This window comes from Schistocerca gregaria, chromosome 5 (genome assembly GCF_023897955.1).
Source record: "Schistocerca gregaria isolate iqSchGreg1 chromosome 5, iqSchGreg1.2, whole genome shotgun sequence".
Classification (NCBI taxonomy): domain Eukaryota; kingdom Metazoa; phylum Arthropoda; class Insecta; order Orthoptera; family Acrididae; genus Schistocerca; species Schistocerca gregaria.
Window position 1 is genome coordinate 260046244 of NC_064924.1, and position 288358 is coordinate 260334601.

The window sequence follows — 288358 nt, forward strand, 5'->3', positions numbered from 1 at the left end:
GGAAATTGCAGTCTACAAACAAGGTTGCTTACAACGCTGGACTTCTGTTGCTGACTCCGTGTGGGTCACACTGCTTGCTGCTGCTCGCTGCTACTCTCGCTTGCCGCGGCAACATGCCGGGACGCTCAAAGGGAAGACGAGGAGAACAAGAGAAGGACCTTTTACAGTATTCAAACATAGCCGGTTTCACTCTGGCAAACTACTTTTGCAGATCAATATCAAAGCTTGGAGGAAGCTGGATTTATATAAAAGAAAACATAGACTATAATATAAGAGACTGTGTAAATCACTTAGGAAGCGAAAAACACTTTGAAGCCTCAGCTATTGAAATAACATCAGGGAAAGCTATAATAATGTGTGTTTACAGATCACCCAACATCAATGTAAACATTTTCTTTAAAAAACTTGACCTTGGACTAGGCAAACTTAAAAATACTTGCAGAACTATAGTTCTGTGTGGCGATTTTAATATTGACCTCTTAACACACAGCCCCCAAAGAGAAAACTTCCTTAATATTACTCAAAAATATAATCTGTGCAATAAAATAAACTCCCCTACACACATAACAAAAACTAGTGCTACACTTATTGATCAGATCTTTGTAAACACTGACATGCACACCTCAGAAAACTTTAATACCGGCTACAGTGACCACAATGCACAGCTACTTGCCATATGCGGAAGTATTGATTTGTCTAGGAATAGAAGTGATATCTACAAGAGAAAATTCAGCATGCAAAATATTGAGCACTTCAAAATATGCTAAGTACCCACTCGTGGAATAAAATCTACAACAGACACAACACAGAGGAAACGCTGGATAATTTCATGGAAATTTACAGGCATTGTTTCGAAATTGCATTTCCAAAAAAGAAAATAATTTTAAAGGCCCCAGCAAATCCAAAACTTGGATTACATCAGGGATCAAAGTATCATGTAGAGAACTTTTTGCACTATCAAAAACAGATAGCAGCCCTGAAATTGCTCACTACTTCAAAAAATACAAGTTAACTCTGAGTTGTGTAATAAGGGAAGCAAAATTAAGGGAAAATGACAAACTTGTTATGGAATCATCAAACAAAGCTAAGACAATGTGAAACACGGTGCAGAGACTTACTGGAAAGGTGGAAACACACAAAAATATTGTATTGTCACAGGTGGGCAGCAAGATCACTGATTCAAAATTAATCGCTAACCACTTCAATACTTACTACACCAATATTGCTGGTGAGCTAGTGAAGGAACAAATGGGAAAAACATCAAACAAAATATTACAGGAAATTTCTGGAAATAGTGTAACAAATACACCCATGTTCCTTCGACCAAAAAGTAGGGAAGAACTGTTAAACAGCATAAAGTCATTAAAAAATAAATATCCAGCCGGAGTTGACGATGTGCCAGACTATATTATAAAAGTATCAGCTGAACAGATTCTCGCACCACTGCTAGATATATGCAATTCTTCACTACCAAGTGGTATTTTCCCACAACAGTTAAAAACTGCAAAAGTTGTACCCCTTTACAAAAAGGGCGATCGGCAGCAGCTGGTCAACTATAGGCCTGTGTCACTCCTCTCACGTTTTTCACAAATCATTGAAAAACTAGTTGTGCTACAATTAACTGATTTCTTTAACAAAAACATATGATCATAGGATGTCAGCATGGCTTCAGGCCTCAGTGCAGTACTGAAATAACCGCTTTCAGCCTCATAAATCGTATTTTAAATTGAGTGGATAGTTACAAAAATTTTCCTGGATTTAACAAAAGCATTTGATTTAATATACCATGAAATTCTCCTAAGAAAGTTAGAGTGGTATGGTGTAAGAGGCCTGCCACACGAGTGGCTGAAATCCTAAAAAAAAAAAAAAAAAAAAAAAAAACGAACTCCAAGCTTATCAATCGAAACCTTCCACATTACCCACGGTGTACCACAAAGCTCAATTTTAGGTCCCTTTCTCTTCTTAATTTTCATAAACGACTTCCCCCAACACGCCCAACACTCCGAACCAGTGCTATTTGCAGATGACACAAGCTTATTAATTGAAGGTGAAAACGAAATGTCTCTAAGTTTAAATGCTAAAGTCGCAAATGAAAATGTCACAGAGTGGGTTATGAGGAATAAATTACTGATAAACCCTCAAAAACAGTAGCCTTACACTTCCATACACAACAAAATAAAAACCCGTTAAAACCATACACGTCCATGGAAAACCAAAGAATTAACAGTGGCACTGAAACAAAATTTCTTGGCATCTACATACAAGACAATTTTAAATGGAATTCCCACATCACGTCATTAAATTCTAAACTATCGAAAATGACTTATGCGATGAGGATTATATGGAACAACACAAGTCCTGAAACAGTAAGCGCGGTGTATTACGCTTGCATACACTCGCTATTGATACGTGGCATCATATTCTGGGGAAATTCTCCTCATAGCATAACCACATTCTGGAAACAAAAAAAAAGATTGTGAGGATATTGAAAAATGCTAACAGCCGAAAATCATGCAAACCATTTTTTAAAGAACTGGGGATTCTACCCCTACCTTGTATCTATACACTAGAAGCTGTAATGTACCTAAAGAAAAGTATGATAAAAATGGAAATGTATTTATTCAAAATAAATCTGTACATGAACACCATACAAGGGCAAATAGTGACATACACAGACATCATTGTTTTACCACACTGTGCAAGAAAGGTCACTCAGGTTCACATTTGTTCAATAAGCTGCAAAGTAACTTACAGACCATAAACAAAACCTATAGCTTTAAAAAATCTGTAACTTCATATCTCTTGGAAAACTGTTTTTACTCAGTAACACAGTATCTTGGAAAATAAGTTTATTTCGGTTGTAACAATATAAAAATGTAATTAACAATATAGCAGCAATATAACAATGTAACAATTTATAAATGTAATGTATACAATCAATGAAACAGTATATTAATGTAATGTCATTTTGTCCAACATCTAAGGTATGGTACATGTACTTCAAAGATCCAGGACGTAAATAAATAAATAAATAAATAAAGTTGCCGCGTTCGTCAGCCTCCTGGGCCAAGCGCTCGGGCTGGACAGCAAGCAGCAGAGGAAGAAACCTGTACAGCGCTTCCGCTATCAGAAGCCGGGGCACTTCGCCGCGGTCTGCACAGGAGTACTCGCGTGTTTGAAGTGTGCTAAGTCGCACCTCACACGCGAGTGCACGAAGCCTAGTCTGTCTGTCTGGAACGGTGCCTGATTCTATTATATTGTCGACTGCTACAGATGTTCCAATTGCGGCGGTACACACGCCGCCAACCACCGAGGCTGCAGTCTTCTCAAGAGTTGTGGCCGCGGGAAGGGGCGGCACACACGCCGACGGCGAATTAACGCGCAAGAAGAGGTGGCAATGAACCAAGAAGCGGTAAACGCTCCGCACGCACGTCATGCCACCGGCACTTCTGCTGGTACTGGTGCAAGTGAAGGATCGTGCTGCTGCAATCCCAACACCATTCGCGAGATCGATGATGCTGTCGCCAACGCAGTTGCCGCTTTCAAATCTGCCATGGCAGAATAGAGGGCTGCACTTCGGGCCGAGGTGGACGACGTACGCCTCCAGCTCGTGCAGCTCCGCGAGTTGCTGGCCTGCAAGTCTCGCAAGGGGCGAGACGTTACGGCTGCCACCATCGCCACGCAGATGGACGCTCTCCCGGCTCCTGCCGTAACGCAGGGCCCTGTGGGGATGCCCACGGAGGTGGCGAATGAGACGTCTGCCCCCTCCTCGAAAGAGGAGGGCCTGCGGAAACAAGATTCCGAGCCAGCTCCACCAGCAACACGGGATGACGTGGCCAGAGGCATCGAAACGCCCGCCCCCCTCCCGAGGACAAGGCGGAACAGCCGCTGCTGGAAGATGAAGACACAACTGCTGCGCCCATCCATTTTTAGTCTGTCTGGAATGGTGTCTGATTCTATTACACTCCTGGAAATGGAAAAAAGAACACATTGACACCGATGTGTCAGACCCACCATACTTGCTCCGGACACTGCGAGAGGGCTGTACAAGCAATGATCACACGCACGGAACAGCGGACACACCAGGAACCGCGGTGTTGGCCGTCGAATGGCGCTAGCTGCGCAGCATTTGTGCACCGCCGCCGTCAGTGTCAGCCAGTTTGCCGTGGCATATGGAGCTCCATCGCAGTCTTTAACACTGGTAGCATGCCGCGACAGCGTCGACGTGAACCGTATGTGCAGTTGACGGACTTTGAGCGAGGGCGTATAGTGGGCATGCGGGAGGCCGGGTGGACGTACCGCCGAATTGCTCAACACGTGGGGCGTGAGGTCTCCACAGTACATCGATGTTGTCGCCAGTGGTCGGCGGAAGGTGCACGTGCCCGTCGACCTGGGACCGGACCGCAGCGACGCACGGATGCACGCCAAGACCGTAGGATCCTACGCAGTGCCGTAGGGGACCGCACCGCCACTTCCCAGCAAATTAGGGACACTGTTACTCCTGGGGTATCCGCGAGGACCATTCGCAACTGTCTCCATGAAGCTGGGCTACGGTCCCGCACACCGTTAGGCCGTCTTCCGCTCACGCCCCAACATCGTGCAGCCCGCCTCCAGTGGTGTCGCGACAGGCGTGAATGGAGGGACGAATGGAGACGTGTCGTCTTCAGCGATGAGAGTCGCTTCTGCCTTGGTGCCAATGATGGTCGTATGCGTGTTTGGCGCCGTGCAGGTGAGCGCCACAATCAGGACCGCATACGACCGAGGCACATAGGGCCAACACCCGGCATCATGGTGTGGGGAGCGATCTCCTACACTGGCCGTACACCTCTGGTTATCGTCGAGGGGACACTGAATAGTGCACGGTACATACAAACCGTCATCGAACCCATCGTTCTACCATTCCTAGACCAGCAAGGGAACTTGCTGTTCCAACAGGACAATGCACGTCCGCATGTATCCCGTGCCACCCAACGTTCTCTAGAAGGTGTAAGTCAACTACCCTGGCCAGCAAGATCTCCGGATCTGTCCCCCATTGAGCATGTTTGGGACTGGATGAAGCGTCGTCTCACGCGGTCTGCACATCCAGCACGAACGCTGGTCCAACTGAGGCGCCAGGTGGAAATGGCATGGCAAGCCGTTCCACAGGACTACATCCAGCATCTCCACGATCGTCTCCATGGGAGAATAGCAGCCTGCATTGCTGCGAAAGGTGGATATACACTGTACTAGTGCCGACATTGTGCATGCTCTGTTGCCTGTGTCTATGTGCCTGTGGTTCTGTCAGTGTGATCATGTGATGTATCTGACCCCAGGAATGTGTCAATAAAGTTCCCCCTTCCTGGGACAATGAATTCACGGTGTTCTTATTTCAATTTCCAGGAGTGTATATTGTCGACTGCTACAGATGTTCAGAGACATTTTGGCCACAGGCTTTTAAAACATTAATATTTAGGCCATCTTGCCCAGTTGAATTAGAGGGTTTTAGAGAGCTAATGATGTCCATTATTTCTGCACAGTTTGTGGGGGATAGATATATACTATGGTCACATGTATTACCTTTAAAACTGTAGTGCATGTTTTTATGTTTGTCATTTATGGCTTACCCTACGGAAGAAAAATATTCATTAAAAATATTTACAATTTCCAGTTGGTCTTTTATGAACATGCCATTGTGGTTAAAGTCCATACAGGATTTGTCATTGCAGGTTCTAAAACTGTTTATGACTGCCCAGATGCCAGCAGTTACGTTGTGTGAGTTTTGAAGCTTATTTGCGACATAGTTGTTCTTGGTATGTGTGAGTAAGTCCTTATAGTGTGCTTGATATACTTTGAAGGCTTCCTTTATCTCAGTAATCTCTCTATTATTCAGTATTGCACTGTGAAGTAGTTTTAATTTTCCCTAGCTTCAGTGACATTATTATTTACCCAAATATTTTTGTTTATATTTTTTGTTTCTTTCATTTTTGTGATTACAACTGGGCATGTGGTATCAAAGCAGTAATAGAAGTCAGCAGCAAAGCTATCATAATAAAAGCTAATATTTTCGAACCATTTTATATGTGCTAGCATGCAGTATAGTCTATTTATGTTATCATTACACATTATTCTTTTAGTTACAAACTGTTGCTTTGTGGTGACAGTGTGGGCCTCATGGAGCTCCAATTTAAGCTGTACTACATGGTGATCTGAGGTAGCTAGTTTTAAAACAGATGCACTGTGGGATAGGTTCGTCATGTTTGTTATTATGTTGTCAAAACATGTTTTACTATTTCTAATTTCTCTAGTGGGTTCCCGAATGAGTGGGGTCATGTTAAATTCACCACACAGGCGATGTAACTTTTTGGTGCTGACATCATTTGTTAATAAATCTATATTTATACACCCTGTAACTATAATATTTACATGGCCATTTGGCCCAGAAGATGTTGTGTCTGTATATACAAGCAAGTGAGAAAGATTTACAAAAAAAGATATCTGTATTTGCTGCAGGTGGTCTGTAAACACCGATAACTGTTATGTTTTCTCTACCCCGTGTTAGGTTTATTGTAGCAAATTCTGAGACTGCTTCCAAGCAGAAGGAACTCACATCAATAAAAATTAAAATTACTTTCATTTACAGTGAAAATTGCTACACCTCCCCCAGTGTTGTCTTTTCTGCTGAATGCTGTGCAGAATTTCATACATGGTTGTTTGACTAATGCTAATCAGAGCCACCTCGCTCGGTCCTGGTTTTTTGAGGAGCTAAACATGTCCCATGACTTCTTTTGTTCAAATGTCTGGCTCCCAGTTATGCTTTCAAGTCGCCATAGCATGAATGTTCGTCCTCAGTTTTCATATAGGTCTACACTTTCAATAATTTCAGGTTTATTCTTCTCGGTTTTTCAACTTCTAAACTTACGGTCTCTTACTCTTTAGAAAATGTATTCACAGACATTTTATATAATACTTGATGCTCAGGACAATAGATCGAATTTTTATTCAAATAACCTTCAGGAGGGGCACTTCCATAGGACTTTCTTGTATGCCTGTAATCATCTATCAACTTAAACGTGCCTCCTTTGAAGTCGAAAGAATCAGCTATTTGTTGTCTGAAAAAAGTGCAAAGATTCCCACTGACTGGGGGTTGCGCAGCCTCCATTGCCAGGGAATTACGCATGCACAAAAGCGTATGCGCAAAGCTGACCACAAAAGATGCATCGTGTGGACTCATCTTCATAAATATAGTTACGACACACATTGGTGCAAAGGTTGTTACAGTCCGCCAGCCGTTGTGGCCGAGCGGTTCTAGGCGCTTCAGTCTGGAACCGCACGACCGCTATGGTCGCAGGTTCGAATCCTGCCTTGGGCATGGATGTCTGTGATGTCCTTAGGGTAGTAAAGTTTAAGTAGTTCTAAGTCTAGGGGACTGATGACCTCAGATGTTAAGTTCCATAGTGCTTAGAGCCATTTGAACCATTTGAATACATTTGTGAGACCGCAGTTCACTTTTGCAATATGACATTTTAGCAATAGTAGTGATTGGGTCATTCTCCGTGGCTCATAAGACCCGACGTAAATCGAAAGGAAAAGAATCCAGTGCTTACGAATTTAAAGAATCACTATGTAATCAAGAAGCTTCCGTTGCATGGAATGCTGCATCTGTGCTGACAGGTAAACTAGACAATTTGTCGGCCTTTGCGTGTTGTGCTGTCGGGCGATACAAATTGTCGTACTGGTGACCACCGTTGAAGCTTTTGGGCCTTGGGGTTGGGAACTTGTTTCGGCGGTTGAAACACTGCAGTCCACGGCTTATGATACTTGACCAGGAAAAATTTTCTGCCATACAGGTAATGATGAAATTTGGTGACGCCACAGCTAGAGCTTCTTTTCCAGCCACCTACAATTGATCTGAGAAATGTTCAAAGTTTTGGAAGCAAATGCGATGGGACTTACTGTTTTGCCTGTTGTGGATTAAAAACGATCCTGTACCGTGGGACGAGGCATCGACTGCAAGTACAAGTGGTTTGAGCGGATTGTAGTGCAAAAGGCAAGACTGATGCAGCAATGCTTTTTCAGTAATTGGAAAGCTTGGTCGCGGTCTTTTGTCCAATGGAACAGAACATTTTTACGTCTGAGACGGTTCAGAAACGCGACAATTTGCCCCGCATTTGTAATGAACTTTATGTAGTAAGACAATTTTCCAAAAACAGCATGCAGTTCACATAAATTCTTAGGAGATGGCAATTTCTGAATTGTTTGCATATGCTTCGTCGAAGGACCAGCGCCATTGGCGTCGATGATATATCCTAAGTATTTATAATCACGCTTGTGAGGTTTTCCCTTAAGCTACAGTTGTGGTGACTTACTTGACACGTTAAATATTGTAGGTATTAACATTCCATATTCGCTTCTTACATTCCACTTTCACTAATTTGGCCAAAAGCGTACAGAACAAAACTCTGCTTTGTTGGATAGATAGATGATATTGTCAAGTCTTCTAGTGTCTATGAGAAATTTTTAGTTATTAATGGAAACGACATTATTCAGTAAATGTCTCTACATTACAAGAGTATCGTATATAAACTGTACCTTAATTCGTATCTCCCAAGGAGTTTACCAAACTAAGTAATCACAAATGTGCTTTTATGGCATTACCTACACTCCCTATTCTAAAAACTATGTTACAAATCAATATTTATAAATATTGTTCGCGCAAACAAAGTTGACACTTGGTAAGGTGGCTGATGGGAGCGACTGTAAATGGGAAACGTCTTCACTGTCGCTCCCATCAGCCACAGTCCCTAGTGTCAACTTTGTCTGCCTGTGTAGTATATATGCGCAATCATCTGACACCGTATTCAGAATTGTTGCTTGCTGGCCACTTGTGTCACTGGTAACAAAAACGTGGCGGAATGTTGCGACTGTTATGTTAAACCAGTGGTTCTCAACAAAATTTTCTCGAGGACCCCCTCACCGAGCATGATTGGTGCCTAGTCATATCACAGTATCAAGCACCCAAAAGAGTCAAATTAAAAGCCTTTAATACGTTTTCTATTTTTGGTACTTAGGAAAAACATTCACATATTCATTATTGAAAAAATATTGAGCTTAAAACTGCCCATGCAGGAAGCGGCTGAAACAAAAAATCTGTTATCATACGAAATATATTTAATATATATTTTTATTCTAATAACATCTTGCGGACCCCTCTGGCATAGCTCGTGGACCCCTGGCGGTCCGGGGACCACCTATTGGGAACCACTTATTTATTTATTTTATTTATTTCATTCGTGTTCTGTAGACTCATTAGCGATAAATCACTTGGGTGTAGAAAGTGTCATTTACTTTCACTCCTGGAAATGGAAAAAAGAACACATTGACACCGGTGTGTCAGACCCACCATACTAGCTCCGGACACTGCGAGAGGGCTGTACAAGCAATGATCACACGCACGGCACAGCGGACACACCAGGAACCGCGGTGTTGGCCGTCGAATGGCGCTAGCTGCGCAGCATTTGTGCACCGCCGCCGTCAGTGTCAGCCAGTTTGCCGTGGCATACGGAGCTCCATCGCAGTCTTTAACACTGGTAGCACGCCGCGACAGCGTGGATGTGAACCGTATGTGCAGTTGACGGACTTTGAGTGAGGGCGTATAGTGGGCATGCGGGAGGCCGGGTGGACGTACCGCTGAATTGCTCAACACATGGGGCGTGAGGTCTCCACAGTACATCGATGTTGTCGCCAGTGGTCGGCGGAAGGTGCACGTGCCCGTCGACCTGGGACCGGACCGCAGCGATGCACGGATGCACGCCAAGACCGTAGGATCCTACGCAGTGCCGTAGGGGACCGCACCGCCACTTCCCAGCAAATTAGGGACACTGTTGCTCCTGGGGTATCGGCGAGGACCATTCGCAACCGTCTCCATGAAGCTGGGCTACGGTCCCGCACACCGTTAGGCCGTCTTCCGCTCACGCCCCAACATCGTGCAGCCCGCCTCCAGTGGTGTCGCGACAGGCGTGAATGGAGGGACGAATGGAGACGTGTCGTCTTCAGCGATGAGAGTCGCTTCTGCCTTGGTGCCAATGATGGTCGGATGCGTGTTTGGCGCCGTGCAGGTGAGCGCCACAATCAGGACTGCATACGACCGAGGCACACAGGGCCAACACCCGGCATCATGGTGTGGGGAGCCATTTCCTACACTGGCCGTACACCTTTGGTGATCGTCGAGGGGACACTGAATAGTGCACGGTACATCCAAACCGTCATCGAACCCATCGTTCTACCATTCCTAGACCAGCAAGGTAATTTGCTGTTGCAACAGGTCAATGCACGTCCGCATGTATCCTGTGCCACCCAACGTGCTCTAGAAGGTGTAAGTCAACTACCCTGGCCAGCAAGATCTCCGGATCTGTCCCCCATTGAGCATGTTTGGGACTGGATGAAGCGTCGTCTCACGCGGTCTGCACGTCCAGCACGAACGCTGGTCCAACTGAGGCGCCAGGTGGAAATGGCATGGCAAGCCGTTCCACAGGACTACATCCAGCATCTCTACGATCGTCTCCATGGGAGAATAGCAGCCTGCATTGCTGCGAAAGGTGGATATACACTGTACTTGTGCCAACATTGTGCATGCTCTGTTGCCTGTGTCTATGTGCCTGTGGTTCTGTCAGTGTGATCATGTGATGTATCTGACCCCAGGAATGTGTAAATAAAGTTTCCCCTTCCTGGGACAATGAATTCACGGTGTTCTTATTTCAATTTCCAGGAGTGTATATTAAATAGAAAAAATGTTTACAAGAATTGATTTTTGTAAAAAGGTACAAATTACATTGAACAGACTTAGAATAGATCGAAATCAATTCACATATTCTCACACATAAATTCGTCCAGTGAGTAAATGGTTTTCTTAGAAGATACTGTTTAAGTTGATCTTTAAAAGTAGGTGGATCAGTAACTGACATTTTTATTGCCTGAGGGAGAGCATTACATATTTTTATGCAAGAGTAGTGTACTCCTTTTTGCACCATACTTAGATTCTTTTGTTCAAGATGTAGATCATTTTTTACCCTAGTGTCATAGTTATGATACATGCTGTTCATTTCAAAAAGGGAATGGTTTTTACACAAGAAACACATGAGCGAGAAAATGTACTGACATACAGTTGTGAGTATTCTCCCCCCTCAAACACCCTGTCTCTCTCTCTCTCTCTCTCTCTCTCTCTCTCTCTCTCTCTCTCTCTCACTCACTCACTCACTCACTCTGCATCAACTGTACAGGAGACCATCCCATGAATGCCCTATGTACCCCAATGAGCAGACCATACAGAACATGTAGGATGGTTGCTCTGAAAGTGTTCCATGCAGATATCCAGCAGTTAAAGCAGTATTATAGCTACACCATGAGCAAAACTGGATATGGCCACACAGATCTGCCAACTCCAGTTTGCCGTCGCAGTTGTAAAATACCTGAGCACTAAAGTTGCATCCTCATCTACTAGTACTGAACTTTCACATTGTGTTATAAAATTTTCTACCGTGCACATGAAGTCTGTTGTCAGTCACGTAAGGAACAGCAATTTGAGAGGGAATACTTTCAAAATTAACATTTGCTTAGCATTCATTGGAGGCAGCCTGGACCCATGTCTGGCAAAAGCAAAGGAAATAAGGAGATAAATAAAGAGAAACATTCTTCCTCTTCCCCAACTTGCAGAACTTCCTCAACAACAACTCCACACTAAAATATAGACTGGCTAACCTCCATTCCATCAGCACAAATGGTCAGTTGTTCCTTTATCTTAGAGATAGCAGATTGATTCAGGGAGGAAAACCCTACATTTGAAGAAATAATGAAGAAGGGCCTTCCTGCATCTGAACCCTGTGGTCCAATGCATACAAAACCTGGCACTCTAAAGCTGCCAAGTTAATTGTCATTAACTAAACATATCTCTTTCATTCCTAAATATGACTATCCTTCAATAGAATGAATATGACATTAAATTGCATAGAACGTAACTCCAGCTTTTATTATGTTCACAATTTCCAGCTGTCACATATCTGCAAGAAATTAAAATATACCCTCAAGTACACTCTGCTCTTTTACATTTCACCCAGTTACTTTACACGGTTCAGGCACTCAGTCCGGAGCTGCGCAACTGCTACAGTCGCAGGTTCGAATCCTGCCTCGGGCATGGATGTGTTTGATGTCCTTAGGTTAGTTAGGTTTAAGTAGTTCTAAGTTCTAGGGGACTAATGACCACAAATGTTAAGTCCCATAGTGCTCAGAGCCATTTTTTAGTTACTTTACAACTTTCCTCCTGGGAGAAAATTCTATCTCAGGATGTTGCTGTGACAGTTTTCTGAGATAGTGTTCATTGCCAGATCATTTCACTGAACACCAGTTACATTTTCTCTGTGTCACATTTACAAACCAGCATCACTTGTTCTCACAGGGATGGACTTACTGCTGCTTATCAATTAGCTCCCAACACGTCCCTTGCTGTTTGGTGACTGCATCACACACACCACTCCATTTGAGGCTGTACCAGGGCCTTCATGAGAGATGCTCTCCAGGTGTCAGCTTAATATGGTTCCTCTCAATGCTCGCAACCTACATTTCTTCCAGATTCTACACATTCATTGTCACACATGGAATCTATTTCTGCAGCATAGAGCTTATTCACTCCAGAGTGGTCCATTGTTTCAGATACAGATTCAATGCACCATTTCCTGTGTGTAATCTGTTTGCTGAGCCATGTACAGTACATGCATAAGACAAGATGACAGCTCTTTGTAGCTAACTGGAGGCTCTATTCCTCATTGGCATCCTTTAACAAAAACAGTTAATCTCCACTAAACACTCCATACCCTCAACGTCTGCCCTCCTGTATAGAAACCCAGTCCTTGTTACAATGAGTAACACCAAGATGCAGTTCACAAGCAAATATCTGCTCTCTGTGTCTTTGAATGTCATTCCTTGATGGAGTACTGTATCCTTTTTAAAAATGAATGCAAAGATCTGTCAAATTATCAGAAACAGCAAAAAACACCTCTTCATTCTCTTTTTTAAAATTCTTTTAACCATTTTACTCCCTCTTCTGTTGTTTGATGTAAACTTCATCATGTTGCTGGCAAATGGTCCATCTTCCAGTATCTGGTCTGATTGTTCAGAACAATATCTTGGTGGCTCCTTTTGATACTGCCAACCAATTGGGCAGCACTTGGCAAAGATCTCAAGCTCTGTGTATACCTTCTTAGCTTGTAAGTGAGTATTAAAGGACTGGGACATGTAAGGGATGCATTAATACCTTTTTTTCCAGATATTGGATTCTGAAGTGTCCAAGTGGACACATTTTGAAAAATTGATAAAGAGGAAGCTTGTGGTCATCCAGTACCTGCTGAAAAATGGCAAGAGTGCACCAGAAACCCATAATGACACAACAGAAATATTAGAGGAGGATTCCCCTTCCTATTTCACTTTGAAAAAGTGGGTAGGAAAATTCAAGCAGGATGTTATCCTTGCTAAATACCTCAAAAAGGTGGAACAGTGAACAAGGCATATTACACTGCTCAGCTAATGTGTTTGAGGGAGGCTATCAAAGTGAAATGTGTCAGAATGTTGACAAAATGAGTGCTCTTTCCTTAGGATAATGCATCCACGCACACATTCATTACTGTGATGTCTGGAATTGTGTCGTATGGTTTCAGACTGCTTCAGCTCCTACCTTATTCACCTAATTTGGCCCCTTCTGAATTTTATCTCTTCCCTAAGTTCAAGAAACATCCAGCTGGAACCCATTTTCGATTAGACAGTGACATCACGGTTGCAAGGGAAGAAATTTTTGCCATGAAGGAAGAAACATTATACAAGGAAGGTATTATGGATCTGCAGTACTGTTGGCAAAAGCTTGTGATCCTAACAGGGGACTATGTTGAAAAATAGCCATAAATATTTGGGCTATTAACAACTTTTAGTGGGTTGGCTGAGAACATTTTAATCACCCCTAGAACCTTTCACTTCTCATAACCGTGAATGCTACAATGCCATTTTTACTGTGAAGAAGCTGGAGCATGTCCCTTCATTGTCACAATTTTTCACCCTGGGACCAGATGCCAACCAACATTCAGATGTTGCAACACATATATCCTGATGGGAAACACTTTCTCCTCCATGTGTACAGTCATATTTGGAAGAACAATGTACTTCCTACACAATGGTATGAAGCATCATTATCCCTATACCCAAGCTTCGGCTTCTACCCCATTTCCATCACCTGAAGTGTCTGCAAGGTGACAAAATGAATGATCAGTGGATGGTTGGTATGGTGGCTTGAGTCACACAAATTTCTAACATCCAGTTGACCACCTTGTCACCCTTATGACCAACATTATGGACAACTTTCTGTGGCAGTGTCAAACTGTAGCTGTAGTTTTCGATTTGGAAAAAGCCAATGACACTTGCTGGAGGATGTCCTTCCTTCATACAGTGGACAGATGAGGCTTCCGAGGGTGGCTGTCCCACTTTATTTGTGAGTTTTGAAAAGACCTGGTTTATAATATACACAAGGGTTAGTTTCTGTATGACACTTTTATTCAGGAGTATGATGTACCTCAAAGTTCCGTGCTGGGCATAACCTAATTTGCTACAGAAATCAACCCCATTATTGGATGTCTCTGGATGGGCATCTCAAGCTCTATCTTCATCGATGATTTCGTGGCCTACTGAGCTCTCAGTGGATCTGTTTATTTGAGCACTGATTGCAGTACTGGCTTCTAACATATCTCACTCTTACATCTCAGTGCTGCTCTTCTTTCCATCACAATCAAGAAATTCTTGGAGTTAATGCTTTACGAAAAACTATGTTGGTCCTATACAATCTAAGTGTCACCTCATGGGAAGTGGTCTAGACAGTACTTCTTTATCTGTATCAATCTTTAAACTGAATGAAGTTGGACCATGGCTATATAGTATATTCATGTGTGTGACATCCATCTTATGTCTCTTTAACACAATTGATAATTGCAAGATCTTTTTGGTCGTTGGTGCATTTCCCGCCAATCCAGTTAAATCACAGTGAGGAAGCTGTTAAGCTACTACTATAACTGCAGCATGATGCTTCCTTTTCCAAATTCACTTTCCAACTGCGCTGTATGTTCTGCAGCTAATCTTATGTTTCCTTTCCTGATAACACCATTGACTGCCAATATGAGGCAAATTCTACTTCTTTTGTTGCCTCCTGCAGTTTGTTTCCATATTCTACTTTGAATGCTACATCTCACATTATATGTTACACTGAAGAAGTTGGACCCTTTCCCCTTTGACTTCATGCACAGGTCCGTGTCCATCTGGGACCTATCTCGCTTCTGGAGAACATTTATCTGGCTTTGATCATTTTTTGGATGTTTCTGGAGCTTAGTACACAGCTTGAGGACAGCCTAGTTGCTTATACCAGGGATAGTGAACTGTTTTTAGTTACTGCCCACTTTTGTATCTCTATTACTAGTAAAATTTTCTAACAGCCCACCAGTACTACAGTAATGGTGGAAAGTAACTTTATTTAACAAAATTCGTAAAGCAGAGTTGCTGCAAGTTAAAGCATATAATAATAATACTCGTCAATTACTTTATTGTTCAGAAACAAGAACATGCAGTAAATAAAAGATACAACACCATTACTTCTAGAATATTGGTACAAGAAGATCTTTGCCATAGAGTGGCTGCACTACTAATCCAATACACACATGCCAACCGTCAATGTACGACTGAGAGCAAGGCTGGCCAGTCCTGATTCTATAAGCTGTAGATCAGCTGTTAGAGTGCACTGAGAGGTTGTGTGTCCATCCAAGAGTGGAGGCCTATGCCAGTGCTAGCATCTTCCGACTTTTGTGGTGCACTGTATAACTGCACACCTGGTCTCCAGCTGTGGAATATATATGGGACACTACATTTATGTCAAAATTTTATGACAACCTAATAAGAATGTTTTTAAAATTACTACTGCCTAATTCCCACCATGCAATATGACTCTGGTTTATACTGATGATACCATGGTAATGGTGTGGGGTGTTCCTTTGTTATCAGCAAATAGCATTTAGGTATTACCATTTAGATTAGTGCTCAGTTTTTCTGCAGACCTCTTTGGTGTTCATCAGACCACCCCTATATATCTAGTGACACGGAGTCTGTAAATGTGTTGTATGCTCTATTTCTGTCAATACATTCCAGAGTGCTTGTGCACAGTACATGTACCACCCTTTAGTAGAATGGATCAAGATTGTCTTCACTAATTTGCTGATGCTGGTACCATTGTGTCATTTTCATGGGTTGCTGGAAACATTAGCATGTTGGGAAACAAGCCATGGATGATCTCAGCATTGCTATACATAGGAACATTTTATTTCTCTGGCATGAATACTGGTTTTCTTTCTGCAAGAACAAACTCAAGGAGATTAACCCTTCCTCTTATGGCTTGGTAGATTTCATCTCATCTATTTAACAATGAGCAGATAATTTCTAGACTACATATTGGGCACTGTCTTCTCAGCTATTGTCGTCTGTTGATGACCTCACACTATTCAGCACTCACTGTAATGAGCTACTGACAGTGTATCACTTTCTAACTAGTATTGATTTTTTAACACCTTACGTATTAATGTGTATTTGTTATCTGAGCTATCCAAGGTTCCAACAGATACTATGCAGGCTTTAGAATGTACTCTACACTTTACTCTCCATAGCAGCAGTGCAAAGGAGATTTAATTTTCAATCTTGGATGCTGATTGTCTTAGAAACTTTTACTGAGCAGCCTCTTAAAAAGCTGGGTCATTGTAACAGTTCAGTTCAGTCTCTACTGTGTCTCTTTTGCTTGTGTTCACCATCATTAGTTTTTATTGTTTTACTCGCTACTGTCATTTAGGCCCCTATATCTAACCTAACTTCAAGAACCATTGTGTGATTTACTCAAAAACCAGTCTCTTTTAAGTTATGATTTGGGTGCTTATGATTTCAACCTTTCTGTTCCTTAAGGCCAATAAGAGAGAGGGTGAAGGAGATCAGTAATACAATTCTGACCATTAAAGGTGCAACATGGTGGAGACAGCATGCAATAAATATCAAATTAGCATGACATGCACAACAAGCTTGAATGTGCAAATGATTAGTATTTCAGCACTACCACAAAAAGTTGAGAGGAACAACTGAAAGCTAGATCAGAATTTTATTGCACAATCTCATTGGGCTCCAAAGATAAGGCTGTATGCACTGAGAAAGCAATAAAGTTTATTTTCACAATTCAGGTATTTCCATAAATATTCTTAATAAACTGCGCCTAGAATCATTCAAAAAAATTTAAACAACCATTCAGGCTCTCTCGCGCATGGCTGCATTGTCATCAAGGAGCCAACAAGTGTTTGATGGACAATTTGAAATTTCCCCAGTACCTGTAAAGAAGAACAGTTATTAAGTGACACTATAAAAATAAGCTCTTTACACTATCAAAATATAAAAGTTTGGAATCCACTTTTTTTCAAATATCAAGCTTAGAGATCTTATATTTTCATAATGAAACATCCTGGATTTTCCATTGTTTGATCTTCACAATGAATGTTACGAAAAATAATGAAAAATTTATCGTCTTCCACAGCTAGTGGATAGTATACATTTTGGCGGTGATAGTTCACTGGCGAGGGATGGAGAAGTGGGGCTCATAGATCATTAGTTAAATCCCAAAGCTTTTCACGGTATCTCATTGACATGACATGTGACGCTGGTGATAAGTGATTTTTTCGCAGATGAGGCTGTTAATCTCTGTCGACCCATTGGTGCCATTTGAGAGAAAAGACTTATGTGCCAGAAGCAAGTCAGAGTCTGAAAGATTCCTTCTCAATGTCCTTACATAGCTTCTGTAGCACCTAGTGAAATCCCATTCATGATTGTGGCCGGAGTTCACAAACTCTTAAAACCATATGATGAGACAAGTCACATGACATATTCTCCATATACTTCCTCCAAAACATTTGTTAGGGGACTTGGATAATATCTGTACACTGCTGCACATATACTGTCAAGCTCAATAATGGCTGCCACTCTTGCTTTGACAAATGAGGTAAGTCACAGTAATGGTTGCCAGCCTTGCTCTGAATCATGAAATAGAACTAAAAAATCATTTCTCATATATCACTAATGAGTGAATCAGTGCCCTGCAGTGATCCACTAGATTGCATCTGACAACTAGATTGGAAATGAATCCTGCAAACAGTCTCTATACCATCACCAATTGGTAGCCACCAGTAGCCCTTGAGGGCTGTGAGCTGCTCTCCGACCACTCCAGCTTCCAGTCACTCCAGCAAATTACTTCACCATACAAGTCTTTGAGCCAATCAGTCTTCAGAGCAGAATTTAAGGACTTCAACTGGCTATTTTCTGTCATAGTCATAGTACCACTGTAAGCTGCTGCTGTCTTCTGACTCTTTCAGAAGTTTGTTCCCAAAGGGTATTATGAAGTGCCAGTCAGCCTGTGGAAATCACTTGCATTGAAAACAGCCAGGTCAGGCCAGATCACCTCATTCTAGCCAGATTAGTGGAATTTTGTCCTTTATCTCCTAGATGGAGAATAGCTTCAATCCCAGGGCAACCAGACAACCAGTGCTGCCATTCATAGCAGCAATCAGCACTAGCTGATGGGCAATGTATGGAAATGATATGTTGCAAGTGTTTCTCCCCTAATTTCATTTCTGTAATAAATATTTCACTATCTAACAAGAAATATTACATTGAACAAGTACTTGCCATAAAAATAAAGGAAGATTATAGTTTAGCATTCCATTGATGATTAGAAGTGATTCATCAGTTTTTGTTGGATAGCATGGAGTACAAAATTAAATACATCCTTTTGAAGAAATTATACTAGCATATGCTGAAGTGATACTGAAAACTGCGAATACCCAAATCAGTATGGGCTACTGAAAAATTATAATGTTACTCTTCCTGAGTTTGAGCTTAATGTTTTAAGTGCTACGCCACTTTGCTCAGTTATCACATACAACTGTCATCAATAAAACACATTGTGATATTGGAAACAAAGGGAACTATGTTTCAGTAATGAAGGAAGATCAGGATTTGACACATAATTGATGATGATGGCATTGAAAATAGAGCAAAAATGTTCAGTTTGGCATAAGGATGGATAAGGAAATCAACCATGTTCTTTCCAACAGAACAATTGTGGCATTTTCCCAAAACAATTTAGGGAAACTATGAAAACTAAAAGCTGGATTATAAGACTGGGATTGCACCACCATCCATCTGACTTGCAAGTCCAGAGTCCTAACACTGTGCCATCTTTCTCAGTAACTCTATTTCAGTTTTTTGTAATATCCTGGGAACATCATGAAAATGAGATACACCATTCAGATCCCAACATTAATAGGTGTACACATAATTTTTCATGTTCCAAGAAAGGAAAAGTCATGTTTCTGGATGACAGATACCACTGTGAATGTTTTCTGTCATTACCAGATGGTTTTGTTGAATTGGAAAATTTTAGTACCTGCTCTCACATCAAAATGTGTAAAGACTTCAATGAGTACTGTAGCAGAATATTGTCAAAATATCTTTCAAAAAACCAAAAGAAACTTTTCTCAGATGTAAAGGCTGTTAGTGGCACCACAGTTACTCACAGATGAGACAGAAACTGAAATTGAGAGTAGTAAAGTAAAAGTATAAATGCTAAACTCCATTTTCACAGGAAAACCCAGAAGTATTGACCAAATTTAATTTTCATACCACTGAAGAGATGAATGAAGAGATATTAATGTCAGTGACTTCAAGAAATAACTCAAATTGTAAAACTGAACAAAGCTCCAGGGCCCTATCACATTCTAGACTGAATTTGTGGCTGAGTTAGGCCATCTTCTAATTATAATCTACTGTAGATCCCTCAAACAAAACATGCCCAGTAGTTGGAAGAAAGCACAGGTCACTCCCTTCTACAAGAAGGATAGCAAATGTGATCCACAAAACTACTGTCCAGTATCCCTGAAATCCCTGTAGAATCAAGCTCAAATGTAATGAGGCATTTCAAACAGGATGATTCCTCCATGTCAACTAACATCGATTCCAGGAACAGATTATCTGAAACCTAATCCACACTTTTTTTACATGACACACTGAAAGTCATGGATCAAGGTAGTCAGGTAGAAGCCTTATTTCTTTATATCTGAAAAGCATTTTAATAGTACCACATCTATGTTTATTATCAAAAGTACAACTGTACAGGGTATCAAGCAATATTTGTGACTGGATTGAGGATTTTTTTTTTGCCTCAGTATAGGAAAAGCAAGAGGCAGACTGGTTCAAAGGTAAAATACTAGGGAAATTCTATCAGTCTACAAAGGAGACTGCATACAAAACACCCATGTGCCCCATCCTAAAATTTTACTCAAGTGTGTGGGACACATACCAAATGGAATTAACCAGTGATACTGAATGTTCACAAAGAAGATCAGCAGGATGCTGTACAGAGTGTCATGACATGAGTTTTGACACCGAAGCATGTGCCGAATTGTCTGTTCTTCTCCACAGTCACACTGAATATCATTTGGATCAGTGTATCTCCATCTTGCCAAGTTAACTTTTGATCTTCCAACTCCAATGTTTTTTAGGTTAGAAGGCCTCGGGAAAGTGCGGGATGGGCTGCAATGTCAAAGGGTGCTTGGCAATTACAGGACGTGCTTGGATCAAGGAACAGTCGGAATTATAGTTGTAAATTGTTGTAGTTGCGCTGGAAAAGTCCCTGAGCTTCAAGCGCTAATAGAAAGCACAGAAGCTGATATCGTTATAGGTACAGAAAGCTGGCTAAAGCCTGAAATAAGTTCTGCAGAAATTTTTACGAAGTCTCAGACGGTGTTCAGGAAAGATAGATTAGGCAGAATTGGTGGTGGAGTGTTTGTGTCTGTCAGTAGTGGTTTATCTTGTAATGAAATCGAAGTAGATACTCCATGCGAATTGGTGTGGATGGAGGTTATACTTAACAGCCGAATTAAGTTAATAATTGGCTCCTTCTACCGACCCCCAGACTCCGATGATACAGTTGCGGAACAGTTCAGAGAAAGTTTGAGTCTCGTAACAAATAAATACCCCACTCACACGGTTATAGTTGGTGGGGACTTCAACCTATCCTCGATATGTTGGCAAAAATACTTGCTCAAAACCGGTGGTAGGCAGAAAACGTCTTCAGAGATTGTCCTAAATGCATTCTCCGAAAATTATTTCGAGCAGTTAGTCCACGAACCCACGCGAATTGTAAATGGTTGCGAAAACACACTTGACCTCTTGGCCACAAACAATCCAGAGCTGATAGAGAGCATCATGACTGATACAGGGATTAGTGATCACAAGGTCATTGTAGCTAGGCTCAATACCATTTCTTCCAAATCCATCAGAAACAAATGCAAAATAATTGTATTTAAAAAAGTGGATAAAGTGCCACTAGAAGCCTTCCTAAAAGACAATTTCCATTCCTGCCGAACTGACTATGCAAATGTAGATGAGATGTGGCTCAAATTCAAAGATATTCATACCTCATAAATTGGTAAGAGATGGAACGGATCCCCCATGGTACACAAAAAAGGTCCGAACGCTGTTACAGATGCAACGGAAAAAGCATGCGAAGTTCAGAAGAACGCGAAATCCCGAAGATGGGCTAAAATTTACAGACGCGCGAAATTTGGCACGTACTTCGATGCGAGATGCCTTTAACAGGTTCCACAACGGAACATTGTCTCGAAATTTGGTAGAAAGTCCGAAGAAATTCTGGTCGTATGTAAAGTACACAAGCGGCAAGACGCAGTCAATACCTTCGCTGCGCAGAGCCGATGGTACTGTTATCGACGACTGTGCCGCTAAAGCAGAGTTATTGAACGCAGCTTTCCGAAATTCCTTCACCAGGGAAGACGAATGGAATATTCCAGAATTTGAAACACGAACATCTGCTAGCATGAGTTTCTTAGAAGTAGATACCTTAGGGGTTGCAAAGCAACTCAAATCGCTTGATACGGGCAAGTCTTCAGGTCCAGATTGTGTACCGATTAGGTTCCTTTCAGATTATGCTGATACTATAGCTCACTACTTAGTACTCATATACAACCGCTCGCTCACCAATAGATCTGTACCTACGGATTGGAAAATTGCGCAGGTCGCACCAGTGTTCAAGAAGGGTAGTAGGAGTAATCCATTTAACTACAGACCTATATCATTGACGTCGGTTTGCAGCAGGGTTTTGGAGAATATACTGTATTCAAACATTATGAATCACCTCGAAGGGAAGGATCTATTGACACGTAATCAGCATGGCTTCAGAAAACATCGCTCTTGTGCAACGCAGGTAGCTCTTTATTCGCACGAAGTAATGGCCGCTGTCAACAGGGGATCTCAAGTTGATTCCGTATTTCTAGATTTCCGGAAAGCTTTTGACACCGTTCCTCACAAGTGACTTCTAATCAAGCTGCGGCGCTATGGGGTATCGTCTCAGTTATGCGACTGGATTCGTGATTTCCTGTCGGGAAGGTCGCAGTTCGTAGTAATAGACGGCAAATCATCGAGTAAAACTGAAGTGATATCAGGTGTTCCCCAGGGAAGCGTCCTGGGACCTCTACTGTTCCTGATCTATATAAATGACCTGGGTGACAATCTGAGCAGTTCTCTTAGACTGTTCACAGATGATGCTGTAATTTACCGTCTAGTAAGGTCATCCGAAGACCAGTATCAGCTGCAAAGCGATTTAGAAGAGATTGCTGTATGGTGTGTCAGGTGGCAGTTGACGCTAAATAACGAAAAGTGTGAGATGATCCACATGAGTTCCAAAAGAAATCCGTTGGAATTCGATTACTCGATAAATAGTACAATTCTCAAGGCTGTCAATTCAAGTAAGTACCTGGGTGTTAAAATTACGAACAACTTCAGTTGGAAGGACCACATAGATAATATTGACGGGAAGGCGAGCCAAAGGTTGCGTTTCATTGGCAGGACACTTAGAAGATGCAACAAGTCCACTAAAGAGGCAGCTTACACTACACTCGTTCGTCCTCTGTTAGAATATTGCTGCGCGGTGTGGGATCCTTACCAGGTGGGATTGACGGAGGACATCGAAAGGGTGCAAAAAAGGGCAGCTCGTTTTGTATTATCGTGTTATAGGGGAGAGAGTGTGGCAGATATGATACACGAGTTGGGATGGAAGTCATTACAGCAAAGACGTTTTTCGTTGCGGCGAGACCTTTTTACGAAATTTCAGTCACCAATTTTCTCTTCCGAATGCGAAAATATTTTGTTGAGCCCAACCTACATAGGTAGGAATGATCATCAAAATAAAATAAGAGAAATCAGAGCTCGAACAGAAAGGTTTAGGTGTTCGTTTTTCCCGCTCGCTGTTCGGGAGTGGAATAGTAGAGAGATAGTATGATTGTGGTTCGATGAACCCTCTGCCAAGCACTTAAATGTGAATTGCAGAGTAGTCATGTAGATGTAGATGTAGATCTTCCAACTCCAGATCTCATTCTATTCAGGGACTTCCAAGTTGTCCATTCCACGTCATGGCCTGGAAGTAAAGCTTCAACAACTCTTTTCCAGCCAGGGAAAAAGTAGGCCATAGCCCTCCATAGTTGCAACCTAGCTTTTTCAGCAGTGGTTCTAAGTTCCTTTGATGTCCTAAGCAAACTCTTCCTTGACTTCAGTCATTGTGGATGCAGTTCATGCCCAACAGAGGATGGGTAATTTCCTGTTCCACTGCCTTTCTTTCCTTGTTGGCGGCTATCTCTCTTCGAACAGGTGGTGGTGCTATTACTGCAAGGCTGCAAGGTGGCAAAGCCATTTGGCTGGAGTGGATTTCAAGCAACCTGTTATAATTCTGCAGGTTTTGTTGAGAGCTTCATCCACCTGTTTGGCATGACTTGACTTAACACCAAACAGAACAGACATACTCTGCTGTAGAATAGCATAGTGCCATTGCAGATGTTCGGATTGTTTCAGGTTGACTACCCCAATCTGATCCGACTAGTTTCTGTAGGAGATTGTTCCTGGTGGAAACTTTCGACCTGCATTTCATGCAGTGCTTTTTGAAAGTGGGAGATCTATCAAGTGTCACTCCTAGGTATTTTGGAGTCTCATATGTTCCAGTTGGACCCCCAACCATACTATTTTGAACTTGCTAGTGACTTCCTCGTTTATCAAATGAAAATCAGACACTAGGGTCTTTGAAGGATTTGGTTTAAGCTGGTTTGTGTTGTAATCTCTGGAGAGATCTTCAAGGGCATTCGTAAGGTTGTTCTCCACTGATTCAAAATTTGTGCTCAAGGTGGATAGAGTGAGGTCATCACCATATAAGAAGCTCCTAGTGTTTGGGGCTATAGGATGGTCATTCATGTATATATTAAATGGAAGAGGAGCCAAAACACTTCCTTGTGGGAGGCCATTCTTCTGTAGTCTACATCGACTACGCTGTCTTTGAAAGTCGAAGAAGAACCTGCAATTCTGCAGAAGGGAGGCGATGAGTCTGGTTAGATCTAAGTCTTTGGTCAGATTGTAGACCTTTACTAGTAGTAGCTGGTGATTGACTCTATCATACACCACTAATAAGCAACAAATGCCACTCCTGTCACTTTCTGAGCTTCAAAGCCATCTTCTATAAACTGTGTGAGATTTAGCAGTTGTCCAGTACAACCTTTACCTGAACGAAATCCAGATTGATAAGGTATAAGTGAGAGATCAGTTGCAGTTGATAGGTGATTTAAAATCAGTCTTCCCAGCAATTTGTAAAAATGACAAAGTAGTGCAACTGGTCTAAAATTCTTTCGATCATCTCCTTTGCCAGGTTTCAGCTAAGCAATCACTTGACTCTTTCGCCATATATTAGGAATTTGGTTTCTGTTTACACAGTTATCAAAAAATTGGAGAATCCATTTCTTTGTATTTAAGCTGAAGTGTTTGATTTGTTCAGTTTGTATATCATTCAAGCCAGCTGATTTCCAATTTTTACTTTGTTTGATACCCTTCTGTAGTTTTTCCATGCTGAATAATGATGTAAGGTCATTACTCTCCTCTTGCTCTTCTCTTTTCAATATATGAATTGTACAAGTACCCTCTGATCTGAACTTCACAGTGGTTTTCAAAGTATAGAAGTAGCAGGTGTAGATGGGATGGTTTGAGTACCTGAGTGACATATGATTATACAGACATGATCAGATCTTAGTGAAATCTGTGCACATTTCTGGGGTGAGGAGTCTAAACAATAAATCATCAGTGCTGATTGTCAGCATCATCAGAAGTTTTGAATCTTTTGCAGTATATGAATGAATTATACAGACACAATTTACAGACCTGCTATCTGGTGAAGTAAACCTTTAAAATGAAATCAATAGATTGCTGTATGACATCCCTGAGAATGAGAAATTGTGGGCACTAGTGATGACATAAATAACTCACAGGAGATGTAGCAGTGCTGTAATCGAGCAGATACATCATTTCAGTTAAATGTAGGGCAGCACATGCAACTGTTATGTGTTAATACAGTATACTCTATACTATTACTAGAAAGGTACAAATGATGTTTTTGTGATATCTGACATCCTTGATGTGACCTTGACCATATTTCCACACAAACTCACTAGCTGGCAGGGCTGTGCTTAGCAACGCACTGTTTGGGTTCTTGACTTATTAGTTACAGTGACACAATGGATGCCAATAGTGAGCAAAAAGTGAACATTAAGTTCTGCATTAAGGTACAGAAAACCCCTAGAGAAATGTGGACAACGATTAAGCAAGCACGTACAGGTGAGGAACTTCCAAGAAGTCATGTTTTCAAGTGACACATAGGATTTAATGAAGGCAGAGATTCAGTACAAAATAATTCTAGAGCTGATCACCCATCTACAGCACATACTGAAGCAAACATGGAGCAGGTAATGCAGTTATTGTAAGAAGACCATCATGTAACTATGCATGCAATATCAGAAGAACTTAATTTGAATCATGATGAGTGTCATAAGATTTTACGTGAAGATTTAGGAAAACAGAAACTTAATGCAAAACTTGTCTCTCACACATTAACAGATGAACAGAAAGATGAAAGACAAAGAATTTATACTGAACTACTGGACAGAGCCAGACATGATCCCATATTCCTGTCAAAGATTATTGCTGGGGATGAAAGTTGGTGCTACCAGTACAACCATCACACAAAGCAAAGTTCTGTTTGGCAGAGTATTGGACCACCAGCCTCAAAAATAGTCAAATGACAACCTTCAAGAGACAATGTTGATTACAGTCTTTGATAGTAAAGGATTAATTGACCATGAGTACTTTCCTCTAGATCATCAAAGTCTTGAAACATTTGCAATAATCAATTCGATGTTGTCGCCCTGATCTGTGGTATTCACAGGGCCCATCTTACTGCATGACAATGCAAGAACCCATACTTCTTTATCTGTTACTGAGTGTTTGGCCAGATATTCTGTTTCTGCCATTCCACATCCACCATATTCAATCGACCTCTCACCACGCAATTTTTTCTTCAGGCAACTGAAAGGAAAACTTTATCACGACATTGCAGACATCCAACAGGCTATGACAAATGAGCTTAGTAGCATCTCAGTTGAAAATTTCCCTGCTTGCTTCCAAGACCTCCAGAAATGTTGGGAACAGTTTATAGATATCCAAGGGGACTACCGCAATGGGAGCTAGGATCATTACTTGGTAAGTGCAATTTTCTATTTAAAAAAAACACAGTCCTGGAGCTTTTCTGACAAAGGGAGTACAATGGGAAGAATGTCAATAATTAATAACTAATCTGCTCTTAGTATTATACACTTCTTGTTCACAAAAATATTTTAAGCCATGAATGCTTACAATAGCTTCAGCCTTTGGCTGTAATCCTATGAAAATTAAGAGGAACAGGGTTTCTATTTTTCACTAGGTGGCACTACAGATACCCTGAAGTTTACTTTTCCACATACTTCAAGATGTCACGGTATAACCCAGAGTATTATGTCAAGTGGCTGCCTGTCTAGATGAGTAGTTAGCCCCGGTGAAGGGCGTGGCTTTGATTCCCAGCCAGATCACAAATTTTCCCTACTGAGGGACTGGTTGTAGTACTGTCCTCAATATTTAGTCATCATCAACATGAAAGTCACCAAAGTGGCTTCAATTTTTTTTAAATATTTGCACCAGACACGTGAACTCCCCAAAACGTGACTCCCAACCTGAAGTATGCCATACACACATTTCATTTCATTATTTCAACAAACATCACTTAGTGAAAATGTAGCAATGTGTTAAGATATTGATTGGATTGTCCACAAGATAAGAAATGATGTGAAGAGCAAACATTACTTACTTAGCTGTTTGAAAAGCTCAATAATGTTTCTTAAAATTCAATTTTTTTTCAACAAATCTGATGCATTCTACACTAGTTATAAAATCATGTTCACATGTTATGTTTATCATTTGTGTTTTTTCCACTTTGTGTACAAAAATATACATGCAGATTTCCTTGCAATTTATTTAGTAGAGTGTACTTCCATAGACAATCACTTAATAATTGCACAGATCAGGCACACTGCCTTGCTGGAACACAGAGCACATTTTTTCTTTTATATTTTAGTCTCTGGTTACATAAATGGTATCATAATCAGTTTCAACTTCTTAGTAAGTCGCCATCAGATCATTTGAATATGTTATGTAGTAACTCACCACAGTATCATGTGAAGTTGTACTTTGACTAGTTACTGTGTAAAGTACTCTACTTGCTAGCAAATTATGATATCATTTGTGTGACCTGAGTCTGAAAGACATAAGTTAAAAAATTCACTTTACAATTTTTTTAAAGACATTACAAATTCCTTCCATAGCAGTCAAACTTACAGCATTAACTGTTGCACCTGTGTCACATGCAAAACCACTTTTAACTCTGATTGACATGTCTTAAAAAGTATGTCATTTACATACACAAAGAGAAGTAGTTGAATTTAATTTGACCCCCTGCTGCTCCAATGCTAAGTTCTTCCCATTCACTAATATTTTCTCTCCTCTCTGTATTGTTTAACTTGTTTAGCACCATTTTTTGCATTCTCTTTGCTTAGTATAATTGAAAACAGTTATTTTTAATACAATTAATTCTATAACCGTTTACATGTCGAGGAGAATAGCATGTTCTACATAATCAAATGATTTGGATAGATCACAAAAAATAGCAGCTGGAAGTATTTCTTTATTTAACACTTGTGATAGTTCATTAGTGAATATATAAATAGCATTCTCAATTGAGCAAGCCTTCTTGAGCCCAAACTGCAATGTATTAAGAATATAAGATCTGTTCTAATACAATACTATTTTTGTGTGCTGCCATTTTTCACAAATCCAACACACAATGATCTGAAGCAAGTACAGTGTTAGGGATCATTCACAGTTAGTTGTTTATTCACACAAACTCCATTTGACATTGACATAGACCTGTCAGCTTCATGCAACACAGTTAAAATTTGACAAGTATGCAGGCACATAATTGCATAAAGACTTAGTTAATTCCAAAATTAATTTTACACTATTCATTCACATCTCACCAATAGTAATTGCACACACTACAGCCACACACACTATATGCACATCCTACTACTAACATCAGTACTACAGTGATATCCCAGCTTCTCTGTAACTTTCTTTGTATATCCCCATTTGACTCTCTGAAAACTGAGTCATCACTCCATAATGAAGGAGTAGTGAGTTCTGGAAGACAAAAGAAAGTTCAAATTTTCCATTGCAGATCTTTGGTATACAATTTCCTGGTAGCTTTCATTGTACTCTGAAAGCTTATTTTAGAATGACAAAGATGTTTGACTCTTTAATTTTATGTACCATACATTTTTTTCCCAGCCTCCTCCTCTGTATTATTTAAGTAATCCATTGCCGTATAGTATTGGTGTATGCTTCAGCTGTTTTTTTTTAACATGTTGCTATTGGTTATCTCTTTTATTTTCTTGGACAATTTATTATAAAATTTGATTCATGGCAGAAAATAACATTTTATTTTTTGTTTAATTGTTCTTGGTATTTTTTATCACATCTGGCCATTGTTACATGATCGTGTAAAGTTGTTAATCTTATAACAACCAATATTTTTCTCTAGGGAAAATCCAGGATGGAATGTAACAATATTTACAGTAGTTGCTACTCACCATATAGCAGAGATGCTGAGTCACAGAAAGGCACAACAAAAAGACTGTCAGAAAATGAACTTTGATGACGAAGGTCTTTGTCAAAGATAGAACATACACACACACATTCATACACACACACACACACACACACACACACACACACATGTACACAACTCACACATGCATGACTGCTCTCTCTGGCTGCTGAGGCCACACTGTGAACAGTTGCGCACAACGGGAGACACAACTGGGTCTTGGGGAATAAGGAGGAGTCTGTGGCAGGGAGGGGAAGGGAAAGCAGGGTAGGTGGTGGGGGATGGTAAAGTTCTGTTTGAGGGAGCATACAGGGACAAGGCGGAGAGAGGATAGGGCAGCTAGGTGCAGTCAGCAGGTTAGACAGAGGGCAGAAGGTTAGCGGAAAAGGAGAGAAGTAAAAAGATTGTGTGTGTTTGTGGAATATAGGACTATATAGTGCTTGAATGGGAACAGGTAGTCACTAGAGGGTAAAGACAAGGAATAACGAAGGTCAAGGCCAAGAGAGTCACAGGAAAATAGGACATTTTGCAGGGCGAGTTCCCACCTGCACAATTCAGACAAGCTGGTGTTGGTGGTAAGGATCCAGATGGCACAAGCTGTGAAGCAGTCATAGAAATGAAGACCATTGTGTTGGGCTACATGCTCAGCAATGGGGTGGTCCAGCTGTTTCTTGGCCACAGTTTGTCAGTGGCCATTCATGTGGGCATACGCCTTGATAGTTGCTACACTCACATAGAATGCAGCACAGTGACAGCAGCTTAGCTTGTACATCACATAACTGGTTTCACAGGTAGCCCTGCCTTTGATGGGATAGGTGATGCTTGTGACCGGACTGGAGTAGCTGGTGGTGGGAGGATGTATGGGATAGGTCTTGCATCTAGGTCTATTACAGGAACATGAGCCTTGAGGTAAGGGCTTGAGAGCAGAAGTTCTGAAGAGATGGATGAGGATATCGTGCAGGTTCAGTGGGGGGCAGTATAAATTGTGGGAGAGGTGGGAAGGTTAATGAGTAGGACATTCCTCATTTAAGGGCATGACAAGAGGTAGTGAAAACCCTGGCGGAGAATGTGATTCGGATGCTCCAGTCCTGGGTGGTACTGAGACACAAAGGGAATATTCCTCAGTGACCAGATAGTGGGACTTTGGGAGGTGGTGGGCGATTGGAGAGATAAGGCATGGGAGATCTGGTTTTGTGCAAGGTTGGGAGACTAGTTGCAGTCTGTGAAGGCCTCAGTGATATCCTAACTGTATTTCGAGAGGGACAGCTCATCAGTACAGATGCAACAGCCGTGGGTGGCTAGGCTGTATGGAGGAGACTTCTTGGTAAGGAACGAGTGGCCACTGTAAAAGTGGAGCTATCGCTGGTGGTTTGTATGTTTGATATGTACAGTGGTACTGATGTAGCCATCTTTGAGGTAGAGGTGAACATTGAGGAAGGTGATTTGTTGGGTTGAGTAGGACCAGGTGAAGTGAATGGGGGAGAAAGCATTGAGGTTCTGGATGAATATGGTTAGGTTGTATTCACCCTTGAGGATGTCATCAATGAATCTGAACCAGATGAGGGGCTTGGGATCCTAGGTGTTAATGAAGGATTCCTCTAGAGGGACCATGAATAGGTTGGCATAGTATGGTGCCATGTGAGTGCTCATAGCAGTACCCGGGATTTGTTTGAAGGTAATTCCTTCAAAGGTGAAGTAACTGTTGAAGAGGATGTAGTTGGTTATGGTGATTAGGAAGGAGGTTGTAGGTTTAGAATCCATGTGGTACTGGGAAAAGTTGTATTCACTGACGGTAAGGCCATGGGCAATTATAATGTTAGAGTACAGGGAGGTGGCATCAGTAGTGACAAGCAGGGCACCATGTGCTAAAGGAACAGGAACTGTGGAGAGACGGTGTAGGAAGTGTGGGACTGAAGGTGAAATGGAGGAGAGAGGGACAGGGCTGGGGTAAGGAAGAGGCAGGAGGGGGAAAGGATGTGACAGAGGCAAAAACTGAAGAAAGTGACACTGGATGGAGTTAAATATTTTTGGCGAGCCTCAGCAAAAAAACAGGTGGTTCAGGGACTTGTACTCTTGGATCTTCTTTTCTCTCTTGTGAGGAGGGAAATCCAGCAAGCGAGGGGAGTGGTGGTCATGATAATTGATGCACAGAGGTGGTGGAACACAGGGGCTTCTCTCATGAACTGGGTGCCCAGTCGCCATACAGAGGGTCCGCTGTACAGCCAGAAGACATATGTCCAAAACGCAGGTGCTGAAAGCACATCATGGGTTGTGGGACATACAGCTTCACATCACATCTGCAGCACATAAACTTGACCTTCTAGGAGGTATCCCCTCAAAAGCCAGAATGAAGGCACTGGTATAAGTGTGGTTGTCTTTGCGACCCTTCTGCACACATCAAACAAAGTGAACACTGAGGTGGTCCAGATTAGCGCGGAGTTCCTCATCAGTTTGCAGGATGGGGACCCTATGAAAAATCCCTCTCTGGACCATATTCAGAGATGGGTGAGGGGTAATAGACACTGGAATTTTGCCAAGACAATCACAAGCATGAAGAGCTGCAGGTTTATATGTGGTCAAACCTCAAGCGAACCCTAAACACCAAAAAGGAAGAAAGAACAGGCAGAAGGAACAAAATTGCAAGCAAGACAGGGAATCAGTTGGATAGCCAGGTTGGTATATATAAAAACACTGAGAAAGGAGAGGAGGGGGCAACGGGGAAGGAGGGAGGCTAGGGAGGAAGGCCAGTGTGAAAGAAATACAGCCAGGGATAGAATCCTTTACGGTCCCTCATACAAAATCAAGTAGGGGTAATGCAGGAGCAGGTTTAATAATGAATAAAAAAAATAGGAGTGCGGGTAAGCAACTACCAACAGCATAGTGAATGCATTATTGTGGCCAAGATAGATACGAAGCCCACACCTACTACAGTAGTACAAGTTTATATGCAAACTAGCTCTGCAGATGATGAAGAAATTGAAGAAATGTATGATGAAATAAAAGAAATTATTTAGATAGTGAAGGGTGATGAAAATTTAATAGTCATGGATGGCTGGAATTCAGTAGTAGGAAAAGGGAGAGAAGGAAATGTAGTAGGTGAATATGGATTGGGGGAGAGAAATGAAAGAGGAAGCCGCCTGGTAGAATTTTGCACAGAGCACAACTTAATCATAGCTAACACTTGGTTTAAGAACCATGAAAGAAGGTTGTATACATGGAAGAACCCTGGAGATACTAAAAGGTATCAGATAGATTATATAATGGTAAGACAGAGATTTAGGAATCAGGTTTTAAATTGTATGACATTTCCGGGGGCAGATGTGGACTCTGACCACAATCTATTGGTTAAGAACAGTAGATTAAAATTGAAGAAACAGCAAAAAGGTGGGAATTTAAGGAAATGGGACCTGGATAAACTGAAAGAACCAGAGGTTGTAGAGAGTTTCAGGGAGAGCATAAGGGAACAACTGACAGGAATGGGGGAAAGAAATACAGTAGAAGAAGAACGGGTAGCTCTGAGGGATGAAGTAGAGAAGGCAGCAGAGGATCAAGTATGTAAAAAGACGAGGGCTAGTAGAAATCCTTGAGTAAGAGAAGAGATAATGAATTTAATTGATGAAAGGAGAAAATACAAAAATGCAGTAAATGAAGCAGGCAAGAAAGAAAACAAACGTCTCAAAAATGAGATCAACAGGAAGTGCAAAATGGCTAAGCAGACATGTCTAGAGGACAAATGTAAGAATGTAGAGGCTTGTCTCACTAGGGGTAAGATAGATATTGCCTACAGGAAAATTAAAGAGACCTTCAGAGAAAAGAGAGCCACTTGTATGAATATCAAGAGGTCAAATGGAAACCCAGTTCTAAGCAAAGAAGGGAAAGCAGAAAGGTGGAAGGAGTATATAGAGGATCTATACAAGGGCAATGTACTTGAGGACAATATTATGGAAATGGAAGAGGATGTAGATGAAGATGAAATAGGAGATACGATACTGTGTGAAGAGTTTGACATAGCACTGAAAGAACTGAGTCGAAACAAGGCCCAGGGATTGACAACATTCCATTAGAACTACTGACGGCCTTGGGAGAGCCAGTCCTGACAAAACTCTACCATCTGGTGAGCAAGATGTATGAGAACGGGCGAAATACCCTCAGACTTCAAGAGGAATATAATAATTCCAATCCCAAAGAAAGCAGGTGTTGACAGATGTGAAAATTACCAAACTATCAGCTGCAAAATACTAATGCGAATTCTTTGCAGACGAATGGAAAAACTAGTAGAAGCTGACCTCGGGGAAGATCAGTATGGAACATGTGAGGCAATACTGACTCTACGACTTATCTTAGAAAATAGATTAAGGAAAGGCAAACCTACATTTCTAGCATTTGTAGACTTAGAGAAAGCTTTTGACAATGTTGACTGGAATGCTCTCTTTCAAATTCTTAAGGTGGCAGGGGTAAAATATAGGGAGCAAAAGGCTATTTACAATTTGTACAGAAACCAGATGGCAGTTATAAGAGTCAAGGGGCATGAAAGGGAAGCAGCAGTTGGGAAGGGAGTGAGACAGGGTTGTAGCCTGTCCCCAATGTTATTCAATCTGTATATTGAGCAAGCAGTAAAGGAAACAAAAGAAAAATTCGGAGTAGGTATTAAAATCCAGGGAGAAGAAATAAAAACTTTGAGGTTCACTGATGACACCGTAAGTCTGTCAGAGACAGCAATGGACTTGGAAGAGCAGTTAAATGGAATGGATAGTGTCTTGAAAGAAGGATATAAGATGAACATCAACAAAAGCAAAACGAGGATAATAGAATGTAGTCGAATTAAGTCGGGTGATGCTGAGGGAATTAGATTAGGAAATGAGACACTTAAAGTAGTAAAGGAGTTTTGCTATTTCGGGAGCAAAATAACTGACGATGGTCAAAGTAGAGAGGATATAAAATGTAGACTGGCAATGGCAAGGAAAGCGTTTCTGAAGAAGAGAAATTTGTTAACATCGAGTATAGATTTAGGTGTCAGGAAGTTGTTTCTGAAAGTATTTGTATGGAGTGTAGCCATGTATGGAAGTGAAACATGGATGATAAATAGTTTGGACAAGAAGAGAATAGAAGCTTTCGAAATGTGGTGCTACAGAAGAATGCTGAAGATTAGATGGGTAGATCACATAAGTAATGAGGAGATATTGAATAGAACTGGGGAGAAGAGAAGTTTGTGGCACAACTTGACAAGAAGAAGGGTCTGGTTGGTAGGACATGTTATGAGGCATCAAGGGATCACAAATGTAGCATTGGAGGGCTGTGTGGAGAGTAAAAATCGTAGAGGGAGACCAAGAGATGACTACACTAAGCACATTCAGAAGGATGTAGGTTGCAGTAGGTACTGGGAGACGAAGAAGCTTGCACAGGATAGAGTAGCATGGAGAGCTGCATAAAACCAGTCTCAGGACTGAAGACAACAACAACTTATCAATCACCATGCTGAATGTCAGCTGCTACTAATTACCAAAAGTTCCAGTCCCATTGACCATTATCCCTGTAGCATTCATTTCTGGAATTGCACTAACACCCACCACACACACTAGAAGTAAAAGGATACTCACATCTTCCCGGTATCTTATGTTAAGTAGATGCTCATTTATTTTGGGCCACGAAGGAACACCACTAAGATTCCACAGCTGGATGGAGTGTTCAGCAATACTGCTACCTCTTATCTGCAATGGTGAAAGTAATTAAGGTAAATGTAGTCATCATAAAGCAAAAACACCATACATGTCAAAGTACAGCAGCATTTATCACATTTTAAAATTTAGCACTACTGCAATTTCAAATCAGTAACAAATAAAAAATAGTACTTTGTCAATATCACTGCAAGACATTCCACAGAACTGAGAACTGACTTCAGGGTTGAAGATAAAGTTGACAATGTTGTCAGAAATGTTATTTATAATGCTCAAAATATACACATCAACTTCCTTCAAATAGACTTTCATGCTGTAGTATGACCTTACCAAATGAATGAGACTTTCAAGGAATATGAGGATTTTCTAATGATGTGCCTTAGAGAAACAAGTTTGAAGGCAAATATGAGTAATGGAGATAAAATATTTTGACACTTAAAACAAACTCTGCTAGTTTAGTGAATCAGAGCTATGCATTAAAAGCAATAAATTGAAAACCAGTCTGCATATAAATCTGATTCTCACTCCAACTCCTGGTCAGTATCAGTATTTATTAATCCTACAAGTACAGTCTATATGAGTCTGGATCACCTTCCTGTGTTGCGAACTTTCATTCCACGATGAAGATGTTGAAAGGGTTTTATGGCACTTGACAATGAGTCTTAGGCATTAAACACACACACACAAAATGCACATGCATGCACATATGGACCAAAATGTTAGATTATTTAAATGATATTTAAAACTGATAAAAATTAGTTCAGAAGATGACAAAAAAAATAGACTGAAATGCTACACCAGATTCATATGAATGGCTAATCACATAACTACAAATGGAAGTTCATGACTCTGTAACATGCTAAAATTTACAGTAAAATAGTGTAGGGTGGAGTCTTACTGCTCACAAAGTTTTAAAACACGTATCACATTCTTTTGACATCAATTAAAGTCGAGGGCAGGCACCCACTTAAGTTTGCTTCTGTCCTCTTGTCAGAATATAAAATGTAGTTTTATAATATACTGAAACTGAAATGGGTACATCACATGCACCACAACAACTGAGACCTCTTTTCAGAACAGAAAGCCATTTGTCAATGGACACGACAGTGTAAAGCAATAGATTAGCATGACTTTGTACCATTCCTGTGAGTAGAAGTGCCATGGTGAGACAGTTGGTTTCTCAACTGCAGCTTTTTGGCTGTGGCTTCCACCTACTCATCCTTCCAATGGATCATGACCTAATGACTGAACAGTAACATAACAAAGAAACAGTGGGTAAAGACCATAGGACATTTCTGACAAAATTTTTCTGGCTGCCGTGTATGTCTGCCTATTTTCCAGCCTCACACCATTCCCTGGTACCCAAAAAGTACTATAACCTTCTCTTAAATATTTAGCAGGTGAAGAGGATCATATATGAATCATTTTCTCTGCTGGATAGAAATGCTGAATGCCTGTAGCACACTCAGAAAATTGATTACAAGAAAATTTCTCCTTCGATTGCGCATTGTCTGCTCCCAGTGCCCTCAGAATTTTGTAGGAAACAGTCTTGTTCATTATGAATATTTCTGACAGGTGTATACTAAGGTTATGACTAGGGAAAACACACAGTAATCAAGGGTGCTCCCACCCATTTTGGACTTTTCATTTAAACTATAATAAAATTTCTGTGCTTCTCAAACATTTCATGAACAGAAGATTAGAAAACTACATTTGCAGTACTTTCTCTTTCAAAATATATAAGATCTAAAATCATTCTGATCCTCTTAAGGAGCCAAGCAGCCTTTTACTGCAGGCAGGTGTAAAACATTGATATTTTCCAAATGCAACAGCTTGAAAATATGTGTTAAAATGTCACACCCTGAACAGGGGGAGGGGTGATTCTACTAGAGTGAGCTTGTAATTGTTGTCTATTGCAGATTTTGTAGGTCTGTCACATCATGAGGAGTTTCCACCTCATGGAAAGTGGCAGCCTCTGCACAGAGTTGGAGATAGTTATGGTCCTAAAAAACCCTTTAGTCAGTTTGATTGCATTAATTTGGAGGGAATCTAGCATCTTCAGGTATGATGGTCTGTTAACCAATAAACAAAACAACCATAATTTAATCAAGATCATTAAAATGTCTGTAAAACTGAAGCAGGTGAGAGCTCTTTGAGAGACTTGGTTTCATGAGTACACCTGAATCCATACCCTGCAAACGAGTGTGAAGTGCACAGTAGAGTACCTCCAGTCATCCCACATGTTAATATTTTTTCCAGATCCATTTTTGTATGAAATGCAGAGAAAATGACTGCTTATATACCTACATGTGCACTGTAATTAGTCCAATATTACAGATCCTACGACAGCAATACATAGAGGGTTGTAGTAATCCCTATATTTCTCACTTAGAACAGGTCCTTCAAACTTTTTTAAGTAGGCTTTCACAGGATAATTCATGTCTGCCTCCAGAGGCCATTTTTTAGCAGTACCACTATGTTTTCCTATGATTCAAACAAATATGTATGTGACCATTTAATCAGATGACTTGACTGTCAGTAATTTTATGACTTCCATATTTGCCTTTAGCTGTACAATTTTATTGTATACTTTCTACAAGTTTTAGTTGTATCAAGTGCTATATCTGCAAGTAGTCAGATATCAACACATGCTTCAGAGCCCAAAAGGTAAAAATCTGAAGCCACAAGGTGGACAGGTCACCTGTAAAATTTGGAAATTTGTGGTAAGGACTGTGGGACCAAACTGCTGAGGTCATCAGTTCCTAGGCTTACACACTAATTAATCTAAGTTAACCTAACTTAGACTAATGACAACACTCACACCCATGTCCGAGGGAGGACTCGAACCTCCAAGGGGGGGAGCCACATGAACCGTAACAAGATGCCTTAGACCATACAGCTACACTGTGCGGGACATGCTACCTGTGGAAGAGAATATAACACCAAGTGGTATCTGAACTAAACATGGCTGACTGATGCCAGACAAGACACAGATATGAACAAGATCAAAGCAGCTTATGTAAACAACAAAGTGTAAAGTGGAAACCTTCACCACAATGGTGTCAGCAGGCCAAGAGTAAAAAGAGGCACAATCCATATCATGATCAGAGACAAGGACCCAATGTCCAACGAGGTTCTTATTGAATAGTCCATAGTATAATGATGACAGTAATTATTGGTTCAAGCTGGGAAGACGGTCGTTCAATCATTATAACCTAAGTGTGCTTAATACAACAGAACTACACAAAACCTCCCTCAAACTATATTAATGTTAGCTTTATTGATCACAACCAAAGGAAGCAGCTAACAATACAGAGCTTTTTCTATCATTCTGAGCTTACAACTGAAATAACTTAACATGCAGGGAAAAAACATCAGAGTTATCTCATAATGCATAATCAAAGGATAACAAAATCATTACACACATGTATAAAACAAAGTGCCTCTGGCAGCTGGCACATAATGTTTGATGGTGTGATTGTTCTTAAACAAACACACATGACATGCATGATATAACACTACATAAAAGTGAGATGTTGCCCCATGCTGACAGTGGAGCGTTATTCCAAATAGTGGGCTGGAAAGTGAATGCGGTGACTGGATCTTGAGGTATGTGTTGGTAGGTCTGTTGCTGTTGTACTCTGCACTGGCAGCCACGGAGGCTGTGATGAGGCAGCAGGTGGGTGAGACTGTAGTCTTGGAAACTCTGGTATTATTGGTTCTTGGAAGACATAATCTAGTTTAATGCTATATATAGAAACAGTGGACACCTTTCCGTTAATTGAAATGTCAGCTGTCTTAGCTGTCTTGTCTTCCCTTGTGACTACATGGTAGGTGCTGCCATGGGAAGGACCTTGATCGATTCACTGTCATGGTACATTATTGCTGTCTCAAGTAAGCGATGCCATCCCGTTACTGGATGGCTGACAGCTCGTCATTTTGTGGTGAGTTGTGTAACAAAACTTCATGAACTGCCTGAACAGGTCAGAGTCAAATTGCCATCCTCTGTCTGTCATGATGTGTAACAACAGCCAAAGTGTGACATCCAATATGACATGAAAGTAAAAGCCAGAGTTTCTGCTGTGATGTTGTTCACCAGTGCAGCTTCCAGCCACCGGGTGTAATGGTTTATCATTGTAAGTATGTAATGTTGGCCATCAGATGATGGCAATGGACCAGCGATGTCGATGTGAACATGATTAAAATGGGCCATCATGATAGGGAACTTTCCGAATGGTGCTTCCTTGTGGCAGTGTATCTTGCTGAGTTGGCATTTTAAGACAACACCTCACCCATGGGTTGTCAATCAAATACTGGCATGGCACAACTCATGTAGCATATTGGAGATGTTCATTCTGAAGGTAATTTGTAGGAACAGCTGCAGTTTCGATGTGGTCATGTCACAACGCAGCTTGACATCGTTCCCTGGAATTTGGATAAGTTGCAGGTCAATGCCAACATTCCTGCTGATAAAAGTCCTTGTAGTTCTGTTGAGCAGTGGCGAGTTTGCCATAATCAGTCATGCTGGTAATGCTTCCGACTTGAGACAAACAGTCAGCCAACACATTGTTGATGCCAGAGATGTGCTGGACATCTGTGCTGAATTGTGAGATGAACATTAGTTGATTCTGTTGTCTAAGTGAACAGTTTCATGTTGTTCTGGCAAAAGGAGTAAGTTAGCAGTTTGTGATTGGTGTGGATAATAAAGTCTCTAGCTTACAGGTGAGGTCTGAAATATACTATGGATTCATAAACAGCCAAAAGTTCTCTGTTGTAAGCACTCCACAGTGTTTGTGGGGGGATAATTTGTGGGAGAAAAATGCAAGCGGTTGCCATGTGTCACTACATCATTGTTGCAATGTTGCGTCGATCGCCATCTGGTTAGTGTCAACCACTAATGCCTGGTGATCCTGCTGCTGTTATCCTATGCCCCAGGAAATTCACTTGCAGTTGGCCAAAGACACATTTGCACTGTTCAAGATGATGCTGTAGTGTTCCAACTGCTTAAACACTGCTGTTAAATGCTGCTGATGTTGCCCTGCTGATGACAAAGAAACTAAAATATCATTCAGATAAGCGAAAGTAACAGTTAAGCCCTGTAGCACAGAGTCAAGAAGTATAGCCAGAGCAGTCTTCCTGAGCCCAAAAGTCATAAATTTGCTCTCAGACAGGTGAAAAGTAGTGGCGATCGCTTTCTTGGAAATATCTCGTTCAGCTACAGGGATCTGTGTTTACACTTTTTCACAGTCTAGGATGCTAAAAAAACAGCACCACTCAATGCATAGTTATAGACATGTAACAGTGAGACTGGGTATCTGTCTGGTATTGTTCTGGCATCCCAATAGGCACCACAAGGCTGCCAGGCACAATCCTTTTTTGAGACCAAATGTGCCGATGAGGACCAGAGACTGCTGGAAGGTTGCATTACGTCTTCAGGAATCATTCTGTCAAACTCTGCTTTCACAGTTTTAAGATGATCTTGAGTCAAACATCTTGGTCTGCGAGATGTGGGGGACCATGGTCATCTCTGTGTAGTGGACAGTGTCATGACTTACCTCCTTAGGTGCTCTAGGGGGTCATATCAGAGCCGGAGACCCATTCAGCAGCTCTGCGTACTCGCTGTTTGCCAACTGTGTTACTTTGGCAGTATGAATGGCTGCATTTCGCCAAAATCTGGATGCTGTTAAGCCCATGGTGTTATCAACCAGGTGTGAGTACTTCATGGCCAGCACTAGATTATAACGGGTTGGGAAGTCAGCTCTGATGATAAGTTCAGCAACATCAGGAGCAGTAAAATCCTCTGCAAAGGCTTGTCGTAAACACAGATCTATTCCAAGTGCAGAGTGCTGTATGTTGTTATCACCAAATTGTTTGTAGCAGTCAGACAGAATAACATGGGTGATTCAACATAGTTCATGGGTATATGGACAAATTGGACGCAGTGTCTATTAAATATTTCCAGCTTGACAGCCGATCACTAACAAACAGACACAGAGACACTGATCAGCAATCACAAGAGGTGTCTACTTCTGATCGCTGTAGAATTTTGGGTAAGTGCAAGGGGTTGTGCATCTGCACACTTGCTCTGCAAATTTCCAGTGATAGTATCAGGTACCTTGCTGTTGAGGTTCAGTTGCAGAAGAGATCATCAATGACCTGCTGCACGATCATTGGCAGTATCGATTCCAGCCTCTGTTATTGTTCGAGTCACATCAAGATAACAGTTCACAGATGTCCTGCATCAGTAGAGCTTCCTCGACTGCCATGGTGTAGTAATCTGCAGGCAAAACACTTGGTGTCACACTAGTGCACTGCGCAGTGATTGTGCTGACAGGAGCCGGTGTCATCACATCCTGGATTTTATTGGCTAACTCTACTACTATGTCCAAGGGTGTGTCAGACTGTGATGTTATAATTGCTTTGACAGGTCGTGGCAAAAGACTGCTCCATATTGTGTGCAGTAAGCTGTCTGGAACTGTTCTGGCATTTGCTTTGGTTCTTAATTGCTGTAAGTACTGCAAAGGCTTTCTGTCTCCAATGTCTCCTGAGTGAAAACCTGACAAATTTGCTTTTCTTGTGATGCTGACACTTGCCAGATCGATTATGCTTTCAACAGTCGTGGTAGTTAGCCTCTGGTGGTGAGGTGATTATATCTTGCACCTCCATGGGGTATTGTTGAACCAGAATAAAAAAAAAAACTGGCCTCCACCTGCACAAACCACAAAAGTTGGATTGTGTGGCCAGAAAGGTGGCAGTCTTACAGCCATTATATCTTCTGCAAGCACTTATTAATCCAGTGATATAATGCAGGTAAATCACATCGGGGTCACCACTTCGTACGTACAAGATGGGCAGACAGTTGTTCAACCATTAGAACTAGTGTGTACTTAATATGACAGAATCACACTACACAAAAACTCTCTCAAACGATATTAGTGTTAGCTTTATTGATCACAGCCACAGGAGATAACAAATAATACATGACTTTTTCAATTGTTCCAAGCTTGCAATTGAAAACACCTTAACATGCAGGACACAAAACATCAGAGTTGTCTCGTAACTATTCTTGAACTAATCAACAGTATGATAGATACAAAAAGAATAAAAAACATAACCAAACAGCAGCAAATCCAAAACAAAATGTTTGACAGTGCGACCATTTCTAAACACACACACGCGACATGTGCGATACACACAGTACAACAATACGTAGCTGCATGATGTCACCACAGTAATCAACAATATCAGATGTGATGGTGGTGATAAGTCAGTACTTATCATTCATTGGACAGCCGTATTTATATTGGTCACAAAGAAAATAACTGGCCAGTATGTTCACATGGTAACACGAGGGGGGTTGCTAACAGGTCTGTTTCCTTCAGCAGGCATTCAACCAGATTGACCATCTCCGCAGTAATGAAAACAACTGTATATCAGATCGATATGCAATTAAACTTCCCATTGGATAAATTAAAAACCATCAGTCATAAAATGTTTACAGAACCACATATAACAGACCATGATTTCAATATCAGCACAGAATCGATTTAACTAGGGTTAAAGACAAGGAGGATTAAAGTAGTAATACTAAAACAGTCAATTTTGCACTGATATTGAAATCTTTGCCTGTTATACATGGTCCTGTAAATTTTTTATGATCCCAATGGTTTTTAATTTACCCAATGGAAAGTTGAATTGCTTATCAATCTAATATACAGCTTTTTTCTTCCTGTGAACGTGACTGATAGGATCAAAACCAGTACCAAATAAGTAAAAAATTTGTACAGCCAATAGCAAACGTGCAATTCTTCAAATCCTATTTGGTCTGGGTTCCACATACTTGCACAGAATTCAAGGATGGTTTGTTTTGTAAGAATAGACTGCATTTTCCCAGCACTCTCCTACCAAGCCTATGCAATAATTTCATTGAGTGATTACAATTGTGATTCATCAGTACTGTCTTTGTGTTTTATAAAATGCACAGTTTTACATTTCAGAACACTGAAAACAAGTTTCCAATCTCTGCATCACTTTAAAATCTTATCAAGATCTCAATGAATGAGACACATTTTTCAGGTACAGGTACACATATGCATCATTTTGCATCATCAACAAAAAATTAAGGTTACTACTAATACTGTCTGCTAGGTCATTAATATACAACACCAACAGCAAGGGTAGCAACCAAGACAACATGCTGATCCTACCTGTCAAGAAATTCTCAGTCATGCCACAGTTTTCAGTTGATCCCCTATACCATCCTACTTTCATTAATAAGCATTTGTATTGAACCAAGTCAAATACTTTTTAGAAGTCAAGAATATGCAGCCACTTAATTGCCTTGATCTATGGCTTTCAGAATATCACATGAGGAAAGTGCAAGATAGGTTTCAGTCGCTGATGTCAGAAACCTATGTTGGTTGGCATGGATGATACCATTCTGTTCCAAGTACCTCATTGTATTGGAGCTCAAAATATAATCTCTGTTTCTACAACAGATAGACGTTGTAATGGAACTAGTCAGTGCTCTTATCTCTGTCACATATTGTATAATACGATACTCTGATTAAATTATGACATGATTCAATGGAATCACAATTTTAAATCTAAGAACATAATTCATTCCTATATTTTTTTCATATCTGTGTCTATCCTGTACAAGCCTCTTCATCTGTCAGTAACTACTGCAACCTATATCATCCTGAATCTGCTTACTATATTCACCTCTTGGCCTCCCTCTACAATTTTTACCCCACACACTTCCCTCAAGTATTAAATTGGTGGTTCCTTGATGCCTCAGAATGTGTCCATGTGTCCTACCAACCGATCCATTCATCTGGTCAGGTTTCACCACAAATTTCTTTTCTCCTCACTTCTATTCAGTACCTCCTCATCAGTTATGTGATCTACCTATCTAATCTTCAGCATTCTTCTGTAGCACCACATTTCAAGAGCTTCTTCTTGTGTTAATTGTTTATTGTCCATGTTTCACTTGCATACACAGTTACCCACCACACTAAAACTTACAGGAAAAAACTTCTAACACTTAAATCTATATTCAACATTAAGAAATTTCTGTTCTTCAGAAACGCTTTTCTTTCCATTGCCAGTCTACATTTTATATCCTCTCTACTTCAAGCATCATCAGTTAGTTTGCTGCCCAAATAGCAAAATCACTACTACTTCAAGTGTCTCATTTCATAATATAATTCCCTCAGCATAAACTGATTGAATTTGACTACATTCCATTATCCTTGTTTTCCTTTTGTTGATATTCATCTTATATCCCTCTTTCAAGACACTGTCCACTCCTTCCAAGTCCTTTGCTGTCTCTAACAAAATTGCAATGTCATTGGCAAACCTCAAAGTTTTTATTTTTTCTCCCTGGACTTTAATTCCTACTTCAAATTTTTCTTTCATTCCTTTAATGCTTGCTCAGTATACAGATTGAATAACATATGGGAGAGGCTGTAACCCTGTCTCATTCCCTTCTTAACCACTGCTTTCCTTTCATGCCCCTCAACTCTTATAACTGCCATTTGGCTTCTGTTGAAATAGTGAACAGCCTTTTGCTCCCTGTATTTTATACCAGCCCCTTTAGAATTTTAAAGAGAGTATTCCAGTCAACACAGTCAAAAGCTTTCTCTAAGTCTACAAATGTTATAGATGAAGGTTTATCTTTGCTTATCCTATCTTCTATGAGAAGTTGCAGGATGAGTACTTCCTCACATGTTCCTAACATTTCTATCCTTCTGTAAAGAATTACTGTTCTATTTTGTAGCCATGACTTATTAAACTGATAGTTCAGTAATTTTCACACCAATCAACATCTGCTTTCTTTGGAATTGTAATTATTATATTCTTCTTGAAGTCTGAGGGTATTTCTCCTACCTCATACATCTTGCTCACCAGCTGGAAGTTTTTTGACCTGGCTGGCTCTCCCAAGGCTATCAGTAGTTCTGACGGAATGTGCTCTACTCCCAAGGCCTTGTTTTGACTTAGGTCCGTCAGTGCCCTGTCATCTTTGTCCTCTTCCATTTCCATAATATTGCCCTCAATGACATCACCCTTGTATAGATCCTCTATATACTCCCTCAACCTTTCTGCTTTCCCTTCTTTGCTAAGGACTGTTTTTTGATCTCAGCTCTTTATATTCATACAGGTGGTTCTCTTTTCTCCAAAGGTCTCTTTAATTTTCCTGTAGGCAGCATCTATCTTCCCCTTAGAGATATATGCTCCTAAATCCTTACATTTGACCCCTAGCCGTTCCTGCTTAGCCATTTTGCACTTCCAATAAAACTCATTTTTTATACATTTGTATTCCCTTTCCCCAGCTTATTTACTGCGTTTTTATATTTTCTTCTTATCTTGTGGTACATGAGGATTTCTACAATCTTTTTACCTACTTGATACTCTGCCGTATCCACCATTTCATCACTCAGAGCTACCCATTCTTCTTCCACTGTATTCCTTTCCCCTGTTCCTGTCAATCATTCCCTAATGCTCCCTCTGAAACCCTCTACAACCTTTGGTTCTTTCTTCTACCTTTTTCCAGTTTCTTCAGTTTCAATGTGCAGTTCAGTAATTGTGGTCGGAGTCCATATCTGCCCCTGGAAAGAGAATTAGTTAAATCTGGTTCTGAAATCTCCGGCTTACCATTATTTAATCTATCTGAAACCTTCCAGTATCTCCAGGTCTCTTTCACATATAAAAAATTCTCTCATGATTCTTAAACTAAGTGTTTGCTATGATTAAGTGAAGCTCTGTGCAAATTTCTACCTGGCAGCTTCCTCTTTCAGTCCTTTCCCCCAGTCCACATTCACCTACTATTTTTCCGTCTCTTCCTTTTCCTCAAATTGAATTCCAGTCCTCCATTACTACTAAATTTTCATCTCCCTTAACTATCCGAACAATCTCTTTTGTCTCATCATAGATTTCTACAATCTCTTCATCATCTGTGGAGCTAGTTGGCATATAAACTTGTTCTACTGTGGCGGGTGTGAGCTTCATATCTATACTGGCTACAATAATGCATTTGCTATTCTGTCCACAGTAACTTACCCACAGTCCTATTTTCTTATGCATTATTGAATACACTCCTGCATCACACATTCTTGATTTTGTATTTATAATCCTGTATTCACCTGACCAGATGCCCTGTTCCTTCTGCCACTGAACTTCACTAACTCTCACTATATCCAACTTTAACCTATCCATTTCTTTTTTTAAATTTTCTAACCTACCTGCCCGATTAAAGGATCTGACATTCCATGCTCCAATTTGTAGGATGACAGTTTTGTTCCTCCTGATAACATCCTCCTAAGTAGTTCCCACCTGGAGATCTGAATGGGGGACTATTTTAACTCTTGTATATTTTACTCAAGAGAGTTTCATCATCATTTAACCATACAATAGAGCTGTGTGCTCTTAGGAAAAATTATGGCTGAATTTTCCCCTTGCTTTCAGCCATTTGCAGTACGAACATAGCAAGGCCCTTTTGGTTGATATTACAAGGCCAGATCAGTCAATCAACCAGACTGTTGCCCCAGCAATTACTGAAAGGGCTGCTGCCCTCTTCAGGAACCAAATGCTTGTTTGGCCTCTCAACTGACACCCCTCTATTGTGTTTTCACCTACGGTAAAGCTATCTGAGTCGCTGAGGTAAGCAAGCCTCCCCACCTGGAAGCAAATGTCACAGTCCCATAGAGGTTATATTGTCTGAGAAATCTCCACCCATGGAGATGATTTTGTTTTGTAACTGCAGGGGTCAGTTATGAAGGTATCAGCATCCAAGAGGGAATTTAATGCAATAAATGTAGGTTTGTCTGTGCATGTTACTATAACTCCTGCAGCCTCATGAGGGTTATATAGAATGGCAGCCCTCCATCCATAAGGAAGGTTTGTGTTACAACTGCAGGGATTGGGTTGAAAGGTATGAGTGTCAAAATAGGGCATCACACCAATGGACTTCTTATGGGAAGGTGGTGAAGCAACTTTGAAACAAGTGCCACAGTGAAACTGGCCAGAATGTCCTTCAACAACATTCACAGATATTCTAGAATGTTACAAAATGTTTTAGAATTTCTCAGAACATTTAAGAATGTTCTATATCTCTGAGATAATGCAGAACTAATAGGAGGTACATTACATGCTCATTCTGGACACCTTCTGTAGATGCTTCCAGTTATTCCAAAATCAACTTCCAGTAGATGAAATCAATGCTTATCTGAAGAAATCATTTCTTTGATCTCAGTGAGAACAAATACGAGAGTACAACTTTCCAATGATGAAGAAATGAAACATTTTGTTGAACAACTCTTACAAATGAGTGAAAGCACTCACACAATTGATTGTGTAACTGGCCAAATTGAATTTACAAATGATACATGTAACACTGTCAGCATGCCAAATAAATTAATAGATAAAGTTTTGCAAAACATTGTCCAAAATTATTCAAGTTGATTATTTGAAGCAGTCATTTTAGCAATAAGAAATCAAGAAGTAGATTTTAATTTAAACTTCCAAAACAAGGAAAGGTTGTAAACAGTGATCAAAGAATATAATTGAAGCAAAAATAATATCAAGAAATTATTTCACTCATATCCACTGAACTGCAACTTCAGTTCAATAGACTATGATTCCCATCAAGATTAGCATTTAGTATTAGTATGGCACAAAGGCAAATACTATGATGGTATTAATTTGAAAAAAATCATACTTTTCTCATGGTCAATTACATGTTGCTTGGTCTAGGGGTGGGAAAACCAAAGAACTTTTATATGTACTCACCAAATAACGAGATGACAAATGCTATTTGTAAGTATTTTGATAGAACAAGTTTATTAAGTATGAAATATAGCATTTAATATTAGTATGGCACAAAGGCAAATACTATGATGGTTTTTGTTGTTGTTGTTGTGGTCTTCAGTCCTGAGACTGGTTTTATGCAGCTCTCCATGCTACTCTATCCTGTGCAAGCTTCTTCGTCTCCCAGTGCCTACTGCAACCTACATCCTTCTGAATCTGCTTAGTGTACTCATCTCTTGGTCTCCCTCTGCGATTTTTACCCTCCACACTGCCCTCCAATACTAAATTGGTGAACCCTTGATGCCTCAGAACACGTCATACCAACCGATTCCTTCTTCTGGTCACGTTGTACCACAAACTTCTCTTCTCCCCAATCCTATTCAATACTTCCTCATTGTTATGTGATCTACCCATCTAATCTTCAGCATTCATCTGTAGCACCACATTTCAAAAGCTTCTATTCTCTTCCTGTCCAAACTATTTATCGTCCATGTTTCACTTCCATACATGGCTACACTCCATACAAATACTTTCAGAAATGACTTCCTGACACCTAAATCTATACTCGATGTTAACAAATTTCTCTTCTTCAGAAATGCTTTCCTTGCCATTGCGAGTCTACATTTTATATCCTCTCTACTTCGACCATCATCAGTTATTTTGCTCCCCAAATAGCAAAACTCCTTTACTACTTTAAGTGTCTCATTTCCTAATCTAATTCCCTCAGCATCACCAGACATAATTTGACTACATTCCATTATCCTCATTTTGCTTTTGTTGATGTTCATCTTATATCCTTCTTTCAAGACACTATCCATTCCATTTAACTGCTCTTCCAAGTCCATTGCTGTCTCTGACAGACTTACGGTGTCATCAGTGAACCTCAAAGTTTTTATTTCTTCTCCCTGGATTTTAATACCTGCTCGGAATTTTTCTTTTGTTTCCTTCACTGCTTGCTCAATATACAGATTGAATAACATCAGGGAGAGACTACAACCCTGTCTCACTCCCTTCCCAACCACTGCCTCCCTTTCATGCCCCTCGACTCTTATAACTGCCATCTGGTTTTGGTACAAATTGTAAATAGCCTTTCGCTCCCTGTATTTTACCCTTGCGACCTTCAGAGTTTGAAAGAGAGTATTCCAGTCAACATCGTCAAAAGCTTTCTCTAAGTCTACAAATGCCAGAAATGTAGGTTTGCCCTTCTAAGATAAGTCGTAGGGTCAGTATTGCCTCACGTGTTCCAACATTTCTACGGAATCCAAACTGATCTTCCCCGAGGTCAGCTTGTACTAGTTTTTCCATTCGTCTGTAAAGAATTCACGTTACTATTTTGAAGCTGTGACTTATTAAACTGATAGTTCGGTAATTTTCACATCTGTCAACACCTGCTTTCTTTGGGATTGGAATTATTATATTCTTCTTAAAGTCTGAGGCTATTTAGCCTGTCTCATACATCTTACTCACCAGATGGTAGAGTTTTGTTAGGACTGGCTCTCGCAAGGCCGTCAGTAGTTCCAATGGAATGTTGTATACTCCGGTGGCCTTGTTTCGACTCAGGTCTTTCAGTTCTCTGTCAAACTCTTCACGCAGTATCGTATCTCCCATTTCATCTTCATCTACATACTCTTCCATTTCCATAATACTGTTCTCAAGTACATCGCCCTTGTATAGACCCTCTATATACTCCTTCCACCTTTCTGCTTTCCCTTCTTTGCTTAGAACTGGGTTTCCATCTGAGCTCTTGATGTTCATACAAGTGATTCTCTTATCTCCAAAGGTCTCTTTAATTGTCCTGTAGGCAGTATCTATCTTACCCCTAGTGAGATAAGCCTCTACATCCTTACATTTGTCCTCTAGCCATCTGTGTTTAGCCATTTTGCACTTTCTGTCGATCTCATTTTTGAGACGTTTTTATTCCTTTTTGTCTGCATTTTTATATTTTCTCCTTTCATCAATTAAATTCAATATTTCTTCTGTTACCCAAGGATTTCTACTAGCCCTCGTCTTCTTACCTACTTGATCCTCTGCTGCCTTCACTACTTCATCCCTCAAAGCTACCCATTCTTCTTCTACTGTATTTCTTTCCGCCATTCCTGTCAATTGCTCCCTTATGCTCTCCCTGAAACTCTGTACAACCTCTGGTTATTTTAGTTTATCCAGGTCCCATGTCCTTAAATTCCCACCTGTTTGCAGTTTCTTCAGTTTGAATCTACAGGTCATAACCAATAGGTTGTGGTCAAAGTCCACATCTGCCCCTGGATTCTTTTATGATTCTTGAACCAAGTGTTAGCTATGATTAAGTTGTGCTCTGTGCAAAATTCTACCAGACGGCTTCCTCTTTCATTTCTTTGCCCCAGTCCATACTCACCTACTATGTTTCCTTCTCCCCGTTTTCCTACTACCGAATTCCAGTCACCCATGACTATTAAATTGTTGTCACCCTTCACTATCTGAATAATTTCTTTTATTTGATCATACATTTCTTCAATCTTCAATTTCTTCATCATCTGCAGAGCTAATTGGCATATAAACTTGTACTATTGTAGTAGGCGTGGGCTTCGTGTCTATCTTGGCCACAATAATGCATTCACTATGCTGTTTATAGTAGCTCACCCGCATTCCTATTTTCCTATTCATTATAAAACCTACCCCTGCATTACCCCTATTTGATTTTGTGTTTATAACCCTGTAGTCACCTGACCAGAAGTCTTGTTCCTCCTGCCACCGAACTTCACTAATTCCCACTATATCTAACTTTAACCTATCCATTTCCCTTTTTAAATTTTCTAACCTACCTGCCTGATTAAGGGATCTGACATTCCACGCTCCGATCCGTAGAACGCCAGTTTTCTTTCTCCTGATAACGACATCCTCTTGAGTAGTCCCCGCCCGGAGATCCGAATGGGGGACTATTTTACCTCTGGAATATTTTACCCAAGAGGATGCCATCATCATTTAATCATACATACCAACATACTATGATGGTATTAATTTGAAAAAAAAATCATACTTTTCTCATGATCAATTACATGTTGCTTGGTCTAGAGGTGGGAAAACCAAAGAATTTTTACATGTACTCACCAAACAACAAGATGACAAATGCTATTTGTAAGTATTTTGATAGAACAAGTTTATTAAGTGTGAAATATAGCAAAGACAAAGCAAAATTTTCTTTCACTAAATTAAGTACATCTGGTTGAGAATATAGTATAGTTTTACAATTTCTGTATCTAAAGGTTGATTTTTTTCAGTGTGTGTAGCAATATACACTTAAACAGATGGTGGCAGTATCATGTATACAAAGTATAAAAGGGCAGGGCACTTTTGGAGCTGTCTTTTGTACTTGCGTGACTCATGTGAAGATGTTTCTGGTGTGATCATGGGTGCATGATGGGAATTAACAGACTTTGAACGCTGAATGGTAGTATGAGCTTGAAGCATGGGACATTGCATTTTGGAAATGGTTAGAGAATTAAATATTCCGAGCCCCTCAAAGTCAAGACTGTGCTGATAATATGAAGTTTCAGGCATTATCTGTCAGCATGAACAATGCAATGGCCGATGGCCTTCACTTAACAACTTTAAGCAGCATTGTTTTCATCGAGTTGTCAGTGCTAACAAACAAGCAACATCATGTGAAATAACCACACAAATTGATGTGGGACGTACAACAGACATATCAGTTAGGGCAGTGTGGTGAAATTTGGCGTTAATGGGCTATGGCAGCAAGCGACTGACATGAGTGCATTTCCTAACAGTACATCACCTGTAGTGTCTCTCCTGGGCTTGTGAACATTTTGGTTGGACCCTAGATGACTAGAAAATCATGGCCTGGTCAGATGAGTCCCAGTTTCAGTTGTTGAGAGCTGATACTAGGGTAGACTGCGTAAAGCCATAGACCCAAGTTGTCAACAAGGCACTGTGCAAGTTGGTGGTGGCTACATTATGGTGTGGGCTGTGTTTACATGGAATTGACTTGGTTCTCTGGTCCAACTGAACCAATCATTGACTGGAAATGATTACATTCGGACACCTTCCATCTCTATTGCATGAATGTATATTTTAAGGGAATAAATTCGAGATTTACCTATGTTATCAAGAATATTTTTAAATGTCAACAAATGTTTTCGAATGTTAAAAAATGTTTTTGAATGTTCTAAAATGTTCTTGAATGTTATATATTTTAGAATGTTCTAGAAAGTTCCTCAATTTTTTTGACATTCTCAAATGTTTTGGAACATTCTTGATGTTCTATACAGAAGTGATTGGCACAGTACTTTGTTTCAGATTATGTTATTACTAAATGCTTCTGTGGATTTAAGAGCACTGTAGAGTATTTTTGAGCATTCAAGGTGTTGTGTACATAGTTCTGTGTAGTCAGCGCGTACACAACTTTCCTACTACAGTGCATCCCGCTAAGCACAAAAGCGCAGGCGCAGCGCTCGTCCGTCTCCGCACTACGAGATGGCGCTGTCTTACAGACGGATCGAATTCTGCTTTCGCCGATCCATGTATTAATATGTAACGCAGCCAATGAGATTGCTGCTAATGTAGAACCTTTTCTCCTCCGGATCACACTCGCACAGTGATACCTGAACACGCGAGGTATTATAACGAGTGTACAGACCTCCGATTAGTCAGTCTGTACGAGTCTGCATTAGTCTGCAGTCAAGTTTCAGTCTGCGCATAATAAGATTACCATATTCCTGTACATAGCCATGAAGGGAAATGTATAGACACTTTGTCAAGTATCAGAGATATGTGAGAATAAGATTAACATACCAAGACCAAAGGAACTTCAGATTGTCAATTTCAAACAGCATCCAGAACCAAGTTAAGTTATTTTTATGCTTGTTATTATTTTAATAAATGTGTGTGAAAACTAATCAAGTTCTGTTTAAAGTTGGTCACCGTCAATCTGCTACTCTAAGCGTGCAAGTGGCATTTCTATCGTCTGACCTAACAGCAGAAGATAAACACACCACGATAAGACCACGAGACATATTGCTGACACTCACCTACTTCGTTAGAGCGACAAGTCAAATAATCTGATGGTGTGTGTACCAAAGGTCTTACAGTACGCACACCACACAAGGGTACTTTGTAGGGTGGCATACTAACTCTATATGATATTTTAAATATTCATGTTTATTTTGTTCTTGAGTGATCTGAAATGTTCACAGAAAACAAATGAAAATAAAAACCACGTGAAGCAGGTCTTTTCAGCTAGTAATATATAAAATACTGACACAATATGTATTTCCAATTTAATTTGAAATTGTAATTATAATTTAAAATTATTGTCATTATTCCTATTTGTACACTTTATTCTGAAAAAATTGTAAAAGAAGAATCTAATTAAATATATGAAACTCTTTGGATGTGAAATCCATATTTTTTAACATTGCTAAACTGTAACTTCTTGTATCTTTGTAATTTTGTCGATCTGTGCAACAAGTAGTGAGCTTTTAGAAGCTGGTCGATGGTTTTGGTGAGAGTTATGAATTGGCGGTCATGAAGTTAACATGAAATTCATGAAATTGTTATACTTCAATGAAAGGATTGTATCAGAATGTTTTCTATAGTGGAACTGCACTTGGACCTCCATAAACCTGCCCATCTGCCACTGATTACAGAAAAGCACTTATCAAACCACCAGGAAACAGAGTGCCTTCTTAGCTGTCTTCAGAATTTTAGCATGGTTGCATGAGTGGTGTACTGGATTGTGCTGGCAATGTGAAGCATGCAATCTGTCTAACTGAGCATCCATCCCTGCTTTTCTCTTGCCACCACCACTCTGTCTGGCATATGTACACAAATTTGTAAATGGTTATCAGAAAGAAACGACAGACCAATGGCAGAAGAGCATAACAAGAAACTGATTGTAGAAATAGGTGGTAACATAAAGTGTGTGTCAAAATTCTCATAGATAAGGAAAGATAAGGAAATGCATGCTTAGACAGCTGAGAGCTCTTGGTTGATTTGTTTTAGAGGGAGCAGAAAGATGGAATATTCAGTTATTATTTGAAGCCCTAACAGGGTTACTGATTTGAGGATGTGTGCAGTTCTATTGTTACTGGCTGTTAAGTTACAAAAATGTCAACTCTCCATCTCACTCTCCATGGTCAGCTCAGATGGATGGTATTGTCAACTGAAAATTACTGGAAATAGCTGTGAAATTGACTGTCTACCTACTTGTGGGCTAATTCTGCTGTTTTCCATGGAAAACAACTCATGTGCTGAAACTATGAAATAGATTTAGTGGGGTGGCAACTGTTAACTTACAAGAAAAACACACTCTGTAGATGATTATATATATTCTGAAACAGGCTCTTAAAAAAATAACACAGTTAAGTCCATTACAGCAGTTAATTATGTAATAATACAACATCATTTCCCCCTCACACTTGATGTTTAGAGCTTGCACTTGCCTTAGCTTTATAAACTGACAGAAAAGTTGCAAGTTATGTCAGCAAAATTCACTTAATAGCTCACTCCAAAGTGGATTCTTAAAAACATAAAGTTCAATTAAAGTTTCTTAACATGAAAACAATCCACTCACAACATTGTACTATATGTTGATATTACTTGACAAGCAGTGTATTATGTTTACAGTGCTTAAGCTATTCAACAAAATTTAGAATCCAAAAACAAGGAAGTACAGTCTTCCTGAGTCTGCCAGCTAGCTAGATGAAAATTCGAAGTTCACACATAACATGGGTTTCGAGGCAGAGCACAACTAGCACAATTATGGCATCCTTGTACCGCAACAACTCTCTCCTGGTTAGACAGCTGTCATCTGGTGGAATGGACACTGGACAGAACATCCACCCTCAACTAATTAGTGACTACTTTCACCCTGAGCAAAATGTAACCAATCCAAATAACTAGATCACTCATAACATTCCCATTTGGGCATCTGTTATGAGTTTATAATTTTTTAACATCCAGGGATTTTTCACACACTGAGGCTCAGGAAAAAGTATCACCCTAGTCCGCAAAATAAATGAATGTAAATTTATTAAAGACATTTATGGTCAGCTGTCGAATCTGAACTCATTTACACTTTATTGTAAAATGAGAGCTATTTTAGCAATGGGGTTCCTGTTTCATCTCTCCCTTTACACTGCTGTCAAGGTGAGGACACTTTGATGAAAGAAGGGTTATCAAGGGATTTACATGTCCCCTGTGCACATTTCACTACTCACGTCATCAGTATTTGTAACTTCTTCAGAACTGCACATAAAATGAAGGGATGTCTGGTGCCTTTGACACACTGCTGTTTTTCCTGGCCATATGTTCTTCCTATTGATGAGGTGGTGAGATCATGATGATTTGTGATACATTGCAGAAGGGTTCTCAAGTCTGCCTGGAGGATGATACAGCTTTTGATTAGTAGTGTGTGATATTTTTGGCTAGGGTAAATAATACAATTAAAATTGGTAGTATTTAATGTAAGTATTCCTGTTAGTTATTGTGTGTTGCTGTTATGATCTTCAATCCCAAGACTGGTTTGATGCAGCTGCCCATGCTAACCTATCCTGACAAGACTTTCCTCTCACCCCCCCCCCCCCCCCCCTCCCTGCCACACAACACACACACTTCCCTTCCCTTCATAGAGCTGCTCACAATGTTAAAGTGGTACACACTGAAAAGTTTGTTAACTACACTTAGAGATCATTTTCATTTATATTAAAATATTATCCTTTCACAATATACACATCAAAAGGCCTCAAGAATTAATTAGACACTTTTCCACCTAATACCTTTATTACCACACTCATAATCACATTTTGTATGGACTGCTCTGTACTGTTAACACTCTGATGCTTGTGATCATAAACCTACACAGATTATGCATGCATTGAACACAGAGATTTATGTGTCCTACCCCCATGAACCATAGACCTTGCCGTTGGTGGGGAGGCTTGCGTGCCTCAGTGATACAGATGGCCATACTATACGTGCAACCACAGGTATCTGTTGAGAGGCCAGACAAACATGTGGTTCCTGAAGAGGGTAGCAGCCTTTTCTGTAGTTGCAGGGGCAACAGTCTGGATGATTGACTGATCTGGCCTTGTAACACTAACCAAAACAGCCTTGCAGTGCTGGTACTGTGAACGGCTGAAAGCAAGGGGAAACTAAAGCCATAATTTTTCCTGAGGGCATGCACCTTTACTGTATGGTTAAATGCTGATGGCGTCCTCTTGGGTAAAATATTCCAGAGGTAAAATAGTCCCCCATTCGGATCTCCGGGTGGGGACTAGCCAAGAGGACATCTTTATCAGGAGAAAGAAAACTGGCGTTCTACGGATCAGAACGTGAAATGTCAGATCCCTTAATCGGGCAGGTAGGTACGAAAATTTAAAAAAGGAAATGGATAGGTTGAAGTTAGATATAGTGGGAATTAGTGGAGTTCAGTGGCAGAAGGAACAGGGCATCTGGTCAGGTGAATACAGAGTTATAAATACAAAATCAAATAGGGGTAATGCAGGAGTAGGTTTAATAATGAATAAAAAAAATAGGAGTGCGGGTAAGCCACTACCAACAGCATAGTGAACGCATTATTGTGGCCAAGATAGACACGAAGCCCATGCCTATTACAGTAGTACAAGTGTATATGAAAACTAGCTCTGGAGATGATGAAGAAATTGGTGAAATGTGTGATGAGATAAAAGTATGATGAGATAAAAGAAATTATTCAGGTAGTGAAGGGAGACGAAAATTTAATAGTCATGGGTGACTGGAATTCGAGAGTAGTAAAAGGGAGATAAGGAAACATAGTAGGTGAATATGGACTGGGGGAAAGAAATGAAAGAGGAAGCCGTCTAGTAGAATTTCGCACAGAGCATAACTTAATCATAGCTAACACTTGGTTCAAGAATCATAAAAGAAGGTTGTACACATGGAAGAATCCTGAAAATACTAGATGGTTTCAGATAGTTTACATAATGGTAAGACAGAGATTTAGGAACCAGGTATTAAATTGTAAGACACATCCAGGGGCAGATGTGGATTCTCACCACAATCTGTTGGTTATGAGCCGTAGATTAAAACTGAAGAAACTGCAAAAAGGTGGGAATTTAACGAGATGTGATCTGGACAAACTGATTAAACCAGAGTTTCAGGGAGAGCATAAGGGAACAATTGACAGGAATGGGGGAAAGAAATATAGTAGAAGAAGAATGGGTAGCTCTGAGGGATGAAGTAGTGAAGGCAGCAGAGGATCAAGTAGGTAAAAAGATGAGGGCTAGTAGAAATCCTTGGGTAACAGAAGAAATATTGAATTTAATTGATGAAAGGAGAAAATATAAAAATGCAGCAAATGAAGCAGGCAAAAGGGAATAAAAAGTGTCAAAAATGAGATCGACAGGAAGTGCAAAATGGCTAAGCAGGGATGGCTAGAGGACAAATGTAAGGATGTAGAGGCTTATCTCACTAGGGGTAAGATAGATACTGCCTACAGGAAAATTAAAGAGACCTTTGGAGAAAAGAGAGCCACTTGTATGAATATCAAGAGCTCAGTTGGAAACTCAGTTCCAAGCAAAGAAGGGAAAGCAGAAAGGTGGAAGGAGTATATAGAGGGTCTATACAAGGGCGATGTACTTAAGGACAATATTATGGAAATGGAAGAGGATGTAGATGAAGATGAAATAGGAGATATGGTACTCCGTGAAGAGTTTGACAGAACACTGAAAGACCTGAGTCAAAACAAGGCCCCGGGAGTAGACAACATTCCATTTCTAGGACTTGTAGACTTAGAGAAAGATTTTGACAATGTTGACTGGAACACTCTCTTTTAAATTCTAAAGGTGGCAGGGGTAAAATACAGGGAACTAATGGCTATTTACAATTTGTACAGAAACCAGATGGCAGTTATAAGAGTCGAGGGGCATGAAAGGGAAGCAGCGGTTGGGAAGGGAGTAAGATAGGGTTGTAGCCTGTCCCCAATGTTATTCAATCTGTATATTGAGCAAGCAGTAAAGGAAACAAAAGAAAAATTCGGAGTAGGTATTAAAGTCCATGGAGAAGAAATAAAAATGTTGAGGTTCGCCGATGACATTGTAATTCTGTCAGAGACAGCAAAGGACTTGGAAGAGCAGTTGAACGGAATGGACAGTGTCTTGAAAGGAGGATATAAGATGAACATCAACAAAAGCAAAGCAAGGATAATGGAATGTAGTTGAATTAAGTTGGGCGATGCTGAGGGAATTAGATTAGGAAATGAGACACTTAAAGTAGTAAAGGAGTTTTGCTATTTGGGGAGCAAAATAACTGATGATGGTCGAAGAAGAGAGGATATAAAATGTAGACTGGCAATGGCAAGGAAAGTGTTTCTGAAGAAGAGAAATTTGTTAACATCGAGTATAGATTTAAGTGCGAGGAAGTCGTTTGTGAAAGTATTTCTATGGAGTGTAGCCATGTATGGAAGTGAAACATGGACGACAAATAGTTTAGACAAGAAGAAAAGAGAAGCTTTCGAAATGTGGTGCTACTGAAGAATGCTGAAGATTAGATGGGTAGATAACATAACTAATGAGGAGGTATTGAATAGAATTGGGGAGAAGAGGAGTTTGTAGCACAACTTGACAAGAAGAAGGGACTGGTTGGTAGGACATGTTCTGAGGCATCAAGCGATCACAAATTTAGCATTGGAGGGGAGCATGGAGGGTAAAAATGATAGAGGGAGACCAAGAGATAAATACACTAAGCAGATTCAGAAGGATGTAGGTTGTAGTAAGTACTGGGAGATGATTAAGCTTGCACAGGATAGAGTAGCATGGAGAGCTGCATCAAACCAGTCTCAAGACTGAAGACAACAACAACAAATTTATATAAAAAAACCATGAAACATTCAGTGTGAATATTCTTATTGTCACTACAGTTATTGTTGATGGTGTAAGTGTTATATTTTTTGAAACTGCTACATTGCAGATTGAACTTAGACACAACAGGTTTATTACACTTGTGAAGATATACAGAGGAGAGGAGATAAATTATTTATCTATCTACAGTGTATGTGCTGTGTATCTTACCTGTTAATGATGAATTTATGACAGTACTAATGATATTCATACTACAAGACCATTCTGAGAGAACTACAAAACTTATACACTAACATTTATTTGTATATAATACCACTATAAAACCTATTGCCTAACGCTGAAGTTGAGTACATGTCATTAGGAGGAAATGCAATTTACACCTACTGAAGGTGATGAAATGATTATTATGTCACAAATATAAAAGTCATATGATACACAAAATACTAATATAAGTTTAAAAACTATATTTCAGTGTACTGACTGCTGGATAAGTTGACAAAACACCAGAACTGAATTTAGTTAGTATTACATTTCATAATTAGCAATTTTTTTTAACTTTGGTTCCACATGAGCCGTGTGCATCCCCACTGCTATTTGTTAAGAACATATATATGATGCCATTTTGTCTTACACCTGAATTAGTTGATAGTATAATTACCTAAGCCATATAAATTTTAATTGTACGCTGTTCGAACTTATAAGATTTTAATCATGAATCCATCATTTGAAAAAAATACTAGTAATAATACCTTATAAACTGTCTATAGATGTGTTCTGACAGAGTTACTGGTAGTAGATACTGTGAACTGTTTCAGAGACAAACAAAACATTCTGGAAAAAAAGGCTCAAGGAGAAGTGAGATGCCTCCTGATGACGATTTGAACATGTATTTCTGTTTTACAAATGATTCTATGGAGAAGCTGAAGAACATGGAGATTGCAACACAAACAGATGCAGACATCAAAATTACCACATAACATACACCAGTTCTGGTGCATGCATACTACGGCAAAGTCTCTTATGCACAATCCCTGAGGGGGTGTTAAAGTAACAGAATGGGACACCACTTAATTAAGAGTGAGGTTCAGACAATGTCAAGGAACCTGTACTATCTCCTGATGTATATGAAAATTATGTAAACAAATGTTCTGAAATGGACTGGACTGCCCATTGTCCCAACCTGAAACCAATGGAACATCTTTAGGATAAATAAGAAAGTTGACTTTGATCCAGACTGCAGCATCCAACATCACTACTTTCAGTGGTATTGGCTTTAGGGCAGAATGGGCTGCTATTCCTCCATTCACACACCTCATTGATAGTGTTCATAGCCGGGAAATAAAATCATATTTAAGGAGCAACACATGCGAAGTTGCATTACTTTGGGAAAATAACCTTATAAAGCTCAAAGTTTTCAAGGCAATGTAACTAAATTTGGCACACTTGTTAAGGAATGTTATATGGATATACACATATATTTCCATGCTTACTGAAGTTAAACATTTGTAATTATAAACAACTGAAATTTTTTCAGTAAGGTGAGTGCAAATGTTCTTTTTTTGAAAGATCTGTCAGATTGAAATTAAGTACTTTTGCACAAAATTTGCTACACCATTAGCAGAAATATATGTGGAACAGAATACTGATATTTTCTTTTGTTAGATTTTTACAGCTCTCAAAATTTTTGTGGAAGTAATTATACCAAATCTGAGTGCTTTTCTGTTACATAAATGCCTTACTATCATAGTATATGAATATTTCTTCCACAGAATTTTTCACTACAGTGCTAATTTTACGCCAAATTTAAGCACTATAATGTCAGTGGATTGTGAGGAAAAGGTACATAACTTATTTGAATGAATTAGTGCAAACATAACACATTCTCCTCCTCATGCAATCATTTTTATTTTTATTTATTATTTTTATTTTATTTTATTTATTTATTTTTGCTTGTCCTCTTAGCTTAACATGATTTTCAAACTGACTAACATCAATATCAGATGCCTCAATTCTCCTGTTATCAATTTCCTTCAATATGAATGGTGTGAAAGCTCATGGATCAAATCCTAGCCACTGTAGATTCCTTAGTCTGTCAAGATCAGTAGAGTTAAAAACTGAACAAGCGTCATACACTGCAACTTCATTAGCAGTTGTGGAAACAGATGTTGTCAAGGGGCATAGTTTCATTAGGATTTTGACCTTTTCCATTGCACACACTTTTGTAGAAATTCTAGATCTGCTAAACAGGAAGAGAACATCACACGAATAAGTAATATGAGGAAATACAGAACAACAAAGGGGAATGGCCCTGTGTTAGCTTGTGTTAATTATTACTTTTATCACACTGGGGAATAGAATTGGAATGTAATATTCAGGAACTCAAATTTCAGTACCATGTAGTAAATAAAGATCCAACAAAAAAAAAATCACAATTTTGGTCACTTTCACTTGTGTTCTCTCTTAAGAGTTTCTTGCAGGTCATGATTTTATTAGCAGATATCTGTTAATATAGATGTAATTCAGGAGCTATAATTCTGCTTCACAAGGAAAGACCACAACAACTCTGTAAGTTGCAACTCTGGAATTCAAATTCAAATTCAGGATAGGGAAGATATGCACAGATTAAGGAGGGAGAGAGGTGGTACATGGCAACACACAATAGAAGAAACAGACTTAGAACTTCATCAGACACGTTTGTGATGAATGTAAAAATAAGTTTGACTTGTTGCTTCAGTTACAAACTGAGGAGCCTCAGGCATAGGTAAGTGTAGAAAGGTGTGAGGTAACAGGCGAGTTGTGGTGCCCTGAAAATATTCTAAGTTCAGCATTGGTGGCCACCGCTGGGGCCGCTTGGCAAGCCGCAGCTCATTAGCAACCTCATGATGCCGCACAATGGCTGGACCACATGATCCATTGGCCGCACGGCTGGGAATTCCACAGTGACGCCGTGTCGATGAAGGAGACGTGCCGGAAGTGCCAAAGATGACGTACTTTGTGAAACCTTAATGGTAGCCAGAGGAATCATGATACCTCAAAAAGAAACATGTAAATTATCATCATTTGCACAATGATTCTGATGGTGTAATCAGATTTTCAATATCCTTATTAGTTTAAAATTTAGTATCTGATGATAAACACCCAGAAATTAATTTCCAAAATCTAAATGGTTCATCCGATTTTGTCAATCAATGTGTCTTTAGAAGGCTATTAGTGTAAACCTAAATTGATATAAATTACAGGCATGTAACTTGAATAGTACATGAGTTATTTGAGGTCAAAGTGGCTGATTACTATAGATTGCATCAGGCCATAAGTACAAAACAGTGATACGATTAAAAGGTAGCAGAATGCTCATAAATATATTTATTTGTCTATGTCTTTGTTTATATCAGATATATACTATCCATGAAGAAATTGGTCATATATTTACTGTGTTTTAGAAAGCACAGAGACATTAGTCTATTGGTCTACCTTTTGTTTCTCTTCCTTTTTATATATGTTTATTTGATTTGTTTATGTTTGTGCTCCCTGCCGCCGCTGGATAAGCAGCTGCAGCAGCAAGTCGTATAATCCTAGCTTACTTATTTGTTAGATAGTTTAATTAATTTCTTAGCGTGTTTTTGGGTACTTGCATTGTTTCATTCATATTTCAGGCGTATTATAGTATTTGACAGTTGTAGCATCGCGCTTTAGTGTTTACTTGGTAGATTCTTACTTAAATTGCGTATGAGTTTCGTATAAGAGGTGCAATTTCGAGTTTTAGTTACTGTAATCGTAAATTCAGCAGATTGTAGCACAGTCGTTAAGCATTTGTACAGGTTAGTTGATACATTCTGTGCGTATTTCGCTTGCGTTATCTAGGCACGGACTTGTGTTTCAGTAACTGTTGTTCAACATCGATTAGAATGGACAGGGACTGTGATTGCTGTGTTTGGATGAGGGCTGACTTGGCATCCTTTCGCTCACAGCTGCAATCGGCACTAACTTCGGTCGCGCAGCTTGCGGCTGTTGCCAATGGGCACCACTGTGGGGAGCCGGACTTGGGTATCATGGGGATGTCAACCTTGTCCCATCTGTCCCCAGATCGGTCTGCCGCTGTGGTTGCCCCGGTTGCTGCCTGCAGTGGGGCTGATCCCTCGCCTGTAGTTGATTGGGAGGTTGTTCCAAGGCATGGCAGGCAGCGAAAGGCGTCCCCGGAGGCTGATCAGAAAGCCTCCCCGGTGCGTCTGACAAATCGGTTTCAGGCACTGTCTCTGGCTGAGCCAGATGCAGCTGCCTGCCCTGTTTCAGAGGATCATTCTCAGCCTTCAAGGTCCGGGCAATCGCAGAGGGTGGGCTTACTGGCAGTTGGGAGCTCCAATGTTAGGCGCGTAATGGGGCCCCTTAGGGATACGGCGGCTAAGGAGGGGAAGAAATCCAGTGTGCACTCCGTGTGCATTCCGGGAGGAGTCATTCCTGATGTGGAAAGGGTCCTTCCGGATGCCATGAAGAGCACAGGGTGCAGCCAGCTGCAGGTGGTGGCACATGTCGGCACTAATGACGTGTGTCGCTTTGGATCTGAGGAAATTCTCTCTGGATTCCAGCGGCTATCTGATTTGGTGAAGGCTACCAGTCTTGCTTACGAGATGAAGGCAGAGCTCACCATCTGCAGCATCATTGACAGAACCGACTACGGACCTTTGGTACGGAGCCAGGTGGAGGGTCTGAATCAGAGGCTCGGACGGTTTTGCGACCATATTGGCTGCAGATTCCTTGACTTGCGCCATAGGGTGGTGGGGTTTCGGGTTCCGCTGAATAGGTCAGGAGTTCACTACACTCAGCTGGCGACTACATGGGTAGCGGAGGCTGTGTGGCATGGACTGGGCGGCTTTTTAGGTTAGAAGGCCTCGGAAAAGTACGGGGTGGTCTGCAATGTCAAAGGGTGCATGGCAAATACAGGACGTGCTTGGATCAAGGAGCAGTCGGAATTATAGTTGTAAATTGCTGTAGTTGTGCTGGAAAAGTCCCTGAGCTTCAAGCGCTAATAGAAAGCACAGAAGTTGATATCGTTATAGGTACAGAAAGCTGGCTAAAGCCTGAAATAAGTTCGACAGAAATTTTTACGAAGTCTCAGACGGTGTTCAGGAAAGATAGATTAGGCAGAATTGGTGGTGGAGTGTTTGTGTCTGTGAGTAGTGGTTTATCTTGTAGTGAAGTCGAAGTAGATACTCCGTGCAAATTGGTATGGGTGGAGGTTATACTTAACAGCCGAATTAAGTTAATAATTGGCTCCTTCTACCGACCCCCAGACTCCGATGATACAGTTGTGGAACAGTTCAAAGAAAGTTTGAGTCTCGTAACAAATAAATACCCCACTCATACGGTTATAGTTGGTGGGGACTTCAACCTACCCTCGGTATGTTGGCAAAAATACTTGTTCAAAACCGGTGGTAGGCAGAAAACATCTTCCGAGATTGTCCTAAAGGCTTTCTCCGAAAATTATTCCAAGCAGTTAGTCCACGAACCCACGCGAATTGTAAATGGTTGCGAAAACACACTTGACCTCTTTGCCACAAACAATCCAGAGCTGATAGAGAGCATCATGACTGATACAGGGATTAGTGATCTCAAGGTCATTGTAGCTAGGTTCAATACAGTTTCTTCCAAATCCATCAGAAAAAAACGCAAAATAATTTTATTTAAAAAAGCGGATAAAGTGTCACTAGAAGACTTCCTAAAAGACAATTTCCATTCCTTCCGAACTGACTATGCAAATGTAGACGAGATGTGGCTCAAATTCAAAGATATAGTAGCAACAGCAATTGAGAGATTCATACCTCATAAACTGGTAAGAGATGGAACGGATCCCCCGTGGTACACAAAAAAGGTCTGAATGCTGTTGCAGAGGCAACGGAAAAAGAAGGCGAAGTTCAGAAGAACGCGAAATCCCGAAGATGGGCTAAAATTTACAGACGCGCGAAATTTGGCACGGACTTCAACGCGAGATGCCTTCAATAGGTTCCACAACGAAACATTGTCTCGAAATTTGGTAGAAAATCCAAAGAAATTCTGGTCGTATGTAAAGTACACAAGCAGCAAGACGCAGTCAATACCTTCGCTGCGCAGTGCCGATGGTACTGTTACCGACGACTGTGCCGCTAAAGCGGAGTTATTGAACGCAGTTTTCCGAAATTCCTTCACCAGGGAAGATGAATGGAATATTCCAGAATTTGAAACACGAACATCTGCTAGCATGAGTTTCTTAGAAGTAGATACCTTAGGGGTTGTGAAGCAACTCAAATCGCTTGATACGGGCAAGTCTTCAGGTCCAGATTGTATACCGATTAGGTTCCTTTCAGATTATGCTGATACTATAGCTCCCTACTTAGCACTCATATACAACCGCTCGCTCACCGATAGATCTGTACCTACAGATTGGAAAATTCTGCAGGTTGCACCAGTGTTCAAGAAGGGTAGTAGGAGTAATCCATTTAACTACAGACCTATATCATTGACGTCAGTTTGCAGTAGGGTTTTGGAGCATATACTGTATTCAGACATTATGAATCACCTCGAAGGGAACGATCTATTGACACATAATCAGCATGGCTTCAGAAAACATCGCTCTTGTGCAACGCAGCTAGCTCTTTATTCGCACGAAGTAATGGCCGCTATCGACAGGGGATCTCAAGTTGATTCCGTATTTCTAGATTTCCGGAAAGCTTTTGACACCGTTCGTCACAAGCGACTCCTAATCAAGCTGCGGACCTATGGGGTAATGTCTCAGTTGTGCGACTGGATTCGTGATTTCCTGTCAGGAAGATCGCAGTTCGTAGTAATAGACGGCAAATCATCGAGTAAAACTGAAGTGATATCAGGTGTTCCCCAGGGAAGCGTCCTGGGACCTCTGCTGTTCCTGATCTATATAAATGACCTGGGTGACAATCTGAGCAGTTCTCTTAGATTGATCGCAGATGATGCTGTAATTTACCGTCTAGTAAGGTCATCCGAAGACCAGTATCAGTTGCAAAGCCATTTAGAAAAGATTGCTGTATGGTGTGTCAGGTGGCAGTTGACGCTAAATAACGAAAAGTGTGAGATGATCCACATGAGTTCCAAAAGAAATCCGTTGGAATTCGATTACTCGATAAATAGTACAATTCTCAAGGCCGTCAATTCAACTAAGTACCTGGGTGTTAAAATTACGAACAACTTCAGTTGGAAGGACCACATAGATAATATTGTGGGGAAGGCGAGTCAAAGGTTGCGTTTCATTGGCAGGACACTTAGAAGATGCAACAAGTCCAATAAAGAGACAGCTTACACTACACTCGTTCGTCCTCTGTTAGAATATTGCTGCGCGGTGTGGGATCCTTACCAGGTGGGATTGACGGAGGACATCGAAAGGGTGCAAAAAAGGGCAGCTCATTTTGTATTATCACATAATAGGGGAGAGAGTGTGGCAGATATGATACACGAGTTGGGATGGAAGTCATTACAGCAAAGACGTTTTTCGTCGCGGCGAGACCTTTTTACGAAATTTCAGTCACCAACTTTCTCTTCCGAATGCGAAAATATTTTGTTGAGCCCAACCTACATAGGTAGGAATGATCATCAAAATAAAATAAGAGAAATCAGAGCTCCAACAGAAAAGTTTAGGTGTTCGTTTTTCCCGCGCGCTGTTCGGGAGTGGAATAGTAGAGAGATAGTATGATTGTGGTTCGATGAACCCTCTGCCAAGCACTTAAATGTGAATTGCAGAGTAGTCATGTAGATGTAGATGTAGATGTAGATGTAGATGTAGATGTAATAACGTATGTTAGAGCATGTTTAAGGTCCAGACGTATTGGATGTGTTACAAAATGTTTGTGAGTGTGCGTTGGCTAGGAGGCATGACGGGAGTGCTATCACCAATCACAGCACTCATTACAAATGGAGGCGACCACAGAAGTGAATGGAGGGGGAGTTCTCAAGACTGCAGCGCGAGGGAGAGTATGGGAGAGGACATGGAGAGTTCTGGACAGTACGGGAGAGGACACGCAAGATTCCTGGACAGTACGGCTCGGTGGATGCACAGTCGTGGGAAAGACTTAGTCAGTGGATGAGTTTTGTGCGTGGTAGTGGAAGACAGAAATATTTCGTAGTGCCGGCTTGTGCACTTGTGAGATTTCTGTGGTTTCTGCAATGAAGACGTGGTATGCGTTTAGAAGTGAATATCTTGCGAGCTATGTTGTTGTTCATAACTAATTACATGAGGTAGAAATCTATTGTTTCCCTGTCATTCAACTTATATTTTATTTAATTGCTGGGCCATTGACACCAATAAGTGCTTTGTAGTGATAAATGGCATTCTTATAGGTATGTCTACTATCGTACTCATCATTTAAAGTCGTTAAGAACAGCACCTGCAGATTTCATTTAATTTCAATCTTTCATTTATAAATGTCTATTCATTCAAAATTTGCAATTGCGAAGTGATAGGAACCTTCAAGCATTTGACTCATGTGTTTACTCATATTGTATACTGCAGACTCAGCAGTATTTGGCCTGTAATGTGGCAACTACATATCCCAGCCTCTAGACAACGAAACCAGCCAAAACTTTTAATCTTTCAACTCTGAGTCTGAGGGTACGTAGGTGAGGGCCACATCATTTCATCATTATTTGAAAGTCTGCTAAGGGCTCAAGAAACTTTCAGTATAAAATTAAGAATGTAGGGAAGTCAGCAAAGAGAAATAAAGATTTGTTGTTAGGTAGTTACTATGGCAACTTCTGCATGGTAAACTAGAATCAGTATACCATGTCACCACTTTCTTTTTTCTTTTTTTTTTTTTTTTAATCTAGTGTTAGTCTGTGTCAGGTGACAGAGGATTTAGGTTAATTCTGTAAAGACTTTACCAAGGAAGACACCATGGTTATTGTGAGTGGGGAAGGCAACAGTACTGACAGAGATCCTGGGTACAACATGGGGTGTGACCTGGAAAATATTTCATCAGCATCAAGACATACCGTTATAGAGTTTGTGTTTGTTATGAGGCACCATGACCGACCTCATCTGAACCCTTCTGTCACGAGAATTAATTTGCAGTTAGAATGGCTGCTTGGGTCAGGTGCAGGATCACATATTGGTGTTGTTCCTGTTGATTCTCTGAGTAGATGGGATTATACTAGGTATGGCCTACACCCCAACAGGAAAGAGATGCATAAACTGGCTAGGCCAACAGCAGGAAATTTTAAGGGAAGGAGGTACTGCCATGAGTGGTAAAATACCACAGGTGTTGGAACAGCACCATTTTTAGGTAGGTAGGCCAGAAAGAAGTCAAGTTCCAAGAGAGGTCACGAATGAAATGGGCATTCAGTTTGAGAAAGAAACTATTTTATTCTCACCCAATTTTATCTCAGTCAATATTAAATATAAATTATCTTTAGTGCATCAAAATATTTTAGGGCTAAGAAGTAAAATTAATCTTATCTGCACTTATGAATTACAGTCATCCAGTCTAGTTGACATAATCTGCCTCTCTGAACATCATATGACCACTGGTATAGATGCGTTAACCCAGATAACCCTGACGTCCTTCTAGAAGGACGACGTAACTCACTGTTGAAATTATTTATTTTTGCGAATAACGCATTGTTGCAATGGACTGTGAAGCATTGTTATATGAAGTAGGCAGAGTCAGTTGCACGCTGCAACAATCAGTTTGACACTGTCGTTCATAGTGAGAGAGAAACTGTGTCTTGAAAATAGGGCCGATTTTACCATGGACGAACTGATTGACCTTGTTGTCGATGGATATGTATATTTTCTTTCATATGGCGTCAATAATTCTGAAACTTGTCATATAATATCTTAAAGAATTAATCTATATTATTTATGGCCTCATATTACGATTGAAAGTTTTTGTCAGTTGTAATTCCACAATGTTTTCAAATGTCCTTCCAGAAGAACGTCAGGGTAATATGTTGTCATTTTGTATTCACAGAAAACGATGTACACTTATGGAACTTTTGGACATGTTAGAATCAAAAGATGAGGAAATACCTAATACTGGTGTGAAAAAAACATTACACCCTCCTCTAAATTCAACTGATGATGTAACAAATGAAGATGCCGGTGCTGAAGAAAATCCAAGTGTAGATAAATTACCAGCAAGTCAGTTCAATGCTGCTGCGCTACTTGACCTAAAAGAGAGGGGTGCAGAAGCAACAGGAACAATAAGAGGAAACAGAGTTAAGAATTGTACTCAATCATTTGTAGATAAAATGATAAAAGAAAGTAGAGGATCATATGAAATTTGTTCTGACTCAGCATCCAGGATTTCCATTGTACTTTGGAATGACAACAATGTTGTTACTGTAGCCACCAACTTTGACAGAGTGCAACCACTACGCTCTGTAGCAAGATTTTCCAGGGAACAAAAGAAAACGATTAGCGTGCTTCAACCTAACTTGGGAGGCATATATCGAACTGACCAAAATGAATCCCTATATAGATGCTCTATAAGAGGGAAAAAGTGGTATTTCCTGATCACTGCATATTTTATAGACATTGCAGAGCAAAATGCCTGGGATCTTTACAAGCACAACAAATAACCCATAGATCATCTGACGTTTCGTCGTCGAATTGTCACTGCAATTGCTGAAAGTAACAAAAGAGTCACTACCAGCAAAGGACGTCCTAGTAAGAGGGCAAAACTAGATTTGATGGAAGAGAACATTATGTTTCTGAATTACCAATGGATGAGATAACAAAAAAGAAGAAACAGCTGAAATGTCGAAGTTGCCACAAAGAACTACTACTATATGCGTAAAATGTAATGAACCACTTCATGTTTGTTGCTTTTGTCTTATCATACTAGTGCATAAAATATGTGTATAGGTTATTTTTCTTGTTTATTGTATTTATTAGCTGTTTTAGCCCATAATTCAAATTTATTTATGTTAATTTGAAAATATAATAACCAAAACAAGTTAATTGTGCAATGTCATATACTTTAAAAACATGTTCCCTTATTGTCCTGACGTCCTTCTGGAAGGATGCCCATTTTTGGAAATACTAAATAAAAATAAATACTCTAAATTGTTTTTACTTTCTTCCTTACAGCCTTGTGAATGAATGTATTTAAGATATAAATCAACTTTTGAAAAACAAATAATTCAGGACTATCTGGGTTAAGTGATACTTAGGTTAGCTATTCACTTTCATAGGACAGAAAGGGGGGATGGAGGAGTTGAATATTCATCAGGAACTGCCATAAATTTAATAACATAAAATTCATAAAATTTGCATTGAGCATGGAAGCATGTGCAACAGAAACAGAATTTTATAATAAATCATTCATAATAGTAAGTGTTTACTAAGTCTAGCAGTTAATTTTAATCTGTTCATAAGTCACTTTGAAGTGGTATTGGCCTACTTAACAACAAAATAAAGAATTAGTGGTTGCTGCTGATTTTATTGTAGATTTTCTTGAAAATTCTTCCATTAAGAACTTATTGCAGTCACTAACATTGTCATTCAACTTAATGCAGACTGTCAAGAGAGGGAAAACCCAGGATGGAATGTAACAATGTTATGAAAAGTAAAGTTGCACTCACCATATAGCAGAGATACTGAGTTGCAGATGGGCGCAACAAAAAGACTGTCATAAATAAAGCTTTTGGCTGGTAAGGCCTTTGTCATTTATTCGCTTAGGAAACAGCTCAAAGACATGAATTAGTGTGCTGTGTTAAATACCTTAGTTTGAACGAGAGATACAACACCTATACAATAATGTCCTTAACTTAAACAAAAACTGTTTTGCCCCAACCTAATCTAGATTAGACCAAAGCCTATAAAAAGCCATGATTCTAAGGAATAAATGTAACCTGTAAAACAAACAGGAAATTGTGTTTATTGGTCAGAAACAGCTCTGACATAAATGTCATAGATCACTACAAAACATACTACAAAATACTGAAGATAGTAATATGGATATCAAAGCGAATGCATCATCAGAAAAGGATAGGCACATCATATAACAAAATAAAGACAGTATGGGATATAGTGAAGGAAGAGACATTTAGAATCAGAGATGAAGAGGAGCATATATGATTAAGAGTAAATGATATATGGATAACAGATGTGTGCAGTGTTGCTGAACTTTTCAATAAGCTATAACAATACAGCCTTCCCCAAATTAATATGAAGTGTCTGGTACAACCTTTTTTTATATGCATCCGGGTAGTTATCGAACAATACCATGCTTCCTAAAGCCTTGTACATGTTATCTCTATAGATATCGACCTATCCAATTTGCTAAAACACTGAATATTTTTGTGAAACCATATAGAATATTCTGGAAGGACGCATATTGTCATAATTGTGAATAGATTGTTGACATTAACCAAATTATGTACAAATGTTAAATCAAATACCTAACTGAGAAATCGAATATATAAATATATAGCAACAAATGTCCAGAGGCTGTGGAAATGTTGGCATAAATAACTAAAGCCCTTAATTACCATAATTGCACTTGATTAATGAGTCAACACAGAGAACCTCATTATCTCGAGAAACAGCTTAAAAGTTATTACCAAGTGACATATTTTCATTTGTTATCTATTTTTATGTCCTCCTCAGTAATTAACATTCTTTGTAATTACATTTCTAATTAACCCTCCAATTGATTACATCACACAACTATTTGATTTCCAGAATTTGAGGCCTTATTTGTGCATTTTATGTATGTAATCGGATAAAGCACGAGTTCTGTACTGCTGTTGAATGTTAGTAAACAAATCCAAACTGTAATTAATCATTTAACTTAAATAATACAAGAGACATTATTGTAACTAAAGTTCAGATTGATTTTCTTATGGAAAACTATAGATTTTGTTACAAAAATTTGTCATTCAATATTGTATTTTATAACTTATTCAGCTGCAACATCAGTTTCTTCTCGTTTTGTAAATTTTAATTGCAGCATCAAAATTGTACAAAATTAATGATGGGTTATTTTGAAATTTATTGTTAAAATTCTATATAAAGCGAAGCAGGGATGCTGCAAGAAGGCCCGTCAGTCAGTGTTTTGTTTACATGTGGAGTGTGTAGTTTGGTTGACAATAAATTTTGTGAAGCTTGAAACTTTTGTTTTCAATCATCAATTCAGTAACTCTCAAATAAAATTTCCATGTTGGAACTAAATGTAGACATAATTTGCGTTACTGAACATTGGCTGTGAAATTAACCTCAACCTCAGGATATAGATTAGCAAGTCATTTTAACTGAGAGTTTTCCAAACATGGTGGCTCTCCTATCTTTGTGAAAGAACAAATAAAGTTCTGCGATGTCAGTGAAAGTTATATTGACCCAATTGAAAAAGACTTTGAACTTTCCATTACTAAACTGCCAGAGCTTAATTTCATAGTTATTAACATACATAGAGCACTAAGTGGAAATCTGCCAGTCTTCGTGAATAAACTAGAGGTTCTGCTGAACAGGATCAGTACACTAAATATGAAGATAGTGCTTTGTGGGGATTTCATTATTGATTTTTCAAAAGACAGCAGCACCAGAGACGCTTTGATAAATATAAATAAGCCAACACATTCAATATGATCCCCACAATACATTGCCCAACAAGATTAACAGAATGCACAAATTCCATTATTGACCGAATATTCATATCAGAAACAAATTACAGTTTCACAAGCAGAGTACTGAGGATGGATTATAGTGATCATGAGGCACAGCTGCTGTGTATAGAAATGCCAACAATTAGTAGTAGTTCCAAAAAAGTAGTTGAAAAAAGAACCTTTTCTGAAGCTAACATTAGAACTTTTAATCTCTTACTGGCGAAGGAAAACTGGGAAAGCGTCGCCACTCAGAACAATGTTGATAGCATGTACATGAGTATTCAGAGCATCTTTCTTAACTATTTTAATTTAGCATTTCCAAAAGTAGTAAAAACAGTAAAACCTAACAATAATAAGCAATGGGTAACTAAAGGCATAAAAATTTCCAGTGCGAGAAACAGATTTCTGCAGTACTGTTGTAAGAAATATAGAGTAACCCAAGAATTTGCAGATTATTCAAACGCCTACAAAAGAATCTATGGTAGAGTAGTCAAAGAGGCAAAACTTATGTGGAATGACAATTTGATAAGAAACTCATCTATCAAAATGAGATCCACATGGAGAGTTATAAAGAAAGAAAGTTGTAGTTCAACTCCAAAGAAAAAGAATGTATCATTAACACTAGAAGACTCAAAAGTCTCAGACCCAAATTCAGTTGTAGAAAAATTCAATGAATACTTCACTTCACTAGCTGAAGACCTCATTCAAGTACACTGTCAAGGACCAGTTCCAAGTTTCTCCAGCCAGCCAGTGATCTCAGCTGCTTCTATGTATGTTTATGAAACAAACCCCAATGAAATTATAGGTAAAATTAAATCATTAAGCAATAAAATGTCAAATGGTCTTGATGAAGTACCTGATTTCATATTAAAAGCTTGTGCTCACCACATAGCAAACCCTTTGGCAAAAATTTTCAACCTCTCTTTAAAAACTTATGTATTTCCAGATATTTTTAAAAAAGCAAAAGTTTCACAACTGCTAAGAAAAAGTTCTTCTGAAAAAATATCAAACCACCAACCCGTGTCACAGTTAAGTTCCTTCTCAAAAATTCTAGAAAAACTCTTCTATGACAGGCTTTTTAGTTTCATAAATAAATATGCACCTCTTACAGTACAACAACTTGGTTTTAGAAAGTCTAAATCTACACAGACAGCAATTTTCGAATCCTTAGACTGTATTTTAAAATCCCCTAATCAACATAAGTTAGCTGTAGGTATTTTTCTACATCTATCAAAAGCCTTTGATGTCCTGCACCATAACATTCTGCTCGAAAATTAGAAAGATGAGGAGTGAGAGGTGTAGCACATAGCTGCTCGTGTTCATACCTAAAAAAACCGCAGGCAGAAAGTATCACTTCAGTATGAATTCAACAAAATGAATAAAACAAGAAACAATTCCTTCTTTCTAGCGAATTATCAATAAAATATGGTGTACTGCAGGGCTCAGCCTTAGGTCCACTACTCTTCTTGATCAATGTAGACGACTTCGTTGAATATATGAGTCCCACAAAAACTATCCTGTTTGCTGGTGACACCAGCATATTGCTCACTGGGCCAGTCCAGAAACTTTGCAGTCCACAGAAGAAAGTTCTATGAAGTTCTATGAAAAGCCTTTCTGAGTGGTTCACAAAAAACAAACTCATTATAAATACTGAAAAAACTGTGTGTGTTGATTTTCATTTAATTCCTCCAACTAATCAAATGTCTATTCAAGCACAACTAAAAAATGACCCCCTAGAAAATGTAAGTGTCACAAAATTTTTGGGTCTATGGTTCAGCAAGACTTAAAGTAGGACACACATAAATAACTTGTTTAGAAACCTATCATCTGTGTGCTATGGCCTAAGAATTTTGCAGGCTACAACAAGCAAAACAACAGTACTGCAGGCATGCTAAGCACAGTTCTACTCACTAGTCCGATATGGGATCGTTTTCCGGGGATACTCAACTCACAGTGTAAAGGTTTTTAGAAAACAAAAAAGAGCTCTAAGAATAATTTGTGGCCTTAAAAATATGGAGTCCTGTAAATCCCATCTTACTGATATTGGTGTTCTAAATGTTCCAAGTTTATTTATTTATGAGACTATCTTGTTCACTAGGGACTACCTCCTGAAAACAGGCAAACTGTTACAGAACAAAAATTTACACAACTATGGCTCCAGAGAGTAATCAAATATACATCAAAAATATCACAGAACAACCACCAGTCAGAGGAGCATAATAAACACTGGTGTAATACTACACAATAAGATACCAGAGGAAATAAAAAAATGCTGCTCATCCAATATTTAAAGCTAAACTAAAGGCATTTCTAATAGAGCAGAGAATTTCCAAATACGTAACAAAATTAATTGTAATAGATACCTATTTTTAATTTGCCTACTATTTTCCTAATACTATGTATTATTGTGACTTATCTTTGACTTGTCAAATATAAATTGTACAATTTGTGCTGTATGATAAAACTGGACCAATAAAAAATAAAATCAGACCAAATCAAATGAATCCCTGGCAAAAGAAATTTAAGTCAAGTATTAACGATCCAAGGAAAACTTTATACTTGGTGGAGTTGAGCTGGGATGGATGTTTGAAATGTGGAACTACGTTTAACAAGTGACTGTTTCAGGTGAACATAAGATGACTGCCAAGCAAAACTTGTTTTGAAAAACTTATGTTATGGATACACAGAACAAATGAAAGTTGCCCCATGGGAAGAGTTGGTGTGGTTAAAAAGGACCAAATTTTCAGACAGCACTGTCAGCCATCAGATGAGTAACAGTTTATTTTTTTAAATAGTTTTGTGACTGTGACAAACATTTGTGTGGGAAGTTTTTATATTTTGTAATTTACAATGGGTGACAACAAAAATATAAAAATGAGTGAGGAAAAACGGGTAGGCAGTAATCCAAGTGTAGATCAAAATTTTGGTGGAGAGGATTGGAGTGAAAATATCACCATGAGTACTCCAATTGCACAAGCAAGAGTAGGGGGAGATGATTTGTAAATGTTATTAACGCAGCATATCAGAGAATCAAAGGAACAGATGGGACAGATTAGGCAAGAAGTGAAGGAACAGATGGGACAGATTAAGAATACTGGTCAGCAAGGTCTAGAGTTAAGTCAGCAATTTACTGAACATATGGCAGAATTAAAGAATACTGTTACCAAAAATACTAATCAGATAAGGGAAATCCAGGAGGGTTTCGCAGCACTAAGAATTACTGTTGAGACAGGAGAGGGTGAACTCAATACTTGTGTAGGAGCAGTAGAAGGATGGTTAGAGATATTAGAAGCTAATTTCACACAAGAGTTGTCCAAAAATGAGGAGAGATTCGAAAAACTGCATAAACATGTAGAAGTAGAAAATTCTAAATTTAAAGTAGAAGAAGAAGTAGCAGCTTACAAAAGGAACTCTGAGCTAAAACTCACAGAAATTACCAATCAAAAAAGTAATGTAGAACTGAAGTATGATGAAAAAATAGATTTGTGTAAAAATAATGTACATTATGTAAGAAAGTTGTAGAATTACAAGAGGGTGTAGCTCAAAGAAATTTTGTTAGCAATAATAATTGTGCATGGGGTGGCATACCTTTAAAATGCTTTCCAGGAGATGGGAAATTGCATCCTGTTGATTTTTTACAGCATTGTCGGGATAATTTTATTAATGATATTACAGACAATGTTAAAATTAAATTTCCTAAGCGATTTTTGGATGGAGAAGCAATGTCATGGGCCAATCAGAATGTACATTCTACCATGTCATATGATGAATTTGAAAGAAAGTTCTTAAATAAGTTTTGGTCAGAATCTGAGCAAGCTAGGGTTAAAAGTGAGTTTTTGAATTATCGAATGTATAGGGAAGGTGATGGTAGCTTGAAGTGTTTTTGTGAAAACAAATTAAGGAAATTAGTACACTTAGACAAATCTTTTGATGAACTAATACAAATAGATGCCTTAAAAAGGAGATTACCAAAAAGAGTACAGTGGGAGTTGATTTATGGACCAGAAAACTCTGTAGATCAGTTCTTGAGATATGTAAATAAGTTGGATAGAGCCTTTGAGAGAAACAAAAGGTTAAATAATGGCACATTTGCCAACCAATCATCTGGGGGGTGGAATCAGAGCAGGAATCAAGGCAGGAGTGATAATGAAATTCAGAATAATAATAGTGGTTACAAGAGAAGTGATAATAGATACATCAACCATAGGAATGGGAATGGAAACAGAGGACATGACAACAGGGAGAGCCCTTGGGAGAATAGTAACAGACAATCAGATAATCACCAATCAAGACAAGGCAATTTAAACTGATGGACGCCTCATCGGGAGCCTGTCAGTTTGGGGCAAGAAATAACTACCAAAATCAGGCTAGACACCACCGGCCTAGAGCCATTGAAAGTATATACATAAGACAGAGTAACCAAAGATATTGAAGTGGAAATGACAGAACTAATGTAAGAAGAGCACATCAGATTAGCAAATTACAGTCTGACAGTAAATTCTAGAAAAGTATGAAGATAGAAGTAATCACACCTGTAAGAATGTTGAAGAGGTTCTGTTAGAGGAGGAAACTATCTCAATTCTATATAATCAGTGTGGTGAAAGTTTACAAAGAAAATGTCTGTTTGGATAATAATCTTGATGAGTTTGGATTAAGTAAATTAATGGAGGAAGAATGTATCCTTGTTAAGCACTTAAGGGATGATACTTGTACTAGTGTACTTGTCAACAGTTCTGATGATCATTGTAAAGATGTTGTAGAAGTGTCTAGTACTGGAGATGATAGCATGTGTGGTAATATTGATAGTGAAAGTGTCGGCAGTAATGATGAATGGGAGGAAGAATTAGACAGTAATGATGAATGGGAGGAAGAATTAGACGGCATGGTGTATATGGAGGTTAAAAAAGTGCGGAGTACTTGTGAGAGGCCGGGAGTGGGGGGGGGGGGGGGGGGGGGGGGGGGTGATGACTAATGGCAGGGGTGGACCATGGGAGCCGGACTACGGTAAGCATGACAGCGTCATCGGGGAGCTGTGTGGGTAGATGTCGGGAAGGAAGGTTCGGCCACCGAACCTAGAAGTCACTGAAGCAGCGGCGACAGGTAGGCCGGCGGTTTGCGGGAGGAACGGAGTGTCAACAACGATGTCTCCAGTGGGCGTGATGAACACATGAAGCATGTCCAGCTCGACATTGGGCAATAGTGGAACACATTTCATCAGGTGCTAGGGAATGGTGGAGGTTCTGTCATGAGCACCAGATGAAGGAAACACATGACGAACAGTGTGTCATCACGTAGTATTATAGAGATGTTGTGGATTATGTCCTAGGGGACAGGCACATACATCTCGAATGAGGGCACGTTCAAGATGGGGGGGGGGGGGCGTGAGAAACCTCGACAGGGCAAGGCAGGCAATGGGGGAGAGGTCGAAGGGACCGGAGAGGGGACCGGCGGTGAGGGCGTGATCGTAGGGAAGCTCGACGTGGGGAGCATGTGATCACTCAATGGAGTGCGTGAGACCAGAGTAGAGGGCAAGGTTGGAGAAGAGCTCAATGATTGGAGCTCAAAGTCACTTGACTCAGTGAGTAACTTTGACGTGGTGAGAGTGGTCGGAGCATCGTGAGCCACAACAGTGAGTCGCGTGGTTGTGGCCTGAAGGGGGGTAGAAGTGGGCTCGACATGAGCAGGCTTAAGTCTATTGAGAGAGGCTGTAACAGTTGCAATTTTCATCTAGATGTCATATGTGTTGGCTGAGTACTGAAGAACTCGGTACAGGCCGGTATATGGGGGTTGGAGGGGTGCACAAGCAGTGTCATCTCGAGCATGACATACTCGCAATTGTTCAGAGATTTCGGGACGTGAGCCTTAGGGTGGGAATGGCTGGCGGGCAGAGGGATGTGGAGGTTGATGTAGTGGCGTCTGACACGGTTCACGAAGGAAGGTAAGTCAGACTGAGGGAGAGAAGCAGAAGAGCTCACAAGTTCGCCAGGGAAAACAATGTTCTGCCTTATATGAACTCGGCTATTGTGCCTTTGAGGTCTTCCTTATAGATCACATGAATGCCAAGTTGCACAAGGGGAAGAGCCTCCATCCAAAGAGAGTCGTGGCATCCAAGAGCCACCTTGAAAGTGTGGTGCCAGCACTCAAATAGCCCATTACTTTTTTGGGTGATCTGCTATGGTATGGATGCGCCAGATGTCGCAAATGTTACAAATCTCGTTGAACAGGGCTGACTCAAATTGTCTGCCCTGGTCAGTCATGATGATAGCTGGACATCCGAAACGCGATACCCATGACTCGACGAATGCTCGAGCAACAGTTTCTGCTGTGATATAGGGGAGGGGGACAGCCTCAACCCAGCGAGTTGCTCGGTTGATAGACAGAGAACATAACGAAAGCTGTTAGAGGAGGGGAGAGAGCCGACAGTGTCAATGTGAATATGTTGGAAACGCCAAGGAGGGATCACAAAGGCGCCAAAGGGGGGTGAAGTGTGCCTGTGTACTTTGCAGTGTTGGCACATGACACAGGAGCGTGCCCATTGTTGACAGTCCCTGTTGATGTTTCTCCATCCAAAGCGCTCCGCTACAGAGGTGGGCGGACGCACGAACACTGAGGTGGGCTAAATGATGCAGTGGGTTGAAGACAGCTCGACGGAGTGTGGTTGGGATGAGGGGGCGTAATGTGCCCGTACTGTCGTCGCACGAGATCTCACCAGGAACGCCAGGGAAGGTGGTGCGGATGAAGTGTAGTGAAGAGGTAGAGTCTGAAATCAGGTTTTGTGTGTCCTCATCAGCGGGTTAGAGGTTAGGCAGTTCAGAGAGTTCTAACAGCGAATAAATGGCATCAACTCGTGAAAGGAAATCAGCAACTATATTGTTGGCACCCTTTATGTGTCTGACATCGGTGGTGAACTGAGATATGAAGTTCATGTATCTGAAACGGCGAGGAGGTGGGTCAGCTGGAGGGTTAGAAATGGCCACAGCCAGGGGCTTGTGGTCTGTTACAACATAGAAAGGGCATCCCCCAACATTGGTCTCAAAATGCTTGATCGCTTCGTAGACCACGAGCAACTCCCTGTCAAATGTGGAATATTTCCGTTGCGCTTTGGTGAGCTTGAATGAGAAAAAGTGCAGCGGCGAAGTGTGGCCGTCGACTGTCTGGCTTAGGACAGCGCCGAAGGCAGTATCGCTCGCATCTGTGGTGATGAAAGCCTGCGCATTGGGATGAGGATGAGCATTGGTGCAGGCCTCGGCAAGAAGATTTTTGAGGGCAGTGAAAGAGTCAGTCATAGCAGGGGTTCATGGCAAAGGCGGAGATACAGAAGTCTTGGTGCCTGCCAAGGCGTCCGTCAGTGAAACCTGAATCTCCACAGCCCAAAGTAGATGACAGCGATAATAATGAACCAACCCTAGAAAGCGCCAGAATTCTTTGAATGATGAAGGTCTGAGTAGGTTTAGTATTGTTTGTACTTTGTCAGGGGGTGGTGAAATGCCGTCAGCAGAGACCAGAAAACCAAGAAAAGCGACAGTGGGTTGATGTACCTACAATTTGTTCTGGTTGGTCTCAATTACTGCTGCCGAGTGTCTATAACAGTTTGCACATGCCAAATGTTGTCCTCAACAGAGGAGCTGAACACAAGAATGTCATCAAGATATGCAAAGCAGAATTTTAGTTTGAATTGCACTTTGTTCATGAAGCGTTACCAGGTCTGGGTTACGTTTTTCAGAACGAAGGGCATGAATTGAAGTTGAAATAACCCGATTGGGGTGGTGATTGCTGTTTTCTCGGTGTCTTCAGGAGCCACAGGGATCTGATGGTAGACTCATTTGCAATCAATGACAGAGAATGTAGTCGCACCTGCGAGGGAACTGGTAAAGTCGGCAGTATTGGGTATGGGGTAGGTGTCCATGATTGTTCGTGCGTTTAGTCGATGGTAGTCTCCATACATGCGCCAGGACTCGTCTTTCTTGGGTGTCATATGAATGGGCGTAGACCAGCTGCTGGCAGAGGGTTTGATGACACCGGAGCTTAGAAGTTCAGAAATCTGCTTTTTAAGGTCGGAGAGGCGCTCAAGACAAAGTCGACGTGGTGTACTGGAAATCATGGGGCCTGGCGTGAGGCGAAGCTTGTGAACCGTGCCGTTGGTGACGATGGAAATGTAGCCGGCGGCACGGGAGTTGGTTTGTTTATAATGTGTGGCGGGTGGGGCAGGTGAGGCGAGGTCGTGGTGTTCAGAGCCACTCAGCAGATCAGACGGGAGCTGAGGCGGCGAAGTGTCCCAGGAATCAATGTGACAAGATGGCAGCACGGTCATGGGTGAAGTGCTAGGCGTGACTGCAGTGTTTGTGTTGTCAGTGGCGGTTGCATGGCAGCGCACAGGAGCCGCAGTTGCATAGTTTGAGGTGCTGCCGGTGAGGGGAGGGGTAGGAGCTGTCAGCTCAGGAACAAGTGACACTCGTTGTGCATGCGCACTGGTGTCCGGACGAGTGTCAAATGCTGCCGTGTTAGGGGGGTGTGGTCCTGTGGAACTGTCAGTAGACGTTAAGGTAGACTTGATAGCACAGTTGCGAGGGGTAGCAGGTGGTAAGCACATGGAGACTCGATTGCTGGGACTACAAGCAGATTCAGCACACTTACTGACCTTGCTTTGTCCTTGCTGCAGTGACTGTAATTGTAGTATGGGCAGTGTGGTTGCATTTCCTGTGGAAAGTGTTCGTTCCCAGAAGCGGTGGTTGAGGTTCGGTGGCTGCAGCCGGTTTGGTTGCAGGAGGGGGCGTGACTGAGGACAGAGCCGGTGACGTCCCAGTGGCTTCTTTACTGCGTCCCGGAGCGAGCAGAACAGTTGCTACAGTGTGTCTCCAGCCGCCTCAGGCCATGGGACGATGAGCCTGAACCTGAGACTTGCCAGGTGGGCAGTGGCTGACGAAATAGAGCAGTGAAGCATGTAGTTTGTCACCAATTGTTATTCACTGCTCAACAGGTTTGGGAGACCTCTGAGCCAGAGCAAAGCGGATGTGAGGAGGTAGTTTATTTGACCAAATGGAGAGGAGAGCTGTGTCAGAGAGCAGATCATCGCTGACCATGGCCCGTAGCCACCTCCAGAGTTGTGAAGGTTTGTCATTGCCTAGTTGCTCGATGTGGAGCACTTGCCATATTGCTGTCTCAGTTGAGTGCGCAAGCTGACATAGAATTGTCTTTTTGGCTAGAGTGTACCGAGTAGCAGAGTCCGGAGCATCGATCAGGTCAGCAATCAAGTCCTCCTGGTCGTGCAGGTGGGTGATAAGGCACAGAAATCTGATTGATTCGTCGAGTTTGAAATGGTCGAACACTTCATCCACAATTTTGAACCAGTTGGTTACCCTGTCGGGACTGAACGGCGGCAGCGTTGATAAGCATTGTAGAATGTTCGGAAGAACAGATAGAATTGAGTTCGTCGGGGCACTGCCTGAAAAGAGCTGTTGTTGATGCAGTATTCCAGGAGAGTATGTGTCCAGGGTATGTGTCGACAATGGCTGTTGGGTGGCAGTGTGATGGTGACGATTTGTGGTTGAGCATGAACTGTCGCGACGAGGAAGGCCGATGTGGGTGATACACCATAATGTGTCAATTGCGGTTGCAGAAGTTCGACTGGAGCCGGTGCGGGGGCGACAGGTGAGAAAAAGTTCAAAGTTTGAAAACGTGTGACGGTCCAGGGAAAACTCGACATGCGATCAGAGTCAGAGCCACCTGTGTTGCAGGGAGGCTGCAAAGCTTCGGGCTGTCCAGAAGCACAGTGAGGAAAATGATGCCGAACATCGGGCAGAATGTGTGAATGTTCACTGTTCATAGTCACTTCACTCAAAACGGTGTGCAGATAAGGTGAATATCGTGCCACAAAACACTGAGGCGTAGCAGTAGGACGGAGATGGAGGTCAGGCACAGATAACAAGTTATTGTTCCTGTTGCAGGCCGAGGTATTGAAGCAGGAAGGCATGTGCTGATGCTGACCCGAGGCAGGTGCAGGCGTGGTCGGATGCTGAAGAGGTGGACCTGTGAACAAAGCAGTGCCGGCCATGTGGCAGGAATCCTCATGGTACAGGGCGGATTGCAGCGTGGCAAACCATTGTCCTGGTGGTGGTAGCTTATCCAACAAAGCATTTGCAGAAATTGGCATTGATCCCGCACTGCACGGAGATCCGTAAGAGGTAGCTGCACTGTCGATGAGGGAGGGCACATGTGGCGGGAACAAAGGCATCTGATAGCCGGAGTCATGCACACTCCTAATCTCACTTATTGTTGCAGGCATGAAAACGTCCAGCAAAATCAGCATAATCGACGAGTGAGGGGCATCATGTTGCAGTCCTGGCGGGTGTACATCACCCGCAACATGATGCAAGTTGATCACAAAATCCGATGTTAGGCGTTGGGCCGAAACCATTGTTCCAATGTTGTGTTGATGTAATACACGGGAAAATAACCGACGCGGAGGCCACGGACACAGTAAAACGGCAAAAACGGAAGACGTTACCACTCGGGGTCAGCAGTGAGATGGATGCTCGGGTGAAATACACCAAACAACACCTTATAATCAGGAGTTCATTTATTCACACAAGAAAGGATTACACAGAACTGGATGGCAGAACTACACAAAGATAATGTTTTTTTGCTTAGTCCAAAGATGATACTAAGATTGACACTGGTGTCGATCTCATTGGTACCACAAACTGTATCTGTTAAAGAAAACAAGTAAGAATATCGTTTTGAAAATTAGAAGAGACTATTTCACAAAGCTATGAAAACCAAAGAGCATACTTTCTGACACTGGAGCACAATTTACTTCTAAACTTTGGAAAACATTTGTTGAGGATAAGAACACAAACCATATTCTGATATCTGGTTATCACCAATCAAGCAATCCAGCTGAACATTACATGAGAGAAATAGGGAGATCATTTAGAACTTATTGCAATAAAAATCATGTAACTTCCATAGATTATTTAGACAGCTTTGAAGATATATTGAACAGCTTACAACATTTGTCTACTGGTTTCCATCCATATGAAATAATGTTCCACAAGAATCTACCGAATCTGATCGATGAATAAATTGAATTACCAGCATGTAAGGCTATGAGTCCACAGAAAAGAGAAGAAACAGTCAAGAAAGTAATGGAACAAGAAGGGAAATTGAGGAAAAACAAATATGATAAGAAGTTGAGCAGTACAAATTTTAAAATCAATGATCTGGTTCTGGTGAAGACACATCAAAAATCCAAGACTATAAGCAATGAATTAAAGAAATTCTTTGACTTCTACATTGGTCCATTCAAAATTCAGTCTACGCCACACTCAAATGCATACAGGTTAGTGTATCCAAAGTCTGGAAGGTTATTTGGTTTACGTAACATTACTGAACTGAAACCATATAAGCAAGTGTCAAACACCAAGAAAAAATAAGATGATGTTAAAGCCCTCAAGAGGACACCACATCTTTGTGTCAAGTGCATGGTGAGCACTAGGTCTCCAAGCTATGTAGCATTCTATTTTCTTCTTTTCATTTTCATTACATCTTTTACTCATCTATAAACCTGTAACGCTAAATGCTATCCATTCTCTGTAGTATAAGTTTTCTGTATGTAATATGAATTTTGAGCGACATTATTTGAGGAATATTTTGAAAACTTAAACTATGTACTAAATTTGACATTCCTACAGTATTGATTGACCAGTTAATGTAGTTATACTCTGTAGAGCATGTATTTGATTTGTGGGTGCTTCTTTTAGAATTACAGACATGATCATGATTTTATGAGATTTACAAATGGACAATGTTAAAGACATACTAAATGGACAAGTTGCACTGTGACAAAAGACATTTTGTGAAAAGTTTGTCATTACGAGATGGTGATGGGGAACAGCCTGTGAGTTTGTTTGATATGATAAACAGTTAAATGAGATCTGGGGGTCTAATATACTGTATAGTGGAATATACTGAAATATTAATCAAAAAGAAAAAATACATACATAATTTATTTTTGTTCAATGTCTTTAATCTGTATATAGCTAAATCTTTATAGTTTGGATATGCTTACCTTTGTGTGACTTTGTTTACAAATATGCTAAGGAATAGGATAATACGTGAATGATTTTGACATATTTATACTTGATGTGACCTTAATTGTAGCCTGCACGAATACCTTGAGTAACGAGTTCATCCCAGTTCCTACCTAGAGAACTCTATCCAAGATCCTCACCTGACCTGGAAGTAAAAATTTGAAACTGTAAAACTAATAGTGGACTGTGCTATTGCAGCATAGAGACAGCCAGGAAAAGAGGGGTTGCAGACACAAGATGGACACAGCAAAAGGACTGATGACTGTGAGTTGCCAATTCCTTAAGACGTGTATTGTGAACCAGTGACTGGAGTTACAGCCTTTTTTTTATATGCATCCAGGTAGTTATCGGATGATATTGTGCTTCCAAAGGCCTTGTATGTGCATCTTTATAGGTATCAACTATCCAATTTGCTAAAACACTGAGTATTTTTGTGAAAGCATATAGAATATTCTGAAGGGATGCATATTGTCGTAATTGTGAATAGATTGTTGACATTGATAAAATTATGTACAAATGCTAAATCAAAGATCTAATTGAGAAATCGAAGTAATAAATATATAGCAACAAACATTAAGAGGTTGTGGAAATGTTGGCATAAATAAATAATGCCTCTAATTACCATAATTGCAATTGATTAATGGGTTAACACATAGAACCTCATTACCTCGAGAAACAGCTTAAAAGTTATTACCAAGCGATGTATTTTGATTTGTTATTTATTTTTATGTCCTCCTCAGTAATTAATATTCTTTGTAATTACATTTCCTAACCCTCCAATTGTTCACATCACACATTTCCAGAAGGAAAAATCTACAATGTCAGCTGCATTTGAACTTATTAATACAAGTGGGTGTTTTTTGTGACTTATCTAAAGCTTTTGAACTTGTCAATCATCACGTGTTAATAATGAAGCTACACCACTATGGAATTAGAGGAACTGCTCTTGATATCATAAAGTCATTTCTGCAGAACAGAAAACAAGCAGTGGAAGTGTCAGAAAATCAAGGGAAACAGTTATCAGAACTACAAGATATAAAACATGGGGTGGCACAGGGTAGTATTCTAAGACCCCTCCTTTTCCTTATATACGTAAATGATTTACCTCGTATCGCAGACAGTGAATTGATACTCTTCGCAGAGGACACAAAAAGCATAACTGTGAGACCAAGCTTACAATAGGCCCTAAGTAAAAGTAATCGAACAGTTGAAATGATCACCTACTGGCTTGAAGTGAATAGGTTAATTCTCAATAATGAGAAAACTAATACAATCCTATTTAGGAATAACAAAAGAAAAACAAGTGAACTGACAAATTTCCAAGAGCTAGATGTAAGAGTAGTTCAAACTGCTAAAATTTTAGGGATCACCATGGACTGTTGTTTAGGATGGAAAGATCATATTTCCAATATAAGCAATAAACTTAGCAGTGCTGGCATTGCTCTGAGAGAAATTAAGCCACTAATAACTGAAGATGATGTTTGGATGGTGTATTTTTCATATTTCAACACTATAACGAGCTATGCATAGAAATCTGGGGCCACTCGAATGAGGCAATTAAAATATTCAAATTACACAAGAGAGCAATTAGAATAATAGGAAACAAAAGGACAAAAGATAGTTGCAAGCCTCTTTTCAAAAAATAAATAAATAAATAAATAAATAAGATTCTAACCTTCTACAGCTTGTACATATATAAAATTCTGCTCCTTGCTTGCGATCATAAGACAAGTTCAACAAAAATGAAGATGTACACCACCACCACACCAGAAGCACCAAGAAATTAAGAATTACACAGCATAACACAACTCAATATAAGAGAAGCAGTGGTTACATGGCAGGTTGTACAACTCTTTACCACCACACATCACTAATACCAAATCGAAGGATAAGTTTAACAGTCAATCAAAAAACTGCAATTAGAAACCCCTTTATATTCAGTCAGAGAATTTCTTTCAAACAAAAATAACTGAAGCAAACAGGTAAGTACACTAAAAAGATATGTACACAGGTATAAAGAAAAAGAAATAGTAAAATGTGTTAACTTCTTAACAGCATAGTTTTATCTAAATTTTTTGTTTCCTACAGTATTATTGCTGTTAATTTTTTTTAAATGTAAACAAAACAGGATATAGAATATGTATGTGCTATATGGCTGTATTATACCGTATACATAAAATGATGGACCCATAGTATAGAATTATTGTGATTAAATGTTCTGTAATTTAGGTACATAGATTATGTATGCCTCATAAAATCTGTTCAGTTTACAGTATCTAAAATTTTGTAACTATGATGTTAATTTCCAGAAATGTTGTGGCTAAAATTTATTAGTTATCTTCGCAAAACTGTAGTTAGAATCAGTAAAAGTAGTGTATTTTATTGGAAAACTGACAAAGCAAAAATGTACTTGGACTTACTCCATAGATGTACATCATATGCTGCTAAATAAATAAATAAATACACACAACTTTTTTATTTCTAGAATTTGAGGCCTTATTTGTGCATTTTATGTATGTAATTGGATAAAGCATGAATTCTTTAGTGCCACTGAATGTTAGTAACCAATTCCAAACTGTAATTAATCACTTAACAAAAGTAATACAAGAGAATTATTGCAATTAAAGTTCAGATTGATTTTCTTATGGAAAACGACAGATATTACTACAATAAATTATGTCATTCGATATTGTATTTTGTACCTTATTCAGCTGTAACATCAGTTTCTTTACATTTTGTAAATTTTAATTGTGACATCAAAAATGTACAAAAGTAATAATGAGTTATTTTGAAATTTGTTGTTAAAATTCTATATAAAGTGATGGTGCAAGAAGGTCAGTCAGTCAGTCAGTGTTTTGTTTACATGTGGAGTGTGCAGTTTGGTTGTCAATACATTTTGTGATGTTTGAAACTTTTGTTTTCAATCATCAATGAATCCCAGGCAAATGAAATTTAAGTGTTAACGTTTGGAGGAGAACGTTAGAAAGCGCTTCATAGCTGTTACTGAAAAGATGGGGTTATCAGTTTCAGTAGATGCTGCGATGAAATATCTCTGTCCACTCACTACAAATAACTACAATAATATGAGTATGACCCTCTCAGCACCACTAGAAGTAATGTCCACCAGAAAACCCTAAAAATAAAAAAAATCTATAATAATATATTAACAAAGTTGATTAAATATTGTGCCTCTGAGTTTAGTGACAGTTTAAGTTATTTGTGTAACCAGTCTTTATCAGTGGAACATTTCCTGAATTGTTGAAATATGCTGAAGTTAAGCCTTAGTATAAGAAAGAAGATAAAGAAATACCATCAAACTTCTGCCCGATTTCACTGTTGCCAGCATTCTTAAAAAATTTAGATAAGACAGTCATCTTCTTAATCATCTGACCACAAATAAAATATTGTTCAACTCACAATTCATATTTCTAAAGGATTCCAATATTAAGACAGCTATCTACACATACAGTGAAAATGTACTTAATTCATTAGACAATAAATTACAGGCTACTGGTATATTTTGTGATCTCTCAAAAGCATTGGACTGAGTAAATGACAATATCCTTTTAAGTAAATTAGACTTCTCGAATGAAAAACAGCCCACAGTTGCACTAAATTAAGTTTATTTTAAACCTTGACCATGGTTTCTGCTGCAATAATACAGCCGTCTTCAGAAGTCATACACACTAATAAATAGAAAACGTCTTAGCTCTGCGGCTGAGTCAAGACCAATAAAATAACTTCAACAGATATAAACCTGTTTTGAACACAAGTAAAACTACATATGGCACCGTATGTCCTCTGCCACTACGACTCCTTTCAAGACAGTTTTGTAATGGTTGTCTTGTCGCTGCTGTGATGAAAATAATGAAATTATATTATTATTGTGTAATAGGAAATGCTGCAGAATGGTTCAAATCCTATATCTCTGGTGGAAAACAAAGGGTGTCAATAGGAAAGATGTGTATTAAGCTATCAGGCATCATCCAACTGGGAACCAATAATATGTGGTGTTCCTCAAGGTTATATCTTAGGACCCTTCCTTTTTCTTGTTTATATCAATGTCCTTTCATCATTAACATTACCAGATGCCAAGTTTGTTTTGTTTGCAGATGATACTGACATTTCAATAAATAGTAAATCATGTATAGTCTTAGGAAGGACAGCTAATGAAATTTTCAAGGACATTAATAATGGCTCCTAGCAAATTCTCTGTCACTAAACTTTCAAACAACGTATTTTATGCAGTTCAGAACTTATAAAAGGTTTCCTGCCAACCATACACTTCACATATGACAACAAGTGGATAGAAGAAGTTGACAGTGTGAAATTCTTGGTATTAGAGCTTGATAATAAATTTAACTGGGAGGAGCTACCACAGAACTGCTAAAGTATCAAAGCAAACCTCTATTTCCTATGCGAATGTTGTCAGAGTAGGAAATAAAAATAAAAAAGTTAGTGCACTATGCTTAATTTCATGCTATAATGTCATATGAGATTAATTTCTGGGAAAACTCATCAAGCCAAGCTACAGTTTTCCAAGACCAAAAATGTGCAATACGAATTACTTGTTGTGTGAACACAAGAAAGTCACGCAGAGGGCTGTTTAAGGAACTGGCAATACTAACTACTGCTCCCCAATATATTTATTCCTTAATAAAAGGACTAATGACCACAGCAGTTGAGTCCCATAGTGCCCAGAGCCATTTTGAGCCTTAATAAAATTTGTCAATAAAAATATGTCTTTTTTTCAAACCAACAGTTCATGGAATCAGTACTAGAAATAAGAATAACTTTCACAAAAGTAATGTAGTTTGGTTCAGAAAGGTGTCCACTATTCAGCTTTACTCATTTTCAATAACATTCCAGCAGCCACAAAAAGGTTAATAATAAAGTTCAGTTTGAGGAGAATTTATTGGTACTTCATTCAAGAATTCCTTGTGGAACAGTGTGATACTTATATGTTATTAATAATATCACACAATGTGAATATTCTGTACAATCTGACTTCTCTTCAAATTTTGTGCAGTAATGTGATCATTGTAAATAAGTGCTGTACTCCTTTTTTTCTATGGCCACAATAATCTAAGAATTATCATATGCACTCAAATGTACTGAACATTTAAAATTTGGTGACATGTTTTATATAAGATCAATGAAAAACAATCTTGATCATTGTGGATATTTTATTAAAATGACCAATTTTGGTCTAGGTTTAGGCAATCATAAGACAGCACCATCAGCTAAAGTTGATGATGTGTGGAAAAGTCAGTTGACCTCAGTCACTGAAACTGTGACTGCATTCAGCTGACTGTTCCATGCATCGCCAACTTCAGCTGATGGTGCTGTCTGAAGCCTTCACTGATACCAGTCATTTTAATAAAATAACCATCACAATTGAGACTCTTTTTTCACTGATTTAATACAGATTACAAGAGCACTGTTTTCCCAAAAATGTTACCAAAATTTTGTGCAAGTTTTATATCTTTTAAATGTAAATACGCTTAAGATTTTTTTACCAACTCCACATCCACAAGGGCAATTTCATTTGGGTCTGTGGAAGGTACATTCATACATCTATACTTATTTTGTAAATGTTTATAGTGTATTCTTGTTTTTCTGACACATTCCACATCCCAGGGGATCTGCTCACAATGGATCAATTAGAACAAAATGTACATCTAATTTAGTTTAAAAAATAATGAGCCAAGTTTGATTCTTAACTCATGACAGTTTTGACTCATTATATATAACCAGCACAACATATATCTACATAGAGAAGAAGATTTCTTTCCTAATATAGTAATAAATTATGAATTAGTCTCATAACTTATATAATTCAGGTACAGGAGAGACACCAAAAAATTTGCAGTAAAACTTCACCATGATCAAGCTATCATCTCTGAGAAATTCCCAATAAATGCTACAACCCAATTCACCATCTGTCCAAGATCTTCCTAATTAGCTTATATCCGTAGCACAACAGTAACAGCAGGTAAGGTGGGACCAATGTTTTATCTCAGAGGACATATTGCAGGTGTGGGTAATACCCTGCAAATATTATTTTGTTAAGAAGATTTAGAGGGAATCCTTCAATCATTCAATAAATTGTCATAACAAGGAAATACGCCACCTGACATAAAGAGTGGGACATCCCGAAGACACAGCCAGTTATTATGTAACTTTTTTACACATACCTATCAGTGGCATTTGCATTGTTTGTGTTTACTGTAGTTACCAGGACTGGTAGAATATATGTATATGAGTGGCATGAAGAGTGACACTGGTTCAGTGATCACTATGAAGAACACGAGGATGTTGTGGACTCATGTGAGACACGTTTATGAGCACCTGACACAGTTTGGAAGGAGCTGCATTGCAGCTCTCCATTTGGCCAGCTGATTGAATCATGCAGTACCTAGAGTTGTGAGGCATTCAGATTTGACTGTGGTGTGATTTGAGGCAGCATGGGGATGTGAGGGCAGGCATACTCATCATTAATGTTCCACTTGATAATATCTGACCACCACAACAGAGGATTGCAATACTGTGGAGCAACCACATCATAGCCCCTTCACATCTGTGTTGATGAATTGAGGTTCTGCACTACCGTAGATGGTCATTATCAGGAAGTATGGTGGCGACCTGGGGATGGTCTCATTCTTCCATTGTTTCGAGAAGCACAGCAGTGTTACTCTTGGAGTCAGGAAGTGGGGAGTCTTTGATTATGACCCCAGGTTACAGCTGGTAATGACTGGGTGAAATCTGATGCCAAAAGAGTATATCAACAAGCATCCTGTATACTCATGTGCTACTTCTCATCTGACAGTAACATGGTGCCATTTTTCAACAGTACAATGCTTGTCCACACATGGTCTTTGTTTCTAATAACTATCTGCATGATGTTGTGGTTCTCCCAAACCCAGCAGGATTTCCAGATGAGCACCTGATAGAACATGTGGGACCAGCTTGGTCTTCAACTCCTTCCCAGTGCCACTTTCAAGGATACCAAGTTTTGTTAGGCAGAGTAGAATCTTGAATGGTCTTTGACTTTAAACATTATAAAGCATATTTTAGCTCAATAACGTAAAGCTGCCATCATCCTGAATGTTGGTTTGAACACATCAGTGCTATACTAGGTATTGTCCTCTTGGAGTCAATACACCAATGCATTCCTCTAATTTTTAAACTGACTTACCCACCCCTTTACAGCGGGACTTGCATTTTAACATGGCCTCCGAATCATGAAACAACTTAACATTATCAAATTATATGTCTTTTCCAGAACTGAAAGAGGTCTAAGTGACAGCAGAAAGTCTTGTACTGATTGGAGATTGGATTCTGGGCCTTTAGAACTGAAGCCTTGAGATACTGAGCCATCCACCTATATTTAACTCTCTAGTTATGAAGACAGGGAGATGAGGGTTTATTCATGGAAATCTTGTTTCTGAACAGTTTAATCAAAATAGGACATTATGCATGCATGCCTTTGTTAGGTACAGCAGAATCTTCAGTTCAACATGAAATATGAACCATGGAACTACTTGGAATGTTTTCTAGATACAAAGCACTGCCAGAAGTGAAACATGTTATAACAAAAAAAATCCTGTGAGCAGGGAAGAATCAATGACAAACCTTTTGATTTGTTTTTTAACACACTTTTGTTGATTCAATATATTAAGCTCATAAGTATTAAGCCTATTGATGTAGTGTAGTACACTCAGACACTAGGATAACAAAGCTCAGTTCTAATACAACAAATTACTCAACTGTAATATTTTGGATCAAACTAATTAATTTAAACCATAAAATGACAAATTAAGTTAATAAAAAAGCAAATAAATTTAAGAACTAACTACTACAACTGTTATACACAAATCTGAACCGTGTATGTAGAAGCTCTTACACAGTGGTGTTATAATTTTTCAAATGGTTCAAATGGCTCTGAGCACTATGGGAATTATGAACAGACGTCATCAGTCCCATATAACTTAGAACTACTGAAACCTAACTAACCTAAAGACATCACACACATCCATGCCCAAGGCAGGATTCAAACCTGTGACTGTAGAGGTCACGAAGTTCCAAACTGAAGCGACTAGTACCACTCGGGCACAGCAGCCGGATATAATTTCTGTACCCTGCATTTTATAATTGTTGTTATTGTTGTTGTTGTTGCGTTCTTCAGTCCTGAAACTGGTTTGATGCAGCTCTCTATGCCACTCTATCCTGTGCAAGCCTCTTCATCTCCCAGTACCTACTGCAACCTACATTTCGAAAGCTTCTATTCTCTTCTTGTCCAAACTATTTATCATCCATGTTTCACTTCCATACATGGCTACACTCCATACAAATACTTTCAGAACTGACTTCTTGACACTGAAATCTATACATGATGTTAACAAATTTCTCTTCTTCAGAAACACTTTCATTGCCATTGCCAGTCTACATTTTATATCCTCTCTACTTCAACCATCATCAGTTATTTTGCTCCCCAAATAGCAAAACTTTAAGTGTCTCATTTCCAATTTTGTTGATGTTCATCTTATATCCTCCTTTCAAGACGCTATCCATTCCATTCAACTGCTCTTCCAAGTCCTATGCTGTCTCTTACAGAATTACAATGTCATCGGGGAACCTCAAAGTTTTTAATTCTTCTCCATGGATTTAAATACCTGCTCGGAATTTTTCTTTTGTTTCCTTCACTGCTTGCTCAATATACAGATTGAATAACATCGGGGAGAGGCTACAACCCTGTCTTACTCCCTTCCCAACAACTGCTTCCCTTTCATGTCCCTCGACTCTTATAACTGCCATATGGTTTCTGTACAAATTGTAAATAACCTTTCGCTCCCTGTATTTTACCCCTGACACATTTAGAATTTTAAAGAGAGTATTCCAGGCAAAATTGTCAAAAGCTTTCTCTAAGTCTACAAATGATAGAAACGTAGGTTTGTCTTTCCTAAACTTTCTTCTAAGATAAGTCGTAAGGTCAGTATTGCCTCACGTGTTCCAGTATTCCTACGGAATCCAAACTGATCTTCCTTGAGGTCAGCTTCTACTAGTTTTTCCATTCGTCTGTAAAGAATTCGCGTTAGTATTTTGCAGCTGTTGCTTATTAAACTGATTGTTCGGTAATTCTCACATCTGTCAACACCTGCTTTCTTTGGGATTGGAATTATTATATTCTTCTTGAAGTCTGAGGGTATTTCGCCTGTTTCATACATCTTGCTCACCAGATGGTAGAGTTTTGTCAGGACTGGTTCTCCCAAGGCCGTCAGTAGTTCTAATGGAATGTTGTCTACTCCGGGGGCCTTGTTTCGACTCAGGTCTTTCGGTGCTCTGTCAAACTCTTCACGCAGTATCGTATCTCCCATTTCATCTTCATCTACATCCTCTTCCATTTCCATAATATTGTCATCAAGTACATCACCCTTGTATAGACCATCTATATACTCCTTTCACCTTTCTGCTTTTCCTTCTTTGCTTAGAACTGGGTTTCCATCTGAGCCTTTGATGTTCATACAAGTGGTTCTCTTATCTCCAAAGGTCTCCTTAATTTTCCTGTAGGCAGTATCTATCTTACCCCTAGTGAGATAAGCCTGCTTCATTTACTGCATTTTTATATTTTCTCCTTTCATCAATTAAATTCAATATTTCTACTGTTACCCAAGGATTTCTACTAGCCCTTGTCTTTTTACGTACTTGATCCTCTGCTGCCTTCACTACTTCATCCCGCAGAGCTACCCATTCTTCTTCTACTGTATTTCTTTCCCCCATTCCTGTCACTTGTTCCCTTATGCTCTCCCTGAAACTCTGTACAACCTCTGGTTCTTTCAGTTTATCCAGGTCCCATCTTCTTAAATTCCCACCTATTTGCAGTTTCTTCAGTTTTAATCTACAGGTCATAACCAATAGATTGTGGTCAGAGTCCACATCTGCCCCCGGAAATGTCATACAATTTAAAATGTGGTTCCTAAATCTCTGTCTTATCATTATATAATCTATCTGATACCTTTTAGTATCTCCAGGGTTCTTCCATGTATACAACCTTCTTTCATGGTTCTTAAACCAAGTCTTAGCTATGATTAAGTTGTGCTCTGTGCAAAATTCTACCAGGCGGCTTCCTCTTTCATTTCTCTACCCCAATCCATATTCACCTACTACATTTCCTTCTCTCCCTTTTCCTACTACCGAATTCCAGCCACCCATGACTATTAAATTTTCATCACCCTTCACTATCTAAATAATTTCTTTTATTTCATCATACATTTCTTCAATTTCTTCGTCATCTGCAGAGCTAGTTGGCATATAAACTTGTACTACTGTAGTAGGTGTGGGCTTCGTATCTATCTTGGCCACAATAATGCGTTCACTGTGCTGTTTGTAGTAGCTTACCCGCATTCCTATTTTCCTATTCATTATTAAACCTACTCCTGCATTACCCCTATTTGATTGTGTGTTTATAACCCTGTAGTCACCTGACCAGATGCCCTGTTCCTTCTGCCACTGAACTTCACTAATTGCCACTATATCTAACTTTAACCTGTCCATTTCCCTTTTAAAATTTTCTAACCTACCTGCCTGATTAAGGGATCTGACATTCCACGCTCCGATCTGTAGAACGCCAGTTTTCTTTCTCCTGATAACGACATCCTCTTGAGTAGTCCCCACCCGGAGATCCAAATGGGGGACTATTTTACCTCCGGAATATTTTACCCAAGAGGACACCATCATCATTTAATCATACAGTAAAGCTGCATGCCCTCGGGAAAAATTACGGCTTTAGTTTCCCCTTGCTTTCAGCCGTTCGCAGTACCAGCACAGCAAGTCCATTTTGGTTAGTGTTACAAGGCCAGGTCAGTCAATCACCCAGACTGTTGCCCTTGCAACTACTGAAAAGGCTGCTGCCTCTCTTTAGGAACCACACGTTTGTCTGGCCTCTCAACAGATACCCCTCCGTTGTGGTTGCACCTATGGTATGGCTATCTGTATCGCTGAGGCACGCAAGCCTCCCCACCAACGGCAAGGTCCATGGTTCAGGAGCGGGGGGGGGGGGGGAGGGGGGGGGGATTTTATAATTTTATAATCTCATAAATCAACATTTTGTAATTTTATAATTACAAAATCTTAATTTATGAGATTTTTACATGAAATATCACTTGCATATAATTACTCTCTAAAAGTAATGTTACATATTCACATGATATTTAATTTCATTCATCAATATATTGCACCATGTCACAGTGAGTCTGCTCATGCACTGCCATAATCAGTTAATTATAGTAACAGAAAGTCCTAGATTGAAATATAAATAAATGAAGTAACCATTGTAACAGATCACCATGTAGCTCAGTGATTGAACATTTGATAACATAGAAATAAGACTGAAAACACTGCTGATGTTATAAGTGATGTCCTCGTTCAGAGATTACTATGCAGCTACACTGACCCAGCTGACTGCACTGTACCAGCACTATGGTTCAAATGGAGTGGGATATAGTGTCCATTATCTCTCATTACAATGAAATGTGCACTTACACAAAACCATATATGCAACTGTTCTTCCCCATACACCATACATAAATAGAAAGCTATGGGAATCTTCTGACAATGATATACTTAGCATTCTGCACCAAACTTCATCCAGTAGCCTACAGAGTGCTACCCAGCACACAGAAGGAGCTACACATTACGCAGATAAAATTTTTGTTGATTTTAGATTATGTTACGTACCTCATTGATATGTTTTACACATGCCAGAAACATATAATCTTGTGAATACGTATCTACACATTCTGATTCAATAATAGAGCTGGGATAAACATGTGGATGACCTAAAAAGAAAAGAAAAAAATATGTGATATAAGGTATTGAAGTAATATGGCAATAACTACTCAGTTAATGTTCAACACAAAATTTTATGACTTATTGTATACTACACACTTCATTCTGTATATCCATATTATAAATCTAATTGACAGAAGTGCCAAGGAACAGCAATGACTACTAAGCTCACTGAAACATTAATTTATTCTTTAAAGTTTATGATAACAGATAGAAAAAGAAATCAACAACCATTAATAGTTTGCAAAAGGTATTATCAAAGTAATGAGCAGGAACAAAATGAAATACACAATATTTAGATACCACAGTAATTAAGAAAGTGCCACATCACAGAAAATATTTAATTGGTCACACAATAATATTTATAAGCAGAAATGAGTTATACAAGTGACAAAGTAGTAACTGAATTGATCTCACAGAAAGAAGAACAGTACAAATGGCCACATGTTTGTTTGATCCGTGGGAGGAATTACAAAGATGCTGAAATAACTGAACTGGCAGATGCTTGAAGAAAGACTCCAACTTTCTGTAAAAATTTACTTCACCCCCATAGAGATCAAGAAGACAAAACCAGACTAATTACATTCTGCAAAAAGGCATTTAAGCAATCATTCTTCCTGCCCTCCATACATGGATGGAATGAGAGAAATCCCTAATAACTGGTACAATGGAATGCACGCTTTGCCTTGCACTTGCTTTGTAGAGTGTGGATGTTGATGTCAGTGTGGATTATGCAAGAAATATTATCAAATTGGAAATTTGCTAAGTAAATGCAAATGAAATTATTACTTCATGCCAGCTTCCAAATTCTTCAACACAATGAATCTAGACATAAATCCACATCCAAATGCAACCATGATGCTTACTGTCTGTGAGTACAATTTGTAAACTTTATTGTTATTAATAGAAGGGGCTGCAGAGAGCAGCATAAAGATTATACCACAAAAATGGGTGCTGTTGAGGAAGCAGACCCTGCTGCATCATACAATACAGCCATTATACCTATATTTTTTGTTTCATACTCAGCATATACCCCCCCCCCCCCCCCCTGCTTGATTAGTAAGCTTCTTCATAAAGAGCCTGAACACAGCATAGTGGAACACAGCATTCAAGAATATCTACTCCAAAAATACTAGACAGCATATTGTTAGAATGTTATGATGACAGGGGCTAGCAATAAACCACTAGCAACTTAAAGTTCACAAATTTCTTATGTTTCAAAACTATGGACCCCAGTAATCAATAAAGGTTTAGAGGAAATGGGCCTGGACCAGAAAACCCATAGCCTTACCCAAAAGACATTGAGTACTACTAGATCATGAGCAAAGTTCAGGGCAACACTTTCAGAAAGTTTTGAGATAAAAACAGAAGTTAGACAGGGACTTTCACCTCTTCTCTTCACCTGTGTGCTGGACAAGGTTATCAGAGAGTGACAAAAAGAAATGAAAGTACAAAATATACTGAGCGGTATTTACCTGGGACACAAACAGAAGGGACTAGAAGTTCAGTGGAAGTGGCAGTAAAACAGATCAATATGCTCAAACTCCAGGCTGACAAGGTACGACTTCAACTGTCTTTAGAAAAGCCAAAATACCTCACTAACATCAGTGATACTCCCAGTGAACTACAGCTGGAACAAGGTAAAATTGAGAAAGTTGACAGATCCAGGTAGCTAGGAGAATGGTTGGAACCTAATCTATCAGAAGGAACAACACTAACAACTTCGATTAATAAGTTACAATTAGCATATCGGTTAACCAAGAACATCTATAATATGAAATGCCTATCTCACAATTCCAAACTAAAACACTACCAAACAGTTATCTGCCCTGAAGCCCTGTATTCCTCAGAATGCTTGAATCTGAACAGGAAAGGCTTGACAGATAAACTAGAGATTCAGGGGAGAAAGATCCTGAGAAAAATTCTGGGACTGATCAAAACAGATGGTGAGTACAGAAGACAATCGAACCAGGAACTATACAATCATACTGACAAAATCACAGATGTAGCCAGGAAGAGACATCTCACTTTCTAAGAACATATCACAAGGATGGACCAAACAAACTCACTTCTCAACTACTGGAAGAGCAGGAATACCATGACACCATGGCTGATAGGAGTCAAGAAAGACGTCCAGGAACTGGACATAACTGAAAGCGACATTAGAAACCAAGCACTTCTAAGAAGGATACTTAAAAAAAAGAGGTTTCCTGATAGATCACCCCATAAAAAGACTGCCTCCAAAGGAGAAACATAGCCAGAGAATGCAGGATTCCTGGGCCAACATCAAGTCCCTCTCCAGTTATCTGTGTGCAACAGTGTATTAGTTACTTAATCTTGTTAAAGTATTAACTCTTTACTATGTAGCATACCTCTTTGTGGAATGTCTAAATGTCATGTTGTTCTCCTAAATATCATGTTATCTTGCAGTAAGAACCATGCCACACCATTTGGATGCTTTATGTTGTCTTCTACAATAGGTAAGCCCGCCCGGTTGGCCATGCGGTCTAATGCACAGCTTTCCGGGTGGGAAGGAGCGCCGATCCCTAGCACGAATCCGCCTGGCAGATTTGTGTCGAGGTCCAGTAAGCCGGCCAGTCTGTGGATGGTTTTTAGGCGGTTTCCCATCTGCGTCAGAAAATGCGGGCTGGTTCCCCTTATTCTGCCTCAGCTACACTATGTCATCGATTGCTGCGCAAACAAGTTCTCTACGTACACGTACACCACAATTACTCTACCATACAAACATAGGGGTTACACTCATCTGGTATGAGACGTTCCCTGGGGGGTCCACCAGGGACCGAACTGCACAGTAACCCTGAGTTCAGTGTGCAGCAGCGCAGGGGTGAAGTGGACTGCGGTTGTCGTCATAGGGTTGTGGACCACTGCGGCTGCGGTGGGGATGGAGCCTCTCCATCATTTCTAGGTCCCCGGTTAACATAACATAACAATAGGTAATGAGCCCAGTCCATGGTTCATGAAACAAATTGATTACTGCTATTGTACATCTCAACATGTGAAATTTATTTGTGTGTGTTCTGTGATTTGCATGGTTCATACTGTACGTGAACAACTGTTACTGTGTGGAATTTTTACAGCTGTAAATTTGAATTGTTTTATGGGCCTATCATGGATTCCCATGGCACTGAGAAATTGTACAGAGCTGAAAACTAGACCATATGGAAGTTTTCAGTGTGAAACAAATTATGTGCGTCATACAGCATGAATGAGGTGGGTATAACAAAGTGCAAAATCTGGCAGCTTTTTCAGTGGGTGCTACATCACCACAAGCAGATGTGTTCAATGCTGTGCTAAAAACATGGCACGAAGCTGATTGTGCAGCAATTCACATCGTCATTAGAACTGTTGAAGCAAAAAATCATGGCACTGTTGTTTGCAGGTGAGACTACAAGAGATACATGGGACAAGCTACATGCCACCTTTGAATGGAAAACACAGGTGATGTAACTTAGACACACAACACAAACAAAAATGTTAGTGCACTTTATTAGACTGTACATGTACACAAATCACCATAACATACACTGAACACAATAAGATGAGGCAAATGTATGCAATCAGTAATAACATATTAACTGGGCATGAGCATATCACGATAGGGCTTCAACAGGCACCTGAGGCAGGCTCTAACAGAAGTTCACAGTATTGCTCTTTCGCACACTTTCATGGATGTCACACCACTAATACGCATAACTTTCAAGTGTGGCCACACTTTGAAAGAAAGCTGCAAACTCTGTTCATTCAGAATTTTTCAGTTTCCATATGGTCTTTGGTAATGACATTGTGACACATCTAGTGATGACATTGTGACACATCTAGCCAATTTTGAGAACTTGGTGCTTCATATGCAGCAACTCGATGTGAAACCTAATGAATCATCATTAATGGTGTAGCTACTTGAAACACTGCCTGACAGTTATGAAAATCTACTACAGTCGTGGTGGGCAAGATCTAAGGATGAACAGAGACTAAAATATTTAATGGATGAGTTATCTCATTTCTGTAAGGGAGAAATGAAACAATTGAGTCTCCCTGTTCACGACCAATGCAAATGTTAAAGAAATGAGCAGGAATGTTGTTTCATCAAATAAGTATGAAAAGTCAACAAACAAAAAGAAGCTTAAATGTTTCAGCTGTGGTGGATTTGGTTATATTAATACAAATGTATCCAAGTGTCAAACAAAAAAAAAATGTGTCCATAACCAAAATAAAAGTGAATTGCCTGACCAGGCTTTAATTGCTAAAGAGTGAATAATTAGATGAGATCTTATGTATTGCTAAGAAAATTGAGTGATACACATCATTTACTAAATTTGCAAAACCACTGCAGAAATGTATGGGCAATGACTCAACTATGAATGCACTAGGAAAATGATCTATTTATTTTAAAGATTTTGATGCTGGAGAGTGGAAGTTACGCCCTATGGATATGTTTTGCACACTCTAGGAAGGCGAAGTGATCTGTTTTCTGTATCATCTGCTATGGAAAATTTGTAATGTAACAGAATGGAACAAGACATTAAAAACAGATCAATTCCAGCTCTATTTCAAACCGCAGTACCCATATTACTCAATGCACATATGAAGTACATTCTGTTTTCTACATTTTATATCAGTGTTATTCTGGTATCCCTGCCAGCAGAAATCATGATGGAGGCATATGAGCTGCTGTGGGTAGTGCAGTGAACTGTGAGGAAAACTACCATGGAGGGTGCATGCAGTGTGTAGTATGGAGAGACCCACTGACAGAAGTGTTTACCTGCAAGCAGCCATAGGTAGGTCAGGCCAGTGCTTACAGCTACCACAGACATCGCCTTGTGCTAAATGCCGAGTGCTGTTGCTGAATGTTCAGTTGACAGTTGTCCATGCCAGCCGCATGCTGAGTTTATCCCCATGCATGTCTCTACGAGGATTCAGAGTTCTACTTCCTGTAAATTAATTCACACGAGAAGTTTTTTTTCCATTTCAGAATGTTCTGTTCCACAAGTATTATTAATCCACCATCAACCAGAGAAGTACCCATGTCAACAGTGTAATGTATTGGTGTTGTCATGCCTGTGCAGATACTAAAACTGTAATGAAGGATGTTCTCATGCACGTAACACCATTATTTTTTGTTTAACTTTTCCTTGTGTTAATTTTGGGCAGTTGATAAGGCTGCCTTATTGTTGTCCAGTGAGCCCAAGAAACTCGCCTTTCATAAGCTTTGTCAGTTGCTGACAGTATTTTAGACATGAAACCCATACAGTGGCAGCACGATTGCAGTTTAACCAGCACCACAAGTGCCCAGGGCAGTCATATGTGGCCTGGATAACTGATTTGCAGGGACACTTGCGCAAGTGTCATCTTGAGTGTACCAAATGTACTACCTCTTTTGTGGACTCATTGATTCACAATAGGATTGTCTGATTAGCACATGATACTGAGGTTCATACTAGGGCGTTGACCTTTTCTGACCCTTCTTTAGCTGAAGTTACCCAGATTGTTGTCTTAAGTGAGCTGACAGTAATGACAAGGATCATCCTTTCTGATAACTAGCAGGTGGCTCAATGAGGTACGCATGGCAAACAGCCACCAGTGTCCCGCAGGATACCACAGGTGGTTTCACCTGCCATCAAATCAGCATGCGTTGATGCTATTGACGATTCTGATGCAGTGGCATCTAGGTGCTGCCTGTCATCACACGCATGAATTTTGGCAGGCTTGGTCTGGTCACTGCATCATAATTCCTGTCTGCAGCAGTTTTTGCATCCTCAGCATCGTTTGCCTTCTGCACACTGGATGAGCCAGTGTTCCTGTCCTGATTGCCATTTGTTGCACATCTGAAAGGCTGCCCACACATGGAAGCCATGTGTAGGGCAAGCCACCAGGCAGGCCATTTGGCAACTGTTTGTGACAGTTGGCGAGCCACAAGTCAGTCATTGGATGGCCCTATGTTTTCATGGACTCTGGGCCTATCCCTAATGTCCTGTGTGAGTCACCCCATCATATTTTGTTGATGGTTGTGGATGGGTAGCCAGTCAAATTTCAAGTAAACATGAGAGTGATGCTCAGACTCATTAATTCAGGTATGTACAGGCTCTTTGGGTGCCTAGAGTTGGAATGGCTACTATGTGAGGATGTATCTTACAGCAAACAGTGAATTCCTTTGCCAGGGCAATACTCTGTCTTTGTGCATTATAAGAATGTGGAGTGGCAACTTATGTTGTTAGAAGTCAGTTCACTGTAAGTGAATTATTCAAACTGATGTGTCAAATGTGTGAGACACAATATACCATCAGACTTTCAGAAAAACATCATCCACACAATTCTGACAATTGCTAGAACCAACAAATGCAAGAATTACTGCACAATCAGCTTAACAGCTTGTGCATCCCAGTTGCTGAAAGAATAATATACAGAAGAATGGAAAAGAAAATTGAGGATCAGTTTGGTTTTTGGAAAGGTAAAGGAACCAGAGAGGCAGTTCTAACATTGTGATTGTTAACTTAAGCAACAGTGAAGAAAAATCAAGACTGATTCATAGGATTTGTTTACCTGGAAAAAGTATTCGACAATGTAAAATGGTGCAAGATGTTCAAAATTGTGAGAAAAACAGGAGTAAGCTATAGGGAAATATGGGTAATATACGATGTGTACAAGAACCAAGTGTGAACAATAAGAGAGAAAGGCCAAGAACAAAGCACTTGGATTAGAAAGGGGGTAAGACAGGGATTTTGTCCTTTGCCCCTACTGTTCAATCTATACACTGAAGAAGCAATGATGGATGTAAAAGAAAGGGTCAACAGTGGAATGAAAATTGAAGGTGAAAGGATGCCAATCATAAGATTTGCTGATGACATTGCTATCATCAGTGAAAGTGATCTGCTGAAAGGAATGAACAGTCTAGTGAGTACAGAATATGGATTGGGAGTAAATCAAAGAAAAACAAAAGTAATGAGAAGCAACAGAAATGAGAATAGTGAGAAACTTAACATCAGAAATTTTGATCATGAAGTAGATGAAGTTAAGGAGTTCTGCTACCTAGGCAGCAAAATAACACATGGCTGATGGAGCAAGAAGGACATAAAAAGCTGACTAGCACCATAAAATAACTGCCATGGAACTAGAGGGAGCTGTAGAAGTTAATAACTGTAGAGGAAGACAGAGATTAGAATATGTCCAGTAAATAATCGAGGACAGAGGTTGCAAGTGCTGCTCTGAGATGAAAACTTTGGCACAAGACAGGAATTTGTGGTGGGCCACATCAAACCAATCAGAAAACTGATAAATTGAAAATAAAAAATTTATTAAGTACAAGCAATATAAAGTCCAGGTTAGAATATCAGAAATATTGTGGAAAGGAGAGGTAGACTACTACTCGCCATAAAGGTGACATGTTGACTTGCAGATAGACATTATGAAACGACTGTTATACATGAGCTTTTGGCCAAAGCCTTCTTCAGAAAGAGAACATACAACATGTCACACAAGGAGGCACACCTCACACACACCCAAGACTACTATCTCTGGTCACCTCAGCCTCAGAGAAAAGGTACATCGTTAGTTAGACAGTTCCACTTATAACTCATTAAGGTTGTTGCTGTGCAGGTATGACCATCTCATGCAAAAATTAGTGCCATTTTCAAAAGTTTGCAAATGCTGATATGCACAGAGGACAGTATTTAGAAGCATGTGTAGCATCAGCAGTGCGGAAATGGGACCACACTGATGTAGAGAGAGACAATAGTGAGGGTGTCATTTGCAATGAGGAGACACCAAGTGTTGAGGGTCTGAAACAGCAATGGATCTTTCCCTTCAAATGAATTTGACTGCATCTTAAAAATGGAGAAATTTCAAAAAGGTGCTGGCTTGATGAAATAAAGATAAGAAAACACTTACTTTCATTGCTTGCCAGTTGTTTTTGCAATGCACTGATGTCTCCTACAAGTGATTTGGCTCTAAGCTACAACTAGGGTTCTCAAAAGACTGAAAAAAGCTAAAACAAAAAGTGAGTGGACACAAAATTAGTTCTGAGCGCAAAATTTTGTACTTTGCACTTTGTACTTTGCAAATTAGAAATAGTAGTTCAGCCACAGAAAATCTTTCAGACCACAATGTTGTAATCAAAGAGCAGTACTGGACTAAAGTATTGCATTGTGTAACCAAAGTGATTCTTTTTCTCGTGGAATGAAATTTAGGTTTGAAAGAGATGATAGGGACTCTGTCTGAGATCATCAAAATGGCAGTTTCTTGGGTTTCTATTTTTTGTGAACTTAGTCCCATCGGGCATTTAAGAAAATTTGAAGCGTAACAGCAAGGAGGAAAACACGTGGGTCATTATATATCATGCCATATTCAGAATGAATATCTTGAAATTACTGGAGACTTCGTTCACAAAATTATTTTAACAGAGGTTTAATATAATAAATACTTTTCTGTTATGGTAGATGAAGCTCCTGATGAAGCCCAAAGGGAGCAAGATATTTCCCTACTGTACTTCACTGCCATTAATGAAGAGAACCAACATAGAATTAGAGAGTGTTTTTTCAACTTTGCTGACTGTGGCTAGAAGACTCTTCAGTCAATTGCTAAAATGATTTGCAAGAAGCTGAAACGTTATGGCTTACAGCTTTCAGACTGTAGTCGACAGAGACGACAATGGGGGCTATGTGGGTTGCATATATAGGGAGCTTAAGTGCAGTAATTAAAAGAAAATCCATTGACGATTTTTCTCCTTCTGGTACTCAATCATGAAATCTTTGTGGCATCCATGCTGCAGAGAGCTGCAATAGTGTAGTCTCTGTTTTCAGAATCATTTCAAAAACTCATTTGTTTTTTCACTCTAGTCCCCAATGATGGAAAGTTATAATGAAAATATTGGATCGTCCTGCAAAGGCTACAGAAAAGAGATGGTCTGTGCAGATAGATGCCCTGAGTACATTTGCTAAGCATCTGCCAGGGTTATGAAGAGCAGATGAACTTGCTTTTAACTTAAATTTGATATAAGAGGCACATACTGAACCAAAGAGCATTCAGAAGTATTTGAAATAATTTCAGTGTGTCACAATGCCTTCAGTGTAGTAGAAAATATTAGATACAATTAACACACATAACATTGAGCTTTGTGCAAAGGAAGCCACAGTAGATGTTGAAAGTACTGATTTAGTAATCTAGTGAAGGGAGTAAATAAATTGAGAAATAACTGGGATAGTACTTATACGTAAATTTGCAAGTTAGGGGAAAATATTGGAATATCACCTGAAATGAATGCAACAGTATGCAATGCAGAGAAATGAAAGGCAAAAATAAATGCTTTGTAGATGAAACATCAGAAGAAGATTTATATGTGAGCCTAGAAGACAGTTTGAAACTAAATGTTTTCATTGTCATTCTAGATACAGTTGTTGTGAACTTAACTATCATGTATGCTGCTACAGACAACCTGATGTACACATTTGGTTTCTAATGTAACTACATAATCTGTCATGATTCTATATTATGAGAGAGCATAGAAAACATGGCATCTTTGTACAGAGTTTATTAAAGAGTTTTCAAAAGGAGAAATTTTGCAGTTAAAGAAGATTCATACTGCTAACTTTGACTCTGAGCCACTACCCCCTCTGCACCATCTCAATGTTCTTTAAGAATGCAATTTTAATAAATATTTCCAAATATAATGGTAGCCTTATGGATTCTCTGTATTTTGCCTGTTACTGTTGCCCAAGCAGGGTGGTTGTTCAGCATTCCTACAAGGGTTAAAAATTGCTTGAGAACTACAATGTGTCAAGAATGGCTTGCTAGATTAACTAAAACCATAATAAGAGTCAGAGTTAGGCTGCTCGTTAGATTATAAAAGAGTTTGCATCTAGAAAAACCTTGGAAGAATGTCCAAGTTGGTAGAGTATTGAATTTATGTAAACTTCAACAGTTAAAAAGTATCATAAAAAGGATTTGTTTGATTTTTTTGTATTATAGTTTTCTGACTATCCAAAAAACCAAAGCTTAAAACAAAAGGTTGGGGGAGGGGCCTAAGAATGCTTACCCAAGAGTTTTATATCTGCACATGAAACCAATATTAATCAATACATATTATAAAAGTAAGTGTACAGTGTACATGCTGCTTAAAGTTACAGTCCCAGTAAAATTAAGGTAGTTACAAGATGTGTTAGCCCTCTAACCCGAATCCGTAAAGCAGGTTCCCATTTTTACCTGAAGGGCATGCTTTAGAGATATAAGGGCTAGGAAGTTTCACTTTCTAGAGATTTCTAGAACATTCCAGAAGATTTGAAAGTATTTGAGAACATTCCAAAACATTCAATATATTCCACAACATTCCGGAATGTTCCGCAATGATCTGGGATGTTCTGGAATGTTTGGAAATAGTGTGGAAGACTCACAAAAATTCCACACGCATTGGTAGGGGTGTACAAAGCAAGACCTGTTGCGGGTTATAATGTCAGTTTCTTATCAGTGACGAAGTCCGCCCCCGGTAGCTGAGTGGTGAGCGCAACAGAATGTCAGTCCTAAGAGCCCGGGTTTGATTCCTAACTGGGTCAGAGATTTTCTCTGCTCAGGGACTGTGTGTTGTGTTGTCCTAATCACTATAATTTCATCCCCATCGACACGCAAGTCGGTGAAGTGGCATCAAATCAAAGACTTGCACCCAGTGAACGGTCTACCCGACAGGAGGACCTAGTCACACAACATCACATCACATCAGTGATGAAGGGAGTAACTGAAAACATAGTGCAGTGAGTGAATAAAAACAAACAGTGAAGTGTGAGTAGTCAAACTGATTCACTGAATATAAATCAAAAATAAAGTGTGTTAACTTACTGTCCACACACTGCATTTGAAGTGACCCTGCCCACTATACTCACTACTCACAGCAGTCAATCTACCGATTCCCGTAAGAGTTTGGGCAATATGAGTGCATCTGCACTGAGGAAGATCATTGGCCAGTAAGCCTTATCTGTATGATACTTAGAGTATTTGTTAGTAAAAGTTGGTTTGATTTATATTTTAGACAATGCCCAGATGTAGAAGAGGAGAAGATCTTGCCAGTTCTGAAGCAAAACAGTGAAAACAAAAAGAACAGAGAAAAACCAAAACAAAGGAAGATCATGAAGCATGTTTAAGTTCCCAACGAATGACAATGAGCACTGTGAGAAGCAGAAAAACTGAAGAACAACAAAATAAATGAATTGAGTGATCAAGAACTGTGATAAAATCTCATCATAAAAGACAGCGAACTCAAGGCAGTCATTAAAATATCACCCTATGAGAAATACAGTTGAGGGTAAGTAAACAATACAACCTAACAAATTAAGCATTCCACAAAGACTCAACAAACGAATATAACAAACTCAAACACACAGTAATTGGAGAAGTGGATAACATCTGCCAATTTTGCAATATGAAAAAATTCAGTATCGAAACACCAGGATTCTTTTACATGAATGAAAAAATTTGATTACCACCACTGGCAGCACCTCTGCAGGAATTTTTACATAACATGAACAAGGGCGTGTACACCACACACTTCCAAATGATTTCTTTCAGTGCCACTTCAATGAGCATTAACAGAGATAAAATCAATTATGTTTTTTCCATCCAAGGACAAATCTACCACAACATGGGATCACAATTACCACTACCCAATGAATACCATAAATTTCTGCGCATATATTTCATCAGAAATGAAGAAACAGACATTTATCAGTCATGCACAAATATCAGTGGATTGAGATGAGAAGTAGTCCAAGATGAACAGAGGATCTTACACAAATACAATCAACTGATTCACATATTCAAAACAGCACTAGACTGAATGATTTCTGATGACTATAAAGTTATAATTCAAGCCAACAAAAGACCACCTGGAGAACACAAACATTGATTTAACACACCTCAGTTAGGCAAAGTTGCCATCAATGAACGATGAAAACACAAGCTGTGACATAATTGTACAACGAAGAAGAAAAGGACTACAACGTATTGCAGAGACACATCATTCATATGATGCCCTCCAATATCTATTAATATTTCTGCATGGAAAGGATGGATATCATTTTAATGTGAAAAAATCCAGCCTGAAGCAGGTGTAAAAACAAATAAAAAGTCACTTCCAAGGAGTTCTATAGTTACTGCTTAATGACCAGAGACAATGAAATATACAATCACATTCTCAACATTCGCTGTTTATTCCAACAATTCCTCATAGATATGCATGCAATAATAGAAGCAGAATGGATGCTTTGCATAAGACTGCATCAGAAGAAAGTACGTGTGGAAGAATACATTCACTTTCTAGATGCAGTCATAAATGTCAGAGACAATGAAGAGATTGGAACAATGGTAATCTTACCCTCATTGTACATGGGAAGTCCAAGACACATGCACTAACACACTCAAGATCCTTGACCTACACAAGACTTCTTCATAACATTCACATGCAACTCATCATGGTTAGAAATGAAAGAACAACTAAGATACGGACAAACTCCCATGCACTGACATTATGTAATAGTCTAAGTTTTCTGACGAACACAAATGAGATTTATTGAAGGCATTACAAAATACCACATGTTTAGAAGCATTAGAAGCTAGATGCATGCAATCAAATAGCAAAAATGAGGACTGCCTCACTCACAGAATCTCATATGGCCATACAACAGAATTCATCCCAGGGATATCGACAAAATCATCCAAACTGGATTTCCCAATCCACTAGAAGATCTGGAGCTACATGACATAGTAGTGAAAAGCATGATTCATGGACCATGCAGGCCATTAAACCCGAATTCGCCATATATCAATGTTGAAAAATGTACAGAAAGATATCCAAAACCATACTTGTACGACACAAAGACTGGACTTGATGGCTATCCCAAATCCAGAAGATGATCACCTGAAAACAGTGACTTCACAGCAAAAATATGAATATGAGGCAGTGACGAACTGGAAATAGATAATCAATGGGTAGTACCACGTAACACACTACTTTTCAAAACATTCCAAGCACACACAACTGTAGAATACTGCAGTTCAGTAAAATCTTTCAAATAAGTCTGTAAGAATGTGAACATACCCTCCACAGTGACAGGGCAGTATTTCAAATAGCCAAAGACAGTGAACAACAAAACAGAAACGATGAGATCCTCATGTACCAAATGGGAAGATACATCAACGGTAACAAAGCTACATGGCGGATTTTTGGTTTTCCCATACATGAACATGAACCAACTGTGCAACATCTAACAGTACATTTGGAAAACAGGGACAGGGAACAGAGATTTTATTTTGTAAAAAAACACCACAAGCAAAATTACAAGCACACCACCTCAGAACACAACGTCAACAGCTTTTTACCAACTGTGCCAAATGGATAAATTTGCGAAAACATTACTGTATGTTAATATCCCTAATTATTATATATATTATTATTTATATTATTATACATTTTTCAATGAATGTAAAACAAGGAATTCAAGTAGAAGATCATCCATGAATCATGGAAACTGGTACACTTGGCTGACTACACACTGTAAGTATGAACAACAGCGATGTTTCTATCTCCAGATGGTGCTACACCAAATTTCACAGATCTCAAGACTGTTGACAGTTACCTATGCCAGATGTACAGGTAAGCATGCCAATGCTTAGGATAACTGAAAAAGACAACCACTGGGAATTGCAACTACAAGAAGCCTCACTCACAGCCCCAGCTAAACAAATGATGTACAGGTAAGCATGCCAATGCTTAGGATAACTGAAAAAGACAACCACTGGGAATTGCAACTACAAGAAGCCTCACTCACAGCCCCAGCTAAACAAATGAGAGACTCATTCACCACAATTCTAACAACATGTAATCTATCAAATCCAAAACAGCTATAGAACTCCTACAAAGAGAGCATGAGTGATGGCATACTGTACCAAATCCTACAAGCTTATCCCGACCTGACCATCAAATTCTGTGATGATATTTTCAATTAAACAATCATTTGCCCAAAAGATAAATGTTTAGCAATAAACAACCGGACCTTAGTACAACTTGGAATGCAAGCACCATGCGGCATCTGGAAAATGTTTCTAATAAATCTATTCCTGGTGGAAATATATGCTAAATAATACATTGCACTTGTGCTGCATCATCTGGCATTGCAGCCACACTTATGGAAGGAGGATGAACTGCCCATTCCACCCTACAACTACCGATGAACGCAACTGAAGAACAGTTCCTGGCATGTAAACTCTCTGGATGAGGTGAACTTCTAAAGCAATCTAAAATTATCCTTTGGTACAAATATACAATGGCACATAAAAGAATCACTCGATACCATGGACAGAACATTACAAGACTTCTGAGGAAACTCTGAAGTGATGGGAGGAGCTCTACTTGTCCTCTTTGGAGATTTTTGACAAACTCTTCCAGGTACCCCAAGTCAACACCAGCAGACGAGATCAACACATGGTAAAAAATTTCACATCTCTGGCCACAAATACAAATACTGTAGCTAACAAAAAATTTGAGAGTTGAACTATCGAAAGACAAAACAACAGCACATTTTGCTTAACAACTTTCATGAAAACGAACACATCAACCAAATTTATGCAAACATTGTTCACAACTATACCAAAATGGACTGGCTACTTGAAATGGAAATTTTGGCAACTAAAAATAATATTGTTGATAATATTAACTTTACTATTCAAAAGAAAATTCCCAATGAAGAGAGAATATGCAAATACTGAAAAAAGTGTGAACTTCCCTAGACAATTTTCAAACTCTTTGCAGGTATCAGCAATGTCATTACACTGTCTTCAACTTAAAATTGGATCTCTGACCATACTACCCAGAAATCTCAACTCGCCAAAACAATGTAATGGAACAAGGATGTTTGTCAAATAGCTATCAAATAACATCATCGAAGCCAAACTTGTGACTGGAAAATACAAAGGAAACAAATTTATCCCCAGAATACTACTGAACGGCCATTCCAATTTCAAAGACTGCAATTTCCAACCAAATTAATCTACAGTCTTACAATTAACAAAGTGCAAGGACAGACTTTAAAATATTGTGGTATCAACCTGAAAGACTTCTGTTTCTCTCATGGTCAGTTATATGTAGCTTGCTTTTGAGAAAGAAATCAAAAAAATTTGAACATATATACTCTGTATAACAAAACAAAAATATTGTTTATAAACAAGGTTTGTAAATAGTTAGAATATGTTTTCAATATTTCTTTTTTACCTCTTATACACTGACAAGTACTGTAAATAGAATAAGTTTTCATTTACAAAAATTACCTCTTATACTTTAATCCATTTATTCCAACTACCACACAGTCTTGTATCAAGCTCCTGAATGAAGCCAGGTACCCCAGCTAGTATTGCATCTGAGTGAGCAGTACAATGAAACAGAACACAATAATGATACTATATAATTGTGCACTGTAGATACAGATTTCCAAAAAAACTGTTTAAAGAGAGAATGTGTGTATCTGTCAACATATTTGTATCTGTGATAAAGCCTAAAAAGGGGCGGGGTCAGGGATTTGCAAATAATATACATTATAAAAGATACATGTCATTTCCCTTCTCTTACCTATGAGCTGAGAACTGCCCCATATGTATGGTAGGTACATAGGATCATCTAATCGCCAGACGCCATGTCTCCGAGCATATCTCAAGCCATACGTGGTTTGCAATTTGTGAATCACTTTTATGTAACTGCAAAAAGAAATTTTTTTCAGTACATTATAGTTGCTATAAACTGTGAAATATAATTCTACACCTTGTTGATTGATTACCAAAATTTTTCTACTGTTCTTTTTTCATGATGATATTACACCATTTCAGCATATAATTTCTCTGACTATGTGTCTCTGCCATTATTTTAAGTGCGCAAATCAAACCATTTTTCAAGAGTACAAGCAAACCATTTTTCAAGAGTATTAAGTATATGTTTAAAGAGATTATGACCTTTTTACATACACATTAGTATCCTGTCTAGACGAAACATTAGTAGTAGTAGTGGTGGTAGTAGTAGTAGCAGTTTATTCATCCAGAGACAATTTATAAATGCATGGATTTCATCATAAAATACAAAGGATGGAAAAATAAATAAATAAATATACACACACATACGAATATAAGGATGTATAGTACCCTACATATACAAAAGTGCACAGTACCCTACACAATCTCACATTAAAATTGTATAAAACTTTGATCAATTACATAGAAGATATTTTTCATCAAATATTTATTTGCTGAGATTTTAATAAAAACAAATAATAGTTGTAACACTTCTGTTCTGAATATTAATTCGGATCATAGCAAACATTTGACAGAAAATACTATTGACATTGTCTGTGGCATATGAGATCAACATATTACATGACTAATTATTTGCTGCTAGGTTGTTGAGGTATTCATTTCACTGTAATAGCAGCTGATCACTAAAAACTTGAATATTGTAGAGAATTGTACACAATTTTTTTTTTCATTTCTTAAGACATGCTGGAAGTTTGTTATACAATTTTGTACCTTGAATGTTTATTTGTTTCTGCACAATAGCATTGTTTACTCTTTACACATGGATATCATTGCACATTCTTGTATTATATGAATGCAGATCTGAGTTGATTTTGAAATTTTCAATGCACCTTTTATGTTACTTACATTTTGTATGCAGAGTATTGGTAAAGATAGAATATTTAGCTGTTGGAATAGCTGCCTGGAGAGTGTTAGCCTGGAACTGTTGGTAATTATTCTGACAGCTCGTTTTTGTAGTGTGAAGATGGTTTTTAGATTTGTCGTATTGTTATCCCAGAAAGTGAGGGTGTAGGTCATAGCAGTGTGAATGTAAGCAAAGTAGACAGTTCTGCTACACTGTTTACTAGACACATTACTAATTACACATATTGTAAAGCAAGCAGAACTTAACTTGTAAGTGAGGCAGTGGGCTTTCCAATTTAAATTTTCATCTGTATGGACACTTAAAAATTTTGTGACAGCTACTCTCTTAACTTACTTATTTTATATTCCGAGGTCCAGGTCATTTTGTGACTGTTTTCCTGTAATGGATGTAATTAGTTTTGGAAATATTTAAAGTTAACTTCTTCATTTCAAACCATTTTTGTAACTATTTCAAAACTCTAGTTGCAGATGTTGGGAACACTAGGTTTACATCAGTTACAAAAACATTTTTATCGTCAGCAAACAGTGTTATATGAGTACTACTGACTGGAATTTTGATGTTGTTTACATAAATTAGAAGTAAGAGAGTTCCTAGAACACTTCCCTGTTGTACTCCAATTGGTACAGTCCAAAATCAGATCTGTAAGCAATACTGAAGATTTCGTTTTCTGATTTGTATTTCATATCACAATTATGTTTCTGTAGGTCCATTTTTTTTTACTGTCTTGTGATTTGATAATGTAATGTGCCACATAATTTAGCTTATGACTGTAGCTAGGATATTTTTTTCCAGGAGATGGATAGTGAGAAGTGGGAAGCTGTAGCAGGAAACAGAGACTACAGGAAGAGAACAGTATCTGGTAGTTTCATCACAGCTTTGCCATTCTATCTTGTTTGGAAAAGGAAAAGTCACCAGGAGACTTAGGTGTGGCCAAGGCACAGCATGCCTTCAAGAGGAAACCTGTGGTTCCAGAGATAGTAAGAAAGTCTTTGTGTTAGGTAGCAGTCATGGAAGAGATGGGGGCTAGTTGTTGTAGGCAGAATTAGGAAAAATATTATGATAATGGATGTGGTAGAAAACAGTACCGATAGGGCTCAGGGCTACAGTATCAAGAGCGACCCAGTAACAATAGCTTCAGCAACAAACTATACAAATTTTAAGCTTCTTTCTGCTTCAAAGCATATCGATTAGCCTCATCTGCACAACACTCTGAGTTGAGCCAGCGTCAAGTTAAATTGCCTGGTTTTCTCAGTTACAAGGTCAAATGTATATCTTGTTCCTGTTAATGCTTCTGGCCTGTAGGTTTTATGAGTCATGGTCTGCTTCCTAGTAGGTATGGGAAGCGAAATTGGCTGGGTTTATGGAATAATCTTTCAACGGGGAAGGGGTGGTGGAGCAACAATGAAAAGTCATGGTAGTGTCCTTGTAATTACTGGGGTACGGCCAGCAACATTCCTTAGGGGAACTCAGATGTCAGTCTATAAGCATTAAAATAATTTTAGATAACTGAAAATTTTGGAACCTCATACACTTGAAGACAGAAACGAGTTTAAAGTACATTTATCACAGCAAAACATTAGAACATTAAAGAATAAAATATATTGACTACTGAATTGTTTGGATGAATTCCACTCTACGAACTATGTCAACATAATATGTGTTTCTGAACATCATTTGAGCACCAATGCAGAAATACTGAGTATTAATGTATATCACTTAGTATCTAGCTACTGCTAGTCAGCTATGGAAAAAGTAGTTTCCATTTACATTACGAACAGATTCAAATATAAAATCATTGATAACTAAAGACTTTGCTGTAACCATTCTTTTGAAGCTTGTGCTTCAGAAGTAAGATTTTTTGGTAAATAAATAGTAATAATCACAACATAGAGAGATTCAACTGGTAATTCTGAATTATATATGAAACAGTTTGGTATGTTATAAAACTTCTTATCTTGCATGTAGCATATGGTTATGCTATGTGGAGATTTGAATTTTTAATTTTTCAGAGTATACATTTCTAGAGCTACATTTGAGTCAAATGGTTCAAATGGCTCTGAGCGCTATGGGACTTAACATCTGAGGTCATCAGTCCCCTAGAATTTAGAACTACTTAAACCTAACTACCCTAAGGACATCACACACAACCATGCCCGAGGCAGGATTCAAACCTGTAACTGTAGTGTTCGTGCAGATCCAGACTGAAGCACCTAGAACCGCTCGGCCACATTGACCAGCCATTTGAGTCCCTTGTCATTTTATATAATATAACTTCCCTCGGACAGTTTACAACAGGAGCAGTGCTGATATTGGTAACTTTTCATAGACACAATGAGACTGCAAAATCAAAGTGTAATTCCCAAAGCAAATGGTCTCCCATTCTATGATTGTCAAGTGCTAAAGATGCATGATATAAATAAAAATAAATAGAAACTGCAAAGGTTGTTGTTGTTGTGGTCTTCAGTCCTGAGACTGGTTTGATGCAGCTCTCCATGCTACTCTATCCTGTGCAAGCTTCTTCATCTCCAGTATCTACTGCAACCTACATCCTTCTGAATCTGCTTAGTGCATTCATCTCTTGGTCTCCCTCAGTGATTTTTATCCTCCACGATGCCCTGCAATACTAAATTGGTGATCCCTTGATGCCTGAGAACATGTCCTACCAACTAATCCCTTATTCTAGTCAAGTTGTGCCACAAACTCCTCTTCTCCCCAATTCTATTCAGTACCTCCTCATTAGTTATGTTATCTACCCATCTAATCTTCAGCATTCTTCTGTAGCACCACATTTTGAAAGCTTCTATTCTCTTCCTGTCTAAAATATTTATCGTCCATGTTTCACTTCCATACATGGCTACACTCCATACAAATACTTTCAGAAATGACTTCCTGACACTTAAATCTATACTCGTTGTTAATAAATTTCTCTTCTTCAGAAATGCTTTCCTTGCCATTGCCAATCTACATTTTATATCCACTCTATTTCGACCATCATCAGTTATTTTGCTCCCCAAATAACAAAACTCCTTTACTACTTTAAGTGTCTCATTTCCTAATCTAATTCCCTCTGCATCACCCAACTTATTCCACTGCATTGCATTATCCTCGTTTTGCTTTTGTTGATGTTCATCTTATATTCCTCCGTTCAAGCCACTGCCCATTCTGTTCAACTGCTCTTCCAGGCCCTTCGCTGTGTCTGATTACAATGTCATTGGCGAACCTCGAAGTTTTTATTTCTTCTCCATGGATTTTAATACCTACTATGAATTTTTCTTTTGTTTCCTTTACTGCTTACTTAATATACAGATTGAATAACATCGGGGAGAGGCTACAACCCTGTCTCACTCCCTTCCCAACCACTGCATCCCTTTCATGTCCCTTGACTCTTATAACTGCCATCTGGTTTCTGAACAAATTGTAAATAGCCTTACGCTCCCTGTATTTTACCCCTGCCACCTTCAGAATTTGAAAGAGAGTATTCCAGACAACATTGTCAAAAGCTTTCTCTAAGTCTACAAATGGTAGAAACTCAGGTTTCCCTTTCCTTAATCTATCTTATAAGATAAGTTGTAGGGTCAGTATTGCCTCATGAGTTCCAACATTTCTACAGAATTGAAACTGATCTTCCCCGAGGTTGGTTTCTACCAGTTTTTCCATTTGTCTGTAAACAATTCACATTAGTATTTTGCAGCTGTGACTTATTAAACTGATAGTTCAGTAATTTTCACATCTGTCAACCCCTGCTTTCTTAGGGATTGAAATTATTATATTCTTTTTGAAGTCTGAGGGTATTTCGCCCGTTTCATATATCTTGCTCACCAGATGGTAGAGTTTTGTTAGGACTGGCTCTCCCGAAGCCGTCAGTAGTTCTAATGGAATATTGTCTACTCCCGGGGACTTGTTTTGACTCGGTTCTTTCAGTGCGCTGTCAAACTTTTCACGCAGTATAACATCTCCCATTTCATCTTCATCTACATCCTCTTCCATTTCCATAATATTGTCCTCCAGTACATCGCCCTTGTATAGACCCTCTATACGTTCCTTCCACCTATCTGCTTTCCCTTCTTTGCTTAGAACTGGGTTTCCATCTAAGTTCTTGATATTCATACAACTGTTTCTCTTTTCTCCAAAGGTCTCTTTAATTTTCCTGTAGGCAGTATCTATCTTACCCCTAGTGAGATCAGCCTCTACATCCTTACATTTGTCCTCTAGCCATCCCTGCTTAGCCACTTTGCAATTCCTGTAGATATCATTTTTGAGACATTTGTATTTCTTTTTGTTTGCTTCATTTACTGCATTTTTATATTTGCTCCTTTCATCAATTAAATTCAATATTTCTACTGTTACCCAAGGATTTCTACTAGCCCTCGTCTTTTTACCTACTTGATCCTCTGCTGCCTTCACTACTTCATCCCTCAAAGCTACCCATTCTTCTTCTACTGTATTTCCTTCCCCCATTACTGTCAATTGTTCCTTTATGCTCTCCCTGAAGCTCTGTACAACCTCTTGTTCTTTCAGTTTATCCAGGTCCCATCTCCTTAAATTCCCACCTTTTTGCAGTTTCTTCAGTTTTAATCTACAGGTCATAACCAATAGATTGTAGTGAGAATCCACATCTGCCCCTGGATATGTCTTACAATTTAATACCTGGTTCCTAAATCTCTGTCTTACCATTATGTAAACTATCTGAAACCATCTAGTACACTCCTGGAAATGGTAAAATTAACACATTGACACCGGTGTGTCAGACCCACCATACTTGCTCCGGACACTGCGAGAGGGCTGTACAAGAAATGATCACACGCACGGCACAGCGGACACACCAGGAACCGCGGTGTTGGCCGTCGAATGGCACTAGCTGCGCAGCATTTATGCACCGCCGCCGTCAGTGTCAGCCAGTTTGCCATGGCATACGGAGCTCCAGCGCAGTCTTTAACACTGGTAGCATGCCGCGACAGCGTGGACATGAACCGTATGTGCAGTTGACGGACTTTGAGCGAGGGCGTATAGTGGACATGCGGGAGGCCGGGACCAGACCGCAGCGACGCACGGATGCACGCAAAGACTGTAGGATCCTACGCAGTGCCGTAGGGGACCGCACCGCCACTTCCCAGCAAATTAGGGACTCTGTTGCTCCTGGGGTATCGGCGAGGACCATTCGCAACCGTCTCCATGAAGCTGGGCTACGGTCCCGCACACCGTTAGGCCGTCTTCCGCTCACGCCCCAACATCGTGCAACCCACCTCCAGTGGTGTCGCGACAGGCGTGAATGGAGGGACGAATGGAGACATGTCGTCTTCAGCGATGAGAGTCGCTTCTGCCTTGGTGCCAATGATGGTCGTATGCATGTTTGGCACCATGCAGGTGAGCGCCATAATCAGGACTGCATACGTCCGAGGCCCACAGGGCCAACACCCGGCATCATGGTGTGGGGAGTGATCTCCTACACTGGCCGTACACCTCTGGTGATCATCGAGGGGACACTGAATAGTGCACGGTACATCCAAACCGTCAACGAACCCATCGTTCTACCATTCCTAGACCGGCAAGGGAACTTGCTGTTCCAACAGGACAATGCACGTCCGCATGTATCCCGTGCCACCCAACGTGCTCTAGAAGGTGTAAGTCAACTACCCTGGCCAGCAAGATTTCCGGATCTGTCACCCATTGAGCTTGTTTGGGACTGGATGAAGTGTTGTCTCATGCGGTCTGCACGTCCAGCACGAACGCTGGTCCAACTGAGGCGCCAGGTGGAAATGGCATGTCAAGCCGTTCCACAGGACTACATCCAGCAGCTCTATGATCATCTCCATGGGGGAATAGCAGCCTGCATTGCTGGGAAAGGTGGATATACACTGTACTAGTGCCGACATTGAGCATGCTCTGTTGCCTGTGTCTATGTGCCTGTGGTTCTGTCAGTGTGATCATGTGATGTATCTGACCCCAGGAATGTGTCAATAAAGATTCCCCTTAATGGGACAATGAATTCACGGTGTTCTTATTTCAATTTCCAGGAGTGTATTTTCAGGATTCTTCCATGTATACAACCTTCTTTCATGATTCTTGAACCAAGTGTTAGCTATGATTAAGTTATACTCTGTGCAAAATTCTACCAGGCAGCTTCCTCTTACATTTCTTAACCCCAATCCATATTCACCTACTACATTTCTTTCTCTCCCTTTTCCTACTATCGATTTGCAGTCACCCATGACTAATAAATTTTCGTCTCCCTTCACTATCTGAATAATTTCTTTTATCTCATCATACATTTCATCAATTTCTTCATCATCTGTAGAGCTAGTTGGCATATAAACTTGTACTATTGTAATAGGCATGGGCTTCGGGTCTATCGTTGCCACAATAACGCATTCACTATGCTGTTGGTAGTAGCTTACCCGCACTCCTATTTTTTTATTCATTATTAAACCTACTCCTGCATTACCCCTATTTGATTTTGTATTTATAACCCTGTATTCACCTGACCAAAAGTCTTGTTCCTCCTGCCACTGAACTCCACTAATTCCCACTACATCTAACTGTAACCTATCCATTTCTCTTTTTAAATTTTCTAACCTACCTGCCCGATTAAGGGATCTGACATTCCAGGCTGTTTTCTTTCTCCTGATAACAACGTCCTCTTGAGTAGTCCCTGCCCAGAGATCTGAATGATGTATTATTTTACCTCCGGAATATTTTACCCAAGAGGACACAATCATCATTTAACCATACAGTAAAGCTGCATGCCCTTGGGAACAATTACAGGTGTAGTTTCCCCTTGCTTTCAGCTGTTCACAGTACCAGCACAGCAAAGCCATTTTGGTTAGTGTTACAAGGCCAGTTCAATCATCCAGACTGTTGCCCCTGCAATTACTGAAAAGGCTACTACCCCTCTTCAGGAACCACGCGTTTGTCTGGCCTCTCAACAGATACCCCTCTGTTGTGGTTGCACCTATGGTATGGCTATCTGTACCACTAAGGCACTCAAGCCTCCCCACCAATGGCAAGGTCCATGGTTCACAGAGGGGGGTTGGGGGGGGGGGACTACAAAGGTGATAAATAAAAAATGAATTGAGGTAAAAAATGAAAAATGAATTGAGGAATTAAAGCAGTAATAACAATATACAGTTGGAATGATTTACACATTAGGTATTAATGAAAAAACAATCTATATCTACAGCTTCTGTATTGGCTCTAATTTCTTGAATTTTCTCTTCATGTGTGATGTAAGAGTGAGGCAGTAATATATTGCCTGACTCATCCTGGAAAGTGTTCACTTGAAATTTCAATAGCAAACCTCTCTGTGATGCACAACGCCTCTCTTGTAACAATGGAGTTTGTTGAGCATCTTGGTAATGCTTTTGTCCCAACTAAATGATCACAAGATGAAATGCAATGCTCTTTGTTGGATTTTCTCCAGCTCTTCTATCAGTCCAACCTGATAGTTCAAACTCATTCCACTTAAGGTCGCTATGGATAGTTAATATTAGATACTATTTCCAGCATTTTCTCACCAATTGCAGTTATACAGTAGTGCATTTCTTTTTCTGTGTATGCACAATATGTTACATTTATTTATGTTCAGGATCAGTCCTCTACAGATCATTCTACACATCAATACTGTCTTCTGGCACTGCTAATTTGCTGTATACAATAGCATCATCTGTGAACAGTCTAAAAAAGCATCCAACAGTTTCTACTAGATCAATTATATACTTTGCAAACAATAATGGTCCTATCACGCTTCCTTGGTGTACTTCAGAAGTTACCTTTACATCTGTCAATTTTCTTCTGTTAAGAGGGACATAGTTCTGTCTGCAAGAAATACAGTTACAAATCTGGTCTGATACTTGATAATCTTGTATTTCTTGTATTTTTCTCACTATACAGCAGTGGAGGGCAGTGTCAAATGCCTTCCTGAAGTCAAAGAACATGGCATCACACTAAGTGCCATTTTCTACAGCACTACGGATCTTGTAGAAGAACAGAGCGAGCTGAGTTATGTGGGATCTCTGTTTGCAGGATCCACATTGATTTTTATAGAGGAGATTTTCATTCTCCAAAAATATCAGAATTCTTGAACATAAAATATGTTACATAATTCTACAGCACACTGACCTCGGTAATATAAGTCTGTAATTGTGTTCCTCTGTCCTGAGGCACCTCTTGAAAATGGGAATGACACACATTTTTCCCTTCACTATGTACACATCATTGCTCCAGTGATCTATGATAAACTGATGCTAGAAGGGGCACAAGGTATTTCTCTTAATATTTGTAGACTCTTACAGGTATCTCACCTAGTCCTGATGTCTTTCCACTGCTAAATGATTCTAGTGGCTTTTCTATTCCATGATCAGTTATTTCAGTACATTCAGTTTTGACTTAAGTACGATGATTGAAAAAAGGGACTGTGTTATGATTCTCTGCGACGAGACAATTTTGGAAGACCAAATTCAGTATTTTGTCCTTCTCTGTGTTATCTTCCATTTCAGTGGCAGTAAGGTCTTTGAGTGAATGAATAGATTATTTCAAACCACTTACTGACTGTCCATAAGACTAAAAACTATCAGGGTTTTTACTTATATCGACTGACAAAATTTTTCTTTCAAAGTCACTGACTGCTTCTCTCATTGTCCTCATTAAGCTTATTTTCACTTTGTTCAGCTTTAGTTTGTCAACTAGATTTTGGTTTCTCTTCAATAAGAGATGACGTTTTGTTTGTTTACAGAGAAATTTTTTAACATGGCTACTAAACCAGGGTGAGTCTTTCTCATTCCTTAAGATCTTGCTCAGAACATGCTTGCCCAAGACATACTGAATGATGCTTTTGATTTTTTTCCATTTGTGCTCCAAATACTTCAGTGTCATCACTGAATATTTGATGCTGACTTCTCAGATACCCTGCAGTTTGTATCCTGTCACTTTTGCTAAGCAAAAATATCTTCCTACATTTCTTAATATTCCTTGTAAGACCTGTATTCACAGTTACCATCACAGCCTTATGATCACTGATAACTTCCTTTAGATTAACTGATTCGATAAGCCAAAATTTTTTGGTTGCTGTGGGGGCTAAGATGTTATCTTCACTAATTGGCTCTCTAACTATCTGTTCCAAGTAAGTTTCAGATGAGACATTCAGAATAATACCACATGAATCCTTGTCTCTGAAGCAGAGTTGATAGCATCACTCTCTCAATCTATACCTCCACCCATTACAACAGCATGATCAGGAAAATTATTAATGATATTCTGTAAGTTCTCTCTGAGGAGCTCTACCAGACCCAGGCAATGTATAAAATGCTTAACTTCACCTACATTAATTCACATTTGAGATCTGTGATAATTTTGCTAAATATTATAAAATTCTTTACTGCAATAAAAATGCCGCTACCAATGGCAACTAACCTTTCCTTACAATAAATATGCCAATCTGAACTTAGGTTCTCATTGCTATTCACTTCCAGTCTCAAACAGTTTTCTGTTCCAGGGCTTTATACCCTTCAATAAGTGATACTAATTCTGGGACCTTTCGTTGGATGCTCTGCAAATTACTAAAATCATATTAACCTTTTCTATATCTGATCTGTGATGATGAGCATTCTCTGAGAGCCTTGTAGCTGATGTAACTTCGATGTTGGCAGGCAGTTTGCCTGTCATTCCAAGAGGGGCTTCTCTAATCTAAAAAAAACCTTGCCTGGACCACACAAACTCTGCTACCCCGAGTAGTCACTTCTTGTGTATAGTGCATGCCTGACCTATTATGGGGAACCCTACAATTCTTAAATAAACAGTGGAGTTTCAGAAATTCACATCTGATAACTATCACAGAGACATCTGAGCCACTAGTATAGACCTTGTACTCTGCTCCAAATCAGACAACCATATGATGCTACAAAATGACTGCTTACTTGCACCCTACATGCATGCTATGTGCTTTCACCAAATAAGCCATCTACCAAAAGGAGTTGAAGAGGACCTCAGCACCCAAGCACAGCATTACTTGTGCTGACATGTGCCAAAGTTGCAGCCGGTTACACCCAGTGCACTCGATAGCCACCAACAGGGTCTCCTCCATGTCACAGGTGAGACTCCCTGGCAAACATAATGAGAGTTCACTGGCACCATTTCCTGCCCTGCAGGCTATCCCATCACGTGCCTAACATTCGCTCTCCAAATGATTGGCATATCCAACCTCTGCTCTTGTTCAGACTGGCAGAAGAATCAGTTGCTGGCCCAACAGGAGAGGCATCGCACGGTGGGTCAGAGGTGTTATCATCACTGATTAGCATCCCGTACCTATTGCTGAGGTGTAAGGAGCCAGCCATCAGTTCATTCCTTCTTTCATCTTCCACCCAGCAACACATGAACCCACCACTGTGCCACTCACTCTTGAGTGTATGTATTAAGTAATATAGACATAAGAAACCTGCTCATATAGCTTAATGTACAGTGCACTACCTTGTGAGACAAGGAAGTAAGCGAGACTTGGATCAAATATGTGCTGTGCACTGTCCAGTCTAAGTGTGATTTTTAGATCGTTTCCATGATTGTGAAGGCAAGCAGTGGACTGGCCCCAATGTTCACCTCAGGAAAGTGAAACACAAACAGTTAAAGCATAATAACACATACAACGAAGTAAACACAATTCACTGAGAGATGGTGCCCAGATCTCTTCTCCCTTACGTTTCTTGACAAGAGCGTTCAGTCACAAATTTAGATAAAATAAATTTGCCAAATCATGAACAAACAGACCCTGTAGGTTGAGATAAACATTATGAAGATGGTGTGTGTGTGTGTGTGTGTGTGTGTGTGTGTGTGTGTGTGTGTGTGTGTGTGTGTGTGTTTGAGAGGGAGAGAGAGAGAGAGATAGAGAGAGAGAGATAGAGCAGTGTAGTATAAGAGTTCTATGTGAATTGAGCTAAGAGTCCAAGCCCTTTTGTTGAAATTTGTACAGACTGTATGTAATGAAACTGCATAAACATCTATCAAGTTTCAGCTGATTCTGTAACTTAGTGTAGCTATTAGAGATATTTTCACAAGGACTACTTTCTTCAGAACACAAAACACACAAAAAAATCTTCAAGTTCTAACTTAATAGAACTAGGATCCCTCAGTTTCCCATCTTCAAAGATGGTCAATCAAGAAGACTATGGAAGAATTTTATGTTAAAGAAAAAATGGCAAAGCAGCAAGGAGCCTGATGATGAAAAAGAGAAATATTGGGCCACACAAGAACCAAGTATGTAAATAAACTTCCAGCCAACATAATTCAAAAGGTTATGGAATTTTTTGAACATCAAGAAGTTAGTAAAATTTGTCCAGTAAAAAACATTGTTTTCTTTTGGGTAAGAAAGAAAAAGTTTCTTGTAAGTAAGAGAGAAAAAGTACAGAAACTTCTACTGAGCAATTTGAAAGAAACATAGGTTGCTCACCAGAAATAGATCAGAAGATGGATTTCCAAAATTTTGTGAATCATGTTCGAAGTGCTACATACCAGTATCCAGAGCAGGTTATCATTCAGTTAGCGTATGCATAGTGTATCAGGATTTAAAATTAATGTCAATACATAGTGCAAAAAAAGGAAGTTTATAATGTGTTGCTTAGTAAAATCATGTCGTTTGGAATCGAAGGACTGTATGCTTCACTGCTGTGTAATATCCAGGATCAGAGGCCCTGAAAAAATTTCTGGAAGATGTTTCTGAATTTGAAAATATTGATCTCAAAGATTAAGTCAGTGTAAACAGAGGATTTACACAGAAACAATGCAGCTGAAAGTAGAAGGAAGAAAAGCAAATATTTTGGTTCTTCTTAATTAATAGAAGAAAGAAAAGGGAATATTTTGTTTCTTCTTAATCAACACTACACTGCTAAACACCAGAGGAAGCAATTTAAAGTGACCACAGAAGGTATCAAACTGAACTGATTATGTCAACAGACTTTTTTGACAACTTTTCCTTCATTACCGAAGATGCAGTACAAAGATCGCATTGGGAAAGAAGCTAAGCGATATTGCAACTATTCATCCTTTTGATATTTTGAATCATTCTGGGTTATTTAGCACTGAAATTAGTCAATCGGGCCATTGAACATGCAAATTCAAGTACCCCACCACAGACAATGCCACCAACACGTTCTTTGTTTGGTTTGCTAAAGCTGAACAATTACAGCATAATAATACATACAATCAAGTAAACACAATTCACTGACAAATTGGTCATAGGACGGCAGTAATATAATTGTATCTGGTGGACCAGTTGAATCTTCATGTGCAATGGCCTTACTGGCTAACTTCAGCACTAACTGGCTAACTTCAGCACTAATTAATTTCGAAACAGTGCACTATATAGAATTTTTGCTTAACAATTACTTCTCAGCACAACGTACACTGCAACACCCTTACAAGCTTTTCAAACTGTTGCTGACAACCCCGTATAATGATGTATCAAAAAGCGTTGGCTACAATACTGCTTTATCAGTGATTGGGCGTTACATTATCAGCACACATCTTTCTGAATGAATTAAACAAGTTACTCAAATGACCACCCACAGAAATGAAACATAGTTCATATTTTAATATGGGTCTGCTATCTGATACAAAATTTTAATAAATTTCCCAATATCTGCTATAGTTGAAGGAATTTTAACATCAGTGTGGAACTGAATTTCTTTAGAACAAGCCACAGCAGTTCACCTTGTGGTAGTAATGTAAGTGCAGTGAAACATTTAATGGCAATCCAACCCAACCAGTATCTTGCTTCTGTATATGATGTAAATTGGTGGAATGGACATATTTGACACATATTCATTTGCTTAAAATCTCTGGAAGTTTCGACGTGATGGGAAATTTACAGGAAAAAACAATATTTGTGCAGATAGCAGACCCACTCTTCTCTGGAACAGATGACAGTACTCTTTGAGGCTAATAAAATGCCAAGCAGTTTACAAAATTAAATATATTCTAGAGTTGAAATACTTCAGCCTGCACTTGGAAATATGCAACAAAAATTATATATTTTGTTCACTATCACAGGTTTATATAGTGATAATTCATAACGTTTGTTGCTGGCTTTTGGATCTCACTCTTCATTTGACTGTTGTATGAACATGAGCTTTCATAGTCAGTGCAATATGCCTGACACTAATGTAAACTTTGTTTTATACTTGACAAGACAATGTATCACCTACTTCTGTACAAAACCAAAAAGAGAGAGAGAGGTAAGTGTGACATGTGGTGATCAACCAATAGTAAGAATGGAAACAACAACATTTCTTGGAGTGCACATTGACAAGAAAATGAACTGGTCTTCACATATTATTGATCTCTGTAAGAGGCTTAGCTCTGCTACCTATGCTTTACGGGTTGTCACTACATGTGTTGAACTTAACTGCAAAAGTGGCATACTATGGTTATTTTCATTCTCTCATTGAGTACGAAATTATTTTTTGGGGCAACCAGCCATTGGCAAGGAAAGTGTTCATTGCACAGAAGCAAGCTTTAATAATTATATGTGGATTGCGCCCAAGAGACTCGTGTAGAAATAGTTTTCATGAACTTAAAATATACACAACTACATGCCAATATATTTTTTATCTCATGTGTTTTGTTTGTAAAAATATAGAGATATTTCAAACAAACAGTAATTATCATGAGCATAACACATGGAAGAAGAATGACATACACAGCGAGCTCAGAAATTTGAGCTTGGCACGAAAGGGTGTCCACTACACTGGAGCAAAACCCTTCAATGCTCTTCCTCCCGAAATAAAGACAGAGATTCATAACAAGAGTAAGTTTAAGAAAGCACCAAAACTATTTCTGCTAGAAAAAGCTTTTTACAGTCTAGATGAATTTTTAACAAAATAAATTGTAATATTTTAATATTATATAATACAAGTTGACATAATGCCACTAAGAATGTTATTTAACCTGAGCTCTGTACCTGTGTGTGCTCTGTATCTGTTTTCTGTAGTGTTTTAATGATTCTAAGAAAATATGTATTTTCTTTTTCTGTATTGCTGCCCGAAGAATTTACTGTATACATTTTTTATAATTATGTACTCAAATTTCTGTACATGCTATAAGATTATCAGATTGTATTTGTGAAAAACAGACTCGTTCCACGTCCTTGTGTATCCAACACGTTGGATCTATGGAATACGAAATAAATCAAATAAAATCATGTTCCTTGAATGACTTATTATGATGTGGTATCGAATACTTTACAGATGAAGGAGACTCATTGAGGTGTACTTGCATAAGATCTGATGGTGGTAACTTAGTTTGCCAAAATTGGTCATCAAAATTAAAGTTATAGTCAGTTATCTTGGGTGTTGAATTTTTTCCTTCTGTATTTCATATTATTCTAGATTTCCCCAAACTTTGGTAATGTCAAGCAAATAAATTGAAGTATGTCATGAGCAGAACAAGGAAGGAATATCAATAATAGTAATCAGAACATTCAAGTCCACAGCCAAGTCAGTTTCCAAATAGCAACTAGGCAATATTTGAAATATCTACTGTAGCATACTATTTCATACTGAGTGGTAGCTAATTGTTTAGCCCACTGCTGTGAGTAGCTGAGCCCATGTGGCATGCCTTTCACAATTCTTGTGGTGTTTTCCTCTCATGAACAGTTCTATCTCCAAGCCACTATCGGAGTCATCTGCTGGTGGGATATTAAACAGGTACACAGTCTACCCCTCTTTATTAGCAGGAAAGTAACCACTGAGCTTAACTATAGTGGACAGACCACCACCAATGGGGTCATATACCCTCACTCTAATAGGCAGACAAGAGAGGTTCCCTTTTTAATCCAGGACACACGTGCACAATCTGGTTCCAGGAACTTTATGCTGTCACCTCTCTCCCCTGAAAGCTAAATAGTTGAGATTGAACTGGGGACCTAGCAAAAACAGGAGCCTATCCACCCATCTCTACTCACCACAATACCTGTTTTTAAATATATTCATATTTATAAAAGAGAAACATGAGGAGGACCAACCTTTGCTCTTTTTGTAAACAATTACATCACAGGTGAGTGAAAAATTCTGACATGCACATTGATCTTGCAATAAGAAAGGAATCTTCTAGTACAAAAACTCACAGGTGATACTAGCTCACAGCAACACTGATGTGTTTCTGGGCTATACCAGGGTTGTTGGTAGTGGGGATATGTGAACATGGTCTGTAAGATATCGCCAAAGGAAAAGGTTACAAAGCAAGGCATTAGCTCGGGCAAACAGAGCCACATCATTTACACCACTAAGCTTGATGTGGGAGTTCATCATTTAGGTAGCAATGAACATTGATGCTCCAATGGGTGAGTACCCCATCTTATTGTAAGATGAAATTCTCTGAGTCAGCAGTCAGTTGCAGAAAAAACCACAACTGCGACATAACATGTACACATCACAGTCTTTTCACAGAAGAAAAACTACCCACACAGCTTTGTCAGTGACTTGTAAAGGAAACATTAACCTTTAATGAATGTCACTGATGTGCCATCATCCCCGAGTATCAGCTTGGGAGCGAAATGTTCATCCTCAAGTGCTTGCTGCATTGTGACGCAAAACTGAAGGGACTGGCCATAAATTTCAGTATTTAATTGTTGCATGAGCTGCATGTGCTACAGTTTGAAATGTATCCAACACCTCAAAATCCTCCATGTACTTTACTGCAGTATTCCAAGTTTATGTTGTGTGCAGACCATTGATTTTTTTAAATTTTGTGTGAAGTTGGAGTGAGATGCACAAGCACACAATGTCAGTAAGGCACGACTGTGACTGGGTGTCTCCACCTGCTGTGAAGGAGTCACTTGTGTTTTGGCACCATGGCTTGATGGTGGTTAGGAAGGCAGAGAACAAGAGGTGCTGCCTACAATGACAATGCCCAAAAACAATTGAGAGAAGCTAAAGAAAATAGGGCATTTTCTTCTGTCCCATTCAGAGATTCATATCGATGTTGTTCTGACTAATAAGAGATCTGTTCACCAAATGTAGTAATTGTTGTCAAACAGCAATAAAATACAGAAGAGTTCTTTAAAAATCAGTAACATTATTTCAAAGTGGGTTGTCATAGAAGTGAGCTCTTTTACACCCCTCAACGCTCTGCAGCTGGACAAGAAGTCACATAGCATAAGGTGTTTTCTGCATAGCCAGTCCACAGCTTCAAGAAACTATGAGAGGGTTACTGTAAGAAAATAATAAAAGTAAAAGTTATCACGAAGAGCACCAGGGTGACAGGTTGTTAGCGAAATCGTTGACGCAGTTACAACCCTTTACTTGGGTCATAATACTTTATTTTGATGGACTATCAAATGATATAGTAGAGGAACTTCAACTTGGAACTCGTATGGGTTTATCAATGTATTCACAGAAGTTTATACCCGATGAAGAAGTGCACCCTACTTATTTTCTGCAAGTAGTTTCTAGATCATTACCTAAGAAGAGGGAACATGAGAAGAAAATTATCTTTACTTGGTAGTGGACACAGCCAAAAGAGGAACAGCTAATTCAGAAAATTATAAACCCTGGGATAATTTTAGGAGATATTTAAGACAAATTTGGGTCCTCAAGTACACAGGAGAAATCAAATGTAGAATTATTAGAACCGATATACTATAATAGTTCTTGTGGTAGTTATAAGAAATATATTGAATGGCATTTAAATAGATCGAAATATTTAGATAAACCAATAGAAGAAGCATGCCTTGTGAAAATAGTAGTACAAACATTCTCTCATAATGCAAGAAAAAACATTTGATGTAGAAAATGAAGAACCATTAGTAATTTCCTGACTGGCATTAAACAGTTAGGCACATTAAAGACCATAGTTTATGGACTATAAGATGCACTTTTTTGCTTCCAGAAATTGCTGTCAAAATTTGGGTGCATCATACATTCAATTCTTATTAATATAAAAATGTCCATTGTTTGATTTAAAATTCATGCCAGTCGAAAATTTGATGCCACAGGAAACCTATCTCTATCTGGCAACATTAGATTCAAGAGGCAGCAGCAGTGCACTGATGTGACAAACATGAGTTGCAGGTATTCAAAAGCTTGCTAACACTGTCTCCCTACCACCTTGCCAACACAAGCCCAGAACACTATCTAGCCCATGATGCGTCATTGCAGACTACGGCACCAGTGAACTCGAACTGAAAGTGATTTGTGTTATTGGTGACAGCACAATATTTTTGTTAGTAGCTAGTTTTATAATGGAGGAGAATAAAAGGTATTCATATGATGTGGGCTATAAATTGAAAGTAACAGCATATGAAAAAGAACATGGACACAGAGCAGCTGAGCGGCATTTCAGCTCTCCACAACAGAAAAAAAAACATTCATGATTGTCAGGCCAATAAAGAAGAACCGAAAAAAAAATAAGGGAGACTAAATGTACAAATAGAGGACTGAATACAAAATGGCCAAAACTAGAAGATGATGTATTGATATGGATCTAAAGACACCATCAAAATAGCAATGGAATTAATAGAAGGGTGGAGCTGGTTGGTGCTACAGGTTTATGAAGCATCATGGACTTAGCATGTGGACCAAATGAAAATAACTCAGAAAATGCCAAATAGTATGAAGAGAAAATATTATCTTTCCATTGCTTTATTATTCAACATTGAATAGCAAATATGGATGAAACTCCTGGCATTTGATGTGCTGAGTAATAGAACTGTTGCCATGGAAGGTGCTAAAACTGTGACTATAAAAACACGTGGACATGAAGAAACGCACTACACTGTTGCCCTTTTATGATGTGCTGATGGGACTAAACTTAATTCAATGATCATTTTCAAGTGCAAAACAAATAAATGAAAAGCACCACTTTGCTTTTGTTCTACAGTTTTACTTTTATTGTGTTAACCGATTTTCGGCTTGCAAAGCCATCTTCAGACATTTACTGAGTATTGTCACCAAAGAAGTTACAAAGTTTGTAAACAACATTGGATGGAAGCAGAGATATGCAGTAAGTATCATCTTTGACAGTGTGATGTTAATGCATTGAAAAAGTAAAAAATTGAACAGTGAATAAAAATGGAGAAGACAGGAAAAACTTTAACACAAAATGGGAACAGCATACCTACATAACAGTTTCTATTAATAAACAAAAATAATAAAATAAAATAAAATTATTGCTTGACAAGGCTACTTCAGGAGGTATAAAACATGGAGAGTGATACACAAACCAATTGAAAGAAGAAACAATTATCAATGTAACTACAGAATACATAAGGAACTTAAGCAATATCAAAAAGAAAAACGGAAATAAATAAATTAATAAATGCAAGAAAATGGAGGATTTTGGGAGAACATACAGGGAATGCAATTTTTGAGAGTGTTGTGGTACTGCACTTTTAAAATGTAAAAAGGCTGAACAATATACAAATACAAAAGAAGCAAACAGAAAAAAACATTAACGTTATATTCAAAACTGTGGCTATGCAACGGTGTGCATTAAATTAATGAACCAAGTAAAATGTAAACTGTATTTGATGAAACAACTGCAAGAGGTATTAAACATGGGCAGTAAAGATAGCCTTAACAATTGGAACTACTGTCTATATGGAATACACAGACAATTTCAATAATATAATAGAACTTAACAAGTACAGGAAAATGGGAATATGTAGGTACAGACAGAGTGACAAGTAATGATTATATGAAGTTTAGGAAAGGGGAAGTGTTGAGCTGTGTCTGGTCATTTAGGATTAGATCTGGACTGTGGTCTAGATGTTAGTTAATTTCCAGGTGCCATTGCTCACATACACAACAAGGTTTGAATGGATGAAGCTGGTATGAAATTATGGATTAACAGTGTATGGGAGAGAAGGAAAGGTGCATTATTGAAGAAGAAGTCTCCTCTTGTGCTAGATCAGTTTAGTAGTCATTTGAAAAATTCTGTGAAAGAGAATTTGAGATAGGGAAATACAGAGCTTGCTATTATTCCAGGAGGACTTACATCACAATGCAACTTATTGATGCCATGAAAAATAAACCATTTAAAGTGTATACAAGAGAGGAATGGAACAAATGGATGATGGATGAAACCCAACATGAATTCATGCCAAAGGGAACTTCAGAATTACCAACAGTCAAACAGGTGTCTCAGTGGATAAATCAGTTGTCTAGAGTGAGAGAAAACATTACTGTTAAACCTTTAAAGAACTGCAGCATAAATTATGCTCTTGGTGGAAGTGAAGACAATCTTATATATGAAGAGGGTAACACTGATGGTGTAGAGGAACAAGAAGAAGAAGAGGAAAGTTAATATATTGATTTTCATAGATTTTAAAGGTCAGCTTGTTTTTATAAAGTAAACTGGCTTTACAAATAATAAAAATGGTAAAAAGTTATTTTTAAAAAACTGCTTAAAAATTAAGGTGCATCTTATAGGCCACAGCAAAAATCAAATAATGGAAAATCCACGATGGAATGTAACAATATTATGAAAAAGAAAGTAGCCACTCCCACATAGTGGAGATGTGGAGATGCTGAGTTGCAGATAGGCACAACAAAAAGACTGTCACAGAACACACACACTCACTCACGCAAACGCAACTCACACACACATGACTGCAGTCTCTGGCAGCTGAAGCCACACTGTAAGCAGCAGTGCATGATGGGAGTGGCATCTGGGAGGGGGTAAGGCGGAGGGGAGCATGCAGGGATGATGTGTAGAGAAGGTAGGGCAGCTAGGTTCAGTCAGGAGGTTAGACAGAGGGCAGGGGAGATAGTTGGGAGGTTAGACAGAGGGTAGGGAAGTCGGGAGGTAGGGTGGTGGTGTTAGCGGAAAAGGGGAGAAGTAAAATAAGAATGGGTGCATTGGTAGAATGAGAGCTGTATAGTGCCGGAATGGGAACAGGGAAGGAACTGGATGGGCAACGACAATGACTAACAAAGGCTGAGGCCAGGAGGGTGATGGGAAAACAGAATATATTGCAGGGAGAGTTCCCACCTGCACAATTCAGAAAAGCTGGCATTGGTGTGAAGCAGTCATTAAAATGGGGGATGTCATGTTGGGTAGCTTGCTCAGCAATGAGGTGGTCCACTTGTTGCTTGGCCACAGTTTGTTGGTGGCCATTCATGTGGACAGACAGCTTGTTGGTTGTCGTGCCCACATAGAATGCACCACAGTGGTTGGAGCTTAGCTTGTAGATCACATGACTGGTTTCACAGACAGCCCTGCCTTTGATGGAATAGGTGAGGTTTGTGACCGGGCTGGTGTAGGTGAAAGCCACCTCAAAAAACTCTCCAGCCTGCTCACTTCCAACTTCTGCTTTGGAGTACCACTGTCCACAATCTCTACAACAACTTCCAAGCCTCCCCCATGTCCTCTGATAGCTGACAAACTCTTGTCTCACAGACCTAATACATTTTCCCCACCCTCCAAAACTCCCTCCCACCACCACACAGAATCCAGAACCTAAACAGACTCAAAATACAGTCATGAACCTTTCCTCCAGCAGCCTTACCCCACAGAAACATCAGTCCTTTCCAAAGGCCTCACATTTTGTCCCACTCCCAAATTCAGTCATGCACAACTTGTTAAAGACCTTCTCCCCTTTTCCTGGTCCCTACAGTGGAAACACTTTTTCGTCACCAACCCTACCAATCAGACTCAACAAAGACCAATGTTGAACCCTGCCTGACTCTATTCTCTCCTCCACACCCACTGCCTCCAAATCACTCCTTATTAACTTTCCAGAATTTCTTAACCTCAAACCTTGCCTCAACATCATTCCTCAAATCGCTCACCATGCAAACTAACCTCACATCTGCAGAAACAACTGCAGTACACCATCTAAAAACTGATTCCAGTGTTACAATGCCACATGTGGACAAAGGCTCCACCTCTGTTGTATTGAACCGCAAGCTTTACCTGGCAGAAGGACTCCGCCAGCTGTCAGATACATCTACCTACAAAGTTTGCCACAGTGAATCCATTCCAGAAATCCAGCAGGATCTCCACTCTCTCCTCATATCCTTAGGTCCATCCCAGAACCTCTCCCAGGAGTCCATCTCTCTGTTCACCCCTACCATTCTCTGCACTCCTATCTTCTACATGTTTCCTAAAGTTCATAAACCCAACGACCCAGAACACACAATTGTGGCTGGTCACTGTGCTCCCACTGAAAGAATCTCTGCTCTCATAGACCAACAACTTCAGCCTATTACCTAGAACCTACCCTCCTATAAAAGATACCAACCATTTCCTCCACCAACTCCATGAACAGCTCCTGTCCCTTTACCACACAGTGCCCTGGTCATCACTATTGATGCCACCTCGCTTTACACTAACATCTCTAATGCCCCTGATCTTACTGCTACCCTTACCCAACGCCCAATGCATTACAAACCAACAACCTCCTTCGTAGTCACCACAACCAATTATATTTCACCCACAATTACTTCTTTCAAGGCATTACCTACAACAAATATGGGGTATGTCTATGGGCATCCGCATGGCACCATACTATGCCAACCTCTTCATGGGCCATCTAGAGCACTCCTTCCTAAACATTCAGAATCATAAACCCCTCACCTGGTTCAGATTCATTGATGACATCTTTGTGATCTGGATCAAGGGTGAGGACATACTATCCACATTTCTCCACTACCTCAACAGCTTCTCCCGCATTTGCTTCACCTGGTCCTACTCAACCCAACAAGCCACCTTTATAGATGTTGACTTCCACCTCAAAGATGGCTCCATCTGTACCTTTGTCCATAACAAACCTACTAACCACCAGCAATACCTCCACTTTAACAGCTGCCACCTGTTCCATACTAATAAGTCCCTACCATACTGCCTAGCCACCAGTGGTCGTGCATCTGCAGTAATGAGCAGTCCTGTCAAAATATACCACAAGTCTCACTGAGGCCTTCGCAGACTGTAACTATACTCTCAACCTTGTACAAAAGCAAATCTTCCATGCCTTATCATTCCAGTCTCCCACCACCTCCTAAAGTCTCACTGTCCAGCCACATAAGAGCATTCCCCTTGTAACTCAGTACCACCCAGGACTGGAGCAACTGAATTACCCTTGCAAGTGTCAACTACCTCTCATCATGCCCTGAAATGAGAAATGTCCTGCCCACTATCCTTCCCACCCCTCCCACAGTGATATTCTGCCATCCTCCGAACCTACACAATATACTCATCCATCCCTACACAACCCCTGCTCCCAACCCTTTACCTCATGGCTCATATCCCTGTAATAGACCTAGATGAAACAACTGTCCCATACATCCTCGCACCACCACCTACTCCAGACTGGTCACAAACATCACCTATCCCATCAAAGGCAGGGAAACCTGTGAAACCAGTCATGTGATCTACAAGCTATGCTGCAACCACCATGCTGTGATCTATGTGGGAATTACAACCAACAATCTGTCTGTCTGCATGAATGACCACCGACAAACTGTGGCAATAAAACAAGTGGACCACCAAACAAGTGGACCACCCTGCTGGTGGGCATGCTGCACAACATGACATCCTCCATTTCAACAACTGCTTCACAGCCTGTGCCATATCGATCCTTCCCACCAACACCAGCTTTCCTGAATTGTACAGGTGGGAACTCTCCCTGCAATATTCCCTATGTTCTTCTAACCCACCTGGCCTCAACCTTTGTTAGTCATTGTCATCACCCAGCCAGCACCTTCCCTGCCCCCCCCCCCCCCCAGCCTTCTATCTATCCTGCCAACTGCACCTAGCTGCCATACCCTATCTCCACATCATCCCTGCAAAGCTCCCCAGCGCAGCAGTTCACTGTCCCTCACCCCTACCCTGCTATTCCTCCCTCTCTCTGCCCCAGCCTCCTCCTTACCCCTACCCAGTAGCAACTCCCATCACGCACTGCTGCTGCTACTTGCAGTGTGGCTTCAGCCGCTGGAGATTGCAGTCAGATGTGTGAGTTTTGTCTGTGTGTGTGTGTGTGTGTGTGTGTGTGTGTGTGTGTGTGTGTGTGTGTGTGTGTGTGTGTGTCATCTATTTCTGACAAAGGCATTGTTGGCAAAAAGCTTATCCTGTGGTGGTCTTTTTGTTGTGCCTATCTGTGACTCAGTATATGGTGAGTGGCAACTTTTCTTTTCACAGCACTGTTAGAGACTGTAGCATTTTACAGTCAATAAAATACAGTAAATAATGTAATTAAAATATCCAAGAAGAGAACCAGGACAATACTAATATAGAAGGTAAACACTTTCCCAACAGAATGAGATTTTCACTCTGCAGCGGAGTGTGCGCTGATATGAAACTTCCTGGCAGATTAAAACTGTGTGCCTGACCGAGACTCGAACTCGGGACCTTTGCCTTTCGCGGGCAAGTGCTCTACCAACTGAGCTACCGAAGCACGACTCACGTCCGGTACACACAGCTTTACTTCTGCCAGTATCCGTCTCCTACCTTCCAAACTTTACAGAAGCTCTTCTGCGAACCTTGCGGAACTAGCACTCCTGTATTTTACCAATGCCACCTTCAGAATTTGAAAGAGAGTATTCCAGTCAACATTGTCAAAAGCTTTCTCTAAGTCTACAAATGCTAGAAACGTAGGTTTGCCTTTCCTTATTCTTTCTTCTAAGATAAGTCGTAGGGTCAGTATTGCCTCACGTGTTCCAGTGTTTCTACGGAATCCAAACTTATCTTCCACAAGGTCGGCTTCTACTAGTTTCATCTGTAAATAATTCGTGTTAGTATTTTGCAGCTAGTAACAAATGCTAGTTTACAAATATTATTTGGTGTAGACTGTTTATTGAAGTATAAAGTGACTTTAGATTTTAAAGCAGAGTTAGTGTTATCAAAAACAGCAGTACCTTTTAGAGTGAATCCAGTGATGAGTATGCAAGACACATTAGTCAACAATATACATTTAATTGTAAACGTGAGACTACTGAGCCAGGAACAACCTACAAGCTGTATGCAGATGATAACAACAAATATATAGTCAAGATTATGAATCTATCCTCTTCAGGGAGGAGCAGAAAAAAGAGCTATACAACATCCTATGGAAATATACACTCCTGGAAATTGAAATAAGAACACCGTGAATTCATTGTCCCAGGAACGGGAAACTTTATTGACACATTCCTGGGGTCAGATACATCACATGATCACATTGACAGAACCACAGGCACATAGACACAGGCAACAGAGCATGCACAATGTCAGCACTAGTACAGTGTATATCCACCTTTCGCAGCAATGCAGGCTGCTATTCTCCCATGGAGACGATCGTAGAGATGCTGGATGTAGTCCTGTGGAATGGCTTGCCATGCCATTTCCACCTGGCGCCTCAGTTCGACCAGCATTCGTGCTGGACATGCAGACCGCGTGAGACAACGCTTCATCCAGTCCCAAACATGCTCAATGGGGGACAGATCCGGAGATCTTGCTGGCCAGGGTAGTTGACTTACACCTTCTAGAGCACGTTGGGTGGCACGGGATACATGCGGACGTGCATTGTCCTGTTGGAACAGCAAGTTCCCTTGCCGGTCTAGGAATGGTAGAATGATGGGTTCGATGACGGTTTGGATATACCGTGCACTATTCAGTGTCCCCTCGACGATCACCAGAGGTGTACGGCCAGTGTAGGAGATCGCTCCCCACACCATGATGCCGGGTGTTGGTCCTGTGTGCCTCGGTCGTATGCAGTCCTGATTATGGCGCTCACCTGCATGGTGCCAAACATGCATACGACCATCATTGGCACCAAGGCAGAAGCGACTCTCATCGCTGAAGACGACACGTCTCCATTCGTCCCTCCATTCATGCCTGTCGCGACACCACTGGAGGCGGGCTGCACGATGTTGGGGCGTGAGCGGAAGACGGCCTAACGGTGTGCGGGACCGTAGCCCAGCTTCATGGAGACGGTTGCGAATGGTCCTCGCCGATACCCCAGGAGCAACAGAGTCCCTAATTTGCTGGGAAGTGGCGGTGCGGTCCCCTACGGCACTGCGTAGGATCCTATGGTCTTGGCGTGCATCCGTGCGTCGCTGCGGTCCGGTCCCAGGTCGACGGGCACGTGCACCTTCCGCCGACCACTGGCGACAACATCGATGTACTGTGGAGACCTCACGCCCCACGTGTTGAGCAATTCGGCGGTACGTCCACCCGGCCTCCCGCATGCCCACTATACGCCCTCGCTCAAAGTCCATCAACTGCACATATGGTTCACGTCCACGCTGTCGCGGCATGATACCAGTGTTAGAGACTGCGATGGAGCTCCGTATGCCACGGCAAATTGGCTGATACTGACGGCGGCGGTGCACAAATGCTGCACAGCTAGCGCCATTCGACGGCCAACACCGCGGTTCCTGGTGTGTCCGCTGTGCGTGTGATCATTGCTTGTACAGCCCTCTCACAGTGTCTGGAGCAAGTATGGTGGGTCTGACACACAGGTGTCAATGTGTTCTTTTTTCCATTTCCAGGAGTGTAGTTCAGTATTCTCTGATAAATGGAAATAATAGATAATTACATTTTTCATTGCAAAATAAAGGATAAGAGTTCTTTCTGTTGTAAACCCTATGCCTTTAAGGTTACAAGCTGCAGTACAAGAAAAAATAAATAAAATGATAGAAAATCAAGCTATTGGTCAGAGCATAAGCGAGTATAACAATCTGTAGCTAGTTGTTAAAAAAATTCACAGGCAGAAAGCACATGGTCTTATACATGCACATATCCTAAAAATGCACATAGAGACCGAAACAGATAGACCTATGTATGTGCATAAGTGAATTGCTTGCTAGGTTGGAACAAGCCAAATATTTCAGTTCAATGCTTCTGACAGTGGATTGCTCATTAGTAAAATTACATGAAATCTGAAACTTCATCCAGCTTTTTTGTATGATGGAAAGTCATATCAATTTAAAGTTCTACTTTTGGCTTAAATATTTCAGTTTAAGTATTTTCTGAGCATTAGCAGAAGCTTTGGTGAAAGATTTATCGCAGTAACTAATCACATATGTAGAAGACATCTTATTAGTATATAAAACATGCAAAGAGCATCACAATTTATTACCAAAAACTTTACAAAAGTTTTATGAAAAAGATGTTACTATTAATTAGCAAAATCTCAATTTTGACAGGAAGGAATTAAAGTTCTTATAACATCTGGTAGTCATTAAAATGGATCTGGAAAGAATAAGAGCCATACATGACTGGCCACAACCTCAGAATATAAAACAGTTACACTTGTTATCAGATTAGCTTGATTTTATCATTGATAAGTGCAAGGTCATGTAATGAATAATACGTGACTGTTATCATTATTAAAACTAACAAGTGGAGGCCTCAGCATTGGGATCATAGATTTACTTCAAACTTTGTACACCTTTAGTAGGCCATTAAAACAATGTAATGTGGAAGTAGTAAGATGCAATACTCTGGCAATCCTGAGAAATTCGCAAGAGATGTTTTATGTATGTATCATCTTACAGATGTATTTGTATGTAGGTGCAGTAAATTACAGTTCACAGTGGTCAAATGGTTAGTATTTGAGCTTCATAAGACGTGCAAGTATCAGACAATTTTTCAACTCCCATTCAAACTTAATTTTTATTTTATAATTTTTTCATTACTGGTCATATTATTTAATTTACATGACATTTGAGAGGAATTATAATACACGTTTATTTGCATGAAGGTTTAGTTAATTTAGTCATTTGACTACTTTATGTTTTTAATTAAATTTAATTACTAGAACAAACATATTTCTAGCTATTGACAAGCAAATGAAGAAATGCATGGAGTTTTCCTGAAAATGTATGCCAGTCATGATTTGTGAAATCTCTTACACATGCAGTCTGGTAAGGTATGTGTAACTACTTTGCACCTCGATGCTTCGAGCAGGCGGCCCCATTCGGCAGTTAACCTGTGGTAAGACATAGCTAATCTAGCAAGAATAAATAGCGCCGGTATAAATTTTTTGAACATCACATAATTTATTCTTGTACTGCAAAAATGAAGGTATGTGCGGGACTCAAAACACTGTCTCATACACGATTGTCTTATGATGCTTGAATGCTAACTACTTGCCCAACAAGAACTTAAATATCCAGCACCTATGCACAGATACATCAGTTGCATGACAGAAGTGTAAAACTTCTCTTGTGATTTTTTCAGAATTGCCAGACTAGTGCATCTTACTACTTGCACATTATGTTGTTATAATGGCCCACAAAATGTTTACAAAGTTTGAAGTAAATCCATGATCCCAACATCATGGCCTCCTTTTGTAAGGACTAAATATTTATGTGCTGAAGGGGCAGCAGAAGCATTTAAGAATATTAAAGAAGCACTAATGAAAGTGAAGTGAAGTGTGTAACACGAGGCGTATAAGTTAGGAACAGGTGTGTCAGAATATGGTGTCATGGCAGAATTATTTCAAGGAGAATAGACTTTGGAAATTGGTGAAAATAAGACTATCGCTTTGACAAGAAGCAGCTTCAATAAGCATGAATTAAATTACACATCCACAGAGAAGGAGTAATAAGCTATTGTTTGCAATATATAAATATTCCAAATGTTAATTTGGGGATCTAATACAGTTATCTATAATTACCATCAAGCCCTAGCATTCCTGGTGGAAAGTATACTACTACATAACCATCTAATGAAGTGGGCATTGTCTTTACAAGAATTCAAAAGAGAAATACATTAAGGGCTCTCTGAACCAAGTTCCTGATTCACTATCAAAATTACTTTTAGGTACAAATGACATGAAACGAACTGAGATACCTGGTGCCATTTTTCTGATTAATTTTTTAGCTTCAATTATCACCAATAATGAGGTAAGGACCCTTGATTCAAGGATACAGCAAGGATGGATGAATATTTCAACATCAAATTTCAGCAATGAACACATGCAAGAATGTTACCAGATGAGGCAGGAATTATGGACAGCTATTAATGGTATTTTATTCTGGAGATTAAACAATGCCATATTTAGTTGGAAATTATGCATACCTCAGAGTGTGTAAGAAGATCTATTATGGTTTTCCCATTGCATTAAGCACATGAATAAATTTTATTACTTTAAGAACTTAAGCAGGAAAGAAGTAAACTTACTGTTCTCCTGTGAGGTATGTCAATGGCTAAAGATGATAACAGCCATCTAATATGTAAGTTATATCCAATAACACCAAAAGGATTACTTGATTTGTTGCTGCTGGTTTTTTTGGATAGTTACTGTGAGGTCAAGGAGGAGCAACTTATATCTTGGTACTTCTACAGTGTTGGTCTAAGTACAGTAAACTTTACTACATTAAACAAGCCAATGCAGGCTATTTTAGAGATGTAGGCAAGCCTTGTATTCTCCTTACTGATAATGCATCACTATTTACAAGTAATAACTTCTAGGAATTTTTGCCATGGAAAGGTGTAAAACATATAGCCATCTCAAAATATCATCTGCTATCAAATTCTTGTGAACACATAATGAAGGAAATTGGATGTCTATAAAAAACTTACTGTTTCAACAAACATACTAATTAAAAACTAAACTAAACTAAACTCTGGACAGGCCTCAGAAGTCCCAACGATACCAACTAACCACCGTGTCATCCTCAGTCAATAGGTGTCACTAGATGGGGATATGTAGGGACATGTGGTCAGCACACCGTTCTCCTGGCCATACCAGTTTTCACGATCGCAGCCGCTACTTCTCAGTCAAGTAGCTTCTCAATTGGCCTCGAAAGGTCTGAGTGCACCTCACTTACCAACAGCACTCGGTAGACTGGATGGTCACCTGTCCAAGTACTAACCAAGCCTGACAGCGCTTAACTTCCATGATCTGATGGGAACCAGTATTACCATTGTGGCATGGTAACAAATTTACTACTTCACCTAATTTCATTCCTGAGTGCCAAACTATATTGAATGAATTACCCCATACGTCTGCAGGTCTATCAGCAATAGAAATTATGAGTAGGACTTGTACTGGTGAGTGACCACTGATTTAAAGACTGATGATGACAAGACTAATTACTACTGACAACTGGTGTGTTGTTACCAGTCTCTATTAGCTACTCATACAAGCGTAATTAGGTCCCTGTACAGGAGAAACCAAGACCTGTCCATTCCGTAGGGCATGCCGATCACGCTTTATCCTCCAGCATCTCAGTGAAGAACCCATCAAGCAGAGTACCTTGGGGTGTGGAGTGGGATCTGTATTCTTTATTTCTACAGTCCTAACACACTTATTCTTATATTTCCTTCTGTCTGTCCAGATTCATATGTTTCTACTGCTAAAACTCATCTTTGATTCCCACCACATTGTGTTGATTACATCTTGTTTTTGTAGATAAAGTCAAATGACAGTTCAAGTAACCCAGGGTAATAAATATATGACATACTGATGTAGACAATTGTGTTTCAGATGCATGATAAGCTAACGAATCTTTGCTGTTGTGGTCTGTAGTATATGTTAGCAATGTCAGATAAATGGAGAGGGGGAGGGGGAGGCAGTGCAAAGGATGGTAGCTAATGTTCATCCTTAAAAGAGATTGTAACAAGCTAAGATATCATTGAAAAGGAAACAGTGGAACATGCAAGTCTATGGACTATGCTGAATGCAAATGGATGTTGTCACTTGCAAGAGAGCACTGAGTGTTAATAACTTTTTTAACAGATGAGGAGAGAAATTAATTTCAAAAACTCATGCTATCTCTGAGAAGTGTATGTGAATATAATAAAAATGCAATAATTATGGCTATATTATGCCTTTTAACTTAAGAATGAAGAATTAAAGAGCTTTTAAATAAAGATTTTGTATTTTACAATTATTAAGAGAGATGGAATAGAGATTAACAGCAAATGTAGAAGTATTTTCAGCAGAAAATGAGAAGCTACCTTATCATATACATAGAGGGTATTGGTGTAAAGAAGTGAAAAAGAGAGTATGTTCCAAAGCCACTTCTTCTTGTGGCTATTATGTGTCTGCCTAGGCTCCACTATAACATAATGTGACCACTCTGATGATCCAAAAATAATAACCTAGTAACAAAAATAAACCAGGAGTGAATATCGTTTGACATCATGTGTAAGAACATTGGGAATGAGTCAAGAACCATCAATCTGAAATAGCCAGGTAAAGTCATTCGAACATGGAGAGACTTCATCATTGAAAGTTAAAAACCTAAGGGTCTTAAGCTGCCCATACAATCTCAGATTTTTGATACACACATCAAAAAATGTTTTGCATCACCTCTGTTCCAAGAGTTTCAGAACCTCTAATACACAGTAGCACGTCCTCTTGCACTGATGCATGCCTGTATTCATTGTGGCATACTATCCACAAGTTCATCAAGGCACTGTTGGTCCAGATTGTCCCACTCCTCAACGGTGATTCAGCATAGATCCCTCAGAGTGGTTGGTGGGTCACATTGTCCATAAACAGGTCTTTTCTATCTATTCCAGGCATGTTTGATAGGGTTCATGTCTGGAGAACATGCTGACCACTCTCGTCGAGCGATGTCGTTATCCTGAAGGAAGTCATTCACAAGATGTGCATGATGGGGGCGTGAATTGTAGTCCATGAAGATGAATGCCTCGATGTTGCCGATATGATTGCACTATCAGTCAGAAGATGGCATTCATGTATTGTAAAGTCATTATGATGCCTTCCATTACCATCAGCGGTGTATGTCGGTCTCACATAATGCCACCCCAAAACAGCAGGGAAACTCCACCTTGCTGCACTCAATGGACTGTGTGTCTAAGGCGTTCAGCCTGACCAGGTTGCCCATCAAACATGTCTCCCCCAATTGTCTGGTTGAAGGTCTATGCAACACCCGTCAGTAAAGAGAACATGATGCCAATCCTGGGCAGTCCATTCGGCATGTTGTTGGGCCCATTTGTACCATGCTGCATGGTATTGTGGTTGCAAAGATGGACCTTGCCATGGATGTCGGGAGTGAAGTTGCACGTCATGCAGTATATTGCACACAGTTTGAGTCATAGCATGACATCCTGAGGCTGCACAAAAAGCATTACTCGACTTGGTGGCATTGCTGACAGGGTTCCTCCGAGCCGTAATCCATACGTGGTCATCCACTGCAGTAGTAGCCCTTGGGTGGCCTGAGCGAGGCCTGCCATCAACAGTACCTGTCTCTCTGTATCCGCTCTGTGTCTGAACAACAGTGCTTTGGTTCACTCTGAGACACCTGGCCACTTCCCTTGTTGAGAGCCATTCCTGGCACAAAGTAACAATGTGAACATGATCAAACTGCGGTACTGACCATCTAGGCATGGCTGAACTACAGACAACATGAGTTGTGTACCTATTTCCTGCTGGAAGGACTGGAACTGATTGGCTGCCGGACCCCCTCCATTTAGTACGTGCTGCTCTTGCAAGGGCAGGTTTAGTGACATCTCTGAACAGTCAAAGGGACTATGTCTGTGATACAATATCCACAGTCAACTTCTATCTTCATGAGTTCTTGGAACTAGGGTGATGCAAAACTTTTTTTGATGTGTGTATTTGGTGTACCCAATTTTATGAAGATATGTGAGAGAGGAAGGATAGATGAATTCACAGAAGGGGTGGTCTAATCCTTGGTCATGTGAATCTAGGAAAGGAATGACCTGTACCATTCCTTTTCTGTAGAGGGGTAAGAAGAGGGAGACCAGCATCACAAACAGTATCAGGTGTAAACATAGTTCTTACTAAGGTAGCAAACTTTAATGTGTATGCTAATCACACTAATGAAGTTACTGCAAAATAGTCATAAACAATTAGACCAACCTGGGTGACGATTGGTTCTATGAATATTCATTCTCCAAAAACATTCAGTTGTCACAAATCTGGGGTTTGAGACAGTGGAAAGTTGTGTAGATTAAAATGTCAGTACATTACACCTTATGATAATTAAAGACATAAACCTTTTCTGTCTCAAAAAATTTGAGAATCTTGTACTGTTGTAGATGAAGATTTACAAACTATCAGGTGCAAAAAACTTTGAGTCAAAGTAATGAAATAATGATCAATCCTTGTCAAATAATATAAACCTTTATGAGTTCTCTTCATCTGTGAAAATCTAGCAATTAATTATGAATAGTTGAATGGCAACAGTAATATATGAAAAGGAGGAAGGATAAAGAAATAAAGCACCAAAAGGACACTTTTTTTTAAATATTATTTTTTTAAATAATCAAAAGGGAAAGGCAATCATTGTAGAACCTAGTAATCACACATCGAAAAGACTGAAGTAAGAAATATAAATGCACAAGTTTTGTATTGTGAAGGGATAAAACTGAATTCCATCTTAAGAGACCTAAACTGTGATCATCTTAATGGCGTGACATGTTGTTCCACCTCTTCTTTGCACTCAGATGAAAGATGTCTATGTAGAAACAATGTTTATGTAGTTAGCCTGTAGACAACTTTCCACTGTGTGTGTCCTGGTTTGATCAATGTACAGAGTCGGAGTAGTATGTGCAAGCACGTAACAGCACAAAGGTATAATGGTGACTAGGCATCTCCATCTACTACGGAGGGGTCACTTAGGAGTTGGCATTGCAGCTCAGCACTGTTTTGGAAGGCAGAAAGCAAGAGGCACAATGACAATGCACAGAAACAGTTGCGAGTAGCTTAAGAGGAAGATCACTCTCTTCTGCTCTGCTCTGTGATTCATATTTGAGATGATGTTCTGATTAATAGGGGATCTGTTCCCAGATGTTATAGCCGGTGTACGAGAGCAAGCAAATACGAAAGAGTTCTTTAAAAAGCAATTATTTCATTTTGTAGTAGGTTGACATAGATGTGAGCTTTCTTACAGCCCTTGGTAAAAGTTATCACAAATGACATCGGAGTGACAGATCATTAGTGAAGTAGTTGTCTCAGTTACTGCACATAACTTTGAGTCATAACACTTTGTGTGTGTGTGTGTGTGTGTGTGTGTGTGTGTGTGTGTGTGTGTGTGTGTGTGTGTAGAGTATCCATTTTCACAATCTTAAATAAATAAAGTAAGAAAATAAAATAAAAAATAAAAAAACACAAGAATTATCAGGAGGGCCTTAGAAATTCAACAGAAGGCTCTTTTTTATGTTTAAGTATTCTTTTTAGGTGTTTTACTTGTTTAATTACTAGCTAGCAAAATGAATATGAGAATTGAGGATATATGACATCACAGCAATTTGCCATCAGTACTTTTTGTTTGTCACACGAATAATGAAATTATATATAGATAATACCTTGCATAAATTATCTATGTGTTGTCCTTAATTCACATATGTTGCCCTTAATTCACATACTCTCTTATGTTACTCCTGATAACTTTTATTTACCTTTAACCTTTTTTAATAGTATCAATTTTTATAGGGTTTATGCCCAATTGAGAATGGGCTTAACATTATTTTGTTGATTATTTTGCTTTCTTCCTGTACCAAAATGTCTTTAATCTTCTTTTCTGAAAGTCCTCTTCCACTCTTGTGTCCAGGTTCTTTTGGTTCCAGTCCTCACTTTATGTGTCAATTGATGATTCATGACAAGTGTTCTGAATGCAAATCCATCATATATAATGTCAACCAGTGATGTTCATTACCTAAGAATCTCTTTGAGTTTCAAGCAGCCAATTGTTCTCAACTTCTATTGCGATTTGAGATGAGAGGACAGCATTCTTGTGGTCAGATTTTTGTAGATAATTCTGAACTTTCTTCCTTCCTATCTAATACCTTTTATACAGAAAATATTGGCTCAGGCCCAGCACAGTACTGCTCCTATTTTACAAGGAACCTGGCATACCCAAATACAGGCTGTTATTACAATGAGGGCATCAGTTCTAAGTGGTTTAAAGCTACTGCCAGCAAGTACATGTGTTTCAAAGCAGCACTGGTAGGTAACAACAAAGTCCAAATCAGAGTCCAGGAGAGAATCACACAGTGCGGAGTCCTCATTAACTGACTGTGCAAGAGAGAATGTGCTATAACTATTGGTCAGTTGCAACAAGTCTCATGGTATTACAAAAGTTTGTTGTTACAATTGGCTTTCCTTCTCTGAAACTGCCAGATACCATAATGGGTGTAGTATTGGAGACTGATATACTATGTGTTTTTTGATTTTTCATCCTTTCTGTTTATGAAGGACCTTAAGTTTTGGCCACATTTCCATGATTTACATGTCCTTCTTCCAATAAAGAAGGCTTTTTTTGTCTTTGATGAGTTTCTTGTCCTCTTGCATTCATTTTTTATAAATGAAGAATTTATTTACTTGGCCTCATTTCCTTCTTTCTATTTTCCACTGTCAACATGGACAGCGATTATATTTCCTGTTGTCCATATTTTTTGTTATTTTGTCTGTCTTCATGTTTAGTGTACAGAAAAATCAGTACTACAACAAAAATAATTACAGTAAGATATATTACAAAATTGTCCACACTTCATATTTTTGTAACAAATTTATGTGTCCACTAGCAGAAGAATAATTTCTTTTTATATTACAATAAAGTAATGATCTCTTGTAACATACCTGACAAACACAACAGTAATTATTCCCTCTTGATCTTTTGCGGTAAGTGCTCCAATCCTGATGAGGCAGCACAGAAACAATCCAAATGACATTTCATGGCGTGGCCCATAGTTAAAATGAACTGGACTTCCAAATGATTCCATGAAGTACACTACAATTTCCATTACACTATTGCAAAATTCTTCAGGTAAAGCCTCAGAAAGAAGTCTATTTGCTTCCTGAAAATAAACTGCCAGTGAACATGAGCTCGTTAAAACACAACTTAGTGCCAACATCATTGAAATTCTATATATCTCAAGTTAAAAGAATTTTTCATACTTAAGGGACTCATAAATTGTTTGCGCAAATGTAAAAGAGATGTATGTTCTAAGTACTATTTGTCTATCACAGAAATGAAATGACTGTGGTCAAAATATTATGACTTTTCAAATGTATTAGACTTTAGATAATATATTGCAAAGTTACACAAAGATATATTTAATTTCCCAACTGTCATCATCATATTAAGAATCAAATGTTAAAAATTGTCATATTATATGCCAAGAGGCATATATTCACAATATACATTGTTTAAACTATTTAAGCCAATGAATAGAAAAGATGAGTTCTATGTGGCATTTAAAATCTTCTTACCCTTAGTTTTTGAGAGTTAAAAAGCAACCTGCTGTATACATTGAAACACCATTCAGCTTTCTCGACTAGAATTTGCAAACACACTCACATGGTGTGAGGGTTGCACAACAAACTCTTTATCTCCAAGAAGTGCTAAATGGTTTGTAGAATCTTTCAATTAGTAAGGACATGGTGCTGGTTATGACATTTTCGTTTAACTTATGGTGTAAATACAAAAGTACATCACACTGCTTGGCAGCCATAGAGCAAAATGAGTCCACCTTACAAGGACATACTAGCAGGCAAGGACAGAGTTGATCGTCACAAGGTTCCACTTTTGTGGCATCCCCACAGAGCTCCCCGCCTCCCCTCTCCATCCCCCACTAACAGTAATTAACAGTAATGCAGGTACCCATGATGCACCATTGCAAGGATACCTCCCCCAAGTCATGGCACAAGGATACCTCCCCCAAGTCATGGCAGACATATGGTTTTCTTGAGGTGTAGTGAGGGTGATGGGGATGACTGTAATGTGGATGATTATAAACATCTGGGTCAACTGAAGTAGAAGTGATCTGGCATGGTGTGCATTAATGTGAGGAAACCATCAGACGATAGGCCTGATGTGATGGCAGCTGCATCCCCATCGTTAGGTAGGTTGTAACTATGTGAGAATTGACAGGCAATGAATCCATTCTTGATTTGTCATTCAGCTTGCCACCCCTCAACCACCAGCAAGTTGTCAACTAGTTTGATGTGTAGATCATCTGGCAGAAAGCATTAGACATTGAGGGGCCGTTCGAAGATGTTGGATGTGGAGGGGTTGGCAGTCATGGCATACAGTTGTGCAGCCACAGGTGAGGCTGAATGTTTTGAAGCAGGCACTGCATCATTAATTGAAGTGTTGTCATGTTAAGTTCCAAGCTGGCTTCAGCTGATTGATCGGGACCATCATAGGACTGCAATGAAGCAAAACGTAAAATGTGTGGAAACCACATTTAAGAACCTTGTGAGTGATTTTGTACGGTGGCTGGAGTGCTGGCCAAATGGTATCATTGCGAAGCATGACAAAATCTCAGTTGGTCAGTGCCTTGTGGATGAAGGTTCTTGGAGGGATGTGCAGCTGTGTCCAGTTTGACATGTCGGTGAAGATGGGCAGATCTGTAGATGATATCAGCAGTGCATGGAGTATGTAGTCTGCCAATAGAGCAAGTGCTTCTGCCAACCTTGATCGGTGGTTAGAGAAGCCAGGCAACCGAAATGGGAGACACAAGTATCAACAAGAGCCTTGATCATTGATTCTGCAATGATGTTTCCAAGTCAGGTATGGGCAAATAGTAGCCAAAAGCAACTTGTGGCCTGCTATTGGCTTTTGTGTGGCCCACCAAAACAGACAGAATTTTTATATAACAATTTATGTCTTTTCTGAAATGCAAAGTTAACTAATGCATGCAACCATTTTAAAAAGTGTGGCCTTCCACTAACCCTTGCTTCCACAAAGTGGCCCTGAGCCAAATTTATGCTCACCCCGGCTCTAAGGGTAGACAGTCAATGACCAAGAGAATGTATTTGTAGCACTCAGAGTTAGGCAGTGGCCCTAGCAGGTCGAAGAGTACATTCTGAATAATGCTTTTGGTATCTTGACCTGATCAAGTGGCCACTGTGCATGACATCCCACTTCACTCCATTTACAGGCTATGCACATATGGGTCTACTCTCTGCAATGCTTTTTTACTTTGGGGCACACAGAGCATTCGGTGACATGTCATGTTACCAAGCGTATGCCAGGATGTGAGGAGTTGTGAAGCTGTTTGAAGATGAACTTCCATAGCAGCTTGATTACAAGTAGCCAAGCACAATTTTGCAAAACATCACACTAGAGTTGTTTAGCTGTCCCCAGAATTGAGCATCATTCCAGCCATAAGTTGGTTATGGTATTGCGAAATTAATCCATGCAGCTGTTTCTCTATAGTTTTGCCAGAGTCACCTTGCACAGAGAGGATGTTGATGAACAACAGGTAATCCATGGCAATGTTTTCTGCACCGTGCAGATGTCTATAATCGTTCATGAACTGTGCTATATAACTGAGGAATCAGAATTGTCGAAGGCACATATCCTTAAAAGGACTATGGATTGATTTCACCCAAGGTTGTTGATTGGAGTGGATGATGAGTGATCTGCTTTCCACATTTCCTTTCAACTGATGAACCACTTCATACACTGCCAACAGTTCATGCTCATATACCAACCACTTGAACTATAAAGTGATCACTTAGATAAAAAGAAAACAAGAGTGACTCTTGTATGCCTTCTATTTCTTGTAGCAGAACTGCTCTAGTAGTGAAGTCACTAACATCACTATTAATCATGAATTGAGCATGTGGAAGTGGGTGTCCAAACATTGGCTTGCACAAGACAGTTTTTTATTTACTTAACTGTGTACTGTATGTGAGGGTCCACTCTAGCTTAGGTTGGCCAGCAGTATTCTTGCCCGTGAGAACTTCTGTGGGTTGTGCCTCAAAGGTGGCGTTAAGATGGAGATGGTGATAGTGATGATAGAAATTGATCTTCCCAAGGAAATGGTACAGCTTGTGGAAATCCTGAGGTGGGGGTAGTTGGCAAATGAGGTCAGTTCAGTGTGGTGTAGGATGAATACCTGCTGCAGTGACAATGTGTCTGAGAGAGACAACTTGAGGCTGCTAAAGTTGGCATTTGTCATCGTTAATTACTACACTGTTGGCACCAATCACAATGAAAACTTATTAAGATGCACTTCCCACAATTACTGGGTAGGAGAGAAGACAAGAATGTCATCCAGGTACGTGTATCTAAAAGGGCGTTTGAACATAACACTGTCAATAAATCATTGCTGGGTCTGAGCCACAGTCCTGAGGCCATGTGGCAGATATAAACATTTTTGTGAACTAAAAGATGTGATACAGTTTTGTGAATGTCTTCCTGTATCTACAGGAGTGCCTCCTTACAGTCCAATATAGTGCAAACTAAAGTGCCAGCAAGGTTGTTGATGAAGTCATGTATGTTTGATATTGCCTGACAATGATTGACAGGCGATAAGAGCTCTACAGTATTCGCATATTCTCACTCTCTGTCTTCTTAGGGCAACATCTTAATGGGAGAAGCTCCAAATCAGCAGAAGGTCTCACAATCCCAGCCAAAAAATGACTGTCAACTGCCACTTTGGCAGTGTGCAGCTAGTTCAGTAGTGATCTTGTGTAACATTCCACTGCAGGTAGTACCCTGCATAAATAACACCCGCAGTTGCAGGAAGATGTACAAAGACTCACAGTTTCAGAGGGGTACACAAGAGTAGGAAGCACATTGTTGAATTTGATTGTGTGTGGAGGCTGGGTAGACTCAGATGCTACTGGGAATGATGCCATTATCATGCTGAGATCGAGAGGAGATGTTATGGTGGAATTGTCTTGAATGGGCACGAGTGAATGACGCATCTCACAACCATCTAGGTAGCATTGTGTGGCACTAAGTTCCTCCAACACCTCTTGGATTGTGCAACATATACCATCATGTCCATCCTGTAAAGACATTTCACTTGTTGCAGTTTGACGGGGTACGTGATGCATTCTTGTATATATATTAGTGGCATTTGACAGTCGAGCTGCAACACTGAGTGTTGTCCAGTAGAGATGTGACCAAGGTGTGGCATGGTACTGGAAAGTCATAACCAAAGACATTAGTAATAAAGTGGCCACTGTCCTGATGGATCAGAGTACTGCGGACAGGTCTGGTAACTGTTGAAAATGACGAAGGAAGTCTCTGCCAAGCACTGGATCTCTCAACCCTGTGTTAACCAAGCTCCATGTAAACAGTTCACCAACACTGAGATCCTGGGTGTAAGACTCAGCCTTGTGGTTGGTGGTGGAAAAAGTAATTCACCGCACAGATCTGTATGGCAGGAATGGCACTCAATGCTGAAGGTAGACCAGGAGGTGAGGTACTCATGTCAGATCCCGTGTCAATGAGGGAATAGCGTTGATTGATGTGACCAAAGGTGTAGTGTCTGCTACCATGTGGTGATGGTGGAGTGGAAGATTTTTCATTGACATGACATAAAGTAAAGCAACTTTAATGGTCTTCTTGATCCTATGCACCTCTTGCAGACTGTGCACCAGTTTTGGGCAGTCACACAATGAGCAGCAATTCCTCACAATGATGCCAAACTGCAAGTGTTGTCAGCGACACTGTCGCCATACCAGTGCATAGAGCATTGTTTTCAGATGTGGGGATGCCTGTTGAGGTCATGTGTAGATCACTGTCCTCTGTGGAGGGACTGATGTCACATTCAGCAGTGGTCAGGTGCACTCGATCCAGCTCAGTTATAGCGAGGCAGTGGGTGCAGTGAGGCTGCTGTGAGCTATGTTCAGAGGCATTGTTGTCTGCAGCATTTATATATTGTCAATGTTGTACATTGATAAAGATTCTGTCCACCAATTTTAACTTGCAAATACAATCATTCATTTTCATGTGACATCATCGCAAGTTGAACTTAGGAGGAAGTTGGACACAGCATGCGGTCTGACAGCAGTTTGAAATCCACTAGTATGCATAACTGGTGCTGTAGCTGTGAAGGCCTCCTGTCCTCTGTCATTTGTCATACATATCTTGCTGTAACTGTGTCTGGGATGAGCATTGAAAAAGGGGAAATTTCATGGTGAGGTATTTATTATTGGCTGGGGACAAATTAGTAATGTCACTGACCCTGTGGTGCAGCTTGAACAGCATGAATGAATTTAGAAGCAGCGTGGCAGTCACATCAATAGCAGTGAAGACTCATGAATATGGCTGTTGCAGGAACTGATGCATAGTATTTGGCTGACCTATGTGCAGAGTAGAGATTGGAATGAAATCACCTAGTAAACTGTCTGTAGGACTCCATTGTCTGATACCATTTTCAACTTTTGTACCACTGCACTAATGAATGTCATGTTCATTTTTGACAAATACAGGTTGCTATGGAGTTGACTGCAAAACACTGCACACTACTGCCTTGAGAACAGAGATGTAGGGCAGCTGCAGAATGGCCACAACACTGGCACTTAGTATCCAGATATGGAGGCATAGGAGCTTGAAAGTGATCGATATACAGTTGTTGTGGGTCACCAAAGTAGAAACTTAGCCCAGGGTAAGATAAGGGTGACAATCAGCAATGACTCTGTGCTGACTAGAACACTCCTTATTTATCATATGGGATGAATACAAAAGTATGTCACACTGTTTGGCAGCCACATAGCAGCCTGAGTCCACATTAAAAAGATATGCTGGACAAGAATGCAGTTGGCGGTCAGAGAGGTTTCTCTCTGCGGGCATCCTCAAAGATTTGAGAAAGTTTGTGTACATGTTGGTCTTCTCTAAGCTGAGAGTGTATTATGTATTGCCTAAGGTGCTCTGAAATATTGAAATTGGAGTGGTCAAGTTAGGCCTAGCTGACCATGATGGCCTATGGATTTTAGTTCCAGTCAGCATTCCAGATGAACAACACAAAACTGTTAGACCTTTGAATGAATGCAGCATAAGTGTATTTAGAACTAGATTAAGGTCAGTTAACTGGAATGACATATTATACAAAGGTATGTGTGTGAATAACACAAGCAAATTATTTATAGAGAAAATTGCAAGAATATTTGATGAGTGTTATTCCAGATTAGTAAAAAGACAGAATAATAACCAAGCTCATAAACCACAGAGACTAAATAATTGGTTTACACCATACCTCAACAGCATCAGGATTATGCTTCTTATGTTTAAGGACAGATCTCATAACAGCAACGAGTACAAAGAGATGTACATTAGAATAAGAAAAATTTATAGATCTGAAATAAGTTTGGCAAAATGTAGGTTGAATGATAACTATATTCTTAAATCCAGAAACAGTTGTAAAGCTGCCTGGGAAGTAATTAAAAGTGAAATAAATAGACCAACAACTCAACTAGCTATACCCATAGCCCCAGATATCTTAAAGTCACACTTTGTTAACTTCAGTTTACAACTAGATTTGTCTTCCCTCAATGCCATGCTTGATGCTAAAACTCTTTTAGGTTCAAATAAGTATGTAGCCCATAAATTCTGCTGGGCAACAGTAACTGAAAATGATTTTAGCAAATTAATAGGCAAACTAAGTAGTTCCGACCAGAGGACTTCTATGGTCTGTCAAACTTCATCATAAAGAAGATATCAAGTGATCTTCTGCCCCCTCTAACCACTCTCATTAACCGCATATTATAGAGAGGGATTTTTCCCGACTGTTTGAAAATAGCAGTAACTATTCCCATATTTAAGAAAGGAGATAAATCAAATACAAGTAACTATCGCCCTATCTCATTAATCCCAATAATATCTAAAATAATTGATGACTGTGTCACCAACAAATGAATCACTATTTTGAGAGGAATAATTTGTTAAGTAACTCACAGTATGGATTCAGGTCTATACTATCCACAGTTAAAGCAGTTGAAAATATTGTTAGTGATATGTATGATGGCTTTGAAAATAAATTAATCTCCTGTGCTACTCTCCTAGACCTGAGTAAAGCATTTGACACTGTATCTCATAGTACTTCGATCATGAAATTAAGACACTAAGGCATGGAGGAGGACACCCTGAAATTATTAGAATCCTACTTAAGCAACAGAGTACAATTTGTTAGTGTAAATGGGCAGCTGTCAAACCCACAAACAATAAAAAGAGGTGTGCCACATGGCTCCATACTTGGGACCTTCCAGTTTGTAGTGTATGTTAACGATATGTCACAGTATTTACCCTGTAAAACAGTCCTCTATGCAGACGATACAACTTTTATCAATTCAGGACAGACTCTTGAATCTGTATGAGAAAAAAATAATATAATATTTGAAAAATTGGTTCATTGGTTTAGTGCAAACTCCCTATTCATAAATGAAACAAAAACTGAGGAAATATTCTTTAATTTGAAGGTATCAAACAAAGAAAATAAGTCGGTTAAACTGCAAGGAATGATGATAGACCAGAAACTTAGCTGGGATAAACATATCACATATGTCTGTTCTAAACTTGCACGTGCTATGTTCCTACTTTATAAGCTTAGGAGTAATGTCAGCCAAAACTTACTGCTCCATTCATATTTTGCTTATATCCACCCCCATCCTTCATATGGTATTCTGCTCTGGAGAAATTCTCCCAATTCAATATCAATTTACAGATGGCAAAAAAAAGCTATTCGATGTATAGTGGGTTTATCTCCTAGGGATACATGCAGGGAACATTTCAAAAAACATAACATCATTACAGTTCCTTGTTTGTACATCTATTATTGCTTACTACACGTAAAAGAAAACATAGCTCAATATCCCCTTAGGTCATCTGCCCACACCCACAATACAAGATGAAACCACACAATTGATCTGCCATACTCTACACTGTCTAAGATACATAATAGTTACAAATATGTAGGCCTCGAACTGTTTAATATGCTTCCTAAAATTGTACAAACAGTATCTAAAAGTAAATTTAAGACATTGGGTCAATGGCTCAAAGTTAAAGCATTTTACTCAGTTGATGAATTTAAAGATTGTAATATGGCATATTTGTTGTTTCAACATAGAGAAAGGTACCTCTGCCTGTAGTAGGACCTAACTTTGTATCAATAGCTTAGGATAATGACATAATGTTATCAACATGTATATGATAATGACATAGTGTCATCAACATGAGTACTCCCTGCTTAATATAAATCTGTATAATGTTTTCCTTTTTATTGTAAAGTTAATAATATATAAAATTCCAAATGTGTGCTATTGTACTTTACTAAATTTCATATGATTTATATATACATTGTTATGAGAATATAACCATCTTTATACTGTAAATGAACTTACTGACGAAGCCCATTGTATGAGAAAACTCTGAACGGCTAATAAAGATTCTTATTCTTATAACGGAAAAAGGTTTAATAAGCTCAACTGTCGCTCAGATAAACCACTGACTATAAAATTTGTTGTGGTTCTCCATTTATTCACTGATACTTTAACTTCTACCCAGTTTTGAATGGTACAGTCTGCAATAGTGATGGGAACAACTTAATTAAAACAAGCAATTCATTCTGTTGGTGGAAAACAGTTGACTCATTTGGTTATAGTTTTCCATATTGATTGAATGACTGATTCATTCTTTTGAGTATTACTCATCTGTGGGAGCAACCAAATGAAAACAACCAATTCAGTCGGTTGGACTACTCATTCATTCTTTTAAGTGAAATCAGTCTGTAGGAGCAACCAAATGAAAAAATCAAGTCAGTCGGTTTCAGTTTTATGTGTTGGTTGGAATATTATTCTTTTCTTTTTTTTAAAGTGAAAGCAGTCAGTGGGAGCAACCAAATGAGAAGATTCAACACCATTGTAGCTTTATTCGTTCTTTCTTTTCAAATGAAAACAATCAATATTTTTTCTGTCAGTTGAACCACATATTTGATCTTTTAACTGAAACCACTACTTAGTATTTTAGCTGTCCAAGCTATCCATACATTGTTCTGAGTGAAAAAAGCCTGCAGTATTTTAATTAGTTGAACTAAAGCAGTGCTACCTTATAGCATTAGAAGGTTGTCCTACCCCCCTCCCCCAGGAATAAGTGAAGACGTATATAAGGGGTACAACAAAGTTAAAATAAGCATTGTACATGTTCATTTAATTAAATACTGAAGGGAGAAGTTTTTTCATCATTTAAAACTGATTCATACATTTTTGTGGAGTAAATGTAATTAATTAATCTGACTTATCACTGAGGTAAGCCTGCCATCACTTAAATTGCCAAATCAGATTATTTTTCTGAGCACACATGGCCTGTAGACAGTAAGTTGACCATGATGTATTATGGAGAGTGGGGACATGAAAGGTGGAATGTTTTCTCAATTGCATTTCAATGTTGTCAGTGCCAGAGATCATGTGTCTCTTATCTATCAGCAGATATACATTAAACAAATGAGTAACGAGGATTTGTGAAACATATTACAGAGACTTTCATGTTCAAATAAAGTACTCAGTTTCAGTAAGGAATATAAATGTAAATTAATCCATACAGCTCAATGAGTAGAAGGCAAATGACATTTAAGATGCTTAAATAAAATATGGCATTTCAGTCTTCGATCACTATTCTTTATTTTCAATTACTGGTTTCGGGCTAGCTGCCCATCTTCAGATCATATATTGTAGTTACAGAGTAACTTGTCCCTACAGACAGTGAACCGAGTGTTCTGTATGGAAAAGTTACTCTTTAACTACAATACATGATCTGAAGATGGGCAGCTAGCCCAAAACTGGTAATTGAAAATAAAGAATAGTGATCGAAGACTGAAACGTCATATTTTATTTAATTAACAATTGCAGAATTCCCATTGAGACAATCATGTCTAGTTTTGATTTAAAATACTTGTTTTCTGTGGGTGTGGAGAGGGGGGAGGGGGGAGCATCATTGCAGTATGTGCAATCATCCATTGTCAGCAGCATCTCATTGTCTCAATAAAGAAGTATGGGGAATACAGTGTGTTCCAAAATTATCTTTATACGTTTGATCACATACATTTCAGAAATTTGAACAGATAGGCAACTGTGAATAGTGGCATAATGTTCACACTCACCTGAGCTTCCAGCAACCACTTAATTAAGTTCAGTGTGTTAAAATGACCAAATTTGGGATACATTAAAAAATCTTGATATTGCAAAAGAAAAGTCTTAACTGAATGGAATAAATGCAAACTATCACTTCACTTTGTTACAAAAAATATGTTAATTTATATTTTATTAGTATCTTCTAAGATGAAGGAGTATGAGCAGACATACAGTATTTATCAGTGTTTTAAATTTTCTTCAGCACATCTGTACTCTTCAACAGCATATAAAAACATTCAACTCAAGTTTCAGAATATATATATTTCCAATAACTAACATTGTTTTCAAAGCTTCTGCGACAAACTGTGTTTTGTCACTGCTCCATACATTATTCATTTGGGAAAATAACCTTACAGTAACAGCATACTGATACAGGTGAAATGAACATCTAATTCAGGATAAATCATTTCATAATTTTGAAATCTGGGACAAATAGGGCCCCAAATTACTTTTGAAAAAATTCGGGACAGAGCTAGAAAAATCGTGACTGTCACAAATAATGGAGTATGGGGAAACAAATGGTCACCTTAAATGTGTGTGCCATCTGTAGCACACAGGATATCCAAGTGATATTCTATTTCCATGTTTGAACTAGCGTGTTCCCCATTAACACGTGCTATAGCTTCTGTGATGTGAGCTCATAGTTCATGCAAGTCCAGACTGAAGAGAAAAAGTGTAAAGGAAGTTCCACATGACCTGGGTAACAGATCTGGTTGGATCAACATTCCACCATTGGCCAAGGCCAGTCAATAACTAATATGGGAAAAATAAGAAAATAACAGTTTTAGGTGCATGTGAACATTATGTTGCGAACAACACCTTTTTGCTTATTCCCATTTCTGAAATATACTTGATCAAAGTGGTAAAGATCATTTCAGAACACACTGTACGGAACACACTGTATGTGTATAGGAGACTGTCTAAGTGTGCTTGTCACTGGGTTTTTAATGAAATTTAACCAAGGTTTATTACAATCTAATTATCTCCAGTCAATAGTATTTTCCCAGGCTCTGAAAACGATTTGTATACAAATCCCTCCTGTATGTCTCTGAACACCCTTAAAACTAGGAACTATTAGTGGGGAAAATCTGGACTACTGCAGTCCTAGTGGCAAGTGTAATGGTTCCATTATGGATAATATGAAGCAGAAAGAAACCATGACTTGTTTTAGTGACAGTTTGCAATCCATTTTATACGTGATGATGTCCACAAATGCAAAATCATTTGAATATTCAGCAGTTTACTTTTGTGGAATTTAAATATTTTGCACAGAAAAACACATCACCGGCTACATACATATACCACACATTTTCAGTTTTACAGGTGGTGTCATAACTATTGAAAAGTCACAAGCACAAATTTTCAGGATTATCTGTATGGGGCTAAGAGAGATTATTTAATACTTATTAGTTTTAAAACTGTGCTATATTAAAAAGTTTTCTATTTAAATAGTTATTTTTTTGCATTTTAGTCTTGTTTGTGCAAAATTTTTCTACTGATTTCACTATTTTGATGAAATTACGATAGGAAATGTGGTAAACTTCAGGTTTATCTCCGTTTCTCTTCACCTGAATCAACCATATTTTGCTTCCTTCTATGTATATCTTGCAAACAGACCATGAACGTAAAAATGAGAGAGAATCAAGTGCACACGGAAGCGTAACAACAAAAGTTTTCTATTTAAAACGTTATTTTCTGCTTTTCAGTCTTGTGTGTGAGAAATTTTTCAACTGATTTCAAACAATTTGATGAGATTACAAGAGTGACATGTGGTAAACTTCAGGTTTATTTCAGTTTCTCTTCAACCAATTCAGCTAATATATTGCTTCCCCTCATGCATACTTCATGAATAGACTGCAAATGTAAAAATTAGAGAATCAAATTCACAAGGAAGCTTACCAACAATCATTTTTAACTGTGAAACATTCATGACTGAAACAAGAAAATGGGGAAATAGCAGTGGCACACCAAGTAAATACTCTGTACCACACATCAGAAAAAAAGTGAGTTCACATTGCATTGTCACCCAGTTCTGGTCTAAATTGAAAGTTTCAAGTCTCAAGTTGGTCGGAAGTGAATTAAAAATCAGTTGCAAAATTTGTACCGAACAGACAGACAGACCAAAAACAAAAGTATGCTCCACCACACACCAGATTCAACAGTGAGTTAATGTTGCATCATCATCCAGTTCTGCATTAGATTGAAACTTTCAAGTCAATAGCTTTTCACTTAGTTAGTTTAAAATTACTTGCAAAATTTGTACCAGAAAGAAATGACAAGGAACCAACCTGATAAAAATGTGTTAAAAAGTGACTGATCATTTATATGTACACAAATTTACAGTGCAAAACCAGACATTACACTTTTAAAACCAGCCAAAAATTGATAAATAATGCTGTAAGTACGAAAATTTGTATTTCAGTAAGTAAATACAAACATTCTGAATATTTTTTCATATACTTTTTATTCACTTCTCCTTGAAATAAGACACTTTATTTGGCCCTAGACAGGTTGTCAACCCTAGTCAAGATTCATGTATAATAAAAAACGATGAAACGGTAATTAAATAAAATGCAGAGACTGTGTGAAAACGTTCATATCACTGCTGATGGATAATTGTTTCCATACAATTTACAGTATAACCCCGATTTTGTGTGAGCTCGATTTATGGTAAACCCGCATTTAACTAAAGAAATTTTAAGTCCCAAAAATTATTCCATAAGTGCAATGCAATTTTATATTCGATTTAACATAATTCACATTACATCAAAACCTGCACTTAGCATTAGAAATATTAAATATTGAAAACAATACAATAGTGGTTTTTGCAGCCCGAATGCAAGCTGCACTTTTTTTCCAGTTTTTGGAATCCAAAACACCACCTGCAGTTTACATTCGGGTGCAAAGCCTAAGAAGTTCCGAAAATGCCGCTAGTTTCACCGTAAGTGCTTGCGGTCATTATTGCTGCTTTTTGCCACCAGAAGCTGCCACAGAAGCAGTTGTGCTAGTTTTGAGTAATGAATGTTAAGGTATATTTTATCATGGGCGAATTTACCAATTTTTCAAGAATTCATAGCAATTAAAAAAACTCTTTACATATACAGCATCAAAATGAACATTCTGAAAAATCTTGACAAGCGTGGCTTTACATTTCGACAACTCCAACTAATGAGAGCAGTGCTCACAAAAACCTTTGTCTCAGTCTGGTTTTGAACTTTGATAAGATATGGAGACAGTAAAAGTAATAACTTTCAGCTTGTTCCAGCAACAGAAAAGCAATTTCTGGACCCAAACATGGTCACCACTATGAGCTGGAAGTTGTAGTGAATGATTTTGTGAGGAAGCAATGACAGTGCTTACCTGTAACTGCAGAAATAATTCAAGTAAAAGCACGTCAGAAAAACCTGGATTGTGAAGGGAGCCGCAATTGGGCCTGAAAAATACAGGGAAAAACTCGTCGGATTTCAGCGCTACATCATCAAACTGTGCACTGGAAATTCATGCTGGCTTGTACAGCCGGTGGCCATAAACTGCCACTATTCATTTCACACAAAAGACTTTACCGAAGCCCGAAGTGTTTCCTAAAGATGTTATTATAGGTGCTAACAAAATTGGCTGGTTCATGGAGGACATCTTTTAGAGTGGATCAGACCTATCTGGGAAAGTTGTCCTCATAGATTCATATGCAGGTCACTCTACACCAGCTGCTGAAAAAAAAATTTGCAGAGACAAAAACAGACTTAGTTGTAATTCCAGACTGGATAATGTCCACTCTGCATCTGTAACATGCTTGTTTAAAGAAAGCTTTTATGTTGTTGTTGTTGTGGTCTTTAGTCCTGACACTGGTTTGATGCAGCTCTCCATGCTACTCTATCCTATGCAAGCTTCTTCATCTCCCAGTACCTATCGTAGCCTACATCCTTCTGAATCTGCTTAGTTAATTCATCTCTTGGTCTCCCTCTACAATTTTTACCCTCCACGCTGCCCTCCAGTACTAAATTGGTGGTCAATTGATGACTCAGAACATGTCTTCTAGTCAAGCTGGGCCACAAACTCCTCTTCTCCCCAATTCTATTCAATACCTCCTCATTAGTTATGTGATCTACCCATCTAATCTTCAGCATTCTTCTGTAGCACCACATTTCGAAAACTTCTATTCTCTTCTTGTCTAAACTATTTATCATCCATGTTTCACTTCCATACATGGCCACACTCCATACAAATACTTTCACAAAACGACTTCCTGACACTTTAATACTCGATGTTAACAAATTTCTCTTCTTCAGAAACGCTTCCCTTGCCATTGCCAGTCTACATTTTATGTCCTCTCTACTTCGACCACCATCAGTTATTTTGCTCCCAATATAGTAAAACTCCTTTACTACTTTAAGTGTCTCATTTCCTATACTAATTCCTTCAGCATCACCCAACTTAATGTGACTACATTCCATTATCGTCGGTTTGCTTTTGTTGATGTTCATCTTATACCCTCCTTTCAAGAGACTGTCCATTCCATTCAACTGCTCTTCCAAGTCCTTTGCTGTCTCTGACAGAATTATAATGTCATCGGCGAACCTCATAGTTTTTATTTCTTCTCCATGGATTTTAATACCTACTCCGAACTTTTCTTTTGTTTCCTTTACTGCTTGCTCGATATACAGATTGTATAGCATCGGGGATTGTCTCACTCCCTTCCCAACCACTGCTTCCCTTCCATGTCCCTCGACTCTTATAATTGCCATCTGGTTTCTGTACAAATTGTAAATAGTCTTCCGCTCCCTGTATTTTACCCCTGCCACCTTCAGAATTTGAAAGGGAGTATTCTAGTCAACATTCTCAAAAGCTTTCTCTAAGTCTACAAATGCTAGAAATGCAGGTTTGCCTTTCATTAATATTTCTTCTAAGATAAGTCGTAGTGTCAGTATTGCCTCACGTGTTCCGACATTTCGATGGAATCCAAACTGATCTTCCCTGATATCAGCTTATACCAGTTTTTTTTCCATTTGCCTGTAAGGAATTCGTGTTAGCATTTTGCGACCAGGACTTATTAAAAAGATGGTTCAGTAATTTTCACACCTGTCAACACCTGCTTTCTTTGAGATTATTGTGTTCTTCTTGATGTCTGAGGGAATTTCACCTGTCTCATACATCTTGCTCACCAGATGGTAGACTTTTGTCAGGACTGGCTCTCCCAAGGCTGCCAGTAGTTCTAATGGAATGTTGTCTACTCCCGGGGCCTTGTTTCGGCTTAGGTCTTTCAGTGCTCTGTCAAACTCTTCACGCAGTATCATATCTCCCATTTCATCTTCGTTTAAATCCTCTTCCATTTCCACAATATTGTCCTCAAAAACATCACCCTTGTATAGACCCTCTATATACTTCTTCCACCTTTCTGCTTTCCCTTCTTTGCATAGAACTGGGTTTCCATATGAGCTCTTCATATTCATACATGTGTTTCTCTTTTCTCCAAGGGTCTCTTTAATTTTCCTGTAGCCATTATCTATTTTACCCCTCGTGAGATAAGCCTCTACATCCTTACATTTGCCCTCTAGCCATCCCTCCTTAGCCATTTTGCACTTCTGTCGATCTCATTTTTAAGACGTTTGTATTCCTTTTTGCCTGCTTCACTTTATACATTTTTGTATTTTCTCCTTTCATCAATTAAATTCAGTATCTCTTCTGTTACCCAAGGATTTCTATTAGCCCTCATCTTTTTACCTACTTGATACTCTGCTGCCTTCACTATTTCATTCCTCAAAGCTACCCATTCTTCTTCTACTGTATTTCTTTCCCCCATTCCTGTCAATTGTATTACAATTTAAAATCTGGTTCCTAAATCTCGATCTTACCATTATATAATGTATCTGAAACCTTCCAGTATCTCCAGGATTCTTCCATGTATACAATCTTCTTTCATGATTCTTGAACCAAGTGTTAGCTATGATTAAGTTATGCTCTGTGCAATATTCTACCAGGCAGTTTCCTCTTTCATTTCTTAGCCCCAATCCATATTTACCTACTACGTTTCCTACTCTTCCTTTTCCTACTGTCGAATTCCAGTCACCCATGACTATTAAATTTTTGTCTCCCTTCACTACCTGAATAATTTCTTTTATCTCATCATATATTTCATCAATTTCTTCATCATCTGCAGAGCTATTTGACATATAAACTTGTAGTACTGTAGTAGGCGTGGGCTTCATGTCTATCTTGGCCACAATAATGCGTTCACTATGCTGTTTGTAGTAGCTTCCCTGCACTCCTATTTTCCTATTCATTATTAAACCTACTCCTGCATTACCCCTATTTGATTTTGTATTTATAACCCTGTATTCACCTGACCAAAAGTCTTGTTCCTCCTGCCACCGAACATCACTAATTCCCACTATATCTAACTTTAACTTATCCATTTCCCTTTTTAAATTTTCTAACCTACCTGCCCGATTAAGGCATCTGACATTCCATGCTCCGATCCGTAGAACGCCAGTTTTCTTTCTCCTGATAACGATGTCCTCCTGAGTAGTACCCGCCCCGAGATCCGAATGGGGGACTATTTTACCTCTGGAATATGTTACCCAACAGGAAGCCATCATCATTTAATCATACAGTAAAGGTGCATGCCCTCAGACAAAATTACGGCTGTAGTTTCCCCTTGCTTTCAGCCGTTCGGAGTACCACAACAGCAAGGCCGTTTTGGTTAGTGTTACAGGGCCATATCAGTCAATCATCCAGACTGTTGCCCCTGCAACTACTGAAAAGACTGCTGCCCCTCTTCAGGAACCACACATTTGTCTGGCCTCTCAACGGATACCCCTCCGTTGTAGTTGCACCTACGGTACGGCTATCTGTATCGTTGAGGCACGCAAGTCTCCCCACCAACGGCAAGGTCCGTGGTTCATGCAGGGTAGAGCCACTTAATACTCTATCCAACATATGATGAGCCATATTTTCACTTTTAAGTGCAGCTTGAAATTGAGGTAACCCCCCCCCCCTTCCCCCGAGTCTCATTTTTGAGGTGCAGCTTGCATTCAAGGTCGGATTGCATTCGGGTAAATACAGTAACTACAGTACTTGTGGCGGCTTCTAGCAGGATTTTTCGGAACTTCCATAGGCTTTGCCTCCAAATGCAAGCATTGTGTAATACGGGCATTAAGAACCTATGATCTCAAGCATTTATATTGGATACGATTGATCATCTTCCAAGCACAAACTTAGCTGACTGCAACCGAAGACTAACAATGTACAGCATGCTAACACTCACGCTGCTTTGCATCACGGGGAGGAAAGCTATATGGGCGAAGAGGCAACAAGCCAAGTAGTTCCATTGCAGACCACTAGAGGTGCTAGGGGTCAAACAAAGCTGGAATTGACCAACGAGAGCTGTCTAAACTCCAATGGTGGTTGTTTTGAAATATTCTTCATCTTGCTCTGCACTTAAGTCTGTGGTCCTCGGTTACAGTCATCTTTGTATTTGTTTCATATTTATATAATACTCATCTTCATTATAAACAGATTTTTTACTTTAAATTCATAAAGCTCACTGTGGAATTGAAGAAATGTCCAGCTGAAAAATGTCCACAATTAATTGTAAGGTAAGACATTTCATTTTTCATTAAATAATCTCATAGCTTATAAATGAAATGTATTCTCTTCTATCGTGAATTAAGCAATGTGGTTTCCGTTTGTTTATTTAAATAATTTTGATATGTCTGTAGCAGTTTTATTTAATGAAGACGTTTATGTTTTTTTTAGAATATTCAACACAACATATTGATGTTGAAATACTCCTGCAAGTTCCCCAGCTGTTCATCTGGCTATTACGTGGGTTCAACGGAGAAAATTTGCAACAAGTATTTCTACAGGTTTCCCAAACAACCTCAAGAGTTGCTTCTAAAGTGGAAGAGTGTTTGTAAACTGTCACCAGATGTGAACTGTGCTTCTTGTTTTGTTTGTGAAAATCATTTTTTTGAAGAAGATTTTATTAATAAAAGTAGGCATAGGCTAAACAGTGGTGTGTTTCCAAAACATGTGACAGGTGTTCCTTGTGAAATTGCCAAATTGGCAGTGAATCAGCACTTGCTAACAGTGAATTGGGCCTACCAAGCACTAGTGGTGGTATGGCAACTGTTCATTTTACAGTTGCTAATACCAGAAGTGAAACTGGTGTTAATGAACTACAAAGCCTTACTTATGCTGTGGCAAGTAGTTCTCATTTATGTGTTTGTCTCATAGGTGGATCAGGTGAAACTGGTGTTAATAGTGAATTAGACTTACCAAGCACTAGTGGTACTATGGAAAATCTTTAGTATACAGTTGCCAATACCAGAGGTGAAACTGGTGTTAAAGAATTACCTAGCACTAGTTGTGCTGAGTAATTCATTGAGTGATGCACCTCTTAAATTTTTTATCTCCCCTCAAAATGAAGCTGCAGATAGTGAGTACACATTCTTATCTGAAACATTTTGTCATGAGGGAAGTGGGGTTTTAGGTACAGGGGTTTCAAAAGCAGACTTAACTCCAACAAAATCAAAATTGTACAAGATTCATAGAAATACTCTAACAAGGCTATCAAAACTGAAAGCAAAGCTACATCATGAAAAATCAGAACTGAAAGCATTTAAAGATTTGTATGACAGCATTACTTTCTCTGTCATAGAATCTAATTTAAACTCTGTTGCCAAAGATTTCATAAACAGTCAATTACGGAATGCTTAACGATCAGCAAATGCAAGGCGATGGACACCCGAGGACAAAGTAATTGCTTTATCCATATACAAACGAAGTCCCTGCCTATACAAATATGTGTCAGTTCATTTTTATCTTCCTTCTGTGAGGTATCTGAAACGTCTGTTGCCTTCTACACCTTTTGAACCAGGATTGAATACTTTGGTCATGAATGTAATGAAAGCAGAAGTTGAAGTAATGAACAACAGTGACAAAAATTGTGCTTTGTTGTTTGATGAAATGTCTTTAAAAAGAGGGGTGTATTATAATGCAAGCGAACAAGAAATTTCAGGGTTTCAAGATTTAGGGCATTTAGGGAGGTCAAATATTCATGCAAATCATGCATTAGTTTTCATGGTCAGAGGCATACATAAAAACTGGAAGCAGGTTGTTGCTTATTATTTTATTTTGTAGTCAGAGATGAACCTATTGCAATCATTTATGATGTCCCACATCTATTAAAAAATACTAGAAATGCTCCACTAGGAAATAAAATACAGTTTGGGTTTAAAAAAGAGGCCAGTTTTGAATATATTCACAGGGATTTTCTTCTGAATCAGCAGAAGACGTTTAAGACATTGCCAAAACTACACAGGAATCAGCTTAGTCATACAGTTGCTGCAGTTATTAAAACTTATGTGGCATTTAATATCTTACCTATTGAGGCAATATACACTGCCGAATTTGTTGAAAAGATGGATCATTTATTTGATCCACTGAACAGTTCCTATTGTTATCCACAAGATGGCAAGCCTTATAAGTGTGCCCTCTCTGCAGAGTCCCCACATATTGAAATGTGGTACAGTCTGTTGAAGGAAATGGAAAATTGGAAAGTGTTGGAGCTAGGCACAGGGAGAGAAAAGACAAATATGTTCAGTTTCATAAGTGGGTGGCAAACTACAATATGATCACTGATGTTCATTTGGAACAGATTTAAAACATGGCTTTAATTTTTTAAGCACGGGGGCTTTTAATCAAGACCCAGTGGAGAATGTATTTTGTTGTGTGAGGCAGCATGGTGTTACAAACACGAACCCAACTTGCTTTCAGTTCAAAGCAGCTTTGAAAACAGTTATAGTCAATAACATGTCCTTACCTACATAGTCACTAGGTAATTGTGAGGATGATAGATGCATGCCATTAAGCAATTTAAGGCAATTTTTGGGAGCTAGTGATGACAACTTTCTTGACTCCACAACACACCATTCCATGATAGATCAAAGTGCTTTATATTGTGCCCTTGTTGCTAATGAAGCTGCTGCTGGTAGTGGTGGGGCTGATGTAAGGAATGACAGACAAGCACTAGCATATGTAGCTGGTTACATTTTATGAAAGATGGGTGTAACACCTGAAACCAACTGTAGTGACTGTAAAACAACTCTGTTCTCACCAACACCCAAAGAGCATCATTTATTTATAAGTTTCAAAGAATACGGTGCTTTAAACCCAAAATTATTGTATGTTAGTGACAGCTTAAAGTCCTTTGTAGCAAATGTTCATAGTCAGTTGTATGCATTCTTAGATAAATGTGGACACCAGGAACAGTTGGAGAATACATTCTATTCACTGTTTAAGTTTCCAGAGGAAATAACATTTTGCAAGGCCCATTTTAAGGAATATGGTATTTTAAGACAATGTGTACCTCTACTGATTTACAAGTTTGTGAAAGATTGGAAACACATCATCAGTAATAAATGACTTGATATTGTTAAAGACAAATTCAGTAAATGGTTTAAACCTTTATAACAGTTAAAAGAAAATTTTTCTTGTGTGCTTGAGAAATGAAAAGTAAGTTTTGTTTTCATTTCACTGTTTTTATCCACCTTTCCTGCTTTTGGTACTTGGTATCGATGTTTTCTTTTTTGTGTTGAAGCATTTCCAGTAGTAAGATGTACGAACCTTCTTAAGAAATTAATGGTCAGTAGTGCAAGTTTGCTGGGCAGTTACTCAGAACTTATAGTCCTGAAACATATTTCTAACAAATTTTAGAATTCTTCATTAATTAATCCTGTGATAAATATTTCTTAACTGAACCTCTTTAACTGATGCTTATTCTCTTAATAATAGGCTTTTTTCTCCATTGATCCAGCAGCTTGTATGACATAAAAATTATGACATTATTCAGAAATATTTGTAGTCCAGTTTAGCTGCTACAATGTTATTTTTCTTTTGCTTCAATTATTTACACTACAAGCTTGTTTCAACTTACGCTCAGTTTCAAGTGTTGCATTTGGTTCTTATGAGCCATAAAACATGCTGGAGCTTTGACATGTTGATAGATATCAATATAAGCATGTCAATTTAAAAGTCTATTTTTGTTTTCTTGGCTGTCAGACGCAAACATCAAAAATAGACTGAAAATATTAGTGAATAAGTTTCTCTCTACTGTACTACAGTGTGCTATATCTGTGTTTCAATTATTTTATTATGATGCCAGCCAAAATAATTACACAGCACACCCAGAAAAATAAGGTAATAGAATTAAAAGAAAAATAAAAGCCTTCAACGTAAGTAAACTAGGCGGAGGGGGGGGATGCAACCCCCAATTTTTTCATATTTTAGTTCATCTCCATACCACTTGAGGTGCTGCTGTCAGTCTGTGTTTCCCACTTTTAACACGGGAGTTGCGTTTCTCTTTTTTCTAGTTCTGTGCTTCGCATGCTTGCACACAGCCGAGCTGTGTCCCAGTGTGTACGTTCAGAGCAACATTACAGTATAGCATCGGTTTACGCAAGTTTGCGTCAGTTCGTGTATTGTGTGGAGAATCCAGCTGTATTTAAGTTTGCTCACTCACATCGTTATTGTAGTGAAATTGACTATGGCAGCAAAAAGGAAAACTCTGTCTGTCGCTGAGAAAGTGAACCTGATTCAGGAAGTGGAGTGAAAAACAAATGTGCCCGTAAGTGAAATGGCTTGATGCCTGGGACTTGCACAGTCTTCATTGTCAGGAATATTGAAGAATAAGGAGAAGATTCTGGATCAAGAAACACAGTGCAGTTCAAAAGCAAAGCAGAGAAAAAAATGTTAAAAAGTCACCATATGAAGAAATGAAATTGAAGCTAATGGAGTTGTTCAATGGTGCATGTGCTGAAAATTTACCAATCGATGGGGCACTGATAAAAATGAAAGCATCTACGATATCAGGCAAACTTGGGCTAACAGAATTCAAAGCTTCGAATGGTTGGCTGGATAGGTTCAAAAAAACTCTGTGGGATAACTTGCAGGGCAGTATGCGGAGAGAGTGCTGTAGTTAGTGATGAAAGTGTTGAACACTGGAAATAAAAGGTGTTGCCACCCCTCTTAGAAGGTTTCAAACCTCAGGGTGTGTACAATGTGGATGAAACCAGCCTGTTTTACCAACTCATGCCCTCTAAAACCTTAAGTGTTAAAGGAGAAGCATGCAATGGAGGAAGAATGAGCAAGCAGAGAATTACTGTTCTCTTATGCAGCAATGCAGATGGCAGCGAAATGCTGTACAGCTCCTCAAAAGTGTCCATATTTATGTTTTTAAAACAACGTGGTTTCTTGGATTTACTGATAACCCAGGGACAAAACTTCTCACTGCTGTCATCATTACAGCACAGTACAACGGTTGCACATTGTTTTCCACTGTGACACTTATCATCTTATATCCCCAAGCTGTGATTTGGAAAAAGTTTGTAGAAAAATCCAGTTTCATCCATGTTAAACACATCACACAAGGCCTACTTTTCCCTCGCTCAGTTGAATTAATGCAACCTGCTGTTCACACTTTCTTCATCGTCTTTATTTGCTTCTCCACAAATTTGAACAGATGAAACTGAATGTCTCTTTTGGAACCGATACAACCAACCAGCAGAACAATGGAAGTCTTTGATGCCAATATCTTTAGCAATATCATTTGCTTTTGACTGAATCACAGGGCCAGTTAAAGTTATGTTAGATGCACAAATATGACTGAACCATTCTAGCAGTAACGTCTCGATGTCTTCATACTTGGCGGTACGAAGTCGTTTAGATTTGTTTCCAGAACCTGGTGCCGCAGCATTAATAATTTTTTTTTTTCGATTCTTAATAATCGTAAATAAAGTAGATTTAGATATTCCAAACTGCTCTGCAATTGCTGTTTTCTTGGTACCACAGTCCACTTCATCTAGAATCTTAAGCTTTAACTGCACATTTAGAGCTGTCTGTTTCCTCTTTGCCATTTTCGTATGCTACGGTAATGGTTGTAACTGTAGTTTTTATTCAGTATTCCAACTCGATACGGCTATGATTAACGAACACTTGTCAAATCTGGCACTGAGTATGTTCCTAAATGATGCTGCACACATTATTGAATGTCTCACAATGTACAGTATACCCTGATTGTTGAGGTGATAATCGCGGCTACCGACCTACAATACATTAAAAACAAGTCATGAATAAGTATAATTAGCTTTGTAGCTACATTTCCTACATTCATTTCATAAAAAGAAATTTCACTTTAGAATACTCTAAGGTTGGAAGTTTGTGTTAGAGTGAAATTTAATTATGCTAGGAACTGAAACAGAGTTTGTAATTCGCCTTAACCGAAATTCGTGTTAACCAATAAAACATACCATAAGAACTAATATATTCCTGGTGGGACCAACATTTTTTTCACATTAACCACAAGTTTGTCTTATGCGAGTTCGCTCTAATGAGGATATACTGTAAATGAAAGTCAATTAAGAGTGCTTGCTCACATGAATCGACAAATTTAAAAGGCAATCTTTATAAAACAGTAACTTCAAATCAATAAAATCACAGACCTAGGCTGCCAAAATTAATTAGGAGGATTTAATGAGAAACAGCAAACAGATCTGGTGCTAGCAAAAGAAAGCATCAGGCACTCAAGTTAAGGGCCCTCGCCCACTAAAATTGGCAAATAGAAAAATGAGAATTTTAAACATATTAAGCTCAAATCTATAGAATAATGGACAAAGTCCTTAGTAACTAATAAGGGCACTCTGGTAGGTATCACTAGCCCAATTTAGTGGTAGCAAAATATTTAAATAGTTGCTCAAGCTAAGGGTGATAGCCCACTTACATTAACAAATGAAAATAACTCCTCATTTCAGGAGGGGAAAAAAAAAAAAAAAAAAAAAACAGTAACCTTAAGTCCGTAGAAAGAGCACTAGCTCACACAAATTAACCAATTCAAAACCTAATTTTTAAAAAGTAACATCTAAACAAGACAACAGTGCATGTAGGCCTTAACCAATAGTTAGGCAATCTTACAGATAACTCTAGCCTGTTTTGCAGTAGCAAAATTTTTACACAGTTGCTCAGATCAAGGGCTCTAGCCCACTAAAAGTAACAAATAGAAATAACGTTTTTAATTTTTAATTAGTTAGTGACAGACTTAGTACTGAACAACTAGTCAGACAATCTTGGCAACAAATACCTTAACAAGAAATAATGACAAAATCTGTCATGCTGATCCAATAGTTTCTAGCAAATAAACATTGCAATAAATATATTGTTCATGTGCCAAGGATTCTTAGACAGGATGCATCATCTAATTACAAAAAGTACACACAACTTACAGTTTACTGCACCATCAGTCACACCAAGTGGTGAAAATAATGAATGACCGTTCAATAAACTTTATGATATTTGCAGAGCCATGAGTGGTGTGAGCTTGTGTTCAACAAGAATGTGATATGCCAACTAGTACACCAGTACAATGATGTCCAAAACTTATCTTACACAGCACCTTGATCCAGAGGTTTCTATTATAAAATAAAACAAGTTCGTTAGTTCATAGAAGCAGAACAAGGTCCCAACATTCGGAAAGCGAGCTCCAAACAAGGTAACTGACAGGCAACCAAGGTAACTGACAAACACTAGTTCACACACAAGGAGACAAAATGGTATAAGACAACTTAAAGCATGAAACAGTTAACAGTTATTATCATTTCCTACAGCTGGCTCTGGTCATTTGTGCCCAAACACCTAACTCCATACTGTCACTAGTCCTGGGCACAGTGCAAATAAGATGAGGTACAAACACTTCCCAGAAAAATAGCTCTTATGGATGTGTAAACAGCATGTGATTCCAACTAGAGCACTATCTATGGGATCCCCCTCTCTCTTCCACACCCTCACACTAATTGCACACCAACTCACATCATCTAAAATCTTTTCCCTCACACAGTGCTCACTCCCTCTACATCCTGTCTCTCACAACTCTCTCCCTGCTAATCATCCAATGGATTGGAATCAATACACGTATATCATTAGTATCCAATAAAAGCAAGACTGTGGGCATGAGGAGTGCTGGTTATAGGGAAGCGGCACCACAGTGACGAGTAGGGCTCCAGGAGGTAATGAGATGGTGATGGTGGAGAGTCAGTGAAGGAAGTGGTTGGTGTCATTGACAAGGACAATTGATTGGACTGTCAGGTTTGTGGATATTTGGGAGCATTTATAAAGCGGGTTTGTGGGGTATCATGTGTGTCCAGGACTGTCAGGTTTGTGGATATTTGGGAGCATTTATAAAGCGGGTTTGTGGGGTATCATAGGGGTAAGGAGGAAAACAGATTCAGGGGAAAAGTCCAAAGGCTTTAAGCAGGATATGTTGTACTTCTGCGATGGGATCACTTTGGCAGAGTTTATAGGTGGAGGAGTCAGACAACTGGCAGAGGTCTTGTGCCAAGTAGTCACCGAGATTCATAATGCCAGTAGCACACTTTAGTCTGTAGGTCGTATGATTAGGTGAGACTCTGTCTGTTTGATGCTGTTAGTAATCTGGGCACCAGCCATTACTAAATTGGGCTAGTGATACCTACCAGAGTGCCATTATTAGTTACTAAGACCAGGGGTTATGCTCTATTTTCCAGTTGTCTTCGACATTATCTTTCAATACGATAAAACAGTACCACAAGTTGCTTACAGTACCACAAGTTGCTTGTGCTAAATACAGAGGCTGTTCAGTTGTTGCCCTGACCATTATATTCTGCAGATATATTACCCACTGATAAAATCTGGTCATGGATGCTAAGAAGCTGGGGTATGACACTACTGTAACTAATGAACTCTAACACAGAGTTCAAGCTGTGTGGAATAATGTACCTGTATTTGCCATCCAAGTTCATTCTGACTTGATGCCCAGCTGGGTAGTAGCCATTAATGTTGCTAGTGCTGCTAACAATGTACTATGCTTTGTAAATTGCACGTCCCTTCCTCACTATAAATTTAATTATTTATTGTTCCTAATATAATGTACACGCACTAAGTAAAATTCCCTTGTGTTCTATACTTCTGGTATTACAATTTTAATGGACAGCAGTTCATATTTATCGAAGGAAAATTCACTTGACAAAACTATAAAATTATGAGACAGAATTGTTAGCTTTTACTTTCCTTTAGGAGGCAAGATATTTATTACTGCCAATAGACACACAATAAAGCAGACAACATAACTTTAGCATTCAAAATTATTAATTACTTCCTTGTGGAGGAAAGAGGGGCAAGTTGTATTATTCTACAAGGAAGTCACTGGTGGTATGTCACTTCCAATGTATTCATGGCTTTGTAGCCAAAAAATAAATACAGCAACTCAAACAGGTGCATATTTTATATGAAGGATACCACATAAAAATAATTATGTGTAGTACTTAACCTGTATACAATTTCATTTATGGATTTTTCTGTCACTTCTTGATAGAAGTTTCCCATATAGACCGTTGAATAACACTTGGGCGGTTTTTTGTTCTACTGATTATTATTTGCATGAACTAGTTTTCAGCTTAAGAGGCCATCTTCAGATAACTACTGGCTATTGTTTACAAGGAGCTTGTGTTCTTACGAACCAAACATTCTGGACTAAGATCCAAAATACTTACATATGATCTTTAGTTGTGGTATTGTCTTTGGAATTGTCAAATGGGTCTTTTGACTTTTTGTTCTGTAAAACTGTTCTTTAACATAATAAATCACATTTTATGGTTTGTCAGTACCATGTATGACAACAATTAGAATTATTTAAAATACACATTATTACAAAATTACAATTTTTTGTTACTTGTTATGAACATTTGCACTGGACACTAATTGTTTGTTCTACAACAGCAATGTTAACTTTGGGGGTTACGTTTTGTTATTAGAAAATTGTACATCAATAAATACCAAATACTACATTTATGGGGATCAAGATGTTACTTATGGTAATATATCACTCAACATTCAGTATTTGCTCGTTTATAATGAATTAACTTTATTTTGATCATAGCGGTAAAAACACATCCGCTCGAATGGAGAGTTCGGAACACACTGAGATCAATAGTTTTCAAAGAAGTTCACTCTTGCAGTCAATAACCGGCACAGGGCCCCCGCCGGTAGTGCGGAGCACAGGTGCAACCAGCAGACGGAAGGAGGTGTGGAAGGCATATACAAGTTGACCGTGCCATGCTGCTGATGGCATGGTGGAGGCAGAAGGCGGTGGCGTGTCGGTGGGGAGAACATCATCATGACAAGGCCATGCGGCGCAGCGGGGTTTTGATCTGATCAAAGGCGCGGTGTGCATCGAAGATACGGTGTGATATATTCCCAAAGTATTTGCCGGCGAGCGTTACGTTAAGTGCAATGTATCCCGTAGCAGTTTGTTATCGGCCACATGACATAAAGCAGTAAGTATGCTGTGGCTTAACAGGTTGCATACGAGATGAGCAACTCTCGCGGTAATGACAGAGTTATAGATGCGATTGATGACGCAGCAGGGGAGAAAACAGCAAGCTGCATATGACTGATCTTGGTGATGGATGAGCAATTTGCTCATGTAGCTGTTGCAGTTGTTCAGGCGAAAATGTATGTCCTGAAGCAGTCTGCTATGTATCACTGAGTAAGATGGGGTCGAAACCAGAATCTGTCTCTATCAAAAGGTAAGCTGGCGTACAAGACAAGGTCGGCGGCACAGTATTGACGTAACAGTTCGAGTAGAAAAGATCGTGTGTGCGATCGCGAATGTAAAACTCAGTACTCGGCGGCAGCGGAGTGAGAACACATTCACTGCTGTATGAAGCATTGATACAGCTTAAATCGTCTTCTAGGGTGGATGAACAAGTTGCGGGCACGATTGAGTAGTGAACAGCCGGGCAGTAAGCGTGCATAGTGTCGGAGAGTTGTTGACAAGATGCAGGTGAGGTAGCTGTGGCGGGATCGCATGTCGCGCAGCTGTTTGTTTTGACTGGGTTGAGGTCAGTGAACCAGCAGGTGATGGCCGTGACGTCACTGTAGGTAGCGGTCAGGCAGAGTTGGTGCAGCTCGGGTGCTGCGTAGACGGAGGCATGGCACGTCCAGTGTTGCACTCCTGTGAATTCGACCAGACATGCAATTTAACTGTAGTTCAGAGTTTGTGGGAACTGGGATTTGCAACATAGTCCCCATTTGTTGCAGTCCATCATTTGGCATGATTGTCCGGTATCAAAGCACTGCACAAAGTTAATTCATTACACAAAAGCAAGTCAAAATAGTCCAAATAAATCGGTGAAGGAGTACTGCACTGTCCGAATGTGAAATTACCGATGCATTGAGTGGGTTTCGGCGGACGACGTGTGTGCCTGGCCACATAGTCGATGTGTGAGAAGGTGACGAAAGTTACCAAAAAACACGATTCACACAAGAGTCAGGAATTTACACACTAATTACAATTCCTGTACACTGCATCCTGATGTGGCGCAATGCGAAGTTGATGGACGTAGAAATCCGACAAAGGGTTGCTGCATTGTTTGTCCATGGCGATGTTTCAGTACACATTTCTGGCGTCATAAACGGCATTCGTGAGCATCGGGGTCACCAGTATGGGGATCAAGATGTTACGTACAGTAATACCTCACCCAACATTCAGTATTCACTCGTTTATAATGAATTAACTTTATTTTGATCGTAGCAGTACAAACACATCCACTCGAATACAGAGTTTGGAACACACTGAGATCAACAGTTTTCAAGGTAGTTCATTCTCAAAGATGAGGCTGTCAACTCTTGCTGTCGGTAATCTCCACACATTCTTACAGTTGTTACAATTAGGAATGTAAACACATAAGGGATATTACATTATATTGGGGTGTGAATTTTTTTACTATTGGGACACTTTGTGGTTAGTAGCAAGTTTACTGGATTGTGTAAAGATTAAGACTGGTGATGTGCTCAGTTGCAATTGGTCATTTAAAACCAGCTGGGGATTTAGGGCTAAGAGTTTGTTAATTTCAAGTGCTTCTAGTAGGCTGAATTTTCTGCCTTTGTTAGCTATATGTAGCACTTCTGTGTGTGTTAGATATTTGTGTCCTTCTTTGAGCACATGTTCAGCAATGGTGGAGTCTGATTTATTTAATCTCCAGCTGTGTTTGTGTTAAGTCAACCTTGTTGATATGCCCGGGCCTGTTTGACCAATGTACAGTTTATTGCAGTCAGTACAGTTTATTTTGTAGACCCCACTGTTGCTTAGTTTATCGGTTTATGCTGTTGAATAGGAGATTAGCTGTAGTGCCTCTTACACAAAATGATGTTTTATAGTTTTGGGATTTCAGTGTTTTGGCTAGTTTGTCTGATAACTTACCTAGATATGCAATAGTACACCAGTTGGTTTTTGGTGTGGTTGTTATTGCAGAGGAGGCATAAATGTAGGGCAACATTTTCCTTCTTTGTTTCTTATGCAGGATTTTGTCAACTAATTTATGGTTATAGCCATTGTTATATGCAACATATTTAATGGTGTCTACTTTTGTTTGGAGATTTTGTTTTGACATTGATATGGATGTGAGGCAATGCACCATAGAATAGAAGGCTGATGTTTGTGTGTTATTGGTTGTTGTGAACATTAGGGTATTACTGTCTGTTGTGGATTTTCTGTAAATTTTGAAAGTATGTGTATTTGTGGTGAGGTCTAAAAAGTTAATGGGTTTTTCACTTAGCTCCATGGTGAGTGTATGTTTCTGTGTTGTGAATTTAGATGTTCTAGGAATGTGTTCAGTTTTCTGTTGGTACCTGTCCACACACACAGTACATCATCCTCACATCTGTACCAGTATTTAATGTTATTACTGAGGGGTTCATTTTCTAGGAACAGTTTTTTAAACTTGTCCATAAATATTTCAGCTAAGAGGGGACCCTATTGCCAATCCTTCTAGCTGTTTGGAAATTACTGTCCTTTCATTTTATAGGGCTCCTGCAAGCAAAATCTGTATTTTTCTAAAACAGTTAGAATCTCTGTTAACTCATCTCTTTGCAAAAATGAAAAATATTATAATTGTAGATGATTTTAATGTTGATTTTCTTATAGATAACATGGGAAGAAATGATTTATCACATTTAATGAACTCTTTTAACTTAACAACACTGGTGGATTTTCCCACCAGAGTCACAGCTAATTCTACAAGTTGAATTGACAACATCTTCTTAGACAGCAATAGAATTCTAAACATAACTGTAAAACATATATTGAGAGGGCTCTCAGACCATGATGGTCAGCTACTTTCAACTGGTAATGTTAGCCCTCTTTGTAAGCACAATTCCTGCAGTAAAACTTTCAGAGTAATTAACACACAGTCTATCACTAGCTTCTGTAATTCCCTACAAGAAGTAGGCTGGGACCAGATTGAGCTCTTTGACAATGTTAATGACAAGTAAAATGCTTTTCTAAATTAATTTATCTATCTATTCGAAGCGGTTTTTCCTAAAAGGATTGTCAAATCTAAATGCAAGACCTTCTCTACTTAAAACTGGCTAACTCTGGGCATTAAAACGTCTTGCAGAAGGAAAAGTAATCTGTATGCCTCACTCAAATCCAGTTATAGTGTAGAAAAGGAAAAAATGTTACAAACTATACTGCTCTGTCCTTAAAAAAGTTCTAAGAAGGGAAAAGAGTATTTCTATAAAATCAGAAATTGATGTCTCTAATAACAAAATTAAAACCACATGGGGCATAACAAAAAGGGAAACAGCTAAAATCCCTGCTACAGGAAACACAATAGAAATTAAAACTGGCTAACTCTGGGCATTAAAACGTCTTGCAGAAGGAAAAGTAATCTGTATGCCTCACTCAAATCCAGTTATAGTGTAGAAAAGGAAAAAAATTTACAAACTATACTGCTCTGTCCTTAAAAAAGTTCTAAGAAGGGAAAAGAGTATTTCTATAAAATCAGAAATTGATGTCTCTAATAACAAAATTAAAACCACATGGGGCATAATAAAAAGGGAAACAGCTAAAATCCCTGCTGCAGGAAACACAATAGAAATTAAAACAAATGATACCATGATGACAATGTTGAAATAATCACTGACATTTTTAACAACCACTTTCTGGCATCAGCAGTACAAACTGGAAAAATGTGTTCTGTTAATGACGCCATGTTATCCCTTCAAAAAGATATTTTTAATAAAAAAAAAAAAAAAAAAAACAAGCAGATGTCTCCTGTCACAGTACATGAAACTGAGAATATAATTAGAGAAATGAAGAGCAGTAATTCTGTTGGCAAGATTACTGAAGGAGTGCTATAAGCCAATAAGCAAAATACTGTGCCACATATTCAATGAATCCATCCAGCACAGGATTGTTCCTGAGAGACTAAAGTATACCTCTCTTTAAAAGAGGTGATAAAGCCGACATTACCAACTATTGGCCTATCTCCCTTTTAACAACCTTTTCTAAAATTCTTGAGAAACTGGTTCAGGAAAGACTTATTGAACACCTCATGCATTATAAGTTCGGATTTCAACAGGGTGTATCAACAGAACAAGAGTCTTTCAATAATAAATTATCTCCTGTTGGTATCTTCTGTGACCTTTCTAAGGCCTTTGATAGTGTTAATCATGAAATCCTCTTAGTAAAGGCTGGATATTATGGTATAAGTGGCTCAGTTGGCTCATGGATTAAATCCTACCTAACTGGAAGAAAGCAGAAGGTCATGCTGAACGACTCTGAGGGGTACCCTGCATCATCTAGCTGGGGCTCTATTGGCTGTGGTGTTCCTCAGGACTCTGCACTTGGTCGCCTTCTCTTCCTCATCTTTATCTACATCTACATTTATACTCTGCAAGCCACCCAACGGTGTGTGGCAGAGGGCACTTTACGTGCCACTGTCATTACCTACCTTTCCTGTTCCAGTCGTGTACGGTTCACGGGAAGAATGACTGTCTGAAAGCCTCTGTGCGTGCTTGAATCTCTCTAATTTTACATTCGTGATCTCCTCTGGAGGTATAAGTAGGGGGAAGCAATATATTCGATACCTCATCCAGAAACGCACCCTCTTGAAACCTGGACAGCAAGCTACACCGCGATGCAGAGCGCCTCTCTTGCAGAGTCTGCCACTTGAGCTTGCTAAACATCTCCGTAATGCTATCACGGTTACCAAATAACCCTGTGACGAAACGCACTGCTCTTCTTTGGATCTTCTCTATCTCCTCCGTCAACCGGATCTGGTACGGATCCCACACTGATGAGCAATACTCAAGTATAGGTCGAACGAATGTTTTGTAAGCTCCCTCCTTTGTTGATGGACTACATTTTCTAAGGACTCTGCCAAAGAATCTCAACCTGGTACCCGCCTTACCAACAATTAATTTTATATGATCATTCCACTTCAAATCGTTCTGTACGCATACTCCCAGATATTTTACAGAAGTAACTGCTAGTAGTGTTTGTTCCGCTATCATATAATCATACAATAAAGGATCCTTCTTTCTATGTATTCGCAATACATTACATTTGTCTATGTTAAGGGTCAGTTGCCACTCCCCGCACCAAGTGCCTATCCGCTGCAGATCTTCCTGCATTTCGCTACAATTTTCTAATGCTGCAACTTCTCTGTATACTACAGCATCATCCACGAAAAGCGGCATGGAACTTCTGACACTATCTACTAGGTCATTTATATATATTGTGAAAAGCAACGGTCCCATAACACTACCCTGTGGCACGCCAGAGGTTACTTTAACATCTGTAGACGTCTCTCCATTGATAACAACATGTTGTGTTCTGTTTGCTAAAAACTCTTCAATCCAGCCACACAGCTAGTCTGATACTCCGTAGGCTCTTACTTTGTTTATCAGGAGACAGTGCTGAACTGTATCGAAGGCATTCCAGAAGTCAAGGAAAATAGCATCTACCTGGAAGCCTGTATCTAATATTTTCTGGGTCTCATGAACAAATAAAGCTAGTTGGGTCTCACACAATCACTGTTTCCGGAATCCATGTTGATTCCTACAGAGTAGATTCTGAGTTTCCAAAAACGACATCATAAGCGAGCAAAAAACATGTTCTAAAATTCTACAACAGATCAATGTCAGAGATATAGGTCTATAATTTTGCGCATCTGCTCGATGACCCTTCTTGAAGACTGGGACTACCTGTGCTCTTTTCCAATCATTTGGAACCTTCTGTTACTCTAGAGACTTGCGGTACACGGCTGTTAGAAGGGGGGCAAGTTCTTTCGCATACTCTGTGTAGAATCGAATTGGTATACCATCAGGTTCAGTGGACTTTCCTCTGTTGAGTGATTCCATTTGCTTTTCTATTCTTTGGACACTTATTTCGATGTCAGCCATTTTTTCGTTTTTTGTGCGAGGATTTAGAGAAGGAACTGCAGTGTGGTCTTCCTCTGTGAAACAGCTTTGGAAAAAGGTGTTTAGTATTTCAGCTTTACCTGTGTCATCCTCTGTTTCAATGCCATCATCATCCCGGAGTGTCATCAGGTAATTTCTGGATAGTACACTCAGTATTATGTCACTCGATGCTCTGTCCCTACCACCCGTCCTAAACATCTGAGTGTCAAAGTCTATATCTGGTAAATTGAAATCTCCACCTAAGACTATAACATGCTGAGAAAATTTATGTGAAATGTATTCGAAATTTTCTCTCAGTTGTTCCGCCACTAATGCTGCTGAGTCGGGAGGTCGGTAAAAAGACCCAATTATTAACCTAGCTCGGTTGTTGAGTGTAACCTCCACCCATAAAAATTCACAGGAACTATCCACTTCTACTTCAATACAGGATAAACTATTACTAACAGCGACAAACACACCACCACCGGTTGGATGCAATCTATCCTTTCTAAACACCGTCTGTGCCTTTGTAAAAATTTCGGCAGAATTTATCTCTGGCTTCAGCCAGCTTTCTGTACCTATAACGATTTCAGCTTCGGTGCTTTCTATCAGCGCTTGAAGTTCCAGTACTTTACCAATGCAGCTTTGACAGTTTACAATTACAATACCGATTGCTGCTTGTTCCCCGCATGTCGTGACTTTGCCCTGCACCCTTTGAGGCTGTTGCCCTTTCTGTACTTGCCCGAGGTCGTCTAACCTAAAAAACCACCCAGTCCATGCCACACAACTCCTGCTACCCGTGTAGCCACCTGCTGCATGTAGTGGACTCCTGACCTATCCAGCGGAACCCGAAATCCCACCACACAATGGCGCAAGTCGAGGAATCTACAGCCCACACAGTCACAGAACCGTCTCAGCCTCTGATTCAGACCCTCCACTCGGCTCTGTACCAAAGGTCCGCAATCAGTCCTGTCAACGCTGCTGCAGATGGTCAGCTCTGCTTTCATCCTGCTAGCGAGGCTGGCAGTCTTCACCAAATCAGACAGCCGCTGGAAGCCAGAGAGGATTTCCTTGGATCCATAGTGACACACATCATTGGTGCCGACATGAGCGACCACCTGCAGGTGGGTGCACCCTATACCCTTCACGGCATCTGGAAGGACCCTTTCCACATCTGGAATGACTCCCCCCGGTATGCACACGGAGTGCACATTGCTTTTATTGGTTTTCTTCCCCTCTCTGCTGCCACATCCCTAAGGGGCCCCATTATGTGCCTGAAGTTGGAGCTCCCAACTACCAGTAAGCCCACACTCTGCGACCGCCCGTATCTTGCAGACTGAGAGGCAACCTCTGGAACAGGACAAGCAGCCACGTCCAGCTGAAGATCAGTATCAGCCTGAGACAGAGTCTGAAACCGGTTCATCAGACAAACTGGAGAGGCCTTCCGTTCAGCCCTCCGGAATGTCTTTCGCCTCCTGCCACACCTCGAGATGACCTCCGACTCTACCACAGGTGAGGTGTCAGCCTCAATGTGGGCAGTATCCCGAGTAGCCACAGTCTTAGTCTGATCGGGGGATGCGTGGGACGAGCTGGCCATCCCCGACAAACCCCCATCCGGACCCCCACAGTGATGCCCATTGGCAACAGCCTCAAGCTGTGTGACCGAAGCCAACACTGCCTGAGGCTGGGAGCAAAGGAATGCCAACTCAGCCTGCATCTGAACACAGCAGTTGCAGTCCCTATCCATGCTAAAAACTGTTGTGCAAAGAACGTGTGAACTAATCTACGGAGAGCACAAAAATTATGCCAGAAAATTTACAAGGGTATTAAAATACAAGATTGCCTAGTAAATGTAGTAATGCTGCTACTTGTGCACTGCTGACACACTGCTTGGCGGCAGAAGGAGACTACGTGGTTTTACACTATTCAGGTACTAAAAAGCGATGCTACAACTCTCAAATACAATAATACGCCTGAAATTTATGAATTAAACAATGCAAGTACCAAAAGCATGCAAAGAAATTAAGAATTAAACTATGTAACAAATAAGTGAGCTAGGAGTATACAACTTGCTGCTGGCAGCTGCTTATCCAGCAGCGGCAGGGAGCACACTGGCTGTGACCAACCGACACTGGCCATTCAAAACAAAAACAGAAGACAGACGACTATGCGAATTTACACTATTCAGGTACTAAAATGCGATGCTACAATTCTCAAATACTATAATATGCCCAAAATTTATGTATTAAACAATGCAACTACCAAAAACACACAAAGAAATTAAGAATTAAACTATGTAACAAATAAGTGAGCTAGGAGTATACGACTTGCTGCTGGCAGCTGCTTATCCAACAGCGGCAGGGAGCACACTTGACAATGACCTTCCCTTACATACTAGCTTGAAAACTCACTTTACTCTTTTTGCTGATGACACCTCTATCCTCAACAACAAAACTCCCAACCTCAATCTTGAGGAATCGGCCAATATTGTCTAGCAAAGTATGTAATTGGTTTGTAAATAATGGGTTATCACTAAATGTTAATAAGACCCAGTTTGTGCATTTCAAGTAAGGAAAAAAGTTGAGGATTAATTCAGTATTACATTGAATAGTAGTGAGTTACTACAAGTTGAGTCAACCAAGTTTCTGGGTGTACACTTTGACAACAGTCTAAAAAGGCCTGAACATATTTTGCACCTCCACAAAAAAACTCAACTCAGCAACATTCGCTGTTTGTATTATTTCCACTGTATGTGACTGAGACACCACAGAAACTGCTTATTTTAGTTATTTCCGTGCGTTATTGCTGTATGGCATAGTTTTCTGGGCAGTCTAGACATTCTTGTAGAAACCTTTTTGGAAAATTAGGGATACTGACAACTGCATCCCAATATATCTACTCCCTGTAATGCTTCATTGGTAAAAATGGACAATCATACAAAAGCAATGATTCATACCATACCCACAATACCAGGAGGAAGATGGACCTCCATTGTGAATCAAAAAATCTTACTATTGTACAAAAAGAAGTCCATTACACGAGCTGCAAGGTGTTCAATGCTCACCCACCATCACCGAAATTACTAATCCATGAGATTCCCAAATTTAACAAACAGCCCAAACAGTATTTATTAGATAATTCCTTCCATTAGGTAGAAGAATATTTCAGTAGAGTTAACTGTAATTGATTTTTATCACTTACTAATCTGATGTGCTATTGTGCATTCTGATACTCACCATCACTGTTAACATTAATGTGCCTTTCATTTAGCTATTAAGATCTACCATATTTTTAATGTAATTTTTTCTATACCTATTAATGTGTATTTTGTCTTATACCAGATATCCTCTTGCAAGAGGTTCTTTTATGTATTCCTTTTATATTATTTGTAATAATTCTGACACGTCCTACATCCATGTGAATGCTTCGCAGTATTGGATTTATGGGATATAAATAAGTAAATAAATAAGTAAACAATTAGTGTCCAGTGCAACTGTTCACAACATATACCAAAAAATTGTAATTTTGTAATAATGTGTATTCTAAATAATTCTAATTGTTGTCATACATGGTACTGACAAACCATAAAATCTGATTTATTATGTTAAAGAACAGTTTTACAGAACAAAAAGTCAAAAACCCATTTGACAATTTCAAAGGCAATACCACAACTGGTGATCGTATGTAAGTGCATTGGATCTTAGTGCAGAATGTTTGGTTCGTAAGAACACAAGCTCCTTGTAAACAATAGCCAGTAGTTATCTGAAGATGGCCTAATAAGCCAAAAACAAGTTCATACAAATAAAAATCAGTAGAATAAAAAACCGCCTAAGTGTTATTCAACCCTCTATATACAATTATGAAATTGATAACAATTAGTAATTAATTAAAAAGCATGTGATTTTATAATGACAGAGTTAAGTCAACATACATTCTTTAGTCTGGCATGCCACATCTTAAAAGCTTCACTTCTTCCTCTAAGAGATAGGGTAGTAGGCACATGTTGATCAATCCACTCCTCAATTTTTGCCAGCAGTGTAGCTATTTCATGTATGATTGGAGACTTTTCACAGTCAACTGAAAGTGGTTTTCCTTTAATTGTCTCATTGAGTGATGTAATAAACAAAAAATAGTCCTGCAATTAGAGAAGTGTCAAGTTGTATGAAGCAGATAATTATTAAATTAAAGTATAAGAAAAAACAATATAGAGAAGTTACAAGAATATTTTAAATTACCTTATAAATATGTAACTTATTCTGTTCTTCACAGAAATGAAAGACTTGTTTATCAGTATAAAAAGGAAAGGTCACAGAAATTCATTAATTCCCCAAAGGGAAAGATGGGATGACCATCATTTACCTATAGGAATTGTATCTCCCTGTCTATACAAGTTTAAATACTGTTTAAAAATATTCAGAGGCAGTTAGAATTGTATCAGTTTCACATTTCATCACCTTCCATTATACAACAACAGGCAGAAGAATTCACAGCCCACCACATGCAAGAGAAAAGCAGCTACTTTGGAAAAAAAATGGTCTTCCTCTTACACTGCTAAGCTATTGTTCTTATCCACTATTTTATTTATGTGACTTAACTGATGCCACAGGACACTAACAGAAATATATGCACCAGAAAATTTAAAACTCTGTGTAAAACAAACTTCAGAAATAACTGGGATTTACATCTATGTATCAAAATATTCTGATAGGCTACAGAATAAACGACCAAGAAAAACCATTTACATTTGTATTTACATTTATTTTCATTTTGAATTAATTATTTCATGTGGCATTGCATTGTTGTTCACCATAGCATTCATTTCGTGATTACAGTTTTTTCCTTCTTATTGTTTTTCATCTCATTTTTTAAACTGTTTATCTTATTTTTCAATGCAATTGGCACTGGAATTGAGCTGTGTTGACTGATTTACATTTATATTGGAATATTTTGTTAGTATTGTTTTATATCTTCTTTGTTTTTAGTTTTTTTTTTCTTTTTTAATGTTTCGCAATGTCATCTATTTCTTTATAACTATCAATATTATGAGAGGAAAGTTGGCACTCACCTTATAGTGGAGATGCTGAGTTGCAGATAGGCACAACAAAAGACTCACAACTATGCTTTCAGCCGTTAAGGCCTTCATCAACAAAAGACACATAAGCGTGCACGCACACATGCACTCATGCAAACACAACTCTCACACACAACTGCAGTCTCAGTTAAAATTATGTTTTTGTCAAAAACACTGCTGTATTCATGAGTGCCTACATATTACACATGGAAACAAGCAGAAAATCATTTGAATGGTGCAAATGACGAGAGTGAGTTAATGGAAAATCTGACATATCCAAAGAAACTACAATAGGTAGACTGTATACCCTGAATCTTAATCAAGAAGAATGCTTCTTTCTTTGCATGTTGTTGGTTAATGTGTCCGGTCCAAAGTCTTTCCAGCAACTGAGAACTGTCAAAGATGTTACACATGCCACATTCCGTAGTGCATGTCATGTTCTGAGTTTTCTGGTATGTATGCATTAAATATACCATATCCAAACAAATTCATACATTGTAAATAAAATAGAAAGAAACTTCCACATGGGAAAAATATATTAAAAACAAAGATTCCAAGACTTACCAAGCGGGAAAGCGCCGGCAGACAGGCACATGAACAAAACACACAAACACACACACAGAATTACTAGCTTTCGCAACCGATGGTTGCTTCTTCAGGAAGGAGAGGGAAAGACGAAAGGATGTGGGTTTTAAGGGAGAGGGTAAGGAGTCATTCCAATCCCGGGAGCGGAAAGACTTCCCTTAGGGGAAAAAAAGGACAGGTGTACACTCGTACACACACACACACACACACACACACACACACACACACATATCCATCCGCACATACACAGACACAAGCAGACTGCTTGGAATGTGTGTTTTGTTCATGTGCCTGTCTGCCGGCGCTTTCCCGCTTGGTAAGTCTTGGAATCTTTGTTTTTAACAAATTCATACATTGTTTGAAATCCTACTGACTGTTTGCTCTCTTTCATCTCCAACAGAATTACAGGAGAAATATAAACTGCATATGGCTGATGATATTTTCTTTCAAATAATTGAGGAAAATTCAAATATGAACACAGATTTCACGGCAGAAAACTAAAATGAAGTGTTGATAATGACTGAAGATTTGAGCTGAGAAATCACACATAAGAGTTCTCAATCAATTCAGAATGCCATCACCAAACTGATCTTATGCTGCTTCATTCAAAGCAAGGTTGTGTTGTGAATAAAATTAGAACACAGATGACTCTTTGCCATATATGCAACCACTTATTCCTTAGCTAACACTTGAGCAAAAAGTCATTTATGATCAAATACTGCAAACTAGCAATAATGGAGTTGGAGAAATCTTCTTAGACGCAACAGGTGGTATTTGTAAAACATTTCTAATTACATTGATTCTGGCAACAATTTGACTCCAAAATGACATACTCTTAGCTCTTGCATCATCCAGAACAGCTGTGACATTACTACTAGGTGGAAGGTCTGCTCATCCCACTTTTAAATTGCCATTCAACATGCAGTTCATTAAAACTCCCACATGCAACATTTCCATAGCATCTGGCATGGGAAAAATATTGCAGGAATGCAGAATCATAGTTTGGAATGAATGCACAATGGCACACAAAAAATTCACTCAAGGTTCTTGATGGATCATTGCAAGATTTGCATGGAAACATCAGACCACTGGAGAGGGCATTAATATTGGTTGCGGGATATTTCAGGCAAACACTATCTGTAATTTCTCAGTCGAAAACAGCAGATGAAGTAAATGCTTGCCTGAAATACTCTACTATGCAGAAACACATATAGACATTGAAATTCAGTACAAATATGCATGAACATCTGCAAAATGATCAATCAGCTGAGATATTCTCACACCAATTTTTGGAAACTGGGAATGGAAAGGTACTGGATGATCTGATCTCAGGAGGAATTTAATTGCCTCATAACTTCTCAACTTAGTGACATCAAAAGAAGAAGTGGTTAAAAAAGTATTTCCCAATATTCAAACCAATTATAAGAATCATAACTGGCTGAGTGAATAAGCTATGCTTGCCACCAAGAATAAAGCTGTCTACGAACTTGACAATGCCAGGGTGGCTTGAAAAGTTCTTGGAATGGAATAGAAAAAAAGTACTTGCATCACTGAAACTTTTTTCTTTTTCAGTTTAATCTCCTTGTAGATTAATGCACTTGGTCGAATGACGTTACAGTGCCTTGATCCCATTTTGAAATTGAATTTCCTCCAGACTTGAAAAATAGTTGTCAACTCCAGCTTTCAATTCTTTGTTTGAAGTGAATCTTCGTCCACCAATAAAAATTTTCAGTTTTGGAAAGAGATGGAAGTCTGATGGACCATATCAGGTGAATAAGGCAGGTGTGGCAGCAATTCATACCTTAGTTTGTGTAATTTTGCCATGGCGACGGTACATGTGTGTGGGCACACGTTGTCTTAATGGAATATAACTTTCTTCCTTGCTAAACCTGGTCTTGTTTTTTCATGCATCTTTTGTTGCAATTTGTTCAGGAGGTCAGCATAGTATTCTCCAGTAATGTTTGCCCAGTGGGGAGATTATCTACATACAGAATCCCCCTTCGCATGCCAGAACACTGATTTCATGACCTTTCCCGCCAAAGGAATTGTCTTTGCTTTCTTTGGTGGTGGACAATCAGCATTTTTCCACTGCTTTGACTCTTGTTTTGTCTCTGGGGTATAATAGTGCACCCAAGTTTCATCTGTGGTCACAAACAGGCACAAAAAATCTTGTTCATATCTCCTAAAACAGGCCAAATATTGTGATTCTTCAGTTTCTCCCGGTACATTTGTTGCTCGAACAGTCCACGGGTATACTGCTGGTTCATAGTATCCAACGGGCACTAATATTTCGGCGATCAGACATGTCGCCGTCGTCAGGTGTGCTGACGAACTGAGCTCCTGAGGGTGGGTGGCCAATTTAAATCCCCTCCCCCCACGGGCCGCTCTCTTTGCTGCCCGCACACGCGCGCTAGTGGTCGCGAAGACGTGGGTGTCAGAATCTGTCATAGCATCAATGTGCTTACTACGTCCACTCTGGTTGCCAGTTTGTACTTCTTGCTGAGAGTCTTCTTAATTGCATTCAATGCCGGGTCCCAAGCCTTGCTGAGATTGTACACGCAATCTTGGTTGATAAGATCTTCTCTGGTACAAATTTCGATAGCCTCCCTTATAACTCTGTCCCAATATTTAGAGGTCTGAGCCAGGATCTTGGTAAGCTCATAATCCATCTCGTGTTTCTCGGACAAACAGTTATCTGCTACTGCCGACTTATTTGGATATTTCAGTCGAGTATGCCTTTGATGTTCTTGGCAATGATCTTCGATGGTGCATACTGTTTGTCTGATATAAGACTTCCCACACTCACAGGGAATTTGGTAAATTCCGGCCTTCCTCAAACTGAGGTCATCTTTCACACTTTCCAGTAATTCCCGTGTTTTATTGGGCAGGCAAAAGATGGTTTTAACTCGGTGTTTCTTTAATATACGGACGATTTTCCCTGAAAGTGCGCTATTGTATGGAATAAAGGCAGTGGCTACCTTTTCTTCCTTGACTTCATCCGCCTCCACAGGTTGTGCTGTGGTGGTGGGACAGAGAGCACGTATAATCTGCCATTCTGAGTACCCGTTTTTTCAGAACACGGTTTTGAGGTCTTCCAATTCCTGTGGCAGATTCTCTGTATCGGAGATGCTGTGCACCTTGTGTACTTATGTTTTTAGTACTCCATTCCTCTGAGAAGGGTGGTGGCAACTGTCTGCATGCAGGTACAGGTCAGTGTGAATTTTTTTCCTGTACACACCGTGGCTCAGGGTACCATCTGCTCTTCTCTTGACCATGACGTCCAGGAATGGTGATATTCCTTCTGCTTTGGTCTCCATTGTGAATTTGATGTTTTGATCTATGGAGTTTAGGTGTGTAATGAAATCCAGGAGGTTGTCAATACCATGGGGCCAGATGATGAACCGATCATCGATATAACAGAAGAAACAAGTAGGTTTCCAATTGGATGATGCCAAGGCTTCCTCCCTGAAGTACTCCATGTACAGATTTGCGACCACTGGTGAGAGTGGGCTGCCCATTGCGACTCCATCTGTTTTCTCATAGTATTCCCCATTAAACAGAAAATACGTTGAAGTCAAGACATGCCTAAAGAGTATGGTGGTCTTCTCGTCAAATTTCTGCCCAATAAGCTCAGCTGTCTCTCGTAGAGGCACCCTGGTGATTTAGTGAAACCACGTCGAAGCTCACTAGGATATCAGTGTCTTTCAGTCTGAAGTTGTCGAGACGCTTCACGAAATCCACGGAATTACGGATATGGTGACGGCATTTACCTACATAGGCGCTAAGTAATTCAGCCAGACATTTTGCCAGCAAGTAAGTAGGTGCCCTAATGTTGCTGACAATCGGGCACATAGGTACCCCCTCTTTGTGGACCTTAGGGAGTCCATAAAGTCTTGGTGGTACAGATCCTTGAGGTGACAATTTCTTGGCATCCCCCTCTGGTAGATCCGCGTCCTTGAGTAGAGCCCTGGTCTTGTTCTCCCCCTTCTTCATGGGGTCAGCGTTGATATTCTTATAGGAGTCTTCATCTAGCAGGCGTTGCATCCTCTCAATGTAGTCCTTATGGCAAAGAACAACAGTGGCATTGCCTTTGTCAGCAGGTAAGATAACAATATCAGAGCACTCTCTTAGGTCCTGAATGGCCACCCTCTCTCTACTGATAATGTTAGTCTCCGTAGGTTTAGTTCTGGTCAGAGCCCGGCAGGTTTCTCAACGCACTTCTGCTGCTTCAGTTGGTAATCGCGCTGCAACCTCTTCCGTTGCACTGACGATGTCCGCGACCAGTGTGAACCTAGGGATGGGAGCAAAGTTGAGTCCCTTCTCCAGAACTGAAACAGCCTCATGAGACAGCTCCATGTCAGTGAGATTGATGATTGTCTTGCATGGTGCCTCCAGTGATGGTTTACCTGAGAGACAGGAGAATTTTGAAATCTGACATCCAGTGGTCTTTTTATGTGCAGAATTGGCTGTCATCCAGGTAACATCGTCCACCCAGTCCCAGGTCCATGAATTAAACTGATTAGCCAGTTTAAGATGAAGTTTAAATAGTTCCTGGGAGTTGTGTTCAAGACTGCGGTGAGTAAAGTGCATCCTCTCGCGTACCAAGGCAAGGCTGGCCCGGCTCTTAATTGGCTGCTGCAGAATTGATGTGATGCGTGACCTTAGCAAAGTTCGGCACAATCTGCTCAGTACAACATATCTTCAGGAATCCAAGAGCACTCAGCAAACGGCATCTTCGGTGGCGCAGTTTGTCGAGTTTCTTCATGCTGCAGTACATCTCCTCCCTGTAAAGGTATATGATGTGATTCTTCAGTTTCTCCTGGCGTATTAGTTGCTTGAACAGTCCACGGGTATACACTATGAACCGGCAGTATACCCATGGACTGCTTGAGCAGGCCAAATATTGTTCTGATATATCCCTTCTCATGCATTTTTGATCCAGCGACAAGAGTCGCGGCACCCATCTTGCAAATATTTTTTTCATTTCCAATTCTTCAGTGAAAATGTGATATACCCTTTCATATCACATCTGGCAAGCCTGAGCAATTTCATGCACTTTCAGTCGGCAATATTCCATGACCTTTTTATGCACTTTTGCAATGATTTCTGGAGAAGTGAGACATCTTGGCTGGCCACTGCACAGATTGCCAGTTGGCAACAGTTGAATAGGAAGGAGCAGAGTCCCCCAGTGTATTCTGGAAATTGGAATGATGTCCTTTGTTTTCATACCTTTCTTTACAAAGTACTTAATCACCGGTCAAATCTCTATTTTTTTTCCATCTTTGCAAATAACTACACGGGAACAACAACAGAGCCATGTCACCACCACAGCTCTCTCCAAGAGCACTGATGTGACACATGTTTACAGGTAACAGTCCAATGAATATCACATGAACAACTTATTGCACTAGCGCTACCCCCCCCCCCCCCCCCCCCTCCCCTCCCCCCTAGCAATTCCGAGAACTTTACAAACCATCCTCGTATTATTCAATCTAACAAAGTGAGGTATCACATAGAAGTTTATCAACACTGTAGTGGAAGCAGATGAAGTGGTTAATTATCCAACAGAAATTCAGTATTCAACCAATCTACCAGGAATGATACCGCATGTTCTGCCACTGAAAATCAGTGTGCCAATTATAACGCTACAAAACATCAACCACCCAAAGATTTGCAGTGGCACCTGGCCTGCAGTAAAATAATTCATTAGCAACATACAAGAAGCAACAATAATTACAGTACCATTCAAAGGTGAAGATATCCTCTTTCCTCGCATTTCTGTGATTCCAATGGGTATGCTATTTCAATTTTAAATCTTCAAATTCCAAATTCAATTGGTGTTTGCAGTCACCATCAATATAGCTCAGGGCCAGTTTAGATATAGACACTGAGTGCTTCTCACACAGACAATTATATGTTGCATGTTCTAGAGTCGGGAAACCAGAAAATCTCTATATATGCACAGAAAACAGAACATCAAAACATAGTGCTTATTGACAAGCATTGTGAAATTAAACATATTAGAAAGATGTGCTTTTTCTTCTCTTACTTTTCCATTTAACCTGAAGGGCCACAGCAATGGGTCGTCACATACAGCTAGTAAATCATACAATATCTCTTAAAATAATAATAATCTGAAAATCATTCTTCCCGGAAATTTGATAAGTTCATCTGCAGATGATTTATGAACTATAATATTGACAAACTCTCACAACTTTCACAGTGTGACAATTTACACAATATAAAATCAATGTGTGTACCCACCATCTATTTTACTAAAAAATTAAAATGGTCACCCAGACCCACTTGGATGTTACTTATCTAGTGGCTACCATGGCCAACAAAAATTTGATTTGCACTGTACATTACCCAAACCATACCCATGCAGTATTTGATAATGGAAACACTTAGTGACTTCCAACAAACTTTACACACAATTTCAAAACTTTTGAAACTTTTTCACACTACATTTTCACTGTCCATGAAATTTGAATTTATTATTTCTTTGATACTAATTCTATTCACAACATTATTTTCCAGTCAGGATCCAAATATACCATGGAATTGACCAGTAGAATCGTGTCATTGTATGACACATAGTTCACAAGATTTGATGTCTTAATAATTGAGAAATTATATCACTGTGTGACACACAGTTCTGCAGATGTGATGTCATAAACAATGGGATCCTTTTTTGGGGGGAGTTAATGGTTATCAGTATTTCACTGAGCACTACAACTGTGAACACAAGTCATGCAAGTATGTAAATGAGAAGAAGTCAGCCTTACTCAGTGTTTCTCTGGTCACACAAACAATAGTTTTAGTCTATCAAAAAAGTTAAAAAAAGTGTCCTTCTGAAAACAATGAGGTTCAGAATACTGTACATTTAGCCACTGCCACAAATTAAGAGCTTTCGAACAGTGACTATTATAGCTAAAAGAAAAGAATTTCGTTGCCAATGTGGAGTTGTTTAACATAAGACATTTTTTTTAACTTTTCAGTCAACTTCACCCTAGTGGCCAACTTCAGCCCATTTGACAGTAGTAGAAAATAAGAGGAAACGTTGGGAGGAATTCACAAGGGAGTTGGAAGAGGATGTTAATGAGGGTACACGGATGCTGTATGAAATTATAAGGAGTAAGAGGAAGGAAGTCACTAACATAAAGCTGGTAAAAGAGGAATGTGGAGATCTAGTAACGCAACCAGAGAAGATGGAAATAGTAATTCAAACAAATAAATATGCAAAATAGCAATGAAAAGGGAATGGAACCATGACAGGAGAACATGGACCTAGAAGAGGAGAAATATATAAAATGTTAGAAGTAGAAGAAGCCGTTAGAAGACCGAAAACACGAAAAGCAGTTGGGATAAATGAAATAATTGTATGATAAGAATTTATGGCCCTAATAGGCTACAATGGTTATATAGCGTTTTAAGATGCATATAGAGTCATAAATGTGTGCCTGAAGAATGGGGAAAGGGAATAATAACTCCAGTGATCAGTAAGGGAGACAGAAAAGTATCTACATCTACATCTATTCTCCTGAAGTGACCTTATGGTAGGCGCAGAGGGTACTTTTCGCACCAGAATCACTCCCCAATTTTCTTGCTGCAATTGTATATGGTTTGTGGAAAGAACAAATGGTAGTATGCTTCAGTGTGGGCTTGAATCTCTCTAATTTTATCTTCATGGTCTTTCTGTGAGACACACACAGGAATGATTAATATATGGTTGACTCTTCTATGAACATAAATTCTTGAACTTTAACAGTAGACTGTACAGCAATGTAAAACATTTCTCTTGCAGCATCTCCCACTGGAGTTGGCTGAGCATTTCCATGACACATTACAATTACGAAATGAACCTGTAACAAAACATGCTGGTTCTCTTTGAATCTTCTCTATTTCCTCTATCAAAACTGATATGGATCTCACACAGATGAGCTATAATCAGTTATTAGTAGAATGATGATTTGTAGGCTACTTCATTTGTTAGAATCATGTTGTGAGGTTGGAAGCTCCTGTTGTTTACTTTCTTTGTTGATGGACTACATTTGCTGAGGATTCTTCCAATGAATCTCAGTCTGGCATGTCCCTTACCAGAGATTAATTTTATGTGGTTATTCCATTCCTAGATATTTTATGAAAGTAACAGCTTCAAGTGATCATTCTGAAATCATACATATAATCATACAATAAAAGGCTCCATGTGTATTTATTCAACATACGTTACATTTGTTTATGTTGAAGGTTCATTGCCACTTCCTGCACCATGTGTCAACTAGCTGCAGCTCTTCCTGTGTTTTGCAACAATTTTCTAGCATTACAAGTTCTCTGTATACAATAGCATCATCCATGAAAAGCCTCCTGAAACCTCCAACGCTATCTACTAGATCATTTGTACCTATTGTTAAAACATTCCCTTGAAGATTACCCAAGATTGCTTTGACATATGAGGGCTTCTCTCCATTGAGAATGACTTGCTGTGTTCTGTTTAACAGATTAAAAGATAGTCAGCAGACTTAGTTTAAAGTTATTTGTTCACTGTCCTGTAAAACACTGCACCAGCCACAATGCAGTCCCATTGTGAATTGTGTTCTCAAGCACATGATGAGTTAGGCGACATTTGTAAGCAGCTGGAAATCACCCAGACTGCTGTCAAACAACTGACAGCTGCTGCAAATTAGTGTGTTAGTAGGGCTCCTGAGAGTCATGTAACAGAGGTACCTGAGGTACTATCCTCTCCAGTTGTTGCTGTCTCCTCTGAAAGAAATACTGGATCTGTCACTACTGGTCCACTTGACAGTGAGTGGTGTGTCACTAGTAGATCCTGTGCAGGGTAGAAAAGGACCAGAGAGGACCCAGTATGTTATATTGATCCCCATAATAAACAAGTCTGAGGTGCTGTCTTTCACTAAAACTGAGTCAAAAGAACTCCCTTCTCTTGTTTTGGGGAAACCTGTTTTGCCCTGTGTAATGATGAGGCAAATGCAAAAGGGAAGGGGGTCTACTAATTATTGGCAGTTAAAACGTACAGCGAATAATGGTACCCCTTTGGGAAATGGCAGCAAGGGACAGGAAGGAACAGCAACTGCACTCAGTGTGTATGTGTGGGGCCTCATTCAACATGTTGAAGAGGCTATGCCAGCAACCAAGACAGGAACATGGTGCACTCAGTTGCAGACTGTGGCACATGTTGGAACAAACGATATCAGAGGTCATACTTGGATGATTTCAACATTTGGCAGATAAGGTTGAGAAGACCTGCCTTGTGCACAGAGTTTCAACAAAACTCCCAATTTGCTGAATTATTCCCAGAAGTGATTGTGGCCCCCTGGTTCTGAGTCGAGTGGAAGGGCTTGCTGTGACATCCTGGACTTGTAAATAGTGTTGAGACAGGTAGGGTCTCCCTAAATAGGTCAGGTGCACACTACACATTAGAAGGTGTTACCCAAGTTGCCAACTGTGTGTGCAGTCCACCCGAGGGATTTTTATATCATATGACTCTCCATCCAGTCCAGATAACAGCAGCTGTAACAGACTCAGAAACACAGGTGTGAGATTCAAAAGAATGTCTCCCATAGCAAGAGTATTATACCCCAGTAGTAAGTAACTACCAAAGTATTTGCAATAAAGTGCCACAGTTTGAGAGTTTGTGATGTATCCTCACTCATGATCTCCATTATTTCAGAGATCATGCATCCATACAGTTCACAGGGCCACTTATAGAGGCCAAATGGGTTGGCACTCTGGTGTAATCTGGGGAGTCGCCAGAGAAATAGTATTTTTTAAGCGATTGCTAACGAGTGCTCAGCTGATTCTGAAACCTGTATAATTATTGTCCAGTCAATGTGTTTGGTGCTATGCACAACCTGTGCTTCGTTGTACCTTATGTGCTGCTCTGTAAAGTACTATGTTCCATAAATCATGTTTGTTCTTGCTATAGCAATCTTGGTGAGGAGTGAGGGTTATTTCTTCTCCTCATGTTAGTGTCAGTGCCAAGTCCCATGACATCATGATGGAAGAAATATTCCAACATATCACTGCCTAGCAGCAAGCTTTAATGGAACAACAGCAGGCTGTCATCACCGCTCTACATCATGTGGTAGGTTGTTTGTGGCAGGTTATTCACCCATCACTAGATCCATCACCCTTTCAGGTGCATAGTGAATCTGCTGAAGACTGGGACTCCTATGAGATATGGTTATGCCAACATTTCCAGGTCTTTTGCATGTGTGATGCCAACCTGTGTAAGGCTTTTTTTCTTTTCTTGCTTTCATCGTGCATTTTTCAGTTGTTGTGCCAACTTGTGCCTTAGCAACAACCAGCTACCTTATCATTTGATTACATGTGCAAGCTTCTCTCAACCTATTACTGTGGGGACGCATATCATTATGACATGTGTAGCATTTTATCACTGTCAGAAAGGCCTAAACCAATCTCACGAAGCCTAGACTGCAGAATTACATGGGTTAAGCCATTGTTGTAAATCTGTCACTAGTATCCATCATGAATCCTATGTTGATCACATGGTGCATGAAGTTATTATTCATCTGGCTCTGGATATGCAAGCCTGTGGGAAAAGGCACTTCAGTGTGAGAATCTGACGCTTACGGATGTGCTCAATACAGCACAGTCCTTTGAAGTGTCATGGGCCACAGGTGATCAGATTGCTGCAAGTAGGGAGGTACTGAAGATGCTCAGTCAACCCCTGTTAGACATGTTGCAAGTAGTCAGGATTACGGTAAAGCCATTGCAGCACTACAGCCTATGACTCAGTGTCACATGGGGCGGCAGCAATAGGCCATGTCACAACAGCAGCCATGTGGCCCCCCCTTCCATCTTGCCCACACTGCTTCATCCTACATGAGCATTCTGTGTGCCCTAAGCATTGGGCTGGTGTGTCAAAAGAAAGGTCACATTGCATCAGTGTGTAACTACTCTACAAAAATGGTAGACACAGTAGTAGCAACAGACATAAACTGCGTCTCTACATGACTGTCACCTCAAATAAATTGTTTATTGAAATGCATGTGTTTAATAAACTGCTAAAACTGCAAGAGGGCATGAAAGCTGCAGTGACTTTAGTAAATGCACAAACATACTAGAATTTGGGCTGCACTCCCCTCACAAAAGTTTAATGAAAGTTAGTTAGCTACAATAAATAGCTTGTTGTGAATCATTCCCATACTGCAGACCTGTTCAGATTATATGTGTTTAACACTTTTGGTTTTTCCATTACCAATGTTTTTTTCATTACCAATGAGGTAAAATTTAGCAACTGCAGATGCTCTGCTCTGAGTTTTTGTCTCTGTTTTCCCTTAGGCTCAGTTGTGCTACCAGCTCTCAGACCCACAATACCAATTTTTTTGTGCGACTCTGTCAAGGTCAATTTAGATTGTGTTATGTCACTTGATGTCATTCAGCCTACTTCTTCCAGTGAAGGGGCCAAACAACTGGTCATCATTAAGAAGTTGATGCATCAGCTTGACCTCTTTGCAACTTCAGTGTCACAATTAATGCACAGTCTGTGATAGATACATAACCACTGCCCTGCCCTGATGACTTGCCCACAAAATTATCAGGCGACCACTACTTCTCCAAGACCAATTAGTATGAAAAATACCTGCAGCTCCCTTTGGATCAGGCCACTAGGTGCCTTCTCATTGTCAATACACCTTTCAGCCTATACAAATATCAAAGCTTGGTTTTTGGTGTCACTAGCACACTCACAATTCTTCAGTGTTTGTTAGAATAGCTGACAGCCTCTATGCCTGGCTGCATCAACCATGTTGATGATATTGTTGTTTCAGGTTCTTCCAACAAAGATCAACTTAGAAATCTCCAACTGTTGTTTTCTGTTTTGCAGTCTGAGAGTCTCAAGTGAAAACTTGCCAAATCTCAGTTCTTTCAGCCATTATTTGAGTAGTTAGGTTCTGAGGTTTCTAGCACATAGGTCAAGTCATTGTGTCACCATGTTGACAAAACTATGGCTTTGCTGTGGAACTGCAGACATTTCTAGCTAAAGTTGCATACTACCATAAGCTTTTACTGGATGCATCCACTTGGCTCAGCCCCTGCACATGCCTTTGCATAAAAATGTGCCTTTCTCCTGTTCCATGACCGAGTGTTCACTTTGCTTAAATCTAAGCTTCAGTCTGCCCCATGCCTGGCCCCTTTCCAGCCAGCTCAGTATTTCGTGTTGGCTACAGATGTATCTCAACATGGTCTTGGTGTGGTGTTGACAGACAAATATGTGAATGACTCATTTCTTATGCTTGCAAGTCTTTAACTCTCACTCAGCAACAATATTCTTAGATTGAAAAGGAGGTTTTAGTGACTGTGTTCACCCTCAAGAAAATTCGCATCCACGGTTCTATGTTCCGTTTAATCACAGATCACAAGGTGTTGGTTGCTCTTTTTAACATTTTTGCTCCTGTGCAGGACGAGGCAGCTAATTGTTTGCAGCAGTGGGCTCTCTTCCTTTTCCTGTAATCATTATCAGACCCATTACCGACTGATGGCACGACACGCCAAAACCGATGCCTTATCTTTCCTTCGGCCAGACCTTTCATTGAATCAGGATGAGTTGTTTTGCTTCTATTTACATATTGAGAACCAGAACATGGTTGATGGTTTTCCCATCAATAGTGCCAAGATAGCATTGGCTGTCACCGTTGATCCTGCACTTAGTCGGATCCTCTCTTTTGTGAAGCACAGTTGCTGAACAAACCCCCAGGCCATGCCTTGGATCCCTTGCATAATTACTTTTCCTTCCAGAACCTCCTTTCTGTGTTTGATGGGGTTCTTTTGTTAGCTATGGAAGACACTGCTCCCCAGGCTGTGATTCCCACTTCCTTACACTGTAATGTACTGCAACTTCTGCATGTCTGTCATTAGGGGACCTCTTGCACAAATGCTTTGGTCTGCCAGGATGTGTATAAGCCAGGCACAGATGGAGACATTATGCAGCTTCTTGCCACTTGCTCTCACTGTGTTCAGCAAAGGTGGCCGCCCCATGTATCATTTTCCCCCTGTCTGATGCCGCTATGTCCATGGGAACATCTACATGTAGATTTTGCTGGGCCATTCCTAAATCAGTATTGGCTCACTGTAGTGGATGCCTATTCCAAGTTTCCCTATGTGGTGCATTGTCAAACCATGTCTGTGGCAGCCACTATTTTGACCCTGTCTAAGATTTTTACAATTGAGGTATTTCCATACACCATGGTTATCAATAACAGCCCCCAAATTTGTTTCTAGACAATTTCTTTTTGTCAGTCTAGTGGTATTCACCATTTTGCAACTCCCCCATTTCACCCTCACCCTTATGGTGAGGACAAATGATTTTTCAAATATTTAAAACTCAGATGTGGAAGTATGTATCTGGTAGGGACACTGAAGCTGCTTAGGCCATTTTTTGAGTTCATACCATTTTAGTCCAGTGGGGGACAAGAAACATATTGAACTACTACAAGAGTGTTGACCATGGAACCTCCTTCACCTGCTGCATACAATGCTGCATCTGCTGGCATCACCAGTTCCATGACAGTTCCAGTCAGTTGCAACTGTCTGTATTAGTGGTTTTGACTGCTGGCCGAACTGGATTCCTACCATCAGGGCTGGTGCCAGTGCCTGGTCCATCAGTTTGACCAGCTGTGGCCACACATGGCAGGGTCTGCTCTGGAGGGCTCACCACCTCTCCCATCCCCGCAGGCATCAATACCTACTCCTGTGTCGCACACATTCCAGTTAGCCCTGCAGCAGGGGGTCACTGCCTGGTATATTGCTGTATGAGGTTCCTGCCTCTGCCTCCGCTGCACAATTGTCATCGCTGGTGCCACCCCCACTGCACCTGCTGCCTCTGTTGCTGGGTGCTGTGTGGCTGTCATCCACAACACCCACGCTGATGCTTCTGGTGTCAACTGCTGACCACAATGAGGACGTCACTCTGGAAATGCCATCTCTGGTCCTAACCTACAGCCTCTCAGCAGATAGATGGCATGCCAACCTGTCCCCTCATCACTTCCGCCCTACTTGCCAGTGCCTGCCGACCATATGTTGGGGCAGCTGCCATCATCAGGCAATGAAATGGATATTAGGACCATCATTGGTGTTTCCCATGGTTTGTGATTTCAGTGCCTTGAGAGATTTTCCCCCCACAATACTAGTGCTTATATGGAACTATTGCTTCTTCAGTACCAGCACTTTTCCGGTTTCAGTACTTATCTTCTGTACCATGTATTTTTTGTACCATGTATCTTTCAGTGCCTAGTGTTTTTATGCGCATATGCGGTTTTCCCACCATTAGAAGGGAGGAGTGGTGTACTTTCATTCATGAAGCATGCGATTTCAGAGATCATGAGTCCATGCAGTCCACAGGCCTGCTTATAGAGGCCACTTGGGTCAGTCCCCTGATGCTTTCTGGTCAGCTGTCAAAGAAAGAGTATTATTTAAGCAATCACAAATGAGTGGTCTGCCAGTTCTGTAACCTGTATTACTGTTGTCCAGTCAATGTGTTCAGTGCTACACAGAACCTGTACTTCATCATATATTATGTGTTGCTCTATAAAGGACTATGTTAAATAAATTGTGTTTGCTCTTGCTATAGCAGTCTGACATGCTCACACAATACTAGGTGCAGAAACCTGGTTGAAACCTATAAGTGATAGTGAAATATTGGGAAAAAGTTTAAGTGTAAAATGTAAAGATAAAAAAACAGGAAATGGAGGTGGTGTATTTGTTGCAGCAGACAAGAAACTCAAATCCACTGACATAGAAATAGAAGCTCCAGGTGAGACTGTTTGGGCAAAACTCAGTTTCAGGGATGGGCATAAAATGATAACTGGATCCTTCTATCACCCATCAGACTCATCTCCTGATGTAACCGAAAACTTTTGAGAAAACCTCAGTGCACTTGTATGTAAGTTCCCCAATCATACTGTAATCTTTGGTGAAGACTTTAATCATCCAACAATTACTTGGGAAAATTATGGTTTGGTAGTGGTGGACATGACAAGACATCCTGTGAAACATTACTAAACACCTTCTCTATCTACTACTTACGTGTGTCATTTCCTAATCTAATTCCCTCAGCACCAACTGATTTAATTTTACTACATTCCATTATCCTCGTTTTGCTTTTGTTGATGTTCATCTTATATTCTCCTTTCAAGACACTGTCCATTCCGTTTAACTGCTCTTCCTAGAGGTTGAAAATTCACTTCAGTTGTAAATTTCTTTTATTGTCACAACCAGTTTTGGGCTCTTGTAAGCTGATCCTCAAGTGTCACAACTGTGCTGTGGCACCCCCAGTGCTCACAGGTAGCACACGGCCCCTAGTACATGTCCACCGCCGTGCTTGGGGGCCACAGCACAGTTGCGACACCTGAGGCTAGGCTTATGAGAGCCCAAAACCAGTCATGATAATAAAAGAAATTTACAACTGAAGTGGATTTTCAACCTCTAGTAACATGCACAGTTGTGGATTTTCTTCCAACAGGATTGTCTGTAACTGCTCTTCCACATCTCTCACAGAATTACAATGTCATCAGCAAACCTCGAAGTTTCTATTTCTTCTCCATGGATTTTATTTCCTACTCCAATTTCTTCTTTTCTTTCCTTTACTGCTTGCTCAGTATACAGATTGAATAACATAAGTGATAGGCTACAACCCTGTCTCACTCCCTTCCCAACCACTGCTTCCCTTTCATGCTCCTTGCCTCTTATAACTACTGTATGGTTTCTATACAAATTGTAAATAGCCTTTTTCTCCCTGTATTTCACACCTGCCACCTTCAGAATTTAAAAGAGAGTATTCTGCTCAACATTTCCAAAAGCTTTCTCTAAGTCTACAAATGCTAAAAACGTAGGTTTGCCTTTCCTTAATCTATTTTCTAAGATAAGTCGTAGGGTCAGTATTGCCTCATATGTTCCAACATTTCTACGGAATCCAAACTGATCTTCCCTGAGATCAGCTTCTACCAGTTTTTCCATTTGCCTGTAAAGAATTCATGTTAGTATTTTGCAGCCATGACTTACTAAATTGATGGTTCAGTAATTTTCACACCTGTCAACACCTGCTTTCTTTGGGATTGGAATTACTATGTTCTTCTTGAAGTCTAAGGGTATTTCGCCTGTCTCATACATCTTGCTCACCAGATGGTAGAATTTTGTCAGGGCTGGCTCTCCCAAGGCTATCAATAGTTCTAATGGAATGTTGTCTACTCCCGGAGCCTTGTCTCCACTTCAGTCTTTCAGTGCTCTGTCATATCCTTCACACAGTATCAGATCTCCCATTTCATCTTGCTCTATGCCCTCTTCCATATCCATAATATTGTCCTCAAGTACATCACCCTTGTATAGAGCCTCAATATACTCCCTCCACCTTTGTGCTTTCCCTTCTTTGCTTAGAACTGGTTTTCCATCTCAGCTCTTCACATTCACACAAGTGGTTCTCATTTCTCCAAAGAGCTCTATAATTTTTCTGTAGTCAGTGTCTATCTTACCCCTCGTGATATATGCATCTATATCCTTACATTTATCCTCTAGCCATCCCTGCTTAGCCATTTTGCACTTCCTGTCAATCTCATTTTCGAGGCTTTTGTATTTCTTTCTGCCTGCTTCATTTACTGCATTTTTATATTTTCTCCTTTGATCAATTACATTCAATATCTCTTCTGTTACCCAAGGATTTCTATTAGCCCTCGTCTTTTTACCTACTTGATCCCCTGCTGACTTCACTATCTCATCTCTCAAATGTACCCATTCTTCTTCTACTGTATTTCTTTCCCCGTTCTTGTCAATTGTTCCCTAATGCCCACTCTGAAACTCTCTACAACCTCTAGTTCTTTCAGTTTATCCAGGTCCCATCTCCTCAAATTCCTACCTTTTTGCAGTTTCTTCAGTTTTAGTCTACATTTCATAACCAATAAATTGTGGTCAGAGTCCACATCTGCCCCTGGAAATGTCTTACAATTTAATACCTGGTTCCTAAATCCCTGTCTTACCATTACATAATCTATCTGAAACATTCCAGTGTCTCCAACCCTTTTCCATGTATACGACCTTCTTTTATGATTCTCAAACCAAGTGTTAGCTGTGATTAAGTTACGCTCTGTGTAAAATTCTATCAGGCACCTTCCTCTTTCATTCCTCACCCTCATTCCATTTTCACCAACTACTTTTCCTTCTATTCCTTTTTGCACTATAAAATTCCAGTCCCCCACGTCTATTAAATTATGTGTCCCTTCGCTATCTGAATAATTTCTTTTATCTCATCATACATTTCTTCAATCTCTTCATCATCTGCGGAGCTAGTTGGCATATAAACTTGTACTACTGTGGTAGGTGTGGGCATCATGTCTATCTTGGCTACAATAATGCGTTCACTATGCTGTTTGCAGTAGCTTACCCTATTTCCTATTTTCCTATTCATTATTAAACCTACTCCTGCATTACCCCTATTTGATTTTGTGTTTATAACCCTGTAGTCACCTGACCAGAAGTCTTGTTTCTCCTGCCACCAAACTTCACTAATTCCCACTATATCTAGTGGAAACAATAATTGTACACTTGAGCACCAGAATAAGACACAAATCTTCCATTAAACCTACAGATATAGTACTTGACATTTTTGCAAGTAAAATAAGTGAAAAGGAATTAGTTGATCTGAGGATAAGAGCAAAACTAGTGAAAGAGAACTCTTACACTTCAGTTAAAAGAGGCAAAACGTAGTGAAGTTCTAACTGTGGAGAGGATAATAAAGAGACTGAATAAAGCTGAAAGTGCAAGATCTTCACAGCATAAAGGAAAATCAAAAACAGAACAAAATGGAACGTATAAGAAGGCGACAACCCAATGTCATAATAGGGAAGTTGGTGAAAGAAAATCAGAAGAATGCTCAGTGTCAGAAAATCAGTAGGGGATGTATCTGGCAGATGAAGCGAACAGTTTACAAACTGAGTGGCAAGGAACCAAATACAACAGAGGGAGATTTCTTCAAAGAAGAACTTGCTCCAAAGTTGGAGGTCTGTGTTCTAGTCAAATTCCAAAGGTAAAAGGATGTAGATTTTATGCAGTGCAGGTGGTAGAACTGGGTGAAGCATATGCTACAGTCAATTTTCTATAGAAAGTGACAGCACAGTTCTTCTTGCCATCAATCCTAGATACATCAACAGTTGATCTTTCTGACACAAAAACATATGGCTACAGCTAGAAGTTCAAAGGGGCCATCACAACTTCAAACTAAAATTTCCTCCTCCTCATCATCATCATCATCATCATCATCATTTAAGACTGATTATGCCTTTCAGCGTTCAGTCTGGAGCATAGCCCCCTTATAAAATTCCTCCATGATCTTCTATTCAGTGCTAACATTGGTGCCTCTTCTGCTGTTAAACATATTACTTCAATATCATTCTTAACCGAATCCAGGTACCTTCTACTTGGTTTCCTTCTTACCTCCCTTTCGAAGACTGCTAATTACACTCCAGAATGGTTTTCCAGCACCTTGACCCACAGTCTCCAACCTGTTTCCAAAGTCTTCCCAAGATTTCTTCTTGGATGCTGCAATTATCTTTTTGGCTTTGTTTCTTTCTTCAACATAACTTTCTCTGTCTACCTGAGTTCTAGTATGTAGCCATTTTTGATATGCCTTCTTTTTCCTTTTACAGGCTGCCTTGACTGTGTCATTCCACCAAGCTGTTTGCTTCATCCTACTTTTACACACTACTGTTCCAAGACATTCTTTAGCCACTTCTAGTACTGTGTCCCTGTACCTTGTCCATTCCTTTTCCAATGACTGTAATTGACTACATTCAACTAACTGGTACCTTTCTGAGATCGCTGTTATGTACCTGAGTCTGATTTCCTTATCCTGAAGTTTCTCCACTCTTATCCTCCTACATATGGACCTGACCTCCCGCACTTTTGGCCTCACAATCCCAATTTCACTGCAGATGAAATAATGATCAGTGTCATCAAAGAATCCCCTGAATACACATGTGTCCCTCACAGCCTTCCTGAATTCCTGATCTGTTATTATATAGTCAATGACATATCTGGTTCCCCTGCCTTCCCAAGTATCCCGGTGAATGTTCTTATGTTTAAAAAAGGAATTTGTGATTACTAAGCCCATACTGGCACAGAAATCCAGGAATTGTTTCCCTTTCCTGTTGGCCTCCATATCCTCTCCAAATTTACCCATAACCTTTTCATACCCTTCTGTTAGATTTCCAATCCTGGCATTAAAATCACCCATGAGCAGAACACTATGCTTGTCCTTTAACAACTACATCACTGAGTGCCTCATAAAAATTATCCATCTTATCTTGATCTGTCCCTTCACAATGCGAATATACTGACACAATTCTAATTTTCTTGCTAGACACTGTCAAATCTATCCACATCAGTCGTTCGTTTACATTCCTTACAGCAACTACGCTGGGTTCCATTTCTTTCCTGATGTAAATCTCTACACCCCATTGTGCTATTCCTGCTTTGACTCCTGACAGGTAGACCTTGTATTCTCCCACTTCCTCTTCTTTCTCGCCCCTTACCCGAATCTCACTAACAGCTAAAACGTCCAGCCCCATCTTACTTGCAGCCTCTGCCAGTTCTACCTTCTTCCCAGGGTAGCCCCCATTGATATTAATAGCTCCCCATATCATTACCATTTGTTTGCCAAGTCGTATCTTAGGAGTCGCTGGTTTGTCAGTTAGAGGTGGGACTCCGTCACCTCCAAAGGTCCGAGGTATTTTGCTCTGATTGTTGCCAGCATCAAATTTAAAGTATCAGGGAAGCAGGTTGCCAGCCTTACTTGCCCCGAGTCCCATTGAGTTTTACCCCTAATGGTTGAGGGACTAACCGGTGGATTTGGTAGCTTTGCCGTATGAGCACAAAGGTGACCACGACTCAGAATATGTCCGAGATGCCCAGCCTTATTCCAAAGTAACTGGTATCCCGACTGTCGGGACCACTTACTTGGCCACTCATACATTGCCCGTGGTTCATGAACTAGGACATGACTACAGAAACCTACACCATGAACCACTAAAATTTCCTCATACAACTGAAATTTTGTAAGACTGAATAAAGATCTATGTGTTGTTAAATTCATTGAACAATAAAAATTTTGTAGCTTTTTGTATAAGAGTATGTTTTCATAAAATTAAGAGTATAAGGAAAAGGATAGATAGCTTCTCACCATAAAGATGACATGCTGAGTCACAGTTAGCCACAGTGAATAGATTTATGATTTAGCTTTCGGCCAAAGCCATGTTCAGGAAAGAAAGCACACACACACATTCAATCACACAAGCAAGCACAACTTGTGCACATGTGATGGCCATCTCTGGCAGCTCAGACCAGAATGCAACTGTAATGGAGAAGAAAAGCAGCAATCTGGATGAGTGGTGTAGGGGAAGGGATAACAGGATATGGGTGAGTGATAGAAGAGCACTGTCTAGCAAAGCCTGGAAGGACCAGATGCACAGGGTTGTGGAGGCTATAGGGCAGGCAGGTGGGAGGGGGGCAGAGGGAAGGGCTAAAGAAGAAAATAAGTGGAGCATGGAGGGGGAAAGATGAGTGGGTGCATTGGCATAGGAGTGCACACACTGAGGGCGAGGGAATGTGAATCGGGAAGAGATGATGGGGCACAGGGGGTGGAAACTATTGGGAACAGTAAGTTACTGTAGACTGAGACTGCAATAATTTCAGGAGGGGAAAATGTTTAGTAAGTATAACTCCATCTGCACAATTTAGAAAATCTGGTGGTCGAGGGAATATCCAGATGGTCTGGGTTGTGAAGCAGCCATTCAAATCAAGCATGTTATGTTCAGCTGGTATGTTGTGCTGCCAGGTAGTCTACTGCGGTTGCGTTGTTTGGGGGAATAGACCAGACAGTGAGGTCATCGGTCTCATCGGATTAGGGAAGGACAGGGAAGGAAGTCAGCCATACCCTTTCAAAGGAACCATCCCAGCATTTCAGAATGAGATTTTCACTCTGCAGCGGAGTGTGCGCTGATATGAAACTTCCTGGCAGATTAAAACTGTGTGCCCGACCGAGACTCGAACTCGGGACCTTTGCCTTTCGCGGGCAAGTGCTCTACCATCTGAGCTACCGAAGCACGACTCACGCCCGGTACTCACAGCTTTACTTCTGCCAGTATCCGTCTCCTACCTTCCAAACTTTACAGAAGCTCTCCTGCGAACCTGCAGAACTAGCACTCCTGAAAGAAAGGATATTGCGGAGACATGGCTTAGCCACAGCCTGGGGGATGTTTCCAGAATGAGATTTTCACTCTGCAGCGGAGTGTGCGCTGATATGAAACTTCCTGGCAGATTAAAACTGTGTGCCCGACCGAGACTCGAACTCGGGACCTTTGCCTTTCGCGGGCAAGTGCTCTACCATCTGAGCTACCGAAGCACGACTCACACCCGGTACTCACAGCTTTACTTCTGCCAGTATCCGTCTCCTACCTTCCAAACTTTACAGAAGCTCTCCTGCGAACCTAGGGAGAGCTTCTGTAAAGTTTGGAAGGTAGGAGACGGATACTGGCAGAAGTAAAGCTGTGAGTACCGGGCGTGAGTCGTGCTTCGGTAGCTCAGATGGTAGAGCACTTGCCCGCGAAAGGCAAAGGTCCCGAGTTCGAGTCTCGGTCAGGCACACAGTTTTAATCTGCCAGGAAGTTTCATCCCAGCATTTGCCTGGAGCCATTTAGGGAAATAATGGAAAACCGAAATCAGGATGGCCAGGCGAGGGATTGAACTGTCATCCTCCAAAATGGGAGTCCAGTGTGATAACCACTGTACCACCTTGCTTGGTCTCCACTGTGGTCTTGGCCACAGTTTGGAGGTGGCTATACATCCTGGTGGACAGCTGGTTGGCTGTCATACTGATATAAAAGGTTGTGCTATTTTTGCAGCAGAGCTGGTATGTGACACCAGCCTCTGGCAGGGTAGAATAAGTATGTAACAGGACTAGAATAGTAATTGCTGGGTGTGTGGATCGAGCAGGTCTTCCAGTTGGATCCTCCACAGGGATATGATTCCTGTGGCAAGTGGTTGTGTTCGGGAGTGGCATAGGGAGGGACTAGGGTGTTATGGATGTTGGGTGGGAAAGTTCTTGGGTAGGATATCCCTTATTTCAGGGCACCTTTCTCAATGTTGACATCATCTCTCATGGCTCCAGCCACATCTCTATCCACATTAAACCCACCAACTACCAATAGAATGAGCATTTTGACAGCTTTCACTCCTCCCACATCAAAAAACCCCTCCCATAGAGCCTGGCCACCAGGGACTGTGACAAGAGCTCCTTTGCCCACTATGCTGAAGGTGAGAGGCACCCAGAGCTACTCCACAGGCAGATTTCCCGTGCCACATCCCCGCACATCCCCAATCCACCCACCACCCCTAAGAAACAGCTATAAGGGAGTGCTGCATTCACCACCCAATACCTCACCGGACTAGAACTGAACCACACCTTTTGTCAGAGCTTTGATTACTTATCATCATGCCCTGAAATGAAGGACAACCTACCCAAGATCCTTCCCACCAACTGCCTCCCCCTCCCCCTTAAATGGTGACCACCCAACCTAGACAACATGCCGTCCATCAGTATACTATCCCAATACCAACTCCTTCCCACAGGGACCATATACCTGTGCAAGATCCAGGTGCAAGACCTGCCCAATACACCCTCACAGAACTTACCATTTCAGTCCTGTCACAGGCTTATCTATCTCATCAGAGGCCGGGCCTGGGATGAAAGCAGACACATCATATACCAGCTCTGCTGCAATCATTGCACAGCTTCTTATATTGGTATAACCACCAACCAGCTGTCCACCAGGAAGAACAGCCACTCCCACACTATGGTCAAGACCAAAGTTGATCATGCTGTGGCACAACATGCAGCTGAATATAACATGCTTAATTTCAATGGCTGCTTCACAATCCAGGCCACCTGGGTCCTCCCATCCACCACCATCTTTTCTGAATTATGCAGACAGGTGTTACCATTACAACACATTCTCCACTCATGAAATTATAATGGTCTCATCAACCTACAGTAACTTACTGTCTCAACACCCTCCACCCAATAGTTTCCACCCCCTCTGTCCCATCATCCCCCCCCCCCCTCATTCACATCCCCTCGGCCTCATTGGGTGCTGCCCTCTGCCAGGCACCTGCCTGTGGCCTGTGCTTCCCCTCCCAGCTTCTCTCCTTTTCCACCCCCCCCCCCCCCCCTAATCTCTACTCCACTGCCCGCAATGCCATGCTTGGCAGTCTTTGTGTGTCCACCTAGTCCCTGCACACTCTGCCAGACAGCATTCTTCTCTCCTCCAGTCCATACCCTGCTATCCATTCCCTTCCCTGGCCCCTACAGATTGCTGCTTTTGTTCAAAGTGACAGTTGCATTCCAGTTTGAATTGCCAGAGATGGTGCTCATGTGTTAATGAAGTGTGCTTGAATGTGTGTTCGCTTTCTTTTCTTAAAAAAAGGCTTTGGCCAAATGCTAAAACTCTTTCATTGTGCCTGTCTGCAAATCAAGGTGTCATTTTTATGGTGAGTAGCAATTTATCCTTTTCCTGATTTCCAACCTGAAGTTCCCATTGTTTGATTTTTATAGAATTAGAATTTTCACATTTTATTAAGATATTAAAGGTTTTATGATGGCTCTGTATTTCCTCAAACAGATGAGACTTTGTAAACATATTTAACAATACACTGTAACTATATTCTTCATTTTCTTTGATTTCTCACCTATCAAAAAGTGAACACAGGTAATTGTATACCTGTATCTAAATTAAGGAGAGAGAAAAAAGGCTATTTAAACAACTCTAGTCCTGTAGCGTTTAGTAATACATATTTCATTTCTACAGCTATACAGTACCAGTAATTTTGGTGTATAATTATATCTCTCAGTGGGTGATAATGTAAACAACCAATTAAAGGATTGACTAAATTAAAACATGTACCAGTATTCTAAACCCTACTTTTCAATAAAAGAAAAATGTAGAAATAAGATCAGTTTTCACGTTTGATGATAACTGGTATTGAGGGCTGTGTAGGGTAAAGTATAACTTGAATCAGTAGACAGTGTTTACAATTTACCCTGGTCTCTCCTAAATTATCTCTGAATAGTTTAACTCAGACAGCACTTATAATTTTGTGAGACTATACTCTCAGCAAAATATGGTTGATAGTAGTAGTAGTAGTAGTAGTTTATTCATCCAGAGACAAAGTACATTGCATGGATTTCGTCAAAATATATATAAATACATACATAAATATAATTGTTTAGTATGAAGCTATTCCAGGTATTCTTTTACACTATAATAGCAGCTGGTCATTACAAATTTGAATACAGCTTCTTTAAATGAAGACAATTTTTTTATTTCTTTTACCTTTACCAGTAGTTTGTTATACAATCTGCTTCCTTGTAAGTTTGTTTGTTTCTGCGCCAAAGCCTTGTTAACTCTTTTTATATGAATGTCATTGCATTGTGTTGTAAGTATGTAGATCCGAGTTGGATTGGAAATTGTTAATATTTCTTTTTACATTAATTACACTTTTCTGTATATAGAAGCACGGTAGGGGTAGAATATTCAGCTGTTTAAATAATTGCTTTGAAGGAGTTAGCCTTGAACTGTTGGTAATTATTCTAACAGCTCGTGTTTGTAGAGTGAAGATGGTTTTGAGATTTTTCTTACTATGACCCCAGAAGGAGAGGCCATAGGTAATAGTAGAATGTATATAAGGAAAGTAAACAGTTCTGCTACATTCCCTACTACATACAAAGCTAATAACACGAAAAGCAAAGCAAGCAGAGCTTAACTTATGCGAGAGATACAGGATATGGGATTTCCAGTCTAAATTATCGTCTATATGTACACCTAATAATTTTGGTGTAGCAACTCTCACAATTTCTTTATTTTGTATTCTGAGATCTAGATCAGAGTGTGACTTTGCTTTCCTGTAATGGATATAATTAGTTTTAGAGATATTTATGGTAAATTTGTTAACTTCAAACGAATTTGCAAATATTCTATAACTCTGGTTGCAGATGTTGGCTATACCCGGTTTATGTCAGTTACTACAATCTTTGTGTCATCCGCAAACAGGGTTATATGAGTACCATTTACTGGAATCTTGATATCATTTGTGTAAAGAAAAAATAGGAGAGGTCCTAGAACACTCCCCTGCGGTACCCCAACTGGCACAGTCTGAATATCCGATCTGTAAACAATACTTTGGTTTTTACTGTTTGTTGTTGCAATTTCTACTACCTGTTTCCTATTATGGAGATATGACTGAAACCACTTTTTAGCTACTTCTCGTATTCCGACATATTCTAATTTGTCTAGCAGGATATCATGTTGGACAGTATCTAATGCCTTTGAGAGGTCCAAATTTATTCCTATTCTACTGTTGTCTTATCTAGCCCCGTTACAATATTTTCAATGAATTGGGTGATGGCTGACTCTATACTCATTCCTTTGCGAAAGCCATGTTGGTTTACAGACAATTGATTGAATTTCTCGGGGTAATTTGTAATTCTGTTTTTCATCACTGTCTCTATTACTTTTTAAAATATCGATAATAAAGCTATTGGTCTATAGTTTCCCACTTCATGTATATTGCCCTTTTTATACAATGATTTTACTTTTTCAATTTTTAATCGTTGTGGAAAGACACCTTCTGAAAATGATATGTTTATGGTGTGTGAGAGTGGGTCTGATATGAACCTAGCACATTTCATCATGACTCAGCAAAGTATCTCGTCAATCCCTGAGGACATTTTATTCTTCATTGTTTTTATTATTCGATAGGTAGCCTATACATGATTTGATCACCATAAGCACAAACATTTCATTATAGGCTCACATCTACTTCAAGAAAAACCATTGAAATTAAAAATAAATTATCAATTACAATGGCACTATAATCTCTCTATCCTTGTGGGAAATGTTGTGGTAGGGACAAACCAATGTGAGACATAAGTAATGAAGTGCCCCCAAACAGTACTGAGATTAAATCAATACCGCTATTTAAATATCCACATATAATACACTACCAGTTGTTTCTATTAACACTAACTATTTAAAGAACTTTATTTCAACCGTCAGAACCAGGATCTTGTACGGTATGTTCTACAAGTCTGATGTATAGTACTCACAACAGTTGGCTCTATGGAATGCCTGCTCATAACAATGTAAACGCTTGTCTTTCAACACACTAGTTTCTGTGTTCCATAAATGTTGCAAAGGAAACAGGTAGCCTGCTGTCACCATAACTTACATGACATGTTTGTGATCTTCTCCATACGTACATGTCCTCTCGGCACAGAACCGTCTGTGTTGGAGTAATAAACTCGTGGTCATCAACACCTGAAATGAAACTGATAATGTATAAAACTGTCACTTCTTTGGATGAAAAAAAGAAAGAAAATAAAAAGATGAGAAAAAGAAAAAACCGCATCTCCTTGTAATTGACACACTGATTTGAAATGTCTGGAACTTAAAGTGTCCACTATCTTTTCCGGCAACAATAATTGTTTATCCCTTGTACGCTGTGCGGTATTTATATATGCAGTGTCAGCTGTTGTGTAAGAGCACAAGGGCATATGAACACCTAGCAAAATGTCTAATTTTGGGGAAGGGACCAAGCAGCGAGGTCATCGGTCTCATAGGATTAGGGAAGGATGGGGAAGGAAATCGACCATGCCCTTTCAAAGGAAACATTCCAGCATTTGTGTGAAGCAATTTAGGGAAATCACGGAAAATCTAAACCAGGATGGCCGCACGCGAGTTTCAACCGTCGTCCTTCCGAATGTGACATGTAAAGATGGCGGCGAGTAATATACGTAGTTTCAAATCGCTCGGTAATTTGCGATCGTATTTCGTCAGTGAAGTGTACCATATGCCATAAAATTGTGTTAAATGGATTAAGAATTTGCGCGTTCAATCATAAGTGGTACCATCCCATTGTTTCCACGATCGGAAGTTCTAAATAAGTGCGACTGCGCTATGGAATGCAACGGGCTGGACAATGCCAGTGAAATGCACAGAGCAGGTTTGCAAATGAATGTAGAGAACGAACTTAGGAAAGAACTGGATTATATTATAAAATACGCAAAAACGCTTGAAAACTTGGTAATAAGTGTGAGAAATTCCTCAAAATCTAGCCTACAAGAGTTCTGAAATACCAGTCAAATAAGCAGCACACGGCCGAAAACGAAAACAGCGGAACTTACTTTAAAACTAAGTAATAGGTTTAGTGTACTTGAAAATAGCACAGAGGAGAAAGTACAATCAAATTGTACCATCATCCACACGGCCAGTTCAGTGATCAACGCTAAATTGCGCTCACAAAGCAAAACAAATCGGCCTACTATTTGTAAACAAAACAAAAAAACACACGTTGGAAAATAGACATGAAATCCTTATTCTAGCAGACAGCCATGGAAGAGGTGTAGCCGAAATTATGAGTTCTAAGAAAACGGGATTCAAGGTAACTGGCGTAATCAAACCAGGAGCGCCACTATGTGAAGTTTTAAATAGCTGTAATCAATCTATGACGAATGGCAGCACATGTGTGATAATTGGAGGCGCCAACAATGTATACCACAATGAAACTAGACGTGCTACAATAATTTTAAAGCAAGTAATTTGTAAAATGCCTGAAGTGAATTTTTTTGTTGTCAGTGTCCCTCATAGGTATGATCTCATGGAAAACTCTTGCGTGAATACTGAGATTATTACCGCCAACAGACTTTACGCTAAGATATGTCGAGGTTATCCTAATGCTACATATGTTAGGATAAATACAGAACATGGACTTCACAGAAACATGAAAGGGAATGAAGCCATGAGTGCTGAAATATCGAATGCTATTAAAGACTCTAAAGTAGAACGAAACAGTATTACACTGTCTGAAAACGGCCTTATTAAAGTATCAACATTAGTGGAAATAGGAAGAGCTGGTGTCCCACAATCAATGGTAGCAACAGAAGATTCTTTGACGTTAGAAGAAGTAAAAAAAATCTGAAGTGTCGTCCAGCACATCAGCCGAACTGTCAGTAGTGTCGAAATCATCAAAAACAGCTGAACCATTAGCATCAGTATCAGATGTACCACCTTCCCTAGCAGGTTCAAAATCAAGTCCAGAATCTGTGACTAGTCCATCAATCAGTAGAACAGAGGCAAGATCAGTGGTACAAAATGCCACTCAGATATCATCAACAGAAGAAAAATCAACACCATCGAAGCATCATTTATCAGCTTCATACGCAGCTTCAACGTCCACAGTTTCAGCAAAAGTTCCAGCATCAATTGGAACATCAGTTACAAAAACGGACTCAGCATCAAAACTGTCAGCATCTCCAACATCCACAGAATCATCAGCTTCAGAAACACCTGCAGCATCCACTGAAACAGCAGCTACAACTACAGATACAACAAGTATGGTGGCACATCCAGGGGTAAGAAATACAAGGAGCAGGAAACGCGTAATTCTTAAGGATTTTTGGTACCCAGCCTCAGCAAGGAACAGCCGGTAACATTGGGAAACATAAGTAAAAACTCCTCTCAATCTAATTTCAATACTTTAAAAATAATGAGCCTTAACACACAATGCATTAAAAATAAAATATTAGAACTTGAGATTCTATTTCCATTCAAGAACATTGGTGCATGAGTTATGAACTAGAAAATATTTGCATTTCCCTGTACAAATTAGTAAGTCATTATTGCAGGAAGAAAACAAGACATGGTGGTGTTTGAATTTATGTAAAACCTGGAGTAAAGGTTAAAAATAGGACTGTAACTGAATCCTTGAGTGAAGAAAAACATTTTGAGGCTGCAGCAATACAGTTGAATATGCAAAAGAGGAAAATAAATAATAATGTCAGTGTGCAGATCACCATGTGGTGATGCTGAAATTTTTAGAAATAAGTTAGAGGCATTGCTCTAAATATTACATCATAAAAAAACCAACAATAATTACAGGTGGAGATTTTATTGTCAACTTATTGACTGAATGTGCATCCAAAGATCAGTTCTTGAATGTTTTACAGAGCTTCAATTTGTATCCACATGTAACTAACCCTACAAGAATAACAAACTCTTCCAAAAGTCTCATAGATAACATCTTCACAAATGGAGATGCCATAGATATAGATGTAATAAATGTAGACCTAGGAATATCTGATCACAATGCACTCATCCTGAAATTTCCCATAGCCCCTGTGACCAAAAATAGTTCATACCAAATTTACAAAAGAACCTTCTCCACAAATAGTTGCAGTCACTTCATAAATACACTGACTAACCAATCATGGGCAGAAGTAATGTTACAAACTAGCACAAACACTGCATATAATGTTTTTTCTTCCCTGTTTATGTTGAATTTTGAAATGTGTTTTCCTAAGAAACTTGTCAAAACAAACACATATGGGCATACACATGCTAACTCCTGGATCACAACAGGTATTATAAATTCCTCCAGGACCATGAAAATGCTTAACTATAAACTGAAAAGTTGGACTGACCCCAAGTTTAAAGCTGGCCGCAGTGGTCTAGCGGTTAAGGTGCTCAGTCCGGTACCCCGCGACTGCTGCGCTCGCAGGTTCGAATCCTGCCTTGGGCATGGATGTGTGTGATATCCTTAGGTTAGTTAGGTTTAAGTAGTCCTACGTTCTAGGGGACTGATGACCACAGATGTTAAGTCCCATAGTGCTCAGAGCCACTTGAACCATTTTTTTGAACCCAAGTTTAAAGAACATGTAACAAAGTACAAAAAATATATAGAAAAATAATTACAAAAGTAAAATTACTAAGTAATGATAAATTAATAAGAAAATCAGCCAATGAATCAAAAACTATTTGTGAAATAGTGAAAAAGGGAACAGGTAAGGGCCTCAAGGATCAGGAAATAGTACTCAAAAATAGTGAAAATATTGAATTAAAAGATGAAACTCTGGCAAATTACATTAATAATTACTTTTTAAGTGTACCAGTGTCATTAAGTAAAAACTTTACTAAACATGAGAAATTAAGAGCCCCAAAAGTAGACAGCAGTATGTTGTTAACTCCCACAAATGATAATGAAATATTAAAGGTGATAAATAGTCTAAAATCAAAAATGTCTGCAGGTGTGGATGAAGTGCCTGTGTCAATAATAAAAAAAGTTGCCCAGCAAATTATAAAGCCGCTGGTGCATGTTTCCAATTTGTCTTTCAGCGAAGGTGTGCCTCCTGAGAGGTTGAAAATCTCTAAGGTTAGACCTCTGTTTAAAAAAGGAGATCCATACAAAGTAGAAAAATCTCCAATCATTTTCAAAAATTCTAGAGAAATTGATGAAAACCAGACTCATAAATTACTCAGATGCTCACAGACTTCTAAACTGCAATCAACATGGCTTTCGCTCGGGACACAGCACAGAATCAGCTATCCATGCCTATACCAAAGAGATTGTCAAGAGTCTCGACACTAAAAAATGTGTAGTGGGAATTAACTTAGATTTATCTAAAGCTTTTGACACAGTAAATCACAAAATTCTGGTAAACAAAATGGAGGCAATAGGTGTAAGGGGAGTTGTGAAGCAGTGGTTTGAATCTTATCTTCAAGATAGAACTCAGGTGGTAGAAATCATCGCAGAACATAAAAATCAGAAAATCAAGTGGGTCTCAGATGCAAAGAAATGGGAAATAGGGGTCCCACAGGGCAGTGTTCTTGGTCCCTTATTATTCTTGCTTTATATAAATGACATAAAAGATCCTAATATTTCTACCAAAATAATGTTGTTTGCAGATGACACTAGCATAATTATTAGTGATGATAAAAAATCATTAACCACCACAACTGATATAGTCCTGAAATATATTCAACATTGGTTTAATGCTAATGAGTTAACACTTAATCTAAATAAAACAAATTATATGCAGTATGGCAAAGCAACTCAAGATATGAACCTCCAGTTAAAACTTATAGATAAGAAGATAGAGAGTGTACAGTCTACAAAGTTTAGGGGCATGCACATTGATCAAAACTTAAGCTGGAAAGTACCTATCCCACAGGCTCAATTCGGCATGTTTTGCATTGAGGATATTATCTAGAGTATGCAGCACAGACTGTACTAGACTAGTGTATTTTGTGTACTTTCAGTCCATCGTGTCTTACGGCATAGTGTTCTGGGGTAAAACTAAATCAAGCTTAACAGATATCTTCAAACTTCAGAAAAGAGCTATACGAATCATAACACATAATTCTCCAAGAACTCATTGTAGGCCCCTTTTCAAAGAACTGCAAATACTCACAATACTATCACTGTACATTTTTAAAAGCATTCTGTGTACAAGAGCTCATATGAAAAATCTATGTGCAAATGAGGACTGTCATAATTATAATACTAGAACTCGTAAGAATTTGTATGTAGAAAGGGTAAGGACAACAAAAACCAAAAAGCATGTAAGTTATTTTGGAATAAAACTTTACAATGTTCTGCCAGTGTACATGAAGGAAATAATAGATGAAGTAAAATTTAAGACTAAGCTTAAAAATTGCCTTTTAAGCAAAACTTTCTATGACATAGATGAGTACTTTGATTGTGTGTAAATTTATTGCCAAAAATTTTAATTTATATGTGTAAATTTGTACTTTTAAAAAATGCCTTGAAAGTGATACTCCATTATTATGTCTGGAGTACTTGTAGTAGTATGATAATTTTGTTGTGACAATTCCTACATCATGTAAATGATTTACAGGAAGATAATAAAATGAAAATGAAATGGAATGAAATGAAAGTGCACTAACGATTGGAGCCACCTTGCTCGGTGCGAATTTTTTTGGATATTTTTCTTTGTATGCTGTTAAATGAAATGAAGATGCAGTGATATCAAATACACGGCATTAAGTCCACGGCGCTATGTTACATCGCTGTTCCTCTAGATTTCGTGAACTTTGGAATCACGGTCGCGAGCAAAACTTCAGTTGTGCATGCGCTACTGACGTGACGTAATTGCCTTAGGCTACGGTCACAGTGGCTCCGCTGTCGGTGGATTCCGCCGACAACCGACATCGGGCGATCTTTTTAATTCAGTACGACACTACGTGCGTTCACATTATAGCCGATCCTGATTCCTACACATACAGCCTTCGAACAACAATCGGCGAAATTCAATTCAGCTTGTTTTTCTTCAGTCAAATCGACCGATGTTCTCGCACACGAAATATAGAGTGTGAGAAATTGGTAAGTTTAGTCCAAGAAAGAGTGAGTTTTTTGCATCCTGAGGACGAAAATACCATCATCGGTTTATAATTCGGAATCTATGAACTGAAATCGCAGGTTTATTCGAAACCTCAAATATGTAAAATCTTTATTGGAAATTTTAGGCATAGATTATAAACTCAAAAATGAATATCTTCAAGGGTGGCGTATCTTACGTGCTTATAGCTACTGTAGTCACTCTTTTTTTGTGGTAGGTTGCCATTAGTTATCTACCAATTGTTATTACTACTTACAGGTTTTATGTCAGTAGGGTAATAATACAAGTGTTTGCAAATGTGGTGTACAGTATGTATTTCCATTTTTAAGTCCTTTTGGTTTTCAGAGTACCTTATGCTACAGTTTATGCTTGTCTTTCCTCGTGTGCTAAATGACATTCACTGATAGTTAATTGACGTGTGTCAGCACAATTTTAAATACATATAGCGAAACAAAGTTTTAAAAGTTGCATTTCAAGTCATCACGAATTATGTAACAGATCGTTTCTCCCGTCATCTCGTGTATTTGTAAAACTTGTCTGGTTATTGCAGCAACTGAGGACTAGCCATTTTCTTTACAAGACAGGAAATCTGGAAAAATAATTTGCTCAAGTGACAAGGATGGTGTATCTTTTGCTTAAATTTAGCGGATCGTTTTCGGTTGTGGTAGGTAGACATCAGCTGTCTACAAATTATTATTACTGCTAACTGGCGTTTCATTTGTGTCAGAAGGGTGGTGATTCTGTTATTCCTGTGATTTGCAAATATGGCGTACGTATGAATATGTATTTTCACTTTTTAGTGCTTTGGGTGTTCAGAGTATTTTACAGAAAACCTTGTGTCTGTCTGTCACACGAATACTGAATGAAGGTTATTGGACGCATGCCTGCACTACGTTAAACAAACTCAGCAAAACAGATTTCGAGTAGGCCCTACTTGTACGAGTGTGATTAGGGTCAATTAAAAAATGCAATTCTCACATTAAAGATGCATTTCTGGTTCAGACAAAACCAGAAGTGACACTTTGATATTTGACATCTGTCGAATATATCTTTATAATAATTATGTATATACCACATTCTGAAAAGTACAATTTCAAAGCTTTTGTGCCATATCTTAAATGTTATCTACAATGCTCAAAATACTAATTTAATTAATTTAAAACCTAATATTTTCACCCTTGCACCTCAGATATCTGTTGTACGAAATTTGTAATTTTTTCCAAATCGAATTTTGAAGCTCTGCAAGTGCACTAAATGACACTGTAGCAGTGATTTTCTTTATTAAATTCCACACTCAATCTGAAACAATACTCCCATCAGTAATATAATCTCAGATCTACTGTGTAAGTGTGTACAGAGCGCTGAAGTGTACTAGAACCTGATTATCTGAATATCCAGCCAGTACTGCATCAATTTTCACCGTTTTTCGGATAACGTAAGCTGCTCTGAAATCGTAAATCTATCTTTCATTAATTAGATAATACTTGCTTCTTTACATATAAATTTTATCCATAATAGAAACTTTTCACCACATAAATTAACCAGTATGTCCTCATAATCACATTGGGAAAGACGTAACAAACTGAAGTTGCATCACACACTCTGTCACTGTAGCATAATAAACCACATTCTGAAGAACGTGTTTTGGAGAAATCATTAGTGCAGTGTATCACTGAAACTACATGTTTTCGAAATACACGTATAAATATGAAAAACATAAATTACGGCCTGTTAGTTTGTAAAGTGTGAGGGAAGGAAAGTGACGTCACAAAGTTAAAGCGTTTATAACTTTTGTAGCATGGCGTTTTTCCCTTCATGTTGTATAGTCGTAAAACTTGTCTGGTAATTCTAGTAACTAAGGATAGAGTGTAAAGTATTCGCCACATTCGTTTCGAGACGGTACTGCTCATTTTATCCGTCCTGTTTTGTAGGTTAAAATCAGCACGTTGTCGTCGGTTCTGAGGTTGTAGCATTTATTCATGCTTCTGAAATCTGTTGATCTTGCAGTGAGTCAGGTGTATCTGTGCTGTAGGCCCACACTGCAGATATAAACGTTCGCGAAAAGCTCTGTCTGATATTCACTTAAATGTGGAATCGACGAGTGTGCCTTTTTTCCTTACGATTTTCAGCGCATCTGTATTCTGGTCAAGTGACATTGCTATATAAACGAACATTCAACAAAATAAATGTACAATAAGCTGAAGTTGTTGTGTAGGTGCAACCTAAGAATGTCCTAGAACTTAATTTGCGGACTAATACATTTGTTAAGGATCTTACACATTTGTCCGAAAAAATAAAAAGGCACGAAAACTCCACTTACACAAAAATGCCAAACGGTGAGTAGCAAAATCTTAAACATTATTTCGTTCAGCCCTAATCTGTACTTCATCATGTACAAAGCAATAAAGATCCATAAAAATAGTTTTTTTGGCAAGTTATGCATATAACTGTTATTATTACTTTTCTTATTACTACTGGCAGTTGTCTAGTTTTGCTGATAAACTTAGCTGTTATACGGTAGATGCTATTAATTTCACACTCTCAGATTTAAATGGATCTAAAAATTTGTGAATACCCAGAATGTACAATCACTGTATATACATATAAAAATTTGTTTTCATCAGTACTTACAAATTGTAGTAATTTTCTCCAATCTGAAGGATGCTGCTTTTGATGGTTCTTCATTTGAGGTTAAAGCCATGATGCGCTTCGCTACATGCGCACTTTCTTTTGTTATTGTGTGTCTCCTTAGTTCTGTTCTAAGGAGCTATAAAGGGAAAATTGGTTTGGTGCATCGGGTGCTATAAAGGCTTTACACTCTAGCTTTCGCGACACCTTTATTCCTAGATCTTTTTAATTTTTTTGCCATATGCTCCTTAAAAACCTAAGCTTTCAATGATTTTTGCGTGGTGCACAATACAAAGTCAACTTTTACGCTGTCTTGTCATTGTAGGGATATACAAACACGCCAAAATTCAACCCATTGGGAAAGGAACATCTACATAATCGTTCCGAAATCGTACCACGCAGTCTCTTCCTGCAATATTGCTGTTAAAGATAACTTTTTACTGTTTTAATTTAATTATGAGTGTAGCAGACGATTCAGCTTCGGAAAGCGAAAAAAAAGCTACAGAGAACAAAAGAAAAAATCAAGTTCTTCACACGACGAACTTCTATCCTAGCATCCTACTTCTCATTGTATGAACATTTCAATCTATCTTTACTTTGATTTATTGTTCGTACATTGTAAAATGATGCAGATAAATCTGACGAACACCTGAGGATATATTTTACCTACTTTCGTCGTTATTTCAACAAGGGTAATGGTGGCAGTCCCCAGGCACAAGTACTGCAATAAGGTCTGAACAATAACGATTTGTTCTATCAATGCAAATACGGACACTGCCACAGATCTGCGCAGATACAAAAATGCTGTCCACACCTGTACGAGCCTTATTGGTGTGGGCGTTAAGGTATGAGGTCGACGAACATGTAAGGCACCAGTGAGTGACCACAAGGCTCTGCTGTGCTGGCGTGTTTGATTGTTCACTATAAGCAACATTGTTACATTGTACGCATGTCTGTTTGATTGGTCAGAAAGAGTGACAATGACAGATCACCAAACTATCGCAAGTTACAACACAGAAACAGAGGGAATGTTCCGCATCCATAAAACGCCTGCCTGTGTTGACATTTTGAATCAGAAATTGACATTACATGGCCGGGCCCAACCGGCTTCAGAGAACACCTGGATGTGTGTGTTCTATCATTTTGAAAGTAGCTGCTAACATGTATGCTATACTTGCTAGTCCCTGTGACACTTGCTGATAATCATTTCGCTTCCTACTTTTGTTATTTTTTTGTTACTTGTTTTACATTTGCTACTGGAATTTCCTACCTTTTTATATAGTTTATGCCAAACCTGGATCTAGAGGGGGGTGGGGAGCAAACTGGAGTATCTGCCCTGGGCGGCAATTTTAGGGGGTGTCGAATTCATATTCTCGAAGAAGAAAACAGTGTTTCACAAGGTCCATTAGTCTATCGATTGTTCATATGATTCTGACACGCATACGGTTGGTTTTGAACATTTTTTTAACACATTCTAAGTTGATTTATGAATGAATCATATGTTGATTTTTGAATATGTGCGTACTCTACGTGACGTCTCTGCCAGGGGAATCCCTGTCATATCTAAAAATAAAAAAACTTTCCCACAGACAAAAGGGGTCGGGGCTATACGACCTGAGTGGTGGAATGCCAATCGCTGTTTGCTTATGTGGTCGACTGGGTGTGCGAATAATAAGTATTGTTCTAATTATTAGCGAAACCCTTAGAGTGACACTACCACAGTGGAAATAAACGACTAACAAGAGTAACAGGTAAGAAAGATTACAAAGTATCTTCTCGGTATATCCAAGACACTACTTAGGGCCAGTTGTATAGTCCCCGATTTTCGGAATAACGTGTAAAACGCGTTGTACGAACACGCAATAACGCCTAACCGGATAATAAAGGTGGGATAATTGCATCAGTGATTTTGGCATAGTTAGTGAAGTTGAACGGAGAATAAGTTTGACAATGGCACGAATAGTTACAGAATTAGTGATACCAAGATTGCTTGTTAGAATGAGGTATGTGATAAAACGGGAACATCACACAAATTATATAAATTTGACGATTCGAATATATAAACATTCCGTGCTGCTACTACTTCTCGATATCATGCTTGAGAAACTGGAGCATATGAATGAAATGTGAAACTATTTCGTAAAAAAATTTTTTTAGTTCTAGTAGACCTAACAGGCATTCGAAATTGGAACTTCGTGAATTATGTTTTGCCATATTATTTATGTAAATGAGGTAGATATAAATGACCATTTGTGCCAAATGAGTCTCATCTAGTTGGCATGTGCTACAATTGCTGCAATATTAGAAGGGCCAATTTCGTTTTATCTAGCACACAGCGACAAAATAGACACAATCAAATCGAGAAACCGCACCAGTCTTGGTTACCATTCTTACTAACAGCTTTTCCAGTAGTAGACAACGACATTTTGATTTTTCATGAAGGAAACATTTGACGAACCTTGATGAGATGATAGATTCTTTTGCACAAAGAAAACTACGCTGTGTAAAGCTGTAGCAAGACTAGAGAGAAAAAAAAGCTGCTGCCTAAGAATTGAAGAAATACATTCTGTCTTGCTTATCTTTTATCTTTACTGGTTTTAGGTTTCCTGTGTTTAATTTTGTGTCATACAAAACAGAAAGTTATTAGTTGACAGGAAATAAAAGAGTGCAAATTTCCTGAAGAGTTCTTATTTTCCTGGTGTTATAGAATCTTACCCATTATTAATAAAATGCTTTCTGGGAACAGGAGGGATACCACAGGACATATTAATTTCCACTGTCCTGAATATAGGTTTGATGTCTTGTATTACAAACTATACACAGAGTGGAATACAGTGACATGTGATAGAAGAATGCTGAGTGAAGAGGCATGGCTCTGCACTTTGGCACTCTTACAACCAAATAACATGTCTTACATTTCCTGGAACATAATTGATTTGTGTATCAAACACTTCAGAAAGATGTGATCTACAAAATCGACATATTTTTCAAAAATCCTTTTTTCTTTTTTTAGTTTCAGACATCCTATCTCAATCGCCCAGAGAAGACAGGGAGGGGGGCGCCACTATCAAGTTTTTGCCCTGTTCGGAAATATTGTATATCCAGAGCTGGTGTATGATTTTAAAGAGATTAAACAGTAAGCATGTTCAAAATGATGTAGGTTGCAATAGTTATTCGGGGATTAACAGACTGAATATCACAATGACAATGACTACAACAACAATGTAGTCATGGTGATGATGGTGACTGTTTAAGTAGTCTGATATTCCTTGTTCATTGCGTTAATTTTAAGAAATGGGAGTCTCCACAAAGGTAAAATATCTAACCTCAGACAGAGGTGTACAGAAGTTTCTTCGTTTACATCTTTTATGACTGTAATTCCTATTTTTTGTATTCTAAAAGCGATATATTTAATGTGGGAAAGACAGTAGGCATAATAGGTAATCTTAATTGTTTTTCACAAGACATCCATATTTTAAATAACAAGATCAATGGATAAACTTTCTCGTATTCGTATGCACACGTGCATTCAAGTAACTTCCCTTATCGTGGGCATGTGTATAGATAACAGGTCAGGCTTGTAAGTGAGCGACCGTTTGTAGCTGCAGTTTATGGCGGTTCATGGCCCATCGAACATAAGCCGGTGTGAGATGGAGCATACACCATTAAGTTGAGTAGTTGTTTTGACTTTGTACATATGTACTGTTTGTGTTTTCCTTCTCTTTTTCGTTTATAAATGTTTAGCTATGGTGTTGTTTTAATCATTGACAAAGGTCTTCTTAGGCACTTGTGGGGTTTATTGTTGTTCTGAAGAAGATGTAGTTATCTACGCCGAAACCTGGGTTAACACTTAACACTAGGTGCTTTTTTTTTTGCAATCGATGCGGATTTTTAGTTTTTTAATATATTAACCAACAATTGCTGATGCGCTATGATATTGAAGGTTATTGTATACTTGAATAGCCTAGTGTTAGCTTATCTGCTAATGCATTTATGTTGTAATCTCCTATAATTACTAACTTGTTCAGGTGTGATATAAAAACATTATCTACCATGTCACAAAACTTTGTTAAGAAAACTTCGAAGTTTCCACCTGGTTGCCTATATAAACATATAACATTAATTTCATCATTTGGTACCTTTATACATGCTGCACATTATTCAATTGTCCCTTCTAATGAATATCTACTTACATTTACAGAGTTAAAATCAAATGTGCTTTTTACATGCATTGACACACCTGCATCTCTGACAGAAGATCTACAAAACGTATTAGCTCAGTACCATGTTTAGATGTTTAAAAAGCACTAATTTGGCATCAGATAACAAGTGTTCGCTAATACCAAGCGCATCAGGCATAGTTTCATTTACAAACACGTTTAATTTTTCATATTTCTTGCTCAAGCCCTGTAAATTCTGGTGAATTATTTTAAAGTTGTAAACACCTTGTTGTAGATTTCTCTGCTTTTCCAACTTAAATAAGGTCATATCTCTGTTTCTCTTCTGGGCTTCCTCCTCTCTCTGGTGTCCACTAAAAATCATTTAGATGGGATGGAGGCACTGGCTTCTGTCCGCTGTCTGAAGTGTTTTTAGCTGACAGTACTGGTTCTGCTAATGTTGGAGTTGATTCTGCTGCTATTGTGGATTGTTCTGCGGTTGCTAATGATGGTTCTGTTGCTTTTGCTGTTGATTTTCCTGCTGGTATTAGGGCTGGCTCTGCAGTTGATGGAGCTGCTACTGCATTTGTTGTTGTGGAGCTGGTCCTGCTACCCTTGATTCTGTTGCAGCTGCTGGTATCGGAGGTGGCTCTGTTGTTGATGTAGCTGCTGTAGCTGCTTTTGTCGTTGTTGTTGTTGCTGTTATTGTTTCTGATGCTATTAGCATTTTTTGTGGAAATGCTTCTGCTGGTGCTTGCTTTAAAACTAATGGAGGTAGGGTGCTCATCACAGTTTGCCTTTCTTCACACAGGATTTCTGGCTCTGCTTCTTTTGTGTCTTTAGTGGAAGGAGTATTTGCTGAGAATTTATTCTTGGAAGAATGGGCTGTTGGAGCTAATGGTAATGACATGCTGTCACTATGTTTGTTGAATCTCTTTGACAATTCACTGATTTTCCCACACAAAAGTTTCTTGCCCTTTTTGTTCAGATGCATCCCATGTTTCGTGAAGGAGTGTCTCTTAAGAAAATCTGTACAACAAAAGCTTGTATTTGGAGACTTTTGCATATTTCGTAAGATTGTGAGTTGGCTTCCTTAATTTCATCGTTTACACACGAAGTGGGGATGAGGTCATGTCTACAAGGAATGTTAGTGACAATCACGTCCTGCTTCAGGTGAATAAGATGTGTGTGGAATGTCTTCTCAACAAAATTCTTGTATAGTTTTTTTTTCTTCCAGAGTAGAGGAATTCAAGAGGGCGTTAGAACTGTCAATTGATACAATTAAAAACATCAGTAATCCAATGTATTGACATTTAAGAAGGTTTATTATCGGCTCTCGATATGCGAAAAAAAGTATCGAGATTTCAACGGAAAAGATATCAGTGCACCGGCCTATAAAATATCAGCTGTACATTGTTAACCCATGTCCGGTTATAAGCTACGCTACAGATCAGTTTCGAAAAAACAAAATTTATTTATGGAAATATACAGTACAATCACCAACAAATTTTACATATTCACATACACCTTTGCCTTTAACCCAAATGAATACAGATTCGTTAACAGATATTTTCCTCCTGTTACGAGTATACAATGACAAAGAGGAAGGAGAAACATATGCAGATTTCCCAAAATCCTTATTAGCCAATTCGGAAATATGGTAAGTGCGAAAGGCAATAATGTCTCTGTCAACAAAACTTTCAAGTCCAGGAACACTTGGTACTCCAGTACCTGCTCGAACAACTGCAACAGTCAACCATCCGTTACCATGACCAAACGTATCGTTTATATCTAAACTAAAATTAAGTCTACAACCGACAAAAACAGCAGGACCATCCAGCAGAGCTTGTGCAGCGACAGACTTAACTCGAATACGATTCTTCTTGTCTCCAGCTGTTGTAGCAAATTCGATGTTCTCGCGGCTACGTCGCGCTGCTGCTGCTGCACAGGCAACTGCATTGAACGCTGCCAAGATGCCTTACAGAAGATATCGCCGCCGTTCTAAACAAACAGTCTACAAGAACATCGAGAACATCGAATTTGCTACAACAGCTGGAGACAAGAAGAATCGTATTCCAGTTAAGTCTGTCGCTGCACAAGCTCTGCACGATGGACCTGCTGTTTTCGTCGGTTGTAGACTTAATTTTAGTTTAGATATAAACGATACGTTTGGTCATAGTAACGGATGGTTGACTGTTGCCGTTGGAAGTGACGTAGTACAAAGAAATTACCACATCCAGTTGAAGGCGTTGCGAGTATTATCTTTGAAGACGAAATTTTTGGCGGGCAGAAAGATCTGTGTTTGTTATTGTTTTCGTCGAGGTCGTATACTGCGTGGCACTTTTGTAGTAACTAAATAATAGGCATTGTGGTATTGTGATTTCTAAGAGACGAAAAGTGGAACACAAAATTGTTGGAGAGAAAATAGGAAACTAATATACATTGGCATTCTGGGAGGCAAACAAGCTGATTGGTTAAAATGATTGTGGTTGGAATATCGTATTTTCCCACAGAATATAAATGTATAGGAGTTATTTAATACTGAGACGTATGTACTCAAGCTGCACGTGTAGTGTTGTATTTATGAACGTTAAAACGGCAGTTTTAGCTCCATAGCCGTGTTGTATGCAAGTTAGTACTGTGGTAGTGGCTATTGGTAGGCTTCTTCAATGGTAACTCTCGTTTAAACATGTTGAGATGTTAAGTTATGGATTTGCTGAACTTTGTTTTTAGTCACTGAAGTATATAGCGATGAAGCTCGCTTAAAACAGGAAGAAAAATGCAGCAAAACTGGAGATACAATGGGAAATTTGCATTTGCAAAACAAGATGCTGAAATAGCAGGCAAGGATTCATAAGAATGTCTCACCTGACATTCAGAAAATTCACAAATTAAATCAATGTCTTGTAAATTCACTCTTCATTGTTAATCATAAGTACCACTAGGGAGTAAATGGTATAGGATGTAAGTATTAGAATATCAATGTTAGAATGGACAATTTTTAGATGTAGCTGTGCTGCTTAGAAAGAAAATGCTGTAGGACAGTTTGAATAACAGTATTCTGTTTGTGGGCCAGTACAATGAGAAAGATCTCGTTAAGTGCAAAACACACATAAACTACACTCCTGGAAATGCAAAAAAGAACACATTGACACCGGTGTGTCAGACCCACCATACTTGCTCCGGACACTGCGAGAGGGCTGTACAAGCAATGATCACACGCACGGCACAGCGGACACACCAGGAACCGCGGTGTTGGCCGTCGAATGGCGCTAGCTGCGCAGCATTTGTGCACCGCCGCCGTCAGTGTCAGCCAGTTTGCCGTGGCATACGGAGCTCCATCGCAGTCTTTAACACTGGTAGCATGCCGCGACAGAGTGGATGTGAACCGTATGTGCAGTTGACGGACTTTGAGCGAGGGCGTATAGTGGGCATGCGGGAGGCCGGGTGGACGTACCGCCCAATTGCTCAACACGTGGGGCGTGAGGTCTCCACAGTACATCGATGTTGTCGCCAGTGGTCGGTGGAAGGTGCACGTGCCCGTCGACCTGGGACCGGACCGCAGCGACGCACGGATGCACGCCAAGACCGTAGGATCCTACGCAGTGCCGTAGGGGACTGCACCGCCACTTCCCAGCAAATTAGGGACACTGTTGCTCCTGGGGTATCGGCGAGGACCATTCGCAAACGTCTCCATGAAGCTGGGCTACGGTCCCACACACCGTTAGGCCGTCTTCCGCTCACGCCCCAACATCGTGCAGCCCGCCTCCAGTGGTGTCGCGACAGGCGTGAATGGAGGGACGAATGGAGACGTGTCGTCTTCAGCGATGAGAGTCGCTTCTGCCTTGGTGCCAATGATGGTCCTATGCGTGTTTGGCACCGTGCAGGTGAGCGCCACAATCAGGACTGCATACGACCGAGACACACAGGGCCAACACCCGGCATCATGGTGTGGGGAGCGATCTCCTACACTGGCCGTACACCTCTGGTGATCGTCGAGGGGACACTGAATAGTGCACGGTACATCCAAACCGTCATCGAACCCATCGTTCTACCATTCCTAGACCGGCAAGGGAACTTGCTGTTCCAACAGGACAATCCACATCCCCATGTATCCCGTGACACCCAACGTGCTCTAGAAGGTGTAAGTCAACTACCCTGGCCAGCAAGATCTCCGGATCTGTCCCCCATTGAGCATGTTTGGGACTGGATGAAGCGTCGTCTCAGCACGAACGCTGGGCCAACTGAGGCGCCAGGTGGAAATGGCATGGCAAGCCGTTCCACAGGACTACATCCAGCATCTCTACGATCGTCTCCATGGGAGAATAGCAGCCTGCATTTTGCGAAAGGTGGATATACACTGTACTAGTGCCGACATTGTGCATGCTCTGTTGCCTGTGTCTATGTGCCTGTGGTTTGTCAGTGTGATCATGTGATGTATCTGACCCCAGGAATGTGTCAATAAAGTTTCTTCTTCCTGGGACAATGAATTCACGGTGTTCTTATTTCAGTTTCCAGGAGTGTATATCCGAAGAACAAAATCAATTTATATAAAGTGATCTACTTCTTAATTATAAAAGGTATGTTGGCGTAAAGTCATGATTACGACTGCCTGTTCTGACCAGAAATGCCATCAACATAGTGTACATTATTTCAAACACATACAATACAGTGACCACAACATCACTCATTACACCTGCAAACAAACATAAATAGCATGTGAAGTATTTAACTCCAGCAATAGAATGAAACTAACAGAACAACCAAACAAAGAGGGTGAACTAAATAAATTTATTACTTAATATTCTGTACATCAACAAGCTAGCAGCCTGCTTATTCTCTGTAGAGCAAGAATTGAAAGGAAAAGTATGCACATTCACACTTGGCGATAACCACTTTGCTAAGGACCAGATATACAATCTCAGGATAAATCCAGGGCTAGCTAAGCGAGGAATGGGTTAACCATGGGTTAATTTGAAAGTAAGCTGTACATCGCCATTTTATTCCTTGCTTATTTTACCTTGAGTACTGTTCTTCTCCATTTAAGTTGCAACAATTGAAGAGCACTCTGGGTATTTTTATGTACGTCATTTCCATATTTACCTAACCGTCGTCTGCAGAATTAGTTTGTGAAACATGAGTGATAAACGCTTCAGGTCGCAAAACTTTACGCTTGAGGATAGTTTGAGGCTGCTAGATATTGTAAAGGAGTTCAAAGAGTACAGTAAAAACAAGAAAACTGCTGTACTCTCATTCAGTGAAATATTAGTGCAAAACATTCAGAGGGAATGGTTGTGCCCCTCTATGCAATGTAAGTTCCAAATTATGTACAATGAAATACAACTGATTTGATAAAGTTGTTAACGAAGGACTACACAGTCAGTTTGATTGAGATGCAATGTTTCTACATGATAGTATTCCCTCAAATGTAGCTGTATGGGAGATAGTGAATCGTAAATAGGCTCATAATATAGAAGCAATTGGGATATGCGGTCTTCTTTGTGTAATAGTTTTTTGTCTCTCCAATCAACTGCGACAACACAGATGTAATGGAGATTGATTTTACTGAAAATTCTGAGAGTGTTACTGGCCAGCTTGCTGTTGTATTTACATCTTAGAAAGATTAATCCGTTACAGCAGTAGTGAGTTTAACACAGCAAATACGCTTGCTGGATTTTTGAACACTGTTTGTGCATCCACTTTTGCAGTTCTTGGGAATTTATAAATTCTGTTTCTATGATGTGATGATTATTAATTGTATTGAGTATATATGAAGAATAACATGCCAATGTTTACAATAAGCAATCTTTTTTTTATAAGCCAGGGATAGAAATGAACTTATGATACATATCAAACTGGAGGCTGTTGTTGTATCTCATCCTAAATTTTAGAGGAACAGTAACCATTTCATACAGAATTTTGGCTTGTGCAATCATCTCTAGCAACTATACGTAATTTGGGAGGCAAAGGAAGGTAGGACACCTTCATTGTGTTTTTGCGCCTCTTCTAGTCACATCAACTTAGTTCTGTCAGTTTTGTTTTCAGAATAAAAATACCTGTTCACAAATGTGAGAGAATTAGCAGAGAAGCTGCTTCAAAAAGAGCTTGACAAGAACCAGAGAAGGGAGGAAGAACTGTACTAGTTGCAAAAGTCACAAAGCTCAGAATTAGGATAATAAAATAAAAAAATTAAAGGTATTGTTTGAGAAAAAATAAATTAATCCATATACATTTGTTTATTTTCTCTTGTGCATGTTGCCCAGTGTCATAGATATCCATTTAATAATGGTGCTTGCTGTCCACTCACCAATACCAATATAGTCTCCAATGGACAGAAAGAAATCACCAGAGGCAAAACATCTTAGTGTCTGCAGTAGCTGGTTTGCTGGTGGGAAAGAGTCGTTCCTGAAAGAAACAAAAGAATTACATAAGACAATTCAAGGCAAATTTTAAAACCATAATTTGCCATCCACTCCTTTCACTGTTATGATTACATAGAAACAATAAATCACGAAAGGTTCAGCCAAAATCTCGTCCTCGCTGTCTACATCTGTCATTATTCTGCCATATTGAAAACTTATTCCCCTTTTAAGCTCACAATCCTGCCAGAAATCGTCGGTTAAGTTATCTCGAACTTATTCTACTGTTGGGCGTTATTAGGAGTGCGTAAAACACGTTTCTCCCGTTATTCAAAGACTTGAGTTTAACCGGTTGCTAACTGGAGATTATACAGCTGGCACTAACAACGGTAACTGCATGTAAGTGGCACAATAGAAGGTGTCCGATGGAACTATCTCTCTGTTTCATAGGACGTAGGATTTGTCCACGACACTTCATATCGATTCCCTATTTTTTCATCTCTACAGCGACCTAGCAGTTGTAGTATCAAAATTGCATAGTGAATTTTAACACTGAAGTTTCTGTTGTTAGCGCCTAGTGCCAATTACGTTAGTATTTCACCTCACACGTCCCCACTCACGAAAAAGACAAATCTTGTCATTTAGATTTTTGTTCATCATTTTCAGCAGCTGTTTATGAAGAATGGCGATGTGACGAATTAGTACACTAGTTGCGTTAAAATTTGTTTTTTAACCCAACTGATGTGCTATTTCTTCACATTGGAAATCTTGTTATTCCTTTCACCTCACCACCCCCCAGTTGTATCAGACTTCTTCTTAGTGCCACCTTTAGCTGCTTCACAGTCAAAGAGGATGACTGATGTGAAGAAAGCTAAAAAAAAGTAGTAAGACTTTTTCACACAGTGAAAAAATTATGTTATATTACATTTTCAAAAGAGCAATTTTAAGTACTCAAAGAAAATAGCATAAAAAATATAATATAAAATAAACGCATCGGCACTCGATATTGCTATTTCGATATCGACATATCGGGAAAGAAATATCGCTATATATATATTGATTTTATTGGAAAAATATCGATATATCAATAGCATTAGCGGGCGTTGTCGTGGAGTAGCGTTAATTCATGCAGTCTTCCTGGTCGTTGTTCTTAGACTGTGTCTCCAAGACGTCTCAGATGTTGACAATAAATGTCAGCAGTAATGGTTACTCCTCAGGGAAGGAATTCACAATAATCACACCAGTGATGCTCCACCAGACGCATAACAATATCTCTTGTAGATGAGCACAGGTTTTTCAAGGAATGTTGCTGCTTTGTTTGGGTTCAGCCACTCCTTCCTTTTCCTTACATTAGCATAAAGACACAATTCATGTTCACCAGTAACGATACAGGATAGAAATTGACGGTTTTGTTCATGAGCTAGTTGATGATGACCAAGCAAAGATGCACGTGTGTATGGACACCCATTCATTTGAGTGGTTTTGGCTTAGTGCATGCAGCATCCATACACAAGATTCTTAAACCTTCCCCATTGCATGTGAATGTCGAGCAATGGTGGAATGATCACAGTTCATCAAAGTTGCCAGTTCTCGACTACACTGATGTGGGCCATTGTGGATTAATGTGTGTAAACGATCTTCTCAAACCGTGAAGGTCTTCCTGAACATGCAGAGTCACCAATGTGAAAACGATCCTCCTTAGAACGAGAAAACCATTTTCTTGACATACTCTATTCAGTGGAATTGTCCCCATACATGGTGCAAATATTTCTCTCTACCTCCACTGCTGTCACCTTTCCATTGAACTCAAACAGAAGAAGACATCGGAAATGTCCCGATTTCTTCACTTTGCATTCCATATTTTAGCTTCCACAGCTACGCTCATCTCCAAATGACAATATGTAAACTCAGATAGCAACAGTGAACTGCAAATAAAAAAGACAACCCATAGCAAACGGAATATCAAGATGCGAAACAATAATGCTACGAACTTATGCACCAACCTAAAACTTTAAAGCCTGATATTGCATTTCGACCGTCTGGTTGTGGAAATTATATTCGTGATGGCGGCGTTACACTCTTCAAATTGCATTGTAAATATGTTACCCGTGTTCTGCTCTCATCCATAACATGGGGTGCAGCAACTGATTCTATATTTTTTCTCGAAAATAATTATAACTATCAAGATTGCAAGGCAGATTTATTGAAAGGTGACCGGTTTTGATCATCACATGACCATCTTCAAATTTACAGTCGTTTTGATGGACAATGGCTGTATATGGAACAGGAGCGCTGAGTGCTGACAGTCAACTGTTCTAGGCCTGAAGATGATCATGTGACAACTGAAACTGGTCACCTTTAAATAAGTTTGCATTCCGATCTAGACTGTTATAATTTATTTCAAGTATTATATTTGGATTGCTGACATCGCCAGTAAGGTTTTCAAACGTATTTGTCTTTATTTCATAAGACACAGACTCTGGTTTCGTCGCATAGTGTTCTGTGGACTTATATCTGTTTGTTATTGCTCACGAATTCGTGTGTGAACTGCTCTGTTTACATGATTACAATAACATTTTTCGTATTTGGCATTAAGCAAGGTTCACACACGCATCTAATGTGGCACCACAGATTCTGGTTTTCTGTACTGGCATTATAAGCTACCGTTCCCACAGGATTCTCAGTTACACAGTTTTCAATATGGAGTCGATTGAAATGATATGAGCGGATTGAATGTTACAGTGCAGGTTATCGCATTAGATCTGTGACAAGAGCTAAATACGAGATTTCGCACGGGGACAAATCAGGGGCCACAAACACATTTATAAAAGAAATAACACTCAGGAATGAAAATACTTTCTGCAATAGGAAACTAACCAACAGCTGGCATGTAAATATCACCTATCGATTTTCCCAAACATCTCGAATCGTACTGTATTAGTTGGTACAGACATTCTGAATAACTTATTTTTAATTTAACAGCTATCATGTAACACTTGGGAGATAGTTACTGCATATCATCCACAATTCATACAGTGCTCAGGCTCACAAATCACAAAGTTTTTTATTAGATATAGTAAGTTTATTTGTTTATTAATCCAAAAGTCGTTATGATTGTTAGGTATATGATTGGTTTGAAAATGTGTCCTCCTTCCCCACCATCCCCCCCCCCCCCCCCCCCCAAGCTGCTGTAGAAAATCAAACATAGGTTGCTGTTTCTGTAGTTCCAGAAATTGCGCCGGCCGTTGTGGCCGAGTAGTTCTAGGCCCTTCAGTCCGGAACCGCGCTGCTTCTATGGTCGCAGGTTCGAATCCTGCCTCAGGCATGTTTGTGTGTGATTTCCTTAGGTTAGTTAGGTTTAAGTAGTTCTAAGTCTAGGGGACTGATGACTTCAGATGTTAAGTCCCATTGTGCTTAGAGCCATTTGAACCATTTGGAACCAGAAGCTGCGAGACTGTACCTGCCGACCAATGTTTTCACTGTTTTTCAGTAATAAAATGAAAATACACTGAAATCGAATAGAGTACAGCAGCAATTTCTCTATGGTAACTGCTCATGTTTCGAAATACTGCCACCAGGGAGCAGTGGTGGATGGAAAGTGGCGCAACAATGTACATACAAGTTGAACCTTTTGTGGCATGGTAAAAATTGCGTCCTTTAAGTTCCGCCATTAAAAACTGGGAGTTCACATATGTAACTGTAGTATGCCGCGAGCTGTGGCGAAACTTTTGCAGAATGTGTGAACCCAGCTTATACTTAAGTTCCCATCCATGTTTCGTACTGCTGCAAGTATCACAAGGATGACATTGTGTGGAAAGCTTACCAAACACCGCGATTTATTGGTAGAAAATGCAACAGGTCTACTAAAGAGACCACTTACACTGTGCTTTTCCGCCCTCTACTGGAGTATTGCTATCAAGTGTAGGATCCACGGCAGATAGCATTGATCGAAAGAGTTCAAAGAAGAGTAACTCATTTTGTATTTTCGCGAAATAGGGGAAAAAATTGCCAAGGATATGATACACGAATTGGGATGGAAATCATCAAAACAAACGCGTTTTTCGTCGTGGCTGTATTTTCTCATGAAATTACAGTCGCCAACTTTCTCCTCAGAGTGTGAAAATATTGTGTTGGTGCCCACCCAGATAGGGAGGAATTATCATAATAGAATAAGAGAAATCAGAGCTCGACTGAGAGATTAATGTGTTCGTGTTTCCTGCGCACTGTTCGAGAGGGGAACGGTGAGATATAGACTGAAGGTGGTTTTTTGAACGCTCTTTCAAGCACGTAATTGTGAATTGCAGAGTAATCATGTAGACGCACATGCTTCACAAGCGGTCGTGGTTTATGTCCCCCATTTATATCTTCTTCAAATGTGGATCTGAAAACGATACTTCCGTTTTTGACGTACTGAAGGCTCAAGAACGAACTGCAGAAGTACGTGCCGGCAAGATAACTTTGTAGAGAATGGTAAACAAAAGTGACAGAGTTGGGGAGACCTCAGGGAAATTTGATTTTGTGTCGCTTGAAAATCATCGAAATCACAATAAACCTGTAACACGAATAGATGGTTTTTGATAACGATGTTTTAAAGTGTGCCATGTTTGGAATGCATCTAAGAAGGGAATACCCAACATCACAAATACTTGTTACAATAATCTCTGAGTAAATTGGCTTCAAATGTAGTGCTTCTTCAATGCAAAGAATTTTAAAATATATTGATTTCAAAAATGTTAAGAAGAGAGTTTTTAATTGAAAGGAGTGACATAGAATCAGCACGAATCACATTTGTTAAAAAGATGCATGATACAAGAGGAGGAGGTAGTGAAAGGAGTGACACAGAATCAGCACGAATCACGTTTGTTATAAAGATGCAAGATACAAGAGGAGGAGGTAGTTCTACAGTGTATTAACTTGATGAAATGTGGATGAATAAGAATCGTTCCATGAATACGTGCCGGAAAATGAGTGATGGTACTGGCGGTTCTCGGATACTTATTCATCATGCTGTCTCTTCTTCTGACTTGTATTAAAGAAGTGATTTACTGAACAATTCTTGCCATACCCAGGTCCGGAGTAGGTCAATGTAATTACCGTATCAGTTATCATTCAGCTGCTACAGAGAAAGGACACGATCTCCATGTTATCATCTCCAGACTTCCTAACTCATTTGCTTCAGCATTTACAAAGCTAAGCTAAATGTAATAAACACTAGTCTTTATACGAACAACCTAGAATTACCAGTATGTAACATTCACCTTCGAAAATCACTAAGCTCGCAGACTTTGAGGGAGGTGCAATAGAAATACCTCACTTCCTTGATCAAGAATATATCTAATTGCATTCTCCTCAGCTGAGCTCATAATACATATAATGACACCAGATGCACAGGCTGAATTCAATATCATCCAGCATGTGTTCCAAATAGTATCTTCACTCATAGTATAAATTCTTTCGCTGTAAATCCATAAATTACCAGAGACTCAGGTCTCCCCAAGGTACTGGAAGCATCTGGCTAGTTCACCTTTCAGTCACTAGGACTGCTAGTGAGCCCACCCCCACTCACAAATCCCCCTCCCCCACAATATGCTCAACACCCATTGGTTCACGTGATGCTGTGTCATCACATCTATATAAGGAATTGCTTTCCAACAGTCTTTGTCACTCCTCTTAAGTTCGCCTCAGCGTCGTTCGTGTGTGTGTGTGTGTGGGGGGGGGGGGGGGGGTGTCTGAATTGTTACACCATGAAGAAGAACGGAAACAGTCTTGCTCACTGTTCCGATGAGGTCAAACGCATCTGCTCAACTGAAACCCAGCATAAGTTATGACTATCTTCTTTTTGTGTGTGATCAATCTTCAGCATATGGAACTGAAAGTTGTTTCAGTTCTTGTTCATTCATGCCACGGAAATTTTATTTGTCTCTCCTACACTATATTTGCTCCTTTCATTTCAGCATTCAGGCTAGAGATGTTGAGAGAAACAAATTCGAAGTTTGCGGAGGAGGAGATGAGAGAGCAAAAACCGTGAGTCTGAATTTCTCGATCTTGTAATACTGTGGTTCTGTTTATGCATCCTACTTTAGAGTATATGTACAGACATCTGATTGAGACGGTATTACCTTGCACAGTTATGGTTTAGAGCATGTTTGTTTAATGAAGTACCTTTTGCTTAACTGATGCACTTCATGTTACAGAGTCTATTGATGAGGATACATCTGTAGATTTGCGTCAATCCTCCCCAGTGCCTGAGTGGGTACATGAAATGTCCAAGTAGTGGGGATATACAACGCCAAACTGGATACAAGGCATCCTCCTGGACGCAGATATTTGAGAGGAGATGCAGTCCTTGCGACAGGGTGAATTAAGTAATTACCATTATTATTTCTTTCCTTTCTCAGACGTTATATCTGGTTAAAAATGGAAAGTGATGCAGACCTTGATCAAGTGTGACTTCCCTTTAACTGTATGGTATATGTTACATTGAATTTAAGAACTTTCGGGTAATTGAACATGTATCAATAATTACAGATTTCTGTAGTTGTATATATACGTTTGGATGTAGCTGTACTGGTGGATATTATGTGGTATGACTCCTGTAGTTGATAGTATAATTGTCTACCTGTCCATAATGTAGGTTTTTCATGTCGATAAATCCCCTACCTCCTTCCTTTCTGCTTAATGTGAATATTTCTGTTGCTGAATGTATGTGATGTATTCTATATTTGTGGCATTGTGATCATGTAAGTGTATTGAGTGCTTCTAGGTCTGTGTTACTCCATTTCACTACTCCAAATGAGTAGGTCAATATTGGTGTAGCATAAGTATTTATAGCTTTTGTCTTGTTTCTTGCTGTCAATTCTGTTTTCAGTATTTTTGTTAGTCTTTGTCTATATTTTTCTTTTAGTTCTGCTTTAATATTTGTATTATCTTTTCCTATTTTTTGTCTCTGTCCTAGATATTTATAGGCATCTGTTTTTTCCATCGCTTCTATGCAGTCGCTGTGGTTATCCAATATGTAATCTTCTTGTTTAGTGTGTTTTCCCTTGACTATGCTATTTTTCTTACATTTGTCTTTTCCAAGAGCCTTATTTATATCATTGCTGAATACTTCTGTTATCTTTAGTAATTGGTTGAGTTGTTGATTTGTTGCTGCCAGTAGTTTTAGATCATCCATGTATAGCAAATGTGTGATTTTGTGTTGGTATGTTCAAGTAATATTGCATCCATAATTTTTATTAGCATGTTGGATAGTGGGTTCAGAGCAAGGCAGAACCAGAAAGGACTTAATGAGTCTCCTTGGTATATTCCATGCTTAATGTGTATTGGCTGTGATGTGATATTATTTGACCTTGTTTGGGTATCAAGTGTGATTTTCCAATTTTTCATTACTATGTTTAGGAACTGTATCAACTTAAGATCTACTTTGTATATTTCCAATATTTGTAGTAACCATGAGTGAGGTACACTATCAAAAGCTTTTTGGTAATCAATGTATGCTTAGTGCAGCGACCTTTGTTTAGTTTTAGCTTGATATGTCACCTCTGCATCTATTATCAGTTGGTCTTTACACCCTCGTGCTCCTTTGCAGCAGCCTTTTTGTTCTTCATTTATAATTTTGTTCTGTGTTGTATGTGTCATTAATTTCTGTGTAATGACTGAAGTTAATATTTTGTACATTGTTGGCAGGCATGTTATAGGCCGATATTTAGCTGGGTCTGCTGTGCCTGCTTGATCTTTAGGTTTCAGATAAGTTATTCCTTGTGTAAGTGTATCACGGAATGTGTATGGGTCTGCAGTGTAACTGTTAAATAATTTAGTTAGATGTGAATGTGTTGATGTGTACTTCTTTAGCCAGAAATTTGCTATTTTATCTTTTCCAGGGGCTTTCTAACTGTGAATAGAATTAATTGCTTGGGTGACTTCATGTTGCAAAATTATCACTTCAAGCATTTGTTGTATCATCTTGTATGTGTCTGTTTCTGCTTGTATCCACCGTGCATGCTTGTTATGCTGTACCAGGTTTGACCATATGTTGCTCCAGAAGTGTTCCATGTCTGTTATGTTTGACAAATTGTCTACTTTAATGCGTGTGTTATCTATTGTCTGGTAAAATTTCTTTTGGTTTGTGTTGAATGTTTCGTTTTGTTTCCTTCTATTTTCACTTTTTTGTATCTTCGAAGTCATTTGGACATTATTATTTTTTTTTCTTTCTTTTCTCAGACGTTATGTCTGGTCAAAAATGGAAAGTGATATGGACCTCGATCAAGCGTGGCTTCCTTTTAACTGTACAGTATATGTTATATTGCATTTAGGAACTTTCGGGTAATTGAACATGTATCAGTAATTACAGATTTCTGTAGTTGTATATATATATGTTTGGATGTAGCTGTATTGCATTGATGTACTGGTGGATATTGTGTGGTATGACTCCTGTAGTTGATAGTATAATTGGGAGAATGTCAACTTTATCCTGATGCCACATGTCCTTGACTTCCTCAGCCAGTTGGATTATTATTATTATTATTATTATTATTATTATTATTATTATTATTATTATTATTGCTATTGTATAAACAATTATTCCCTTCCTCATATAATGTGGGTATGAGTACTTATTGACTCCATCCCTTCTTTACAGAACCACCTTCTCAGCACAAGGTGTGCACTGCTGCACCCTCCCTAGATGTATGCGGGGCTGAGAAAGGGACAAGTCCCCACTGGCACATGTCACCAGCTCGCACCCCTTTGTCCGCTGCTCAGCAGAGGTTGCAGGTGGCTGCAGACGCCTCTGCAAATAGTTGCGGGCAAAATGAAGCTGGGTAAGTCCACAGAAACGAGCTAGCATTATCTGTTATGCTCCACCTAACCCAGCCCAGGTTGCTCTCACTAGCAAGCAGCCACTGCACCCACCACCACCGCCGCTGCCCCCGGCCCTGACCCTGCTCCTACTGCGGCCACCACAGCATCACATTGGCTTCCATGGGCCGCCCACCCTCTGGCTAGCAGGTTAGGGCTGCAGCAACCAGCCTACTCGCAGTGTCCTGATTTCGCAGCATTTCCTTCTCTTCCGTCACATCCTCGCTGATCATGTGTGTGGTACAGCAAACACCCCTGTCCACCTCGCCAACTCCATCCACTAGTTGTAGTTATAGTACTAGTAATGGAGAAGATCCTATGATTAGAGACAGTTCCATCTCCCGTCCTTTTAGTGAAGAACATCAGGTCAGTGATACCGTACTGCAGTTAGAGTACTCAGTGATTGCTGCAGCTTTTGAGGAGCGCATTTCATACCCCAGGATCGATAACCAGGCAGGAGGGTACCGTACCGCGACCCTGTTGAATTTCTAAGGGCGTGCCTTCCGGTCGTAGAAACGGAGCTCATCAAGGTAGACAATGATCCGCCGTATTCCGCCATTAAATGCTGTGCGGTGCTTTGCATCAAATTATCGCACCCTCTCAAAGTTGAGTCAGCTGTTGAAGAGACGAGTCTTCATTTCTTGGGGGGGGGGGGGGGGGAGGGATGGCGTGATAACGCGGAGCACAGCTATCTCTGAGTGGTTTCGTAAATCCACTTTGAGTTCTATATTGGGCCGGTTTTTTGAGATGGAAGTGAGAAGTTCAGTTTAAGCACTCAGCAGAATTCTACACCTGGACACCCATACACATGTCTACGATATGGTAAATGGAGGGCCTAGCTGTATCAAGCTCCCTCAAGATATAGCTAATAAGCAGGCATGTATTAATGTCGAAAACAGATATGATCATGCTTGTTTTGCATGGTCAGTCCTGGCTTGCGAAAGAAACTTCGATCGAAGGTGTCATCCTGAACGTCCCAGTACATACCATGTAACTGATAATAATATTCATGGGTGTTATAACTTTGTTGGTATAGAGTTCCCCGTCAAGATCCAGGACATACCAAAATTTAGGCTCATAATACCGACATATCGGTTCATGTTTATGACCTGGAGAAGAAAAGCAAGTCAGATGAGCAAGACAAGCATATTGTCGTCGGCCCCCTCCATTTCTCAAAATCTGCTGGTGAGAGTGAGCTGCATGTAAACATGCTGCTCTTCTCTGAAGGTGATAATTATCACTATGTTTGATCAAAGTCATGTCCCAACTCCTTTCCGACCAACTATCAACTGATCATCATGTAAAACATATATGCTTAAGGCGCCTCAACTATTTCTCTTCAGACAAGTTATTAGCTGTGCATCTAGTAGACTGTGCTTCCAAGGACCTGGTACCTTTTGTTATGCCTACTGAGGAAAACAGATTCATAAAGTTCAAGAATGCTCACCACCAGGAGGGATGCCCGTTTGTAGTGTAAGCTGTCTTTAAATGCCTCCTCGCTCCTGTGACCCATTGTGCAGGTGACCCTACAGCCTTAAATACCACCTTTACAGAAAAACACGATCCATATGCAGCAGCGTATCAAATTGTATGATTCATGTCTTAACCACTACAAATCTTACGTAGGGGACAGCCCTGTGGTTACACTAGATCGCGTGTTCGAAAAATTTTCACGGGAGATTGATAAGCTTTACGCCGATAATGTACCCAAGACCAAATGAAGGAGAATGAAGATTTGTATAATAATGCGGATAATTGTCATATTTGTGGACTGCCGTTAGATATAAAAGCAGAAACACCTCATAGGGACCACTGTCATCTTACGGGGAAGTTCCATGGCAGAGCTCACAACACGTGCAATTTGAAGTACCAGCTACTTAGACACATACCCGTTTTCTTCCACAATTTAATCGGGCATGGCGCTTATTTTCTAGTTGAACACTTGGCTGATTTTGGTTTGGAGAAAGAGCAGGTTAGTGTCCTATGTGAGAGCGTCAAGAAATACATTTCATTCTCCAAGAATTATGCTTCACTTCCTTGATACGCTACGTTTTATGCAGGTATCACTCCAGAAACTTGTTGAAACTCTACCTTGGGAGGACATGCATATCACTCGAGCTGTATTTCCCGATGAGGGAAAGTTTCAACTTATACTAGGAAGGGGGTTTTCCCATATGAGTATGTGGATAGTGTGGCGAAACTCAAGGAAACCAGGCTACCTGACATAACTACATTCTCCAGCTACCTTACAGGTGATGCCATAACTGATACAGAGTATGAGCATGCTGTGAATGTCTGGCAGGAATTCAGTACTTCCAGTTTAGAAGAGTACGCACAGCTTTACATGGACACGGACGTGGTTGTTTGTGGACGTTTTCAAGAAATTCCAGAGTTTATGCATGACCACATATTCTCTGGATCCCGCCTTCTATTACACAGCACACGAGTTGTCTTTGGACGCTGTGCTCAAGAAAACGAAGTGCAGAATTGAATTATTGACTGATGCTGACATGTTTCTTTTCTTTGAGTGTGGGAACCATGGGACACTTTGCCAATGTGTCCATAGGCATGCTAAAGCAAATAACTCACATACCCTATTACTTTGCATGATGCACTCACCGATTTGCCGCTGTGTCCTGAGCAACTAGTTCTGCGAGGAGGCTCCATGCCAAAACTGATGACGACACTGGAGCTGGTTAGAATCAACCAGGCTATCTCGTTCAAGCAGTCCCCCTGGTTGAAGGAGTATATTTATTTGAATACAAGACAGAGAGTTTCCACGACATGTGAGTTTGAGAAAGGTTTTTATAAATTAATGAATAATTCAATTTTCTGTAAAAGAATGGGGAATTTGAGGGCACGGAGTGAAATTTTGATTAGAACCAAATGGGATAGGTGAAAATGCAGTACCAGACCAAATTATAAGCGTGTCACCATATTCAGTGAGAACTTTGTTGCTATGGAGATGGCGAAGACTGTAGTAGAGTTTACCAAACCAATTCGTGTGGGGATGTGCATACTAGACCTATCCAAACTCCTCATGTACTGCTTTCTTTATGAGTTTGCGAAAACTCATTTCGCAGGTCCTAAATTACTTTATGTGGATACAGATAGCTTCATCTATTGGGTGAAGAACTGTGATCCATATGAAGTAATTAGGTGTCATTGTAATGAATTCGACACTTCCACATACACGGCCAATAATCCTTATAGTTTTATTCCACAGAACCAGAAGGTTATCAGTCTTATGTACGACGGATAAAATGGACTGCCGATTCTGGAATTTGTAGGTCTACACTCAAAAATGTATGCATATCGCACATTAGAAGGTGCCACCCAGCGGCGGGCTAAGGGTGTGTGTCATATGGCTTCGAGAGCCCTCTCTATCGAAGACTATTTGCAGTGCCTGTGCAGTGATGTTCGCGGTACTGCACCGCAACCACCACATATGCTACAGCAGACCATTATTCGATCGAGAGGACACGAGGTGTACCCTGCACTGCTGTCTAAAATCGGTCTGGCGCCTCATGACGATAAAAGGGTGATTTGTGATGATGGATTGAAACCCGCCCATACTCACACTACTCACTTGTAGTGAGAGAAGGCATGGGGGACTCTGATTGAGTGATAGAGAGAGAGAGAGAGAGAGAGAGAGAGAGAGAGAGAGAGAGAGAGAGAGAGAGTCTGCAGAGTAGTAGTAAGACCCTATTATCATAGTGTAAGAAATTTTGTGTGCGTGTGTGTGTGGTGTAAATATTTCTGTGTACTATGTACACATGTATATACATGCATAGAGAGAGGGGGAGGGGGGAATGTTTAGAAAAGAAAGGGTAAAAAAAGAAAAAAAGAATCTTTATATATCCACACCAAGAGTGATGAGTTTCCTCGTCACAGTTATCTTAAAATTTGGTGCAACTTCAGAGAACTTCTATGTCTTCCTTAGTACTTACAAAAATCATTTTAACACTTTGTACAGTCACACAAGAATGTTTAATAAATCTTAAGCTCCGTTTTTAAGTCCAGTGTCAGATTACATCCTTTTACTCAAAAATAGTTAATTGTACCTTTTATTTCCTCGTTGCCAATTTCTAATGCATAAGAAAAATTTCTTCCAAATCGACGGCTTCAATACGGTTTCTCGCAATAATATGTAATCACGTTGTTCCATCTTTCATGAAATTATGTCTCTGAAGTGCATTGTATTAAAGCAATCTCACTAATATTTACTCTGAAGCATTCTTTTCATTGTCACTCAGTAACCACAAAACAGTAACTGAAGTTAGCAGAAACCGATAATTTGCACCTCTCAGGTGGACGGTGACCAATGTTGCCACTCAGAAAGTGCTTCACAGACTGCACAAAGGGTAAGGTCGCGACAATATGTTGTCACTAGGTGCAGATCCCTTTGGGTTTGCTAAAGCAGTCATAACCAGATGGTAGGGACAGAAACAGACTTCCACTTTACCTGGACTCACACACTTGAAGTTTCCAGCTAACATTGATACAGGCGTGCAGTGTTGATTCGAGCAATACTGTTCATTGACCACAGGTTACAAAGTTTGGCGAAAAGCATGTACCAAGATTAATGTTGTCCTTGAATTTTTAACTATGAGCAAACTGTTATTGTGGATAACCACAGATAACCTGTGGATATTGGTAACAGATTATGGTTCCATCTGTAATTACTACTATAACATCCCCAATTCTTACGCGAAAGTCCCCAATGTAATAGTAGTAGGGCAACCAGGCTGTTTCCCCACTCTCCATTGTTGCCAAATTTATTCAAGATGGCGGCGATAGATATGGCTACATCGTAATGACGTCAAGTTGGGAAGTTCAAATTTTGGCGGAAAGATAGGTCAGATGGGTTACCTCCACTGTTGGGATGTTTAAATTCCATCAGGACAATGAAACACACCACAGATACCTCCACATACCTAAAAAAATGGCGGAAAAATAGGTCACTTGAGCTACCTCCTCTAACCTAAGCTACCTGACCGTCACCACCTCCTAGGAAAAGAGCTCACCCTGTGCTGGATATGATGGACGTTATTCTTTATTTAAACAATTTGAGGCAGTACCTCCATCCAGTGTGTTCACCCTTACGTGTGGAGTCCAACTTACCTATTACACAGTATTGCCACCAGAGGGCTCTGTCATTCCTCTCGTGACGTAATCCAAGATGGCAGTCTGGAGGATGAAAATTGTGGGAAAAGGACTAGGCCAGCGCTGGTCTGCTGGAGAGAGGAAGGATTGTAGTTTATTTATTTTGGAACAATTTATTTAGGGACGGATTTCACATAGTTCATTGATTGCACTAATGCAAAACAGTCGCTATGATGTGCTTAGGGTCACAATACACAGATTGCAGAACAGGAAACTACTTATGTGCAGACAAACTCACTAATTATAAACTGCTGAAATAATGCATAAAATTTATTTAGGGACAGATTTCACGTAGGTTATTTATTATACTGGTAGAAAACACTCACCCTTGCATGCTTGACGTCACAGTAAATAGTCTACAGATCTGCAAACTACTCGTAAATCACCGAAATAATGCAGTACACTGATACGCAGAGACGCAAACAACTCCTAAATTGTCAAAATAATGCTTGTAAAACATTCTCCAAACACACTTGCTAATCGTCAACTGTCGAAATCATGCATTGCACAACCTGCTTACCTGTTCACAAAATAATGCAACAGACACGAAAAGAACTCGTTAATCGCCAAAAATAATACATGTGTAACGCTATTCAAACAAGCTCACAACGCCTAAACAACCCGAAAATAATGTAGTGCACAAACATTCAGTGAACATAAAAGACGTAACGTATCATTGAACTATTCCAGCACGTGCACTTGCTTTGCAAGACCAGGCGGACGCAAGCCAGTGCCAGAGCGTGAGCCATTGCTCTCCTGCAGCTGCCAATGGCAGGTGAAAGTCGCGTCGTTTATCAGGTAGTTCTTCAAGTGTTATACTGACATAACTTGTCTATGTAAATAAGCGTCAAGTCACCCTCTGGACGATGCATACATGTTCACCATTGCCGGCGTGATCCCTCTCTCTACCTGCGGTCCAGCGAAGACGTAATTGCCGAGTAACCCTCACGGACGCAGCAGAAATCCGTTCCATTGCTCCCCAGAATAGCACAGGCTGAATAGTTCCTAGCGATCCTAACGGGACACGCAAGCTGCGTCTAGCTGTGCACGTGTCTACTACCCAAGCGTGACCTCGAACTCGTGGCGGAAAAAAACAAAATGTATGGCAGTGTACAAAGCATGTTACAGCAGAAAAAAACAATCTTTCAAACAATGCCACAGGGTCACAGGGAGGGCCTCTTCGACTTATAATACAGGGTGATTCAAAAAGAATACCACAACTTTAGGAATTTAAAACTCTGCAACGATAAAAGGCAGAGGTAAGCACTATCTGTCGGCGAATTAAGGGAGCTATAAAGTTTCATTTAGTTGTACATTTGTTCGCTTGAGGCGCTGTTGACTAGGCGTCAGCGTCAGTTGATGCTAAGATGGCGACTGCTCAACAGAAAGCTTTTTGCGTTATTGAGTACGGCAGAAGTGAATCGACGACAGTTGTTCAGCGTGCATTCGAACGAAGTATGGTGTTAAACTTCCCAATAGGTTGTGTATTAAACGTTGGTATAAACAGTTTACAGAGAATGGGTGTTTGTGCAAAGGGGAAAGTTCTGATCGGCCGAGAACGAGTGATGAAAATGTAGCACGCATCCAGCAAGCATTTGTTCGCAGCCCAGGAAAATCAACTCGCTGAGCTAGCAGAGAGCTGCAAATTCCACAATCAACTGTATGGAGAGTCCTACGAAAAAGGTTAGTTATAAAAACTTATCGTCTGAAATTGGTTCAAGCACTGATAAGATTAAAAGAATCGATTTCTGTGATTTTATCCTTGCTCAAATCGAAATAGATGAATCTTTCGTTTCAAAGATTGTGTTTAGTGATGAAGCAACTTTCCACACTAACGGGAAAGTCAACCGTCACTGAGAATCCGCGGGAAACAACTCAGTATGAACATGACTCGCCTAAGGTGAACGTTTTCTGTGCCATTTCAGCCAATAAAGTTTTTGGTCCCTTTTTCTTCGAAGGTGCTACTGTAACTGGACTACAGTATCATGAAATGTTAGAGAATTAGCTGTTCCCTCAGCTCGAACAAGAAGCACAACAATTCATATTTCTGCAGGATGGAGCGCCACCACATTGGCACTTATCTGTCTGTAACTACCTGAACGTCAACTACCCGAGGCGATGGATCGGCCGCCAGGCAGCCCATGACAGAGCACTTCATCACTGGCCTCCGAGAAGCCCTGATCTTACCCCCTGTGATTTTTTCTTATGGGGGTATGTTAAGGATATGGTGTTTCGGCCACCTCTCCCAGCCAACATTGATGATTTGAAACGAGAAATAACAGCAGCTATCCAAACTGTTATGCCTGATATGCTACAGAGAGTGTGGAACGAGTTGGAGTATCGGGTTGATATTGCTCGAGTGTCTGGAGGGGGCCATATTGAACATCTCTGAACTTGTTTTTGAGTGAAAAAAAACCTTTTTAAATACTCTTTGTAATGATATATAACAGAAAGTTATATTATGTTTCTTTCATTAAATACACATTTTTAAAGTTGTGGTATTCTTTTTTAATCACCCTGTATAGTTTGTGGGATCGGTCATCATCCTACAGTACAGGCAATGCACCTTTACACTGGTCCATGCAATGGATCAATAGCCGCATATTTAATAGAATTGTCACATGCGCTCAATGTCTGTACGCAGAAGGTATTTATTTTCAGTACATGGGAGGAAAGAGATGCGGCAAAAATCTTATGGAGTCCTCTGTCGGATGAAGTTAGTGGAGCTTTTATAGTTCGTAATTTTTCTCTGTTGGATGGTGCAGAATAACGAAGATAGCTCGTTGGGGTGATAGACGTGAATGATCCACAACGGATGTGGATCTGCTTCAGACAGCAGTACTTGTATAGAGTTTGGGGATGCACCACAATGCAATAGCAAAATCCTTGTCCTTCTCCCAGTTCCCATACTGTATTTTATAATACTTCATGTTGCAGGAGCGGGCTTCCTTTGGCGCTGACATTACACTTCATAAACGTTTGGTGGAGCTATGACTCTGTGTTCCCGTTTCCATCGAATGGTCAAAACACAGTGCTGTCATACTAACTCAGCTTAGTCTATTTCTACGTGGGTTGCAGAAGGTGGTAGATACAGCTTTCTCTGACTTCTACTCAATTCCAATTTAAATTGGAACGATCACATGCGTAAAGCTGCAGAAATAGCAGCAGTTGCAAGATGCATAGGGACTACCTACAACGACGTTGGAATTTTACTATAACAGAGAGGTTCGAGAAAGGTGACTCATTTTGGGATATGAAAGTGCCAGAAATACGATTCACTAATGGCTGTGATTACACTCCTGGAAATTGAAATAAGAACACCATGAATTCATTGTCCCAGGAAGGGGAAACTTTATTGACACATTCCTGGGATCAGATACATCACATGATCACACTGACAGAACCACAGGCACATAGACACAGGCAACAGAGCATACACAAGGTCGGCACTAGTACAGTGTATATCCACCTTTCGCAGCAATGCAGGCTGCTATTCTCCCATGTAGACGATCGTAGAGATGCTGGATGTAGTCCTGTGGAACGGCTTGCCATGCCATTTCCACCTGGCGCCTCAGATGGACCAGCGTTCGTGCTGGACGTGCAGACCGCGTGAGACGACACTTCATCCAGTCCCAAACATGCTCAATGGGGGACAGATCCGGAGATCTTGCTGGCCAGGGTAGTTGACTTACACCTTCTAGAGCATGTTGGGTGGCACGGGATACATGCGGACGTGCATTGTCCTGTTGGAACAGCAAGTTCCCTTGCCGGTCTAGGAATGGTAGAACGAGAGTTCGATGACGGTTTGGATGTACCGTGCACTATTCAGTGTCCCCTCGACGATCACCAGAGGTGTACGGCCAGTGTAGGAGATCGCTCCCCACACCATGATGTCGGGTGTTGGCCCTGTGTGCCTCGGTCGTATGCAGTCCTGATTGTGGCGCTCACTTGCACTGCGCCAAACATGCATACGACCATCATTGGCACCAAGGCAGAAGCGACTCTCATCGCTCAAGACGACACGTCTCCATTCGTCCCTCCATTCACGCCTGTCGCGACACCACTGGAGGCGGGCTGCACGATGTTGGGGCGTGAGTGGAAGACGGCCTAACGGTGTGCGGGACCGTAGTCCAGCTTCATGGAGACGGTTGGGAATGGTCCTCGCCGATACCCCAGGAGCAACAGTGTCCCTAATTTGCTGGAAAGTGGTGGTGCGGTCCCCTATGGCACTGCGTACGATCCTACGGTCTTGGCATGCATCCGTGCGTCGCTGCGGTCCGGTCCCAGGTCGACGGGCACGTGCACCTTTCGCCGCCCACTGGCGACAACATCAATGTACTGTGGAGACCTCACGCCCCACGTGTTGAGCAATTCGGCGGTACGTCCACCCGGCCTCCCGCATGCCCACTATACGCCCTCGCTCAAAGTCCGTCAACTGCACATACGGTTCACGTCAACACTGACGCGGAATGCTACCAGTGTTAAAGACTGCGATGGAGCTCCGTATGCCACGGCAAACTGGCTGACACTGACGGCGGCAGTGCACAAATGCTGCGCAGCTAGCGCCATTCGACGGCCAACACCGCGGTTCCTGGTGTGTCCGCTGTGCCGTGCGTGTGATCATTGCTTGTACAGCCTTCTCGCAGTGTCTGGAGCAAGTATGGTGGATCTGACACACCGGTGTCAATGTGTTCTTTTTTCCATTTCCAGGAGTGTAATAAAGGACTTCTCGATAGGATCCAACACAGGTATGTGTTTGAATGGGAGGAGCTAATTCCAAATCTCAGACAGCATTTCTAGCGGATAGTGTAGCACTAGAGATATGAAAAGCAACTGTACATTTCTTACGACCTCAGTCAGCACACTATCCACTGTTTGTGATCCTTCTCAATCAAGCATTGCCTATAGCCCAGTCGATACATCATCAAACGCCTGACATAGGATCGAGACAGAATGCATTACAAATACTGGAGAAATATCTAGCCATGGCATGAGGGATTTGCAAGTACCGGTTTTAACCAAATTCCTTAGTCGAATCACTTTCAAAATTCCGTGGTTTTATCAGGAGGTTGTATTGAGGGCTATGTGTAACCGCACTGCTGGTCTGCTAATATATACTCCAGCGATCACTGTCTATATTCAGTGTCACGGTATTTGCCTGGATGAACCAGTTCATTCGGAGGTAATGCCATAAGTTGATTTATAAAGCCAATATAGCTATTAACATCAATACTTGTGTGCAACTTGAGAACCAAGACTGATTGTGATTGTAATGCTTTTTTTAAACATATAGCTGTTTGTATGACGATTACGCCTCTCTTTCTAAGACACCGTGGTAGCACTCGCAAGAAAAACTTATGAGACATGTTCAACCATCGCTGATTTTCTCTCAGTATTATTCTGTATCGTCAGCAATCAGTTATTGGCAGAGTATTATACTTGCTAGTAAGGGGTGTGTGATAGGTTCACCTTCGAGCATCAGGCTTATAAACGTGTGTGGGTGGGTGGGAGGGTGATCCAACATGTGCAAAGGAAATGACAAAGTTCAGTCGTAAGGAAGGTATGGATTTCACTTGGAATACTGTGATAGCGAGGGGGAAAGTACATCAAGTTGTAAAGAATGGTACAGATAATTCTATTTACAGAGCCACAACCGTCAGCAGGGGATATTTCTGATACTTCACTCATTGTCGAATGTTGTTCAATTGAGAGCTCGATTGTAACATTTAATTGTAAGTACAGTGATCAAACATGTTTATGACTGGTTTCCCAGGATGATTATTCTGCTTTGGTGTGCATCGCCGATGACCTGTAGCGGAAATGATTCACGTTTCTAGCTAACGGTAGGAGCTGTCCGATAGGAGAAGTCTGTTGGGATGCAGGAATGTAGATGACTTAACCATGGTGTCCTCTAGACAGTTGAATAGTGATGTAATACTTAGTATGTGTTGGACAGCTTTTGTGACCACGTGCAAATCTGAGAAGATACAATATGGACGTGTGATTGCATTGGACCCTTATTCCCTCCCATGTAAATTGTCCGGTTGATGGCTTCTACACATTTCGCGCCTTTATTTAGTTGAGAGAACATCGATTGTGGTGTGTGCATCTAGCAGGTGAAAGAGAGATGGAAGACATGATTTATGGTTCATTAGACATGAGAAACAACTTAGTTGACTTTGTAAATTATAGGAACGATTTGGAATCTGATACATCACCAACATCGTTATTTGCGAGTGGAAATGTCAATTTCGTCTATTTTCTTTTTTTTTCTAGTTTTGATGTAAAGGTCTTCACAGACGGGATAAGTTTCTAGTTACTCAGTAGTTTAGAACACACTCCACTTCGCTAAGGTTTCATGTTTCTAGAGAAATAAGTTCCAGTCTATATCTTCAGAATTATGTTGCACAAGCTATACTGCTATGAAAGCGATATTCCTATGTGCCTGCTGTCGGAAGATCGCGAAATGGTATGATATTCTGGTAAACCATATGAAATTACATACGTTCTTGTAATCCCAGAATCTGACGATGGGTGTAGGAAATCAAGCAAGCAAGCAGGTCGGAACCAGAAACAGTTATGCGTTTGTGCTGAGGGAAGCCAACCCCAAATTTGTAGAACACTTCTGAGTGTGACTTTGGTCTACTGAGGGCGCTCTGGTCATGCATCGGGGTGGATGACCGCCCGATGTCGCAGGAAATATCTAGTGCACCGAGGAGTATACCTATGGTCCATGTGCTTATGCTGCCTGTCTTTGTGGTACATGTACGAGCGTCTAGCGGTCGATAGCTATACAAATGAGGTAAAAAAGGCGATTTTGTAAGGTGCGTATACGAATTGTACGTTTACTACATCGACTCGGTACGTGGTGATACATTTCCGGGTTGGAGATTGGTTCCACGCTCTAATATTCAAGCTAACGCCCTTAGTGGCACAACAGTGTCATTGACAATTTGAAGGCCACTTTTCAGGGTTTAACTGTCGGTGTAATATGGTGCTCTGTACAAAATAGATTTTTGCCGCTCAGTCTCGTCTACAGAAAGGGAAAAAAAGGTGGACAGCGCTTCCACTCCAGCAGCATCAGTAATTCCTTTGTGTCGGGACGTAGGAGCCTTTACGTAGTAGTGAGAACTTTTGCGTATCAGAGATGTTGGTTGAAAGGACGACTTAAAGATTTCCAGGAAGGTTAACATATGATGGACAGGGTGCCACATGAGGACCCTCATGAAGAATGCATTGCGCATTATTCTGTGCTACTTTCGTAAACAGTTTCTGTTAGGGCAAGAATGTCCATTCAGACAAGCCGAGACATCACGAAAGCACCTACAAAAGCGACTGTTAACTATTTCTGGGACACTATACAATTTCCGAGAGATCGACTTGGCTCTTATTTTAGATAGCCATTTGACATCAGTATAACATTGAGAGCCTTTTAGATGTGCTTGGGATTGTATGAACATACACGAGCATTTCACGGCGATGCATCAGTCATGCTTGGGTAGTAGACACGTGCACAGCTAGACGCAGCTCGCGTGTCCCGTTAGGATCGCTAGGAACTATGCAGCCTGTGCTATTCTGGGGAGCAATGGAACGGATTTCTGCAGCGTCCGTGAGGGTGAGTCACTCGGCAATTACGTCTTCGCTGGAACGCAGGTACAGAGAGGGATCACGTCGGCAATGGTGAACATGTATGCATCGTCCAGGGGGGTGACTTGACGCTTATTTACATAGAAAAGTGACGTCAGTATAACACTTGAAGAGCTACCCTAAAATAGACGCGACTTTCACCTGCCATTGGCAGCTGCAGGAGAGCAATGGCTCACGCTCTGGCACTGCCTTGCGTCTGCCTGGCCTTGCAAAGCAAGTACACGTGCTGGTATAGTTCACTGATACGTTGCGTCTTTTATGTGTACTGACTGTTTGTGCAATACATTCTTTTCGGGTGTTTAGGCGTTGTGAGCGTGTTTGAATAGCGTTACACATGCATAATTTTTTGCCGATTTACGAGTTGTTTTCGTGTCTGTTGCATTATTTTGTGAGCAGGTATGCAGGCTGCACAATGCATGATTTCGACAGTTGACGATTAGCAAGTGTGTTTGGAGAGTGTTTTACAAGCATTATTTTGACAATTTAGGAGTTGTTTGCGTCTCTGCACATCAGTGCACTGTATTATTTCGGTGATTTGCAATTTGTAATGGATAATGGAATGTAGTCAAATTGAGTCGGGTGATGCTGAGGGAATTAGATTAGGAAATGAAACACTTAAAGTAGTAAAGAAGTTTTGCTATTTGGGGAGCAAAATAACTGATGACGGTCGAAGTAGAGAGGATATAAAATGTAGACTGGCACTGGCAAGGAAAGCGTTTCTGAAGAAGAGAAATTTGTTAACATCGAGTATTGATTTAAGTGTTAGGAAGTCGTTTGTGAAAGTGTTTGTATGGAGTGTAGCCAGGTATGGAAGTGAAACATGGACGATAAATAGTTTAGACAAGAAGAGAATAGAAGCATTCGAAATGTGGTGCTACAGAAGAATGCTGAAGATTAGATGGGTTGATCACATAACTAATGAGGAGGTATTGAGTAGAATTGGGGAGAAGAGGAGCTTGTGGCACAACTTTAGAAGAAGGGATAGGTTGGTAGGACATGTTCTGAGACATCGAGAGATCACCAATTTAGTATTGGAGGGCATCATGGAGGGTAAAAATCGTAGAGGGAGACCAAGAGACGAGTACACTAAACGGATTCAGAAGGATGTAGGTTGCAGTAGGTACTGGGAGATGAAGAAGCTTGCACAGGATAGAGTATCATGAAGAGCTGCATCAAACCAGTCTCAGGACTGAAGACCACAACAACAACAACAACAAACAAACAAGTTGTTTGCAGCTCTGTAAACTTTGTATTCTGACCCTAAGCACACCAGAGTGTGTGTTTTGTATCAGTGCAAGCAATGAACTATGTGAAACCTGTCCTTAAATAAATTGTTCCCAAATAAATAAAGTACACTCATTCCTCTCTCCTGCAGACCAGTGCAGCCTGAGTACTTTTCCCGCCATTTTTAACCTCCAGACCGCCATATTGGATAATGTCACAGGAGGAACGCCGGCGCTCTCTGGTGACAATACTGTGTATTAGATCAGTTGGACTCTGCACCTAATAGTGAACACACTGGATTGAGGTACTGCCTTAAATTGTTTAAATAAAGAATTATGTCCATCCTTTCCAGCACAGGCTGAGTCCTTTACCTAGGAAGAGGTTATGGCCAAGTAAATTAGGTTAGTGAAAGTGGCCCAAGTGACCTATTTTCCCACCGTTTTCTCAGGTTAGTTGAAGTAGCTGCAGTGTGTTTGCATTGACCTGATGGAATTTGAACGTCCCAGCATTTTCTGTGTGAAAGGGAGGGGAGGGGGAGGGGAAGGGGAGGATGAGAAATTGCAGGGCACTCTCACTTCTGATTCGGTGTAGGGAATACAATCTATGGCGATTTGACTTCATACATTGTGATGAAACGGTGGGCAGCAGTTTATGGTCTTGTTTGCATGCTCTAGGGAAAGAAATAAGGTAAGCTTTACTTGCGTTCAAAGGAACAGGGTACCGAATAATTAAACGATTGCAGTAAAAGCACGGCGTTGGTGGGCCGACAAAGCACGTTTTCTCTGGAGAACGATGAAGAGACATTTCCAGATGGCCGTGAGCAGTCGTTGCATTGTGCAAAACACATTAGCTTTGGTGCCAGACATGGGGCAGACGTCCAGGTATACAGCCAAGCACAGAAAAGTCGCCGACAGCGCATTGTAGGCCTTGTTAGGGAGTAAGCCACCAAAAGAAATGTAAACGTTCTCCAAATGTCCATGGGACATTAAAACTGGCGTCCATACGTCCAGACTGTTTGTGAGAGCACGAAGCTGTTTGCATGTTTATGGCCGTTCTTTGCAAACTTTGAAATGGACGCAACAGAGGAGATAACAAGCTGTTTATGGAGGGCTGTGCTTCTACCCTGTATTGTGTTAGCTAAAGACACGACAAACGTGTGGGAAAGAGGCTGCGAAGCTGAATTTTTTTCCGTTTTCTGCCAATTAACTTTAAAGTCTCTGATTGGTCAATTCGGTTTGCAGTGCGAAGACCATTCTCCGTGCTTAGAATGAAGGGCTCCTGCTTGTGATTAGCTTGTGTGTAAGTGGGGGAATTCAAAAAAGAGAAATGTGCTTTTGGAACTGAGCTGAGGAGGAAACGGAGAGGAAGGAAGAAAGGACATTCTTGTACAAGTCTCTGGTACTGATGCTTCGCTGGTAAAGAACTGCAGGTCTCTACCTAAACGGCGAGATTTATGTCCTTTGCTGGGGTGTGACTTAGAGCCTGTTCCAGTCACCTTCTGAACCATCAAAGGTACTGCTGATATCATCACAGTCACAACGAGTGACGCATGCGTGTACTTATTTGTCTTGAGTCAGCTGTCTAAACATTTGACGTATTGCAACACGCACAGTCGTGGCACGTTGTCAAACCAGTTTGCCAGACCAGCAAAGACGTCGACCTGGAATCCATTTGGGTTTCAGAGGATCATAAGGAAGGACCTGCGTTCTGAATTAACCGAACATGAGGCCACGTACTTTCATTTTTTGGGAACGCGCATTTAATAACAGATTGCCACCATCCATGACTTCAGTCACCAAATGCTTCGTGGCGTGCTGCCTTGACCATTAGGATGGTAAAGTATTCGCCGCTGCGACATAGGGCTATAATATCTATTTCTCAGCATCCTGTTCTTTCGAACCATAATATCCTTTTTTTTGTATGGTAAAATATAGATTCTTGGTGGTGGCGTAATTTGATGCCATAACCTGGATTCACACGTATGAAGTGAGATACAGCGAGTAGCAGTCTCGTTAGTGTCGTGTATCGATCCCACTTTAGTAAGGCTTTTGTGAAATAAATATTTTTTGTATGATGTTTCTTTAATAATTTTGTTGTTTTGCCATGTTTAAGATCAGTAAATCGGTTGTGGAATAGACTGCAACTTCTCCCTGAGTTCTGATTACCAGTTCCTTCACATTTTAAGGGCAGTTTAGATCAAAAACATAAGGAGTAACTTTTCCACTTGTTGTTCACTGCGTGTATCTACACTTCATTAGCAATAATCTTCTTTCATTTGGCGAACCGCTGCTAGGATCGAGGTCCTTGGCACTTCTGTGATGCTGTCAGTTCGTGTGCTTGCCGATCAGGTGCGTATTATTACGAAAAATATGGTTCATTATATGCTATAGATATTTAATTCTCTGATTGTGTTGTTTATGTGTTTACTTGTTTTATTTATAGTGCATTTGTGTCAGTGACTTCCGTGTCATATTTCGACTGACTTCCTGTCGTTCCAAACGGCTTTGTTGCATTGTTTTTGTGGTGTTAACTATTGTATTGGTTTTGTATTTGGTTGTTTTTGATTCTGAATCTCATGTACTACCGTCATTGTATTATACCTCATATATATTCTGAGTTAGATAATAGGATGCCCATGTGTTACACGGATAAGTAAAGTTGTTGTTTCACAGTGACCCATATATGTAATAAGTTTAATTTAATTTACGTCTATGGTCACAATCTTACCTGTTTAACTGATTACCAGTTTCGGTCTTTGATGACTATCATCAGGTCTGCAGCAAAAATGGGAAAATATAAATACACTCACAAACCGTATACAGCTTAAGAACACTACATAGAGCATATTGAAAAGCAGTACTGACAAAATTTACATTTGTGCGCTTTAAATGTGAAGAGGCATACCTGTCTCATAAAATCAAAGTCCTAATGCACTGCAGCCATAGTGGCATAGTCAACTGTTAAATGCGGACAGCACCAGCATCGTCCAATACATATACACTCCTGGAAATGGAAAACAGAACACATTGACACCGGTGTGTCAGACCCACCATACTTGCTCCGGACACTGCGAGAGGGCTGTACAAGCAATGATCACACGCACGGCACAGCGGACACACCAGGAACCGCGGTGTTGGCCGTCGAATGGCGCTAGCTGCGCAGCATTTGTGCACCGCCGCCGTCAGTGTCAGCCAGTTTGCAGTGGCATACGGAGCTCCATCGCAGTCTTTAACACTGGTAGCATGCCGCGACAGCGTGGACGTGAACCGTATGTGCAGTTGACGGACTTTGAGCGAGGGCGTTTAGTGGGCATGCGGGAGGCCGGGTGGACGTACCGCCGAATTGCTCAACACGTGGGGCGTGAGGTCTCCACAGTACATCGATGTTGTCGCCAGTGGTCGGCGGAAGGTGCACGTGCCCGTCGACCTGGGACCGGACCGCAGCGACGCACGGATGCACGCCAAGACCGTAGGATCCTACGCAGTGCCGTAGGGGACCGCACCGCCACTTCCCAGCAAATTAGGGACACTGTTGCTCCTGGGGTATCGGCGAGGACCATTCGCAACCGTCTCCATGAAGCTGGGCTACGGTCCCGCACACCGTTAGGCCGTCTTCCGCTCACTCCCCAACATCTTGCAGCCCGCCTCCAGTGGTGTCGCGACAGGCGTGAATGGAGGGACGAATGGAGACGTGTCGTCTTCAGCGATGAGAGTCGCTTCTGCCTTGGTGCCAATGATGGTCGTATGCGTGTTTGGCGCCGTGCAGGTGAGCGCCACAATCAGGACTGCATACGACCGAGACACACAGGGCCAACACCCGGCATCATGGTGTGGGGAGCGATCTCCTACACTGGCCGTACACCTCTGGTGATCGTCGAGGGGACACTGAATAGTGCACGGTACATCCAAACCGTCATCGAACCCATCGTTCTACCATTCCTAGACCGGCAAGGGAACTTGCTGTTCCAGCAGGACAATGCACGTCCGCATGTATCCCATGCCACCCAACGTGCTCTAGAAGGTGTAAGTCAACTACCCTGGCCAGCAAGATCTCCGGATCTGTCCCCCATAGAGCATGTTTGGGACTGGATGAAGCGTCGTCTCACGCGGTCTGCATGTCCAGCACGAACGCTGCTCCAACTGAGGCGCCAGGTGGAAATGGCATGGCAAGCCGTTCCACAGGACTACATCCAGCATCTCTACGATCGTCTACATGGGAGAATAGCAGCCTGCATTGCTGCGAAAGGTGGATATACACTGTACTAGTGCCGACATTGTGCATGCTCTGTTGCCTGTGTCTGTGTGCCTGTGGTTCTGTCAGTGTGATCATGTGATGTATCTGACCCCAGGAATGTGTCAATAAAGTTTCCCCTTCCTGGGACAATGAATTCACGATGTTCTTATTTCAATTTCCAGGAGTGTACATCACATCACATGCACGAGTCATGTTGTCATTAAAAACTACTGTTTAAAACTAGCTGCCGTACAGTAGCCATAAGACGTTTGTGTAGTAAGTTGACCAGATGTCGCTAATGTCAGCATACACTATTTTTCAATAATTAATTGAAACAGCGAAAATAAAAGGGGGGATACAATAGTTAAAATCTGTAATAAGCTCATAAAGTATAAAAAGTGATACAGTAGTAAAAAGCAATAAAAAGAACACGACAAAAGTAATATTGTTAAAAAGACGAAGAGTTAAAAAAACAGTGGTTGACATGTACTTCAGTGCCAATATTCTAGGCAATAACATGAATATTAAACACTGTTGATATTGCATGGGGTAATATAAACGACATAGAAGAAATCGCTAAGTTAGCCACAAATGAAAGGAAATATAGTTCTGCACATAATCAGCGCTCTCTGTTAGCGCTAACTCTAGAAGTAGTTGAAGAAAATTGACCGGTAGAGGGCCTCTCGTACCCTGCGGTACTTCATTGCAAACAAAGAATGATAAAATTCCATAACAGTGAATGATTTACATTATCTGATTAATGAAGTCTATGAAATGAGTAAAGAAGGAACAAGAACCTACTAGAGTCATGCGTAAAACGTATGAAAACGAAGTAAATATGTGATATACTCAATACTAGGAGAACTTGTGAACACACTATAAATAACAGAGGCGTGGAGTGTCTACGGACATCTCCGGCGGTCATTCGAAAGAATACTGCCCTTCGACTGTGACATTCCGGTCACTAATCGAAGTGCTAGGTTTTGCAGGTGCCAGCCAGCCAGCCAGCCAGCCAGCCAGCCAGCCAGCAGCGGTCCAGCCAGCAGCCAGCAGCCAGCAGTGGTCCTTCCAGCAGCGGTCCCAGCCAGCAGCCGCATCAGTCCCAGCCAGCTGCCGCATCCCCGCCGGCCAGCCAGCCGGATCGCCCCCTGCCAGCAGCAGCAGAGTGTGGCTATGGCCCCAGTTTTTTTTTCCCTTCTTTCGTTGCTCTCCGTCCTTTCCTTCTATTTTTCGTCCGCTTGCCCGTCCCTTGTGTACCACTGTTCTTTTGTCCTGTCTGGTGTCTTTCTCCTTGTCACAATGTCAACACCCACCACTACTACTACAGCCACCACCACTGCCATCATCTACACATCTTCCTCCGCCGCCGCCACCACTATCACGTGGTGTGCCCAATCACCTCCCACTCAGTCCATCCCCCCACTCCTCACTCTCCCATCTCCCTCACTTTTTGTCGCCCCATCCCCGGCTCCTCCCTCCCGTGCTTCCTCTGATCCCTTCCCTCCACTCCTTCCTTCTGCTCCTTCCGATTCTGCGGCTCCCGCTAGGGTGGTGGCCCGGGGGGCCATGGCCCACACTCCACTTTCACCTTCGCCCTCTTCAACAACTACATCATCGCCGTCGCCATTGCCTTCGCTCCCCCCCCCCCCACCCCCCCATCTCCAGCGCCGACTCCAGCACTGGGATCTGCCACTCCACGCCACCTTCCAGTTGCTCCCGTCCCCCACACCTCCTCTGCTTCTGTCCTTGCCCCCCCTCCTCCTCCTCCTCCTCCTCCTCCTCCTACCGCTACCTCCTCTCACGTCCTGATCCCTCCCTTCTTGAGGCCCGGAATCTCACCCTCTTCATTCACCAGCATTTTCCTGGTGTCCCCATCTCCCTCCTCACCCCTCGCCATGACTCAGTCCTCATCTCCTCCACCAGCCCTACCCTTCACACCGATATCCTTTCCTGCATCCCTGTCACCCACTTTGGCCCTAATGCCTCCCTCACCCCTGCCCCTTCCCCACCTCCCTCCCGCCAACCCCAACACCCGCGTCGCCTGCCGACCCTCACCTCTGTGATCACTCGGCTTAGTCCAACGATCACGGAGGAGGAGGTGTTTGAGGAGCTCAAGGTGCATCCCCATTTAGAGGTGCATGCAATTCGCCGCATTCACAACTCCGTCGGCCCCACCCTCCTTATGCTGGTCTTTTCTGAACAAGCCCCCTCCTTAGACCGTTTCCTGAAGGAGGGTGCCCTCCTCTTTATTCAACGTTACAAAGTTGACCCTTCCCGTTCCCCTCTTCAATCCCTCCGCTGCCAGAGGTGCTTGCGGTATAATGCACACCCAACATCTGAGTGCTGAGGCTCCCACCTTCCTGCACTGTAAGCAAGCACAGTTCTTACGGCAGAGCCCCAACCTCCAGTCCCCTCCCTCCTGTAACACCTGTAACCTCCCTCATCCTATGTACCCCCTCCTACCACTCCTGAACTCACCATCCCTGTCTGCCCTCTGGACGCTCCCACCCCTCCTGTCAATTCCCTTCGCCTCCTCCCCCCTACCACTGAGGACATCATCAGAGTTCCTTACCATCGTCCTCCAAAATGTTCACTCTTTCCACCGCCGCCACACCCTCCAACAGATGTCCCTCGCCACGCGTTCCGTCTTCCACCTCAAAATGTATGCTACCTACTTCCATAACCAGGCCCATTTCACCTTCTCCCATCTCACCATCACCCTTGTCTAAATCCTTGTCATGGCGCGGCAGCACCGTACCCTGTTCAACAACATCTGCTCCCTTCCCGCCAACAAGGACCTCTTCCTGCACACCCTTGCCACCCACCGCGTGGATGCCTTCCTCCTAAATGAAACCTTCCTCCAACCCCACCACACCATCCACACTTTGCACTACCTCCTTCACCGTTCCGATAATCCCCTCCCGAGTGCGTGTGGCAGAGTTGCCATTGGTCACCACCGCCAGATCCCGGTTCAGCTCCAACGTCTCCTTCCTGACCCCACCGAACACCTGATCATTAGTGTCTTCTTCACCACCTAGCGAGGTGGCACAGTGGTTAGTCACTGGACTCGCATTTGGGAGGACGATGGTTCAATCCCGCGTCTGGCCATCCTGATTTAGGTTTACTGTGATTTCCCTAAATCACTCCAGGTAAATGCCGGGATGGTTCCCCTGAAAGGGCACGGCCGACTTCCTTCCCCCTCCTTCCCTAATCCGATGAGACTGATGACGAAGCTGTCTGGTCTCCTTCCCCAAACAACCAACCAACCATCTCCTTCCCCGGCCTTACTGTCACCTGCGCCACCATCTATGTCCGCCCTAACGCCCATTTCCCTTTCGACTTCCTCTCCCACATTGACCGTACCTTCTCCCCCTATGTGATCACCGCCGACCTCAACATCTGAAGTCGTTCCGCCGCCTGTTACGGCGGTGGAATTGGTCCCTCTCCTCCCTTCAAGGTGAGCTTGTCCCCATTCCCCAGCACACCCATCCTGAATCCAACTCCACCCCCGATGTCATCCTCTCCTCCCCTAACCTCTTTGGCCGCATAATAGTGGATGTCCTGGAGCCCATTGGTAGCGACCATCTCCCTGTCCTCCTCACCGTTTCAGACGGCCGTCGCTCCCGCTCTGACCCTCGTACTGACCCTCCCCCGAAGTACGTCCATGATTATTCTCGTGCCGACTGGAATGCCTACCGGGATACCCTCTCCACCCAGGTCGATATCCACCCCTTCACCTACCACCATCCTCACAATGTTACTCATGCCGCCTCCTTTCTCCAGCAGACCTTGTCTGAGGCCATGGAGGCCCACGTCCCTACTGTCTCCATCCACCCCCACCGTCCTACCTTACCCCCACAGGCCGTCCTCCTCCTCCGTGAATCCCGCTGTCTCTACCGTGCCTTCCTCCTCACGCGTGACCCGGACACACTACGACGCCACCGGCAACTCCAGCGACACATCCGAAACTTGTTCGCGGCTTAGAAACGCCGGGACTGGCGACAGACATGCACCCGTTTAAATGATACCCTACCTATAAACTCGTCCAAGTTCTGGTCAGCCTTATTCGTAGTTTAGTAGATTGTGTGAAGAACTATATTTCCTTTCATTTGTGGCTCCTTTAGCGATTTCTTCTATGTTGTTTATCTTACCCGGTGCAATATCAACGGTGTTTAATATTTATGTTATTGCCTAGAATATTGGCACTAGAGTACATGTCAACCACTGTTTTTTTTAACTCTTCGTCTTTTTAACAATATTACTTTTGTCATGTTCTATTTATTGCTTTTTACTACTGTATCACTTTTTATACTTTATGAGCTTATTACAGATTTTAACTATTATATCCCCCCTTTTATTTTCGCTGTTTCAATTAATTATTGAAAAATAGTGTATGCTGACATTAGCGACATCTGGTCAACTTAGTACACAAACATCTTGTGGCTACTGTACGGCAGCTAGTTTTAAACAATAGTTTTTAATGACAACATGACTCGTGCATGTGATGTGATTTATATGTATTTGACGATGCTGGTGCTGTTCCGCATTTAACAGTTGACTATGCCACTATTGGTGCAGTGCATTAGGACTTTGATTTTATGAGACAGGTATGCCTCTTCACATTTAAAGCGCACAATTGTAAATTTTGTCAGTACTGCTTTTCAATATGCTCTATGTAGTGTTCTTAAGCTGTATGCAGTTTGTGAGTGTATTTATATTTTCCCATTTTTGCTGCAGACCTGATGATAGTCATTAAAGACCGAAACCGGTAATCTGTTAAACAGAAAAGATTGTGACCATACACGTAAATTAAAGGAAAGTTGTTGTTAACAGAGAATCTGAATAATAACGAGAAGCAGGGCTAGACAAGTAGACTGGGAGCGGGAAAATAAAGCATACGTCATGCAGGAAGAGCGCAATGAAACGGTTGAAGCACAGTTTGAACGTAGGGAGCCGTTGTTGTTGAACGGAATTAGCAACAATGACGTCGCACATCAAGGAAATGGGACAGACACTGTCAGATCGCGTGTGGTAGAACATGTGAGCTTACCACAACATATCGAGGCAGATGTGATTGTTAGAAATCCAGACAGGGAAGACAGGGAGGTATCAGAACGCAATGATGCAGGCACAACACCGGAGAATTCATGTATGAGTTCGAATGATCAGGATACGGTGGGAAACGAAGAGGACTTCAATCTAGTGGCATTTTTGATGGGAATGGATAAGAAACTTGACAGACTACAGGGAATGGAGGCTGGACTAAAAGGAATGGAGGAGAAAATCAACGAGATGAGGACGGAAATAAAAAATAACGGTGCTCAGGTAAATCAGATGAGAGAGGAACACAAGTCATGGGCAACTAAATTCCAGGAAGACCTACGGAAAGTAAACACCAAGGCAATGAAAGGTTTAAAGATTGCACAAGATGCTAAGAAGACGGAAGAGAGTGCCAAGTCTCGCAAAACGAGTAGCAACTGAAGCATCGAAGACGAGTAAACGGATTGGACTGCAAGGACGAGAGGCGGTAATTAACTTGAACAAGGTTAAAAGCGTAGAAAAGCGATAAAATGACACGGAGCAGCGCATCGACACAAAAATACGTTAAGCCACTAATTTTCATGCGACAGCGGCCATGGACAAATTAGAATCTGAGCTGCGCAAATTAGGGATAGGCTCAGAGGTAACAACTGCAACTCCAGTGAGCGAGACTGAAGAGGTCCGGACTCTCGTTCAAAGCGCAACAGGAAGCTCTCAACACGCGCATAGAGAAGAAACTGGAGGAGACGCTAAGAGAACAAATTCAAATGCGACCAAGAGCGAACGCAAGAGCACCTGAAATAAATTCAGTCGGGACGGATAACTGTATACCGTTAGCGGCAAGCAGAAAATATGATGAAATGAACTTCGCGTTTTCTCGAAGCCGAGGAGGGAGCAGAAACGAGGGGATATCGAACGAGGACCTCCACATGTCACATATTTTCGGAAGGACGGAACTTGTCGATGAAACGCCATTTGATTTTCAACACTTCCTACAAGTCCGAAATTAGAAATTTTCCGAGATGAGGGTAATTTCACTCATCCATGGACTTGGATATCACAATTTGACATTTCTTTACCACCAAATTGGCCATTAAAATACAAGCTGGACTTAACTTGCGGACACTTGCAAGGGTCAGTTGCGGAGAAAAAAATGGTTCAAATGGCTCTGAGCACTATGGGACTCAACATCTCTGGTCATCAGTCCCCTAGAACTTAGAACTACTTAAACCTAACTAACCTAAGTACATCACACACATCCATGCCCGAGGCAGGATTCGAACCTGCGACCGTAGCAGTCACGCGGTTCCAGACTGAAGCGCCTAGAACCGCACAGCCACACCGGCCTGCAGTTGCGGAGAAAATGCGCGGAATATGAGCAACGTGTAGAAGTTACCAGGAATTCAAGGACATCTTCCTAAATATCTACTGGCCCAAGGAGACGCAAGAGGGCATAAAATACGAGATGATTGTTGGGAAAGATTTCGAGAGTTCAGGCTTGCTCTGTCAAGTTTCTCGGTGCAATGATTGACAAGAACCAATATCTTAGCGTACCATGTTCTACCGGTGAAATCATTTGTCATTGCTACATCAAATTTCCGTCAGAATATCAACAAGTACTAGCAGGCATGTGTAAGGTGGAGCTCAGTACTTTCCATAACAGAACACAGAGGAAACTCTGAAAGATACGTCGCAGGCCATATGTCGCGTCCACAATATAACAATTACAATAACAGGAACGAGAATGCACGGAATGGAGCGCCCTACGGAAATCGTTTACGGTCGGGAAATTTCGGGAGTAATGAAGTTGAACAACGAAGAAACTGGAATGGGAACCGCAATGATTATATACTACGCAACAGAGGCTGGAATGGAAAGAGGAATGAAGGCAACGGACCACAAAGCAAGGGATGGCGAATCATGGCTCCAGTTTCAATGACAACAGAAGATGGGCGCAATTGAACAGCGGAGGAAACGGAAACAGAGCTCCGATCGAGGAAATTGAGATTCGGGGACCAAACCCAGGTCGAGGGGTGCGAGGAAATGCTAACCAACGCCACTCAGCTTCTGAACAAGCCACAGATAATTTAATGGTCGGTGACAGCCGAACATAAGCATTGTAGCATAAGTTTGTTTAGTTATAATAATTTTAAAGATAACAATAATTTCTTTAGATCTTTTGTTATTCACCATGGTAATTCGCATAGAAATTTCTCCCATTACTGCTAGGTGTAAAAGTTCGCATTGTTAAAATGTCACTGTGCAAGTATTGTTAAAATTTCACTGTACAAGTATTTCTTCGCAACATGTAGCAAGTTTATAGATGTACAGTTGGTCAGTCCTGAGCTGAATCAATTACAATTGTTGAGAGTAGAGGTGTGCCGATTTCACGATGGAAACTTCGTTGTTTATTTGTGTCCTATTTCGCGCGAGTAATATGTTATCGTTGCAGCTTTGCAGTTTGCACAGAACGACAGAATCAGATGTCACAACAACAATGTTCGAGTACAAAAAGAGCACGAGTATTGGGGATGGAATTCTTCTCGGAACATCTTAGAGATCAGGTGCTAGCATATTTCTTCTGTTCATTGTGTATGCATCACAGTACACGCCCTTGAACGATCCGGTATATAATTCGTAGTATTGTGTGTGAGAGGGGCGTCGTTGAGATTAGTTTGCGAGATTCTTGGAGGCATTTTGGAGGAGATTCCTGACACGTTCCACATCATTACGAAGTGTCGTATTCATGATCTATGGAACAAGTATTAATCTAATCTAATCTAATGTCCACGCTAAATGCATGTAGACTTTCGTGTTTCGCTGTGGTTTGTGACTAGAGCCCAGTCCAATGGGTCTTCACTGTCGGTTGTTTATTGTTATCGCCAGTGGCGCGATGTATTTGTGGTGTGTTTTTGTCTGTGGATGCCGCCTTTCGTGCGATGTTTCTCGCCAATTGGATATTTTATTCGAGTGTGGTTACACAGATGAGCTCTCGCGTCTAATGCGGTTGTGATTCACTGTGATTTTTTCCGCTTGTGGTTTTCGCATGTGGTTTCCGCACTACTGTGCGATGATGTTCGTATAGGTTTTTTAGAGTAAGTTCGCGAACGCCTGAGTGGTTGATCTTGGGCGATGGTTTGTAGTACATGGTGTGAGCACGGAATGTGCAAGTCACATTGATATATTTAGGCAGAGTGAGCGAGGCACAGATCAAGTTGTGAGAAAGAGAAGAGGGGAAGAAATGGAGCTCAGTAGTCAATTGCCGCTAATATCTTGTGCTTTATGTTGTTTCAGGAGCTGGAGCGGTAAATGTTGTACATCAACCTGAGATAAATTTGTGTCAGTTTCAGCGAAAGAAAAAAAAAAGAGAATTTCGCAGCAACTGTTTCAGGAAAGAACAGCAAGCAGATTGGTGACATCGGTTCTCATCCAGATTCATGCTATACACCAGCATTAGAGCCACTTTAACATCCAAAGAACGGGAGTGTACTAATTTGTTTATATCTAGCAGTAACTGGGTAGCATGAACAAGTAGTAGACTTAGATAGAACTGACTAAAGTGAATGTGCAGTGTAAGCCGGCTTAGTATTTTTTTGTGCATGAAAGGTTATGGGAAATTAACACTACACTGTCATAGAGTACAACACCTCACCACTACTTAAGATTATAAAGAAATTTAATCATTTTAAATTGTTGTTGTTGTTGTTGTTGTCTTCAGTCCTGAGACTGGTTTGATGCAGCTCTCCATGCTACTCTATCCTGTGCAAGCTGCTTCATCTCCCAGTACCTACTGCAACCATTTTAAATTGTCACTGTAATAATATCAAATTATTTGTGTAATAGAACAGGATTGTATTAGGCATTGTCAAACCTTTTATTCTGGGATAAATCTTTCATTATATTTCATTGTACTTATGTTGTAAACACATTTGTAAAAACACAACACTGAATCTCCTTGGAAGGATTGTGCAGACTATTTGCGGCTGAGTTGATGGGGACGTGTGAGGCATTTTGGAGCGGTTGCTGACCTGCGGCTGAAGGGGCTGGGCAGAAGGGCCGGCACACATGCTCGACGGTCAAGGCCACAAGGCAGTTCTGCGAGGATGGCAGACGCGTATAGCGATCGGCGGGCAGCTGGTAGACATGACGTCATCGGCTGCGTGAATAAAGGTCGGGACACACATATCCGGACCGTGTCCGTGCCGAGACACGTCCGAGTGTCGGCCGTCACCCGTACAACTAAATACATCATTAGAACAAATGTAGCGGGCCCCACTTGACCGGGCCGTGCACGGGGAACGTCAACGGCCGGGGCCGGGCCGGGCGGGATTCGCCGTGTTCAGTTTTCTACGTGACGGACACGGCCTGACGGTAGAATTGTCTTGTGAGCGGTGCAACTGCGCAAGACTGTTCTGAGTACAAAAACACGGATGTGGAACGACTAATAGAAGAAGTTCGTAAGTTTCCTGTTCTATACGATCAGGGAAGTGAAAACTACAGGAATATCGAATACAAACACAGAGTTTGGAAGACAATTGCAACAGATCTACACGCCGAAGGTAAGATAAAAACTATACACGTTTTAATACTCGAATGATATTTATTTACTTCTTATTTTACAAACAGATGTTTGGTTTATGTCTCCAAGGCGACATGTTCTTGCCATTCCACAGTCCCTTGTGGGGAATTCAGGAATTTTTTGAGTTGTTCTCGTACAGCAAATGCAGCATCTGTTGATCTCCCACGAATTCGAGGTAGGACCTTTAAGGTCGTGACACACACGTCCGGGCCGTGTCCGAGCGTCGGACGAGTCACGGCCGTGTTTCGGTCCGTTCCTGCAGGGGCCACACATGACCAGGGCACGTCCATGTCTTTGTCGTTCCTTGTAGTGACTCGGACGCGGTGATCTGTGTCCCTGTTTGTGAAAGCTGTAAAACATGTTCACTAATTTTCGTAATAGTGAATTAGGACTTATAGCACTTGCTTCAGACGAAGGGGAAAATGAACGAAGGCAAACAAGAAGAAGAAAATTATGGATCCACAGTGACTGGAAAACAAGACCAGTACAAGGAGAGTTTCGAACATTATTTACTCACCTCATAGATGATGAGACTGAGTTTTATGAATATTTTAGGATTACGCAGTACATCTTCTGTGAAATTTTAAAGAAACTTGAACCGAGACTGAGAAAAAAACATTGCATTCGGTATATTGCAACAAAAGTTTCGAATATTTTGAAGAATCCTTCAGGGAGATCCTAATAACCTTACAATGATTGTGACGGCTGCGTGTGTACTGTACAACTTTATTAGAAAAATGGAAGGTTATAGGGTGCCCGAACAGAGGATGGATCAAAAGGAAACTGCTGAGGCATCCGGAAAATCTTCAAATCTTCGAAACCTACCTCGAATTCGTGGGAGATCAACAGATGCTGCATTTGCTATATGAGAACAACACAAAAAATTCCTAAATTCTCCACAAGGGACTGTGGAATGGCAAGAACATGTCACCATGGCAATATAACGATGACATAAACCAAACATGTTTGTAAAATAAAAAGTAAATAAATATCTTTCGGGTATTAAAACTTGTATAGTTTTTACAGTAACCTTTGGCTGGTAGATCTGTTGCAATTGTCTTCCAAACTCTGTCTTTGTACTCGATATTCCTGTAGCTTTCAGTTCCCTGATCGTAAAGAACAGGAAACTTACGAACTTCTTCTATTTGTCGTTCCACATCCATGTTTTGGACACAGAACAGTCTTGCGCAATTGCACAGCTCACAAGACAATTCTACCGTCAGGCCCTGTCCGTCACGTAAAAAACTGAACATGGCGAATCCCGCCCGGCCCGGTCCCAGCCCGTTGGCGTTCCCCGTGCCCGGCCTGGTCAAGTGGGGCCCGCTACATTCGTTTTAATGATGTATTTCGTTGTCCGGGTAATGGTCGATACTCCGATATGTCTCAGCACTGACACGGTCAAGACATATGTGTCCTGACCTTAAGGGTCCAAAGCGGGCGAGCCCCTTTGGGCCTCCATCTGTCAACAGGGGCCTGGTATGGGAGACAACAGAGCACTTTCACTGCCGGTGCCACTACAAGGTCCTGATGGACCCTTCCAATGATTGGAAGCCCGAGACCGGTGCTAGCAGGACGCACTTGCCCCACTGAATGAAGGTATTACGTGTCTGGAGACATGCTCGATGGCGATAGCGGGAGGTGATTCACCTCTTACCTGGTGTCCAAATGCTGCTTGGTTCTTCCCATGAACGTCTTCGACAGCGGCCATACATTGCCGACCGCCACGTCATCCAAGACGGTCAGTAAATGAGACGCCAATGATTGCTGCCAGAGACAAGGTCCTGCTAGACAACGGGGCCGCCTGTATTGTATGTGCCAAAGAAAAAAAGCTCTAACAAACTTTGGCAATCTCATCCCACATTGTTGCTTCATCCAACCTGTTGTCTGACATGTGTAGTACGGTGTTTTCGTGTGACAATTGTAAATTTATTAAAAAAATATTTTGGACTCTCGAAAGACCTTTGAGAAGGGAGCTGTAGGAAGCTTTGTTCTGATTGTTGCTTTATGTATGTTTTTATTTTTTATTTTTACATGTCTGTTACATGCCTTACTGTTTCCATCTTACACATTTACATGTTTTCTCTGTTGTATTATCAAGTTTTATTTTTATAATGGATTCATGTATTATTTTGGTATTTGGTGTAAAATTTCACTTGTTTTATGACACTCATATGTTGTTTGGTTGTGTAGACACTTATGTCTTTACATTTAAAGGACAGTTTTACATATTTTAGATAATTAAGAAGCATAGATAACTTACAAAATTTAACCTAGTAATAGTTTACTTTTGGATAAATGTGAGAGGGTGTGTAATCAATGTTCTGTCAAGGAATGAATGTAGCCATGTGTGTAATTGGGCTGGGGTAGTAATTTTTCCAAGGGGCAGAGAATCTTCAAGACCTCAATATTATATTCAAGTTAGGGAATAACCTTCTCTGACCACAACTTCAGGATGAATAAGTAGATAAATGTCTGCATGGCCTGGTAACTATTTAATAATTGTTATTTAAATCTGGGTCTTCAAGAATATGACCCGATGGTATACCCATCACACTTTATTTATCATTTATTTTTGTGGGCATGCAGCAGAGAGGGTATGGATGACCCCTCGCTGAATGTAGTTAAGACAGGGTATGACATTGTGCTGGGATTTATGTTGTAGGAAGATTGATTCATGTTCATTTCTTTGATAATGTCTCTACTAAGTGTCACAATTTGTTCTATTACGTGTCACATTAACCTTTTAATGTGCGACCCTTCCCATGGATAAATTTGAGAGGCACGGGGAGGTTGTGAGAGATTGCAGGGCACTCTCACTTCTGATTAGGTGCAGAGAATACGATCTGTGGCGATTTGACTTCATACATTGTGATGTAATGGTGGGCAGCAGTTTATGGTCTTGTTTGCATGCTCTAGGGAAAGAAATCTGGTAAGCTTTACATGCATTCAAAGGAACAGGGTGCCGACTTAGACGACTGCAGTAAAGGCACGGCGTTGGTGGGCCGACAAAGCACTTTTTTCTGGGGAACGATGAAGAGACACTTCCAGACGGTCGCGTGCAGCGGTCGCATTGTGCAAAACACATTAGCTTTGGCGCCAGACATGGGGCAGACGTCCAGGTACATGGCCTAGTGCAGAAAAATCGCCGACAGCGCATTTAGGCCTTGTTAGGGAGCAAGCCGCAAGAAGAAATGTAAACGTTCTGCAAATGTCTGTGGGACAAGTCATCCAGACTGTTCTCGAGAGCACGAAGGTGTTTGCGTGTTTATGGCCGTTCTTTGCAAACTTTGAAATGGACCAACAGGGGAGATAACAAGCTGTTTTTGGAGGGCTGTGCTTCCACCCTGTATTGTGTTAAATAAAGACATGTCAAAAGTGTGGGAAAGAGGCCACAAAGCTGAATTTTTTCCGTTTTCTGCCAATTAACTTTAAAGTCTCTGATTGGTCAAATCGGTTTGCAGTGCAAAAACCATTCTCCGAGCTTAGAATGCTGGGGTCCAGCTAGTGATTGGCTTGTGTGTAAGTAGGGGAAGTCAAAAAAGAGAAATGTGCTTTTGGAACCGAGCTGAGGAAAAAACGGAGAGGAAGAAAGAAAGGGCACTCTTGTACAAGTCTCTGGTACTGGCACTTCGCTAGTAAAGAACTGCAGGTTTGTACCTAAACGGTGAGACTTGCGTCCTTTGCTAGGCTGCGACTTAGAGCCTGTGCCAGTCACCTTCTGAGGCATTAGAGGTACTGCTGATATCATCACGGTCACAACGAATGCTGTGTGCATGTACTTATTTGGCGTATTCTGACACGCACAGTCCTGGGACGGAGTCAAATTGGTTTAGCAGGCCAGCAAACGGGTCCACTTGCACACTGGAATCCATCAGGGTTTCAGAGGCTCTTACGGAAGTACCTGTGTTCTGAATTAACCGAACGTGAGACCGCGCACTTGCATTTTTCGGGAACGCGCATTTATTAACAGATTGCCGCCGTCCATGACTTCAGTCGCCGAATGTATCTTGGTGTGCCGCCTTGACCAGTAGGATGGTAAGGTATTCGCTGCTGCGACGTAGGGCTATAATATTTATTTCTCAGCACTCTGTTCTTTCGAACCATAATTTCCTTCTTTTTTTTTTTTTTTTTTTTTTTTTTTTTTTTGTATGGTAGAATGCAGATGCTTGGTGGTGCATGTATGAAATGAGATACAGCGTGGAGCCTTCTGGTTAGTGTCGTGTGTCGATCCCCAGCATATCACTTTGTCCGCCATAGATCCCATTTTAGTAAGGCTTTTGTTAAATAAATATTTTTTGTATGATGTTTCTTTAATAATTTTGTTGTCTTGCCATGTTTAAGATCAATAAAGCGAGTGTGAATTAAACCACAACTTGTCCCTGAATTCTGATTAACAGTTCCTTCGCATTTTTATGGCAGTCTAGATCAGAAACATAAGGAGAAGCTTTTTCACTTGGTGTCCACTGCGTGGATCTTTACTCCATTAATTCTTACTAGCCACGGATTTGGTTCATCACGAAATTCCGACCGGAGAAGCACGGCCAATTGCACAAAATCTTTACCGTATACCATACCATTTGCGATTCAGCAGCAATTAGCTGCAGGAATCATACAGCCCTCCTCGAGTGCGTGGGCGTCTCCTGTGGTCGTTGTACCAAAGAAATCAGTAAATGGGGAGAAAGCCTATCGCCTATGTGTCGATAAGCGGGCAGTGAACCGGGTGACAGTTCCAGATTCGTACACCTTACCGAGAACTGACTAGACATTAGACCGTTTGGGCAAATGTATTTTACCGCCCTTGATTTGCATTCTGGGTACCATCAAATCCCAGTTGCACCCAAGGACCGCCATAAAACTGCTTTTGTTGTATTTATAGGATTGTATGAATTTGTAACAATGCCATTTGGTTTGAGAAATGCCCTCGCCACTTTTCAAAGATTTGCAGATTTGCTGCTGCGTGGGTTGGAACTTATAACATGCTTGGTGTATTTAGATGACATGATTATTTTTTTCTAAGACGATAAAAAAACATGCAGAAAGACTGCGGGATATTTTGGAAAGGTTGAAAGGAGCTCATTTGAGTGTAAAAGTAGAAAAGTGTGCTTTCGCCCAATCACAAGGTCGTGTAATAAGTAGAGAAGGTGTCAAGCTGGATCCTCGTTTGACCACAACAGTAAGGGAATTTCCAGCACAGACAAATGTCAAAGAACTACAGTCATTTTTAGGTCTTGCAAGCTACTACAGACGTTTTGTTAATAATTATGCTTCCATTGCTAAGCCGCTGACTAAATTATTGAAAAAAAAGAGTTCGTTTTATTTGGACCAAAGCATGTGATGAAGCTATCCAACAAATTCAACATGTTTTGTCTAGAGCCCCTGTACTAGCATACACAGATTTTGAAAACCATTCATACTGTCAGTAGAGACCTCAGATTATGCTGTAGGAGCCATTCTATCACAAGAGATAGATGGCGAAGAACGACCAATTGGTTATGCGCAGGAGGGCGCAGAAAGCTATGCGCAGAAAGCAACGTGTTTTCTCAGTTGTGCGCATGACGTCACGGTGAAAGCAGTACACAGTTCGAATTGTGTGTGATTGTTTTTCTTGTGTGGTTTTGTGTTTGAAGGAGTATTTTGATTGAGTTCTTTCTTCTGAGGTGCTCAGTCAACAGCGGAAACATTCGGAATTCGGGAATGTTAACGGTTTTTGCTGTGATTGATATTTGATTCGGAACTGAAATAGTTAGCGATATTGGACAGCGGGATCAACATTGTGTTCGCCAGCTCTATAGTTTATGGTTCGTCCTGTGAAATTCTCATTGGAGAATCTACAAGTGAGTGAGATAATTAATTTTTACAATGTCAGACTGTGCTGTTACGGGCTGTTTTTCCTACAACCGGAGCACAAAGTGAACCGACGTAATGTACCTGTATCACAGTTTCCCGCGTAATGAAACATTACAAAAACTATGGTTGTCGAAATATTGTAGGAAAGACAGTGTAAATGTTGCGCATGCACGAATATGTTCCCGCCATTTCGCAGAAGCAGATTACTTAAGCGATTTACAGTCTGAATTGTTTAATTTACCCCCAAAAAAGAATGCTCAAGCCAGATGCAGTTCCTTCGTGCAGTTTGCCGTGCAGTAGTGCGACTGTCAATGTGTCACCCGCAACAGAAGACAGAATCAAACGGTATAAGAAACGAGATCTACATAAGAGATCTCCGGAAACTATTGAAAAGCTGTCACCAAATAAGAAACATCATAATAAGATCACATCTACAGATGACAGTTTCTTTTTTCAGGTACAGATAAAGTTACTTTGATGAATACTATAGCGGCTTTAGAAAGAAGGAACGCAGTTCTTACAAACAAGTGTGTGCAACTTCGAGTTCTTAAGTAAATTCATTTTAATGCGATTAAATGAATAGTTTATGATTTATTTGAGCCGAGGTTTCGAATTTGAAGCGTGTGCCAGTGTGGTTGTGAACTGATATTTTACCGATGTGCGAGGCATAAGCTGCGAAAGAATATAACTCATCAGTTTTAACTGTAATATTTTAGCAACAGAAAAGCAGTTTAGACATTTCAATTGTGGTATAAACAAAATCTTCCGCCAAAAACGTGTCGTCTGCTTGTAAGCGCTTGCTTCCACACTGACGTCACTAGGCCAGCCAATGGCAGAGCAGAGAGCTTACTGCCCAACCTTATTATTTAATAACCATGGTTATGCGTCTCGACAGCTTAATAAAGCCGAGTCAAATTACAGCACAACAGAGAAGGAACTTTTATCACTGATCGTGCCGCATTACAGTAGATACTAAGCTTAAAAGACCATAGCAGCACGTTAACTCATTGGGCTTTAAAACTGAGCGAATTTGGGTATGAGGTAAAATACAAACCGGGCAAGTTACATCAAAACGTCGACACATTAAGCCGAAAAGTCAAAGTGGACGTAGCTAATGACGTTTCTATTGAAGAAGGGAAACACAGCAAAGAGATGTCGAATGTCAGAAGTAGGAAACCTTGCCTGAGTTTTCTATTGAGGACGGAATTTTGCATCGAAAAACCCCACTGGGTAAACAGGCAGTAATCCCTAAGGAATTACGTTCCAAGATTATCGCACAATGTCACGATAGCCTTCAAGCGTGTCATAACGGCCTTCGCGCCACAAATTGCCGAATAGCCGCCCGTTATTTCTGAGAAGGAAGACGGAGAGACATGCAAAAGTATATTCAAAATCCTTTACCTAGCGTTAAGAGGTCATTGCCACCTCAAACAGAAGCGCCTTTACAGCAGGTACCAGAACCCACTTATCCCTGGGCCGTAGTAGCCGCAGATGTCATTGGTCCTTTCCCTGTGAGCCCCCAAAATAATCGGTGTATTTTGTCCCTTATAGATAATTTTTCTAGGTTCTTGATTCTTGTCCCTATACCGAAAAGGTGTGCTGAAACAGTACCTCGTGCATTTGTCATCCATTTGGTGTTACCATAGGGAAGTCCTGAAGCTGTACCCACAGATCAAGGTACGAATTTCACGTCTGCATTGTTTACAGAAGTTTTTCGGTTGTTGCGAATTAAGAAGTGACGTACGACACCGTTCCATCTAAATGTGAATGGTCGCCTGGAGCGAGTCCACCCACCGTTCTGCACATGCTGTCCTACTATGTTAATAAACATCACTCTGACTGGGACAAGTATGTCCAATACGTTACGTCAGCATATAACAGCCATGTCCATGAAGCTACTGGATACTCACCTTACGAAGCGGTATATGGGCGCCCTACGAATTCGCCTTTTGAAACTGACAAATTGTCCCCTGGAATTAAATCTGTGGCACCTATGAAATCGACACCAACATCGATATGCATTCATCTTTGGACTCTAAGCTTTATCTTTGGCTGTTCCGCCATGTTGAGTTGAGTTCTTTGTGATCCTTGTATGTGTGAAGGTTAATAAATGAACTATCTCTAAATGGGTATGATTATTGGTGCAATCAACACGGTATTCCTCCTCACTGGTGACCCCAAGTTGTAACGTCATCCGTTTTCGCCGTTTTACTGTGTCTGCAACATCCTTGTCAGTTACTTTCGCGTGTATTACATCGACACAACATTCGAACAATGACTTCGGCCAAGCGCCTAACGCCGGATTTTGTGATCGGCATGCATTGTGTTGCGGGCAATGTACACCCGCCAGGACTGCAACATGATGCCTCTCGCTCGATGATTCCGCCGATTTGGCCGGACGTTTTCGAGCCTGCAACAATAAGTGAGGTTAGGAGTGTGCATGAATCCGGCTATCAAACGCCTTTGTTCCCGCCACTTGTGCCCTCCCTCATCCACTGTGCACTTACTTCTTATGGATCTCCGTGCAGTGCACGACCAATGCCGATTTCAGCAAATACTTCGTAGGACAACCTACTACCTCCAGGACAACGATTTGCCACGACGTAATCCGTGCAGTACCATGAGGATACCTGCCACGTGGCCAGAACTACTTCGTTCACAGGTGTACCTCCTCAGGATCCGACCACACCTGCACCTGCCTCGGTTCAGCATCAGCATATGCCTTCCTACTTCGATACCTCGGCCTGCAACAGGAACAATAACTTGTTATCTGTGCCTGACCTCCACCTCTGTCCCACTGCTACACCTCAGTGTTTTGTGCCACGAAATTCACCTTATCCACACACTGTTTTTATAGTAGTAACTACGAAGAGTCCATGGTCTAGGGGTAGCGTCTTTGATTCATAATCAAAACGTCTTCTGTCCCAGGTTCGATCCCCACCACTGCCTAAATTTTGATAAATAACCAGCATTGGCGGCCGAAGACTTCCGGCATAAGAAGTCAGCCTCATTCTGCCAACGGCCTTGTCAAAGAGGGCGGAAGAGCGGATAGAGGTTCAGGGTACTCTCTTGTCCTAGGGGTGGGAAATTGCCCCTAAAGGCGGAAGAATCAGCAATGATCAACGACATGAGGATGCAGAAGGCTATGGAAACCACTGCATTAAAGACATGTAACGTGTATCCACAGGACATGTGGCCTGTAGTTGAAGAAGTGTCATGATGATCTCTCCATTGGCAAAAGATTCCGGAATAGTCCCCCATTCGGATCTCCGGGAGGGGACTGCCAAGGGGGAGGTTACCATGAGAAAAAGATTGAATAATCAACGAAAGGATAACGATCTACGAGTCGAGCGTGGAATGTCAGAAGCTTGAATGTGGTAGGAAAGCTAGAAAATGTGAAAAGGGAAATGCAAAGTCTCAATCTAGATATAGTAGGGGCCAGTGAAGTGAAGTGGAAGGAAGACAAGGATTTCTGGTCAGATAAGTATCGGGTAATATCAACAGCAGCAGAAAATGGTATAACAGTTGTAGGATTCGTTATGAATAGGAAGGTAGGGCCCGCATCTCGTGGTCGTGCGGTAGCGTTCTCGCTTCCCACGCCCGGGTTCCCGGGTTCGATTCCCGGCGGGGTCAGGGATTTTCTCTGCCTCGTGATGGCTGGGTGTTGTGTGTTGTCCTTAGGTTAGTTAGGTTTAAGTAGTTCTAAGTTCTAGGGGACTGATGACCATAGATGTTAAGTCCCATAGTGCTCAGAGCCATTTGAACCATGGGGGAGGAAGGTAGGGCAGAGGGTCTGTTACTGTGAACAGTTCAGTGACCGGGTTGTTCTAATCAGAATCGACAGCAGGCCAACTCCGACAACGATAGTCCAGGCATACATGCCAATGTCGCAAGCTGAAGAGGAACAGATAGAGAAAGTGTATGCGGATATTGAAAGGGTAATGCAGTATGCAAAGGGGGACGAAAATCTAATAGTCATGGGCGACTGGAATGCAGTTGTAGGGGAAGGAGTAGAAGAAAAGGTTACAGGAGAATATGGGCTTGGGACAAGGAATGAAAGAGGAAAAAGACTAATTGAGTTCTGTAACAAGTTTCAGTTAGTAATAGCGAATACCCTGTTCAAGAATCACAAGAGGAGGAGGTATACTTGGAAAAGACCAGGAGATACAGGAAGATTTCAATTAGATTACATCATGGTCAGACAGAGATTCCGAAATCAGATACTGGATTGTAAGGCATACCCAGGAGCAGATATAGACTCAGATCACAATATAGTAGTGATGAAGAGTAGGCTGAAGTTCAAGACATTAGTCAGGAAGAATCAATACGCTAATAAGTGGGATACGGAAGTTCTAAGGAATGATGAGATACGTTTGAAGTTCTCTAACGCTATATATACAGCAATAGGGAATAGTGCAGTAGGCAACACAGTTGAAGAGGAATGGACATCTCTAAAAAGGGCCATCACAGAAATTGAGAAGGAAAACATAGGTACAAAGAAGGTAGCTGCGAAGAAACCATGGGTAACAGAAGAAATACTTCAGTTGACTGATGAACAGAGGAAGTACAAACATGTTCCGGGAAAATCAGGAATACAGAAATATAAGTTGCTGAGGAATGAAATAAATACGAAGTGCAGGGAAGCTAAGATGAAATGGCTGCAGGAAAAATGTGAAGACATCGAAAAAGATATGATTGTCGGAAGCACAGACTCAACATACAGGAAAATCAAAACAACCTTTGGTGACATTAAAAGTAACGGTGGTAACATTAAGAGTGCAACGGGAATTCCACTGTTAAATGCAGAGGAGAGAGCAGATAGATGGAAAGAATACATTGAAAGCCTCTTTGAGGGTGAAGATTTATCTGATGTGATAGAAGAAGAAACAGGAGTCGATTTAGAAGAGATAGAGGATCCAGTATCAGAATCGGAATTTAAAAGAGCTTTGGAGGACTTACGGTCAAATAAGGCAGAAGGGATAGATAACATTCCATCAGAATTTCTAAAATCATTAGGGGAAGTGGCAACAAAACGACTATTCACGTTGGTGTGTACAATATATGAGTCTGGCGACATACCATCTGACTTTCGGAAAAGCATCATCCACACAATTCCAAAGACGGCAAGAGCTGACAAGTGCGAGAATTATCGCACAATCAGCCTAACAGCTCATGCATCGAAGCTGCTTACAAGAATAATATACAGAAGACTGGAAAAGAAAACTGAGAATGCGCCAGGTGACGATCAGTTTGGCTTTGGGAAAAGTAACGGCACGAGAGAGGCAATTCTGACGTTACGGCTAATAATGGGAGCAAGGCTAAAGAAAAATCAAGACACGTTCATAGGATTTGTCGACCTGGAAAAAGCGTTCGACAATATAAAATGGTGCAAGGTGTTCAAGATTCTGAAAAAAGTAGGGGTAAGCTATAGGGAGAGACGAGTCATATATAATATGTACAACAACCAAGAGGGAATAATAAGAGTGGACGATCAAGAACAAAGTGCTCGTATTAAGAAGGGTGTAAGACAAGGCTATAGCCTTTCGCCCCTACTCTTCAATCTGTACATCGAGGAAGCAATGATGGAAATAAAAGAAAGGTTCAGAAGTGGAATTAAAATACAAGGTGAAAGGATATCAATGATATGATTCGCTGATGACATTGCTATCCTAAGTGAAAGTGAAGAAGAACTGAATGATCTGCTGAACGGAATGAACAGTCTAATGAGTACACAGTAAGGTTTGAGAGTAAATCGGAGAAAGACGAAGGTATTGAGAAGTAGTAGAAATGAGAACAGCGAGAAACTTAACATCAGGATTGATGGTCACAAAGTCAATGAAGTTAAGGAATTCTGCTACCTAGGCAGTAAAATAACCAATGATGGACAGAGCAAGGAGGACATCAAAAACAGACTCGCTATGGCAAAAAAGGCATTTCTGGCCAAGAGAAGTCTACTAATATCAAATACCGGCCTTAATTTGAGGAAGAAATTTCTGAGGATGTACGTCTGGAGTACAGCATTGTGTGGTAGTGAAACGTGGACTGTGGGAAAACCGGAACAGAAGAGAATCGAAGCATTTGAGATGTGGTGCTATAGACGAATGTTGAAAATTAGGTGAACTGATAAGGTAAGGAATGAGGAGGTTCTACGTAGAATCGGAGAGGAAAGGAATATGTGGAAAACACTGATAAGGAGAAGGGACAGGATGATACGACATCTGCTAAGACATGAGGGAATGACTTCCATGGTACTAGAGGGAGCTGTAGAGGGCAAAAACTGTAGAGGAAGACAGAGATTGGAATACGTCAAGCAAATAATTGAGGACATAGGTTGTAAGTGCTACTCTGAGATGAAGAGGTTAGCACAGGAAAGGAATTCGTGGCGGGCCATATCAAACCAGTCAGTAGACTGATGACCAAAAAAAAAAAATGAATAGTGAAGATTCACACATTCCATCCCACCATCCCACGTTCGACATCATTTCCCATTCTGTGCTTCTGGACAGCCCGCAACTCCGCAGCCTCCCTGCAACACAGGTGGCCCTGGCTCTGATCATACGTCGAGCTTTCCGCGAACTAACACGTGTTCTCAAACTTCGAACGTTTTTCACCTGTCGCCCCTGCGCCAGCTCCAGTCGAGCTTCCACTACTGTTCTCGGCATGTCTCGGTGCCTCATCCGTTTCGGTCTTGCGCGAAGCGTCAATCCGAACACATCTGCAACGTGTTGAGCTTCCGCAACCGCGATCGACACATTATGGTGTCTCACCCGCGTCGGCCGTTCGCGTCGCGACGTATTGCGCTCAACCACAACGTGTCACCTTCACCCTGCCACCCGAACAGCCATCGTTGCCACATCCCCTGGAGGCACACTCTCGTGGAAAACTACAGCAACAACAGCTCGATTCAGGCAGTGCCCCGATGAACTCAACTCAATGTGTTCTTCCAAACATTCTACAACGCTTACCGACGCTGCCGCCATTTAATCCCGACAGTGCAACAACCTGGTTCAAAATTGTGGATGAAGTGTTCGACCATTACAAACTCGACGAGTCAACCAGGTTTCTGTGCCTCATCACCCATCTGCACGACCAGGAGCACTTGATTGCTGACCTGGTCGACGCCCAGGACTCATCTACCTGGTACACTCTAGCCAAAAAGACAGTTCTACATTGGCTTGCACGCTCAACTGAGGCAGCAATACGGCAAGTATACGCTTCGGGCCGGCGGCCATCTTGTCACGTTAACTCCTGGGACACCTCGCCACCTTGGCTTGTGTCAGATTCGCCGAGTGGATCTGAACACCACGACCACGCCTCGCATACCCCACCTTCCACACATTGTAAACAAAGCGCCTCCCGTGCGGCTGGCAACATTTCCGTCATCACCAACGACACAGTTCACAAGCTTTGCCTCAAGCCACATCCCCCGATCTCCAGTAAACCACATCAACTTTGTCCCGAGCGCCTCTACGATCTTAAAAATCAGATTTCTGAACTACTAAGCTCTGGCGTCATTGAACCCTCTGCCAGTAGCTGGTCTACGCCCATACATATGACACCCAAGGAAGACAGGTCCTGGCGCATGTTCGGAGACTACTGTCGACTAAACGCATGAACAATTATGCACACCTACCCCTACTCAACATTGCCGACTTTACCAGTTCCCTTGCAGGTGCAACCACGTTCTCTGACATTGATTGCAAATGGGCCTACCACCTGATCCCCATGGCACCTGAAGACATCGAGAAGACAGCAATCATCACCCCAATCGGGTTATTTCAGTTTCGATTCATGCCCTTTGTTCTGAAAAACGGAACCCAGACCTGGCAAAGCTTCATCAACGAAGTGCTATTCTACTCTAAATTCTGCTTTGCATATCTTGATGACATTCTTGTGTTCAGCTCCTCTGCCGAGGACAACATTCGACATGTGCAAACTATTATGAAGACTCTCGTGGCAGCAGCCATCAAGACCAACCAGGACAAATTGGAGCTACATCAACCCGCTGTCACTTTTCTTGGTTTTTGGGTCTCTGCCGATGGCATTTCACCGCCCCCTGAAAAAGTACAAACAATACTAAACTTACCCAGACCTTCGTCATTCAAAGAGCTCTGGCGCTTTCTGGGGATGGTCAATTATTATTGCCAACACCTACCTCGAGCTGCGGAGATTCAGGCTCCACTGACGGATGCCTTGGCAGGCACCAACACTTCTGGATCTTGTCACGTTCCATGGAACCCTGCTATGACTTTAGTCTTTCACTGCCCTCAAAAATCTTCTTGCCGAGGCCTGCACTATCATGCATCCTCATCCCAATGCGCAGTTTTCATCACCACAGACGCGAGTGATATTGCCATCGGCGCTGTCCTTAGCCAGACAATCAATGGCCAGACTTCGCCTCTGCAGTTCTTCTCGCGCAAGCTCACCAATACACAACGGAAATATTCCGCATTTGGCAGGGAGTTGCTTGCGGTCTACGAAGCCATTAAGCATTTTAAGACTGACGTTTAGGAATGCCCTTTCTATGTTTTAACGGATCACAAATCCCTGGATGCGGTCATTACAAACCCGCCAGCTGACCCGCCTCCTCGCTGCTTCAGATACATGGACTTCATATCTCAGTTCACCACTGATGTCAGACACTTAAAGGGTGCTGACAATATAGTTGCTGATTTCTTATCACTATTCGACACCGTCTATTCGCTGTTAGACCTCTCTAAACTGCCTAACCTCCAACCTGCCGACATGGAAACACAGATTGATTTCAGACTCTACTTCTTCACTACACTTCATCCGCACCACCTTCCCTGGCATTTCTGGTAAGATCTGGTGCGACGACAGCACAAGCACGTTATGCCCCCTCATCCCAACCACTCTCCACCGAGCTGTCTTAACGCATTGCATAATTTAGCCCACCCCGGTGTTCGTGCATCCACCCACCTCGTAGCAGAGTGCTTTATGTGGAGATATGTCAACAAGGACTGCCAGCAATGGGCACACTCCTGTGTTGTGTTGCATGCCATCGGTCCAAAGTACACAAGCACACTTCACCCCCCCCCCCTAACCTCGTCGCCTTTTCGATCCCTCCTGGATGTTTCCATCATATTCATATTGACATTGTCAGCCCTCTCTCCCCCTGTAACGGCTTTCATTATGTTCTCTCGTCTATCGACCGAACAACTCGCTGGGTCGAGGCTGTCCCCCTCCCCATTATTACATAAGAAACTGTTGCTCGAGCTTTCGTCGAGCCATGGGTATTGCGTTTCAGATGTCCAGCTATCATCATGACTGACCAGCGCAGACAATTAGAGTCGGCCCTGTTCAACAGGATTTGTTAATTTGTTACATTTGCGGCATCCGGTGCATCCATACCACAGCATATCACCCTCAAAGTAACGGGCTAGTCGAGCGCTGGCACCGCGCTTTCTAGGCGGCTCTCCGATGCCACAACTCTCTATGGACAGAAGCCCTTCCCCTTGTGCTACTCGGCATTCGTACGATTTATAAGAAAGTTGTCAAAGGCACAGTAGTTGAGATCGTATATGGCCAGAACATTGTTCTCACTGGCGAACTTGTGAGCCCTTCCGCTTCTCTCCCTCAGTCTGACTTACCTTCTTTCATGGACCGTGTCAGATGCCACTTCATCAACCTCCATATCCCTGCGCCAGCCAGCCATTGCCACCCTAAGGTTTACGTCCTGAAATCTCTGGACAATTGCGAGTACGTCATGCTCTGAGATGGCACTGTCCGTGCTCCCCTCCAACCTCCATATACCAGCTCGTACCGAGTTCTCCCCGGCCGCGGTGGTCTTGCAGTTCTAGGCGCTGCAGTCCAGAACCGCGGAACTGCTACGGTCGCAGGTTCGAATCCTGCCTCGGGCGTGGATGTGTGTGATGTCCTTAGGTTAGTTAGGTTTAAGTAGTTCTAAGTTCTAGGGGACTGATGACCTAAGATGTTAAGTCCCATAGTGCTCAGAGCCATTTGAACCGAGTTCTCCATCGCTCAGCCAACACCTATGACATCCAGATGAAAGATTCAGCTGTTACAGTCTCTCTGAACAGACTTAAGCCTGCTTATGTCGAGCCTCGTTCTACCCCCCCCCCCCCCTTCAGGCTATGACCATGCCACTCACTGTCGTGGCTCACGACACTCCGACCACTCCCTCCACGTCGGACTTACACACTCCGTCGAGTGACTTCCAGCTCCAATCTTAGAGCTCTCTCCAACCTCGCCCTGTACTCTGCTCTCATGCACTCCGTCGAGTGACCACATGCTCCCCATGTTGAGCTTACCTAGAATCACGCCCTCACTGCTGGGCTCTTCGCCAGTCCCTTTGACCTCTCCAACGTCACCTGTCTCACCCTGTCGAGGTTTCTCATGCCCCCCCCCCCCCCATCTTGAACGTCCCTTGCTCAAGGTGTTTGTGCCTTTCCCCCCAGACATAATCCACGACATCTCAATAATACTGTGTGATTATACACTGTTCGTCATGTGTTTCTCTTTATCCAGTGCTCATGACACAACCTCCACCATTCCCTGCCACCTGGTGAAATGTGTTCCCCTCCCGCCCAACGTCGACCTGGACATGCTTCGTGTGTTCACCACGCCCACCAGAGACATCGTTGTTGTCGCTGTGTTCCATCCGGAAACCGCCAACCTACCTTTCGCTGCATGACCAGCACGCCAAGTACGACGCCTGGCTCACTTCAACGACTTCCAGGATCGGTGGCCGAACCTTCCTTCATGACATCTACCCACACAGCTCCCCGACGGTGCTGTCGAGCTGACCGTGGTCTGGCTCCTGCAACCACCCCTGCTGACACCATAGTCACACCCCCCTCCCAGACTCTCAAGAGTACTCCGTACTGGGGGGGTGAGGCGCTGTGTGGCACTGATGAAATCGACACCAACATCGATATGCATTTATCTTTGGACTGTAAGCTTTATCTTTGGCTGTTCCGTAATGTTCAGTGCATTTCTTTGTGATGCTTGTACGTGTTAAGGTTAATAAATGAACTATTGCTAAATGGGTGTCATTATTGGTGCAACCAATCCGGTAATCCTCCTCAAATTCAAAGATGTGAAAGGTTTAGCATGACATTTAAAAACCATTTGGAAAAAAGTAAGAGGGAACAGTGCCCGAGCCACCGCCCAACAGTTAAAGAGAAATAATCAAAAAGCAAAAATATCCAAGAAGAAGGTAGGAGACCTAGTTATGTTGAGCAATCCAGCAGTGAAAAAGGGAAGAACCAAGAAGTTTACACCTACCTATGAAGTACCATACCGTATCATCTGGCTTACTTCGCCAGTAAATGCAGAAATTCAGTTAGCAGAATGCACAGTGATCGTTCATTTTGACATATTGAAACTGTATAAAGGACCCGAGCCACCCCCTCCTAACAGTGAAACCAGGCCTATTACGCCAGTAATTCCACCCAAAAAAGCAAGAAAGAAGGTAATACAACTGCCTAGACAGCAACGTAGATACGCTCTAAGGTCAAACCCCCGTGATTTACGTTCCAGAAAGTAGATCTGAGATGGTATGTAAACAGTTGGAAAAGTCCTGTATGTAGCACTTCACAGAAAAACACCGTTGTTACTACCCATTCACTTAATTTGTGCATGTTAGTTATAAGTATACATATGAATTGGCAACCATTCGTAATAGAATTTATGTCAAATGTTAATGGAAGTAATTGAAGTTTTGTAATCATTGTGTCTTGTGTCACTTAACGCCTCCAGTAATGTTATCGTAGCAGTCGAGAATTAAAAACAGAAATATTCTTTAATCATGGAATTAAGGGCAAAGTTGTCCTTGTCAAAAGATCATACAGAGATAAGAGTTAATCTTGTATATGTTAAAGGGATTCAGAGTTCATTTGTTGATTTAGTGAATACTGAACGACACAGCTGTTAAAGCTTTACCCTAAAAATTTTATAGGAACACACCATAGTAAAAACCAGCAGATTAGTGACTACCTGTCATTTGAAATACGTCCCATTAGGTGCATGGTTTTGCTAGATGATCACACAATATTAATAACAAGAATATGTACTTCCAAGTTAAACAACGAATTTGTTACTCTAAAAGTGAAGGGAATCTTCCTTAAATGCTATTTTGATGTTTTCATATGACGACGACGGAGAGTGAACAAGGTAAGTTTTTATGATACCACGTATTTCTGTAAATTAAATGCAAAGGAGGAAGTCGCTCGCTTAAAACAGTTTGCTTGCTGCTCCTCACCGCTTAGCGACGTCGCCCCCCCCCCCCTTTCTCTCTCCGCATGTCTTCTCGCTGAATGAGCAGTCCATTACAGTCCCCTTCCCCTGAACCCCACCTCCTCAGTCGTTGGCGCGAGCGGCATCTGCACCTTTCCCCTCGCCCCTCCTCCCCCCCCCCCCCCCTTTTCGCCCTGCAGGCCATGTGCCTCAGTCACGCTATGCTTTCGTACATTCATACGTTGCACCGTAACCAGTAAATCCAAGAAGATAGTAGTGAAAATAAATCCACCAGCCTATTATTTCTTTACAGATTTTGCTAGTCTTAGCCAATAATTGGAATTATTTGCGACGTTTATTTGAATTTTCAGTAAAGAATAAAACCTAGAATGAAAAGAAATTTTTTTTCCTTATAAACACTGTCTATACCACCAAAAGGGTAGGAGACATTGGAACTGAATTTCAGACTGGTCTCCAGATGTGTTGTATTACCACTCTTGTGGTTAATAAACAGGTCAAGGACGCTGGCCCTTGCCGTGTTATTCTGTAAGTGACCACTATGATGGAAACACGTCAGCCAAACGATTGAATTTGAAATGCCAATGTACAAGCGGTAAAGTCAAATAACAACACAGTCGATGTTAGTTGTAAAGTCAAATAACAACACAGTCGATGTTAGTTCCGAATAACGATCTAGCATTACTGTCCAGGTCAGAAGTTATTAGCCACTAGTTTCGGGTAAGTGATTTCTAAGAGAGCCATATAGACCTCACAATTCATACAGAAGTATAAAAAATTCATAAATTACGTACATTTTGGAAGAACAGAGTATTTAAGTGAATAAATGCATCAGGACAGTTTTGAGAACGTTAACAATTGGGTTATCTGAGCTCCTGGAAAACATCCTCCATGAATAACTGTTGTGAACAACATAAGCTAATTCTGGAAGGAAATTTTGTGACCATACCCAGGAACTAAACTCCACACGTAGCAAGAGGACGGACCCAGCGTGAACGCCAGTACTACCGCCGAGCCAGTTGAAACCGGACGCAGCCATACTGTCAGCAACTTACAATCTCATGAGCGCGATGCGTGATACACATTATCACCTAACATTGCACTGAATCTCAACACAGAATTCTTAACCATTATATAATGACCCTTTGAACAACTTTACGCACATTTTCAATACTAAAAAACTTATTTTCCTTCCTGTACATTCTACACATGACAATTGGCTCTAATTTGATTGAAAACAAAAGCTCCCACAGGTAAGTCATATCGATGTCTTCAAGATGCAACTAGCTTCGTCGAGCTGCCAATGATGATTATATGGAAGCAGGGAGGTCAGAGAATGAACAAAAGGAACAACAATCAAACTCTTGAACGATTGATTGGGAGACTGATATTCACCAATATTTGCAAATACAAATCAACACTGGAAACAGCATATCACATGTTTAATAATTATTGGTCTGTTTATTGAAGGAGACATAAAACCAATTCTCATCAGAATCGTGTTAAAGGAAGTATTAACGTGGCATTAAACTATGCCACAACATTACACATAACGTGTCCATGAATTTAACGACAGTTTTCTTGTAGCTAGAAGTTGGTATGGAAATATAAACAAGAGCAAAAGGGAATAACAGAAATACATACACT

At 40.4% G+C, this 288358-nt stretch overlaps 1 protein-coding gene across 2 annotated transcripts; it reads right to left on the minus strand.

The window, feature by feature from the left end:
• Nucleotides 1-17171: 17171 nt before the first annotated feature.
• On the minus strand, nucleotides 17172-221708 carry LOC126273461 (serine/threonine-protein phosphatase 2A activator-like). Of its 2 annotated transcripts, XM_049977018.1 has the most exons (8): nucleotides 221370-221704; nucleotides 212774-212862; nucleotides 184742-184945; nucleotides 147256-147473; nucleotides 111678-111802; nucleotides 95951-96051; nucleotides 34810-34920; nucleotides 17172-17414 (listed from the first exon to the last, which is right to left on the minus strand). In XM_049977018.1, the coding sequence occupies exons 1-8, from the start codon at nucleotides 221437-221439 to the stop codon at nucleotides 17313-17315; spliced, it is 1020 nt and encodes a 339-aa protein (XP_049832975.1). In that variant the 5' UTR covers nucleotides 221440-221704; the 3' UTR covers nucleotides 17172-17312. The 2 variants fall into 2 exon arrangements, with proteins under 2 accessions (XP_049832975.1, XP_049832976.1); XM_049977019.1 differs by lacking the exon at nucleotides 212774-212862 and having other exon boundaries at nucleotides 17173-17414; nucleotides 221370-221708.
• Nucleotides 221709-288358: the final 66650 nt, after the last annotated feature.

Excerpts from the sequence above, each read along its gene's own strand:
- LOC126273461 (XM_049977018.1), bottom strand. The coding sequence starts at position 221,439 with ATGGCTTTAACCTCAAATGAAGAACCATCAAAAGCAGCATCCTTCAGA. Across the intron at positions 184,946-212,773 it reads GAAGATCACAAACATGTCAT|GACTATTTTTTGTTTATTAC; the intron begins GTAAGTTATGGT and ends CTCTAATTGCAG. Across the intron at positions 34,921-95,950 it reads GTGTAAAACATATCAATGAG|ATAAGAGGTAGCAGTATTGC; the intron begins GTACGTAACATA and ends TCACCATTGCAG.